The sequence below is a fragment of the Schistocerca nitens genome, chromosome 1 (assembly GCF_023898315.1).
Source record: "Schistocerca nitens isolate TAMUIC-IGC-003100 chromosome 1, iqSchNite1.1, whole genome shotgun sequence".
Lineage (NCBI taxonomy): Eukaryota > Metazoa > Arthropoda > Insecta > Orthoptera > Acrididae > Schistocerca > Schistocerca nitens.
The window spans coordinates 1,105,721,119-1,106,009,476 of record NC_064614.1 but is presented as its reverse complement, the minus strand read 5'-3'; the positions used below and the strand labels follow the sequence as shown (position 1 = coordinate 1,106,009,476).

Here is a 288,358-nt window from a genome sequence, read left to right as displayed (position 1 = left end):
TCAATGCAATACAGCTACATCCAAACACATATATACAACTACAGAAATGCGTAATTATTGATACATGTTCAATTACCCGAAAGTTCCTAAATGCAATATAACACATACCGTACAGTTAATAGGAAGTGACGCTTGATCAAGGTCCGCGTCATATTCCATCCTCAACCAGACTTAACGTCTGAGAAAGTAAAGAAGTAATAATAATAAAATATAGACAAAGACTAACAAAAATACTGAAAACAGAATTGACAGCAAGAAACAAGACAAAAGCTATAAATACTTATGCTATACCAATATTGACCTACTCATTTGGAGTAGTGAAATGGAGTAACACAGACCTAGACGCACTCAATACACTTACACGATCACAATTCCACAAATATAGAATACATCACATACATTCAGCAACAGAAAGATTCACATTAAGCAGAAAGGAAGGAGGAAGGGGATTTATCGACATAAAAAACCTACATTATGGACAGGTAGACAATTTAAGAAAATTCTTTATAGAACGAGCAGAAACTAGCAAAATACACAAAGCAATCACCATATAAATACATCTGCTACACCACTGCAATTTCATAACCAGTTCTACAACCCTTTAGATCACATAACATCAACAGATACGAAGAAAGTAAATTGGAAGAATAAAACACTACATGGCAAGCACCCGTATCATCTAACACAGCCACACATCGATCAAGACGCATCCAACACATGGCTAAGAAAAGGAAATATATACAGTGAGACGAAAGGACTCATGATTGCAATACAGGATCAAACAATAAAGATCAGATATTACAGGAAGCATATTATTAAAGATCCCAATACCACAACAGATAAATGCAGACTTTGCAAACAACAAATAGAAACAGTAGATCACATCACAAGCGGATGTACAATACTAGCAAATACAGAATACCCCAGAAGACACGACAATGTAACAAAAATAATACATCAACAACTTGCCATACAACATAAAAAATAAAACAACACGTTCCCACATACAAGTATGCACCACAAAATGTACTGGAGAATGATGAATACAAATTATACTGGAACTGAACCATTATAACAGATAAAACAACACCACATAACAAACCTGACATCATACTCACCAATAAAAAAGAATAAATTAACACAACTAATGAAACATCCATACCCAATACAACAAATACACAGAAGAAAACAGGCGAAAAAAATTGAAAAATACATCCAACTGGCTGAGGAAGTCAAGGAGATGCGGCATCAGGATAAAGTTGACATTATACCAATTGTACTATCAACTAGAGGAGTCATACCACACAATATCCACCAGTATATCAACGCAATACAGCTACATCCAAACGTATATATACAACTACAGAAATCTTTAATTATTGATACATGTTCAATTACCCGAAAGTTCCTAAATGCAATATATACTGTACAGTTAAAAGGAAGTCACGCTTGATCAAGGTCCGCGTCACTTTCCATTTGTAACCAGACATAACGTCTGAGGAAGGAAAGAAGTAATAATAATAATGTTTATTATTATTATTATTTGTGGCTAAATTTACTGGTGGAAGTCTTTCCTTGCACGCCACTTCGGCGACTTGAGTGTCTCTAACCTACCCCACTTATCTAAACAGGTAAAGGTGAGCTACTTAGTTTTGGCGACTCCGTTTTGTTCTATATTGTTCGTTGAATTTGTTCGGGATGGACGTCCGATGACACCCATTTAGGTTCTCCGTTGATCTGTTCTCTCAGTTTTTTGTTAGAGAGGGTAACTAACCCTCTGACCGAACACGCTGAGCTACCGTGCCGGCATATTGACCACCAGGCCTGGCACATATACGAACACTTCATCTATAAGTTTTTATAATTGAATTTGTGAGTACCAAAATACGTTACATGGCCGTATCTTGTGATTGCATTGAGTTGCAAGCGTTAATTATTTATGCGGCCAAGGAACCGTATTTGACATAAATTTCAACTTGATATCTTTACATGTTCCCGAGAAAAAGGGGTCTCAACAGACAGGTAGACAGAAACACACACGGACAACAAATGGCAAACAAATATTTTTATTAAAATAATTGAAAAGCCACGATCGCTTCAATATCGTTTACTAGATGACCGCTTTCAGCACTCTGAAGGTTCCATCATCGGACCTGTGAAAGTATAACATAACAGGTTTGAGGGAGGGCTTACATGAGTTAACTATATAAATTACAATTATTACAGAACCACATAATGTATATAGTTAACTCATGTAAGCCCTCCCTCAAACCTGTTATGTTATACCTTCACAGGTCCGATGATGGCACCTTCAGAGTGCTGAAACCGGTCATCTAGTAAACGATATTGAAGCGATCGTCGCTTTTCAATTATTTTAAAAGCAGAGTGATCGCCCCACGAGACATCATGTGTTCACTGCAAAATATTTTTATGTGATATAATTACAAATTAATAACTTTTGGGACTTTTTTTCCTTTTCCTCTGCTGTGAAACCTTAATTCTTGTCAAATTTTTAGTTCAGCTGGAAGTACCACGTAGGTTTTGATGAGTGAATTTGCGAGTATCGAAACATCGGCCTATGACATAAATGGTTGTAGCTGTTGATTGCATTGACTTAAAAGCTTACACTCTTTACGCAGCCCAGGACACGTAGACCTTGGTATGTGGCGTTAATTTCAACTTGATACCTACACCCGTACGTGAAGGAGACTTAACAGTAGAACAGATAGACAGACAATAAAGTGATCCTACAATGGTTCCGTTTTTACCGATGGAAAGTAAGGAAACCTAAAAAAGAATCTGTTACAATCTGAGAGAACCAGAAAGTATTAGGCGGTGAAAACCTTAACCGAACGCTGCCAAGCCAACAATCCATTATTCTCATCTCTGCAGGATATCTCGATTACAATTTATATAAATGATCTAGTAGAAATCGTCGGATGCCTTTTGAGAATGTTCGCAGATGATGCGGTTGTCTATAGCAAAGTAGCAACGCCAGAAGAGAGTATAGATTTGCAGAATGACCTGCAGAGGATTGGCGAATGGTGCAGGCTCTGGCAGTTGATCCTGAGTGTAAATAAATGTAACATACTGCGCACACATGGGAAAGGAAATCCGTAATTGTACAAGTACACTATTGCTGGAAAATTGCTAGAAACAGTACCTATCATAAAATATCCAGGAGCAACTATCCAGAATGACCACAAAAAACAAATAAGAGGAAAGGCAGATGCCGGACAGATTCGTAGGAAATGGAACTCACCCACGAAGGAAGCGGCTTACAATGTGCTTGGTCGACCGGTTCTTGAGTATTGTTCGACAGTGTGGGATTTTCACCAGGTAGGACTAATAGAAGAGACTGAGAAGATCCACTGAAGAACGGCACGTTGCGTCACGTTAGCGCTTAGTCGGCATGAGAGCGTTGCAGAGATTCTCAATAAATTCCATTGTCACTCGTTACAAGAGAGGCGTTGTGCATCATTGAGAAGTTTACTAATGAAACTTCGAAAGAGCACATTCCAGGAAGAGCCGGACAACATGGTACTTCCTCCCGCACACATCTTGCGCAAAGAAACGACGACAGAATTCTAGGAACTACAGCCAATACAGAGGCTTACCGACAGTCGTTCTTTTCACGTGACATTCACGAATGGAACAAGGTAAGGAGCATCAGTTAATGGTACCAGAAGTACCCTCCGCAGCGCACCATTAGGTGGCTTGCGGAGTATTAGATGTGGTGTTGTTGTGGTCTTCAGTCCGAAGATTGGTTCAACATTCTTCTGTAGCACCACATTTCAAAAGCTTCTATTCTCTTCTTTTCTAAACTGCTTATCGTCCATTTTTCGCTTCCATACATGGCTACATTCCATACAAATAATTTCAGAAAAGGCTTCCTGACACTTAAATCTATACCCGAAGTTAACAAATTTCTGTTTTTCAGAAACACTTTTCCTGACACTTCCAGTCTTTCTACTTCGACCATCATCAGTTATTTTGCTGCCCGAATAGAAACACCCATCTACTTCTTTAAGTGTCTTATTTCCTAATCTAATTCCCTTAAGATCACATGGTTTAATTCAACTACAGTCCATTATCCTTGTTTTGCTTTTGTTGATATTCATCTTCTATCCTCCTTTCAAGACACTGCCCATTCCGTCCTCTGCTGTCTCTGACAGAATTACAATGTCATCGGCAAATCGCCAAGTTTTTATTTCCTCTCCCTAGATATTGTTTCTTACTCCAATTTTTTTCTTTTGCTTCCTTTACTGTTAGTTCGATATACAGATTGAATAACATCGGGGATTGGCTTCAACGCTGTCTCACTCCCTTCTCAACCACTGCTTCCCTTTCATGTGCCCCTCTACTCTTATAACTGCCATCTGGTTTCTGTACAAATTGTAAATAGCCTTTCGCTCCCCGTATTTTATCTCTGCCATCTTTAGGATTTGAAAGAGGATATTCCAGCCAACATTGTCGAAAGCTTTCTCTAAGTCTACAAACGCTATAAATGTGGTTTGCCTTTCCTTAACGTATCTTCTATGAGAAGTCGTAGTGTCAGTATTGTGAGTTTTTACGTTTCTCTGGGACCCAAACTGACGCCAGCTTCTACCAATTCTTCCATTCTTCTGTACAGAATTTGTGTTAGTGTTTTGCAACTGTGACTTATTAAGCTGGCCGTTCGATAATATTCATATCTCTCAGCACTTGCTTTCTTTGGAACTGGAATTATTATATTGTTAGATGTAGATCTGTAAATATCACAGCCATGCGATAAAGAATGGTGTGAGTATATGATTGCTATCGGGTGCCTCTGACGTTATTGCCAGTCTTCTGGTGGAGATCTCAACACAGCATGTCCAGATGTGGTGCACGTGCAATTTATTTCCATCTTTCGGACTTCGATAAAGGTAAACAAGTGGTATTAGGGACTTTGAAGCATTATACCAACATATCGCCCAAGCAGTTGGCTTTAGTGCACGGGCTGCAGAACGAGTGGAGACGAGGTGGACTAAGCACAACAGTGGATCGTTCCAGAATGACTACCCACCGTGTGGGAGGCAGGCAGGCACTGACGGACCGAGCAGATATCTTCCGACACATTATTTTTCTGTGCTCTTGAAGAGACTGGAAGGGTCGTAAACATCTTTTAAAACTGGAAATAAGACTTTTGCAGTGTGCCAGACGAGGGACTATTGAATTCATCTGCAAAACGTGGCACAGTAATGTGAAACTATGACGATATGCACTTTGCTAAGGGAAAGAATGCTTACTGCAAATGCCTTTTAGTGTCTGCGTGTACTCTGTTGCCCAGTGGAATGCAGGGAAAACGCAGTGAATTGGAAGGGGATTTAATATATGGTCATCAACAACATTGTAAGGAAAGTTCGACGAGGGTCAACAGCAGATGATATGGAAATCATAGTATTTGCAGATGACGTGATGATTTGGGAAGAAAATGAGCAGGAACTGGAAGAACAGCTACACACCTGGCACAGAGTAATCGAAGAAGGACTTATGGACACAAGATTAACAAAAAACGATGTAATGAAATTAGCAGAAAAAAACAAAAAATGAAGACTGTAACTTGCATTGGAAAAATTACGAAAGAAGTTGATGTTTTCAAGTACCTAGGAAGTAAATTAACCAAGAATGGAAACATCAAGGATGGAATTTCGGAGAGAATAGATAATTGTAGGAAATTTTATTATTGTGTGTCGGATATAATTAGAAATTTGAATATACCTGCAAGAGCAAATGTCGTGATGTACAAGATGCCATTTTGGTCCTCTTGATCAGAGATAGATCCGAGCAGAATACAAGCAATAGAGATGCACGTCCTATGAGGGGTGCTCGGTAAGAGGAGAAGGGATAGGATAAGGAATGGAATAATATGAAACACCCTGCAGATCAAGCCCGTAAAAGACACTATGGGGAGTAATGGGCTTAAAAGTTTCAGCCACATTAAAAGAATGGGACTGGAGAGACCTCCAGAAGAGACCTAGAATGGACAGAATCTGGACGTCGATCAATTGGAGGACCACGAACAAAATGGAGAGACCACGTGAAGAATGGGTCGAACAGGTCTGCAATGGGGGATGTTAAATGATAGACTGTGGGACAAAGAGAAGCTTGGAAGGGGCTTTGTGAACGACCTACTTAATCAGGAACGTTTCAGCAAGAAGAAGAAATATGAGGAAGAGGAGGTGGAGAACAAATGAATGGATACAAAATACCTATTCTTAACGGGCGACGTGGGGCTTACCCACTCAAGGAACTCTAGCCACTATAAAGTCTGTGTGTGGTCCTCCTTTCCTACCGTGAGAATATAGAAATTGTGGGCAGTACTAAAATGTTTAACAATGATAGTGAACGATAATGTGCTTGGGTAGAAGAAGAATATGAGCTAGCCAATCGAATGTGTGGTTCCTGTCAGGGACATAAAGTAGCTCTGTAGCACACAAAGAGATCGCCTTGGAGAAACATTGGTAATCGAGCCGGGAGAAAATACATTTGTCGTATCACTGGAGACCTCTTGGCGATATGCGAGCGATGACTCTTGGATGCTGAGGGCCGCCCGCCGAGACGCCAATGCGGGACACCCAGCTTCGGCCGCCGCCTACGTACCGCTACTGATAGGCGCCAGCCGTCGACGCGCCCTCCTCCGCGCCGACAGTCAATAAAAAGCACTACAGCTCTCATCTGCATCCACCCGCCAGTTCTGTTTGTCTCATACCAACCACGACTTAAAGTGCCTGGAAATGACCCTGAGAATTTTGTAGTTGCTAATGGGTAAATTGAAAGAATTAATTTACGCATTAGCAACTACAGAATTCAAATTCTGAAGGTTGTTGTTGTTGTGGTCTTCAGTCCTGAGACTGGTTTGATGCAGCTCTCCATGCTACCCTATCCTGTGCAAGTTTATCCATCTCCCAGTACCTACTGCAACCTACATCCTTCTGAATCTGCTTAGTGTATTCATCTCTTGGTCTCCCTCTACGATTTTTACCCTCCACACTGCCCTCCAACGCTAAATTTGTGATTCCTTGATGCCTCAGAACATGTCCTACCAACCGGTCCCTGCTTCTCGTCAAGTTGTGCCACAAACTCCTCTTCTCCCCAATCCTATTCAATACGTCCTCATTACTTATGTGATCTACCCATCTACGCTTCAGCATTCTTCTGTAGCACCACATTTCGAAAGCTTCTATTCTCTTCTTGTCCAAACTATTTATCATCCATGTTTCACTTCCATACAAGGCTACACTCCATACAAATACTTTCAGAAACGACTTCCTGACACTTATATCTATACTCGATGTTAACAAATTTCTCTTCTTCAGAAACGCTTTCCTTTCCATTGCCAGTCTACATTTTATATCCTCCCTACTTCGACCATCATCAGTTATTTTGCTCCCCAAATAGCAAAACTCCTTTACTACTTTAAGTGTCCCATTTCCTAATCTAATTCTCGCAGCATCACCCGACTTAATTCGACTACATTCCATTATCCTCGTTTTGCTTTTGTTGGTGTTCATCTTATATCCTCCTTTCAAGACAGTGTCCATTCCGTTCAACTGCTCTTCCAAGTCCTTTGCTGTCTCTGACAGAATTACAATGTCATCGGCGAACCTCAAAGTTTTTATTTCTTCTCCATGGATTTTAATACCTACTCCGAAGTTTTGTTTCCTTTACTGCTTGCTCAATATACAGATTGAATAGCGTCGGGGAGAGGCTACAACCCTGTCTCACTCCCTTCCCAACCACAGCTTCCCTTTCATGTCCCTAGACTCTTATAACTGCCATCTGGTTTCTGTACAAATTGTAAATAGCCTTTCGCTCCCTGTATTTTACCCCTGCCACCTTTAGAATTTGAAAGAGAGTATTCCAGTCAACATTGTCAAAAGCTTTCTCTTACTAGTTAAAACTAGTTTATACTGATCCACTTCGTCAAAACACGTTTTGCCTTATTAAAACTTCACTACTGGCCATTAAAAAATTGTTCAAATGGCTCTGAGCACTAAGAGACTCAACATCTGAGGTCATCAGTCCCCAAGAACTTAGAACTACTTAAACCTAACTAACCTAAGGACATCACACACAACCATTTCCGAGGCAGGATTCGAACCTGCGACCGTAGCAGTCGCGCGGTTCGGTTCCATACTGAAGCGCCTAGAACCGCTCGGCCACCGCGGCCCGCTGGCCATTAAAACTGCTACAACAAGAAGAAAAGCAGATGATATACGGGTATTCATTGGACGATTATGTTATACTAGAACTGACATTTTCACGCAATTTGGCTGCATAGATCCTGAGAAATCAGCTCCCAGAACAACCACCTCTGGCCGTAATAACGGCCTTGATACACCTAGGCATAGAGTCAAACAGAGCTTGGATGGCGTGTACAGGTACAGCTGCCCATGCAGCTTCAACACGATACCACAGTTCATCAAGAGTAGTGACTAGCGTATTGTGACGAGCCAGTTGCTCGGCCACCTTTGACCAGACGTTTTCAGTTGGTGAGAGATGTGGAGAATGTGCTGGCCAGGGCAGCAGTCGAACATTTTCTGTATCCAGAAAGGCCCGTACAGGACCTGCACAATGCGGTCGTGCATTATCCTGCTGAAATGTAGGGATTCGCAGGGATCGAATGAAGGGTAGAACCACGGGTCGTAATACATCTGAAATGTAACGTCTACTGTTCAAAGTGCCGTCAGTGCGAACAAGAGGTGACCGAGACCTGTAACCAATGGCACCTCATACCATCACGCCGGGTGATACGCCAGTATGGCGATGACGAATACACGCTTCCATTGTGCGTTCACCGCGATGTCGCCAAACACGGATGCGACCATCATGATGCTGTAAACAGAACCTGAATTCATCCGAAAAAATGACATTTTGCCATTCGTGCACCCAGGTTCGTCATTGAGTACACCATCGCAGGCTCTCCTGTCTGTGATGCAGCGTCAAGGGTAACCGCAGCCATGGTCTCCGAGCTGATAGTCCATGCTGCTGCAAACGTCGTCGAACTGTTCGTGCAGATGGTTGTTGTCTTGCAAACGTCCCCATCTGTTGACTCAGGGATCGAGACGTGTCTGCACGATCCGTCACAGCCATGCGGATAAGATGCATGTCATCTCGACTGCTAGTGATACGAGGCCGTTGGGATCGAGCACGGCGTTCCGTATTACCCTCCTGAACCTACCGATTCCATATTCTGCTTACAGTCATTGGATCTCAACCAACGCGAGCACCAATGTCGCGATACGATAAACCGCAATCGCGATGGGCTACAATCCGACCTTTATCAAAGTCGGAAACGTGATTGTACGCATTTCTCCTTCTTACACGAGGCATCATAACAACGTTGAACCAGGCAACGCCGGTCAACTGCAGTTTGTGTATGAGAAATTGGTTGGAAACTTCCTCATGTCAGTACGTTGTAGTTGTCGCCACAGGCGCCAACCTTGCGTGAATGCTCTGAAAAGCTAATCATTTGCATATCACAGCATCTTCTACCTGTCGGTTACATTTCGCGTCTGTAGCACGTCATCTTCGTGCTGTAGCAATTTTAATGGCCAGTAGTGTAGTTTTAACTGACTTTCGCTTTTGACCAGCAGTAAATTCTAGTTGTAACTAAGGCTATCAGTATCAACTAGTTTCAATTAGTTAGAACGCGTTCTAACTAAACTAGACAGATATAGTTTCCACTACATTTATTTAGGGGCAAATATTAAAATTAAGAGCAACTACGTGTTGATTGAAATAAAAAACAGCATTTTTGTATTGTCCAATGGAATATTTATTGATCGTACGTCTAAGTCATTAATATTAACTACAGCAATACATAAATAACCATACAGTGAAGAAACATTTAAGGAACATTACAGAGCCATATTAACAGTATTAGTTACGAAAGTGGAAACAAAATAATCATGCAGTAGAAGTATATTAATTACTCATACATTTGACAAAAGTCGCTACAGTCCTAATAAAACAGAAATTTACAAAAAATTTAACAATTAAATTTTGATTATTTGTTATTGTAAGGCAAACTGTCGTGACATTTTGAGTTACAAATGTTTCCTTTTTTCCTAGAAAAGCGCCTTTTCGAAATACACGCCTCCTTACACACACAGCGAACAAATCCTTGTCCTTATCCCAAGGCTGCCATCTTGGCAGCAGTTCTTAATGATACCTTTGTCTGTGGCACGTCTTCCAGCAGCAAGAATTTCTCTTTGAACACGTCGAATTCGGATCTGGAAGAGAACTTTTAATTAGCTTGTTTGAAAGGCGATTAGGTACTTAATACATATTATAAAATATATTACAATGTAGGTATTAAAACTTAAAATATTAATTAATTACTTGAATAGTTAGCAACATTTCCAAAGCATTAAATCAATGAAGTAATGAATATGTCTGACATTTGAAACTTCCTGACATTTGTCCTTAATTATTGAAATCAATTCAGAAATACATACCTGCAATACAATTTGTCGAGTATCCCATACTTCGTTCCAGTCTTGTGTAAGCCCTGTTCATCTTTCTGAAGAACAACTCCAATAATATTGGGGAGATCTGCTTTTGCTCTGTCGATGTTCAATCGACAGCATAAGTCTGTAGTGCCACCTCCCTTCTTTTCTTATCTCCATGGTCTATAGTGCCATATTCTTTTGCTTTTTACGTCCACGTTTTCACCCCCGTGAAAGAAGTGCACAGTCATAATTTTTTTTACTTGTTTACCAGAGGACGCCAGCAATAAAAATATCACTGGAGTAAAATAATGCAGATGACACCTTCAATGAAGTTAACTCTGACGATAATTATTTAAATACAATTGAAATAATAATTAATAAATTAATAAAATAATAACCAATCGATTACTGGCTTTGAGGGGGGAAATGTATGAGATGTTACAGGACCCCGACAGTGGCAGCAATATATCAGTAAGACACTCATATCATTGCTGGCGCTGTCTTATGTTTTACTCCTCTCTTCCACCACTTTATATTTTACTTTTCCATGACCAATGAACCAGTTCTTTTCTGAATAAATTTAAAAACAAGATTAAATAATATAGTTTCATCATTTTTTCTGAGTCTGTCTTACTTTTCTAGCTTTTTTTGAGTATATATACTCATATAGTTTTGTCACAGTTCATACATAGAGCACACACTCCAGATACCATACAGTGAAATTACATACATTTAAATAAGTTATTCTGACAAATAAAAACAGGATAAGGCTGTTTTAGCAGCTAACATTTTGTTCTCTTTCCATTAAATTTTTTTCCATTAATTTCTTTTCTGGTTTTTTTTTTTTTTTTTTTTTTTTTTTTTTTTTTTTTTTTTACTTCGATGGTGTTGTTCACCCTCCATTCGGTAGGCAGTAGCTGGGAAATGTGGTCAGAAAAATAATTGCGGGGCAGCAAATGTTTTGACAGAGATGATTTAGGATCTTGATTTCCTGGCCCACGGTTTTCCGACACGGAGTCCTCCGCGAACGTGATATTACCGTACCGCATAAATCAATTACGTGCTCCGACAGGAAGAAATACGCCAGTAACGTCACTTCCATACATTTAAGAAAAATAAAAAAACTGCAGATAGGTCTCAGAAGGAAAGAGGTACACAAAAAATAACAATTTAAACTATACCTAACTCATCCTTACGCTTAATCGGTAATGTAATGCACTGCGCAGAGCGTCCACAAGGACACTTACCAGAACCCTCACGTCCTCATCCAGATTACACATGTTTCGCGTATAGTGGATCGCTTCTCTTAGCACGTATTCAACATCGGTAAGATTTATTGTCTTCAAAAATGTTAAATAGTTCATTAATTCACGTTGTAAACAGTTTGACGTCAAAATTCCCCAAGCTGCTGCAGCGCCGCCGCCGACATTGTTGACGCTGCGCGCCGCTATTACGTCACGACTCCCAAGCCATGTTGCGTTAGGTCGTTACTATTTGACGTCACTACCGCTGGTCGTTATTTGCGGTCATCGCAAATATATAGTTTCCGCTTTCCTGTAATTAGATCTAAGTCTTCTGTCCTTCGTCACTCGATTATATCCACAGAACATGCACAATCGCTCTATCATCCTAATGGAAATACCTGTCTGTCTCTTTTGCACTAGTTAAGTTAGTTGAAAGCCGTTCCTGCTTTTCCTTAAAGTGTCATCTGTTTATGCCTAACAGAAGTGTATTCCTCTCGGTATTATTAGCCTATTTACATGTTTTTGTGACCTATCGTCACTGCCGTAGCAGATCTTTCGCCGCACCCAAGTATAGGGCGCGTAAAATGCCGTGGACGCTAGATGCACAGTCGGCTGCGGAAGCGTGGGCTGGGTGGCATTGGTGTGGGGGTCGCTCAGAACACTGTAGGGGAAAATGACTCTCTGGAGGGGAAGTGCCTTTCTAAACTGAAGCCTACTCTCACATTTTTTGGAAATATTAACCGAAGCCCCTCCATCATCCACGCTTGCGTGGTGACGATTCAAAAAGATCTGTCGCATCTTCTTCGGTTAGCATCTAGAAAGAATTCCGTCATTTATGCTGCCATTTATTTTCGGCTGGTTCGTTAACCAATTCTGACTTTCAGAAAAGAGACACGAGTGGGTTGGTTCAAATGGCTCTGAGCACTATGGGACTTAACTTCTGAGGTCATCAGTCCCCCAGAACTTAGAACTACTTAAACCTAACTAACCTAAGGACATTACACACATCCATGCCCGAGGCAGGATTCGAACCTGCGACGGTAGCGGTCGCGCGGTTCCAGACTGTAGCGCCTAGACCCGCTCGGCCACTCAGGCCGGCGACACAAGTGGGAAATTTTGAGTAAAACCTACACTTTTCTCTTGCTTCCATGTTGAAATTTGCTTCTTTTGCCAAAACTCGGCGGAGTTTACACAGTCTCACCTCAGTAACATATTGTGCAGACGCAATTGCGGGAGAATTCTGAAACATCGGTTTATTAAGTTTATCAAGTGAGGAGCTGAGGAAAAGTAAGGTCAGCCTGAAAAAGTACATACTCGGTACAAAATAAAAATGTGTTGGCTTCACTTATGTTGTTCCAAAACCTATAGCATTTCTTGTTCCAGCAGCTGTTGATGGCCATTAAAATTACATTCTTTCATTGGAAAAGTCTGTAGTTAGTCGAATAACACGATAGATAATGAAGTTTTGCATAATAACGATATGGCAAAATACTCTCCTATTTGTGTGCTACAAAATCTGATTTTAATATTTCAAACCGTTTATGAAATATGAGGAATGTTACGGACATTTCACTCTGGCTTTATCGCTGCCGCGGTGTGATCACAAATGAGTGCACTGTGTCAGATCAATTTTCTCAAGATTGGTGACGGATATAGATCTCCAAGAAGTCTAAAGAAAAATTCAGTTGTTGTTGTTGTGGTCTTCAGTCCTGAGACTGGTTTGATGTAGCTCTCCATGCTGCTCTATCCTGTGCAAGCCTCTTCATCTCCCAGTACCTACTGCAACCTACGTCCCTCTGAATCTGCTTAGTGTATTCATCTCTAGGTCTCCCTCTACGATTTTTTCCCGCCACGCTGCCCTCCAATACTAAATTGGTGATCCCTTGGTGCCTCAGAACATGTCCTATCAACCGATCCCGAAAAATTCAGTATGTTAGCTAAATTTCATACGCAGCAACATATTATGTAATATGCACTAGATGTAAAATCATAGCGACCTCTATTTTTGAATTTCGCATGGTCTGTTACACTCACATAAATATGACAATAACTATGATGTTTAACGAAATGATGGGCACATCGTAATGAACCCTATATACACGTAAACCAAGAACTATTTTTTCTTACCGAATAGTTTCTGTAACATCGTTAGAGAAAGATTGGAGGGCGTGCTTATCGATTGTGTCATGACCGACCGGTTGAAAGGAGGCAAATGCTCTTCGGCCTACCCTTCTGAACAGAGGAATGAACTCGCCCAGTTCTTTGGACGAAAACTGGTCACTGCACATCTGCCACCGTATCCTGCTTTCCCCCAAACATAAGGCGTGCGTCAGATTAGCACTTCTTTGCATTGTGCCGGAGATATGCGCGTCTTTTTGTGTTCATCTTTTAAACATAGTGAGTATTTAGAGTGACAGTTGCGCTTTCCTTCAATTTATCTGTAATATCACGCCATATACCATTGTATTACTGTAATTTTCCCATATTGTGAGCAAAGTACATACTTATGGTACACACCGTGTTTTTATGCTAGTATTCATAAAAGACTAATGTCAAACATGCTACCAACCTCCTCTAAGCTTTCTGGCAACCTCAAAAGCGCGACCACTCCAATACTTTGAGTATCCATTATTTATATGACTACAAAGCTATAATCCTGTAAGGGGAGGGAGCACCTGGTTGATTGGAAATGAGCGCTTGGCGTCAATGGTCGGGAGGCCGCTTGCAGGGCAGGTCCGGCCGCCTTGCTGCAGGTCTTGTTACATTCGACACCACATTGGGCAACCTGCGCGCCGGATGGGGATGAAATTATGATGGAGACAGCACAACACCCTGTCCCTGAGCGGAGAAAATCCCCGTCCCAACCGAGAATCGAACCCGGGCCCGTAGGACGGCAATCCGTCACGCTGACCATTCAGCTATCGGGGCGGACACCTGGTCAATTGAGCATGCGATAATCTTACAACTGAGCGAAAGCTTAGTGCTTGGTGGACTAAGTAGACCTTGGTGTGATGCTGTGGCAAATAGTGGTTATTCCCGGCGGGGTCAGGGATTTTCTCTGCCTCGTGATGGCTGGGTGTTGTGTGCTGTCCTTAGGTTAGTTAGGTTTAAGTAGTTCTAAGTTCTAGGGGACTTATGACCACAGCAGTTGAGTCCCATAGTGCTCAGAGCCATTTGAACCATTTGAATAGTGGTTAAGTTTTTTAAACGCCCACACTATTGCTAACGACACAAGCTGACTGGTCGAATAAGGCTTGTGAAACGGTTTTAACTGCCCGTTCCCCATTGCAGCCAGCTAACTGCAAGAGACATTCTCCCATGCCAATATTTGAGGCATCTGTAGTTAAACAAATATCTGACAAGTCAGGATTGTGAACCATCTTCCTTTTACCTGACTTCTGCTTGATGGCACTGAAATGCTCGCTGATGCTCGCTGCTCTGCTGCCAATGAGTGTGTTTCTTTAGCAGCAGATTCAACGAAGTACCATTTAAAAACTGATTAGGAATTAAATGCCTATAAAAACTGCATAAATCTAGGAACGATTTTAACTGCTTCTCATTCCTGGGTCCAGGGAAGTATGCCACTGCACTAATCTTACTTTTGGTCAAACAGGATACCATTTGGCGTAATAATGTTACTAAAAAACATGGGCTCATTTCATACAAATTTTGGTTTCTTTGTAATGCCCATAACCACTACTTTTCTAAAGACTTGCAATACCTTCTCTATCAGTCCAAAATGTTCCTCCTAAGTGTCTGGTGTAATTAACAGACTTACCCTTGTCAGCAAATCAGATCGTAACACTCTGTCAAGGACAGTGGTAAAAATTCCTGTACTCAAATTTCACCTGAGTAGTAAAAATTTCAGCTGGTAACTGCACCCCTAGTTAATAAATGCTGTATATAGGCAGAAAATCAGATCAAAGGGAATTTGCTATTAGAATAAGGCTATGCTCGAAGGTTACCGTGCACCACAGAACGTCTGCAGTTGTTCTTCAGTTTTCCCTAGATAAGTTCTCATCAAAATTATTATTGTATTTATTGCATGAACATTAAACCCTATGCCATCCCCAGGTTTGCTGCCTAAAAATGTAGGGCTGATATATAGACTCTCAGACAGCTTGATGATGCCCTAGTCAAACATTTAATTTCTTTATTGACAGCTGATCGTTTAACCAGTGGTATGGGGTAGGGGCATAAACAAAACAGCTCATGAGGATGTACTTACAAATTGTAAACAATATTTTTGATGATTCCAGGGTTTTCTTTGAACACATCGGTATACTGCAGCAACGAGGATATTAATTCTGAACAGTTCTGGGGGTTTAAGCTACTACACTGAAGAGCCAAAGAAACTGGTACACCTGTCTAATATCGTGTAGGGCCCCCGTGAGCAGGCAGAAGTGCCGCAAAATGACGTAGCATGGACTCTACCCTTGTCTGAAGTAATGCTGGAGGGAACTGACACCATGAATCCTGCGGGGCTGTTCATAAATCCGCAAGAGTACGCGGGGTGGAGATCTAAGGCATCTTAGATATGCGCAATAACGTTCATGTGTGGGGAGTTTGGTGGCTAGCAGAAGTGTTTAAACTCGGAAGACTGTGTCTGGATCCACTCTGTAGCAATTCCGGACGTGTGGGGTGTCGCATTGTCCGGTTGAAATTTCCCACGTCCGTCGGAATGCACAATGGACATGAAGGAGGCAGGTGATTAGACAGGATGCTTACGTAGGTGTAACCTGTCAGAGTCGTATCTAGACGTATCAGGGGTCCAATATCACTCCTACTGCACACACCCCACACCATTACAGAGCCTCCCAGCTTTAATAGTCCCTTGCTGTCAAGCAGAGTCCATGGATTCATAAGGTTGTCTCCATACCCGTACACCTCCATCTGCTCGATACAAATTGAAACGAGAGCCATCCGACGAGGCGACATGTTTCCAATCATCAACAGTCCACTGTGTTGACGGTCCCAGGCGAGGCGTGAGGCTTTGTGTCTTGCAGTCTTCAAGAGTACACGAGAGGGTCTTCGGCTCCGAAACCCCATATCGATGATGTTTCGTTGAATTGTTCGCATGCTGATACATGTTGATGGCCCTGCACTGAAATCTGCAGCAATTTGCGGACGGCTTGCACTTCTGTCACGTTGAACGATTCTCTTCAGTCGTCGTTGGTCCTTTCTTGTAGGATCTTTTTCCGGCAGCAGCGATGTCGGAGATTTGATGTTTTAGCGAATTCCTGACATTCAGGGTACACTCGTGAAATAATCGTACGGAAAAATCCCCACCTCATCGCTACCTCGGAGATGCTGTATCCCATCGCTTGTGCACCGACTATAACACCACGTTCAAACTCACTTAAACCTTGATAATTTGCCATTGTAGCAGCAGTAACCGATCTAACAACTGCGCCAGATACTTGTCTTATGTAGGCGCTGCCGACCGCAGCGCCGTATTCTGCCTGTTTACACATTTCTGTATTTGAATACGCATGCCTATACCAGTTTCTTTGCCGCTTCAGTGTATTTTCCTCTGCCTTGTTGCTTGTGTTAAATTCATGGAACTTTTGTTGCCTAGCATAAGTTACGTATACATCATGCCAGAGACAAATGGCTTTATCTCTGGCATGATGTACACGTAACTTTGCAAATATGTAGTCCTGTGATTCCTGTTACCCTTTTATGTTGACAAGACCCTCTACCTGTGGACATTTACTAGTGATCGTTCATTCTGAAGCACGCTAAATATAACATGTGTCCTGTCTAAAGCCATGGCTGTGATATTTACCGTTTTGTCAATTTTATATATGACAAGAGCCGCTCGGCTGCAGCTAATCTAATGTACCATCATGTGATGTAACAAGGCCCACTCCTTCTGGAGAAGGTATTTTTAAAAATATCGAAACCTGTGTGAAGGGCTAATAAACCTGTGTTTGGCAACTGGTTGGCTGATTTTTTCAACCTCTTCAGATTTATACAGTTTCTGCTTCGCAGCCGTGTTTAAGATTTTGTCATTAAGATATGACATTACTGATTTTTCATCTAGTTTACTGAACGTATATATACTGTTTTTTATAGTTGTCCTTTGTAATTTGGTAATCATTGTGTGCCATAGCCGCGTCATGTTCACTGATACCTGTTTCGATGTTTCGCCATTAGATACAATATATTCCCATCATGAGTAAGGTTCGTAACTATGTCTTCTAGGTAGTTTTCAGAGAAGGCATTTAGTAAAGTTTCGCAGGATGTCTTATCACGCCCATCACTAACAAAACTGTAATTTTCCCAATTAATGGTTTGCATGAGTAAAGTCTCCACCGATGATTACAATTTGAACTTAAGTACAAATGAACTGCGGTTTTCTCTGAAGGTTTCAGTTACATCAAGTGATGAGTCTGGTGGGCGCTAGTAGGATCCAATTATCATTTTATGCCCATCCCTGATACTGAGTCTTGCCCAAACAATCTCACATACAGCATCAACTAGAACTCCGATTTTGTTAACCTTCGTTAGCTACAGGTATCCTGACTTGGCAATTAGTCTTTCGTCAACAAAAGTTTCAATTTCCTCGTTTTGTTCGAAATATGCCTCACCGAGGCTCTTTTTAGATCTTCCTGTTGACTCATGTACCATTCATCAAGCCTATGGTTTTACTGTTTGCCTGAGATATCGAACTTTTTCTCCAAAATTTCCGTCATTTTTTTGTCTTGCAGACCTGTCCATTCTAGCGTTAAAAGGTTTTTGCTTTTTTCATTTAACCAAATATAACATTGATGATGATAATTCATGGCAATGTTTGCCGACAAGATAAAGAATGCAACCTTTTAACACTAGATTGCGTACTCACGGCAGTTCTCCTTGGCCGTTTTTTGGTATGACTTGGAAAGAGAGAAAAATTAATGAATGATCGACGATGCGTCGGTTCTCGGTTGTGTTCAGGAGACGTACAGATTGATTACGTGAAAATAGTTTCTCAAATGACCTCTTAACCCGAATTGCTTTCACGCAATCAGACTCTTCAATGAAATTACCTAAGGGACCTATTTGAATAATAAAAAAAATTGGAAATGAATGCAAAACAGTGAAATTTTGTAAAAATAAAAAGTTGTCAGGTCGGAAATTGAACACTTTAATGGTCTCCCAAATACAATCGACACACCGCAATAAAGAGCGAACCTGTAACAAAGTTCATTTAAACAAAAACATTATTTGTGGTTAATTTAAAGAAAAGAATAAGCATAGATTTTCTGTACAGTGAAGCATCAATATATTCTCAAAGAACAAAGGCGTTAAACTATAAACATTAACAAATTTACAATGAATACAAAACTTACATTTTTATGTTTTTCTCATACATGGAACAGTCCAACAATCGCTGCTTTTTTATGTGTGACATTTTGTAAAAATTAAATGTCCTGGCGTGCGCATAAGTATTTTTTATCGTCACAAGGTTTACAAAAGCGTTTTTTTTTGGTGATAACGTGGTTTTTCGCACTAAATGAAATATAACTTGTGGCGGTGCTACACAACACGTCTTAACAAGTCGGCGACTAAACATCAAAGGTAATGAAGTACATGTTAACATATCGGCGACCAGAAGTACAACTAACATAAAGACCCTAGAATTTTCCTAACAAATGATAAATTGTTCTTTCTTCTGTTTCGCAGCTTCTTGCTATCAAGCGCTGCGGCAATGATTTTAAATATCTTGCGCCCAGCGTGTCATAGTGTTTAAAAGTACCTTTTAAACGTTGGCCGCGCATCTTGGTATAGGCGCACGTTATAAACAGATTTCGTTTCTTTACTCTCGCGTTGTCATGGTTAGTAACCTTACAATCTACAGCTCGATGGCTGTCCTATTCTCATATGCAAAATGTCTGAAACCCAATAATATCACACAATTTCACCAACTACATGCTGAGATTATGTCCTTGCTCTTTAAATTTCTGATTTAATGTTTCGATTTAGTTGACGGCAGGACGTCTACCATTTGTTTAATATAGCAATTTTCTTCACTATTGCTTTTCGCGAAGCGCTAAGCTTCTTTAACTTCTCAGCAAGGGTTTGTAATTGCGCCATCAGCGCAGAAAACTGTTCCACCGAGGCCATTATTGTAACAACGATTTGGGCAGTCCTTACACACAAACACAGCAAAAAAATTACGTCATAAAAAACTATACTAACTTAACAATCTAAGTATTTGCCCTTGAATAACAAATCGTGGGCGTAGAATCTGTGGTACACAAATATGCGTTGGCCATACTAGCTGCAATATGATGCTATCCTATATCAAACAAACTAGCAGCGCTCAGCCATATGGAAGTGCAAGATCAACCATTACACATTCACAAAAACTACAAGAAATGTAAACTGCACTCTTCAGATACTATCCTATTCCAAACATAAATAAAAAAACTAAACTAGTAATAAACTACTACATAACTACTACCTGGTTAAGGCCTATACTACAAAGCTTAAGTATGGTCACTTGGATGCTGTGTGAAGTACATTTGGTTTTGTCTTCTTAATTCCTTCCGGTTACCTTTCAGCCTTTTACCGCGCTTTCAGTACTTGTCAGGTTACGTGCATTTGTGATTGTTAAACGTGAAACAGAAATTACATTCCACGCATTAGTACATACCGTTGCAAATATTTTATTTTGGTACAAATAAATCATACAAAGCTACATATTTGAACGTCACTTTTTCGTCCCTCTGTGGTTGCCAACTAAATCATATTTTTAGTATAGGAGCACAACTTACTCCTAAAATTACGTTATATCGCTGATATTAGGCGGGTAGAGCCTTAAACATTAGTCATGAATAATTTAGATGGGGTGATGTTTTTGAACTCGCCCTTTTCTATTATTATTATTTTCCTTTTATAAACATTGCTTCATTATTATTGCTGCCAAATACTCTTTTCGTAATTGCATAACATATGAACAAATAAAGAAGTGCTCAATTACATATTTTTTTCATTTGTTTGAACACGGGAAGCCAGTAACAACAACTTCTGAAATAAAATTATGCGTGTGATATAACTAAGGAACCTAACACTCACTATGATTAAATAAATTCAGCTGAAACGAAAATAAAAATCCGCTGAGGATAGAGGTGTATGAAAGACAAGGTAGTTGCTAACATTTAGGGAAAGTAAACCAGGGTAAGATGTAAGTTTACATCATGAGACTTGAGGACTGAAAACTCCTTTAATGCAGTCATGGATGTCCTCAGAAATTAACCCAAGAGGGGGAACGATTCTGAAGTTGCCGTTTTTGGAATTAATGATTCCGTGAGATTGAAGGTGGTTCACGCTGCAATAATAAAGTTTGACAGGAGGTACAGAAAATTTGTTGTATCTCAAAAGACAGTGATCCACCGAGCGTGACCCTGAGTGCAGATTACTTTGATGCTGATGTTGCAAGCATAGTTCATCAACATGTGCGTAAGACATACCTTTTATATTATCAGTATTATTATGTAAGTCATTTTTTGTTAATTATTTTACATTATACCCTCATAATATTAAATCCAGTGTATCGATCAAACTAGAAAAGAAACAAGAAAATATTTTCAAAGATATTTCTATTCACATACCACTAACATTTAAAATCTGAAATAGGAAAAAGAGATTGAATGGTTGAGAAAGTCTTGTTACATATCAACAAAAAACCCACAAAACTGTCATTTGTTTTCAACTATTGGAAGACAGTGGAAGAGGATACAGATTTTTTTAATCAACGCTTATTTATTTTTGGTATATGTAATAGTTTCTTTGGTTGCAGAGCTTCATATCTCATCATGTTACTGAATGTATCTCCTTATTTTTATGTCTTCCATTTTTGACATTGACGGCACAAATTTTTAGTTGAACTATTGTGTTTTTAAAGCTACATGTTTTGGGTTGTTTATATATAATGTAACCAGGCTTAGCATTCGACTGGATACGTGTGGAAAACACAATATTTCACTCACATTGTCCTGTAAGCTGACTCTTGAGAGGATAGGACTGAACAAAACCTCTCCAGTTTGACACTTTGTTGTACAGTCATGCCAACTGATTTGCTGAATTTGTTAGCTGGATGACTGCCTGTTGCCAATAATATTGACAGTGTAATGTATGACAGTTCAGTCTACTGCGACTGGTTCAAATGATATTTCTCTTACCAGTAAATTTAACAATGGGATAAGAACAACAAAAAACCTAAGTACAAGAAAGCTTTTAAATACAGTTAGATAGAAATTGATACTTTACTTCTACAAACTGCTATCATGTCACCAGATATTCCGTCATGGAGTCAATACACAAAAAGTGAAAGAAATCAGATTCGTTCATATCTCTGACAAGGAAATTCCGTGAACTGACTCTGCACTGACGACCCCGTTAACAGCAGCGAAGCGTCAGTATTGAGAGAGCTAAAGTTGCGAAGATCTTGTGGTAAGTTTTAGCTACACGCTGGACAAAGTCTGTGGTGTCTAGTAACTGATATAACCAGTGCGTTTTGAATGTATATTTTCTTAAAATGATTGAGAAAAAGTACTGCTGACAATTTTTGAATGCATAATTGGAATACGGTTTAGCCCTTCACCAACAAGTGGACAACTACGATTGTGCCTCGTTTGTAGAAAGAAATTTTCAACAAAGCGAATAAGTTAATTTCATATTTCCAAGATTTGTAATCGTAGTGTGAGAAACGCGACAATGTATAAAAGATATCTGGAAAAACCTACTCTCAGCGCAGACAAAGGCCTTCCTAGACAAAACTTGTAATATTTGCAATTAAAGAAATTGGCGAAAGTGCCATGGTGAAATCAATCAAATTGTCAACTTTTGAATTCTTCTGGGCTTCTGGGCCTGCAGTGTTATAGATGTCTTGTACGGGCTTATATGCACTGAAGCGCCAAAGAAACTGGTATAAGCCTGCGTATTCAATTACAGGGATATGTAAACAGACAGAATACGGCGCTGCGGTCGGCTTCGCCTATATAATACAACAAGTGTCTGGTGCAGTTGTTAGATCTGCTACTACGATGGTAGGTTATTAAGATTTAAGTGAGTTTGAACTTGGTGTTATAGTCGGCACACGAACGATGGGACATTGCATCTCCGAGGTAGCAATCAAGTGGGGATTTTCGCGTACGACCATTTCAGGAGTGTACCGTGAATATCAGGAATCCGGAAACCATCAGATCTCGACGTATCTGCTGCCGGAAAAAGATCCTGCAAAAACGGAACCAACGACGACTGAAGAGAATCGTTCAGCGTGACAAAAGTGCAACCCTTCCGCAATTTGCTGCAGATTTCAGTGCTGGGGCATCAACAAGTGTCACCGTCCGAACCATTCAACGGAACATCATCGATATGGGCTTTCGAAGCCAAAGGTCCACTCGTGTACCCTTGATGACTGCACGACACAAATATTTACGCCTTGCCTGGACCCGTCAACGCCGACGTTGGACTGCTGATGACTGGAAACATGTTGCCTGGACGGACGTCTCTCGTTTCAAATTGTATCGAGCGGATGGACGTGTACGGGTATGGAGATAAACTCATGAGTGCATGGGCCCTGGATGTCAGCAAGGGCCTGTTCAAGCTGGTGGAGGCTCTGTAATGGTGTGGGCCGTGTGCAGCTGGAGTGATTTGCGACACCTGATACGTCCAGATATGACTCTGACAGGTGACACGTATGCGCGCATCCTGTTTGATGATCACCTGCGTCCATCCATGTCCATTCCGACAGACTTGGGCAATTCCAGCAGGACAATGCGACACCCCACACGTCCAAAATTGCTACAGAGTGGCTCCAAGAACACTCTTCTGAGTTTAAACACTTCCGCTGATCAGCTAACTCCCCAGACACGATCATTATTGAGCACATCTGGGATGCCTTGCAACGTGCTGTTCAGAAGAGATCTCAGCCTCATCGTATTTATGGACACTGCTGCGGGATTCATGGTGTCAGTTCCCTCTAGCAGACATTCTATTGTATTGTATTGTATGGAACTGGGGACCTAGAAACGACGGAGAGGCTTCGTCCCTGTTGTAGCCCTCAGTGGTTTACAACTCCACAACAGGCTGCAGCAACCAATTCACCCCACTGCCGCCCCACACCGAACCCATATTTATTGTGCGGTTCGGCCCCCAGTGGACCCCCCACCCTCCCCCCTCCCCCGGGAACGTCTCACACAAGACGAGTGTAACCCCAATGTTTGCGTGGTAGAGTAATTATGGTGTAAGCGCACGTGGAGACAGCGTTTGCACAGCAGTCGCCGACATAGTGTAACTGAGACGGAATAAGGGGAACCAGTCGGCATTCGCTGAGGCAGATGGAAAACCACCTTAAAAACCATCCACAGACTGGCCGGCACACCGGACCTCGACACTAATCCGCCGGCCGCTGTGGCCGAGCGGTTCTGGGCGCTTCAATCCGGAACCGTGCTGCTGCTACGGTCGCAGGCTCGAATCCTGCCTCGGGCATGGATGTGTGTGATGTCCTTAGGTTTAGTTAGTTTTAAGTAGTTCTGAGTCTAGGGGACTGATGACCTCAGACGTTAAGTCCCATAGTGCTTAGAACCATTTGAACCATTTGACACTAATCCGCCGGGCGGATTCATACCGTTTGGCAGCCACAGGACACGCACAGTGTAAAATAAAAGGTAAAGAGCATACGTAATTGAAATAACAATAACCTACATAAACATAATCTGCATGTATGCATGCAGGAAAATAAAAGAAAGAACCTAAAAAAATGGTTCAAATGGCTCTGAGCACTATGGGACTCAACATCTTAGGTCATAAGTCCCCTAGAACTTAGAACTACTTAAACCTAACTAATCTAAGGACATCACACACACCTATGCCCGAGGCAGGATTCGAACCTGCGACCGTAGCAGTCCCGCGGTTCTGGACTGCAGCGCCAGAACCGCACGGCCACCGCGGCCGGCAAAGAACCTAACTGAGGACGCCACAAATGTAGTGAAACATGTTTGAGTGCTAAAATAATTTTTTGAACTCGCAAAAAGGCGGACCCACCCTTAATTCGTTAGAAAAATTGTATTAAAATTTCATTAAAACTATGGAATATTATAACGGATAACGGCTGAAACAAATTTAAGACAAAGACAATACCATTGAACATTAGCAAAGAATTTACTACTACCATAAACAACGACATAGACTAACAAGCAAAGTATGTAACCATATAAAATCGTTGTCTTAGCTGTCAACTGATGTTGTCAAACTTACGAAAAGTATTAAATATGTTGCACAGCAAAAAATGGCTCTGAGCACTATGCGACTTAACTTCTGAGGTCATCAGTCGCCTAGAACTTAGATCTAATTAAACCTAACTAACCTAAGGACATCACACACATCCATGCCCGAGGCAGGATTCGAACCTGCGACCGTAGCGGTCACGCGGTTCCAGACGGAAGCACCTTTAACCGCACGGCCACACCGGCCGGATGTGTTGCACAGCAACAAATTCCACTGCTGAGACATTACATGTTTACAATTTCGTCTGCGCTACATGTAAGATACGCAGTAATACAAGGTATTCGTCAGCGACTAAGTTAAAAAAAGTTTTATTGAAGTAAGCACTACAACAGATATATACAAAATTGTTATTAGTTACAGACACAGATATATGCAGTTAACAACTCCATATATTTACAGATAGCTTGATAATGGCCGTCAACCCGAAATAAGCATATAACACCAGAAAGTAAAACCAGAATAAAAAGTCTTTGAATATAGTAGCATTTTGGCGTACATTTCACTTGAGCAATGAAGCAATTTTGAGAAGAATTGACAAAAGAATTTTGGTGGGAATTTCTTTGTCCCACGGCTGTGCTGACGTCTCACGCACCCCCCACCCGGGAATTGACGGGAAATTAGAAAAGGCGGTGCCATTTCCGGGACTCGAACCCTGGTCCTCCTAGACAGAAAGCCCAAGTGCATCCCCCCCTAACACAATTATACCACCAGAGGCTCTTGGAATTGACGGGAAATTAAAAATGGCGGTGCCGTTTCCAGGATTCGAACCATGATTCTACTGGATGGGAAGCCCAAGTCGTCTTCCCCCCCCCCCCCCTCCATAACACAATTATACCACCAGAGACGCTTGAAATTGGTAGTATCCAATAGGAACGTAGCATCCGATCACAACGGGGATATAAGGCGGGCCAAGCACCTCTGCAGCCTCAGTTGCAGTCACCCAGAATGAAGCGCCAGTCGAGATCGTCCAGCGCCGTCCAGCCACAGCAGTAGCAGAATACGAAGAAGCCGAGGAAGAGTAAGTACCCCCTGCTTAATGTGTGTGTTTACTGCCGTGTGAGGGTCTTTATGCTTCTATCATTGCTTGTAACGGTTAGCAGGACACTCGGCTGTTATTGTATCGGTTGAAGGCTCCCAGCCGGCCCTTGACTCGCTGAAGTGCACCGGGGGTCCTAATCAGCATGACGCAGGTCGGTACTGGCCTCCATCATACGCGCCGTCGCAGAATATTCCAGTGATACTGCATGGACAGAGTGAGGGTGTGCTGGCCGTCCTCCGGACATTTACTGTGCTGCTCTAACTCTATTCATTACAACAGTGTACAGTGGCTCTGCACTCCGTGTGAAATCAGGTAACACATCCATTTATCTACAGCACTCCACCGTTCAAAACGTTTTCGGTCTACGGATGGTACTCTCCAATGCGTTGGAAAAACTGAACAGATGGCTGCCTTGTGTTAAGTCTGTGTATAGAGACATTGCAGAGTACCTACGTATGAACAGTATGCATGTAGACGACTTCGAACAGTGAGTCAATATGGTGCTGGCTAAAAATGGCTCTGAGCACTATGGGACTCAACTGCTGTGGTCATAAGTCCCCTAGAACTTAGAACTACTTAAACCTAACTAACCTAAGGACAGCACACAACACCCAGCCATCACGAGGCAGAGAAAATCCCTGACCCCGCCGGGAATCGAACCCGGGAGCCCGGGCGTGGGAAGCGAGAACGCTACCGCACGACCACGAGATGCGGGCTATGGTGCTGGCGAAAAGTAATGTACTGCCAATAAGTTTGAGAGAAATACATGCTGAATTCTGTGCTTACAAGAAGGCTTTATTTTCTATATTCTGTACTGGCTTTAACATAAAGAAAGAACCAATTGATGTAGTGTATCCTCTGTATGATTACTGAATAAAAAAAGTGTATAACCATGTATGTGTTTCTTATTTCTTACCTTTTATTATATTGCAAGTACTAAAGCTATTGCCCCAATATTTTCACTGGAAACATGCAGCAGCAGAAAATTATTTCATTCAACTAAATTCTCTGTAAAAGCCCATTGCACGCCAGTACCTGAAATGGTCGGTATTATGGAAAGGGCATAGTGTTCATTATTTTCTATAAAAACCCATTGCACGCCAGTACCTGACGTAGTAGGTTTCATGGCAGGCTGCGTGAAACATCAAGACTTTGTTGTAACCGACCTGAGTTGTGACGGTGCGCAAGAAGGCAGGAAGAAGAAGAATGGCGTACTCCTTCCCGACAACATACGTACAGTACTGTGTGTGTGTGTGTGTGTGTGTGTGTGTGTGTGTGTGAGTGAGTGTATGTGCGTGTGCGTGTGCGTGTGTGTGTGTGTGTGTGTGTGTGTGTGTGTGTGTGTGTGAAATCTTATGGGACTTAACTGCTAAGGTCATTAGTCCCTAAGCTTACACACTACTTAACCTAAATTAGCCTAAGGACAAACACACCCACCCACGCCCAAGGGAGGACTCGAACCTCCGCCGGGACCAGCCGCACAGTCTATGACTCAGCGCCCTAGACCGCTCGGCTAATCCTGCGCGGCGTGCAATAATTGTACGTCCATCCAACTGCGGCAAGACAAGTGTTCTCATGTCACTGATAACACATACGGATGGAGTCCGCTTTGAGCATGTATGTGTATTTTCAAAAACACTGTTTCAGCCCAAATACCAACTATTACAGGAGATTCTGCAGGGTGTAGATGGTAGATGGTGTGACATTCAGTGAGAACAGTGATATCCCTCGACCGGAAAAAGTAAAGCCAAAGACAGTGCTCATATTTGACGATATTGCTGTGGAAAACCAAGATCAAATTAGGTGATAATTCTGTTTCGGTCGCCATATGTCTGTTGATGTATTTTATCTGAGTCAGACATATTCCAGAATCCCAAAACAGCTGGTGACGGATAATGCAAGCCAAATTGTAGCATTCAAACAGGACAACCTGCATTTAAAACACGTTTACCAGGCTCATGTAGGAACCGACATGTCGTTCAATGATTTGGTAAAGATATGTGTAGGTTGCTGGAATCAGTCACAGTATGGGTTGTTGATAAAACAAGAAAACTGAATGATGGCAAGTACAGACGGAATTTCCGTGAGTTCCTGTACATACAACCATTCAAAGAGGTGAGTACATTAGTATACTCATCACCATGGATCAATTCGCACGCATGCAGGGAGCTCAGTTTGATAGGATGGGTGTACATTGACAAAACATTCGCTTGTACATGAACGCGAAAATTCAAACTCTCGAACATTAAGTTGGAGGCGTACACAAGGAACTAGAGACGTCAAACCCTTCTGAGACTGAATGAGCGGGTTAATGCAATCGAGAAGAAAGCAAACGGCTCAACTGAAGGGGGAATAGCTGTCGTTGAGAACGGGACATTGTACGAACGGGTTAACGCAATTGAAAAGAAAATAGGCAACATAACTGAAGGGAAACTAGCTGTTACCGAGAAGGGGGAACAGCATAAGAAGAAGAATAGTGAATATATAAAACCTCACGCTGCACAGAAGTCCGATTAGTATACACCGAGATGTCGACTAAGCATAAAGTCATCGAGGCACGGAAGGCTGTTCGCTAGAAGTTACGGTTGTTGAGGTTACGGCATTTGAAGCGGGAGCAGACTCTGCGAGAAACCTTTAAACCAATTACTGAATCTCTCGATGAACTCTCAACGAAATTCCGCAACGACGATGACGCCATTGTCGATTTCATTAACCGTCACAGCGACGCTAGGATAAACAGAACATTCGGTGTTAGTGGTGAGAAACCATAAATGTTGGGCACACAGCCTATAACTTTAAATGAAAAAAACAATACGGATCGGCGATAAACAATTTCAAAGAGCACCCGCTCTACTGAATCTTATTTTCCTAAGACCCACAAAACCTGTAAATTATTCGCCAAAAGATCTGGAAGTGTATCGTGAAATATTGCTTTTAACTGATCTGCATAAGAATGCGAAAAGTCGAAGCAATGTGAAATACAAATCCATTATAAAACCTATTTTGCATGGTGAAAAAAATAGCAGTGGTGATGGTACTGACATTCAGCATGAAAGTGTGAGCAATTGACTCCCGCAGTATATACACTCCTGGAAATGGAAAAAAGAACACATTGACACCGGTGTGTCAGACCCACCATACTTGCTCCGGACACTGCGAGAGGGCTGTACAAGCAATGATCACACGCACGGCACAGCGGACACACCAGGAACCGCGGTGTTGGCCGTCGAATGGCGCTAGCTGCGCAGCATTTGTGCACCGCCGCCGTCAGTGTCAGCCAGTTTGCCGTGGCATACGGAGCTCCATCGCAGTCTTTAACACTGGTAGCATGCCGCGACAGCGTGGACGTGAACCGTATGTGCAGTTGACGGACTTTGAGCGAGGGCGTATAGTGGGCATGCGGGAGGCCGGGTGGACGTACCGCCGAATTGCTCAACACGTGGGGCGTGAGGTCTCCACAGCACATCGATGTTGTCGCCAGTGGTCGGCGGAAGGTGCACGTGCCCGTCGACCTGGGACCGGACCGCAGCGACGCACGGATGCACGCCAAGACCGTAGGATCCTACGCAGTGCCGTAGGGGATCGCACCGCCACTTCCCAGCAAATTAGGGACACTGTTGCTCCTGGGGTATCGGCGAGGACCATTCGCAACCGTCTCCATGAAGCTGGGCTACGGTCCCGCACACCGTTAGGCCGTCTTCCGCTCACGCCCCAACATCGTGCAGCCCGCCTCCAGTGGTGTCGCGACAGGCGTGAATGGAGGGACGAATGGAGACGTGTCGTCTTCAGCGATGAGAGTCGCTTCTGCCTTGGTGCCAATGATGGTCGTATGCGTGTTTGGCGCCGTGCAGGTGAGCGCCACAATCAGGACTGCATACGACCGAGGCACACAGGGCCAACACCCGCCATCATGGTGTGGGGAGCGATCTCCTACACTGGCCGTACACCACTGGTGATCGTCGAGGCGACACTGAATAGTGCACGGTACATCCAAACCGTCATCGAACCCATCGTTCTACCATTCCTAGACCGGCAAGGGAACTTGCTGTTCCAACAGGACAATGCACGTCCGCATGTATCCCGTGCCACCCAACGTGCTCTAGAAGGTGTAAGTCAACTACCCTGGCCAGCAAGATCTCCGGATCTGTCCCCCATTGAGCATGTTTGGGACTGGATGAAGCGTCGTCTCACGCGGTCTGCACGTCCAGCACGAACGCTGGTCCAACTGAGGCGCCAGGTGGAAATGGCATGGCAAGCCGTTCCACAGGACTACATCCAGCATCTCTACGATCGTCTCCATGGGAGAATAGCAGCCTGCATTGCTGCGAAAGGTGGATATACACTGTACTAGTGCCGGCATTGTGCATGCTCTGTTGCCTGTGTCTATGTGCCTGTGGTTCTGTCAGTGTGATCATGTGATGTATCTGACCCCAGGAATGTGTCAATAAAGTTTCCCCTTCCTGGGACAATGAATTCACGGTGTTCTTATTTCAATTTCCAGGAGTGTATATTACGACGACCCCGTTGAGCTAATAGACCGGCTACGACTGCTCATGGCATCAGCCGCCGCAGGTAATACAGCTGATTTGAATGAAGTTGTTTCAATAATTTCTGAACCTATCATCGAATAAGTATGGAGACAGTAGTTGGAGAACTGCACAAACCAGCACGCAAAAAAATACCCTCGAAGACATGTTATGATTAAAGGTTTGGGCGACCTGTGGCAAGTGGATCTTGTCAACATGAGGGAATATTCACCTGTAACGGTTTCAAATATATTTTAATTGTCATTGATACTTATTCTAAATATGCCTGGGCATTACCCGTGAAAGCAAAAACACGGAAGGAAGTCGCGTGTGTGTTTGATGGACTGCTGCAGACGGGGACGAATCGAACCCCAGAAAACCTTCAAACTGATCACGGCGGTGAGTTTTACAGTTCATATTTCAGGCTGTGATGGAGCGGTATGGAATACATCTCTACTCGACGTTCACCCACATGAAGGCGAGTATCGTGAAACGTCGGAACAGAACCCAAATGTGGATGCAATTCAATCTTCGTGGCTCACGCAGATGGATCGATATCTTCCCGCAAATAATAGCACAGTATAATCGAACCAAACATCGCACAGTAAAAATGAGACCAATCGATATTCATGATAATAGATTTCTAGATACAGTATACAATCGTATTAAAATGTTAGATTCGAGCAAACAGCGATTTAATGTAGGTGACTTAGTACGTACTTCAAAACACAAGACATCATTGAGAAGTCATACATGCGAAACTGGTCAAGCGAGATATTCACAGTTTACAGAGCGCAGAGAACGAATTCTAGAACATACCTCTTAAAGGACAGCAGTCATACTGAAATTGCAGGATGCTTTTACACACAAGAGTTGCAGAAGAGCTCGGAACCAGATGTGTTTGTCGTAGAGGGGGTCATACGGCGTCGTGGGAATAGAGCGTTTGTTAAATGGCTTGGTTTTTCCGCATCACAAAACCGCTGGATCGACGCTGACGATTTTCTATATAACAGGGAGCGCAGACCACAAGCCCATCAGTAGCATAACATGCGTGATAGGAGACGCATTAGAGGTGAAGGCGGTTTTCTCGACAAACTACCAGTCTATTTACACAATCCGGGATATGACTGCTGTGGACCTGGAACAAAACTTCTACGAGGTGCATTCAAGTTCTAAGGCCTCCGATTTTTTTTTCTCCGGACTGGAAAGAGATAGAAACATGCGCATTGTTTTAAAATGAGGCCGCGTTCATTGTCAATACGTCCCAGAGATGGCAGCACCGTACGGCAGATGGAATTTTACCGCCAGCGGCGAGAATGAGAACTATTTTAAATACTTAAAATGGCGACGTTTTCCTTACTTGAACAGCGTGCAATCTTTCGTTTTCTGAATTTGCGTAGTGTGAAACCAATTGAAATTCATCGACAGTTAAAGGAGACATGTGGTGATGGAGTTATGGATGTGTCGAAAGTGCGTTCGTGGGTGCGACAGTTTAATGAAGGCAGAACATCGTGTGACAACAAACCGAAACAACCTCGGGTTCGCACAAGCTGGTCTGACGACATGATCGAGATAGTGGAGAGAATTGTTTTGGGGGATCGCCGAATGACTGTTGAACAGATCGCCTCCAGAGTTGGCATTTCTGTGGGTTCTGTGCACACAATCCTGCATGACGATCTGAAAATGCGAAAGTGCCATCCAGGTGGGTGCCACAAATGCTGACGGACGACCACACGGCTGCCCGTGTGGCATGTTGCCAAGCAATGTTGACGTGCAACGACAGCACGAATGGGACTTTCTTTTCGTCGGTTGTGACAATGGATGAGACGTGGATGCCATTTTTCAATCCAGAAACAAATCGCCAGTCAGCTCAATGGAAGCACACAGATTTACCGCCACCAAAAAAATTTCGGGTAACTGCCAGTGCTGAAAAAATGATGGTGTCCATGTTCTGGGACAGCGAGGGCGTAATCCTTACCCATTGCGTTCCAAAGGGCACTACGGTAACAGGTGCATCCTACGAAAATGTTTTGAAGAACAAATTCCTTCCTGCACTGCAACAAAAACGTCCGGGAAGGGCTGCGCGTGTGCTGTTTCACCAAGACAACGCACCCGCACATCGAGCTAACGTTACGCAACAGTTTCTTCGTGATAACAACTTTGAAGTGATTCCTCATGCTCCCTACTCACCTGACCTGGCTGTTGCCAACAATGAAAGACACTCTCCGTGGCCGCACATTCACCAGCCGTGCTGCTATTGCCTCAGCGATTTTCCAGTGGTCAAAACAGACTCCTAAAGAAGCCTTCGCCGCTGCCATGGAATCATGGCGTCAGCGTTGTGAAAAATGTGTACGTCTGCAGGGCGATTACGTCGAGAAGTAACGCCAGTTTCATCGATTTCGGGTGAGTAGTTAATTAGAAAAAAACCGGAGGCCTTAGAACTTGAATGCACCTCGTAAATCGATTGTCACGTGGTGATATGGGGATAAATCTACTCGACGATGCGTGTATGGAACACGACGTCGCTTTCGCAGCAAATAAAGATCGTCAAACCGCCGATCGAATTTTAGCTGATAAAGCTGAGGCAATGCGAGCGGGAAAGGATATTGGTATAGGTCAACGCATTGCAGCATTTCCAGTTGAAAAAACAATGCGTGTTAAAGCTAAGTTGGGATTGGGTGTGAAGAAGTTCAGCCAAGTTATAAGCGCTGGATGTAGGGCGCTAAGGGAGAAGATGGAAACCAAAGGGCGAATGAAAAACTGCATCCTGCAGCTAAAAGCGCCCTGAAGCAGAAAGGAGAGAAAAAAACATCGATTAAACCGCCCAGGGTTCTACCAATACCCAAGACGGGTGGAATTATTCCCTTCCTCATTTCTGCCTTAGCCGGTCTCTCAGCGGAGGGTTCGCTGGCTGGGGATACTGCGGCTATTGCTAGGACGGTCAAGAATCCACAAAGCTCTCAGGAGCAACTGCGGGAGGCACGAAGACATAACCTCATGATGGAGGCAGCAGCCATCGGAAAAGGGGTATAGTTGAAACCATACAAGAAATGACTAGGTCGATTCATAAACAAAAAAGCCCCCTAGCAGTCCCACCAGACAGGGCGCTTACAAATACAGATCTGCTTAAGTTTGTTACGAAGAAATTCAACATTCCGAGGTGTGTTTATACGGAATACATTACTGAATACCATGTGCAAATCAGGAGAATGCGGAATTGTGAATTTGGATGAAGCAGGAGGACCTGGAACTCACTGGGAAGCATATGTTAAAAAAAGAAATGCAAGTAACTGCTACTATTTCGACTCATTCGATGACGTGCAACCCCCAGAAGTATTACAACGATACTTCACCGGTAGAAGAGATGTATGTGTTCTACAATTTTCGACGCTACCAAGACTTTAATACATTTCTGAGTGCTCATCTATGCATCATGTTCCTCCTGACTTTTACAAATGGTATGTAAGGCCGAGTACGAGGGGCGTTTGAAAAGTCCGTGCAAAATCCGAGAGATGGCACCACCGGCGCGTATCGAGGACATGTTTAGTTAGTAGCATTTTTGGAAAGAACGCACACCAAGTTTCAGCCATATTGGTCTATTTCTTTGTGTCTGGCATTCGTGTGAATGAAAGAAGTCGAGTGATTGTCAAAAAATAGACGAAAAAGAATTTCGTGTGGTGATTAAACGTTACTTTATGAAAGGCAAAACGCCTCAGGAGACTAAAGAGAAGCTTGATAAACGTAACTGTGACTCTACGCGTTAGAGTAGAACAATTTATAAGTGGTTTCAAAATTTTCGGAGTGGCCATATGGACACAAGTGATGCTGAACGTTCTGGACGCCCTGTGGAGGTTACGACTCCAGAAATCATTGATAAAATCCATGATATGGTGATGGACGACAGAAGAGTTAAGGTGCGTGAGATTGCTAGTGCTGTGGGCATCTCGAATGAACGGGTACATAATATTGTGCCTAAAAATTTGGACATGAGAAAGCTATCCGCAAGATGGGTTTCGCGATTGCTCACGCTTGACAAAAAACGGAATCGTGTGAAATGTTGCAAGGATGATTTGCGGCTGTTGAGGACTTTAATCGTCGTTTCGTCACTGTGGATGAAACATGGATACATTACTATACTCCTACCAAACAACAATCTAAACAATGGGTTACCAGGGGAGAGTCTGCACCAAAAAAGGCGAAGACCATTCCTTCGGCCGAAAAGGGTAAAACCACTACAGGTGCATATTATTCATCGTTATTGGACAGTTTTAAAACCGAGTTGCAAGAAAAACGCCGGCGATTGGACCGCAAATGTCCTTTTCCATCACAACAATGCACCAGCACACACCTCAGCAGTTGTGGTCGCAAAATTATTGGAAATAGGGTTCACTCGTTTCACATTCCCCTTGGCTCCCTCAGACTACTATTTGTTCCCCAATTTGGAGAAATGGCTGACGGGACAAAGATTTTATTCAAACGAGGAGGTGATTGCAGCAACTAATAGCTATTTTGCAGACCTGAACAATTCCTATTATTCTGAAGGGATCAACAAATTAGACCAGCGTTGGACGAAGTGTATAAGTCTAAAAGGAGACTATGTCGAAAAGTAAAAAATGTTTACCCCAAACACGTAAGTAGTTTTTATTTTTGCACGAACTTTTCAAACGCCCCTTGTATTAAGGACCCATTCACCAGTCGATGTTTGGATGCAATGTCATACACTCTGACATTAAAAGAACGATCGTCTGTACTACATGCGAATTACTTCCCACCAATTACGCTATTGACGATTTAAACGAAGTTTTAAAACAATCTGGAAAACGGATTGAGCTCCGTGCAAACATCAGCACACTTAAATCTGAAATAAGGACGGTGAATGCTTCGATTGTCTTTAAGAAGAAAGATTCAATAGGCCCGCTACTGGGTTTCACAAACGGTTAGGTTTTGAAGACGGATTCGATTAAATTTCACAAATCTGATAAGGCAGTGGATATTCTTCCTGTCAGCACCATCCGTGTCAAGTGGAACATTGCAACCAAGTCCTATCTCAACGATAGTCTGATTCACACTATTTGCGGATTCTTCCCCTCAGTTGCAACGGGGTATAAGATTGTTGAGGCCCCTGCCAATGCAATATACCTTCCAGTGCCAGCTCAGACATTAGACTATTTGGAGCTGCGTATTGTGGACCCGAATAATCAACTTGTTGACTTTCGTGGTGAGGAAATCATTGTACGACTACATTTACGATAAGATGGGCGTACAGTATAAAACCAGTGCACACAGCATATCACTTCGCAGAGAACCGCAAGGTGACAACACGTGTGAACTACGAGTTTCTTAAATCAGTAGGCATGAAACCTCTCAATGACGTCTTCACTCAATATATCTCACCCAGTGGAATATGATGAGCGATTCATACGCCAGGAATACTTCTCGATAAAACTTCTGCTTCAACGACATTTAATAAGAACGATGAAATGAAGATTGTCATCCAGCACCAAGACGCTTTAACTCCTCCATGCAAGAGTTTCATAGGATGGATCCTTTAAGAAAAAGGTTGGTAGTCATACAGTGGGATCAAAGCTTACACGTAATACTTTGGCATTCCTGCTCCAGGAAATACGTTATGAACTTAATGGGGTACAGATTGATAGTATACGTAATGTTGGCGTAGCATCAACCCTTAAAACATACGTCTCATCATCACCCGCGGATTTGAATAGCTTAGAAAATGCAGGATGGTTCACAGACGAGCTTGTGGGCGGAACAGCAGAAGAGTACCGCCGATTTATTGTTTGCGTACCTCTAAAAGTGTTTATGGGGTACTTTGAGGACATGCAGCGAATTATTATGAATGCTCAACAGGAGCTTATTCAGGTACGGAGCGCAACGTATAGCAACTCATATCTTCAAGGAGCTCAAGAGGAGAATCAGATATCAATAGAATTATATGGAAAATGCCACATCACTGTTGCAGATGAGGAGCGTTTGGAGCTTTTAAAAGTTAGCCGCTATTAACTTTCCTCTCATGGGAGGTTTTTGAGTGCCTGGTGCTACCAACAGTGAGCAGACAAACATAGGCTATTAAAACCTCAGTGCAGCTGGAAACACCGAGGTTCATCATACTTGCATTCCAGACCAATAGAAGGCGGAATTTGGCAAATGATTTCACCGTATTTGAGAACTGTAATTTAACTAATACCTGAGTCTACTTGAATTCCGAATTCTATTCGTACCACAATTTACTGTGTAAGATGGCAAGAACTATGCCCCTTACATGAAGTCATTAAAGATCACCTAACTCACGTTGAGCGAACAGTAGGGCTGAATAAAAATGACTGACAAGGCACAATGCATCTTGTAGAGGATATAATATGGACGTATTGGAATAATTAATGTTGGGTGATGGTTTTAAAGTAATTCACACGACATGAAAACTTTGTGGAACCGTGTCGATTTACTGGAGGCTAGTTTATCCCAGGGAAGTATACAAAGTTGAGCGTGGCCGGCTGGGGAGCGGCAAAGGGAAGCGACAATAGGCAGCTTAGGGCAGCTCTAGCTCTGAGAAAGCGGTAACGGGGCGTGGCCTCCAGCTGCCTTAAGATGAGTGACAGTGAGTGGGTGGTTGGCCCAATGCTGGTGTACTGGGAAGCAGACGGAGAACTTGTACGCCTGTTGATAAATGTCCGTCATCCCGTTTTCAGTGAAACATGCGAGAAAGCCGCGCAAAGCTATGGTAGAGCGGTCAACAGAGGTCAAAATATGCATGTTTGTGACTATAGCAATTTCACGCTGGATTCACGGTCCACAGAGTCTGAAGTAAGTCAGGTGAAGAGCGACAGAATGAAATACGCCGGCCTCCGATGGGGACGTAGGACCAAGGAATTTGAAGTACTCTCCTTGGAGTCAGAATTCCGGAAAAATTGGTGTTTGTGCAGACAATAACCTTGATGGGTGGCCTGGGAGGAGCTAAATAGCAGAAGTTGAGAGGAAGGGAAATTTTGCGGGGATTTGTTCACTTCCCAGAGCAGGCATTGGTCGGTGCTGGGAAGCGACGCATAATTAACTCGACTTGCGCTGCAATTGGCGTAAGTGATTTTGCTGGAGGGGAAACCGAGGAAGAGCGGACTCGGAGAAGTCCCCGTAGCAGTCTTCCGTTCCCAGCTTGCCTAGAGTGCGGACGTGTCGTTCTTAGCTTGCCTGAGAGAGAGTGAGCATCTCTGCAGTTTAGGACTTAGCAAACGGAACGATTGAACTTGGAGATAGAAAGTTTTCGTTCAGCTGTGTACTGAGCAAGATAGCTAGAAGTGAATAGGCGAGCGCAGCCTTGCAGCACCACGAGGTCGGAACGCCCGCATAACGACGCCGCGCTGCCACGCTGAATTCGGTGATATTGTACCCTCTCCGGCCACTGATTAATTTGTTGGATCATGTCGGCAAAGTTTCCACGAGGGTTCCATGGGCCATGTATTGTAGAATTCTTCACGCACTTCGCATTACGCCTGGGTCAGTCGATAGGAATTACTTTTGATTTATCACGCTGTACTGCATGCAAACGCAATTTATTACCACTGCCTGTTAGGAGAGTCATGTAATGTGATGATTGAAGGTTGTGAGTTAAAATAAATCTGTGCTAATCGGCTGCATCTGTTTTCAATCAAGTAGTTGAAATCCCAAGACACTTTCTTAATTAATTTTATGTTCAACATTTGCATCTGGTGTTCAATAGCTGAATATAACATCAATGTGCACACCTTTTTAATTAAAATGGATCAATTCTGAATCAATTAATGTCAACACTCCCACCACAGTTCAATCAGGAGGCACAGGGCCTTATTACTTTCTTTGTGTTATCCGACATCGCGGCAGTTTTGCACTCTCTGTTGATCTGTTAGTCAATTACCTGGGGTGAACACACACCAAAACCAGATAAGTGACGGGTGGGGTGCTACAACTGCTACAGTGGGATCGGAATGTAAACAGTCTAGCAATTGACGTGTATGCAACGTTCTGTGCTTCTTACTCTGAAGGTGTTGAAGGGGAAGGATGCCTACTCAGCCCATGGAAATTCAAGGAGCTGGCACCAATCATCGTGATAGACTGTTCTAAGCAGAATGAGATAATTAAATCAGAACCAGTAGATGTAAGAATCGAATTTGAATCTTCATCGAATTTCCCGGAACACACTGCATCATATGCTCTAGTTTGACATGGCCGTGTGATTAACTATTGCCCACTTACTGGTGATGTTCAGTGTGCTGTATAAATGAACAAGTGCTACGCCATGTCCAGAGCATTTCACAATGACAACTTGCAGTGTGAACGTCGTTGCCGACATTCAAGGTTTCTATGATGATGAGTGTAGACAATTCGTATTTAAAGATGTTGCACTAATAACATACACAGAAAATGCTGGTATAATAGAGACATTCTTGGCAAGAATTACATCACCGAGGCCTTTCAAGGATGTGAACTGTGCTAAAGCACAGAGGAGTGCAAAGTGACTAACACGTTTCTTTCATGGAATTCACTGGGATGATCCTGGTATACCTTATAAAGAAATGATGACGTCACTTCGAACATGCAATCATTCTGAGACCATCATCTACGTCAAAGACTAGGAGGAGCTCACATGGATGCAGCGAATCTTCAAGTTTGCATTTATCCAAGACATGGAATTCTACTTGTGTCCTGCTATCCATAAGCTCAAGAGGAAGAAGAGGTGTGAAAATAGTGTTGTATCTGGTTATCGAAATGTAAAATTACAAGGTGGATTAATGAAAATAAATAAATTTTTTACCTCACATTCTGTGTTTTTCTTTCGTTCTACCTAGCCACTACTTAGATCCTATGTATGTGGCTTTGTTCAAGCAGAGGAGATATAATTTGCTACATGTCTTTGGAAGCGAACACGACAACGCGCCGCCTGTTCCCAAAAACCTATACGTGCAGCACGATAGGCGAAATCCAATGCAATCGTTACATATATTTTGTTTTCCTCCATCTTAAACGTCACCTCCCTTATGCTTTAAACTAATATCTTGTGCATCTTGCTCAGCCTTTATATACATTTGTAAGGGTAGGGATTTGTGCAACAATAACAAAGACGTATGGTAACGAATAAAATTTTTTTGTTCAGACACAAATACTCAAAGCAGTAATCCACAAATCTTGTTGTTTTTTCAATACACGAAGTAATACTGCTTTTAAATTCACAGTTCTTGTTACTGCTTGAATTTTTTTTTAATTTATAATTCTTGGTTTCTAAAAATAATAGTACAGATTGAAAAAAAGATTTTTTTTTATTGCTTTACGTTGCAGTACTGTTTACAGCTATTGCAAAGGTATAGTTCCTATTACACTAATACTATTACTAGTGAAATTCCACGCAAACAAAAGACTTAATTTGTACTTTTAACTAGATGGCTCTAAACATTTTCCACCCCAAGCAGCTGAAATAATTTAATAATGCAATGAAGCGGATGGCTCAACCCAAATAGCTGCACTAATATGAACTGGTTGGAACTCACACTTAAAACTAGTATGACTTGGATAGCTAGCCGTAGGTGAAACTTAAAAAGTAATCTGTTTACACATTCACTCATACAATGACACATGCACATGAAGTGCAAAAGCGAGAAATACGGTACACTATTTTTTCCTTCATTTACAATGTTTTAACCTTTTTTGATGATTTTGGTTCAATTTTTAAAATCTTTTTCATAAATACATTGCACATTATTAATTTTTTTAATAATATTTTATAGTGTTTTCCCAGCTTAATTTTTATGGTACTTACATAGAAAAAAAGCAGAATATATTTACATACAGGCATACATATTTACACTGACAGTCACACTCAAACGCACACATAAGCATACACACGGACACACATAAGCAATCACACATGCAGGCACGCCATACATCACACATACAATATTTAAACTGTGATAAAACAGCGTACTACTAGGTACAAGCTCTCACTCAGCCAGTCACTCACTCACTCTCTCTCATTCACACCATCGGAGTCCCCCACCACCTCTCACACTTCAGGTAAATAGTGTGAGTACGCGAGGGTTTCCATCCCATCACCACAAATGGCTCTTTTATCATCATGAGGTAACAATCCAACTTTAGATTGCAGCACAGTGTACACCTCATGACCTCGCGGTCGAATACTAGTTCGCTGTACCAAATGCAGAGGCTGTGGCGGAGCACCGCGAACTCCACCATACAGGCACTGAAAGTAGTCGTCAACCGTGAGGACACATGATGCCACATGTCGCACACCCTCAGCCCTCCTCTGGTTGGCTCCATCTATTGTATGATATGCATACATTTTGGATCTTAGACCCACAAACTTCACAATCGGCCAGCCATCCGCCTCATCTTTCATTAGGCCGATAACCTTCTTGATCTGAGAAAATACCGTAAGGATTATCGGCTGCATATCCCAATGTGTCGAATTCATTATCGTGACACCTAATTACTTCGTATTGCTCGCGGTTCTTCACCAAGCAGATGAAGCTATCTGTATCGATATAAAGTAACTTTGGTTCCACGAAATGAGTTTTACCAAACTCATAGTACATGTGGAGTTTGGAGATGTCTAGTATACACATACCCAAATAGACTGGTTTTGGAGACTATACTGAAGCCTTCGACATCTCCACAAAGTTCTCATTGAAAATAGAGACCCGCTTAAAATTTGGTCTGGTGATGCAGTTTCTCACGCCTCCAATGCCTGTCCCATTTGGTTCTAATCAAAATATCGCGTTCATTTCTTACATTCTTTTACCGAAAATGGAATTATTCATTAATTTGTAAAAGTCTTTTTCGAAATCACTAGTCATGACCGCCCTCTTTTCCGTATTTATTTCAATATACTCCTTCAACTAGGGGGACTGACTGAAGGAAATAGCCTGGGTTATTCCACCTAGCTCCATCCCTAAGCTGAGTCACTGCTGGAGATTACGATAATTAATTACATACCTCTGCTTGTGTCCAACAGAGGTCATCAGTTTAGGAATAGTGATTTTTTGCGGAACTTGTTGCTCTGGACATAACGGCAAGTCGCTTGTCATTTCATGCAAACTAACAGGTTATATGAGGTCTACCTCCACCATACCCTACATCAGAATCAGCCGCCAGACCCAGTATTTTTCTGCCTAATCCCTCAAATTCGTTATCGGGCACCCACTGAAACCCACCAACCGGCAGTGGCTGCGTCATGGCGTGCCCCTATAAGTAATTCACATCGAAATATAGAAAACAACTTGAATTGAGAGATGCATTAAACCCCGCACCCATACGTGAATTATTTGCCTTGGTGTGTCTATGGACACTCTGGCAAAGTCCTCCACGGATCCCATGCTCAAAGGAAAGAAACATATCGGCATCAGTAAAAATTCGATGCTGCGCCTCGTTTTCTTTAGCATTGCGTCCCAGGACAACCCAGGTGCTGTGTAGTATTGCGTATTCACACAAATTTGGGCTGTTGAATTCCCGCCAGACATTCATGGCCTGCTCGCAATCTGCACTAGAATGGCATCGCCTGTGAGAGTGTTGGTAAATGCAGATATCTCGGGTAATCTGGCCTCGTCGAGTTTTGCTTTACTATATTGAAAAGAGAAAACTCCTTTCCTAGTCACAAGCTGAAACTTTTCCTCGTCAGAGTAAGCAGATCGGGTCATATGCATATCCTCCCGAGGTAGAGTTTCAACGAGATTCTAGAGTGGCACCTGCATAAAACGTAGTGTGTTAAGGAAGCGGGGTGTAATTTTTGGCGTCATTCGTTTGGAGAATGAAATATTCTTCTCAATACTCTCAGACAGGACACTGACCTGATTTTTCTCCCAAACAAAATTAACCCATTGCTCAACAAGAAAGTGAGCAACATACCCATTTTCTTCCATAATTTAAGAAAATGGGTATGTGTCGTAGTAAGTGATACTTCAAATTGCATGTTTTGTGAGCTGCATCGCAGAACTTCCCCGTAAGATAATAATAATCTTTCCGGGAGTTTCATCCTTTCTATCTAATGGCAGCCCACAAATATGACAGTTAACTGCATCATTGTATAATTTTTTATCCTTTCATCCTTTCTATCTAATGGCAGCCCACAAATATGACAGTTAACTGCATCATTGTATAATTTTTTATCCTCCTCCGACAGGTTCTGTAAAGCCTATCATCATCCCATGAGAGTTTTTCAAGCTCAGTGGGGAACCAAACCGCAGAATTATGCCCAACACATTATTCATAGTGGTTAAGGCTTGAATCATGTGAACATGCAATTTGGTACGCCACCATGTATGGTACATGTTTTTGCGTGAGGGTGGTATGCATGGCTTAAGGGTTCCCTTCACAGTGGGCGATAGTGGCAAGGAGACATTCAAAGTCTGCATATACATCAAAGAGACATCGTTCTTCAGTTTAATGAACTTGTTTTCTCGTGCAGGCATAACAACACATACTGGTTCCTTGGATTCACAGTACATCATATGTATTTTTAAATACTTTTCTTCTGATAAGTTATTTAGACGCCTGAAGCAAATGTGTTTCTTATCTTTATGTTTCGACAATTGGCTGGAAAGGAGGTGGAACATGTCTTCGATCGTCGCTGAGACGCTGGCATCGGCGTCTGTGGTGGCGTCGCTGTAATTGCCTCGTCCGCCCTAGTCGCCCGTTCGTTTTCTTTGCTGAGTGTCTTTTTAATTAGACTCAATGCTGGTTCCCATGCCTTGCTGTGGTAACAGCCACAATCTCGGTTGATCAGTTCGTCCCTGGTACGAATTTCGATAGCCTCTCTAACGACGCTGGTATGTTGGTTGTCCATTTCATGATTTTCGGACAAAACAGTGCTCTGCGACTACCGACTTGTTGGGGTACCTAAGACGAGTGCGCCTCTGTTGTTCTCGGCAACGATCTTCGATGGTGCGCACTGTGTGTCCAATATAGGTCTTCCCACACTGACACGGAATCTGGTATATGCCGGCCTTCCACAAACCGAGATGTAGGAGGCGGTGCCAGTGACCTCCTGTGGGAGGACCCAGGTTGTGGCGAGGGTACTCCTTGACGCTCCTGCATATTTGAGCCTACATCATCGCCAACCAAGGAGGTGGAGGGGGGGGGGGGAGATCGTTGCTTTGACTGATCGACCCATGGACGCCAGAGGGTATGTGTTGGTTAGGGGGCTGGCACTGCAGCAGCCACAGCCATCTGCCATGTGACAACGAGCAGTGCTTTGCACGCTGCTCGGGTGTGTGTTCGACACCCGCCCCCACAATCACTGCTTTAGGTGCACGTGTCACAGCAAGCTCTTGTCATGGTAGTGTTGGTGTCACCTCTGTAACATACGAATAGTGGGAAAAAATTAAGCACAATGCTCAAGATTTAAAAAAAAAATCTATGCTGTAAACAAACAATGACAATTAAGTGAATCACCATTCCTGATTAATGGCTCTGAGCACTATGGGACTCAACTGCTGAGGTCATTAGTCCCCTAGAACTTAGAACTAGTTAAACCTAACTAACCTAAGGACATCACAAACATCCATGCCCGAGGCAGGATTCGAACCTGCGACCGTAGCGGTCTTGCGGTTCCAGACTGCAGCGCCTTTAACCGCACGGCCACTTCGGCCGGCTCCTGATTAATAATTATATGTTTTAACAATGACAGTCACATTATAATCACGTTTTACATTCTGGGTCCCAGGATTGGGCAGTTCAGTCGGTCTTTCTGGTAGTTCTCCCACCCAGTCAAATATCTCCATCCGCTGCTCCAAAGGGGAGAGGTTGCGATGTCTTTCAGCAGGCGCCATCTCACGCTCCCACTCAAGAATTTCACCCTCGCCAATTTTGTTGTTGTGGAGCCATCAATCCATCTCACAGAAGTCGCCTACAACAAGATATTGATTATTAGAAACAACGACAAAAAATTTGTACTGAATTTGACTACAGTGAGATACTGATTATAACTACGAAAAAATTAAATAAACAAGTAAAAAGTTCATACCAGATGGAAGTGATGACTCCTGGTCATCATTCTCGGTACATACCACTACAAGAATGTCATTTTCCTCTCGAGCAGTAGAAACATCTAATACAATGAACAATATATATCTCACACAACTGTATATGATGAAAAAAAGTCTAATGACGACATATTCCAACTGTACTTACTTTCTTGCTTTATTTCAGACTCCAGCAGCAGCAGCTCAGAGAGATCAAAAGCTTTATAAACACCTTGTTACAATCTGAATACATCAAGAGCTGTTTTCTGAACATGTAAACTACCACACAGAATTTGGAGATGTACTTACATGGTGGTAGCACAAACTCTTCCACTTGATGGGGAATTTCAGCTTCCAGCTGGCATTCTAATTCCATCAACATTTCGGGTATGAATGCTGTTGTAAGATGGCAAGAACCATGCCCCTTACATGAAGTCATTAAAGATCACCGAACTCACGTTGAGCGAACAGTAGGGCTGAACAAAAATCAAAAATGACTGACAAGGCACAATGCATCTTGTAGAGGGTATAGTACGGACGTATTGGAATAATTAATGTTGAGTGATGGTTTTAAAGTAATTTACGTGACGTGAAAACTTTGTGGAAACGCGTCGATTTAGTAGAGGCTAGTTCATCCCAAGGAAGTATTCAGAGCTGACCGCACTGCGCGGCTGGGGAGCAGCAAAGGGAAACGACAATAGGCAGCTTAGGGCGGCTCAAACTCTGAGAAAGCGGTAACGGGGCGCGGCCTCCAGCTGCCTTAAGATGAGTGACAGTGAGGGGGTCGTTGACCCCATGCTGGTGTACCGGTAAGCAGACAGAGAACTTGTACGCCTGTTGATAAATGTCCGTCATCCCGTTTTCAGTTAAACATGCGAGAATGCCATGCAAAGCTACGGTGGAGCGGTCAATAGAGGCCGAAATATGCATGTTCGTGACTATAGCAACGTCACACTGAATTCACGGTCCACAGAGGCCCTAAGTAAATCAGGTGAAGAGCGACAGAATGAAATACACCGGCCTCCGATGGGAACTTAGGACCAAGGAATTTGGAGTACTCTCCTGGGAGTCAGAATTTCGGAAAAATTGGTGTTTTATGCAGATGCTAACCTTGATGGGTGGCCTGGGAGGAGCTAAATAGCAGAAGTTGAAAGGAAGGGAAATGTTGTGGGAATTTGTTCACTTCCCTGAGCAGGCATTGGTCGGTGTTGGGAAGCAACGCATAATCAATGCAACTTGCACTGCAATTGGCGTAAGTGATTTTGCTGGAGGGGAAACCGAGGCGAAGAGTGGACTGGCAGAAGTCTCGGTAGAGGTCTTCCATTCCCAGCTTGCCTAGAGTGCGGATGTGTCGTTCTTTACTCAGCTTGCCTGAGAGAGAGAGAGAGCATCTCTGTAGTTTAGGACTTAGCAAACGGAACGATTGAGCTTGGAGATAGGAAGGTTTCATTCAGCTATGTACTGAGCAAGATAGCTAGGACTGAATAGACGAGTGCAGCCTTCCAGCACCAAGAGGCTGCCCGACGTCCGCACAACGACGCCCCCCTGTCACACTGAATTCGGTGATATTGCGCCCGCTCTGGCTTGAGTTAGGCCACTGATTAATTTGTTGGATTATGGCAAAGTTTCCATGAGGGTTTCATGGGCCATGTGTTGTAGAATTCTTCTCGCACTTCGCATTACGCCTGGGTCAGTCGACAGGAATTAATTTGGATTTATCATGCTTTACCCCACATAAACGTAATTTATTCCCACTGCCTGTTAAGAGAGTCGTGTAATGTGATGATTGAATGTCGTGAGTTAAAATACATTTGTGCTAATCGATTGCATCTGTTCTCAGTCAAGTAGTTGAAATCCCAAGTCACTTTCTTAATTAATTTTAAGTTCAACATTTGCATCTGGTGTTCAATAGCTGAGTATAACATCAATGTGCACCCCTTTTAATTAAAAGGGATCAATTCTGAATCAATTAATGTCAACACTGCCACCACAGTTCAATCAGGAGTCATAGGGCCTTTTTACTTTCTTCGCGTTATCCGATATTGCGTCAGTTTTTGCACTCTCTGTTGATCTGTTAGTCAATTAGCTGGGGTGAACACTCGCCAAAACCAGATAAGTGACAGCTGGGGTGTTACACTGTAACTCTAAGAAAAAAGAATTTTTGTAACCACTTGTTACGAAAATGTATCATGTAACTCTAAGAAAAAAGAATTTTTATAACCACTTGTTACGAAAATGTATCACAATCTCGAAAAATTTGCTACGGAATTTTATAACTGTCGCAATTTGAACTCATAATTTCTTAATAACATTTACATGGCAGGTGACCCAAGTTTGGCCATTTCCCACCACCACTGCTGCTGGCATCATTGCTGGCTTAGCGTTTCATGGTGCAGGAATCACACTGCCACAGCTATGCACTGTCAAAGACTGATGATGATTGTGGTGAGGTTTGGGCTTTATATAGCTTCAGACTACACCCTCTATTTTGTAGAGGACCAATACGACGTCAGAGTGCCATACGAGCAAGTTATAACTTGCCTTCTTTTTTCTTCAAGCAGGCTTGGTGCAGCTGTTTGCGGAAAATATCACATCTGCGGGGGGAGGAATGAAAGATCTGAGACAAACATTCTGCATTTGCTGGCAAGTGAATGGAAAATTGGATGCAGCTGCTAGCTTTAGAAAAACACTCTTTGTTCATTCTGAGTCAGATGGATGGTCTGACACGCTTAATGCCAGCTGCATTTCTGGGCGGGAAGGTGTGCTGGTTCCCGGCACGAATCTGCCCGGCGGATTAGTGTCGAGGTACGGTGTGCCGGCCAGCCTGTGGATGGTTTTCAAGGCGGTTTTCCTTCTGACTCAGCGAATTCGGGCTGATTCCCTCTATCCTACATCAGCTACACTAAGTCGGCGATTGCTGGGCAAAGACTATCTCCATGTACGTGTACACCATAATTACTCTACCACGCCCACATTGGGGTTACACTCGTCTGGTGTGAGACGTTCCCGGGAGGGTTCCCTGGAGGCCGAACTGAACAATAGTCCTGGGTTCGGTGTGGGGCGGCGACGGGGTGAGTGGAGTGCTGTAATCTGTTATGGGATTGTGGACCACAGACGGCTACAGCGGGAACGAAGACACTCCGTCGTTTCTAGGTCCCCAGTTCCATACAATACAATACAATGTCACTAAAGCTGTTAACAAGATAAAAGTGCATTCTTTGACCGAGCATCACTTCCGGAACCCCTATTAATACAATGACGAGAATTCGAGCATCGCCTCCTGCATAGCGAGTTTAAGTGGCTATCAATAGGAAAATGTTTGCGACGTTATTATGGACTATTTGACACAGTGGTCGAGTTACTTTAGTCGGCTGAACAAAGCCTTTGTGATGGAATCCATTTATGATGTCTTGGTATTGCGTGTCTTGCAGTTACATTTCATAAACTGAACTAAGTCAGCACAAAACTAGAAAGACAACAAATGAATTTAATTGAGGCCAACGATATAATGCGTCCATTCGTTACCAAACTGAATCTCCGCACAAAGAGCTCGAGTCAACGCAAACTCGTTCACTTTCCAAATTTTCGAGATACGGACGCAAAAACCGGATCTAAACATTCATTAGATGCTTTTTGCTTACACCTCAAACAAGGCAAAAATACACTCCTGGAAATGGAAAAAAGAACACATTGACACCGGTGTGTCAGACCCACCATACTTGCTCCGGACACTGCGAGAGGTCTGTACAAGCAATGATCACACGCACGGCACAGCGGACACACCAGGAACCGCGGTGTTGGCCGTCGAATGGCGCTAGCTGCGCAGCATTTGTGCACCGCCGCCGTCAGTGTCAGCCAGTTTGCCGTGGCATACGGAGCTCCATCGCAGTCTTTAACACTGGTAGCATGCCGCGACAGCGTGGACGTGAACCGTACGTGCAGTTGACGGACTTTGAGCGAGGGCGTATAGTGGGCATGCGGGAGGCCGGGTGGACGTACCGCCGAATTGCTCAACACGTGGGGCGTGAGGTCTCCACAGTACAACGATGTTGTCGCCAGTGGTCGGCGGAAGGTGCACGTGCCCGTCGACCTGGGACCGGACCGCAGCGACGCACGGATGCACGCCAAGACCGTAGGATCCTACGCAGTGCCGTAGGGGACCGCACCGCCACTTGCCAGCAAATTAGGGACACTGTTGCTTCTGGGGTATCGGCGAGGACCATTCGCAACCGTCTCCATGAAGCTGGGCTACGGTCCCGCACACCGTTAGGCCGTCTTCCGCTCACGCCCCAACATCGTGCAGCCCGCCTCCAGTGGTGTCGCGACAGGCGTGAATGGAGGGACGAATGGAGACGTGTCGTCTTCAGCGATGAGAGTCGCTTCTGCCTTGGTGCCAATGATGGTCGTATGCGTGTTTGGCGCCGTGCAGGTGAGCGCCACAATCAGGACTGCATACGACCGAGGCACACAGGGCCAACACCCGGCATCATGGTGTGGGGAGCGATCTCCTACACTGGCCGTACACCACTGGTGATCGTCGAGGGGACACTGAATAGTGCACGGTACATCCAAACCGTCATCGAACCCATCGTTCTACCATTCCTAGACCGGCAAGGGAACTTGCTGTTCCAACAGGACAATGCACGTCCGCATGTATCCCGTGCCACCCAACGTGCTCTAGAAGGTGTAAGTCAACTACCCTGGCCAGCAAGATCTCCGGATCTGTCCCCCATTGAGCATGTTTGGGACTGGATGAAGCGTCGTCTCACGCGGTCTGCACGTCCAGCACGAACGCTGGTCCAACTGAGGCGCCAGGTGGAAATGGCATGGCAAGCCGTTCCACAGGACTACATCCAGCATCTCTACGATCGTCTCCATGGGAGAATAGCAGCCTGCATTGCTGCGAAAGGTGGATATACACTGTACTAGTGCCGACATTGTGCATGCTCTGTTGCCTGTGTCTATGTGCCTGTGGTTCTGTCAGTGTGATCATGTGATGTATCTGACCCCAGGAATGTGTCAATAAAGTTTCCCCTTCCTGGGACAATGAATTCACGGTGTTCTTATTTCAATTTCCAGGAGTGTATGTGCTAACTAGTATGCGCTACCTTTATAGCCTTGAAGTACCTCAGTCCATTTTCAGTTGACGGAGAAGAATTTCATCAAATGTTGCAAGAATTGTTGATTGACACAGAACACGACAGTGAAGCCCAGTAGCAGAGATCCTGTCCACAATTCCGACGCAGCTGATTTAAAGAAGATGGAGAACTCGGAATTATGCAACACATTCACGGTCCATTCTACCCAAAATAATTTATCGATGTGCTACTTTTGACAACGCGAAACAAAAAGACGTTACATATGGTGTGAAGTATTTATTGGGTGGTGAGTCAAAGTCCATGTTTTATTTATTTGTTTATTGCTTGTTTAGCGTGACCAGATTAGAGCCTAAAGGCCCTCTCTTACATCTGACCAGGAACCACACATACTAAAAAATGTTATGTAACAATCACAATAACAATTTACATTATTAATAAAAATAATATTTGGCAATAATAAATTAATAATAACAGTAACATTAGTAATTATCATAAAATAGTGGAGGAATTAAGAATAATGTTAATTACTTATTACATAAAACTCAATAAGAATAATTTTCAATAATAATAACAATAACAATAGTAATAAAATAATGCAGATATTAAGAATGATGATTAGTTCAACACTTTTGAAGCCTTGTTTACGCTCAGATGAGCATATGTGGACTAGGTGATTAAAAATGAACAATATTACATTGTGACACCAATGAAATTCTGTGGAAATGAAGTTATGATCTGTTGCCGTTATCCCTAATCTGGGCTCAGATTTTCATTTTTGGAGTCCGGTGCTAATGAACAAAGCGCAGACAATGGCGCTGTTTCCACAATGTACCACCAGTTACTAAGTGCGTATTTTCTTTGTTCTTATCGACAAACCAAGGACCATTGCCACAACGTTTTTAGAAAACCGGACGAATTCGCAGGACTGTTCTGATCAATGGGCCAATCAGAATTCCATTACAGCGTTCTTGGAATTCCTAGAGATTCAGTTGCTTCACAGATCAACTCTCTTAGAAAATAGGCTCCTGCTATTCACCGTGATTCAGCAATAAAAGAAAAAATTCCGCCTCCAGTGTACCAGAAATTTGTACTTAACCTCAACGCTGATTAAACGCTGTACCGGTAACAAAAATTTCATACACGCTGTTAGCCACATGAATATTGTCTTTGTAATGGACAACAATGTGTATCCATAGTTTCTGTTAACAAGGATTCAGATTGCGTAAGAGTTTCGGAATATGGCGTTCCATGTTAGACATTCATCAGCTGTTAGTTCAATGGGTCCAAACATGAGCCTGGGGGAAATCAGAAATGAGCCAGTAAATCGAGCTATGTTTAGGACCTAACTAAGCTACAAGGGAGGGGGATATTAGCACATCTAATTTTAAACAGGTGATACATAAAAAAATACTTAAAGCTCAGATATTTTTGGAGATCTTGGATTGTTGTTGTTGTTGTTGTTGTTGTGGTCTTCAGTCCTGAGACTGGTTTGATGCAGTTCTCCATGCTACTCTATCCTGTGCAAGCTTCTTCATCTCCCAGTACCTACTGCAACCTACATCCTTCTGAATCTGCTTAGTGTATTCATCTCTTGCTCTCCCTCTACGGTTTTTACCCTCCACGCTGCCCTCCAATGCTAAATTTGTGATCCCTTGATGCCTCAAAACATGTCCTACCAACCGATCCCTTCTTCTAGTCAAGTTGTGCCACAAACTTCTCTTCTCCCCAATCCTATTCGATACCTCCTCATTAGTTACGTGATCTACCCACCTTATCTTCAGCATTCTTCTGTAGCACCACATTTCGAAAGCTTCTATTCTCTTCTTATCCAAACTAGTTATCGTCCATGTTTCACTTCCATACATGGCTACACTCCATACAAATACTTTCAGAAACGACTTCCTGACACTTAAATCTATACTCGATGTTAACAAATTTCTCTTCTTGAGAAACGCTTTCCTTGCCATTGCCAGTCTACATTTTATATCCTCTCTACTTCGACCATCATCAGTTATTTTACTCCCTAAATAGCAAAACTCCTTTACTACTTTAAGTGTCTCATTTCCTAATCTAATTCCCTCAGCATCATCCGACTTAATTTGACTACATTCCATTATCCTTGTTTTGCTTTTGTTGATGTTCATCTTATATCCTCCTTTTAAGACACTGTCCATTCCGTTCAACTGCTCTTCCAAGTCCTTTGCTGTCTCTGACAGAATTACAATGTCATCGGCGAACCTCAAAGTTTTTACTTCTTCTCCCTGAATTTTAATACCTACTCCGAATTTTTCTTTTGTTTCCTTTACTGCTTGCTCAATATACAGATTAAATAACATCGGGGAGAGGCTACAACCCTGTCTCACTCCCTTCCCAACCACTGCTTCCCTTTCATGCCCCTCGACTCTTATAACTGCCATCTGGTTTCTGTACAAATTGTAAATAGCCTTTCGCTCCCTGTATTTTACCCCTGCCACCTTCAGAATTTGAAAGAGAGTATTCCAGTTAACATTGTCAAAAGCTTTCTCTAAGTCTACAAATGCTAGAAACGTAGGTTTGCCTTTTCTTAATCTTTCTTCTAAGATAAGTCGTAAGGTTAGTATTGCCTCACGTGTTCCAACATTTCTACGGAATCCAAACTGATCTTCCCCGAGGTCCGCTTCTACCAGTTTTTCCATTCGTCTGTAAAGAATTCGCGTTAGTATTTTGCAGCTGTGACTTATTAAACTGATAGCTCGGTAATTTTCACATCTGTCAACACCTGGGATTGGAATTATTATATTCTTCTTGAAGTCTGAGGGTATTTCGCCTGTCTCATACATCTTGCTCACCAGATGGTAGAGTTATGTCATGACTGGCTCTCCGAAGGCCATCAGTAGTTCTAATGGAACGTTGTCTACTCCCGGGGCCTTGTTTTGACTCAGGTCTTTCAGTGCTCTGTCAAACTCTTCACGCAGTATCTTATCTTCCATTTCGTCTACATCTACATCCTCTTCGATTTCCATAATATTGTCCTCATGTACATCGCCTTTGTATAAACCCTCTATATACTCCTTCCACCTTTCTGCCTTCCCTTCTTTGCTTAGAACTGGGTTGCCATCTGAGCTCTTGATATTCATACAAGTGGTTCTCTTCTCTCCAAAGGTCTCTTTAATTTTCCTGTAGGCAGTATCTATCTTACCCCTAGTGAGACAAGCCTCTACATCCTTACATTTGTCCTCTAGCCATCCCTGCTTAGCCATTTTGCACTTCCTGTCGATCTCATTTTTGAGACGTTTGTATTCCTTTTTGCCTGCTTCATTTACTGCATTTTTATATTTTCTCCTTTCATCAATTAAATTCAATATTTCTTCTGTTACCCAAGGGTTTCTACTAGCCCTCGTCTTTTTACCTATTTGGTCCTCTGCTGCCTTCACTACTTCATCCCTCAGAGCTACCCATTCTTCTTCTACTGTATTTCTTTCCCCCATTCCTGTCAATTGTTCCCTTATGCTCTCCCTGAAACTCTCTACAACCTCTGGTTCTTTCAGTTTATCCAGGTCCCACCTCCTTAAATTCCCACCTTTTTGCAGTTTCTTCAGTTTCAATCTGCAGTTCATAACCAATAGATTGTGGTCAGAATCCACATCTGTCCCTGGAAATGTCTTACAATTTAAAACCTGGTTCCTAAATCTCTGTCTTACCATTATATAATCTATCTGATACCTTTTAGTATCTCCAGGATTCTTCCAGGTATACAACCTTCTTTTATGATTCTTGAACCAAGTGTTAGCTATGATTAAGTTATGCTCTGTGCAAAATTCTACAAGGCGGCTTCCTCTTTCATTTCTTCCCCCAATCCATATTCACCTACTATGTTTCCTTCTCTCCCTTTTCCTACTGACGAATTCCAGTCACCCAAGACTATTAAATTTTCGTCTCCCTTCACTACCTGAATAATTTCCTTTATCTCGACATACATTTCATCAATTTCTTCATCTTCTGCATAGCTAGTTGGCATATAAACTTGTACTACTGTAGTAGGCAAGGGCTTTGTGTCTATCTTGGCCACAATAATGCGTTCACTATGCTGTTTGTAGTAGCTAACCCGCACTCCTATTTTTTTATTCATTATTAAACCTACTCCTGCATTACCCCTATTTGATTTTGTATTTGATCTTGGATTAAGCAAGGAATAATGAGTTCATGAGGCAGTTTATGTTGATTGTTTCTCATTGCTTTTTTTTAATTTTCGGTTTCGTGTGCACATTGTAAGTCATCCTCCACGTTTATTCGTTTCATTACTTTTACTTTCATTGCCACTGTAATCTAAAACCTAATTTAACACTTGCGAGCTGAGGCGAATGGAATTGGTAACCTTACGTCTTTTACTGATAACGGTGGATACTAGACACAAGTCATTCCACAGAATATCGCCTGTAGTGTAAGATCTTCACGGGTCCCAAAAAATTTTTTTGGATGAGATTTAAATATGTGAAAATATCCCTTCAATCAGTGGCAATCGTCTTGTCAAGGCTTTTACTTATCGATTTTCAAAACCAGTAAAACGATTACACATAGAATTTATTAATGACGACAGGTGTTCACTACTAAGACTTGCTAAGTAGCAAAAGAAATGAAAGGAAGAGTAAAAGTGAGATGGCGTACTTTTGGTAAACTAAATAGTATTTCCCCAATAAAGTTTCCACTGTGTTTGAAATTAAAAGCTTACAATTAGTGATTACTACCAATTTTCCCTTCTGGAAATGAGAAATGAACTTGATTGGCATGCAGTGAGAGACGGAGAGATGCATAATTGGGAGAACAGAAAAAGTTTCAGGGTTCAGACTAGAGTGGAAGATGTAATTGTGAGTAATTAAAATGAAATTTAGATGGGCAGAACATTAATCACGTGACTGGACGATAGGCGGACCAACACGGTGCTTTTTTGTATTCCAAAAGACGAGCTAAATTAAGACGACAACCTGAAGTGGGTAGCTACCATTAAAAAGTACAGTATGCAGGATACGTATCCCCGAAGACGACAGTGGATGGAAAAGTCTAGAGGAGACGTTTATCATATAAAAATTGTTATTCTTTAGGTGATTAAACGCCGCAAGGAATATTTTTCACGGGGAAATACATGCGAGATCGGGAGTCGAGCTCTGATTGCTGCCCTTCATAATCTGGGCGCTACTGCTTGCGCTGCACGACTACTTCCCATGTCCCGACTCACAACTCGTGAAAAACAGGGGTTCGAGTTTCTATTCGGGATACAATTTTACCTTTTCACAGAATTTCGCAGTGTGTATACTCCGTTAGAAACTAAAAGTGCGTCATCTGAGTAATATTCCCAAGGCCGTGGTTAAGTAGAACTTCCTCTCTGGTGAGTTAGATGCGCAGCAAAATGGGAGCTGATGCGTAACATACAAACAGGAAGAATGCATGATATAAATTTGTGTCTCACGTACGCTTAAGTTGATACCGTAATCTGTAGTTTTATTCGAAAGGATATATCATCATATGCGATTAAGAAACTGGCTAATACGAGGGTGAGTCAAATGAAAACCTTAAATATTTTTTTAAATATTATGGAGAAGTGGTGCAAAGCTGTATTTCTTTTCAACATAATCTCCCCCACGCTCAATGCAAGTCCTCCAGCGCTTATAAAGTGCATAAATTCCTTTAGAAAAAAATTCTTTTGGTAGTCCGCGCAACTACTCATGCACCGTGTGGCGTACCTTTTCATCAGAACGGAACTTCTATCCTCCCATTGCATCTTTGAGTGATCCAAACATACGGAAATCACTTGGGGCAAGGTCTGGTGATGAGGAATGGCGCCATTCCTTGCTCGCTCTCTTCGCTTCCGGTTGGTGGAAGTGAACCCAGGTTTCGTCCCCAGTAACAATGCTTGCAAGGAACCATCACCTTCTCGTTCAAAGCGCCGAACAAGTTCTTCACAAGCATCAACACGTCGTTCTCTCATTTCAGGAGTCAGCTGCTGTGGCACCCATCTTGCAGACACTTTGTGAAACTGGAGCACGTCATGCACAATGTGGTGTGCTGACCCCTGACTAATCTGTAAGCATGCTGCAATGTCACTCGGCAGTTTTCCTTCACTATGGCTTCAACTGCTGCAATGTTCTGAGGAGTCACAACTCGTGACTGACCTGGACGAGGAGCATCTTCCACTGAAGTCACACCATTTGCGAACTTCCTACTCCATTCGTAGACTTGCTGCTGTGACAAACATGCATCACCGTAGTGAAACTTCGTCCGTCGATGAATTTCAATAGGTTTCACACCTTCACTACGCAAAAAGCGAATAACACAACGCTGTTCTTCGCTGGTGCAAGTCGCAAGTGCGACGGCCATGTTTATATTAATACCGAAACGGTATGTGTGCATCTGCACTATGCTGACACCTACAGGCCATTCTGCACGCTGTTTGTAGCACGCTTACCAACTTACAGGATAACGGCGCGAAATTTCGATTTGTTATTACAATGTTAAAAAATATATCTGCTCAACCATTTGTTTATAGAGCAAAACACTAAGATTGACGCGTTTCGGAAGTCAAGCTTCCATCATCAGAATAATAAAAAGGTAAAATAACGAGATCCTGATCTATTCCCAACATGGGGTGTCCCGTTTCCCAAATATGCGTGGCTACAGCTGACTTTTCGAAACTATTAAGCCGGAAAGCATCATTTACATAGACAGGACAAAGACAAAAAGCTGTATCTACTAGAACAGCTGGAAATTACGATACATAGCGTGGATAATCTGAACACACTGAATGAACAGCTAACTGGTGATACAAATAACTTTTTCAAACATTTCGCTGGTTTCTTTTAGTAACTACATTTTTAGCAATTGGCAGGATACCATCATTTCATGAGGTCCTTGGAACATGTATACGTTATCTGTTTGTATAGACATCTCTGTGACTTCCTTGTTCACTTGCGCGTGAGCTCACTCGCGTTTCAGTGTCGTGTTTGGCTACGTGGTGTGTGGTATCAACGAAGACGCACGGGCGGTTTACGACGATAGAGGAGAGAGCCATGTGGTTAGATGTTGAACACCATAGGCGACACCATTTTAGAGTTTTTTATATTTTGACGACTAAGTGGAGATGCACCTTGGAAGACACGGCTGCAACAAGGGAACTAGCCAAGATGTTTTAATTTTATTATCAATTTTATTGTGCCTGGTGCATGTTCCATTTTAGCGAGTTTTAACAGGTTCTTTTACCTTTTTATTATTCTGATGATGGAAGCTTGACTTCCAAAACGCGTCAGTGTTTTACACTATAAACAAGTGGTTGAGCCGATATATTTTTTAACATTGACATTTACAACCACGACCTCTCATCCAGTATGGATAAAATCACTGTTATTACAAATTTAAGGTTTTCATTTGATTCGCCATCGTATTTCACAAGAGAAACGATGGGGATTAATCTCTACGGCGGAACTGCTTACTCTAGATTTAATATAATTTCCAGCGCAAAAGACCGATGCTGTAACACGGCCCAGTCACATAAATGTGACCACTGTCTATATTGGACGCCAACGTGCAGTAACGACTCACATACGGCAGATCGCAGCACCAGCAGTGGAGGGTACATAAAGCGTGTGGTGGGAGGGAAGAGGGGCGGGGGGGGGGGGGGGGAAGGGAGGGACGCGGATAACAGTGCAGTGGCAGTCCTCATGTGGAAACGGAGCGGTTTATCTGACCTGCAAAAGGGCATGATGATTGACTTTCGGGCAAAGGGTGGAAATCTTTCCGAGACGGCTAAGTTTTTAAACTGTTCGCGTTCCCCCCGTGTACCGTCAAATGGGGGTGTTCAAAACAATCGCCGAGGCATCTGTGGCGCTCCATAGGCCACAGGTGATAGAATGATAGCTGCAGAGATGTGTACCTGCGAATAGACATGCAACTGTCGAGCAATTGACCTCCCAGACGAACCAAGAGGCTACCAACAATATCTACTCAACGACGGTTCAGGGAAGGTAGCTGCGTATAGGCCTCCGTGGTACTGTAAAGGTTAAAGAATTAGGGTTTACTGGTGTGACTAACTGATACCAAACTCATGGGCTACTAGTTCTCCGCGTTTTGTGTAGTGCAGAGCTTTATATTTCTCAACATTTTAAGTAAGGTAAGTTCCCAGTCTTTGCGCCACTCTGAAACCTTATCAATATCTTATACATGTGCGACTGACTTTCGGATAGTACTAGAAAAGATGACAACAACCGTTCTGATAATATGTTAAAAACCCTTCTTTTAGCAAGGAAGGAATCGGATTGAAATAATTGAAAAGCCACGATCGCTTCAATCGTTTGTTAGATGACCGGTTTCAGCACGCTGAAGGTGCCATCATCAGATCTGAAACGAGCGATGATGCCGACCGGTGTTAGGCGAGCAGTGGTAGTTTTATCTGGTGATTTCAGTTTTATATTTTATGGAAAGAACGACCATGAGAGCAGTTTTTTATTATTTTTTTTATTGGTTGTGACAATGATTTTATCAGATGGTCTGCCTCATGTGCCATGATGTCCATATGGTTTTATAAATGTTAATCCACGTTTCAGATCTGATGATGGCACCTTCAGAGTGCTGAAACCGGCCATCTAATAAACGATTGAAGCGATCGTGGCTTTTCAATTATTTTTGCCGGCCGCGGTGGCCGAGCGGTTCTAGGCGTTTCAGTCCGGAACCGCGCGACTGCTACGGTCGCGGGTTCGAATCCTGCCTCGGGCATGGATGTGTGTGATGTCCTTAGGTTAGTTAGGTTTAAGTAGTTCTAAGTTCTAGGGGACTGATGACCTGAGATGTTAAGTCCCATAGTGCTCAGAGCCATTGTTTTCAGTTATTTTAAAAACAGAGTGATCGCCCCACGACACACCATGTGTTCACTGCTGATACGGATTGAGCTTGCCTGGAAAATAATTTCTGAATTCTTAAATACGAACGTTGACTTGCAAAATGTATGCTTTTGAGATGTTTATTTGGTGCGGCACATGTCATTTGCGCACGTTTAATTAGCGTGGGCTTTGTGGTTTCTGTTGATTATCTTTTTTCTACTTATCTCTCCGCTGTGTGAGTAAATACTATGAATACATTCTTCCAAAATGTTTCTTGTTTAAATGTAAATATATCTGAGAGAAGATTTTATTCGCAGTTTCTGAACTTTGTTATCTATGCTGTGTCTGAACGTTTTGAAAAAAATAATTGTAATTGCAATAACCCAACGAAAAGTATTTGAAAGTATGCGACACACCACGATTCGGCGAGTGCAGACATATTAAGAAATGAGCGGGGAATGTTCTGAACATTTGTTATCACTTCGTAACTTGAGATCTTCGTTCTTTCATTAATAATTCATAAATTAAGAAATTCAGATCGTATGTTTACACTGATACTTTTTCTTGTTTCGAGTGAGGTATTCGCCCCCAAAGTTTGTAAAATTATTTCCGGTATGCCCTATGTACTGGAAATGATGTCTGATGAGCGCATAGATCTCGAATGTACTCGTATTTATAGCTGCCATGAAAAATACGTGTTAGACATTTAATGCAGTTTAGGCTTTTCAGCTAAAAGAATAAGAAGTGATGCGATACGTCAGCTTAGGAAGCAATCAATGTCTTGTTAGAGTACTGCAATTCGTTGTAACAGGCCGCCAGTTAGGGAATATAGCATCACTAATTGGGAGGGGCAGCGGTGTCAAATTAATGAGCTGGCGTCGGGAATACAACGTAAAACCCGGCGCCGCGGGCAGGGACAAAGCTCCGGAATAGGCGATGAGGCCTGCGATATTCATCGTGAGAAGTGTACATACCTGGCCCGCCGTTGGGTCACCTGCTTGATCGCTTCCATTATTCAGCACCGCGACCGCCGCTTTCTGCAGTATTGATCACTAATATTACGCCCGAATAACTGCGGCCTACGCCATGTGTGGCGAAAACACCCTAATTTTCCTTGCCCTTAATAACGGCCCATGTAGCGTACTTCTCACCGTTACTCTTAATCTTTGACATACTGTCTCTCTCGTGGCATTTTTATTCTTTTATCCACAAACGGGCGAAACTTGACAGAATGATAACATCCCACGATACATACCGCCTTTATCTAACTGGAAGATGACGGCGCAGCTTACTGTATAATTATCCTCTTTTTCTCAATCAGAACTTGATGACACGGATATGCAGATCCTTTTGCGGAAAGTCTAGCAGTAATCTGAAACTGTGTGATGTGGTGGCTAGAAAGAGCTGAACGTTTCACCGGTACACAGATTTGAACACTTGCAAGAGCTGATGCCGTGACGCTTTCTGTTTATGAAAAAAAAAAAAATACATAATTGTCTGGTACTTCCTGTTACTTCTCCTGCACATATTACGTTACTCTAGATTATTACATGCACAATTATACAATGTATATCAGATTTTTAAGCCACCTATTCCTACAATGAATGGCGATATGGGACGTCTGTAGGAACTTATTGATCACTGCTTGCTGACAAGTGCCTTATAACTAACAGTGGAACAGCATTATCCTCTTGATCATACAATGTAAGCTTTCACGGCCGGTATTGTCTTCACTTAAAACTTCCGGGCTGATAGGCCGTGGTCGAAGTATAAAACTGTCTCCTAACGTTTCGTCTCCGACTGCGGGAGACATCTTCGGAGGTAAAGCGGCTTTACCTCCGAAGATGTCTCCCGCAGTCGGAGACGAAACGTTAGGAGACAGTTTTATACTTCGACCACGGCCTATCAGCCCGGAAGTTTTAAGTGAAGAGCATTATCCTCTATTTCTTCCTGTTCTTTTTCCCGTATCTTCACTGGGTCGCCACGTTAATCTGGATTTGACAGTGTCAGGTAGACTGCAGCGCCTCAACTGGACTCGCGAATTCCAGACGACTGGAAAACCGTGGCCCGGTCAGATGAGTCCAGATTTCAGCTGGTGAGAGCTGATGGCAGCTTTCGATTGTGGCGCAGGACCAACGAAGCCATGGACCCAAGGTGTCAACAAGACACTGTGAAAACTGGTGGTTGCTCCACAATAGTTTGGGCTGTGTTTACGTGAAATGGATTCGGCCCTGTGGTCCAACTGAACCCATAATTGACTAGAAATGGTTATGCTCGGCGAGTTGGAGACCATTTGCAGCCATTCTCGGACATCATGTTCCCAAACAGCGATGGGCTTGTATAGATGGCAAAGCGCCATGTCACCGGGCCACAATTTTTCGCGATAAGTTTGAAGAACATTCTGGACAATTCGAGCGAATGATTTGGCCAGCCAGATCGCCCGACATGAACCCTACCGAACATTTATGGGATATAATCGAGTTGTCAGTTCGTGAGCAAAATCTTGCACCGGCAACACTGTCGCAATTATGGACGACTGTAGAGGAAGCATGGCTCAATATTTCTGCACGGGACTTTTAGCGACTAGTTGAGTCCATGCCGCGTCGAGTGGCTGCATAACGCTAGGACATAGGAGGTCCAACACGATGTTAGAAGGAATTCCATGACTTATTTCACCTCCGTGTATAATGAACTCTGTATCACCTTTTACCTTCTTGTTTTTCCTGACCTTACCTCATTTCCACGTGGTCGGCTTGTCAACCTGAATTTGGCAATGACAGTTGTAGAGGATGGCCGAATGCCCTTCTTATAGCCATCCCCCTCCACTCCCAGGAGGCAATTTGCGAAGTTTACCTAACCGCGTCTAATGTTATGCCATGTGAAAGTGTGAGAATATTTTGAAATGTTCCCAGATAGTGTTACTGAGGCGGGACGAGTATGCGAGGCAGTATTCACCTATCCGGATGTGGGAAACCGACTAAACCAAATGCAGTCTGGCCGACACACACGCAGTCCTCGTCAATCCGCCGGGTGAATTGGATCCGGGGCCGGCACCTCCCAGAATCCCGAAAGCGTCGTGTTAACGCACACACCTATCCAAGTGGGTTCCGTACCACGTTTATGAATAATATAAATCTAGAAAAAATTTTAATCTGTGATTGTGATAAACTATTTTATTGACCACCCATTTCCGCAGCTATTTTTACTAGACACAACAACATCTACATATACATGGATACTCTGCAAATCATATTTAAGTACCTGGCAAAGGGTTCATCGAACCACCTTCACAATTCTCTATTGTCAGAAACTCGTATAGCGCGGGGAAAGAATGAACACCTATATCTTTCCTCAAGATCTCAGACTTCCCTTATTTTATCATGGTGGTTGTTTCTCCCTGTGTAGTTCGGTGTCAACAAAATATTTCCTAGAGTGGCCGAGCGGTTCTAGGATCTACAGTCTGGAACCGCGCGACCTCTACGGTCGCAGGTTCGAATCCTGCCTCGGGCATGGGTGTGTTTGATGTCCTTAGGTTAGTTAGGTTTAAGTAGTTCTGTGCTCTAGGGGACTGATGACCTCAGAAGTCAAGTCCCATAGTACTCAGAGCCATTTGAACCAAAATATTTCCGCATTTGGAGAAGAAAGTTGCTGATCGGAGTTTCGTGAGAAGATTCCGCCGCAACGAAAAAACGCCTTTGTTTTAATGGTGTCCACCCCAAATCCTGTATCATTTCAGTGACACTCTCCCCCCCCCCTCCCCCTATTTCGCAATGATACAAAATGTGCTGCCCTTCTTTGAACTTTTACGATGTACTCCGTAAGTCCTAGCTGGTAAGGATCCCACACCGCGCAGAGAGGGCGGACAGGCGTAGTGTAGGCAGTCTCCTTAGTAGGCCTGTTATATTTTCTCAGTGTCCTGCCAATAAAACACAGTCTTTGGTTAGCCTTCCCCACAACATTTTTTTGTATGTTCCTTCCAATTTAACTTGTTTGGAATTGTAATTTATAGGTATTTACGGCCTTTAGATTTGAATGATTTATCGTGTAATCGAAGTTTGATTCCTTTTAGCACTCATGTGGATGACTTCACACTTTTCGTTATTTAGGGTCAATTGCCAATTTTCTCACTATACAGATAGCTTTTCTAAATCGTTTTGCAATTTCTTTTGATCTTCTGATGACTTCATTAGTTGACAAACGACAGTTTCATCTGCAAACAACCTAAGAGGACTGCTCAGAGGGCCTATAACACTACCTCGGGGTGCGCCAGGAAATCCTCTGTTTTACTCGATGACTTTCCGTCTATTACTACGAACTGTGACCTTTCTGACAGGAAATCACAAATTCAGTCACATAACTGAGACGGTACTCCATAAGCATGCAATTTCACTACAAGCCGTTTGTGTGGTACAGTGTCAAAAGCCTTCCGGAAATCCAGAAATACGGAATCGATCTGAAAGCCGTTGTCTATAGCACTCAACACTTCATGCGAATAAAGAGCTAGTTGTGTTTCACAAGGACGATATTTTATAATCCATGTTGACTGTGTGTCAATAGACCGTTTTCTTCGAGGTAATTCATAGTGTTCGAACACAATATACAAAAAACCTGCCGCATATCGATGTTAATGATATGAGGCTGTAATTAAGTGGAATACTCCTATTACCTTTCTTGAATAATGGTGTGACCTGTGCAACTTTCCAGTCTTTGGGTACGGATCTTTCGGCGAGCGAACGTTTGTATATGACTGTTAAGTATGGAGCTAATACATCAGCATATTCGGAAAGGAACCTAATTAGTATACAGTCTGGACCAGAAGACTTGCTTTTATTAAGTGATTTAAGTTGCTTCACTACTCCTAGGATATTTACTTCTACGTTACTCATGTTGGCAGCTGTTCCTGATTCGAATTCTATAATATTTACTTCGTCTTCTTTTGTAAAGGCACTTTGGAAGGCTGTGTTTAGTAACTCTGCTGTGGCAGCACTGTCTTCGATAGTATCTCCATTGCTATCGCGCAGAGAAGGGATTGATTGTTTCTTGCCGCTAACATACTTCACGTACGACCAGAATGTCTTTGGATTTTCTGACAGATTTCGAGACCAAGCTTCGCTGTGGAAACTGTTATAAACATCTCGCATTGAAGTGCGCTCTAAATTTCGAGCTTCTGTAAAAAATCACTAATCTTGGGGATTTTGCGTTTGTTTAAATTAGGCATGTTTGTTTCGTTGTTTCTACAACAGTGTTCTGACCCGTTTTGTGTACCAAGAAGGATACTCTCCGTCGCTTGTTAATTTATATGGTATAAATCTTTCAAATGCTGCCGATACTATTTCTTTGAATTCAAGCCACGCCTGGTGCACAGTTATATTGTTAATTTGCAAGGAGTGGAGATTGTCTCTCAGGAAGGCGTCAAGTGAATTTTTATCTGCTTTTTTAAATAGGTATATTTTTCGTTTAGGTTTGGAGGATTTGGGGGTTACAACATTCAGTCTCGCTACGATAACCCTGTGGTCACTAATCCCTGTATCCGTTTTGATGCTCGTTATTAGCTCAGGATTATTTGTTGCTAAGAGGTCAACAACCGTTTACTATTCGCGGTGGATCATGAACTAACTGCTCGAAATAATTTTCAGAGAATGCGTTTAGCACAATTTCGGGTGATGTTTCATGCATACATATAGAGGGTAAATGAAAGTCACTACCAACTATAGCCGTATAGACTGGTACGTGTTTGAAATCAAACTCAGTTTCTTTGAACCTTTCAGCAATTGTATCATCTGAATTGGGAGGTCGGTAAAAGGATCCAATTATTTATTCCTCTGCCCATATTAACTCACAGGAACTATCTATTTCAATTTTGCGACAAGATAAACTACTTCTAACAGCAACAAACACGCCACCACCAACCGTGTTTAGCCTATCCTTTCGGAACACCGTTAGGTTCTTCACAAAAATTTTGGCTGAGCTCATCTCCGGCTTTAGCAGCTTTCAGTGCCTATAACGATTTGAGCATCAGTGCTTTCTATTAGAGCCAACACAGGTACGACTATTTACAGTTGTTATACCGATGGTTCCTGAATCTACGTTCTTCCTGTGTTCGGTCTGCACCGTTTGTGACTGAAGCCCTTTTTGTGTTTTCCCAAGACCCTCTAACCTAGAAAACCGCCCAGTCCACGCCACACAGCCCCTGCTACCCGTGTAGCCGCCTCCTGGGTGTAATGGTCTCCTGACCTATTCAGCGGAACTACCCATACACAGATTGGTTATAATTAGACTTTCACTACTTGAGCCAATGTAGACGGAAAATTATTTATGGTATGGGAAGCCAATTTTATAGAAATGATGTTCAGATTGTGCGCTGGAGGATTTGCGTTGTTAGCAATGTTAGTGTCATCACTGGCCGTTAGGAGCCGGTACTTGTACGGCGACGAAGTATTGAAATACAAGCAGCAGTGTGCATTACTATCGAAGACAGTCAACGTGGGTCTGGACAAAGTGAGCAGGACTTAGCTCGTAAGACTGTTTTATCAAAACAACAGCAATAATGCTGCCGCTCTTTGCTTGTCTCAACTGATCAAAGGAATACGGAGAAAGTCACTTTCCGCGCGCGAGTTGAAAACATGATTCAGAAGTTCAAATTAACTGGCGATTTGAGAATTGCTCCTGGGAGAGACCGACGGCCAGTTACGCCACAAATTGTTGAAGTTACTGTCGACAAGGGTCAGGCACGGGTCACGAGCACACATTGGAGGTTGAAGATGAGCGTAGCGAGGGACGTAGCCCACATCCCACCTGACACGTTTGGGCAGCAGTACAGCAATCCATAGTGCGGTTCCAGGCCGTCGCATATACAAATAGTCGTCACATTCAGGTACGGTTGTAACCTGGAACGTAAACGTGGTACGCCTCTCCCCGATGTTGTTCAATCTGTATATTGAGCAAGCAGTAAAGGAAACAAAAGAAAAATTTGGAGTAGGTATTAAAATTCATGGAGAAGAAATAAAAACTTTGAGGTTCGCCGATGACATTGTAATTCTGTCAGAGACAGCAAAGGACTTGGAAGAGCAGTTGAACGGAATGGACAGTGTCTTGAAAGGAGGATATAAGATGAGCATCAACAAAAGCAAAACAAGGATAATGGAATGTAGTCTAATGAAGTCGGGTGATGCTGAGGGAATTAGATTAGGGAATGAGACACTTAAAGTAGTAAAGGAGTTTTGCTATTTGGGGAGCAAAATAACTGATGATGGTCGAAGTAGAGAGGATATAAAATGTAGACTGGCAATGGCAAGGAAAGCGTTTCTGAAGAAGAGAAATTTGTTAACATCGAGTATAGATTTAAGTGTCAGGAAGTTATTTCTGAAAGTATTTGTATGGAGTGTAGCCATGTATGGAAGTGAAACATGGACGATAAATAGTATGGACAAGAAGAGAATAGAAGCTTTCGAAATGTGGTGCTACAGAAGAATGCTGAAGATTAGATGGGTAGATCACAAAACTAATGAGGAAGTATTGAATAGGATTGGGGAGAAGAGAAGTTTGTGGCACAACTTGACCAGAAGAAGGGATCGGTTGGTAGGACATGTTCTGAGGCATCAAGGGATCACCAGTTTAGTATTGGAGGGCAGCGTGGAGGGTAAAAATGGTAGAGGGAGACCAAGAGATGAATACACTAAGCAGATTCAGAAGGATGTAGGTTGCAGTAGGTACTGGGAGATGAAAAAGCTTGCACAGGATAGAGTAGCATGGAGAGCTGCATCAAACCAGTCTCAGGACTGAAGACCACAACAACAACAACAACAGTTAACAAATGTTACCCTCTCGAGTGAAAATTAAAATGTGTTTCTTTCAATGGTTTATACCTTCCTCATGTTCTTACAAATCTTTCCTCAAAGTTTCATTGCCCTGTGATCACTCGTTTTTCATGGGGGCCGTCTCAAGCAGCGAAAAAAAATGGCTCTAAGCACCATGGGACTTAACATCTGAGGTCATCAGTCCCCTAGACTGAGAACTAATTAAACCTAACTAACCTAAGGACATCACACACATCCATGCCCGAGGCAGGATTCGAACCTGCGACCGTAGCAGCAGCGCTCCGGACTGAAGTGCCTAGAACCGCTCGGTCACAGCGGCCGGCACGTACCGAAAGTTTAATTGTTACCACCCAGTATAAAAGTGAAGCTATCGAACGTACAAAAGAAAAAAAAATGTGTGAATATCTTTGCTTTCATCGTGGATTCCTCGGATTGCGTGGAGTGATCGTAGTATTTTTCGCGTATCTTCGTTCCTGTACACCTACTGAAATCAGTATATTTGATTATGCATGTCACATGTTTCATTTTTGAGCCTATAGGGGAGGACATATGGCTGCATCATCACATGAACATCGAGATCGTTGAGAGAGAAGCACTAGCTCAGCTGGGCAAGAATTGAGGAGGGGAACGTGAACGAAAAAGGTGAAGAAGACGTTCGTCGAAAATATGGTGCTCAAACCACTGAGAACAAGAATTTTTTTGTCAATTGGTTGGAAGCTTATTTCTAGTACTGTATCACAATCAGAGTTAGAATTATTTAATTTGGAATTTATGACGAGGAATTTCATGCCGGAGTTATAAACAGTTAATTGGTCTTGAATAAAAATTATTTTCGACAGCACACGTCCTCCGTCAGCGCTGAATCTGAGGACTGGTCGCCGCCAAATTGCGGGTCTTCACTGCTTTCCTCTTCATATCTGCATGCGAGTTGTAGCTCGTGTCTTTTATATTTTTTTTCTTTTCTTATTTTACAATCTTAGACGGGAAAAGTAACGATGATAACGTTGAACACGTAATCTCATTCGTGCGAGCGTAGGCAATGTATACAGTGTTGTATGTGGAAGTTTGGGTTGGCCCCAAGAGCGTGCACGAGTAGCCGAAGTGGTTAAGGGAACCGCTCGCCATAAGCAGGAAATCCGGGTTCGGGTCACGGTGCGGCACAGATTTTCATGTATCACTGACAGGTAATACACTACTGGCCATTAAAATTGCTATACCATGAAGATGAATTGCTACACACGCGTAATTTAACCGACGGGAAGAAGATGCTGTGATATGCAAATGATTAGCTTTTCAGAGCATTCACACAAGGTTGGCGCCGGTGGCGACACCAACGTGCTGACATAAAGAAAGATTCCAGCCGATTTCTCATACACAAACAGCAGTTGACCGGCGTTGCCTGGCGAAACGTCGTTGTGATGCCTCGTGTAAGGAGGAGAAATGCGTACCATCACGTATCCGACTTTGATAAAGGTCGGATTGTAGCCTATCGCGATTGCGGTTTATCGTATCACAACATTGCTGCTCGCGTTGGTCGACATCCAGTTACTGTTAGAAGAATACGGAATCGGTGGGTTCAGGAGGGTAATACGGAACGCCGTGCTGAATCCCAACGGCCTCGTTTCACTAGCAGTCGAGATGACAGGCATCTTATCCGCATGGCTGTAACGGATCGTGCAGCCACCTCTCGATCACTGAGTCTACAGATGGGCACGTTTGCAAGACAACAACCATCTGCACGAACAGTTCGACGACGACGTTTGCAGCAGCATGGACTATCAGCTCGGAGATCATAGCTGCCGTTACCCTTGTCGCTGCATCACAGACAGGAGCGCATGCGATGGTGTACTCAACGACGACCTGGGTGCACTAATGGCCAAACGTCATTTTTTCGGATGAATCCAGGTTCTGTTTACAGGATCATGATGATCGCATCCGTGTTTGGCGACATCGCGGTGAACGCACATTGGAAGCGTGTATTCGTCATCGCCATACTGGCGTATCACCCGCGTGATGGTATGGGGTGCCATTGGTTACACGTCTCCGTCACCTCTTGTTCGCATTGACGGCACTTTGAACAGTGGACGTTACATTTCAGATGTGTTACGACCCGTGGCTCTACCCTTCATTCGATTTCTGCGAAACTCTACATTTCAGCAGGATAATGCACGACCGCATGTTGTAGGTCCTGTACGGGACTTTCTGGATACAGAAAATGTTCGACTGCTGCCTTGGGCACCACATTCTCCAGATCTCTCACCAATTGAAAACGTCTGGTGAATGGTGGCCGAGCAAGTGGCTCGTCACAATACGCCAGTCACTCCTCTTGATGAACTGTGGTATCGTGTTGAAGCTGCATAGGCAGCTGTACCTGTACACGCCATCCAAGCTCTGTTTGACTCAATGCTCAGGCGTATCAAGGCCGTTATTACGGCCAGAGGTGGTTGTTCTGTGTACTGATTTCTCAGGATCTATACACCCAAATTGCCTGAAAATGTAATCACATGTCAGTTCTAGTATATTTGTCCAATGAATACCCGTTTATCATCTCCATTTCTTCTTGGTGTAGCAATTTTAATGGCCAGTAGTGTATATCTATGCCGGAAGCAGCTGATGTCAAATAATTCGCAACCAGAGAATAAATTTCGTGGTTTTGTTATCTAAAGAGATTCTGGTAACCTGTAATGTACGCTAGTGGCAAGACACAATCAATGCCTTCTCTGCCCGATAGCAATGAAATACTAGTGCTGCCAAAGTAGAGTTACTAAACACAGCCTTCCGAAATTCCTTCACCAAAGAAGACGAAGTAAATATTTCAGAATTCGAATCAAGAACAGCTGCTTGGAAGTAGATATACTCAGAGTAGTGAAGCAACTTAAATCACTTAATAAAAGCAAGTCTTCTGGTCCAGTTAGGTTCTTTCAGAGCATGCTAATGCAATATACGAGGTATCCACACTGAACAATCATATACAAGCGCTCGCTCGGCGAAAGATCCGTACCCAAAGACTGGAACGCTGCACAGGTCACACCAACATTCAAGAAAGATAGCGGAAGTAATCCACTAAATTACAAGCCCATATCATTAACGTCGATTCGCAACAGGATTTTGGAACATGTATAGCTTTCGAGCTTTATGAATCACCTCGAAGAGAACGGTCTGTTAACACACGGTCAACAAGCATTTAGAAAACATCGTTCTTGTGTAACACAACTAGCTCTTTACTCACACGAAGTGTTGATTGCTTTGACAAGGGATTTCAAGTGATTCCGTATTTATAGATTCCCAGAAGGCTTCTGACACTGTACCACATAAGCGGCTTGTAGTGAAATGGCGTTGTTATGCGACTGATTTCCTGTCAGAGAAGTCACAGCTCGTAGTAATTGACGGAAAGACATCGAATAAAACAGAAATGATTTCTGGCATTCCCCCAGGTAGTGTTATAGGTCTTCTGCTGTTCCTTGTCTGTATAAATGACTTAGGAGACAATCTAAGCAGCCATCTTAGGTTGTTTGCAGATGATGCTGTCGTTTATGGTGTAGTAATGTCATCAAAAAATCGAACAAATTTCAAAACTATTTAGAAAAGATATCTGTATGGTGCGAACTTTGGTAGTTGACCCTAAATAATGAAAAGTGTGAAGTCATCCAAATAAGTGCTGAAAGGAATCAGTTAAATTTCGGTTACACGATAAATCAGTCAAATCTAAAGGCCGTAAATTCTACGAAATGCACTATGTGATCAAAACTATCCGGACACCTGGCTGAAAATGAATTACAATTTCGTGGCGCCCTCCATCGGTAATGCTGGCTCACACTTAGTCTCGATGACAGCTTCCACTCTCGCAGGCATACGTTCAATCAGGTACTGGAAGGTTTCTTCGGAAATGGCAGCTCATTCTTCACGGAGTCTGCACTGAGGAGAGGTATCGTTGTCGGTCGGTGAAGCCTGTCACGAAGACGGCATTCCAAAGCATCCCAAAGGAGCTCTATAGGATTCGGGTCAGCACTCTGCGCAGGGCAGTCCATTACAGGGATGTTGTTGTCGTGTAATCACTCCGCTACAGGCCGTGCATTATGAACAGGTGCTCGATCGTGTTGAAAGATGCAGTCGCCATCCCCGAATTGCTCTTCAAGAGTGGGAAGCGAGAAGGTGCTTAAAACATCAGTGTAGGCCTGTGCAAAACAATAAGGGGTGCAAGTCCCCTCCATGAAAAACACGACCACATCATAACACCATCGCCCCCGAATTTTACTGTCGGCACTACACACGCTCCCAGATGACGTTCACTGGGCATTCGCCATACCCACACGCTGCCATCGGATCGCCACATTGTGTGCCGTGGTTCATCACTCCACGCAACGTTTTTCCACCGTTGAATCGTAAAATGTTTACATTCCTTACACGAAGTGAGGCGTCGTTTGGCATCTACCGGCGTGATGTGTGGCTTATGAGCAGCCGCTTGACCATGAAATCCAAGTTTCCTCCCGTCTAACTGTCATAGTATTTGCAGTGGACGCTGATGCAGTTTGGAATTCCTGTGTGATGGTCTGGATAGATCTCTGCTCGGGCATGGGTGTGTGTGTGTTTGTCCTTAGGATAATTTAGGTTAAGTAGTTCAAATGGTTCAAATGGCTCTGAGCACTATGGGACTCAACTGCTGTGGTCATCAGTCCCCTAGAACTTAGAACTACTTAAACCTAACTAACCTAAGGACATCACACACATCCATGCCCGAGGCAGGATTCGAACCTGCGACCGTAGCAGTCACACGGTTCCGGACTGCGCGCCTAGAACCGCGAGACCACCGCGGCCGGCTGGTTAAGTAGTGTGTAAGCTTAGGGACTGATGACCTTAGCAGTTAAGTCCCATAAGATTTCACACACATTTGAACATTTGAACATAGATGTCTGCCTATTACACATTACGATCCTCTTCAACTGTCGGCGGTCCCTGTCAGTCAACAGACGAGGTCGGCCGGTACGCTTTTGAGCTGTACCTGGCAGTACGTGGCAGCAAAATGCACCTAATATGAGAAACGTATGTTTTCGAGGGTGTCCGGATACCTTTTATCACAAAGTGTACCTAGGAATTACATTTACGAACAACCTGAATTGGAGGAAACACATAGAAAATGTTGTGGCGTAGTGAACCAAAGAATGCGTTTTATTGGCAGAACACTTAGAAGATGCAACAGATCTACTAAAGAGACTACCTACACTACGCTTGTCCGTTCTCTTTTGGAGCGCTGCTGCGGGGTGTAACATCCTTACAAGGTAGGGTTAACGGAGTAGATCGAGAAAGTTCAAGGAAGGAAAGCACGTTTCGTTCAAAATGGTTCAAATGTCTCTGAGCACTATGGGACTTAACATCTGAGGTCATCAGTCCCCTAGAACTTAGAATTACTTAAACCTAACCAGCCTAAGGACATCACACAAAACCATGCCGGAGGCAGGATTCGAACCTGCGACCGTAACGGTCGTACGGTCCCAGGCTGAAGCGCCTAGAACCGCTCGGCCACAACGGCCGGCGCGCACGTTTCGTATACTCGAGAAACGGGGGATAGAGTGTCACGGACATGATACAGGATTGGGGGGGGGGGGGGGGGTGGACGTAATAAAAGAAAGGTGTTTTTCGTTTGCGGCGAAATCTTCTCACGAAATTTCAAACACCATCTCTCTCCTTCGAAGGCGAAAATATTTTGTTGACGCCGACCTATACTGTATAGGGAGAAACGATCATCATATTAAAATAATGGAAATCAGATCTCGCACGGAAAGATATAGGTGTTCATTTTTTCCGCTCGCTATTGGAGATTGGAATAATAATGAATTATTGCGAATGCAATTCAATGAACCCTCTTCCAGGCACTTAAGTGCGATTTGCAGAGTATCCATATAGGTGTAGATGGAGACATTTTGTCCACGTACTTCAAACGTGCTCTTCCTTAAGTTTTCCTTCCATTGACGTGTCAATACTGTCAATGAATGAACAATAGCCCGATCTTTTCCCTACAAAGTAGTGTTCCACAAACTCCTCTTCTTTCCCACTCTTCTAAGGACTTCGTCTTACGTGATCTTATTAGACTACTTGATTTCCAGAATATGCCTGCAACGCCACAGCTCGAAAGAATTCAGTCGTTTCCTTTCCTCACTAAACGGAGTCCAGGTATAACAACGGTACGATGCCACACTTCACACATATCCTTTCAGAAACATGTTAATGATACGTAGGCTGTTACATTTTAAGTTAATATCTTAATTTTAAGGCACTTTTTGCTTTGGAATTATGCTTCTACGTCTGTTACGTACAATTACTATCAGACGCTGTTTTTCTATAAAGTCGTAGAGTACATAATTTTTATCCACTGAAATCCAGACAGTTATTTCTCAACCGCAGCAAGGCACAAATATATACGACGTATATTGATCAAGTTAGTAAGTGATATCTTACAATGACCACGAAAGGTCACTTTGCTACAGTCTGATTTATTTGAAATTGCCTTTCCTCGCGCACAGCAACCTGAAATAATTAAATAGTGTCTTATTAATTTAAAAGCATATACCATGAATGTTTAGGGAGATCCTTTACTTCTGAAAGACTAAAAAAGTGAGCTGCACCACGTCCTGAACATTGAACATTGTTTTTCGCTGGTAACTGTCTTATTAACTTAACTCTCCAGACACGCCAAATGACCAATCTCAAAGCTTCAATTATCCAGTATCCCTTTCGTACTTGCAGACAAGTTTGACTAAAGACAATAAACTTCAAACAAGTCAGGATCCTTCCCAGTTCATACCAGTCAGAATGATGCTGTAGAATAAATTATGAGTCAGCTGGTCATTAGGATAGTTTCCCACGAAAAGCTTCTGGCTTGTTGTTTAAACGGGTACCGTAAATGTCAATTATGCACTGCCATTTTACACGTGCAGCAGAACCGATTGTTCGACACTATAAAATTCATTGCAGAAGTAAGGTTATACTATACAACAGAAATTACCGACACGAAACTGAATCTCTAATTTTTACACACCTGCTAAAAACAAAGGTCCAGTTTCAAGGATCGGTCCGGTTGACAGTCATTTTGATCTCTTGATAAAATTCAACACAGCAATGACAGAAGCTGTAAGTCACTGCCTGCTCCTAATTTCGTTCTCCTAGGAATTTTCGGTTTTCACAGTTGGTGTGGCAGATGTTTAGGTGCGCGCTCGCATTCGAGACCTATTTGCATTGTTTTGTTGAGATTGTCTGTTGTGTGCAGCAGGTTTAGTTACTGTGCACGAGGGAATTAATTTTGCCGGCCGGTGTGGCCGTGCGGTTTTAGGCGCTTCAGTCTGTAACCGCGTGACCGCTACGGTCGCAGGTTCGAATCCTGCCTCGGGCATAGATGTATGTGATGTCCTTCGGTTAGTTAGGTTTAAGTAGTTCTAAGTTCTAGGGGACCGATGACCTCAGATGTTAAGTCCCACAGTGCTCAGAGCCATTTGAACCATTTGAATTAATTTTTTACGCTGAGTTAAGGTAGTGCAGAAGTCAAAATAACAGCTTGCTGTTCCTAGTGTGAGCACTGTGTTCAAATAATGGGCTGTATTTCCGCCATGTGCCATAGTTTCTGACATGTAATCGCTAAAGTCTAATGCTTGAAGTATTTTAACGTTGTGGCCATTATAATAAATATGATGCGGTTCGTAACTGGGTCTCCATTGCAGTTCCTATTTCCGTCCACGACACAAAATTTGGAACTTTTACAAAAATTTCGTTCTCTTTTCTGTACATAAAGATTATTTTACTTTTTCCAGGTGAGATCACGAAAGCAAAGAAAAACTGATTCCTTGCATGAAATGCTTGCTTCGGTATCTACTCAGCCAAATTCGTCTGTGAAGACAGAGAATAACTTGAAAACATTGTTCATTCACGGAGTAGTGAAAGGGTTCAGCAATGTTAAAATGGAAAAATACATTTAAATTAATTACAGTTTCGAGAATTTTTGTGGGGACTGAAATCACGAATTCCTTTTCCGTATTTCTACTTTTGCAGTCTTAATGTTCGTCACATAATGGGTATAATATGTTATAACAGCTTAATTTTAGCTTTCTTACAAGAGCAGCATAAATTCAGGAATATATATACGAGGACTGTTCAAAAAATTCCGGAACTTCGTCGACAAAATTTTTCCCCGCTTATCTTTTGCTTATTGTGCGTGATCTCATTCGAACCTCCACAGTTGATACACCTCTCCCAACGCCGTTTCCACTTCCGGTAACAGTCTTGATAAGCCTCTTGCTGTATTATGCGAAGCGCCGTCTGCGAATTTTCTTTTACCTCGTCTATCGTTGCAAATCTTCGTCCTTTCAACGGCGCTTCCAACTTTGGAAATCAAAAGTTCGCAGGGGTCAGGTCTGGAGAGTACGGGGGACGAGGCAGCACAGTGATTTGGTTTTTTGTGCGATACTCACGCACCAACATGGATGAATGTGCGACTGCATTACCGTCTTGGTCTTGGTCTTGGAGAACCTTTCCGGACCCATCGTGAAAATTGAACCTTGGTCTCAACATAATAAGCGTAGACCCACGCCTCATCTTCAGATATAATTGTGTTGTAACAACTCGTTCTCATTTGTGCGATCCAAAAGCTCTTCACAGATTATGAAGGGTAAGTCTTTCTGGTCTTGACTCGTGGACTATAGAACGAACTTGGAGGCAACACGATGCATTCCAAGATGCTGTCAGGGTTTCATGACATGATCCAACTGAAATGTCACATTCTTCTGCAATCTCTCGGACAGTCACTCTTTGTTGACGTTCCTAACATGAGCGACGAGCGTCGAAGGGCGTCCTACACTAGGGTCATCTTATAACTTCCGTCCGACCATTTTTAAACCGTGTGAACCATTTGTAACACAGAGTACGACTTAAGCACTCATCACCGGAGGCGTCTGCATCATTGGATGTGTCTCTGTAAGGGTTTTCTTGGGTTTCACGCAAAATTTAATGCCAGACGCTTTGCTCTTCTGACTCTACCGTCTCGGAATTCGCAAACTGTGCAACACCTCGTCCTGGTCAGTACAGCACTGAACAATAACTAACAGACATACAACTATGAAACTTCCGGCAGTTACACATTAAACACAGGTGTGTGTAGGGATGCCAGCTGTATTTCGCTCCAACTCGCCATTGGCGGGAATTACGAATGTTCCAGAATTTTTTGAAAAGACCTCGTACACCAATTTTCAACCTTTTCCACAACCTTCCAGTAATTATACAGGCCTTGACCTACTAAGGTGACGAAATTGGGCCCCCTACCTTACACACACACACACACACACACACACACACACACACACACACACGCTCCGTCAAGAGAGACACGTTCTGTTGTTCTTCAGTTTCATCTGTCTTGAAAAACTGTTACTCCAGTGCCTGATTCATTTGAACGACATAAACTGAAAGAGTGCCTTAGTTATTTCGCTGGTAAGTGTGAGACTGCCAAAACGACACGTTCGCGGTTCAGTCAGCGACCGTCATTTAGCTTGGAGTCTCTATCTGGTAACGCTTGACGTTTGTACAAAAAAAAAAAAAAAAAAAAAAAAAAAAAAAATTTACAGAGAGAGAGAGAGAGAGAGAGAGAGAAAAGAAAACTTGCATAAAAAAAATAGAGAGAGAAAAGAAAACTTGCATCGTGGTTCATATTCCACGTTAAGCTGTTTAATAACTGGCTGTGCAAATCGACTCGCAGATTAGAGTAAGGCGAAGGCACACCACAACAATAAGATTGTGACTGTAGAAGCACTTTGCAATTCAGTCCAGTTTTTGTGTTGATGACTATATTTTAACTCTGTGACCTAAGTTGATGAAATTGTACATTGAGATGTTGGAACATCAAAGAAATTTTGTTATCATACACTTTTGTCCTAACACGGAAAATCGTTTTAACACGTAAAGATTGAGCTTCTCGGATGAACAAATATAGCTATTTTCTGTAGTCACGAAGTCACCCAGATTCGCTGGTCTTTTTTTTCGTTAGATCGAACGAAGGATACAGTGGTTGATTAGAGATTGGTCGCAGTCTACATTACCTTCAGTACTTTAACAATATGAAGCGAAAGATGTGTTCATCGTCGACGAATCTAGCTTATTTTACCGCTGCTTAACAAATACAGCAGACAGATTCATAAGAAAATCTCGAGAAGTCCTGGTAATGCGTAAAGTCAGTGAACGGATCCAAACCTTCCATTCAGTCCCTCGTGGACCAGCCTGGTGTGGAAACTGAAGGCAGCAGACAGAAAGCAGAAATTTTAAATTTCTCACTTACGCAAGAGAATGCTATCATCCCCATGTTTGACCTCCGCGTAGACTCACAAATGAGCGTTATCGATATTAGCACTCTCGCAATTAAAAAATAATTAAGACTAGTTAAAGCGGACAAAGCAACAACCTCTGACGGAATTCCAGTTAGATTTTATATTGAACACGCTCCTATCGTAGCTCATAGTTATCTAGCGGCCCTTGCACAGGGAATAGACCAGTATGACTGCAAAGGAGCACAAGTAAATCCTGCCCCCAAGAAGTGTAAAGATCGATGTGCAGAATTACAGACCAACAAGTTGAGTACCCAGCTTTGCCCAGGTATACATTTATTCCAATACCATTAGCCCACCTCCTCTTCCCTCTCTCTCTATCCATCTCCTTCTCTTTCCTTCATCTAACCATCTGCTCCTCCCCACTCTCTTTGTCCATCCGCTGCTCTACCCTCTGTTCATTAGTTTCTTCCCCCTCTGTTCATCTACTCACCATCCTCCATCTCCTCCTGCCTCATCTACCTCTGCTTCACTCCCTTTTTCTCCTCCTCGTCCGTCCTTCTGTCTAACTCCTCCTCTTTCCTCCTCCTCCCTCTCTCTGATCATCTCCACTGTCTCCTCTGTCTATCCATCTCCTCCTCCATCATATCTGTATCCATGTCCTCTTTTCCCCTAGTTGTCTGCCCATCTCTTTATCCCCCATTCTCTGTCTACGTTATCACCCGCTCCACTATAGGAGGTTGCTGGTTCTTAACCTTGCAGTATTTCTTTCCAGATAGTAAATATATGTGTACCAAGTTTGGTTGAAATCGATTCAGGGGTCTAGGAGGAGCGCTGTTGCTTCGACTTTGCCTGCATACGTACATTTCACATATGTTTGACATATTTTAATATATTTCATACGTATTTGTACACATGTTTCATCCATATCTTTAGCGAATTTCACCCTGCAGTTTTGCTTTCACGCCTCTCAATGTTTATGATTTCATATCTCCTGAACTCTCTATCGTACAGTGATATGAACTTGTAGGTACTTTCAGAAGCATGTATGGTTACTGTATATATATGAAATGTGTTGCGAAAAGAGGTAGCAGCAACAATTAAGAAATTTAAACGCGAAAGACGATGCGGCAGTTTTGCACGCACCTCAGTTTTCATGATGTCATACCTCCTGAAGTATGTGTCGTACAATGATACAATTTTTGTAGTACTTCTATTGTTGTATGTCGACACCGTCTGCGAAATTTGACCCGAATACAGTCAGCAGTAAGTAAAAGTTCCATGGCTGATGCGGCTGTTTTACTGCATGAACAAAGAAAATGTAGCAAGCTATAAACTTTTCCCTTTCATCATTTTGTGGGGTTTGTCAGCGAGAAAAAGTTTCTAAAAGTTTGAAATTATGTGCAAAGTTTGCTACAAGGTACTAAATGGTTCAAATGGTTAAAATGACTCTGAGCACTATGGGACTTAACATCTGAGGTCATCAGTCCCCTATAACTTAGAACTACTTAAACCTAACTAACCTAAGGACATCACACACATCCATGCCCCAGGCAGGATTCGAACCTGCGACCGTAGCAGTCGTGCGGTTCGGGACTGAAGCACCTAGAGCCGCTCGGCCACCGCGGCCGGCAGTTACTAGATACTCTTATTCTCAAATACTTGATGAACGAAGTCTGGGCGCATCCCTTTGATAACCAGAGAAATATTACATTAACAGAACCAGATATACTAGCAGAGAATCCTCCACAGAAACGAAAATAACATAAGATGTGCCCCAATGAAGTGTAATAGGAAATCGAATGGTTTAAATGTATATAAATAATTGGTCATATAGGATAAGGAGCACTGTAAGATTGTTCACAGATTATCCACTCTGCAGGAAAGTATCCTCGTTTGACGATCGGAAGTAACTGCAGAAAGACTTGGGCAATATTTTACACTTGGTGTAATGAACATCAGCTCTCCTTAAATATAGATAAATGGAAGTGATCTGTCTGCCAATGGCGGCACCAAAAATATCCAGGTAGAAATGATTGAAGAAGTTTATTTGTCAAATATTAGTAGCAATTCTACTCCGACGTGGATTGAAACAAAACTTAATATGAGACACATATTGAAACAGAACAATAATACTTCGATGGCTGCAGGCCGGTTAGTTTGCCATTAAGTTCATTAAACGCACATTTTATAAAAGTGAAAGGCTCGTGGGGAGCAAAATTGTCTAAGTACGGTGTGTACTCATTTAAAAGTTAAAAAGGAACAAATTTACACGTTAATAAGTGCGCTATGACGACAGAGTTTGCGAGCTAACGTCCCAAAGATGTTCAGGCTCACATGCGGTTCCTCTTCGTCGAAATTTCTTGGCTCAAACTCGTTTAGGAGTTGAACTGCACGTGTCGCATTACACTCCCTAAATTAGACACTTGTGACCCTTTGGTTAAATTGCCTGGCTGATTGCAAGTTTGCGAAATACAATGTTAATATAAAATATAATAACAGTAACAATAATATCGGGAACTAAATTAATGACCCATAAATGATGTAGGCCACACAGTTGCGATTTGGTTAGCATAATTTTTATTCAGAAAGCAAACTAATAGCGAAAGTGGTCGTATTTACAGTTAATGTTACACTCGAGCGCATATCCACTTGGTACAGTTCGATCATTCACCATCTCATCGCGAAACACTAGTCCAATAGTCCGCCTTGTTATCTTTGTGAAAAGTTAGAGTTCACACCAGGCGCGCGGCTGCTCACCGCTCAGAGACTTATGTCCCGCCATACTACACAACGCGAAATTTTCTAAAGCGTTTCACTTCTTAGCTACCTAAAGACCGACCGTCCGCTTTCACGTCTCCGCCAGCACTGTACCCTTTGGTGTCTAGACCAGAATTGAACTGTCCTCTTTCGCGTCTGCACCAGTTCTGTCCCTCTGCCCGTCCCCGGCAGCGTTTCCCGCGCGCCGAATATCCTGGCTGAACTGACTAGCGCAGTTCCCTTTCCTGAAGCCGTCCATCTGATTGGCTACAGCTTATTCTACATTATTTTACATTTTAACATGTTTAAATAATCAAAGATTGACCACTTTCAGTTCTCAATAAAGTAACAATAATATCCATTACATAATAAACGTTAAATTCTTTCACATAAAACCAATACAATTTCCTTCTTAACTTTGATTGTCACGGCCAGCTGCCTTGCACCAGTGTGCTTTCTGATAAATAAATAAAGAAAGAACAAAAGTAATTATTATGCACTAAACTTTACAACAAATATTCTATTACTTAATGATTCAATAAGGTGTCATGCTGTCATAGTTCAATGTGTTTTGTGTGGAGGAAATGATGATCTGATTTTTAACTGAAAATACTGACAATTTAAATTTACGATATCTTTTAAACACATAAAGTTACAGAGTTGATATTTACAACGTTTTTCATTTTAATGATGCGCTCCTATATGAAATGTCGCTCGTTAAGATCGACCAAAGCGTTCAGATTTTAGTATTCAGGTCTTTGTTACAAAACTTGTTCGTTTCACTTTAACAGTAATTCCTAAACTATTACAAGTATGATCAATATTCAAGTTTTATTGGGATCACCATGAAAATTTATGTAGGTTGTTAGGTTAAAATTACTGTGGCTTCATTCCCTGCTTCTACGTAATTAAATAGCTTTCATAAATGTTTCCCTTTATGGGAGATCTTAGATCCGCCATATGTAACACTGCTACGTCTCCTTGGCCACAAACGCCTTCTACTGGGTTTCCCTCTGACGTAGGTTCTCGTCTGTCTCACTCGCACACTACAGCGCTTAGGCCTCAATAGACAATAGACGACTGTGACTTTCCCCATCTCATGGTGAATCTGCGCCTGTTGTGGCACGCGGTCCTAGACGACAGAGTTTGTTTCACAATTCCTGAAGGGCGACTCTTTCGGCCATATATTTCAATGAGGGCTCAATGCTCGTTAACTCACAAGTTCCCGTCTTCTTCGGCGAAGAGGCCAGCTCTAACTCCACTGCTGACAGCTTCCGGACTCGCGAAATGAGACGTGAACGGCAGCCGCATCATGGAGGCAGCTCTTGAATGAAAATCTTGAGTGACTGAATCCTTGCAGAATATTGGCCTGGCCCAGGAAAACTCACACAGAAAGTACTGGTCTTGTGTATTCCATGCACTGTGCAAAATACCAGTAGGCGCCAGGATGCAGCCGCCCCTGTTTTTGATCACCATCACATGTCTTGCGGAAGAGTCTCTTGTGACACTTGGTTAGCCTCCTAGTGGGGGAGCAGAGCATGGCCGTCTGTCTCCCTGAAAATTGTCCCCTGCGCGTTAGGCATCTCCAAAGCATTTATGTGATGTTGGTTGTTCGCATCACAGGCGTTAAACCTGAGTACGGTAGTAGGTTAGTGCTTATAACACAGTGAAAGAATGGTGTAGTGTCTGATTACAAGATTAGTGGTGCACATCTTGAGCACGTCCCATCGTATAAGCGTTTAGGGAAAGTGCTAGGAAACAATATGTAATGGGTCGATCATGTGAAATCAATATCATAGAATGCGAATCGAAGAATTACATTTCTTGGAAGAGTTTTGTGAAAGGGCGGTGCACTTATCTAGCTTTAGATCTTAGGATCAAAGTATTTTAACGAGTTAGGTATATAATTACCCTCATCATTCATATCATAATGATTAGATACAAATAAATCCTCTCAAATAGATCACCCGCTTCTGCTAGGTAACGATACCACTCCTCAGCTTCAGCCTGTAAATTCCTTGCCTTAATCTGGAATAACGCGTTCACAATTTTCTTTTGTGATTTTGAAACTACTTTGCAAGTCTACATCTATGTGATTACTGTGCTACTCACAATAAAGTTGCCTGACAGAGGAGGATTCAATGAAGGACCTTCAAGCTGTCTCTCTGCCATTCCACTCTCGAACGGCGCGCGGGAAAAACGAACATTTAAATTTTTCTGTGCGAGCCCTCATTTCTCATTATCGTAATGATTATTTCCCCCTATGTAGGTGGATGCCAACAGAATGTTTTCCCAATAGGTGGAGAAAACTGGTGATTGAAATTTCATGAGAAGATCCCGTCGCAACGAAAAACATCTTTGTTTCAATCATTGCCACGCCAATTCACGTATCATGTCTCTGGCACTATCTCGCCTATTTCGCGATAATACAAAACGAGCCGCCCATCTTTGTACTTTTTCGATGTCATCTGTCAGTCTCACCTGATGTGGATCCCACACCGCACAGCAATACTCCAGAATAGGGCGGATAAGCGTGGTATAAGCAGCCTCTTTAGTAGACCTATTGCACCTTCTAAAGATTCTGCCAATGAATCGCAGTCTTTGCTTTGCTGTACCCACAACATTATGTATGTGATTGCCCCAGTTTAGGTTCTTTGCAATTGTAATCCCTAAGTATTTAGTTGAATTTACAGTCTTCAGGTTAGTGTGACTTATCGAAACTTAGCGGATTTCGTTTAGTACACATGCGAATAGCTTAAAACTTTTGTTTATTCAGAGTCAACTGCCACTTTTCGTACCATACAGATATCTTACCTTAATCATTTTCCAATTCGTTTTGGTCATCTGATGACTTTACAATACAGTAAATGACAGCATCATCTGCAAATAATCTAAGAGGGCTACTCAGAGTGTCTCTTATGTCGTTAATATAGACCAGGAACAATATAAGGCCTATAAGACTTCCTTGGGGAACGCCGGATATTACTTCTGTTTTGCTCGATGACTTTCAGTCGTGCAACGAAATATTACTTGCTTTCACATACTGTATCTTTTAAAGCAACCAATGCTGCACAAGTTTACGCCACTGTAATGCTCAAATGTGTGTGAATTCCTAAGGGACCAAACTGCTGACGTCATCGGTCCCTAGGCTTTCACACTACTCAAACAAACTTATGCTAAGAACAACACATACACACACACACATGCCCCAGGTTCGAATCCTGCATCGGGCATGGATGTGTGTGAAGTCCTTAGGTTAGTTAGGTTTAAGTAGTTCTAGGGGACTGATGACCTCAGGTGTTAAGTCCCATAGTGCTCAGAGCCATTTGAACCATTTGAACCCGAGGGAGGACTCGAACCACCGGCGACGCTATTGTAATAAAGAACCGTTTACCGCAAATACTACAATGAAGATAAACTGAACAGGATTCCGGAAGTCGCCTGCTAATGGATGTCGCCACTATTCAGTTGATAGAGACGTTATGCACAGTCAATATAAACCATTAAGTCCAACATGAACGGGTCCTACAGTGCGCAATCTGGAACAGCGCCTATAGGAGATGTATCTTTGCAGGGGACGTGGCGTCGCAGGCGTCTTTCCCCGGCGCTCTGCTGCCACCGACCGCCTCCGCCGCCGCCGCAGCCGCTGCCGCCGCCTTCCTGCCGCCCCCGCTGGGGGCGGCCTTCCCTCTGCTGCCCCTCCCGCTGCCCCTGCTGCGCGACCACGCGCCTGCCACAGGTTTGTCCCTACTCACCTGTGTTCACGTTACATTACTTTTACTCAACGTCATTAGTTTTACTTACACTACTGGCCATTAAAATTGCTGCACCAAGAAGAAATGCAGATGATAAACGGGTATTCATTGGACAGATATATTATTCTAGAACTGACATGTATTACATTTTCACACAATTTGCGTGCATAGATCCTGAAAAATCAGTCCCCAGAAAAACCACCTCTGGCCGTAATAACGGCTTTGATACGCCTGGGCATTGAGTCAAACAGAGCTTGGATGGCGTGTACAGGTACAGCTGCCCATGCAGCTTCAACACGATACCACAGTTCATCAAGAGTAGTGACTGGCGTATTGTGATGAGCCACCATTGACCAGACGTTTTCAGTTGGTGAGAGATTTGGAGAATGTGCTGGTCAGGGCAGCAGTCGAACATTTTCTGTATCCAGAAAGGCCCGTACAGGACCTGCAACATGCGGTCGTGCATTATCCTGCTGAAATGTAGGGTTTCGCAGGGATCGAGTGAAGGGTAGAGCCACGGGTCGTAACATATCTGAAATGTAACGTCCACTGTTCAAAGTGCCGTCAATGCGAACAAGAGGTGACCGAGACGTGTAACCAATGGCACCCCGTACCATCACGCCGGGTGATACGCCAGTATGGCGATGACGAATACACGCTTCCAATGTGCGTTCACCGCGATGTCGCCAAACACGGATGCGACCATCATGATGCTGTCAACAGAACCTGGATTCATCCGAAAAAATGACGTTTTGCCATTCGTGCACCCAGGTTCGTCGTTGAGTACACCATCGCAGGCGCTCCTGTCTGTGATGCAGCGTCAAGGTTAACCACAGCCATGGTCTCCGAGCTGATAGTCCATGCTGCTGCAAACGTCGTCGAACTGTTCGTACAGATGGTTGTTGTCGTGCAAACGTCGCCATCTGTTGACTCAGGGATCGAGACGTGGCTGCACGATCCGTTACAGCCATGCGGATAAGATGCCTGTCATCTCGAGTGCTAGTGATACGAGGCCGTTAGGATCCAGTTTCTTTTTTTTTTTTTTTTTGTTATTTTCAAACCCGTACAAACAGGCAGGCTGTCAGCAGCATGTTACGCCGCTCTTCATCCAGAGAATAGAGAAATAAACAACAGATAGAATACACATAAGTTACATAACGGTGGGTAATAAAACAGTAGACACAGAAAGACAAACACGGAGCCGTTCACACTCGACGATAATCCATACTACAAACTGGTGACACGACGCACAAACACTGAAAATGGCGCTGGCAGAGGTGAACGATGGAGTGCGACGGTGAACACTTAACACTAAACACGGCGGCACACACAAGACACTGATGGCGATGATCTCCGGCGCGCGAATGTCCACGTAGCGTGTGCGAGTCCGGGGACCTGCCAAGAGGGGAAGAAGGGAGAGGGGCGGAGAGGGGAGAACAAGGATGCCAATGGCTGAGGAGATGGGGGGAGGAGTAGAGGGACAGGGGAGGGGAAGTACAGGGGAGGAGTGGGGAGAAATGGAGGAGGGAGGGAAGAGGGAGAGAATGGAGGGAGGGTGCCCAAAGGTGCAAACACAGGAAGAGGGAGGGAGGATCAAAGTTGGTAGGAGGGGTAGATGGAGGGGAGGAGGGTATCATCAGGGAGAGGGAGCTGGCGGAAGCCACCTTGGGAGAGGGTAAGGAGGGTGGAGAGATGGAGACCGGGTGGGACGTGGGAATACAGGCGCGGCAGCGGGCGGGGGTGGGAGAGGATGGGGGAGACAAGCGGGTGAGGAGGATAGAGTTTACGGGAGGTGTACACGATCCGATCAGTTCAAGGAAAAGGAGGAGGTGGGGAACGGAATGAGGTCGTACAGGATGTGCGTGGGGGAGGGGAGACAGATGCGATAGGCGAGGCGGAGAGCATGACATTCAAGGATCTGAAGGGATTTGTAAAAGGTAGGGGGGCGGAGATCCAGGCCGGATGGGCGTAACAAAGGATAGGGTGGATGAGAGATTTATAGGTGTGGAGTATGGTGGAGGGGTCCAGATCCCACGTACGGCCAGAAAGGAGCTTGAGGAGACGGAGTCAGGAGCATTCCTTGGCTTGGATCGTCCGGACATGGGGGGACCAGGAGAGGCGACGGTCGAGGGTGACGCCAAGGTACTTAAGGGTGAGGGTGAGGGCGAATTGGACGGCCATAGATGGTGAGATAGAAATCAAGGAGGCGAAAGAAAGTGGTGGTTTTGCCTACAATGATCGCCTGGGTTTTGGAGGGATTGACCTTGAGCAACCACTGGATGCACCAAGCAGTGAACCGGTCAGGATGGGATTGGAGAAGGTGTTGGGAACACTGCATGGTGGGGGCGAGAGCAAGGAAGGCGGTGTCATCGGCAAACTGGAGGTGGACGGGGGGGGGGGGGGGGAGAGGACGGAACCTTGGGGCACACCGGCAGATGGAAAAAAGGTGTAGGAATCCGTGTTTTGGATTGTGACGTAGGAAGGACGGTGGGAGAGAAAGGAGCCGATGAGACGGACGTAGTTAATGGGAAGGGCGAAGGTTTGGAGCTTGAAGAGGAGACCGGAATGCCATATGCGATCATAGGCACGTTCGAGGTCCAGGGAGAGGAAGATTGTGGAGCGACAGGAATTTAGCTGTTCAGAAAAGAGATGCGTGAGGAGGAGGTGAAGGTCATCAGAAGAGCAGGACGGTCGAAAGCCACACTGGGTAACGGGAAGGAGGCGGTGCTGGCGGAGATGCTGGTGGATGTGTTGGGTGAGGATGGATTCCAGGACCTTGCTGAAGACTGAGGTGAGGCTGATGGAATGGTAGGAGGAGGCGGCGGACGGTGGTTTACCGGGTTTAAGGAACATCAGGATACGGGAGGTTTTCCACAGGTCGGGGTAGTAGCTGGTGGACAGGACTACATTCTAGAGCCTGGCCAGGGTGGAGAGGAAAGAGACAGGAGCTTCAAGAAGGTGGCAGTGGGTGACACGATCGTGACCAGGAGCAGTTTTGCGTTTTGTGCGGAGTGTAGCAATGAGATCCCGTTTAGTGATAGGGGCATTGAGTTCCGTGTATGCAATGTTGTCCAAGTACTGGAAACCCGGTGCGAGGGGAGGGACAGAGGTATCAGTTCGATCGCGGACGTCCGGGAAGAGGGAGTAATCGAACTGGGGATCGTCGGGGATGGAGAAGACATCGGAAAGGTAGGAGGCAAAGTGATTGGCCTTACTAAGGGTGTCAGGAAAGGGGTGATCATCATGGAGAAGAGGATAGTAGGGGGAGGGTTTAGTTCCGGTAAGGTGACGGAAGGCAGACCAGTACTTGGACGAGTTTATAGGTAGGGTAGCATTTAAACGGGTGCATGTCTGTCACCAGTCCCGGCGTTTCTTAGCCGTGAGCAAGTTTTGGATGTGTTGCTGGAGTTGCCGGTGGCGTCGTAGTGTGTCCGGGTCACGCGTGTGGAGGAAGGCACCGTATAGACGGCGGGATTCACGGAGGAGGAGGACGGCCTGTGGGGGTAAGGTAGGATGGTGGGGGTGGATGGCGACAGCAGGGACGTGGGCCTCCACGGCCTCAGACAAGGTCTGCTGGAGAAAGGAGGCGGCATGGGTAACATCGTCAGGGTGGTGGTAGGTGAAGGGGTGGCCTTCGACCCGGGTGGAGAGGGTATCCCAGTAGGCATTCCAGTTGGCACAGGAATAGTAATGGACGTACTTCGGGGGAGGATCATTACGGGGGTCGGGGCGGGGGCGACAACTGTCTGAAACGGTGAGGAAGACAGGGAGATGGTCGCTGCCAATGGGGTCCAGGACATCCACCGCTATGCGGCCAAGGAGGTTGAGGGAGGAGAGAATGACATCGGGAGTGGAGTTGGATTTGGGGGGGGGGGGTGCTGGGGAATGGGGACGAGGTCGCCTTGGAGGGTGGAGAGGAACCAATGCCACCGCCATAACTGGGTGGCGGAGCGACTATGGATGTAAAGGTCGGTGGCGATCACGTAGGAGGAGAAGGTGCGATCAATGTGGGAGAGGAAGTCGAAAGGAATAGGGGCGATAGGGCAGACATAGATGGTAAGGCCGGGGAAGAAGAGACTAAGGATCAGGTGTTCGGTGGGGTCGGGAAGGAGAGGTTGGAGCCGAACCGGGATCTGGCGGTGGTGGCCAGTGGCAACTCCGCCACGCGCAATCGGGGGGGGGGGGGGATTATCAGAGCGGTGGAGAACGTAGGGTGAAGTGTGGACAGTGTGGTGGGGTTGGAGGAAGGTTTCATTGAGGAGGAAGGCATCCACGCGGTGGGTGGCAAGGGTGTGCATGAAGAGGTTCTTGCTGGCGGGAAGGGAACGGATGTTGTTCAACAGGATACGGTGCTGCCGCGCCATGACAGGGATTTGGACGAGGGTGTCGAGATGGGAGAAGGTGAAATGGACCTGGTTGAGGGAGTAGGTGGCATACATTTTTAGGTGGAAGATGGAACGGGCGGCGAGGGAGACCTGGTGGAGGATGTGAGGGCGCTGGAAAGGGTGGATGTTTTGCAGGACAATGGTGAGGAACCTGATGATGTCCTCAGCGGTGGGGGGGGGGGGGAAGAAGGGAATTGCCAGGAGGGGTGGAGGCGTCCAGAGGATGGACAGGGACGGTGAGTTCAGTAGTGGTCGGAGGGGGTCAGACTTTACACTTTTGGGAGTAGATGGGATGGGGGAGATTGCAGGTATTACAGGAGGGAGGGGATTGAAGGTTAGGGCACTGCCGGAGGAAGTGTGCTTGCCTACAATGTGGGCAGGTGGGGGCCTCGCGGCACTCGGCTGTTGGGTGCGCGTTATAGCGCAGACACCTCTGGCAGTGCAGGGACTGAGGAGGGGAACGGGAGGGGTCGACCTTATAGTGCTGGTTGAAGAGGAGGGCACCCTCCTTCAGAAGACGGTCAATGGAGGGGGCGTCCTCGGAGAAAACTCGCATAAGGTGGGTGGGGCCGGCCGAGTTAAAAATGCGACTGACCACCCGCATCTCCAGCGAGGGATGTGCCTCGAGTTCTGCCAACACCCCCTCCTCCGTGATTGTCAGACTAAACCGAGTGATCACGTCGGTGAGGGTCGGCGGGCGACGCGGGGGTTGGGGTTGGCGGGTAGGAGATGGAGAAGGAGCAGGGGTGAGGGTGGCGTTGGGGCCAAACTGGGTGATGGGGAGGCGGGAGATGATGTCAGTATGGAGGGCGGGCCTGGGGGAGGAGATGAGAGCTGAATCCCATCTGGGAGTGTGGAGTGAGATGGGGGCACCAGGGAAGTGTTGGCGGAGGAGGAGGGAGAGGTTCCGGGCCTCGAGAAGGGAAGGAGCGGGACGGGAGAGTAGGTATTTGTATAAAGAGGGGGGGGGGAGGAGGATGAGGAGGAGGCGGAGGGTGCAGGGCCAGGTGGGGAGACATCTATGGCATGCTGGGGGGGGGGGGGAAGGAGGATGGGGCTGGGCCTTTTTGGGAGCAGAGGAGGTGGTTGTGCCACTAGGGCGTTTAACGGCGGCAGAAGGGTGTGTGGTGACATGAGGGACGGGAGCTATAGGGAGGTGGCGGGAAGTGGCAGGTCCCGGCGTGGATGCAGTAGTCGACGCCGGAGATGGTGACGGTGAAGGCGACGGCGACGGCGACGGCGACGGCGACGGCGACGGTGGTGGCGGTGATGGCGAAGGCGATGGTGAGAGCTGGGCATGGGCAGTGCCCCGACGGGCCACCTCCCTAGCTGGAGCTGCAGTTACAGGCTGGGGGAGTGGGGGGGGGGGAAGGATCAGAGGGAGAGGAGCGAGAGGAAGAAGCTGGAGAGGGGGCGACAAAGAGCGAGGGCGAAGGAAGAGTGAGGAGGGATGGAAAGAGGTGACTGGGCATACCATGTAATGGTGGTGGTGGAGGCGGAGGGCGAAGTGTACACAATGGCTGTGGTGGTAGCAGTGGCACTGGTGGTGGGGGCTGACATGATGACAGGGATGAACGAAAACAGCACAGGACGAAAAGGAGAGGAAAAAACTGGGGACGGACGAAGACGGACGAAGACCAGAGTCCCACGCTGCTGGCGCTGGCGCTGGTGACTGCTGGCAGGAACGCCGCAGCTGCCGCTGCTGCCGCGGACGAGGCGGGGGCCGCTGCTGCTGCTGCTGCTGCTGCTGCTCGGCTGGACCGCTGCTACTCGTCTGGCTGGCTCGCTGGCACCTGAAACCCTAACGCTTCGATTAGTGCTGGAATGGCACAATCGAAGGGCGGTATCCTTCCGAATTACCGCCGGAGATGTAGGATCCAGCACGGCGTTCCGTATTTCCCTCCTGAACCCACCGATTCCATATTCTGCTAGCAGTCATTCGATCTCGACCAACGCGAGCAGCAATGTCGCGATACGATAAACCGCAATCGCGATAGGCTAAAATCCGATCTTTATCAGAGTCTGAAACGTGATGGTACGCATTTCTCCTGCTTTCACTAGGCATCACAACAACGTTTCACCAGGCGACGCCGGTCAACTGCTGTTTGTGTATGAGAAATCGGTTGGAAACTTTCCTCATGTCAGCAGGATGTAGGTGTCGCCACCGGCGCCAACCTTGTGTGAATGCTCTGAAAAGCTAATCATTCTCATATCACAGCATCTTCTTCCTGTCGGTTAAATTTCGCGTCTGTAGCACGCCATCTTCGTGGTGTAGCAATTTTAATGGCCAGTAGTGTAGTTATTATTTGTTTATTTATTTAAAATGGCAACATAGGGGCCATCATACTCTCTCCTAATCTCACCAGAGCATTCTACATATTTTACATTACATATATAACGACAAGCATGTTGTACTAGATTTAGAAATTAAAAAGCATAATAGTACAAGTTAAAAAAACACACATACACAGTTAATATTCGTTTATAATAAGTACAACAATAAACAGAAATCGTGGGAAAATAGGGTTAATTATTAGCGAAGATCGAAGAAATTGGAGTGACTCACATAGAGACCAAAATAGAGAAGCGTAACAGGGGAGAAGATAGGAGCATTGCTTTTACTATTTGATAAAGGGAAAATTGGCCCTAAACGCTAATTTTTGAGTAAATGTTATGAGGGTGTCCGGAGGAAGTGCTTCAGCTTCACAACAGACAGGACATTTAATTGTGCGCTGATTGCAGGGTGGCTCTTCCAGAGGCGGACACCTGCAACAGCTAAGCAGTTTGCGACTCTTTTTCGTAATATTACAGGGTGGTCATAAAGTGTCGATCCATTTCTGTGATAACGTGAGCCTATTATTTCTTCAGGATAATAAATAAGAATGCTTATGAAATAAGAACACCTTGCTGTTGTTAGTGTGCGACTGCGAGATTTTTCCTATCTGGGCGGTCAACAGGATCTCACCTAGAAATTCAAAAGGCAGCATCTACAAGAGCAAAAATATTGTAAGATAATTACCAATAAGTTCCAAAGAACAGAAAACGCTGCCGATGAATCACGCGCAGGGAGACGTTCTATACCAGAAAGGTCTGTTCAGCGAATCAGAGAAGCAGACGAGAGAACTCTGACTGCATCAAACCGTCATTTATACAACAAGTTAGACGTGCTAAAATAATCGATTAGAAAGTTTAACACTTCGGACTAAAGAAAAAGGTGTACCACAGTCAGGTGGTCCACAAATTACACCTCAAAGATCACGCGACTAGGCAAGCTGCGTGTTACGATTTGTGAGGAGCTGCACACAACGAACACCTTATGCATAACATATTGTTTACTGATGAAACCACATTCCACATCTACGGAAAAGTTAAGAGGCATAACTGCCTCATATGGGGTAATGAGCCAGTTCATGCTACCACTTGTGGCGTGTCGTAGATTATTGTGCTACTTCAGCAAAAGACTACAACAAAACCAGTTACCTATTATTAGTGTAACATGAGGTTTTATTTAATCACTGCTTTTCCCAGCTAATGATCGTTATTTTGTTAAAGAAATCTCCACCTGGGAACGTGTAGCAATGTTGTCTGTCAAACACTGTAAATGGCACTAAGTTCATGCACAAAAGTGATCATATATAACCAGCAAACAAGAGAAATATACGATAAGTAGTCTCATCTATACAAGAGTAATGATTTTTAGCAATTTTCAGTGCTGTTGCATAATAGTCTCATTACTAGCTGCAGATGGTCTATCGAATTTACCGCTACTGTTATTCGAGGTGGCAACACTTTTCTTTAAGCAAAATGAACAGTTTTGTCACACAATACTACACGCACATAACACTAGTGTATTTTTTCCTGTCAAAATATTTCATAAAAGTTCTTATGAAATAACAAGGCTTCATACATCAACTGATAACTTATATCACGTAAGATCCTGTTTGCATTCTTAAAAGTTCACTATATTTAAAGATTATTCAGTCTAACTGGAATTTACGCGTAATACCTCTGAGTGGGTTCTGTGCCACCAATACACAATTATTATTGCAATTATGACCAACAACATTTATGTCTGTTTAAAAACTCAATTTAAAACTGCCGCTGCAATATTCCACTAAGATGGCGGCTAACATAAGACAATCAGTTATCAATTCTCCTATTCTCCTTCAAAATACTTTTTGTACCTTCACTACATGCATTAACATTTGAAAATATTTCTCAATGTTAATCGCTTATTATTCAGCATTTACCAGTAAACCGCGCTGTAGATCAATAGCGTTAATGACAACACTCCTTTGAGCTGATGAGAAAACTTAACATTTATATAGGACGAGAATCATAATAAAATAAAACTCCAAACAAAGAAGATTCATTTTAATGACACATCAACTCTATTTTTCAAATATTAAATTAACAACATAATACAGTTTTTTACAGACCCCTATGTTACGACACGTCAGTCACATCTGATCAGTACAACAGTTCGAACAAGAAGAAGCATTATTCTAGAAGAGCCATAGATAGCAAAAGATTGAGATTTTCACTATCTTTTCCATGGGTATTGTCTGAGATATAATTTCTTACGGAATATTAAATTATGTCATTGACAATAATTACTTATTATTTTATTATCGATTAAGTCCTTTTTATTCATATCAGGAGAATGTTCATTCGCAGTTTCCACACAACGCTGTCGCGAATATGATTCTGAATAAAATATAAGCGTGGAAATTACATTTCCACATCTACGGAAAAGTTAGAGGCATAACTGCCTCATATTGGGTAATGAGCCAGCTTACGATACCACTGAATCTCAAAGACTACTGTGTTCCATCAGAATGTAGGATTCTCTCACTTTGCCCTCACCAACAGGTGCGTGGCAGAGGTTTAGCAAGACAGTGGCCATCATATTCACCTGATCTGACACCATTACATTTTTTTTCTTTTTTTGCTTGGATATACATAAAGTAATGAGCATACAAAACATAGGTAAGGGATTGCCACGACCTAAGTGCTCAATTCCAGGATGCAGTTTGGGCTATTTCACAAGATTTGATTCATAATACATTCAGGTCCGCTCTTGAACGATATGAAATGGTCGGAGCCAATGTTGAAATGCGATGAAATTATACACATACATTACAATAAGCATACATGTGTCTTACATAAATGCATCCATTACTTTTTAGAAATGGGTCGAGAATTTATGACCACCCGGTATTTAGCCACCATCTTTATTTTATTTTTTTTTTTTTTTTTAATTGCGAGATATAGCAAGGTAACATTTAACATCCGTCAGACATACTTTGTAGAGGATACATTCAAAAATGTGTCATCAGATTGTAATCGTTACACGTTTTCAATTGGAGCACCACATACAACTGACAGTAAACGACTTGTTTGTACGAGAACAGGTAATTTACTTCCTTAAGTAAAATCGATGACCATCGTTCCTTTTAGATTTTTATATCTTCTTGAGCTATAAACTTGTCTGTGGCATCACATGTACTTCTGGTTGTATCCACAAGAACTTGGGAAGTCTCGAAAGCTTCTTTAGAAATTTATCTCTGTATTTCTCAAATCTCTTGCACAGAGCTGGAATGTGACTTACATCACCAATTGCGATTTCATGACATTGACAGTAGAGCGTCTCCGATAAGCCGATTCTGTGTAACTGGAAGGGGAAAGATCCATGATTGAGACGAGTTCTCGTAATGGACGATATTATTTTCTTTGAGTATGTGGACTCTAAAACAATGGCTGTCGTGGTATGAATGGCTGTATACCTGCATAGCTTTTACGCGTTGTCTTTTAACTTTTGGTCTAAGAAATATGGAATCATCGACTGCTAGTTGAAACCTCTGTTCTTCAGCGCTTCCTGGATAGAATAAAGCGCATCCCCTACTAGATTTCGTATCCATTTTTAAGCCATCTGTATACATTTGTGTATATCCTGCCCAGTTCTTTGACAGATACGACGTAGGTGAAAACTGCCCATAACCTTTTACGATGCTGGAACTCACGTTACAGAAATAAATTGAGAAGAGCTGTGATAGTAATATAGGAACATTGGAATAACTTAATTTCGTTTAATTTTTGAATACAGGTACTTCCAGTCTCCGTACTGTTCGTAGAGAAGAAACTCTGTTTTCCTCGGACTTGAGAGAGCATTTCAAACTTGATGATCTGTGGATAGGTAACAATTGCCACTCTTTGTAAAAAATACTGAGCGTTGATCGTACCCGAATGAATTACAGACGCATAGTCTATCACAGTGCTGGTCAAACTGAAATACCAAAGGCCTACGCATCTGCCTCGGAGCTAAGCTTTTTTGCCCCACTAACGCCCTTCCCTGGCACCAACAAATTTCTTCTTCTTCTTCTTCTTCTTAGGTGTTCCACCATCAGGCTGGTTAGCAGCAGCTCGTCATGCATTTCTGTCTTCGACCTTCCTCTTGAGAGCGGTTTAGCTTGGGCAGCTGTTATCCACCGTGGTCTGGTTGATACTTCCCAGTTTCGGTCTGCCTCTTGTGTCCTTCCCCTCTACTGTCCCTTCAACGATATTTTTAATGGCGCTATGAAGTCTCAGCAGATGGCCGACCCGTCTCTCCCTTCTATGTTGCTTAAATTTCAAGATGAATAGATATCTTCGTTTGTGGTGTCACCGCTAGACACCACACTTGCTAGGTGGTAACTTAAATCGGCCGCGGTCCTGTAGTACATGTCGGACCCGCGTGTCGCCACTGTGTAATCGCAAACCTAGCGCCACCACATGGCAGGTCACAAGACACGGACTAAACCTCGCCCCAGTTGTACGGACGACATTGCTTGCGACCAGAAGTACGACGCCTTCCTCTCATTTGCCGAGAGACAGATAGAATAGCCTTCAGCTTAGTCCATAGCTACTACCTAGCAAGGCGCCATTTGTATCAGTGCTTATAGCTTACTACTATTCAAGAGATGTATTCCAACAAGAGAATAAAAGTTAAGTAACATCTACGTACTTTTCTTCTTATTCATTAATAAGTCTCATGTTCCAGAACTTCAAGCCCGTCTGCGTTAGTTTAGCGTGCACCTAGCTACCTCATTGTGTCTATGCTGTATGAGCAAGACACAACATCGTTCATCCTGTAGAGCAGCTCCTCGTTAGATACCCCGTCTGCCCAGGAAATTTTTAGTATTCTGCGATAGTACTACATTTCGTAAGCTATTATGTTGTGTTTTTCTGCTTCTTGGAGTGTCCGTGTTTCACTTCCATACAGCAGCGCACTCGAAACTATTGTCTTTTTGAGTTCTTTCCAGAGATGTTTGTCTGTGCAGCTGGAGGTGAAAAGGTTTCTTCTCTTGTTAATATTAACTTTTGCCTGGTAGACCTGGCTTACAGCAGCCTTCTTTCGTCTTCCTTCTGACGTAATTTTATTTCCTAGGTAGGTGAAAGATTCGACTGTCTCCAGATGCTCACTGTCAAGTAAGTATTGAGCAACAGAGTTTTGTGTACTCATCACTATGGCTTTTGCTTTTGTTTTAGCGTTATTAATCTTGATGTTATAGGAAGAGCTGATGGTGGTTTCCATCTAGGCCAGCACCGCTTCTAATTATTGCACATCTTCACTTAACACTGTGGTATCATCTGCAAATCTCGGCATGTCTATTTCCTGTGGCTCTTGTTTTCTCTTTGACTTCATCTATTGCCTTCCGAATATCTCCATAGCCTACTACATAAGTAAGACCTTGCGTCTCTATTATGATGGTACGACAGTAGTTTAATCTCTGATGCCAGGTGCTGGAGTTCTTGCACGCTGAGGAGCTTACGAAACAAACGTATCGTATGGTAGCCCCGTAACTTATCTGGCTACAGCTACTCTCACTGGTCGCATGAATCAGTCAGTGCTTTGCTAGGAACATCTTTGACGGCAACTTTTTTTTCCAGTTCCATATCATGGCTGCCTCACGCTACAAGTAGAAGGTGGATTGACATGCACTAAAAGTAACCCAAATGTGTAATGAACTGAACCTTCGATATTGCCAGTCGACTTTAGCCGATAACATTGTTACAGTGCAACATGAAAAATTATCTCGTATATCACTTCGTAGAAACAGTTCAGTAACTTTCTCCCCTAAATAAGGCTAACGTTATGTTCTGTGTGAAAGCGCGCAGCAGAATAAAGGGAAACGAAGTAGATACATTGGGCAAGTAAGCTGCGTACACTCGTTATGTGAAATAAGATAAAATGCTACCTGACCGTCTCCTGCATACTACACTGAAGAGCCAAAGAAACTTGTATGCCCGCCTAATATCGTGTAGGGCCCCCGTGAGAACGCAGAAGTGCCGCAACACGACGTGGCATGAACTCGACTAAAGTCTGGAGTAGTGCTCGAGGGAACTGACACCATGAATTCTGCAGGACTGTCCATAAACCCGTAAGAGTGCGACTGGGTGGAGATCTGTTCTGAACAGCACGTTGGAAGGCATCACAGATATGTTCAATAATGTTCATGTCTGGGGAGTTAGGGAGCCACCGAAAGTGCTTAAACTCTGGAGCCACTCTGTATCAATTCTGGACGTATGGGGTGTCGCATTGTCCTGTTGGAATTGCCCAAGTCCGTCTGAATGCACAATGGACATGAATGGTGATCAGATAGGATGTTTGCGTGCGTGTAAACTGTCAGAGTCATGTCTAGACGTATCAGGGGTTCAATATCTCTCCAGCTGCACACGGCCCTCACCATTACAGAGCCTCCACCAGCTTGAACAGACCCCTGGTGACATGCAGGGTCCATGGATTCATGAGGTTGTCTCCATACCCGTGCATGTCCATCCTTTCGATACAATTTGAAACGCGACTCGTCCGACCAGGCAACATGTTTCCAGTCATCAACAGTCCAATGTCGGTGCTGATGGGCCCAGCCGAGGCGTAAAGCTTTGTGTTGTGCAGTCATCAAGGATACACGTGCGGGTCTTCGGCTCCGAAAGCCCATATCGATGATGTTTCGTTGAATGGTTCGCATGCTGACACTTACTGATGGCCGAGCACTGAGATCTGCAGCAATTTGTAGAAGGATTGCACTTCTGTCAGGTTAAACGATTCTCTTGAGTCGTCGTTGGTCTCGTTCTTGCAGGATCTTTCTCCGGCAGCAGCTATGTCGGAGATTTGATGTTTTACCGGATTCCTGATATTCACGGTACACTCGTGAAATGGTCGTACGGGAAAATCCCCACTTCATCGCTACCTCGGAGATGCAGTGTCCCATCGCTCGTGAGCCGACTGTAACACCACGTTCAAACTCATTTAAATCTTGATAAGCTGCCATTGTAGCAGCAGTAACCTATCTAAAAAAATGCGCCAGACACGTCTTGTCTTATGTAGACGTTGCTGGCCGCACCGCCGTATTCTGTCTGTTTACGTATTTCTGTATTTGAATAAGCATCCCTATACCAGTTTCTTTGGTGCTTCAGCGTATGAGCACTACAATCAGAGAACGTTAAAACGAAAAGTGCACCGGCCATAGGAAATTAAAGGGAGAGCTATGCTGCAGTTGTGGGTGATCAGCCAACACGTTCTTGGTATCAAAATTGAAAATACCGTAGAAATTATATAATGATAATGGCATGCCTTCGATCTAATCACTGTGGATTACGGCAACATCGTACCGCCTCAACATAATCGTTCTTCTTCATGCGAATGCAGCACTGGGGAAGCTGATTATCACATTTTCTTCAGCTGCAGCAGAAGATATCAAGGAGCCGCGATACTAATGCAGCCTGTAATGCCCTCTGGCAGTGCATTACCAAAGGTCATTCAGACTCTTTTAGCGACAGACGACCTAAAACTGTGTAAACTCCTGTATGTTTTTATAGCAGGTCATATTAGATTTATAGGAAAAGCTACTTCTTTAATTTTTTTTCACTACAGTCTCGTAGATGAGTAATAATACTTTGTGTTATCGGCTCCCCTTTTATATTAATGAATGTGGTTCAATTTCCTTAGGTCATTGACTTAATTTCAAGTTAAATGATGCAACTGATAATGGTTGTTTAATGGCACGTGTACTGCATGTTTCCCTTTAACGATTTCAGCCTGTTAATACACTTAATCTTAGGAAATCATTCTTAGGCTGGCTGTATCGGTAGTGTCAAAATGCATTAATAAATTAAAAAACAAAAGAACGTTATTTCAAAATGGTGGCCAGTGACATCATCCAAGGCGCTTTACATATAATCAGAATATGTAAATTCTCACTAATAAATATTAGAGCTACTGGAACAACCATTCAAAATTAGGGATTTTGTGCTGGGGCAAGCTAAAAATCTAAAATAACAAACAGAAAATCACGAAACAATGTACACATCAACGGTCGGTTTCAAAGACGCAATAAAAAAACACAAAATTTGCGCGGACCAATTACAACTGGAATCTAAAACAGCACTTGACCAATCTACGTCAAATGAAAAGGCCGATGCCAATACAGCTAACCAAAAGGCAATTGAACTACAAAAAGCTATATCAATACAGATAGTCAAAATCGCGGAAATTAACAAAATACTATATCGAAAACGTCACTTGACCTATATAAGTAAACTGAAAAGGCCGGATCCAACACAGAAAGCCGAAAAAAGGCAGCAAGCAGAAACAGCGGTTCGGTGTCGAAAATATTGTTTATTATACCACTTTGAACTGTGTTGACCGCTTCCAACTCAACTAATTCTGGTACATCTCGGTACATCACTTCCCATTATCAGTATTAATTCCGTAGTCGTCGTACTACCAGCTTTTCTTATTTCAGTGATATTGATGTTATTATTTATTGAATCGTTTTAATTTCATTGCATTACAGGTTCGCTCTTACTTGAAAAAAAAAAAAAAAAAAAAAAGTGTCGAGAGGAAGATGTATTCATAATAAAATTCCAAGTTCGCGAAAATTGTAATCACTGTTTATTTCGCTTACTATGACAACCAAAATAATGTTTAAGCTCTGACGTCACTCGCCAAAGCACTACAGTGTCGCGGCTAAAAGCAGACGAGCGGCACGAAAGACTGAAGACGACTCAAACTATGGATGCATTTATGCACTAAAACCAACAAAAATAGGCTATAAAATTCCATAAAATATGCACTACAATGTGGGAGATATGCACAAATGGCGTTTCACGTACGGCACCAGAGCTGTGTTCGGCGTTGAACAGGAAAATCAGTACTATGGACGCAGGTTTTGATCGCGACACACGCTAGGTCGCGTTCTTCGCCCTTTGGCAGGTGGCGTATCGTTTTTAGCCGGATTAGATTAGTTAGGAGTGCCCTGAAAAGAAGAAAGAGGAAATCGTTACGCCGTCTTCGGATTTCAGGCTGGTGTGTGTCAGTAGCATTGCTCATAGCACTGTGCACAAACTCATACTGAAACCTTACAGAGTAGCGGTTGTGCATATACGGAACAATTCAGATATTGTTGCACAACGTCAGTATTGGAGTCTGTGCATCGCAGAGAGGTTTATCCAAAAATTGGATGGTTCCTATCAATAAAAAACCCTCGTAATATCATGACAGACTTATCATCATTATCCTATATGAAATGGACGTACGTATGTTCGTCAGTCCGAAGACTCGTTTGATACAGCTCTGCGTGTTTATCCTGTGCAAGACTCTTCATCTCCGTATAATTACTGCAACGTACATCCTTCTGAACCTGCTTACTGTATTCACCTCTTGGTTTCTCTCTATGATTTTTGCCCCCACACTACCCTCCTACATTACGTTGGTAATCCCTTAACGTCTCAGAATGTGCCTTATCAACTGATCCCTTCTTCTAGTCAAGTTGTGCCACAGATTTCTTTTCTCCCCAGTTCTCTTCAGTACCTCCTCATTAATTACGTGGTCTGCCCGCCTAATCTTCAGCATTCTTCTGTAGCATCACATTTCAAAAGCTTCTGTTCTTTTCTTGTCTAAACTGTTTATCGTCCATGTTTCACTTCCATACATGGCTACGCTCAGTACAAATACTTTCAGGAAAGACTTCCTAACATTTAAACATTTACTCGACACTCACAAATATCTCTTCTTTAGAGTCGCCTCTCTTGCCATTACCAGTCTGCATTTTATATCCTCCCTACTTCGACCATCATCAGTTATTTTGCTTCCCAAATAGCAAAATTCTTGCACTACTTTCAGAGACTCCTTTCCTAACGTAATTCCCTCAGCTTCACCTGATTTAATTCGACTACATTCCATTATCCCTTGTTTTGATTTTCTTCATCTTGTATCAACCTTTCAAGGCACTGTCCATTCCGTTCAACTGTCCTTCCAAGTTCTTTGCTGTCTCTGACAAAATTACAATGTCAGCGGCAAACGTCAAAGTTTATTCCTTCTCCAAATTTTTCTTTGATTTCCCTTACTGCTTGCTCAATGCACGGGTTAAATAACATCGGGGATAGGCTACAACCCTGTCTCACTTCTTTCTCAATCATTGCTTCCTTTTCATGCCCTCGACTGCAATCTGGTAGAAATCAACTTTTCACTCCCCGTATTTTACCCCTGCTACCTTCAGTCTACAAACGCTATAAACGTAGGTTTGCCTTTGCTTAGCCTCTCTTCTATGAGATGTTTGGAAATTATTTCGAGCGGTTAGTTCGTGAGCCCACGCGAATAGTAATTGGTTGTGAAAACACATTTGACCTCTTAGCAACAAATAATCCTGAGCTAATAACGAGCATGAAAACGGATACAGGGATTAGTGAACACAGGGTTGTCGTAGCGAGATTGAATATTGTAACCCCCAAATCCTCCAAAAATAAACGAAAAATATACCTATTCTAAAAAGCAGATGAAAATTCACTTGGCGTTTCCTGAGAGATGATCTCCACTCCTTCCAAATTAATAATGTAAGTGTAGACCAGATGTGGCTCGATTTCAGAGAAATAGTAACGGCAGCAATTAAGAGATTTATACCAAGTAAATTAACAACGGACGGAGCTGATCCTCCTTGGTACACAAAACGGGTCAGAACACTGTTGTAGAAACAACGAAACAAACATGCCAGATTTAAACAGACGCAAAATCCCCAAGATTAGAGATCGTTTACAGAAGCTCGAAATTTAGAGCGGACTTCAACGCGAGATGCTTATAACAGTTTCCACAGCGAAACTTAGTCTCGAAACCTGGCAGAAAATCCAAAGAGATTCTGGTCGTATGTGAAGTATGTTAGCGGAAAGAAACAATCAGTGCCTTCTCTGTGCTATAGCAATGGAGATACTATCTAAGACAGTGCTGCCAAAGCAGAGTTACTAAACACAGCCTTCCGAAATGCCTTCATAAAAGAGGACGAAGTAAATATTCCAGAATTCGAATCAAGAACAGCTGCCAACATGAGTAACGTAGAAGTAAATACCCTCGGAGTAATGAAGCAACTTAAATCACTTAATAAAAGCAAGTCTTCTGGTCCAGACTGTATACTAATTAGGTTCCTTTCAGAGTATGCTGGAAAGTAGCACAGGTCACACCAATATTCAAGAAAGGTAGTAGGAGTATTCCACTTAATTACAGGCCCATATCGTTAGCGTCGATATGTAGCAGGATTTTAGAACATATATTGTGTTCGAACATTATGAACTACCTCGAAGAAAACGGTCTATTGACACACAGTCGACATAGGTCTAGAAAACATCGTTCTTGTGAAACACAACTAGCTCTCTATTCGCATGAAGTTTTGAGTACTATTGACAAGGGATTTCAGATCGATTCCGTGTTCCTGGATTTCCGGAAGGCTTTTGACATTGTACCACACAAGCGGCTTGTATTGAAATTGCGTACTTATGGTATATCGTCTCAGTTATGGGACTGGATTTGTGATTTCCTGTCAGAGACATCACAGTTCGTAGTAATTGATGCAAAGTCGTCGAGTAAAACGGAAGTGATTTCTGGCGTTCCCCAAGGTATTGTCATAAACCCTTTGCTGTTCCTTATCTATATACCTGGGTTATTCGTAAAGTAAGGAACGATCGGTCGCGAAATGGATACCACAGTGAAAATCCGATGCACAGGTGTGCTGGGCAGTCTCTCTAGTATGCCCGTCGATCGCGTTACGTAGGGACATAGGGAGCACATAAACTTATATAGAACAATAATGTCTCGCGCCAGGTACGAGGGCCTGGTGAGAAATTTCGCCTGAAGCTATGCAGCCAACATTACATAACTGCCGTGCGTTTTCTTCTTAAAGATAATTCTCAGCCGCATTCTGCAGGAGCAATGAAGATGCTCCTGCATCCTTTTCAATTGGAAATGTCTGATTACCCACAATACAGCCCGTAATTGTCTTCCTCTGAGTTTCATCTTTGCTCATATGAACCGCTGGCTATGAACACAACATTTTGGCACAGACAACGGCCTGTAGGCCAACTTAGAGAATTGGCCGAAAGCACTGGCGGCTGCCTTCTATAACGAGGGTATTGGAAAGTTGGTACAACGCTACCACAAACGTCTAAGTCGGATCGGCGACTACGGAGATAAGTAGCTGGAAGTCGTAGCTAACTGTTGCAAATAATAAAGCTTCGATTTCCTCTGTGGTTTCCACTTCGCGACCTACCGCTCCTTACTTCCCGAATAGCCTTTGTAAACGATTTGGGAGACAATCTGAGCAGCCCTCTTTTGTTTGCAGGTGACGCTGTCGTTTATCGAGTAATAAAGTCATCAGAAGATCAAACGAAATTGAAAAACGATTTAGAAAAGATATCTGAATGGAGTGAAAATTGGTAGTTGACACTAAATAACGAAAAGTGTGAGGTCATCCACATGAGTGCTTAAAGGGAATTCGTTAACTTCGGTTACACGATAAATCAGTCAAATTCAACTAAATACCTAGGTATTACAGTTACGAACAACTTAAATTGGAAGGAAAACATAGAAAATGTTGTGGGGGAAGGCTAAGCAAATACAGCGTTTTATTGGTAGGACACATAGAAAATGTAACAGATCTACTAAGGAGACTGCCTACACTACGCATGTCCGTCCTCTTTTAGAACACTGCTGCGCGGTGTGGGATTCTTACCAGCTAGGACTGACGGAGCACATCGTAAAAGTTCAAAGAAGGGCAGCACGTTTTGTATCATTAAAATAGGGGAGAGAGAGTCACTGTAATGATACAGGATTTGGGGTGGGCGTCATTTTAAAAAAGGTGTTTTTCGCTGCCACAGAATCTTCTCACGAAATTCCAATCGCCAATCTTCTCCTCCTAATGCGAAAATATTTTGTTGACACCGACCTACATAGGTCTTGAATGGTAGAAAATGGTCTCCAAGTAGTCGAACATGTAGAGGACCCAGTCCTTTCCGTGTGAACACAGTACACACCATTATGGAGCTATCACCAGCTTGTTGACAACTGGGGTCTATGCCTTCGTGGGGTCTGCGCCTCACTCGAATCCTACCGTCAGCTCTTAGCAACTGAAATCGGGACTCATCTGATCAGGCCACGGTTTTCCAGTCGCCTAGCTTCCAACCGATATGGTCACGAGCCCAGGAGAGGCGCTGCAGGCGCTGCCGTGCTGTTAGCAAAGGCACTCGCTTCGGTCGTCTGCTGCTATAGTCCCTTAAAGCCAAATTTTACCGCACTGTCCCAAGGGATACGTTCGTCGTACGTCCCACGTTGATTTATGCGGTTATTTCACGCAATGTTGCTTGTCTGTTAGCACTGACAGTTCGACGCAAACGCCGCTGCTCTCAGTCGTTAAGTGAAGGCCGTCGGCCGCTGAGTTGTCCAAGGGTGAGAGGTAATGCCTGAAATCTGGTATTCTCAGCACCCTCCTGTCACTGTGGATCTCGAAATACTGAATTCTCTAGCTCCAAAATGGAATGTGCCATGCGTCTAGCTCCAACTTCCATTCCGTGTTCAAAGTCTATTAATTCCTGTTTTTCGGCCACCATCACGTCGGAAGCCTTTTCACATGAATCACCTGAGAACAAAGCTCCTCCAATACACTGTCCTTCTATACCTTATATATGCGATACTGCCGTGATCTGCATACGTGCATATCGCTGTCCCATGATTTTTGTCATCTCAACGTACTTTGTATATGTATTTGTTTAGTGATGTGTAATTGCCGTAGGATTGATAACAATAATAATTCCACCTGTCGTTTGACCTGAGAATGTGAACATTCTCAACAGCTACAGTACTGGGCATTAAAATTGATACACCAAGAAGAAATGCGGATGATAAACGGGTATACATTGGACAAATATATTATACTAGAACTGACATGTGATTACATTTTCACGCAATTTGGGTGCATAGATCCTGAGAAATCAGTACCCAGAACAACCACCTCTGGCCGTAATAACGGCCTTGATACGCCTGGGCATTGAGTCAAACAGAGCTTGGGTGGCGTGTACAGGTACAGCTGTCCATGCAGCTTCAACACGATACCACAGTTCATCAAGAGTAGTGACTGGCGTATTGTGACGAGCCACTTGCTCGGCCACCATTCACCAGAGGTTTTCAGGTGGTGAGAGACCTGGAGAATGTGCTGGCCAGGGCAGCAGTCGAACATTTTCTGTCCCCAGAAAGGCCCGTACAGGACCTGCAACAGGCGGTCGTGCATTATCCTGCTGAAATGTAGGCTTTCGAAGGGATCGAATGAAGGGTACAGCCACGGGTCGTAACACATCTGGAATGTAACGTCCACTGTTCAAAGTGCCGTCAATTCGAACAAGAGGTGACCGAGACGTGTAACCAATGGCACCCCATACCGTCACGCCGGGTGATACGCCAGTATGGCGATGACGAATACACGCTTCCAATGTGCGTTCACCGCGATTTCGCCAAACACGGATGCGTCCATCATGATGCTGTAAACAGAACCTGGATTCATCCGAAAAAATGACGTTTTGCCATTCGTGCACCCAGGTTCGTCGTTGAGTACACCATCGCAGGCGCCCCTGTCTGTGATGCGGCGTCAAGGGTAACCGCAGCCATGGTCTCCGAGCTGATACTCCATACTGCTGCAAACGTCGTCGAACTGTTCGTGCAGAAGGTTGTTGTCTTGCAAACGTCCCCGTTGACTCAGGGATCCAGACGTGGCTGCACGATCCGTTACAGCGAAGCGAATAATGCCTGTCATCTCGACTGCTAGTGATACGAGGCCGTTGGGATCCAGCACGGCGTTCTGTATTACCCTCCTGAACCCACCGATTCCATATTCTGCTAACAGTCATTGGATCTCGACCAACGCGAGCAGCAATGTGGTGATACGATAAACCGCAATCGCGATAGGGCACAATCCGACCTTTGTCGAAGTCGGAAACATGATGGTACGCATTTCTCCTCCTTACACGAGGCGTCACAACAACGTTTCACCAGGCAACACCGGCCAACTGCTGTTTGTGTATGAGAAATCGGTTGGAAACTTTCATCATGTGAGCACGTTGTAGGTGTCGCCACCGGGAGCCAATCTTGTGTGAATGCTCTGAAAAGCTAATCATTTGCATATCACAGCATCTTCTTCGGGTCTGTTAAATTTCGCGTCCGTAGCACATCTTCGTGGTGTAGCAATTTTAATGGCCAGTAGTGTATTTCTCCGAATCTCAGCCTCGAAGAGCAGTGGCTGCTGGGACTGTCCAGCTTGCACGTGACGCACGGACTGACGGAGCGTGTCGCTGTGTTGCAGGCGACAAGCCGTGGCCGGCGCTGCTGCCGCGCTCGCTGGGCCCCGCGGTGGGCGGCGTGGGCGTCGGGGTGGCGGTGGGGGTGGGCGGCGCACCCCGCAGGCCCCGCAGCGAGAAGCGGCCCATCCCGGACGACCAGAAGGACGAGAAATACTTCGAGCGCCGCAAGAGGAACAACCAGGCCGCCAAGAAGTCGCGCGACGCCCGCAAGGTCCGCGAGGACCAGGTAGGCCACCGTCTCTCTCTCTCTCTCTCTCTCTCTGTTTCCCTCCCTCTCTCTCTTTCTCTCTTTTCTATCTCCATCTATCTCTCACCTACTTCTGCAAACATAGGTGTCCGGGAAGAGGGACGGTGTGGTGGGGATCACAAAAGATGCACGTTTTATGCGTTACAAAATTCCTATGCATTTCTACCGACGATTTCCTGGGATTCCACAAAACTGCAGACTTAGTCTTGCCTAGCGAGACGGTAAATACAATGGCTTTAGCAACGTCTGTGTAGTTTGGCTTTCAAGATTTCACCACATGGGGTGTTCATTGAAATATCTCGAACAACCTGTCTGTTCTTGAGTAATATTACACTAGAGAATAAAATGTGTAGAAGTTTTATATCTTTTAGTCACATGTGCTCTACAATTATTTTAATAATTAATACATTTCACATTTTCATTTGACTCACCCTTATATACATGGTGTTTCGAAGTCTTTGCATCAAATGTCTCTGGGTGATAGATCATACACGAGGAACAACTTTTGTCAGAGGCAAAATGTTCAGTGACTGTTCTCGGTGGCGATAGGCGATATCTGTTATGCACCTGAGAAGAATCCAACCATCTGCTCCTTGTGAAAGAGGTAGGTTCTGCAAAAATTAAAGTTCCTGACTACGTACTAAAATACATCGTACAAAACAATTAGGGAAACATGTTTACTAACCTGTGGTAAGTCAAATCTGTTTTGAGACAGGCCCTTATTGTATCACTTCGGATCTTCGCTTTCAGTGTAGGCAACGGTTACAATCATTCGCCATTTATTGTGTTATGCATTATCGAGTCAGGTGATCCCTGAGAAGGAAGGCAGTACCGGGGTCCCAGAATTTTTTAGTGACATATACAGATGGCAGCTGTCTTTTGTGGACATTGTATTCAACCAAGCACATGTAATGCGACATCTTAATGCAGTACAATTTGCAAGAGCGGTCTGCTTGATCCAAAAAAGATGGACTTTCGATCGTGGTACTGCAGATGTCAATGTCTCTCCATGTGTGATCCATAGGTTGTGGACACGCTACAGGGTTGGTTGGTTTGGGGAAGTAGACCAGACAGCGTGGTCATCGGTCTCATCGGATTAGGGAAGGATGGGGAAGGAAGTCGGCCGTGCCCTTTCAGAGGAACCATCCCGGCATTTGCCTGGATCGATTTAGGGAAATCACGGAAAACCTAAATCAGGATGGCCGGACGCGGGATTGAACCGTCGCACGCTACAGGGACACAGCTCGGTGCACAAGGCGAGTTGGACAAGGTCGCCGACGCATTGCCATCCCACGGTAAAGGCCGGTGTCTGACCATCTCTGGGTTGCGGCATCGTACTGATACCACCAGAGCACTGCAGAACGATCTAAGAAGGGGCACTGGAGTCGCTGTGTCCTGTGTAATGAACAGGCTACGAGAAAGGACTGTGCGACCCAGATGAGGTGGCGGCAGGAAAGGCATCCGGCGACCCCTTAAAATTAACCGTACCAAACCCGTACTTAACCCTGCTGATCTTGTGCACAATGCGGGATATAAACAGTAGCAAAAGAAGAAAGTAGTGTCATTGGTTGTTGTTGTGGTCTTTAGTCCTGAGACTGGTTTGATGCAGCTCTCCATGCTACTCTATCCTGTGCAAGCTTCTTCATCTCCCAGTACCTACTGCAGCCTACATCCTTCTGAATCTGCTTAGTGTATTCATCTCTTGGTCTCCCTCTACGATTTTTACGCTCCATGCTGCCCTCCAATACTAAATTGGTGATCCCTTGATGCCTCAGAACATGTCCTACCAACCGATCCCTTCTTCTAGTCAAGTTCTGCCACAAACTCCTCCCCAATTCTATTCAAGACCGTCTCATTAGTTATGTGATCTACCCATCTAATCTTCAGCATTCTTATGTAGCACCACATTTCGAAAGCTTCTATTCTCTTCTTGTTAAAACTATTTATCGTCCTCGTTTCACTTCCATACATGGCTACACTCCATACAAATACTTTCAGAAATGAGTTCCTGACACTTAAATCTATACTCGATGTTAACAAATTTCTCTTCTTCAGAAACGCTTCCCTTCAGAATTTGAAAGGGAGTATTCCAGTCAACGTTGTCAAACGCTTTCTCTAAGTCTACAAATGCTAGAAACGTAGGTTTGCCTTTCCTTAATCTAGCTTCTAAGATAAGTCATAGGGTCAGTATTGCCTCACGTGTTCCAATATTTCTACGGAATCCAAACTGATCTTCCCCCATGGTCGGCTTCTATCAGTTTTTCCATTCGTCTGTAAAGAATTCACGTTATTATTTTGCAACTGTGGCTTATTAAACTGATTGTTCGGTAATTTTCACATCTGTCAACACCTTCTTTCTTTGGGATTGGAATTATTATATTCTTCTTGGAGTCTGAGGGTATTTCGCCTGTCTCATACATCTTGCTCACCAGATGGTAGAGTTTTGTCAGGACTGGCTCTCCCAAGGCCGTCAGTAGGTCTAATGGAATGTTGTCTACTTCCGGGGCCTTGTTTCGACTCAGATCTTTCAGTGCTCTGTCAAACTCTTCACGCAGTATCATATCTCCCATTTCATCTTCATCTACATCCTCTTCCATTTCCATAATATTGTCCTCAAGTACATCGCCCTTGTATAGACCCTCTATATATTGGTAAGCGTCGGCAGATGTTTTGACTCTAAGAGAAGTTGTTCCTATGATGTGATCTATCATCGTAGACGTTTGGTGCAAAGAGTTTGAAACACCCTGTATGTGCAGTGTTATAGCTGATTGTAGTGGATATTGTGTTTGGTTGCAGATAGCTCTGAGGGCGGCGATGCTGGAACACGAGAACGCGGTGCTGCGTGCGCAGTTGGTGACCCTGCGGGAAGAGGCGCACAGTTTACGACACCTGTTGCTGCAGCAACGAGCCCTCCCGGAATCCTGAGCCGCTCTCGTCCGTCCCTGCACAAGCGGCAGCCCCTGCACATCGTCACGGCTTTGAAGCCGAGGGAGCATTTGACGGGCAGCGCAGCGAAATCTGCCCCGCGTCTGGCTGATCGTTGCCCTCTACCTGCACTGCAGCGGAAAGCAGTGGATCACTACAGTACCTGCAATCTGTGACCCCGGTGTTGTCCTTGTTCGCCTCGCGGCTGTACATCCTGAAAGTGTCTGGCGTGTAGCGTACGGCGCGCAACTGACAGCCGAACACTGCCAAGAACAGCGTTATTACTGACAGTCCTCATTCCTACGAACAATTTTTGTCGTTGCCTCTCTTTTACCTGTGATTGCGACACACGCATCTAGTCTTTGGACTCTGTAGTAGCATTTTTGACGAGATTACGAGTTGCACTTTGTCAGTTTATTATACGCTCGTGTATACTATAAGCTCTCTTGTTTTGATGTAAAACAGAACTGCTCTTTGGAACAAAGTTCGCTGGCAATTGATAAGAGAAGAGATCTGGTGTTTCATTTACCTTGCCACTCCCACAGTTTGAATGATTTCGTACCCTCTTAGCACAATTTACGATGCATTAGAACTTTACACTCACAAAACGATATTTTACACTGTTAAAGAGTTCAATGTTATGATAACATGATGGTCGATACAGATGTAGATTTTTGGTCTGGTATTCCAGTGTTTGCAGTAACGCGAAATAGTGATTCTATAATGGAATACAGTATGTGTATGCTACAGAAATATGGAAATCATATGGATGTATCTGTTGGCACATGCCATACATTCACCGTTAAACGCCACGAGATATATTTATTATCTATCATCTACTTTGGCAAGATGGCAGTCGAGTGATGAGGGCTAGTTCTGCGCTAGTGAAAAGATTAAGTTTCAAATCGTATTTTATTCGCTATTTTATCTGTTTTACATTTAGGTACATTCTTTATTATACATAATAGTTATCATATTGAATATTTACTTATGCTATTTTTATGAAGTATACGCTTACATCCACTCAAGTAACATCTATGGACATGGTGGTGTATATTTATGGACGTTATAGACTTCCTTCTACATCATAAGTAATAGACGTCTGACGTTCTTAAATATGACTTTTATATAGATGATCCCTAAGACGCCAGTTCTTAACTGTTTCTGCAAGTGTAGGTATACATACAACAGATTAAAGCAACATGTATTATAATTTCCTACACGGACAGTAGCACTTTCTTTTTTGATAATTACTTTCCAGTTCAAGCAAAAAAAAAAAAAATGTAAAAGCACAGCAGATCATACTATTGCATGTTTCACATCTGGTTTCTTGTTAGCTATATTATTGTTGAAGTACTGAATATTTTGTGCTGTGACATGTATATATCGATACTACGTTCTTTCTAAAAATCTTACAATTGTTTTCTACAGTATTATCGCAAAATAAATTACATATGACGAACATATGTTTATTTTCATTTATCTCACGACATGATCCTAATATACAGGATGTAATGGGTATAAATGCAAATATTTTTATATGTGGTACCTTAATATGTGTGCGAAATCTTATGGGACTTAACTGCTAAGGTCATCAGTCCCTAAGCTTACTCACTACTTAGCCTAAATTATCCTACGGACAAACACACACACCCATGCCCGAGGAAGGGGTCAAACCTCCGCCGGGACCAGCCGTACAGTCCATGACTGCAGCGCCTTTGACCGTGCGGCTAATCCCGCGCGGCCCTTAATATGTACACACATCAGTGTATGGTAGTTTTTTTCAGTGTCGAACTATCTTCCCACAAACATGTCATGTAATTTACCACCTGATGTTTTCTGCACGGTCATAACTACACCACTAAGTGGACTACACCCGCTTGTATAGGCTTAGCGTTTTGCGTCCATGCATCTTCGACGCCTGACCAGCTGCCGAGAGGAAAATGAGCATTAACGGCCTGGTCGTGCCACGTGCACTTGGAGGTGCTAATCGACTTAAAAACAAACTACTCCTAATAGCTACAATTATTACTCTTCAAATGAATTACATGCGTTGTTCAGTACACCATCCTCAGTCACCAATAGAAATATCTGCAGTTATACCCCCAGGTGCCCTATATAGGTGCTAGCAATTTTGATAACAGCACATTATCTGTGTCTTGGCTGTGTGCCAACATCTCTTCCTGCTCCGATGCTTCCATAGCTTTCTGTCCCAGTTAATAAACATTTCAGCTTAACCAGTTATGTGTCATAAATGGCACGGTTATCGGAAAATAGGAATTTCTTCAGCAATGGTGAAATTGAAAATACTGCCTGTAGTCATCATCATCGTCGCCATGAAGGAAGGGCAGAGAAATGCCTTGCCGCTATACTGAATGTGCTCTGTGAACTTATCGAAAAGCCAACATTAGATGATGCAGAGTGAAACATATTTTTCATATAGAGTGCTTCTGTTTCTATGATGAATAGAATACTTCGGCTGTCACTTCCTGCTAGGTCAATAAAAACCATTTATATCTACCTGGCTGCTCTCTAATTCATGGGTCTGCAGAGGATCCATAGATCCACTTCCACACTATTTCTGTATCATTCCACTCTAGAATAGCACTAGGGGGAAAACAACATGATCATGTTACCGTGTTTAGATGGGAGTCAACAAAATACAGGATAGTTAAATTGAACTTCCGCTACTTGATTCAGAGTAGACGGAAGACTGCACACATGGAAAAAAAATCGCAGCACCAAAAAATATTTAATGTAGACTAATGAGGTTTCAGGAATACTTTTGTCTAGGTAACACTGCATGGGGGCTTAATTAAAAAGAAAAGACTAATATTAATTAATAAAGGCAATAATTTTACTAGCTGTGTGACCGGTTACGAAGTCTCGTAACCGGTTGGCCCTGACTAGTATTAGCACGCAATCTGATTGCATAAAATAAAAATAAAGAATGGCAAGTAATTTCCATTAACGCAATTGATTAATTAAGTCCCCTGCAACTATAAAAGCTACGAAACAACAAAGCACGAGTGTAACAGTTCTGTGTGTGGTAGTGTGACTCAATGTACATGCATCTGGCTCGGTTCTTTCTCGATATGACAAAATATTTTAAACACCATTTACAATGAACTAGATAGAAAACCAGAAATGCTATAGCTGCACATAGAAACCAGAATTACAAGTCTAATAAATGAACACGAGTCAGATGCCTTGTTGACTGTACCTGTGAGCAAGAGGGATTGTTATTAAAGAAAACTGTAATACCTTTTTACCTCATTATATATTGACGAAAATATTCCATTACACCAGCATCATAAATCAAAAGCCCATATCCTTTCTCAAATATATTCTGACAATTGCGTTTTCTTCCATCTATACATTACACCAACCGAACAGTACAACATTTCAGTCAACACTCAGATCGCCTACTCTTTCGCCCAACAGAACAACGACTGCTCTCGGCATCCTCTGAACTACTACTGCCCAGTGGAGGCGGCGGAATAATAATCTTTGGCGCAATCTCTGGCGCGGTGACACAGTGTAGCCACCTTTCAACATATTTGAGTGATCAACATTCCAAGATCACAGGTTAACAGAAACGTGAGATATGTCATTGCAGATACATGTGCTGGATGCCAGTTTGTGGGGTGGAGTTCTGTGCCTGTTGCACTTGGTCGGTCAACACAGGAATGGTTAATACTGAAATTAAAAATTGTGACTGAGGGCTCATTTGTTTCAATTTCAATTTATAAACGGTCACTGAACCAAGCAGCCATGTTTAAAACTTGATGGTTAATATTGTTTATCGAAACTGAAGTTGTCGTCCGATGATGTCCCATATGTGCTCGATTGGAGACAGATCTGGTGATTGTGCAGGCCAAGGCGACATGTCGACATTCTGTAGAGCATGTTCGTTTACAACAGCGGTACGTGGACGAGCGTTACCTCCGTTGGAAAACATCCACTGAAATGCCGTTCATGAATGGCAGCAGAACGGGTCGAATTACCAGATTGAAGTTCCCACAGTCAGGGAGGGTTGGATAACCACGGTCGTACTCTTGCTGTCATACGAAATCGCACCCTAGACCATGACTGCAGCTTAGGCCTAGTGTGTCTAGCACTTAGACAGCTTGACCGAGCGAGGTGGCGCAGTGGTTAGACACTGGACTCCCATTCGGGAGGACGACGGTTCAATACCGCGTCCGGCCATCCTGATTTAGGTTTTCCGTGATTTCCCTAAATCGCTCCAGGCAAATGCCGGGATGGTTCCTTTCAAAGGGCACGGCCAACTTCCTTCCCCATCCTTCCCTAATCCGATGAGACCGATGACCTCGCCGTCTGGTCTCCTTCCCCAAAACAACCAACTTAGACAGCTTGGTTGCAGGCTTTCAACTGGCCTCCTAACCAACAAACGCTCATCACTGGAACAGAGTCAGAACCAGCTTTCATCAGAAAACACAACAGACCTCCAACCTGCCCTCCAATGAGCTCTCGCTTGTCACCACTGAAGACGTCCGCCCCCGTTAGCTGAGTGGTCAGCGCGGCGGAATGCTACACCAAGGGGCCCGGGTTCGATTCCTGGATGGGGCAGCAGATTTTCTCCGCTCAGGGACCGGGTGTTGTGTTGTCCTCATCAAGATTTCATCCCCATCTCCGACTCGCAAGTCGCCCAATGTGGCGTCGAATGCAATAAGTACTTGCCTTCGGCGGCAGAACTTCCCCGAATGGGGGGACTCCCGGCCGTACGCTCGTTTCATTTACACCACTGAAGACGCAAATGGCGGTCGCTTGGGGTCGACGGAATGCACGCTACAGGGCGTCTGGATCGAAGCGGTCCTTGAAATTACCGATTTTTAAGCGTTCGCTGCGTCACTGTATTGCCAACTGATGTTGCAGATGCAGTATGATGAGCCAGAACCGTACGCGTAACACGGTGGTCTTCCCTCTCGTTAGTGCTACCGTGCGACCGTACATTCCAGTGACTACTGTTGCCAGAGTCATGTACAATGGCTACATTGCTACCAAGTCTTCTTGCAGTATCGCACAAGGAACACCCAGCTCCTCGTAGCCCTATTACACGACGTCGTTCATACTCAGTGAGTTGTTCAAAAATGTCTCTAAGCACTATGGGACTTAACATCTGAGGTCATCAGTCCCCTAGACTTAGAACTACTTAAAACTAACTAACCTGACATCACACACATCCAGCCGGCCGCGGTGGCCGTGCGGTTCTAGCGCTGCAGTCCGGAACCGCGGGGCTGCTACGGTCGCAGGTTCGAATCCTGCCTCGGGCATGGATGTGTGTGATGCCCTTAGGTTAGTTAGGTTTAAGTAGTTCTAAGTTCTAGGGGACTAATGACCACAGCAGATGAGTCCCATAGTGCTCAGAGCCATTTGAACCATTTGAACATACATCCAACCGTAGCAGCAGCGCGGTTCCGGTCTGAAAGTGAGGTGTTGATAATGGCGTCTTTCTCGCTTTAAGGCATCCTTGACGGATATCAACTCACCATGTCCAATCTCAAAGGTAACTAACGCTCACAACCGTAACACTATTTAGTTAAAGCAAACCTGATTTGCATCCTTAAAGTAGCGCTACTAGCGCCACTTTTGTGCGGTTGACTCGAAATTTTAATAAACATCATCTTTCAGATGTAGCAAACGCCTAGCAACTTTCGTTTATGTCGCACAATTCCTTCTACATATCTACGTATATACTCCGCTAGCCACCAAGCGGTGTGTGGCGGAGGGCACTATTCGCGCCAAAGTCAGATTTCCCCACCTCTGTTGCACTCACGGATACCGCGAGGGAAAAACGACTGTCTGAACGCCTCAGTACGAGCCCTAATTTCCCTTATATTTGAGTGGTGATCATTGCGCGATTTGAAAGTTGGTGGTAATAATATATACATCCTCGGCGAAGATTGGATTTTGGCATTTAGTGAGCAGCCCCTTCCGTTTATCGTGTCATCTATCTGCAAGTGTGTCCCACTTCAAACTTTCTATGAGATTTGTTATGCTCTCCCGATGGCTAAATGTACCAGTCACGAAACGTGCCGCTCTTCTTTGGACCTTCTCAAGCTCTTGAATCAGACTCAACTGGTAAGGGTCCCATACAGACGAACAGTAAGACTGGACGAACTAACGTATTGTAAGCAATTTCCTTTGATGAAGGACTGCATCGCTTCAGGATTCTACCAATAAATCACAATCTAGAGTTCGCACCGGCCGGAGAGGCCGAGCGGTTCTAGGCGCTTCAGTTCGGAACCGCGCTGCTGCTACGGTCGCAGGTTCGAATCCTGCCTCGGGCATGGATGTGTGTGGTGTCATTAGGTTCAATTAGTTCTAAGTTCTAAGGGACTGATGACCTCAGATGCTAAGTCCCATAGTGCTCAGAGCCAGTTTTCTAGAGTTCGCCTTACCCGTTACTTGCGTAATCTGATCGTTCCATTTGAGATCATTTCGAATAGTCACACCCAGATACTTGACGGACATTACCGCATCCGAAGACTGGGCATTTATTTTGTACTCGTACATTAATGGAGATTTTCGCTTTGTTATATGCAGTAGGTTAGACTTACTAATATTCAAAGATAACTTCCAGTCATTACACCAAGCATTTATTTTACGCAAATTCTCATTGATTTGTTCACAACTTTCGTGCGGCACTACTTTCCTGTAGTCTAATGCCGCTGTCAATACCGTCAACCAGATAGTTTACGGAACTCGTAAAAAGTAGTGGGACCTATTACGCTGCCCTGGGGCACACCTGATATTACGCTTGTTTCTGTTGAAGTCTCCCTATTCAGGACGACATACTGTTCTCAGTCTGTTAGAAAACTTTCTATCCAACCGCATATGTCATCGGATAGACCGTAAGCGCGCACTTTTTGGAGCAAGCGAGGGGGCGCAACGGAGTCGAACGTCTTTCGGAAGTAGAGGAATATGGCATCAACCTGGGAGCCGGTGTCTAGAGCCTGTTGTATATCATGCATGCATAAAGAGGGCCAGCTGAGTCTCGCATGACAGCTGTTTCCTAAAACCATTCTGGTTTCTGCAGATGAGCTTCTCAGAGTCTAGAAAGATCATTATGTCAGAACACAAAATATGTTCCACTATTCTACAACAAATCGATGTCAGTGAAATTGGCCGGTAATTATGTGCATCCGATTTTCTACCCTTTTCGTAGATTGCTATGACCTGGGCCTTCTTCCAGTCCGCTGCAACTTTCCGTTGTTCCAATGATCTCTGATAGATGATGGATAAGAATGGTGCTACATTTGTAGCACAGTCAACATATAATCTTGCGGGGGTACCGTCTGGGCCAAATGCCTTCCTGGCGTCTCTTGTTTTACAATCCCAGATACACTAAACACTCCTTCTTGATGTTTCGATTTCTTCCGTCAGTGTATTCACCGTATTGGTAACCAACTTTATAGGAATGATGTTCAGACTGTGGGCTGCAGTATTTGTGTTGTTAGTTGTTTTAGTGTCATGACTTGCTATTTGGCCCCAGTACTGTTACGACGACCTAGGGTAAAAACACAGGCATCAATGTGTATTACAGTTGCAGACAATCAACATCGGTCTGGACACGGTGAGCAGGGTTTTACTTGTCACGCTGTTTTGCCAAAACAACAGCAATAGTGCTGGTGCTCTTCGGGATTATCAACGCATTAATCAAATACGGAGAGATCCTCTTTCCGCACTGGCGTTAACGAACTTGATCCAAAAGTTCGAATTAACTGGCGATTTGGGAATTGCTCCTAGGAGAGGCCGGTGGGCAACTGCGCCATAAACTGTTGAAGAAGTTACTGTCGCCATGGCTGAGAATGCTGGACGCAATGTGCAATCTTCAAGCAGCGTACGAGCTGCGTCACAACAGCGAACATCCCACCCTAGATGTTTCGGGCAGCAGTGGAGCAATCTATAGTCGGGTTCCAGGCTGTCGTGGATGCAGGTGGTCGTCATATTGTAATCTGGAATGTAAATATGGTGGACAATTAACAAAAATGGCTCTGAGCACTATGGGACTTAACATCTGAGGTCATGAGTCCCCCAGAACTTAGAACTACTTAAACCTAACTAACCTAATGACGTCACACACATCCATACCCGGGGCAGGTTTCGAACGTGCGACCGTAGCGGTCGCGCGGTTCCAGACTGAAGCGCCTAGAACTGCTCGGTCACTCCGACCGGAAATTAAAAGTGTTTCTTTCATTTATTTATTTGTTACTTCTCTTCCGCATGTCCTTACAAATGTTTTCACAAATTTTCACTGTTCTACGATCACTCGTTCTTCATCAGGGCCCTCTGAAGTAGCGATAGTTTAATTATAACCACCCTGTATTTTGGAATACAGAGGAGGAACCCGGTAATAGAAACTCGTAAAAAGATCTCGCCTCAAAGAAAAACGCCTTTGTTTTAATAAGTATCGCTTCAATTCGCTTATGATAACCGTGACACTCTCTCCCGTATTTCGTGATAATATAAAACGAGTAGGCCTTCTTTGTGCGTTTTCGATGTCCTCTGTCAAATCACATCTGGTAAGGATACCATGCCATCCGGCAGTACTCCACAAACTGTGGTGTAGGTACTCTCTTTAGCACATTTGTTGCATCTTCTAAATGTTCTTCTAAGAAAACTCAGTCTTTGGTACGCCTTTAACACAACGTTTTCTGTGTGATCGTTCCAATTTAAAGTATTCGTAACTGTAATCCTTAGGTATTTAGCTCAATGGACAACCTTCTAATTTGACTGCGTTATTGTGTAACGGAAGTTCAATAGAATTTTTTTTTGTACGTATTTGTTCTCACACTTTTTATTGTTCATGTTCCAGCACAAGATGAGCAAGACTCTCGATATCTCCACGTCTGGTCGACGTTAGATTGTAGGTTCGCGATGGATGAGACAATTTTATTCTATTTGTTTACTGTTGGCTCTGTATATGTCTCCCACCTAGAAACTGAAACATTATCCAATAAAACATTTGCTAATTCTTTTAAAAAATTATCAGTTTTCAGATAATTTATTAGTTACTAACTAAACTTACTGTTTTCTAATTACTAATTAAGATCACATTACTTTATTAATCGTACTCTAGTGCGGGATACACTAATGGAAATGAAGATTGTTACTCGACGAAACGCTAGTACGCTATGTACAACATCCTTTCCAGCGGCTTTTATCCTGAAATGTGGAATAACTCCTGCATCCTGGTGTTCCCTTAACTCAGCAGATCCCCTTCTGGCACCTCCTCCTACCGTCCCATATGCGTCACCTCTCTTATCAGCAAGGTTTTCGAATCGATCCTCCCCTTCTGTATCCATCACCAAACAACGCTGCCTCCTTCGTCTTACTCAGTGCGGCTCGTGGCCCTCCTGATCTGTCAAAGACCAGCTCCTTATCTTCACCACCTCCTCTCCCTCCAACTTAACTCCCGTCACTCCGCCCTTTTTGTTTCCCTAGACCTTCAGAACGCCTATGACCCTGTATGACACGCAAACTTCAGACCTACATCCTTACTATTAACTTCATCCATCTCATCACATCCTTCCTGTCAGACAGCCCTTCCTGTGTCACCATCCATAACGCCAATCCCATACTTTCTATCCCACTGCAGGCGTGCCCCAGGGATCTGCCCTTTCTCCTCTCTTTTATCTCCTGTACATCGCTGATATGCCCAACCCCCCAACCCCCGTCCCCCCATCACAACCATTTCACCACTTGGTGTAATCAGTGGCTCCTTAAGATAAACCCTTCCAAACCCAGGCAATTCTTCCGGCTCCTTGATTTCTACCTTACCAGCTATGAGCAGCTGTATTAGGTTGTTTGCAGATGATGCTGTCGTTTATCGGCTAGTAAAGTCATCAGAAGATCAAAATAAATTGCAAAACGACTTAGAAAAGACGTCTGTATGGTGCAAAAATTGGCAGTTGTCCATAAATAACGAAAATTGGAGGTCATCCACATGGGTGCTAAAAGTAATCCATTAAATTTCGGTTACATGATAAATCAGTCAAATCTAAAGGCCATAAATTCATCTAAATACCTAGGAATTACAATTAAGAACAACTTAAATTGGAAGAAACACAAAGAAAGTGGTGTGGGGAAGGCGAACTAAAGACTGCATTTTATTGGCGGGACACATAGAAAATGTAACAGATCTAATAAAGAGACTGCCTACACTACCCTTATCCATTCTCTTTTAGAATACTTCTGCATGGACCAGATAGGGTTGACGGTGTACATCGAGAAAGTTCAAAGAAGGGCAGCACGTTTTGTATTATCGCGAAATAGGGGAGAGAGGGTCACTGAAATGATACAGGATTTGGGCTGGACATCATTAAAACAAGGGCGTTTTTCGTTGCAGCTGAATCTTCTCATGGAATTTCAATCACCAACTGTGTCTTCCGAAAGCGAAAATATTTTGTTGACGCCGACCTACATAGGGAGAAACGATGACCATAATAAAATAAGAGAAATCAGAGCTCGCACTGGCCGGGGTGGCCAAGCTGTTCTAGGCGCCACCCCAGGCTGTGCCATTGCAGCAACAAATGCGGATGCGGTTTGTGCGTGATGGCGCACCAGCACCATGACTCATGGATTGGTTGGGGTGGTCCTACACCTAGGCCATCTCATTCCTCAGACCTCAATCCCCTAGACTTTTTGGTTGTGGAGACACCTGACGGAACTGGTCTACGCCACGCCAGTCACCTTTGTGTGAGCACTACAGGGTCGCATCTTCAATGCGTGCCAGCAGGTACAACAACAACCGGGTATACTTTAAAGGGTTCATCATTCTTTACGCCAGAGGGCAGAGAGCTGCATTGTTATGAGTGGAATTGTGTTCAATAAACTTTTATTTGTTCCCTATACCTGGGCTGTGTACTGGTACCCGCCAGCTATATGCACATAGTTTCTAATATGGGTGTTAAGATTTATCTTATTTATTCAATGTTGTTGCTATTGGCTTCAGTCCGAAGGCTGGTTTGATGCGGCTTTCCGTAGTACTCTATTTTGTCCAAACCTCTTCATCTTCGAATAACTACAGCAGTCTACATCGTTCTGAACCTGCTTACTATACTCATATCTTGGCCTCCCTTTACGATTCATACCCCCCCCCCCCCCCCCGACTTCCCTTAAATACTAAACTCATAATCCTTGACGTCTCTGAATGTGTCCTATCAACCAATCCCTTCTTTTAGTCAGGCTGTGCCACAAATTTCTTGTCTCGCCAGTTCTATTCAGCACACCTGCTGATTAGTTATGCGATCTGCTCATCTAATCTTCATTCGTCTTCTGCAATACAACGATCCAAAGGTTTCTGTTGGCATCTTTCTAAACTGTTTATCGCCCATATTTTACTTCTATACATGGCTACACTCCAAATACCTTCAGAAAATACTAACACTTACATCTATGCTCGATGCTAATAACTTTATCTTCTTCAGAAACACTTTTCCCTACCATTGCCAGTCTACAGTTTATATTCTCTCTACTTCAGCCATCGTCAGTTATTTTGCTGCCCAAATAGCGAACCTCATCTACTACTTTTAGTGTCCAATTTCCCAACGTAATTCCCTTAGCATGAAGTGATTTTATTTCACTCCATTGCCCTTGTTTCGCTTTTGTTGGTGTTCATCTTATAACTCTTTTTCAAGACGCTGTCCATTCCAATCAACTGTTCTTCTTAGTTCTTTCCTGTCTCTGGCAGAATTAAAATGTGATCTGCAAACCTCAAAGTTTTTATTTCTTCTCCCTGAACTTTAATTCCTACTCCACATTTTTCTTTGGTTTCCTTTACTGCTTGCTCAGTGTACAGACTGAATAATATCGGGGATAGCCTACAGCCCTGTGTCACTCCCTTCTCAATCCCTGCTTCCTTTTGATACTCCTCGACTCTTATAACTACCGTCTGGTTTCTGCACAAGTTGTAAATAGCCTTTCGCTTCCTTTATTTTACTTCTGCTACCTTCAGAATGTTAAAGAGAATATTCCAGTCAACACTGTGTAAACGTACGATTGCCCATCCTTAACACGTCTTCTAAGATAAGTTGTAGGATCAGTATCACTTCGTGGACTCCAACATTTCTCTGGAACATAAACTGATGTTCTCTGATGTTGGCTTTTACCAGTTTTTCCATTATTCTGTAAAGAATTCGTGATAGTATTTTGCAACTATGTTTTATTGAACTGAAAGTTCAGTAATATTCACACCTGTCAGCACCTACTTTCTTTGGGATTCGAATTATTTCATTCTTCTTTAAGCCTGAGGGTATTTCGGCTGTCTAAACATCTTGTACACCAGATGGAGTAATTTTGTCGTGGCTGACTCTCCAGAGTCTATCAGTAGTCCGTCTACTCCAGAGTCCTTGTTTCGACTTCGGTTTTTCAGTGCTCTGTCACATTCCTTTCGCAGTATCGTATCTCCCATCTCATCTTTATCTACGTTCTCTTCCCTTTCTGTAATTTTGTAATAATACCTTCAATTTCATTTCCCTTGTGTTGCCCCTCTACACACTACTTCCACTTTTCCGCTTTCACTTCTTTGCTTAACACTGCTTTTCCATTTGAGATCTAGATATTCATATGTTTTTCCATTTGAGATCTTGATATTCATACAGCTGCTTCTCTTTTCACCAAAAGTCAACGTAATTGTCATATAGGCCGTATTTATCTTTCCTCTAGTTATACACTCCTGGAAATTGAAATAAGAACACCGTGAATTCATTGTCCCAGGAAGGGGAAACTTTATTGACACATTCCTTGGGTCCGATACATCACATGATCACACTGACAGAACCACAGGCACATAGACACAGGCAACAGAGCATGCACAATGTCGGCACTAGTACAGTGTATATCCACCTTTCGCAGCAATGCAGGCTGCTATTCTCCCATGGAGACGATCGTAGAGATGCTGGATGTAGTCCTGTGGAACGGCTTGCCATGCCATTTCCACTTGGCGCCTCAGTTGGACCAGCGTTCGTGCTGGACGTGCAGACCGCGTGAGACGACGCTTCATCCAGTCCCAAACATGCTCAATGGGGGACAGATCCGGAGATCTTGCTGGCCAGGGTAGTTGACTTACACCTTCTAGAGCACGTTGGGTGGCACGGGATACATGCGGACGTGCATTGTCCTGTTGGAACAGCAAGTTCCCTTGCCGGTCTAGGAATGGTAGAACGATGGGTTCGATGACGGTTTGGATGTACCGTGCACTATTCAGTGTCCCCTCGACGATCACCAGTGGTGTACGGCCAGTGTAGGAGATCGCTCCCCACACCATGATGCCGGGTGTTGGCCCTGTGTGCCTCGGTCGTATGCAGTCCTGATTGTGGCGCTCACCTGCACGGCGCCAAACACGCATACGACCATCATTGGCACCAAGGCAGAAGCGACTCTCATCGCTGAAGACGACACGTCTCCATTCGTCCCTCCATTCACGCCTGTCGCGACACCACTGGAGGCGGGCTGCACGATGTTGGGGCGTGAGCGGAAGACGGCTTAACGGTGTGCGGGACCGTAGCCCAGCTTCATGGAGACGGTTGCGAATGGTCCTCGCCGATACCCCAGGAGCAACAGTGTCCCTAATTTGCTGGGAAGTGGCGGTGCGGTCCCCTACGGCACTGCGTAGGATCCTACGGTCTTGGCGTGCATCCGTGCGTCGCTGCGGTCCAGTCCCAGGTCGACGGACACGTGCACCTTCCGCCGACCACTGGCGACAACATCGATGTTACTGTGGAGACCTCACGCCCCATGTGTTGAGCAATTCGGCGGTACGTCCACCCGGCCTCCCGCATGCCCACTATACGCCCTCGCTCAAAGTCCGTCAACTGCATATACGGTTCACGTCCATGCTGTCGCGGCATGCTACCAGTGTTAAAGACTGCGATGGAGCTCCGTATGCCACGGCAAACTGGCTGACTCTGACGGCGGCGGTGCACAAATGCTGCGCAGCTAGCGCCATTCGACGGCCAACACCGCGGTTCCTGGTGTGTCCGCTGTGCCGTGCGTGTGATCATTGCTTGTACAGCCCTCTCGCAGTGTCCGGAGCAAGTATGGTGGGTCTGACACACCGGTGTCAATGTGTTCTTTTTTCCATTTCCAGGAGTGTATATGCTTCTAGATTTCTGCTCTAGCCACTCCTTCTTAGCCAGTTGCAGTTTCCTCTCAGTCTCATTTTTATACGTTTGTATTCCCTTTCACCTGTTTCGTTTGCTGAATTTTTAAACTTTCTCCTTTTATCAATTGAATTCTACATCTACATCTACACGGACACTCTATAAATCATACTTAACTAGCCGGCAGAGCGTTCATCGAACCACCATCACAGTAATTCTCTATTATTCCACTCTCGAAAAGCGCGTGGAAAAAACGAACGCATATATCTTTCCGTGCGAGCTCTGATTTCCCTTGTTTTATTCTGACGATCGTTTCTCTCTATGTAGGTCGGCGTCAAAAAAATATTTTCACTTTCGGAGAAGAAAATTGGTGATCGAAGTCTCGAAGAAGATCCCGCCGCAACGAGAAACCATTTGTTTTAATGCTGTCCACCCCAATCCTGTATCATGTCCGTGACATTCTCTGTCGATGATACAAAACATGCTGCTTTTCTTTGAACTTTTTGGTGTACTCCATTAATCCTATCTGGTATGGATCCCACAACTCGCAGCAGTACGCTGTCCACCCCAATCCTGTATCATGTCCGTGACATTCTCTGTCGATAATACAAAACATGCTGCTTTTCTTTGAACTTTTTGGTGTACTCCACTAATCCTATCTGGTATGGATCCCACACCTCGCAGCAGTACTCCAAAGATGGACGTACAAGCGTAGTGCAACCAGACTCTTTAGTAGTTCTGCTGCATCTTCTAAGTGTTCTGTCAGTAAAACACAGTCTTTCATTTTCCTTTCTCACAAACTTTTATATGCTTTCTTTCCAACTTAAGTTGTTCGTAATTGTAATTCCTGGGTATTTATTTGAATTTACGGCCTTTAGATTTGATTGATTTATCGCGTAACGGAAATTTAACGGATTCTATTTAGCACTCATGTGCATGACCTCGCACTTTTCATTATTTAGGTTCAATTGTCAATTTTCACACCATACAAGTATCTTTTCTAAATATTTTTGGAATTTGTTTTGATCTTCTGATGATTTTATTAGACGATAAACGACGGCATCATCTGCAAACAACCATAGACGACTGCTCAGATTGTCTCCTAAATCGTGTACACAGGTAAGGAACAGCAGAGGCCCTATAAAATTACCTTGAGTTATGCCAGAAATCATTTCTGTTTTACCTGACGACTTTCCATCTATTACTACGAACTGTGACCTCTCTGACAGAAAATCGCGAATCCAACAGACGATTTCAGATCTTGTCTAAACTCCTCAAAACGACAGGAAAACGGCTTGCTTCTTAGTAAATGTTCGTTTTCCATGCAGTAAAACTTCAGCATCAGACATGAGGTTTTAATTTATTATTTCTTTACTAGAAGCACGCATTTTGATTACAAGCCGCTTATGAGGCACGGTGTCAAAAGCCCTCTGGAAATGGAAATGATCGTATGGCACTGATGGACGGGAGGTTCCATTCGGGCGAGTTCGGTCACCGTATTGCAAATCCTTTTTAGTTGTCGCCACTTCGGCGACTTGCGAGTCAATGATGATGAAGGACACACAACACCCAGTCACCTGCCGGGAATCGAACCCGGGCTCCCTGCGTGGTAGGCGGTAATGCTACCGCTACGCTACGGAGGCGGACAGGAAATCTAGATATACGAAATCAGTGTGAAACCCTTTGTCGATAGCGCTTAACACTTCGTGTGAGTATAGAGCTAGTTGTGTTTCACAAAAATGTGTTTTCAAAATCCGTGTTGACTACGTTATCTCTCTGGGAGATATGTGTTAGTCGCCAAGATGAGTATGCTGAGAAATTTATAGACATGAAGAACGGAGACGTAGAGCGATAATAACGTTTATTTTATTTAAAAAGCTTTAAGAGTTTACGCATAAAAAATTTGTAGGCATTAATTTCCATCACGGCCTTGTAATTCTCTGAGTAAGGAGAGAGCGCAGTATTTGCAGGCGTCTGTTAACATCTGCACATCAAAAGCGCGAAGCTGACGTACTAACCACTAAAACTGTCAGCCGGCCACACATTTCCAGTTACAGGTTCCCTATCTAACAGCTCCCAGGGACAAGAAAAATCTTATTTTAAGTATTTCATGTACGCCTAGTTATTGATCGAATTTAAAATTTTTAAATTCTGTTATAATGTACTCTTAAAGAGGTATTATCTTACGTCAAATCTTTAACAGAAGGAGTCAAGTATTTAAGTTAGAAACTGTGTAAATGTCTTGAGGCAGCGTAAGTTACAGCACACAAATTACGAAGACTGTATTCATCCAGGGTTTAAAAGCGACAGTACTTTGTCAGAAGTCACTAACTTGAAACGCCATTTCAAATCTTTTCTAACCATTTTCTTGCTTAATAGCTCCGCAAAACGACAGGAAAACAGTTTGCTTCTTGATATTCGTTTTTCATGCAGTAAAACTTCAGCACTGAACGTGAGGTATTAATTTATTATCTTTTTACTATGAACTCTCTTTGCTACCCATTCTGCAGACAGTATCCACATATACCACTGACTATACCTACAACATTATATCACTGTGCGACACATAGACTAGGAGAAAAACTGGCTTGTTAGCCTATGCGTGAATAATCCGAAAATAATAAAAGCGACATAATTAGGGTTTTGAATCCTCGACCACAAAGATTTCACTTGGTTAGTGTCAAATATTTAATATATTAACTTACCGATTCTCAATCTGGGGTGCGCCCCTCAATGGGGCATTATACACCACTTTGGGGGGGGGGGGGGGGGGAGTAGCGAGTGGGGGCGGGAGCTGGTGGTGCTAGCTATTAAAAAGAAAAAAAATAACTGAGAAACCGATTAATTTCAAACAAATGTTCAAATGTGTGTGAAATCTTATGGGACTTAAATGCTAAGGTCATCAGTGCCTAAGCTTAAACACTACATAACCTGAATTATCCTAAGGACAAACACACACAGCCATGCCCGAGGGAGGACTCGAACCTCCGCCGGGACCAGCAGCACAGTCCATGACTGCAGCGCCTTTGACCGCTCGGCTAATCCCGCGCGGCTCGATTAATTTACTGAAGGCAAAGCAAATCGATATACATTCTGAGTCAATAAAAAAATTAAAATTTTCTTTTACACTGACGTAATGCACCCATAATAGGACTGTATCATTACTGCACAATGTAGTTAATAATTAACTTTCCATACAAAATTAAAAGAAAGATTAGTAATTAATAATGACTCTGTAAGACAGAGCGCAAGAGACGACCATTGGTTCTGGTTTTGTCAATGTAGCGTTCGGTATTACCACATAACAATAAATTTACTTATTCTTGCTGATTTGTAACATTTGTAAGCTTATAGCTTTAGCGTCAAAATACTCTAAATACATTATTATTTTGTTACTGTATGAGTAAAGGGAGAGAGGGGCAGTGACGAAAATTATAATTGAAAAATGGGCTGCGAACACTGCAAGGTTGAGAAATGCTGCGTTAACTCATGTGTAAGGCAGTCACATCTTTTAGGCTGTTTTGAACATGGGAGAGCGATTTTTTGAGAATCGTGGGTGGAATGTTGAAGGGTGGCAAGCCAGTTACGTTTGCTGGCTTATGACCTTTTTCCATGTGGAAATTGAAGGCAGAATGTTCATATAACTTCATGAGTAGCCTGTAAGAACTTGTACCCGAGGGGCCGTTGGGGAGCAAGATGGATTGTGGCCATAAATCTTGTGTCCAGGACCTGGTTGTATGTGTGATTCAGGGAAGCAGAGGTCTGTGAACTGTACTTGCAGTTGCAAAACATTTTATCTGAGTCAGGCGACAGACCATTCAAAAGTCAGCCAGTTGGCGGGGGGTGCATGGAGGACGCCATTCGAGAGAGACTGCTGTAATCTGACGTTTTGTGCAAACGGTGGGACGGTCATAAAACTACAAAAATTCGCATGTTGGAAGCTGAGACGATACGAGCAGAGCGGCTGGTGCACGTGTTTAGTGGAGGCGAAACTTTAACGTCCCTGATACCAGGAAGTCGCCAGTTTCTCGTAGCGAGCGGCAAAAACATATATTTCACAGGCATGGCTGTCTAGGAGCTTAACAGCCTTCTTCCAGAAATTGGAAATGGTCGGCCTGGAAAGATTAGGTCTGTACGTAAATGAGGTAGACGTTTTTTGGCAAAACATGGCCATGCTGACCGTGAAAACGAAGCCTCCATAGTCTAAAATCTTCTTTTTTTTTAGACAAGAGAGATTCTGAGTCTCTGATTGGCTCCTCTCAGGATATGCAAAGCAGACGCTTGCTCCCTGAGCGTGCGAACCCTGGTGCTGTGTCTGGATTGGCTACCAGGTCACCAGAACACTCAAGAGGGGAAACTCACTCAATGAGTGGAGGATAGTGCGGTTGGTTTGTACAACATCGAGGCGGGTTTTTTCTGCTAATTCGACTCCCGTGTAGAGGCTTGGTGGAAAGTGACGTTTTTTTCGTCTTCTGCTCTATCCTGGTGGAGAACTTCAGGTCTTTTCCTAGTAGGTGAGACTTGTGGTGTGTAACTTGTGGTGGACCAAGAGCCAGTGGCAGTTTCCAACTGTACCCACAGGGAAACTGCATATCATCTCCGACATATCATGTATCACGAGGATGAAGTTATTCGTCCTGAGTCGGCTGTCTGATATCTAACAGTTCCGGCATGCGCCGTCGTGCCTGTGAGCCAAATTGGTTTGGCCAGACCAGCGAACGGATGCACCTCACACTGAAATCTGCCGGAATTTCAGGGTTCTAATAGGGACGTTTCTCGCTTTATGATAATCAGAACGCCAGTCTGCGTACTTTGCAAGTTTTCGTGGACGCGTCAGAACACTACAGCTGTCGCAGCGCGCCGCTCCTCGCCCAAAGCGTGCCATTTTCTGCTGCCGCCTGAATGAAGGTGAAAGGGTAAAGTATTACTGCAGTGGCATAGTTCCGTTAAATGATATTCAGAGCTCACTATTCTCCATGAACCATAGTTTGTGGTGCACTTGGTCGTAGTAAATCCCATTTGAATAGAATTGGCCAGAACAGTGGATTCATGTAAGCAAAGTCAGATTGCGCTGTAAGAGGCATTAATACAAGGGAGAATTTATATTGTTTCCACTCCAACAAATGCTCTGCCAGTCAAACACCATCCCTTTTTCTGATTTGTGTTTGTCATTTTTTTAAGATTTATCAACTCATGGTAAGTAAAAAAAAAAAAGTTCAGATGGCTCTAAGCACTACGGAACTTAACATCTGAGGTCATCAGTTCCCTAGACTTCATTAAAATTGCTACACCAAGAAGAAATGCAGATGATAAACGGGTATTCATTGGACAAACATATTATACTAGAACTGACATGTGATTACGTTTTCACGCAATTTGGGTGCATAGATCCTGCTGAGAAATCAGTACCCAGAACAACCACCTCTGGCCGTGATAACGGTCTTGATACGCCTGGGCATTGAGTCAGAGCTTGGATGGCGTGCGCAGACAGGTACAGCTGCCCATGCAGCTTCAACACGACACCACAGTTCATTAAGAGTAGTGACTGGCATATTGTGACGAGCCAGTTGCTCGGCACCATTGACCAGACGTTTTCAATTGGTGAGAGATCTGGAGAATGTGCTGGCCAGGGCAGCAGTCGAACATTTTCTGTATCCAGAAAGGCCCGTACAGGACCTGCAACATGCGGTCGTGAATTATCCTGCTGAAATGTAGCGTTTCGCAGGGATCGAATGAAGGGTACAGCCACGGGTCGTAACTCATATGAAATGTAACGTCCACTGTTCAAAGTGCCGTCAATGCGAACAAGAGGTGACCGAGACGTGTAACCAACGGCACCCCATACCATCACGTCGGGTGATACGCCAGTATGGCGATGACGAATACACGCTTCCAATGTGCGTTCACCGCGATGTCGCCAAACACGGATGTGACCATCGTGATGCTGTAAACAGAACCTGGATTCATCCGAAATGACGTTTTGCCATTCGTGCACCCAGGTTCGTCGTTGAGTACACCATCTCAGGCACTCCAGTCTGTGATGCAGCGTCAAGGGTAACCGCAGACACGGTCTCCGAGCTGATAGTCCATGCTGCTGCAAACGTCGTCGAACTGTTCGTGCAGATGGTTGTTGTCTTGCAAACGTCCCCATCTGTTGACTCAGGGATCGAGAAGTGGCTGCACGATCCGTTACAGCCATGCGGATAAGATACCTGTCATCTCGACTACTAGTGATACGAGGCCGTTGGGATCCAGCAAGGCGTTCCGTATTACCCTCCTGAACCCACCGATTTCATATTCTGCTAACAGTCATTGGATCTCGAGCAACACTAGCAGCAATGTCGCGATACGATAAACCGCAATCGCAATAGTCTACAATCCGATCTTTATCAAAGTCGGTAACGTGATGGACGCATTTCTCCTCCTTACACGAGCCATCACAATAACGTTTCACCAGGCAACGCCGGTCAACTGCTGTTTGTGTATGAGAAATCGGTTAGAAACTTTCCTCATGTCAGCACGTTGTAGGTGTCGCCACCGGCGCCAACCTTGTGTGAATGCTCTGAAAAGCTAATCATTTGCATATCACAGCATCTTCTTCCTGTCGGTTAAATTTCGCGTCTGTAGCACGTCATCTTCGTGATGTAGCAATTTTAATGGCCAGTAGTGTAGAAATTTAGGGTGTAGCTTACGATTTGAAGATTGTTGAGAAGATAATACATTTATTAAGTGAAGATAATATCATTTAGCATCACTTACACATTTATGTATTATAAAGCAATCGACCTTCGGTGTATTACCTGATTTGCCAGCGCAGTGGCAGTCATGTGTACAGGGCTGCAGTCCTGGGTGAAACGAAAATGCGACGGAATTGAACGTAAAACTGGACGATTAAGTCTTTACTTTCTCCAACACAGCTCTTTCCCAATCTGGTGCAGATGTTAAACTCTGCAGCAGGAAAGGAAAGTCTGCATGCAGACACGCACTGCTCTCGTGCGACCTGCGAAGCAATCAAGTCACTGTTGGCGTATCACCAGCGTATGTCTCCGCCACCGACACAAATTCATTTACCCAGTACGAAATAACGTTTCGTTTCGACATAATCTCTCCTGTTTTCTCCCCACACTCCGCCAGAGGTAAACTCTCGAAATTGCCGCAGTTGTTTCCTAACGAGAACGATTGCATGTTCAACGTCCAATTTAGCCAATGCGGGGCACGCACTTGGCGCATTACCATAATTTGTCGGAGGTATAGCGTTCGATATTATGCTGATTTCACGCTCCAGAGTTACTGCGCACAGAATAGCGCAGTTTTGAACGTGGAAAACTCGTTAGCAAACTGAAACACTTTCCGTGAATCGAGCATTTATCATCCGTGAAGAAAATTTGATAACAATTGGAGTGCACACAGATCTTTCTTCGGGGCAGGTATCACACATTGGCAACGGTCGGTGGATGTTTTTATATACCAGAAGCTGCAGTACTTTCGCTGGAGGTGTTCTTAACAGTGTAACTCTCAGTATCAAGATAAAAACGGAATCATCATCCTGCAGAAGCTGTGTCTTTCTTATTCTTTTTGTATTGTCATTTTTTCTGTTGACTGCGGCTGACACATTTCAGTGTAATGTTAAGTAACTTTGACGTCGCAGAAATACATTTGTATGGGACTGTAGGAAACGAGAAGTTCGACTAACTAACAAAGAGTGGGGCAAATAATTGAATAAAAGAGAGATGCATTCCAGCTGGAAATCAAATTACTGCAGTCAGAGACGTCGCCAGAAGCGAATGGAACAAGGAATAGGAGACCAAAGATCCGTTCAGTGGGTCCTGGTACAGACAAATCCACCAACATGTACCAAAAGCACAACGGTAAGCTGAAATGTGGGATATGAAACGCCAATCCACTGCAAAAAGAACAAGGAGGCAGTTCGTAATAACCAATTTCAGACTGAAATTCAACCATGGCTGCTAAAAGCAACACCTATATGTATATGTATTGGCTTCGGTGGTACATATACTAAAATTGGAACGGTACAGAGCAGATTAGCAATGCCATTGCGCAAGGATGACACGCAAAATCGCGAAGCGTTCCACATTTTCCTGACACGTTCCACATCATTATGAAGTGTCTTATTCATGATCTATGGAACAAGTACTAATCTAATCTAATCTAATCTCTCCTCCATAGATTCATGTTACGCCATCACCATACGGTGACTGTGGGGAGATCCCAGACGTCGACAACGTACCTTGGTTGCGCTAGATGCAGAAAGGAATTATACTGGCTACTTAGGGAGCTGGTTAAAATGAAACGAGAACTTCCCTCTAACTTTTTGATACTCACGACGATAATAAAGAGAAAATTTACGAATTGATCGTGGAATTCTTGTTAAAAGTTAGCATTAAAGTGAAGTCGATTAGTTTAGGTTAGATTTTGTGTGTGTGTGTCTGTTGTGTTTATTTAGAAGCTAGCTTTTTAAGCTAAGTAGCAGAGACTACTTGTCACAGCACTTACGTAACTGTTATCGTCAATATCGATTAGTATCTGTTTTAAATTAGTTAACAGTTTGTGGAAAGGCAACGCTATGAGTCTGAAATGGCAAATAAAATAAAATAAAACCCTATAGTGATGTCTTTCTTCATTTTTTGCCCATACGGGTTTTATTCAAAGATATTCTTTACGGAGCCGTTATGCTGAATTAAATATCGAATTAGTTCGATTTATCTCTTCTCTGTCGTGGCAATGAACATCATTTTACTCATCAATTTCGTATAGAATTATTCACCAGTATTTTTTTGTCTATTCAGGAAGTTTTTGGTATTCTTTTCCACATTCATATTTATATTTCTTCTAATTTCCTTTTTCCTGTATCCCAAAAGCATTGGACTGAATCATGTAGTTTAAAAAGTTCCCAGCAAATGTAATAAATTTGTGCTAAGTTCTATGGGACTAAACTGCTAAGGTAATCGGTCCCTAGGCTTACACACTAGTTAATTTAACTTAAACTAACTTACGCTAACGACAGCAGATACACCCATGCCCAAGGGAGGGCTCGAACATCCGACAGGGGAAGCCGCGCGAACCGTGGCAAGGAAGACCGCAGGGCTACCCAGCACGGCCCCAACAAATATCTTAACAAGTTGTTTTCCTGTGTATATATTATTTTGGCTTCTTACCGGAGCACAACTTTATTTCTTAAGGCATTTTGACCAATTGCAGACTTATTTTGCTATTTGTTCTAAACATATGTTATCACTGGTTACTGATCTAACCAAATAACAGAATTTAGTTACATGATTTATGTGAGTGCTCCCTTTTTTATATACGTATTTTTCTTCCATTTATGTTTCATCTACATTTTGCCATGATTTTTGTTTTCTTTGTATGTACGCTGAAGCGCCAAAGAAAATGGTATAGGCGTTCGTGTTCAAATACAGAGATACGTAAACAGGCAGAACATGACGCAGCGGTCGGCAACGCCAATATGAAACAACAAGTTTCTCGAGCAGTTGTTACTGCTTCTACAATGGCAGGTTATCAAGATTTAAGTGAGTTTGAACATGGTGTTATAGTCAGCGCACGACTGATGGGATCTCCGAGATAGCTATGAAGTGGGGATTTTGCCGTACAACCATTTCACGAGTTTAATCCGGTAAAACATCAAATCTCCGACATCGCTGCGGCCGGAAAAAGATCCTGCAAGAACGGGGCCAACGACGACTGAGGAGAGTCGTTCAACGTGACGGAAGTGCAAACCTTCCACAAATTGCTGCAGATTTCAATGCTGGGCCTTCAACAACCGTCAGCGTGCAAACCTTTAAATGAAACATCATCGACAGGGATTTTTGGAGCCAAAGGCCTACTCGATTACCCTTGATGACAGCACGACCTTGCATGTCAGCAGGGGACTGTTTTAGCTGGTGGAGGCTCTGTAATGGTGTGGGGCGTGTGCAGTTGGAGTGATATGGGACCCTTCATTCGTCTAGATACGACTCAGACAGGTGACATGTATGTAAGCATCCTATCTGGTCATTTGCATCCTATCTGGTCATTTGCATCCATGTGTGTCCATTGTGCATTCCGACAGACATAGGCAATTCCAGCAGGACAAGGCGACACCCCACACGTCCAGGATTGCTACAGGGTGGCTGAATTTAAACACTTCTGCTGGTCACCAAACTCCCCAGACATGAACATTGTTGAGCGTATCTGGTGATGCCTTGCAACGTGCTGTTCAGAAGAGATCTCCACCCCCTCGCACTCTTATGGATTTATGAACAGCCCTGCAGGATTCATGATGTCAATTCCCTCCAGCACTATTTCAGACATTAGTCGAGTCCATTGCATGACGTGTTGCAGCACTTTTGCGTGCGCGCTAGGGTCCTACACGATATAAGGCTCGTGTACCAGTTTCTTTGGCCCTTCACTGAGTGTTAATTTTGTTAAGGATATCTATCAAATCATTTTGAAATTGTGATAGCTTAACTTTTTGGCCAGGACATCTGCCAAAGCCCAATGTGACCTTCAGTGTCAAGACTGGTTAAATGCAGGTCACTGCTGTAGTCCGTCCTGTGCATGTCTCTTAACTATTTCATCCTACATCCACATAAATCTGCTTACTCCATCTACAATCTCTCACCCCTTTCCTCTTCTCTCCATTACCAAATTAACTATAATTTGAAGCCACATGATTTATCATGTCAACCTATTCCTTCTGACAGTTAAGTTATACCCTGCAGCTCCTTTACCTCCAGTTTGATGCAGTGCCTCTTCTTTACTTCATTGTTCCATGGGATAAATTCTAGTGTCCGGTTCCACTCGTCGGCTCTGACCAATGACGTCATACCTAAGGCAAAGATGCTGCATAGAAGCAATCTATGAAAGAAATGGATCATACTCGTGATCAAACGAATATAGTATGCGATAAAATTACACTCACACTTAACGCGGTTATTATTTACGCACGAATTACGTGAAAACGAGTTAAAGATAACCGAAATAAATAAGAATAGGAGGATAAAAAATTTGTGTCTAATTAGTCTTATTATCATAATTTGTTCGACTAGAGGGGCACAGAGAACCATTAAAGTGTATTACAGTATAGCGCATGGTGAAATTGTACTATTAATAAAACTACGTTAATTTTAATATTAGTTATACATTAAAACGGGAGAAGCGCAGGGAAAGTTAGGGTTTTGGCGGGGAGAAAATAAATTATAGCAGAACAACGGAAAAATAAAGCGAATGATAACAAACACGAATTACTAACATAAAATAAGGAGAAACGAACACTGTAAATCCTAAACAATGCAGGAACTCAAGTAACGAAAACCCATTAAAATTTAACACATATTGGACTCTATAACTAGAACTGAACTATGAGGTCAATTCTAGTTACCGATTCCAATATTACTAACTTTACTGCAAAAGTTCAGAGAATATTTACGAGTGCAGAAATTATATTTAACACACGAACTGGAAAAGATCTAAAAATGAACTATCGAATAGGTGGAATCGGTAACTAGAATCTACCTATATAGGAGCGGAAAAATCTTATTACATTTGAGACACCAGCTGAAAAAAAACCAGTTAATGAACCCTCCAATACAAAACGCGAACCAATTAATGAATCTTCGAATAGTTGGAACTGGTAACTAGAACTGGCCTCATATATATAGGACGATTATTGATTCCAATATTACTAACTTTTTGGCGTAAGTTCAGAAAGCAATTACGAGTGCAAATATTGTATTATATTTTTCCCACCTAATGCAAAAATGATCTAATTAATGAACCATTCAATACTTGAAATCGGTAACTAGAACTAACCTATATAGGAGGTCACTTCTAGTTATCGATTCCAATATTACTGTTTCCCGGTAGGCCTAGTACAGAGAGCAATTCAAAAAAATGGTTCAAATGGCTCTGAGCACTATGGGACTTAACATCTGAGGTCATCAGTCCCCTAGAGCTTAGAACTACTTAAACCTAACTAACCTTAGGACATCACACACAGCCATGCCCGAGGCAGGATTCGAACCTGCGACCGTAGCAGTCGTGCGGTTCCGGACTGAAGCGCCTAGAACCACTCAGCCACCACGGCTGGCAGAGAGCAATTACAAGTGCAGAATTCTTATAATATTTGACAAACCTGATTAAAAAACGATCTTGTTAGTGAACTATCGAATATGACTAGAATTTCCAAAAATGAAATTCTTCACAAACGTTATTGCACACTCAAAAAAATAAAACCCAAAAATGACAAAACCTTGGAACCGATAACTGTACTACACGAAAGTCACACCAGCTACAGTAGCTCGAAAATAACAATCAGTAGAATTGATACATCAGGAATGAAAGTAAAATAAAGAGAAGTGTAGCAAAAACATCGAAAAGGAAAACATAAAATTGCCCACATAAAAAGAAACTTATCACATATGAATTTCCAAAGGAGTGAAAGATCGAGACTGACAAGAAGAGGCCGGCCACTGTGGCCGAGCGGTTCTAGGCGCTTCAGTCCGGATCCGCGCTACTGCTACGGTCGCGGGTTTGAATCCTGCCTTGGGAATGGATGTGTGTGATTTCCATAGGTTAGTTAGGTTGAAGTAGTTCTAAGTCTAGGGGCTGATGATCTCAGATGTTCAGTCCCATAGTGCTCAGATCCATTTGAACCTTTTTTTTTACAAGAAGAACAAAATAACGACAGAACAAGAAATAATAATGTTAGGACGTCAAACTATAACGAAATAACCAAAAACTAGAATAACTAATCAAAAAATTAATAAGGAACAAAAGCTGCCTGGCACAAATGAGGCAATACCAAAATCAATTCTTCTCTACCATCCGCCCCACACCGGAGGCAAAATTTTAAAATATAAAAAATGATATAACACATCAATCAAATAAACCTGTGGGCACAAGACACAGCAACTAACCACTCGCCCCACCACTGTACTAAAAAAATATTAAAATGACAGATAAATCTTCCCCCAGAGAATCGCAAAAGGTATTCAACCCACAGACCACAGTAACAGAAAAAAAAAACATAAAACAAGAAAAAAATCAGCTCCACCAACACCTAACAAACAAAACGAGGCTTGTACATTTTGCTGACTATTTTCATAAACACTAGAAATTCTCAATAACCTTTAGCAATACTCCTCCTCCAACAGTATTCATCCAAATGGCCTTGCAGCACTGTAATCCTTCTATTTCCCTGCCCGACAACAGATTTTACATCCCCCCAATACCTGTTGATAGTATTGGTACATGCCCTCATCTTTTACTCTTTAAACCGAATATTGTGATTCACAACCAAATGATGATAACTCCTTTCACACAACCTCTTGTAGGAAGCAAACCCATCCAACATGACTATGGAACCTTCTTCCACATTTTCTTCTATTAAAGATGTCAACACTTCCTTCGTACAATTTGGCACGACCCTAAATACAACATTGGCACAATTCCCTCCAGAAACTACTACTTCCAAAACCCAAAGCCCAACCACCTAATTCCCCCTTTCATATTTTCTCTTTCCAAAATGCGACTCGTCTATGTCAACTGTAACCCTTACCCCTCCCCCCTCCCCCTGCCTAATCGAAATATCCATACCCAATACAACAAATATACAGAAGAAAACAGGAGAAAAAATTGTAAAATACATCCAACTGGCTGAGGAAGTCAAGGACATGTGGCATCAGGATAAAGTTGACATTATACCAATTATACTATCAACTCCAGGAGTCATACCACACAATATCCACCAGTACATCAACGCCATACAGCTACATCCAAACATATATATATACAACTACAGAAATCTGTAATTATTGATACGTGTTCAATTACCCGAAAGTTCCTAAATGCAATGTAACATATACCGTACAGTTAAAAGGAAGTCACGCTTGATCAAGGTCCGCGTCACTCTCCATTTTTAACCAGACCTAAGGTCTGAGAAAGGAAAGAAGATAAAAATAATAATAATAATAAATTCACACTAGACACTGATGGAATGGCAGGCAATGTCACTGTCAAATGGTGGTGTGTTCAAATGCTTTGGTCCAAGTCCCAAGGCACAAAGAAAAGGCTGGCATGAGGCGGAGTTATGGTGGGGATGTAGCGGTTTAGAGTCATCCCTGTTTTAACAAATGGAATGATGTGCAAAGAGGTGGCATGGTACTGATGCGTCCCTTTGTCATCCATAACACATCTGTTTGCAGCCAAAAAAGATGCTTCAAAGCAACCTGTGGCAGAGACATCCAAGTGGCACACTACTGTTTTCATTCTTGGACTAAATGTGGTGCTGCATAATTTGTCAGATAATTTATTGAAAACAATTATTGTTATCATTTGAGAGAGCTCAAAGTTTCAGACATAGCTAAAAGCATGAAAGTGTTTTATTTGTTAAAATCAGTTCTTACCAGAAACATTTTACTTCAATGCTTATCATAAGTGAAGCACCTTACAATGTTACATATACTTTGATATCAAGGCGAAGTAACTATTTGTCAACATTTATACAATTTCAAAAGGGCAGGAACATTATATTAGTGCATCAATGTTGAGACTCTTCAATGTTACTTACATTGCTATGGCTACCTCATTGTCTAGGGCATCGTTTCCTGTTATGCTTTCCAGTTAATAGGTCCAAGATTTTTGTTTCAGTAAAAGTTGCTGGAATATTGTTGCTTTTTGACGTCATCAGTACTGCTTCACAAATTCTTGACACTTTCTATGACACCACTTGTTAGTAAATGCAATGTACAACATTTAAACACAACACAAAGAACTTGATAGTTACAATGACCAATCTCAACAACTGAAACAATTATAGTGCATTTGTCACCTAAAATTTCTGTAGTTGTTATGTATACAGTTTCCACATCCTTCTAGAACAAGATGTAGTTCAAAAAATTTTTATTATGACTGTCTTAATTGAAATTACTTTTCAGATATAATTCAGGTAATGTTATCTGGGGAAAAATATTTATATAAAGATTTATGCACCTAACAATAATGAAAGTTGCAAATTTTGACAGTACAAAAAGTATCAGCTACTTGTCTTTGTATAACTGTCAATTGAATTATCAATAATAAAAGTAGAAAAATTGAAAATGAAAACCAGAATTTTGTTTACATGGAAACTAAAGCATAATAAAGTGGTTTTTGACTCATTTAAGATAACAATTGTGATTACTAAAAGCCATGGTTCAAGATCGATGTTAAATGGATCGATATGAGAAATAAAATTATATGTGTAATATACAATTTATGTATGAAAATTAACTTCAGTCAGGCCAAATTGTATACAAAATGAACATTTCAATTGATGTACAAAAGTTCTGAGAAGCTAAAATTCATTGCAACCTGCACCACCATCTGGGAAAATGATGCAAATAAAACTCTATACATATTAGTGTTCAGTGAAGACAGTAACTATTGTGAAGTGAAATGAGGAAGCATTTCAGGAAGTATGTGGAAAGACAGTCTTTAATAAATCTTGGTGATGGTTGTCACAGTTGTAATTATTTGTTTGTTTGATTTCCTATTATGGAATTGCACCATTCAAGTCTTGAGAATGCCCCATCACAAAACAGAATAATGTTGTGTAGCATGAAAATGCTGATAACATCAGCTTTCAAATGTTTGCAACACAATTGTGTTTTAGTAGCTCCTAATCTATTTTATGTTAACATGACAAATGCATATTAGGCTGATTTTCATACCCTTAAAGACCTAGTATTAAATATTCTTGACTCAATTGTAAATAAATCACATGAGAATGATTTCATTACACTTGTGCGAAGGAGGAACACCTCATCTGTCACTGAGCAGAAAGGAACCTTACACGCTACACCTGATAATGGACTTTATTATGGTAAATTAAGGTCTTAATTTTGAAATCTTTTGAAAATTACTGCTATGTAAAATTGTCTATTGATGATGACTCCAGATTCACTTATTTCCACTACTACAAATATGCTGTCTTCATATGTGAATGCTAACTACATATCTCAAATATTTTGCTAAGGCATCCTAAAGATTACTTCTTTTATGTATTCTCTAATTTCCTTTTATTGATACTTCTAATGCCAATAAGGAAATTTGAAACACATTGAATAGGTAAGCATAGAACAAAGAAAAATAGCAGGATTGAACATGAACAGCTTATGTCTTTATTTACATAGATTACATAGAAGCATCAGAAAAGGAAATGAAGACAAGGAACTGTGTAACAAACTGGCAATATCTCTCACAATTATTCATACCAGGAAAGCAATAACAAATGTAGATTTTGGAAGATAAAAGCTAAATCTGAATTGACAGATGTGTTATATGAAGCACATATTTTAATATACAAGTTAACTTGTTGTCTACAATGAAAATTTAGTGGCAAAGTAAATGAACTTTGCCACATGTCTTTTATATATTGTCAGTGAAACAAATGTAGCCATATCCCTGTAATACTACCATTATTAAATCTGAGAAACTTGTAAATATCTACTATGCTTAATAACTCATTTTGTGCATGTAATTAATTTTGTATTAATATAATTAGAAGATGTGACATGACATCTTTCCACATATAACAGCATAAAGACAAAAAACTTATTAGAAAATAATGTATTACATTGTTTTTGTTCGCATCAGAAGTAAAACAGTCTGACATGTGAGATATCTAGTTTTGTGATGGGGATGCAGTTTCCACAACAAACTGTTATCCATGGGATAATTTTACAAATTTTTAAGCTGATATATGTATTTTAGTTGTTCTAACAACTCATTGAAAAGTGTGCCCACGATTCACAAATTCTAGAGAGTGTTTGTAAGTTAACTGTTTGATTCTGTTAATATACAGACGCTGTGAAAGCCAGTGGTTATGGTAGTTCAACTTTTTATCAAAGTTGGTTACGATACCCACAAAATGTTAACAATCTGAAGTATGCATGTCTGCTTGAAAATCTCAAAACTATATATCAAATGAGACTTTCTTTGATGACTGCAAAAGCTTAAAGAAACTGATCAGTTATGTTTAATGTTACACAGAGACTATTCACTAAGTCATAATATTAAAATTTATGAAGGAACAATAATTAAAGTTGTAGTCTTTCAGTACAAAATTACATCTTTGGTATGAACAAACCAACTACCCTGATAAATGATACATGCAACAGTTCTATAACACTCCAGTAATTGCATATGTGTGGCAGTTACTCTTATCACAAAAGCTTCTTGTTGTGCTCAATCCAGAACAGTGACAACACTGTCAATAACACAACAACCCTATGAACAACATACTTACATTACTTTAAATAATCTGTACTAAAAGCAGAAACACCACTTGGGTAAAACAACAATAACAAGGCTCATTGACCAATCAATAATTCTTATTCAATACATAAACTCATGTCCACAATGACAACAAACTCTGTGTATAAAAATACTGGAAATACAGTATGGCACAAGCTTCTGAAATCACAAAAACCTACTCTGTCTATTGGTTCTGTACAAAACAATGGCACTTAAAGATGAACTAGTCTACTTTATGGAAGACAGAGCCAAGCCTTCATAAAATATTAACTTTTCGTATTTTTTGTTTAGCATTCCTGAATTCCATTCAACATACATCAGTTTTTAGTGGAAAGTACAAAAGGGAACAATCCTATATGGAATTGCTTGAAGAACACTTTGAAGGAAACATAAAGTAACATTTAACAACAATAATCACTATGGAATGAAACAATCCCATACAATAAAATATGTTCACAGTAAAAATATACAATGGCACTATTCATGTAACATTTCTCAAAAATTGTACAATGATTAAAAACAATAATGTTGTTGCTGCAGTGATAATTCAAATGTCTTTTACATAGAAAATTTTACAAAAAAGGTCTTGCTTGTAAATTTAATGGAAGTAACCATATGGAATGTGTACAAAATATGGCACCATAATGACCCACATTTACTTCTGTCCTGTGAAAAGATTGTCTTGGGGATCAGATAATTCTGTTTACCAAGAGTAAGAACTTGTTTTAATACATAGATAAATATCCAAAATCTAAGAAATGACAGTTTTACTTGATAGTAATTATTGATCAGCCAGACCCCACTAGCACTGTTGTGGTCATTGAAACATACACAATTCCTATGGTAGTTGGTAGCCTTAAACAACCACTTGCCTTTATGTAGCTGAAGCTATAGCTTCAAAATAGTTTTAAAACGTCATATGTCTATAGAGGTGACAACCTATGAAATTACTTTAAGATATTACTCAACAAAGTTGATTTATATAGTTACCATTCAGAATGTTAAAGCTATCAAAAACTGTGGTTTTCACAATCAAACATTTGGGTCCCCATTGCAGGGTGAATTCAAAAATGGAAGAATTCACTTTCAACCAGTTGCATTACATTTCACAATTTTTAATTTCAATTATTTTGTCTTTTCACACTTTATTTTGGAAGAACACGGATACAAACTTGTAAATAAATGTTCTTGTACTTTCTTTTCTGATCACAAGCTACAACAAAAACTATGAAACATTGTCAGAATTTTTTTTTTGATCATGTAGTAGAAAATAGCTTTGAATATCCCCAGCACTGACATGTCAGGGAATAAAACGTAACTAACATATATATATTTAGACTATGCCAATACTCCTCTCAAATGTCATGTACAGCACTGGAGAATTCCCTTCATAGTATGAGTAAAGGTAACATGTTTGTAAAGGTGCAGTTAGCATTTCTTTTTTGTATAACATATTCTACACGTGTCAGTTCTTTTAAGAAGTGATTGGTACTATCATTCTTCTAAGTAGTACATGCAGTCTTCTGTATCAGTAAGCAGATTTGCTAACAGTGCAGCAACAAGTTATGTGATATATAAGTTACCTTAAATATTGCACTTTCTGATTTAAGGCTTCACAGCTTTGATTTACTATGGTATTCCAGTAGAAATTCTGCTTGACGTTTTCCTGTTTCAAAAGCACCATGTGTAGTAGAGAAGTAACACTCATGGGTTGCTTCTCCGGCAAATAGCAGAGCTGGATGCTAAAAATGGAAATAATAAATTTATTTACATGTGCAAAAACAAATTTCATGAATAATTCATAATTAATTGTCATAACTTATTATTGCTGATATGCTGTTATGGACTTGGCACTTCATCTGTACTTCCACTAAACAGTGGGGAAAACTGGCTTGAGGTCATATGAAAAACTAGTGGGAAAACTTTAGTTTTTCATGATGTTACAAAAGAGTTACTACCACACAAATTTCACACTGCTAATGGGATAAAATAAAAGGACATTTCTTGTCTGGAAACATGTAGACATAATCCAGCTAGACACGCATGCTTGTGAATATTGCAGCACCAAGAGGAGAGCTGTAACTGGATTACTTACATAACATAATTCACACAATTAAACATACAGAGCAACACATGACACCAGACTTCAAGAATTCAGTATGGTGCAAAGCTGTGCAAAGCTACACATACTACAACCAGAGGCTCAACATGCTGTGACAAGGTATCAGTGAGGGCTTCCACGTGTTCCTGAAAAATCTCACTTCATGCAATCAGTATGCAACTTCATGATGCATCAACATCAACAGATGCTGAAGGACTATGGTGAACAAGTTGTTGACCAATGTTACCCCAGACATGTTCAATGGATGACACCTGAGGCATCATGGAGACAAGGGGCTCAATAGTGAGTATTTCCCATTACTTACTGCTGGGCATTGACATACTGAAATATGGAATTTGCAATTGCCTGAAGGAGAGACAGAGCACCAGGCTCCAAAGCCTCTGTTATGAAGTGGTTGCAGTTCTGATCACTCTCACTTTGTAGAAAATGAGATTAAATGTTGTTCTAAGGGGACCAAAACAACCATGCTTGGAGTTTAGTGGTCCATGGCCCTCAACAATGCAAACTATCAGGTTTTACATCTAATACGTCTGCAGCTAAAATAGTAGGATGGACTGAAGTGGGATTTATCCTAACATGGTAAGAGTCTGCTATTATGGCAATTAAATTGCATAAAGGAAACATTGTCTTTCTGTTTGTTTGTTTGTTTGTTGTTGTTGTTGTTTTTTAGGTGTAGGGCTGTTCAACAGTGAGGCTATCATTGTCCTCACAAAAGTTACAAGAAATAAATATGGTTAAAAGGCCTAAAAACATTGGCTCATTCAATCACTCCTACCTCACTCACATTGATCCACACAGTCACTCCATATCACATGCCATAAAGCAAAGGAGAAATAGTGAAAGGTACTACACATGGAAAGAAAACAGAAGGAAAATGACAGAGGAGCTAAAAAAAAAAAGCACAGGGACATGTGACTGGCTGGCCACTTACAAAAAACATGGGTGAGCCAGTTTCCCTGTTAACACATTAAGAACATCACCCTGAAATTTTTGGTAACATGTTGGACAAATCACGAAACCATAAAAGTCTCACCACATTCATTTGAACATTACTTAAAATAGAGGGCAGATCAGCTGGTAAACCTGCCACAGCCCTCTGGTCCAAAAATAAAACATAGTCCAGTAAAATGTGGAGCACAGTGATCTGTACACCATTAGCACAACATGTTGGAGGGTAGTTGCACTGGAGCAAGAGCCATGCATCAGATGACTGTGGCCTATGTGAAGATGAGTAAGGAGGACCTCATCCTGCCTTCGTGGCTGAAAGCAGGTACGTCATGGCCGCATAGTGGGTTCTACTAGACATAGCTCATTATCTGTCAGTTCCATCTCATCTTTTGTTGAAAAATATTTACTAACCTAACATTTAGCTAATTCAGTAATATTGATATAACACATACATGTGTTTCTTCCTGTTGTATTCATGCTGACCAGCAATAGTAATAGGAAATGAACTCACTGACCATTAGACTGCAAGGCAGGCCACGGCATGCCACACTTCATGCGTGCAGGGTGTGCAGGCTATGTGTGGGCCAAGACCCAGCCTATCTCAGCTTTGCTTGGTATTTCTCAGAAGTACCCAGAACCATGCAATATTTCATTGAGTATTGTGATGTTGCATTTTTTGGTTGGCCCAACTATCTTGAGTTCAGCAGAATCACGGTATCAGTGCTGTTTACCCTTTGCTATTTGTTCATGGTATGAAGGACATTCACAGATCCAGTGGCTGTTTGCACAAAAGAACGCAGTCTAGTGATCTATTGAAAAATGCATGGGAATGACAAAGAGAGGGATGAGAGTTCTCAATACATATCATGCACTTGCGTAAGTGTTGGGTGCTGCAAATTTGCTATGAAGTGATGTGCACAAAGAATTTAAAGATTTAGTTGACTGTGAAAGAGCAAAAAATTACAAATATTGCCAAATGAGATTCATTCCTGTGTACATCAAGAAGTCTCTGAGCTAAACTTACATGTATGGAGCATGTGATGAAACTGGTGGTACAGATAGTAAAATTTCTGACTGACAACTCCAGCATCTTGGGCTAGAATGGAGTTGATGGTCATGTGTGTGTGTGTGTGTGTGTGTGTGTGTGTGTGTGTGTGGTGTTCTACCTAGTGTGTGTGAATGGTGTGTGTCTCTCTTTTACTGATGAAGACTATGGCTGAAAGCTTTATGTAAGTATCTTTTAATCATGCCTGTATACAACCTGACATGTCTTCTTTACAGTAAGTAGCGATATGTCTCTTCCTACATTTTCAATATTCCTACCTAGAGTTTCCTATGAAACAGAAAGGTGTAGTGGTTATCCTCCTATATGTAACAATGGAACAAGCCATGTAATTGCATGACCACCAGTAAAAATAATTAAGAAAATATTTAAATGGACTTATGGATATACACTATGGTCTCTGCTATGATATTGGAACTTGCACTTACATTTATTTATTGTGTTTATGTACTTGTTCTCCGTATATCAGTGTGAACTTTACACTATTATTCTGTATTACACTGTCATGTATTTCATGTTGTTTGTGTCCTGTAATGTTTAAATGGTAATGTTCTATTGGTGTTAATAAACTGCTTGCCGTGTGTGACATATTTGGACATTTCTTTTTAAGGCAGGTCTCACTTTAGAAAGATAATTCTGTTCTCTGCGTAGGGCCATGAGATTATCTGAATGAGTTAATGTACATAAAATTATGAAGGTGAGGAATTGTGCAATGAAATAATTCTTGCTCGTTTTCATTGCTGTCTTACCTTCACATATGAATTATGACAGTTTTCTGTAGTAGAATAAACAGGTTCTGACAAAAGAGCAGGCCCAGAAGAGGACTTATCACAGGCACTGGTTGTATTGCTGTATCCACCACAAATATATTTGTTGTTATGCCATCGTGTCCTGCAACGACAAAAAGGCACCATCAACATCAGTTCAACAACAAATTATTTTACCAGTATTGTAAACTAATAGCAACTATCCAAAAGCAATATTTTTTTCAGATAAACAGCTGACAATAACACACTAGATTATTAAGGATGTGAGGTGCAAATTTAAGAAAAAAAATATACATTTATTTTAAGGCAAAACAAATATGAGATAACATAACACGTGTAGGCTGCAACAACAAATGACAACAAACAAGAGTCTTTTTCTCTCTCTGTTGTGTGTGATTGTGTTTGTTTATTCAGCATGTGTGCTCAGTCAAAGTATCAAATTGTGGAAGCTGCATTACAGTTACCAATCCCATATCAAAGTGCCTATCCATTGCTCAGTGTAAATAACTTCCTTCACATCATTATTAATGTTACACATAGAATTTATTTAGTTGTATTATTTATTTATTTTTTGCCCATGGGCTCCAGCTAAAAATCCAACTGAGAGTATTGGGTGTGTCATACAATAGGCTATTAACATCAAACTTGATTTCATTATATATAAATGAAACAAATAATTAAACAAAAATAGTCCATAAGCATACAAAGGTATTATATATATATATATATATATATATATATATATATATATATATATATATATATATATATATATATATTCAAACAAAATACTGAAATGATAATTTTTTAAAGGTACATTTCAGTAACGATATAACATATTTAAACACCATCTTAGTATTCACTCAATCTGTATATAAATTTCTCTGTGAGATATAGTTTCAAATGATTTTTAAAACATTTTAGGTCTGTTTCTTTTTTAATTATTTTGGGGAGTTAATTAAAAAACCTTTTGCATGCTTATTCAGGGGCAGTCATAGACAGTTTTAGATTTCTGTTTATCATGTAGTAATTTTCATTTCCTCTTGTACCGTGTTTGTGTACATCTTTATTTAGGAGGTGTTTATCACTTGACCTTACCACCATTATGTTTTGGTATATGTACAGTGAATATACTGTCATAATATTATAGTGTACAAAAGCTTGCCTACAGGTCTGTCTTGGTGGTATTTTTGCAATGCATCTCACTGCCCTTTTCTGAATTGTGAATACTCTTTTTAAGCAGCCAGCTTGTGCACTTCCCATATATGAACTGAATAAGACAAATGTGGGAAGACAAGTCCATAATACATTGATTTGAGGACTTTACCATCCACAGTCTTAGCTGTTTTATGCATGATGAAGATCTGTTTGTTTATCTTTTTACACAGTGCATCTATGTGCTCCCCCCATGCCAAATGTTTGTCTATTATAGTTCCTAGAAAGTTTGTGCTGGTTATTTCATTAATAGTCTTTCCATTTATATTATAATTTTCACTATGCTTGGTCTGACATACTACATTCATTGTTTTAGACTGATTCATAAACAGGAGTGCTTCCTTCTCAAGCTCCTCCTTTGCGTCAGCTGTGCAAATGATTGTGTCATCAGCATACATTATAAGTTTCTGATTTATATAGCTATGGAAGTCATTTACGTGGAGTATAAATAGTATTGGCCCAAGAACCGACCCTTGCAGCACACTGTGTTTAACTGTTTGCAATTCTGATCTGTAGTTTGTTATATTTCCCCCACTAGTATGTATGATTTCCATGCATTGTTTCCTATTTGTAACGTATGATTTAAGTATGTAATAGCATTTTCCTCTAATTCCATACTGATATAATTTCATCATTAATTTTGAGTGGTTCATACACTCAAATGCCTTAGATAGGTCCTTAAAAATCCCACAAGTCTTTTGTTGCCTCTCAAGTAAATTAAGAATGTACTCAATTATATGTGTTGATGCTGTTTTTGTTGACTCCCCTTCTCTGAAACCATGTTGCGATGAATGCAGTATACTGTACTTTGTTACAAAACTTACAACTCTATTCTTCATTGTCATTTCATAGTTTTAAGCAAATGTTGAGATCAATGATATTGGCCTGTAAGTTCCTAATTCATCCCTGTTCCCTTTCTTAAATATTGGCTTCACTTTACTTACTTTCAGTGAATCTGGAAATATACCTTCTTCTATCGCAGCATTCAGCATGTGTGTCAATGGTTTTAATATACATTCTCTGCATTCCTTTACGAGATGTGATGTGACACCATCCAAGCCAGATGAATGTTTAATTTTAAGTTGTTTTATTAGGTTTTACACTTCTGTATCTGTTGTAGGTATGAAAACCATAGTATGATTTGTACATGGGGGGTGGGGGGTTTAACAATTTACTTACAATTATATGAATAAGACTTAACAATGGGAATTCTAAAAAAAAAAAAAAAAAAAAAAAAAAAAAAAAAAAAAAAAAACACCAATCGTATGAGAACAGACTGTAGAGACCCGCATAGATTACACACCTGAGATCCAGGCATGCTGTTGTAAGGCATGCAACAGAAGTTGGCAGGTGCTAGAAATGTCAGAGGCTGCCACTCATGGATGCATGTGCAGGCTCTCCTCCATGCACACTACCGGCAGGCCAAAAGCTTGTAACCATGGCAAGTGTCTTCTTGTAAAAGTTATTTCTATATGTAATAATGTGTTGCATCCGTCATTGTCTGTACATTCTTGTGATTAGAATACAGGGTGTCCCACTCAAACCTCCCTGATTTCAAAGACCCAGGAAAAAAAAAAAAAATACACAGTAGATACGACAAAGAAAAATGTACCACATTATAGAGCATCTCAAAGGATTTATTTATTCAACATCAATACACCTCTACATGTGAACCACTTGTAGCATGAAGAATATCGAGTATATATTCAATTTCTTGCCAAGTTCTTTGGAATATTTCCTCTGTCACTATTGCAATCGCATTAGTGACACGATGTCACAGTGTAGGAATATCGTCCACTTTGGTCACATACACACGGTCCTTCACGAATCCCTACATGAAGAAATGAAGCAGCGTAATGCTGGGTGAACGTGGTGGCTAGGCAATGGTTCCTCCACATATGATCCAATGATTGGGAAATTTCCTATCCAGGAACTTGTGAACAGCTGTTGACCAATGTGGCGGAGCTCTATCTTGTTGAGAAATGATGTTGGGTTGCAAGTCTTGTATTTGAGGGTACACAAACTCCTCCAACATTAACAGATACACTGACTCATTCACCGTTTGTTCAGCAAAGAAGAATGGTCCAACAATACTGTTGTGCATTAGCCCGCACCAGACTTTTAGTTTAGGGCTATCGTGAACACGTTCAATAACAACGTACGGATTTTGTGAACCCCAAATCCAAACATTATGCCTATTAACCATTCCTGATAGGTGAAAGGTTGCCTCATCTGAGAATAAACATCTTTCCAGGAAGCTGTCATCCGTATGAATATGTTGCAGCATATCTGCAGCAAATTGTTGTCGGCGTAGTTTGTCGTTCAGCGTCAGATGTTGCAGAATTTGCACTTTGTAAGCACACATACAAAGACACTGGTGAATTACATGATGCAGTGTTGCTTGAGGTACATAAAATTGCCTAGATGTTTGATGAATTGACTTATGTGGGCTTCTGAGAAATGTTTGTCTGACGTCCTCCAATGTCTCTTCTGAAACTCCGTAACATGCACTGCCAGAATGTTTCAGAACACTTCCTACTGCCAGAAACTTCCTATACCATTCCTTAATTGTTTTCGCGTCAGGTAAATCACATTCATAAATACGACAATAATTTATTTGCACAGTAATCAGTGATTTTGTTTCTGCAAACCATACTACTGCTTGCACGTGCTGCTGTGTAGTCGCCATTTTCACTTCGTGCGACCATGCTGCACTCTGGTGATGATACTTGGCACTTCTGACTTGGGAATATAAATTCTTTGAGACACTCTACAATGTGATGCATTTTTCATTGTTGTATCTACTGTGGTTTTTCTCTCCTGGGTCCTTGAAATCAGGGAGATTTGAGTGGGACACCCTTTATATTGGCAATGTGTAAGGTCATATCTTTGTGTGTTTTTTGTTGTGCTTTTTGCATCTGGTTGTGACATGGAGTCTCTGCTTCAAACACTGGTGCAGCAGCAGAAGGATCTCATCATGGTCATGCAACAGGCCTTGCCTGCATCGCACTCTAATCCTTCATCTCTGACTTTTTCCTCTTCCATTCCCACAGTTTTATGATGCAGCAGAAGATTGGGAAGCATACAAACACTGCCTACAGCAACATTTCCACACCTTCTGTGCTATGGATGCAGAGGTATGTCGTGCAATGTTTCTGTCATGGATTTCTCCTGTTTCGTATCAGGTGTTGTGGCAGTTGACCCCATTGCAGGAACCTTCCTTGTTGTTGTTTGACAAAGTATGTTCATTGTTGTCTTCCTACTATCACTACCACATGCATTTTAAGGCAGCTAGGGTTGAATCCTATCAATGCAAGAAGCAGCCCCATCAGTCTTATTGTGCCTAGGCTGTGCCCCTCCACGGCCTTAGTCACAAGTGCCATTTTGTCACAGCCATGTCAAAAGAATTGTGTGCAGATGGCAGATTCATGATGTTATCATCTGCTCTGTCCCACATAAGGAAGTCCAGCAATGGGCCCTCAAATTACAAACCCCTCCCTCAAAGTGGTTTTGTCAAGTGCCCATTCATATGAGCTCAGCAGCTGGAAACCTGGTGTGGTGTAGTGGCGATAACAGGGTGGCCCTACTGTATCCACTGCATTCATGAGGGCGACATAGTGGTAGTGCAAGCTGATCAGTCTGGTGCCTTCTGAACAGTGCTTATACAGCATTGTTGCCACCGCTCCCTGTTTCTGTTCTGTGGGTCTTGTTACGCCCAACATGCTGGGGGAGTGTCCCCAGCATTGAGCTGTCTGTCATGAGTGTTGAAAAAACCACTGCATTATGTTGTAGAACAAGAGACCCTCTGCCATGCACCCTATGGTGGCTTGCAAAGTACATATTTAGTTGTAGTTGACGATTAGATGGAAAATTTTGAAAGCTTAAAATTTTTCATTTTTGGCAATGTTCATCTGTACTTTCCTTTTATATTTTTAGTGAATAAAGCGGCAAATTTCTAGTAAATACAGCTATTTCCAGGACTAGAAAATGAAACTTAATTATTTCAAATACCTGTAAACTGCTCGGGGCAATGGAATATCATTCCTTTTGGTGAACTTCTGTAACAGTTGTGTGCAGTGTTCTCCCACCAATTTCTCCGGTAAATCTTCCACAAGTATGGCACCATTACCTCCTACCCATCCAAGTAGAACTGCTCTTTGTGTAAGAACAACATCAAATCCTGTTACATCTCGGGTCCAAGAGAATTCCTAAAAAAATTACAAAAAAATGATTATTGTTATGTTCTGATTCACCAACACTTTATACATGTCTACAGTGTGCTTTAGTTTCATCACACCACTTTACATTTTGACCAGATACAACCATTTTGTCCCTTAGATATTTACACTAAAATAAAGTTACATTTATTGTATTGGTTGTTTCAGAAAGACTATCAGGGTTTGAAAGCTTTGTAGTATTTGTTAACTTTGATTTGCACTGGTAAATGATAGATAATAAAATAAAAAAAACAGTCTGAACTATAAGTGTCTTGTGTCAGCAAAATTTGTCAAGTGACACCATAATTCGTATGTCCGAAGTAAATGAAGCAGCAATTGCTTCTTTAGTATTCAACTACGATTTAGATGCGATGACCAGCCTGAGTACCGATATGGAGGACAAGTTAGAGATACTCAGGCTTCCTGGCCACAACTTGCTTCTGCGAGAGGCACCACCGCATCAGCTGACATATCGCCTGGGCTCATCCACTGATGCAAGTGTGCTGGTAAATACCACGGCCTCAACTCAACAGTCAGTCTCTCACTAGTTCAATAATGCCTCACATACTCGCCACTGATAAGTAGAGTTTTGACCTTGCCTGTATTACATTTCTTGATATGCATTGCTCCCTGAACTATTATATACGCTTCAGATGGCTTTACTACTCTCCAGACTTGTTTCTGGTTAGATGTTCATTTCGTGAACTCCACCATCCTTGACCTCAGGAACAGCTTGTTTGTTTCTATGGACTCTGCATTACCATCAGTGTGAGCGATCATAAACTGTGTTCTACCTACACCAAAGAGAACAGAAAAGTAGAATGATAACTTTCTCACCATGTTGTCATTCTCATGCAGCATGGGTTCTGTGTATCAAAAGTTAGGCTGCAGCAGTTACAGCAACAACAGCAACAGCACAAGAAGCAATAGGGATTCCAGCAGCAAACACTAATGCAACAGCAAGATAAACAGTGTGAATTCCAGCAGAAGCAACAGTAGCAGCAGAAACAGCAGTGGTAATTACAACAGCAACAGCAGAAATTGCAGTTAAAACTGCTGCAAAACCAGTAACATTCAGCAGCTGCTGTTTCCTTGCTTACCCCTCTGCTATAAGCTTACTTTGATGAGGTAAATGAGAGTTGAGAGATCTGTTTTTTCCATTGTTCTTCACTTCAAGGCAAGTCAGATAAATGACACAGAGTGTCAGTGTGTGCTCTTACTGTGTCTAGTTATCATTTGAACGAAGTGGTGTAACAACTACATCTACTCACAGAACCCATTAGTTTGAAATTTTCTGATGTTTGTGGAGTGCTGAGAGACTATTACCATCCACAACCCCACATAGCTGTCCCTAGGCTCAAATTTAACCAATGTGTTGTGCACCATAAGCAAACATACATAGCATGGGCTGCTGACTTGCGAAACTTAGCACGTAAGTGTGATTTCTCCTGTAAACAGTGTGGTGCATTGTATATGGACTCATTACTCCATGACATTATACATCTTTCTTCTGGTAGAGAAGTTATTGTGAAGACTTTAGAACTGTCTGATCCAATCCTGAGCTATGAGCTTAAAATTACTAAAGCTCCCAAATAAACTGCATCTCCACAAACTATGTTCATGATACTTCTGGTGTCAACATTGTTAGTAGTAATAGTAACCACAGTCGTGCTCTATGATTGCAATTTACAAAGTACTATTTCATCTGGTAGTCCAGTAACATGGTATTCAGTAGTTAATGCAGAAATCATTGATCCCCTGCCCTCGCCATTGATCCTTCACCCTCGGTGTTGCAAGCAGAGGCTCATCAACTGCTTCCTCCTTGGCATTTCGAAGGTGGCCCAGATAAGTTAGTGCTGTCAAATCATGTCCAGTTGTTCACCATTGCATCAATGGTGTCACTGCTCTTTCTGTGACATCATCTGTTTTGCCTGCCACAAACCAGGACAGCTGGCAAGTGTCTGCTTCAGCCAACATGTGACAACAACAATGGCCATCAGTTTACTGCACGCTATCTTGCCGGTGCCCTTAGATGGTTAATCAATTTCATAAAAATGTTGTTAAATTAATATAATCAGAGCTGAACCAGAACCCTTCCTTGCAACTTAGAAAGTGCCTTAGGTCGGTCCGTTGTTTTTCAATGTTCCATGCTGGCACACCCCTAACGCTTGCCATTGATGCATCAGACTGTGTCATTGGTGCTGTGGTGTACCACAGATATGTTGATGCCATGGAACAGCCCATTGTATTTGCATCTAAAACATTAAATATGGCACAGTGGAATTGTTCACAAACAGAGAAAGAGGCATTCATTATCATAAAGTGTCAGGAAGTTTTACATATATCTCTGTGATTCTAAGTTCCACTTGATCACTGGCCACCAGCCCCTCCGTTTGCTATTCCATCCCCTTTCTGAACTTCATGATAAAACAATTCATGATAGAAAAATGCAGCAGCTGTAATGGTGGACTTTTTCCTGAGTAATTATACCTACGAGATTGATTACCAGACCACCAAATGGCACTCAAATGCTGATGCACTTCCTTGCTTGCCTTGTGATCCAGATGCAGAATTTAATAGGCATGAGTTTTGTCTTGGACACAAGTCAGTGACACACTCTCAACAAACTCCTGGCTATGGCACATGAAGCAGCAGCAGGAATGGGCCATGATCCAATACTCTGCAGGATGTTATCTGCTGTATGGCAAAGTTGACCAGAGCATCTGCCTAAGGACATCAATCTGGAATGGTGCACCTATTTTTCATTACAGCACAGGCTTAATGTCACTGTGTGTCTTTTTGTTACCTAGGGATGATTCTGAATGCAGGGTGGTAGTTCCTCCCATGCTCTGCATATGCACACTGAAGCTTCTCCACACCGCAGACTGGGGTATGTGCAGAATAAAGGCAATAGCACAGTAGCATGTTTAATGGGCTGGTGTTGACACTGCCATACAACACATCATCCAGAACTGGTAGGCCTGCACCCAGAATCAATCACCTCCAGCATAGCATTTCAGCCTCTGGCCATGCCCTGACCACACCTGGAAAACAGGGCAAGTTGATTTCACAGGAGCTTTCCATGGAGCAATGTGATTGCTGGGTAAAAAGTTCTCAGTAAATTTGCTGTGTCAAATTTGGATAAAATCCTAAGCTTCCGATGACTACCTCCACCATCACCATCATGGGCTTCATCTACCTGCTGGGAAATTGAAGAGGTTCCTCACTTTTAAGCCCATAGGATAGCAACTAACTGGCTGGATTTCATCATGGTGACATCACAGAAATGGTACTGACGTGGTGCCCAGTATGTCCATGCACGCTGGTAGTTCCTCCCATGCATCCGCATACTGAAACTCTTTGCATACTCTATCCAGCACAAACTTCCAGTGCCATCACTTGCATCAGGCGGTAAGCTATGAAAAGTCTTCCATTGTGCTGTTTCTTTATCAACTGCTGGCTTTCATGCATTGCTAAGTACACTACTGGCCATTAAAATTGCTACACCATGAAGATGACATGCTACAGACACGAAATTTAACCGATAGGAAGAAGATGCTGTGATATGCAAATGATTAGCTTTTCAGAGCATTCACACAAGTTTGGCGCCGGTGGCGACACTTACAACGTGCTTACACGAGGAAAGTTTCCAACCGATTTCTCATACACAAACAGCAGTTGACTGGCGTTGCCTGGTGAAATGTTGTTGTGATGCCTCGTGTAAGGAGGAGAAATGCGTACCATCACATTTCCGACTTTGATAAAGGTCAGATTGTAGCCTATTGCGATTGTGGTTTATCGCATCGCGACATTGCTGCTCGCATTGGTCGAGATCCAATGACTGTTAGCAGAATATGGAATCAGTGGGTTCAGGAGGGTAATACAGAACGCCGTGCTGGATCCCAATGGCCTCGTATCATTAGCAGTCGAGATGACAGGCATCTTACCCGCATGGCTGTAAAGGATCGTACAGCCACGTCTCGATTCTTCAGTCAACAGATGGGGACGTTTGCAAGACAACAACCATCTGCACGAACAGTTCGATGACATTTGCAGCAGCATGGAGTATCAGCTTGGAGACCATGGCTGCGGTTACCCTTGATGCTGCATCACAGACAGGAGCGCCCGCGATGATGTACTCAACAATGAACCTGGGTGCACAAATGGCAAAACGTCATTTTTTCAGATGAATCCAGGTTCTGTTTACAGCATCATGATGGTCACATCCGTGTTTGGCAACATTGCGGTGAACGCACATTGGAAGCGTGTATTCGTCATCACATACTAGCGTATCACCCAGCGTGATGGTATGGGGTGCCATTGGTTACACATCTCGGTCACCTCTTTTTCGCATTGACGGTACTTTGAACAGTGGATGTTACATTTCAGATGAGTTTACAACCCGTGGCTCTACCCTTCATACGATCCCTGCGAAACCCTACATTTCAGCAGGATAATGCACAACCGCATGTTGCAGGTCCTGTAGGGTCTTTCTGGATACAGAAAATGTTCAAGTGCTGCCCTGGCCACCACATTCTGCAGATCTCTCACCAATTGAAAACGTCTGGTCAATGGTGGCCGAGCAACTGGCTCGTCACAATACGCCAGTCACTACTCTTGATGAACTGTGGTATCATGTTAAAGCTGCATGGGCAGCTGTACCTGTACATGCCATCCAAGCTCTGTTTGACTCAATGCCCAGGCGTATCAAGGCCGTTATTAAGGCCAGAGGTGGTTTTCTGGGCACTGATTTCTCAGGATCTATGCACCCAAATTGCGAGAAAATGAAATCACATGTCAGTTCTAGTATAATATATTTGTCCAATGAATACCCGTTTATCAACTGCATTTCTTCTTGGTGTAGCAATTTTAATGGCCAGTAGTGTATATAACCACTGTCTATACTGAAGTTTTTATCACAGAGTTTAATTTTGATTGCCTCTCTAGCCACAAAGACCCAATAATTCAAAGTGTGGGGCAGAATTCTCATATGTTCATACATAATTTGTGTGTATTTAACAGGCTAAGCTCAGCCACAACCGATTTTTCAAAATTCCTGTACTTCAGGTGACACTGATGTTCAACATAGCAATAAGCAACAGTCCATATAGACTGATGATGTAACTACAGCCATATTTGCAAGGAATATTATAAATTCTCAGGCTGAGATTATCTTTTACATGTCACAACATTTCCTTAATTTTCCTTGGCATCCAAAACACCAGTTTTATTCCTTACCTGTTTACGATTCTACCTATCTTTCAGTTATTGCACTGCAGACTGGAAGGGTGTTGGTCCTCCTGGCTTTGATAAATGGCACCTCATCTTGGTTTTCTCAACAGCATTGGCTTAATATCATGGACTAAATACCCGAGCCTCCTGAACTGCATCATCAGATGATTCATCTCAGAGCTTCTTGCTCCTTGTACGTGCTCCTTGAGTGAAACAATCCTGGTACTACGAATTAGAATGTTCAGCATAAACTCTCTTCTGAACTGGATGGTGAAAGCTTCACCCCTTGAGATACAGGTCTGTATGCATAGGCTTTTAATTCACAGAGTGACCGAGTCATCCATCTGCTTTTCATTTCAACAACACATCTAAGAAAGGCAACTTTCCATCCATCTCTATTTCTGCCATAAATCTTATGTTTGGATGTATACTGTTCATATGGTCAATGAACTACTGCAGAACCTCACCACCATGCACCCAAATCAAACATATCTGAAGAAGCAGGATGGATGGAGGGAAGCTCATTTTCTGAAACCCACCATGAAAAAATTAGCTATGGCCAGTGACAGTGACAAATCATGGCTGTGTCATCAATCATTCAATAATAAATTCACTGTACAAAAAACACATGGTCATAAGGGTATGTCAGAACAATTTTAAGAGTTCAGGAGATAAATGAGTGGCCAACAGTCTTACTGTTTCTTCTCCTGGTTCTTTCATAAACAGGAAGACTACATCGAGGCTGGCCATGGTATCATTTGAGAATTTTTAATTGCAGTCTGCAGTGGCTGAATATAAGTGCCAATAATTTAGATAAAATAGGTGGTAATTTAAATAAATACTTCGTCACCTTATATGTAACACTCGTGATCGGTCTAAGTGGTATGCATCTTGGTGCATTTCAGGCAGATTATCCACACATCAAAAAAAGATTTGCATCACCCCAGTTCCCAGAACTCCTGAAGATAGACGTTGGCTGTGGATATTATATCACAGACACTGTCCCTTTGATTGTTCAGAGATGTCACTAAACCAGCCCAAAGAAATAAACAACCATGCATGAGCAGCATCTATTAGATGGAGGGGGTCCGACAGCTGATCAGTTCCAGTCATTCCACCAAGAAGGAGGTACACAGCTCATGTTGTCTGTAGTTGAACCATGCTTAGATAGTCAATACCATGGTTCAATTGCATCTGCATTGTTACTTTGTGCCAGGAAGGGCTCTCAACAAGGGGTGTCCAGGCATCTCAGAGTGAACCAAAGCAATGTTGTTTGGACATGGAGGAGATACAGAGAGACAGGAACTGTTGATGACATGACTCGCTCAAGCCGCCCAAGAGTTACTACTGCAGTGGATGACCGCTACCTACGGATTATGGCTTGGAGGAACTCTGACAGGAATGCCACCATGTTGAATAATGCTTTTCGTGCAGCCACATGATGTTGTGTTATGACTCAAATTGTGCACAATAGGGTGCATGATGCGCAACTTCACTCCCATCATCCACAGCCAGGTCCATCTTTGTAACCATGACACCCTGCAGTGCAGTACAGATGGGCCCAACAACATGCTGAATGGACTGCTCAGGAATGGCATCACGTTCTCTTCATTGATGAGTGTCACATATGCCTTCAACCCATCATCGGAGGCATGTTTGGAGGCAACCTGGTCAGGCTGAACGCCTTATCCACACCGTCCAGTGAGTGCAGCAAGGTTGAGGTTCCCTGCTTGTTTGGGGTGGCATTATGTGGGGCCGATGTATGCCACTGGTGGTCATGGAAGGCACCATAACAGCTGTACAATATGTGAATGCCATCCTCTGCCCAATAGTGCAACCATATTGGCAGCATATTGGTGAGGCATTTGTCTTCATGGATGACAATTCGCATCCCCATCATGCGCATCTTGTGAATGACTTTCTTCAGGATAATGACACCACTCAGCTAGAGTGGCCAGCATGTTCTCCAGACATGAACCCTGTTGAGCAAACCTGGGATAGATTGAAAAGGGCTGTTTATGGATGACGTGACACACCAACCAGTTTGAGAGATCTACACCAAATTGCCATGGAGGAGTGGGACAATCTGGACCAACAGTGTGTATAACATGGGTGGCCTAGCTGCTTTTGGCTTCAGATTCTTGAACTTTGAAAAGCCAGAGTTCTTTAATGGCTTCCCTGTCGTCCTGCTCAGAGCCTACCTGAGATCTCATTCAAGAATCCAGGAAATGCAATCCTCCAATAATATACACACTTTGTTATGATAATCTGTTGCACTGAAGTGAAGATAATTATAGGACTCCGTTGTCAGCTGGTAAGACAACTAATTCATCTTTCACCAACAATTTAAGTTCTTATCCCTCCTCACTGCTAATACCAGATTTTGGTGGCTTGGCTGCTGCTAAAATTTGGCTAGTAGAAAGCCTAATCCCATCTGCTGTTTCCTGAGGAAGATGCCGGACTGCTTGCTCCACTCCACTGATAATCTCTGAATCCGTGAAGGTAGAGAAAAATTCAGACTTTTACTCAGCATCAAAGAGGTGACTTGATCAAGTTCCTTGTGGGCAAGTTGATGACAGTGCAGTGAACACTGCTGGACCCAGAGGTTCCTTGTTTATGGTTAATGCTTTATTTGAATTTGATGTAGTGAGTTTACCAAGAACTTTTTATCCAAAGACTTCTTAGTTGTTGATGCCCATTCTAACTTTCCATATGCAGCGTGGATGGCTACGACTACCACAGCAGCTAATATCCATGCCCTGTCCATAGTATATACAATAAAGGAGTACCTCCCACTTCAGTTTCTGACAATGGCTCTCAGTTCATGACATTAGAATTTCAGGATTTTTGTAAGCACAACAGCACTGAGCACCTGACCACTGTCCCTATCAGTCCTATGTCCAGTTCAGAAGCCAAGTGGATGGTCAGGAACTTAAAAATACAGATGCACAAGGTAGTGACATCAACTGACTTTGGGGAAGCACTCACTAGCATCTCTGCAACCTACCAGTCTACAGCTACATGCAGACATAGTCTGGCCAAAATTTGGTACAGACACAGACCCTGTAGCCTCTTCAAACTGCTGTGCTGATTCAGTGGACCTATCACCCATCCCCGCAGCTGTATTACTGTCTGGGCTCTCATGTCTGGGCTTGCACTTTCGTCCAGGACCCTGGTACACCATAGGTGTCATCGTCAGCAGTAGGAGGTGGAAAATGTTTGACATTGTGGGCAGCCAGGAGCATCAAGTCACACATCATAATTAGCTCCAACCCCAATGAGATGTACTACTTCCCCTTTCCTGTAGCCACTGATCCATGCAGTGACACCTGGGACAAGCCTTCCTGCTATTGTTAACAACTTCTGCCCTCTTGTTACATGCCAATGAAGAGTGAAACACATCCAATGCCTAAGCCACAATCAGCTCCCGTTAATATCTGCAATCCGCTCACCACACAATCAACAGAGTGTGAGCATTTTCAGACTGCAGTGTCCACGGAAGCCAAACCATTGTCCCAATCTCCACCACAGCCAGCACCTCTGCTGGCAGGATCAAGCTGGGCTCCAGAACTCATTGATCACCCGGGACCCCCACAGACATGGCTGGCAGTTGACCATGCCAGGGAACTATTGCGTGAGCATTTGACAGATGTTCCGGCACCTCTCTCTTCCCTTCCTTGATGAAATCAGCAGAGACCAGGTTATTTGTGGGCCTACATGCAAATTAAAGGGGGAGCTATTTAGTATCTGACAGTGATTCAGATTCCTCGCCTAGCCTGAGTATCAATATGGAGCACTGGTCAGAGATGCTTGGGCTTCACTCTCTGGCCACAGCTTGCTCCTGCGAGTGGCACTATCACAGTCACAGAAATATCATATGGGCTCATCCACAGGCATGAGTGGGCTGGCAAATACTGCAGCCCTGACTTGGCAGTTGGTCTCTTACTAGTTCATTGAAGCCTTAAGTGCATGCCACAGATCATTCGGGTTTTTACCTCGCTTGTATTATGTTTTTGATTCAGATTACTCCCTAGACTATTGTACATGCTTAAGACAACTTTGCTACACTCTGGACCTGTTTTTGGTTAGCTGTTCACTTGTGAACTTCGTTGTCATCGACTTCAGGAACTGCCTGCTTGTTCCACTGGTCTCTGTGTTACCACACTGCAAGTGATCATAAACTATGTTCTACCTATGTAGAGCAGGATAGAAAATCTTCAGTCTTATTTCTCAATTCAAGTAGGCCAGCTAACTGAGGAGGAAAATAAATACAGATCTTTATAAACCCCAGATAATCAACTGCATAGTGTTTGAGAAGGTAGATATGTAGGCTATGTTTCATTGACTCTAATCCAATAGTTAGATACCATTTCATTTAATTAATACTATACAAAGTTATGCCAGTGAGGTGATGCACTATCTTGTTGCCAAACAAAGTTAACTAGTTTATTTCAGAGTTGAGAATGGATTCATAGTTACAGTATACCAGGGTAAGCCATGCCAGTCATATTTCAGCAAATAAGAATAGCCCGTAATCTCACATGCAGAGTATGATGCAAAAAACATCAATTTTGAAGAATCTTATTCACACTGTAATACCTTGTGGGAACTTCATGTCACTCTGGTTTATACACACGGAGCATTTCCCTTCCATCAACATTAAACATTCATTTAGCACTGAAGATGAACATTACACAGTATGCACAGCTTGGGATTTCCAATTTCTTGCTTTTTCACTGAATATAGAACTTCATTCTGGACAATAGACAAGGATAGAAAATTTGCATGAAAACTATTTTTACTTCTTTATTGTGGTGGTGAATTTCAAAGTTCATCCTGTATTCACTCTTATTATACCATTAATGAAAAAATGTACTGGCACATGAAAGAGAAAATCCCAAGATCCTTAAAGAGCCTTTTGCAAGATGAATTAAATAATCATCTTGTGGTGCAGCTCTTCTTCTTGTTTCCGTGCCTGATAAGAAAATGGGATGAGAAGTTCTGCCTTATGCAAAACACCTTTTTTCTTTTGTTTCACCCATACATGTTTCAGCACTTTTGTGCTATCGTCAGTGGGTTCTATTTTTATTTTTAACTTACATGATGTTATTGTTCACTTGTTTTGGTAGCTGTTCTGCTACGCAATATACAACTTGTCATAGTTTTGAAGTTGTGGTATGTTTTCCTGTGTTGTTGGCGAAGTAAATAGGCTTACTTCTTTGCTGTGTTCGCATGGCAATGCAGTTTTTACGATTACTCAAAACATAGGTGGAGTTTTCGCTGCCATTTACTTCGCCAACAACACAGGAAAATGTACCACAACTTCAAAACTATGACAAGTTGTATATTGTGTAGCAGAACAGCTACCAAAACAAGTGAACAATAACATCATGTAATTTAAAAATAAAAATAGAACCCACTGACGATAGCACAAAAGTGCTGAAACATGTATGGGTGAAACAAAAGAAAAAAGGTGTCTTGCATAAGGCGGAACTTCTCATCCCATGAATTAAATAAACACAACATGTGGCAATAAACCAAAGAGTAATATTGTGCACATTCATAGATTACCACTGTAACCTGTTGTATTTACACCTCAAGCTTCAAGTATTAAAAGCTGGACAACTTTCAATATTTTTCTGTAATTTAACATAAGAGTTTTATTTTGTGACACCTTGTTGTTTACAAGTAAACACTTTGTCTACCTGTTCTTTTGATGGCTTCATTTCATTTGTTTTAGACCAAATCAGCTGGAATCCCCTTGTATCAGCTGACCACCAAGGTTCATCATACATCAGAAAAATTTTGTTAATTGCAGCAAAGCCCATTTCTTCTATGGCCTGTAAGGAAAGTAATTTTTATGCATTATTAAAGTAAGATTTTGAAACTGAAAAAGTGATTTTATTTTTTACACAAATTTGGTATAATTTTTTATTGCCAGGAAAGTAATGCAGGAAATATTCCCCCAGTGCATATAGTAAGAGTAAGCTGAATTCAAACATATTACAGGGAACACTGCCTAAAATGTCAGAACAATTAAATCCTTTTCATCATTCACAGATGTTGGGACATGTAGGGCTTGGATAACTGTACAAGAGGTAGTCATAAAGTTTTAATTATCACCTCAAAAAATAAGATTACATGATTGATTCTGACTTTCCATTACAGAGGGTAGTAACAATGCAGCCATGTGATGATTCATAATTACAAGGATCATTCAATAAAAATTGATTTTTTTTACAGACTATTACAAGAATGGATACAACACATTAATTTTTCAGTATAATCCCCTTAAGTTCTATTCACTTATGCCAGCATTGGACAAGCTTGTCAATTCCAAATGCAGAGAATTCTTGGGGGTGTGATGTAACCAGTTATGCGTGGCTGACTGGACTTCCTCATCATCAGTTAACCTCGATCCACTAAGACCTTCTTTCCAGGAGTTAAAAATGTGATAATGTGAAGGTACCAGATCTGAGGAATATGAGGGATGCAGCAAGAAGATGAATGTCAGGTCTTGATAGTCTCTCATGTGACTCTAGCAGTGTGTGGTCTTGCATTGTCATGCAATAACAGGAGACGACTAGACACAAGTCCACTATGCTTCCTCAAAATTCCTGGTCTTAAATTTTTACACATAAGTTTTACATATGTCACACTGTTCACATTTTGACCTCTTGGCAAGTAATGTTCAAGGCTTGCTCCCTTATGGTCCCAAAACAGAGTCAACATGACCTTACCAGCAATTCTTTCAGTTCACACGTTCTTGAGTTTTGGAGATGAAGAATGTCGTCACTCCTCTGAAGTCCACTTTCATTCAAGTTTGTAAAAATGCACCCCACTTTCATCTCCCATTATAATACAGTGAATAAATGCCTTTTCTATAGACTTGTAGTGTTTCAAAAGCTCCCTGTGCACATCTATATGCCTTTCTTTCATTCCTGATGTCAAATGTTTTGAAACCTGCCTCACACAAACTTTAAAGATAGTCAGTATGACATGAACAATGTGGTGGGCTGACCTAACACTAATGTTCATTGCTGCTGAAATATCATTCACTGTAATACACCTGTTTTCCAATAACTCATCAACTCTTGCTATGTGTTTCTTCATGACTGTACAGACAGATCATCCTAGGCTTGATGAATCTTCAACACACTGTTTGAAATTATCTGCCCACTCATACATTTATGTTCAACTCAGACAACTTTCACCATATTGGAGTGCCATGTGACAGCAAATTTCACTTGATTTCTATCCTTCAGCTAACAGAAATCTAATGACACTCGGCTGCTCCACAATGGTGCAAAATTGCAAGGGTGCTGCCACCTTGTTTCACTGATCCCCAGCATCCCATTCATGAATTCATGAGGTATTCATCCCAACCCCATGTGATGATAGATCTTGCAAACCACCAAAAAATAGCTAAGAAGCACTTTGTTGAAGTTTGGTATTTTTATTCAACTCTTCTGGTTATTTATTGAATGAACCTTCTATAAATAAATTAGTCTCCAGTTGCAAGGATGGTTTCTAATTTCTTTATTCCATAATTGATTTCAGAATTACCAGCCCCATCTTCATTTGCATCTTATAATACACATCTAATCAATATTACCCAATTGCTTTTTGATAACGCAAGTAGCTGTCATCACTGACCAGCAATATGTGCAAGGCCTGCATTTGTAACATCTGCCAACTGCTGAGGTGAAATTTTCTACAAGGCGTTGTGGATGCTGGTCTTGCAAGTATTGTTGATCAGTGATGACAGCCAGCTATGATCCTGAAAAAATAATACCTGACATAAATTATTTGTAAATTACAAGGTGTATCTGAAGATGAGGCTGGTACTCTGAAAACTGATTAAGTGATAAAAAAATTAAAATCCATCCATGCATCCTGAGGCTAACTTATTTATAATTACATTACATAATTAATATTTTATTTCTTTGATGACAGCAGTCATGGTACACACTGAAATCTTCATGCTTCAGTACAGCAGCACAGATGCCAAAACAAAATGATGCGGCTCATCTCCATTTTATCAATAGGTTGCACCATTCTGTTTTGGATTCTCCACCAACATGCTGTGATGCAAGCATTTCTTTGTGTCTCAGAATTGCAGACAAAAAAAAATTAATTACTTTATTTTTTGAGGTGACAACTAAAGCTTTATACTACCCCTCACACATATATTACAGGTCCTTGAACTGAAAACAGCCCCAGTTGCAATGTATTCTTTCACTTAACAACTCGTTCCGCCTTCATGGATCACATCAGATTATCTTAAAATTTTCCTTTTACACCATTTTAAAACCCATAAAGTGTCTCTGTGCTAGACTGAAGGTCTCTGTGGTCTGCAGCTTCATCTGATTCAGTGCATGCTTCATTCTAGCACAGAGCCATTTCATGGTTTTTAAAATGTTGTAAAAAGGTTAGGTCCTTACAGATGTATCTGATTCAATGCATACTTCAGTCTAGCACAGAGTCAATTTATTGTTTTTAAAATGATGTAAAAGGAAAAGTTTAACATAATCTGAAGATACTCCATGAAGAAAAAATGCATTGTTAATAAAAGAACAAATTGCAACCAAGACTGTTTTTAATTCAAATGTTTTACATATGATTGCTTTACCAGATGGCCCAATGGAGCTCTAACTGGAAGCTTAGAGATTGCACTTAACACCCTATTGTTTGTTAATGATTTATTCTTTAACAGAAGCTATTATATCACACAGTTTGGCTCATAATATTTTACTGTTATTTTTGTAACTTGCAGACATACAATAAAGTTGGGCAGCAGTTCCTGTGTTGTCAGCACCTCATCAGAGCACAGCTGTTTGTTCGTAAGTTGTAATGAGCTTCTGATAACAATAAGTGATTTATTTTTTTATTTACTGTGTGCATTTTAATCTGAATTCTTAAATTTCTTCCATATTTTTACATCCAGTAGTCACAGTTCTGCATTTTTATAACTGTGTAGTGTATATTTTGTATGGCAACAGGTGTTTATTATGGTATGAGCAGCCATTTTCAGTTCCAGACCTCGTTCGTTGGGAAATAGCTCCCCTGTCATCAACAGCACATCAGAGCATGGCTTTTTGTTTCTGAGTTGTAATGAGCTTTTAATACCAAGAAGCAACTTATTTTTTATTTACTATGTGCATTTTAGTCTGAATTCTTACATTTCTTGTGTATTTGTATCTAGCAGTCACAGTTCTGTGGTTTTATAAATGTTTAGTGTATACTTCCACTGTCTTTAGTATGGATAGGGAATGTGATTACTGTCATCAGAGGTGAGTGGAATGGAGGACCCTTTGCTCACAGCTTCGAGTAGTGTTAGCTTCAGTCACACAGCTTGACACTGTTGCTAATGGGCATCGATGTTGGGGGGCAGGATTTGGGAATGCAGTGTACATCCAAACCATTCCTCGTACCCCCAATTGGTCCCCTACTGTGACCTGTGACATTGAGGATAAACCCTCACAAGTGGTCGAGTGGGAGGTCGTTTCAAGGTGTGCTCAGGTTTCAGGCATTATCTGCGGCTGACAAAATCCCTAAGGCAGCTGCAATCATTTACCCTGCTCCAGAGGAAGCCTATGAGCCCACAAGATCCAGGCATTCATAGAAAGTGGGATAACTGATAATTGGGAGCTCCACTGTCAGGCATATACGTATTTACTCGAATCTAAGCCGCACTTTTTTTCCGGTTTTTGTAATCCAAAAAACCGCCTGCGGCTTAGAATCGAGTGCAAAGGAAGCGGAAGTTCGGAAAAATGTTGGTAGGTGCCGCCACAACTAACTTCTGCCGTCGAATACATGTAGCGCTGCACAGGCATGCTTTGTAGGCACAAAGATAAATACTGGCGCCAAAACTTCTGCATCAGTAAATAAAAAAAGAAAGGTGGGAGATGAGCTTTTTTTCTCCGCCCCGAGTTTCGACCACTGCATTTGCTGCTATCTCATTTAAATCCTGTCTGCCTAATAAACTACGAAACTAGAGTGAGACAACAGCAAACGCGGAAGAATATACGTATCGTGTCATGTTTATATTCGTATTGTTCTTATGCCTAATAGTGATACAGTCAGAAATGAAGCACGGCAACTGACTAGATTTTTAAATCTAAGATGACTAATTTCTGTGCAGAATTTGATGTACTAAAAAAGCGGCCACAAAGATTTTCAAACGGAGAAAAATTTTCTCCTAACTCTCGTTCAGAACATGTTCTATCATACGCACTCTATTATTTGGTTCTTGTTGATCATTATCAAAGAAAGCAGCAGTGTAAGTAACAACGAATATCAGTCTCTTGCCATTGTTTCGCTAATGAGACGATTCCTCTCTCTTTTTTTTTTTTTTTTTTTTAATTTTAAGTGGCGGTAGCGCGCACAAAAGCAAGCCATGCCGCGAGCGGCAACAGGCCGTAAACACGCACTATCAGAATGCGACAAACAATGCATGACAGTACAGTAATGCATTTTCAGCTTAGAGTGACGTAAACACCCATAACAAAGAAAACGGCACTTATCAGATCAAAGCAAAATAAGTAATCGATTCAAATCAGACGAAGCACGTCAAAAAGGAAAGGTATCCGTATAAATACGTACGGAGCGCCTGACGCATAGCAATGGCTACCTGGTAAAGCTTAACTGCTAAGCTTACGACTCGAACCAAACTACTGTAGCTGTATCGTCATTCATTCGGCCTAAATTGTCTCATATTACAATGTACCAACTTTGTTTCGATTTGGAGGTGCGGCCTAAAACTTTTCTCTCTCCTTGAATTTCGAATCTCAAATTTCAGGTGCGGCTTACATACGAGAATTTTTTTTTCCTTTATTTCGAGTCTCATTTTTCAGGTGCGGCTTAGATTCGAGTGCGGCTTGGATTCGAATAAATACGGTAATGAAGATCCTTAGGGATATGGCTGCTAAGGAGAGGAAGAAATTCAGTGCGCACTCTGTGTGCCTACTGAGAGCAGTCATCCCAGATGTGAAACAAGAATTTCTGTAAGCCATGAAGAGCACGTGGTGCAGCCAACTGCATTTGATGGCATGTGTCAGTACTAACAATGTGTGTCGTGTTGGATGAGAAGAGATTCTCTCTGGTTTCAGGCAGCTACCTGAAGTGGTAGAGACTGCCAGTTTTGCCTGCAAGATGAAGGCAGAGCTCATCATGTATAGCATTGTTGATACAACTGATTGCAGACCTTTGGCACAGAGGTGAGTGGATGGTCTGAACCAGAGGTTTGGATGGTTCTGTGACCACGTAGGTTGCATATTTCTCAACTTATGCCATAGGATGGTTGGGTTTCAGGTTCTGCTTAATAGGTTGGGGTATAATATACACAGGAGACAGCTACATAGCTACATGAATAGTGAGTGTCATTCGGAATGGACTGGACAGTTTTTTTTATGTTAGAGGGTCTTGGGAAAGTACAGAAAGAGCTTCAGTCTCAAAGGGTCTAAAAAAAAAAATACAGGTTCAAGGTAGACATAGCAGCAATGAGTACTGTAGTAGTAAATTGTCACAGCTGTGTTGGGAAAGAACCAGAGCTCCAAATGCTAATAGAAAGCACTGAAGATCAAATTATTATAGGTACCGAAAGCTCGCTAAAGCTGGAGATAAGTTCATCCGAAATTTTTACAAAGGACATAATGATGTACAGAAAGGATGGATTAAATACAGTTGGTGGTGGCATGATAGCTGCTGTTAGATGTAGTTTATCTAGAAGCAAAATTGACGTAGATAGTCCCTGTCAGATAGCATGGTTAGAGGTTATGCTTGACAACTGGAATAAATTGATACTTGGATCATTTTACCAATCACTCAACTCAGATGATTCAGTTGCTGAACAGTTCACAGAAAAATTGAGTATCGTCTCAAAAAGGTGCTCCACTCTTACAATTATAGTTGGGGTGATTTCAATCGACCCTCAATACACTGGGAAAAATACATGTTCAGTGGAGATTGGTACAAAAAATTGTCAGAAAATGTATTAAATGCTCTCTCTAAAAATTATTTTGAGCAATTAATTCAGAAGACCACTCAAAGTGTACATGGTTGTGAAAATATACTAGACCTCTAAGCAACAAATAGTCCTGAGCAAACAGGGAACATCATGATGGATACTAAACAAGCAGATAAAAATTCACCTGTAGCCTTCCTATGAGACAGTCTCCACTTCTTCCCAATTAACTATGTAAGTGTACACCAGAAGTGGCTTAAATTCAAGGAAATAGTAGTTATGACAGTTGAGAGATTTATACTGAATAAATTAATAAAAGATTGTACTGATCCCTCATGGTACACAAAATAGGTCAGAGCGCTGTTGGACAAGCAACAAAATTTAGAAGAACACAAAATCTCCAAGATTAGTGATATTTTACTGAAACTCAAAATTTCATGCCAACTTCAATGTGAAATGCTTTTAATAGCTTCCACAACAGAACTCTGTCTCAAAATCTGACAGTAAATCCAGAGAGATTCTGCTCATATGTAAACTTGTATGTAAGTATGCCACTGGCAAGACACAATCAATCCCTTCGCTGTACAACACCAATGATAATATTACTGATGGCAGTGTCACTAAAGCAGAATTATTAAACTTAGTTTTCAAAAATTATTTCACCAAAGAAGATCACATTAATATCAAAGAATTTAGATCAAGAGCAGCTGCAAAATGAGTATCAAAGCAGCTTAAATCATTTAATAAAGGCAAGGTCCAGATAATATACCAAATTGCCTCCTTCCATAGTATACTGATACAACAGCCCCACACTTAGCAATCATACACAATCACTTGCTCGATGAAATATCTGTACCAAAACACAGGAAAGTTGCACAGATAACGCTGAAACCCAAGAGAGGATGCAAGAGTAATCTGATGAATTACAGACCCATATCACTGACATTGATTTGCAGTAGGATTATGGAATATATACTGTGTTCAGACATGTAATCATAATCATCACAGGTTCAAAAAATATCATTCCTGTAAAACACAACTAGCTTTTTATTCACACAAAGTAATGAATGTCATCAACAGGATATTCCCTGATTCCATATTTCTAGATATCCAGAAGACTTTTCACTCTGTTCCTCACAGGAGACTTCTAATCAAATTGCATAGCTATGGAGTTTCATGTCAGCTGTGTGACTGGATTCATGATTTCCAGTCAGAAAGGTCATAGTACATAGTAACTGAAGGAAAATCATTGAGTAAAACAAAAGTGACATATGGCATTCCCTAAGGAAAAGTGCAAGGTCACTGATATGAGTATGAAAAGAAATCTGTTAAATTTTGATTACATGGTAAATCACACAAATTAAAAGCATGCCAGTTCACCAAAATACCTAGGAATTAAAAGAATTAAAATTATGAACAATATAAACTTCAACATTCACGTAGATAATGTTGTGGGGAAGCCAAACCAAAGACTGTGATTTATTGGCAGAATGCTTAGAAGATGCAGCACATCTACTAAAGTGACAGCCTACATTATGTTTGTCTGTCCTCTGCTAGAGTACTGCTATGCGGTATGGGGTCCTTACCAAGTGTGACTGAAAATGTCCAAATAGTTAATTTTGTCTTATCACAAAATAAGGAAGAAAGTGTTACAAACATGATAAGCAAGTTGGGGTGGTTAAAATAAAGGTGTTTTTCACTGTGGGATGATCTTTACATGAAATTTCAATCACCATCTTTCTCCTCTGAATGTGAACATATTTTATTTTCTCCAACCTTCATAGGAAGAAATGCTCGTCATGATAAAATACAAAAAATCAGAGCTCATAAAAAAAGATTTAAGTGTTTACTTTTACCACGTGCTAATAGAGAGTGGAATGGTAGAGCAATAGTCTGAAGGTGGTTCAAAGAACCCTCTGCCATATACCTATGCATGAATTGCAGAGTAGTCATATAGATGTAGATGCAGATGTAGAAAGTTAGTTAGTTAGCTGCATGTTCCACAGATCATTTGAATGATTCTTTTATCAAAATGATCTGGAATGAGTGAGGTTACAGGGTATGTATATGAGTACATGTTAGTGTTAATATCAATAAACACATTATTTGTCTGTTCTACTCATGGAATTACAATTAAAACTACATTTTTTGATGCAATACAGTATCTGAAGAAAATTACCTGTATTTTTCTTGATGGTAATGATGGCTCAAACAATGTTTTGTAGTTCCTCTTTAAATAACCCAATGAACTAGTAATTATTACATGTTCAGCCCAATAAACACACCCATTTTCACAAGTGATTTTCACATAATCTTTACAATTTTTTGCACCTGTCTCCTCCAATTTATGTGGATTATTTAAATGTCTTTTAATTTCTTCCTTTTTCATTTCATTTGCATCTGGCAATTCTGAGTCATTGTTCACCAGTAATAGTCTCTGGGAGCCTTCACTCCCCATGTTACTGATATGTCCTTTTGAACATATCAGTGAAGTATTTATTGTTTCTCCTTTCCATTTTACTTTTACAACTGGTCTTTTCAACTTCAAGATTCCATCTGGTAGTTTCTGTGTTAAACACTGGATTAATGAGCTATAACCTTGTTTAAAGTTTAAGTAGTCTTCTCCACCGCAGAAGATGAATTTTCCCCAAAATTTTGCTGATAATGTATCCAGTGTCAAGCAACTGTTGTCAATCACCTGAAACCTGTAAATAAAATAGAAGCAAGATACAATTCCAACAGTCTGTTAGGAAGATTGAAGATCAGCAATATTATTAAGCTGTGAATAAATGCAATAACAATTAATATTTTTGTTTGGACGGTCATCTTCTGCAGCAGCTGTTTTATACAATTTTTTTCTAAATGAAAAGAACACGAAGATGGTAAAGGGAATACCATTACAGGAATGGATAGAATCAGGGCTGGGGTTGGGTTGATTTGGCAGTAGAGACCAAACAGCAAGGTCATCAGTCTCATTGGATTAGGGAAGGATGGGGAAGGAAGTCGGCCATTCCCTCTAAAAGGAACCATCCCGGCATTTGCCTGAAGCAATTTAGGGAAATCACAGAAAACCTAAATCAGGATATCTGGACATGGGATTGAACTGTCATTCTCCCCGAATGCGAGTCCAGTGTGCTAACCACTGCACCACCTCGCTCAGTAATCAGAAAGGTTTAAGAGATACAGAGAATGACATTCAATAGAATGCTAAGGAAGATACATAAGAGGTGGTGGGAGGAAATGGAGAAGCTTTGTGCCAATGGCTAGAAAATGTCCCTGATGATATGATGATGACTGAGGATTTGTTTTTTTGTTGTTTTTTCTGTCTTAAGCCTAATGCAGTTTCACAGTGTGTTACAACAGATGTGTTTCACTTTCTTTCACAAAGCATCATCAGTTCTGATTAGTATTTATTTATCTTTTTACAAAGTCTGATACTGCAGCTTTTTCTCTCTTTGTTAGTAGAGGTTATAGTTGATAAAATCTTGATTTCATTATTATTATCAACTCTTTTTAAGATCCTTGCCTTTTCCGTTTAGGTGTTATATAGCTGGCGTACAGCAGATGTCCCAGAGGTTGTCCTCTCATAACTGTTTAATGTCAACTGACATATGAATACACTCTATTGGTGCACAGGACACTTTGTGGTGGGAGTTTCTTTTTCTGAGGTTTGTTTCATCCTAATGATCTGGCAGTTAACCAGAACCCCCATTCAGCAAGACACACAAATGTTGTATCTTAATGCCTAGTGATCAAATGATTAGGGACCTGAAACATTTGCATTTTGCAATAAATGTAAATATAGATGTAACTTCTGCCTCAGAATACAAAAACAAGAAATTATGTAATGAATGCTATTTCATAGCAAACTGTATCCAGCTGAACCTATTTTATCAGAGAAAGATTGAAACAACTATATTTTCTGCATGTAAATATCGAAAATGTAACCAATTTTCAGTTACTGACAATGCACATCATTTAGTGAAGCCAATTTTGGAAAGATAATGTGCATAAAAACATGTTTGCAAAATAAAAAAAGCACAGTAGTCATTACCGAATGCTTTGGTTGTGCATTGCTCATTGCTTTCTATTCTTATTGTGAAATGAATGAAGAAACTAATCCTGGTCAATCACTGAGTTTGATTACAATTTTCACAACAGCAAAAGGCATAAGTAATCCCTATCACCGCAAGCCAGTTCCGCTTTTTCAAAAACACGGAACATGGGTGTACAGTAACTGCTCTGCAAGAGGACGGTGGGGCATGCTTTCCTGCACCAAATCTCTCCCCTCTGGAAGTCCGAATTCCAGTTTGTTTATGCTCACGGCCAACTTCCAGGTCACTGTGTCCATACTCTGCACTACAGTGACCAGGAACAAAGCATGTCAAGGTATTTCAATCATGCCAAAAGGCTTCTTCTAATGTGCAAATAGAGTAATATCTGGTTCTATTTCTACATTAAATACCCTGTCAGTTCTACCTGTAGCACTGTCAAGTATGAGTTGATTGGCTATGAATGTGCAGGAAGGGTCTAAATCAGTATTCTGCAGATTTTTCAATTATCGAATTGGATTCGAAAAGAAAAAAAAAAAAAAAAACATGTTGAGAAACGTCTTAAAACAGAGTGGCACTCTGTTAACAAGCAGTAAAATGTTAATGCTTCTCAACAGAAGCAATCATGTTGATAGCTTAAATAGAGTCAAAAGAAGGAAACTAGCAAAGACAATTTTGGGAAAAAAGCTGTTGAAGTTTTTCAAAAGCAAACATTCCACTTAAAAAGCTTCTTCTATCACTAGTTTTCTCTGACAGTGAAATTGAAAGCACTGCGGCTTTGTCTTCAGTCATGTAGTGTGACAACCTTTTAAATTTGTGCATCTAATCATTTAAAAACAAAATTTAAATCAAAATTAAATACAATTTTTTCCAAATATTGTAGCAAATTTTGCCAAAAATGGATGATACATTTCAGGGCTCGTATTAACGATGGTAGCTGAAATATGCATAGAGTTTACATCTCTAAAGGACTCGTGGTGTTGACCAACTGCCAAGCTTGAGAACCACCATGCATGAAATATACTCATTCGACAAGAGCTCAAAAATGTAAATTATAAGAATGTATATACTAATAGATAGGCTCATCAGAATTAATTAAACAACAAGATCAGTAACTCAGGCAATTGATGTTATACAGTCATAAATTAAAGAAGCAATTATTTACGTGGTTAACTGCAAAAACAGCCAATAGGTGTTACAGGTATGAAGAGAGCAAAAGAAAAGAAAATCTCAAATGGAATAGGGCAGCTATTAGAGAGAACGCAAGTGTTTCAATCTGAAAGTAATAGCAAGTCATTGAAAATTAAAAATTAAAAAAAAAAAAACTCCTTGGAAATATCTTCATGATGATGTGTAAGACACAGTGAATATGATAAAATAAAAAACAAACCTTCGAAGAAGACAAAACAAATACTTTTGTTGTACAGACACTATGTTTAACAGTAAAGGTCTCAGATGACAAAATAAATAACAATAGAGAGATCTAGAATGAAATTTTCACTCTACAGCGGAGTGTGTGCTGATATGAAACTTCCTGGCAGATTAAAACTGTGTGCCGGACCAAGACTCGAACTCGGGACCTTTGCCTTTCGCGGGCAACTACTCTAAAGGCTGAGCTACCCAAGCACAACTCACGCCCCGACCTCACAGCTTTACTTCTGCCAGTACCTCGTCTCCTACCTTTCAAACTTTACAGAAGCTCTCATGTGAACCTTGCAGAACTAGCACTCCTGAAAGAAAGGATATTGTGGAGACATGGCTTAGCCACAGCCTGAGTGATGTTTCTACAATGAAATTTTCTACAGCAGAGTGTGCACTGATATGAAACTTCCTGGCAGATTAAAACTGTGTGCCGGACCAAGACTCAAACTCGGACCTTTGCCTTTCGTGGGTAAGTGCTCTACCAGCTGAGCTACCCAAGCACGACTCACGCCCCATCCTCACAGCTTTATTTCTGCCAGTACTTCGTCTCCTACCTTCCAAACTTTACAGAAGCTCTCCTGCGAACCTTGCATAACAAGCACTTCTGAAAGAAAGGGAGTTTCATATCAGCGCACACTCCGCTGTAGAGCGAAAATTTCATTGTAGAAACATCCCCCAGGCTGTGGCTAAGCCATGTCTCTGCAATATCCTTTCTTTCAGGAGTGCTAGTTCTGCAAGGTTCGCAGGAGAGCTTCTGTAAAGTTTGGAAGGTAGGAGACGAGGTACTGGCAGAAGTAAAGCTGTGAGGACAGGGCGTGAGTCGTGCTTGGGTAACTCAGCTGGTAGAGCACTTGCCCGCGAAAGGCAAAGGTCCCGAGTTCGAGTCTCAGTCCGGCACACAGTTTTAATCCGCCAGGATGTTTCAACAATAGAGAGATATTTGTAAAATTTCCCAAGACTTCTTTAATGTCACTACAATTCAAGAGAGGAATCGTAGATAACAAATCCACTAGAATTCAAGAGATGAATCATATGTAAAACCATTCATGGTACAAAGAAAGAAAAGGTACTTGTATATGATATTGTTTCAATAGAAACGGTTAAATCTGGGGAGACACGTACAACAAAAAGAGCTTGTAAAATTTGTTTACATGGTTTTGTGTTTGCATTTGAGTTGTCATTTTTTCTCTACACAATAATTTGACAACTTTATTAGTTGGCTCTGGCAGGTGCCAGGAGCTGATTTCATGGCTCGCTGTTTGTACTTCAACCAAATTGTAAAGGGCGTAGGTTGTGCCCCATCTTAGCGAAAGTTTTCTGGTTGATTCAGGGGAGGGGACCAAACAGTGAGGTCTTCGGTCCCATCAGATTAGGGAAGGATGGGGAAGAAAGACGGTTGTGCCCTTTCAAAGGAACCATCCCAGCATTTGCCTGAAGCTATTTAGGGAAATTACAGAAAACCTAAATCAGGATGGTTGGACGCAGGTTTGAACCATCATCCTTCTGATTGCAAGTCCAGTGTGCTAACCATTGCACCACCTTGCTCAGTAATAGTTTTCTGTTACCAATTACAAAATTAAAATCAACAGAAATTCAAAACCAACAGAAAGACTATGCCAGATGTAAAAAAGTTACAAGTAAGCAAAATGTCATAAAATAATACCCATCAAGGAGATGGGCTTTAGCCAAACTGAAGTGAGGAACACATGGACATCTTTTGGTAAAGGGTATTGTCTTATTGGAATTTCCAGCCATTCCGTTCACAATTTGTCAGAATACTTGGATTCAGAAATGAAAATTCTACTATCTGGAGAGTTGAAATGGTAAACATTCTAAGTGTGAAATCTGACATTTGTCATGAGAATGAAAAAAACAATTTATCTCTGTGTATACGAAACTGATTTGTATCCAAAAGAATTGAGGAGCTACACTGGTCCCACATAATTATGTTGCTCAGTGCATCATCACAAAAAATAATGAGACAAATTAGAAAATAAATTCTTTACTAAAAATGTTCTAAGCACCATATCAGTAAACTTACTGGTCATAAGTGCCAATAAGAAAGTTTTTATTACTAATTCTTGCAAAGAAGGAAGCAGCAACCACCCACTGTTAATAATGCTATTTAGTTACACACCAGTTTTGAACCCACATGTTCACAATTATATTACATCTGATTTTGTTTACATTAGTTGCTGGCTGTTTTTTTAAACTCTCATGTAAAGAACAGCAAATGTTATATAAATGTGACTGCCATCTGAAGAAGAACTTTCCCGTTTGAAACCGGTAATGGCACTTCTTCTGTAAATATATAGCATTATTAACAGTGGCTGGTTGCTGTTTTCTTCTTTACAAGAGTTAAGTTTTACTTTGCACACAGCCATGGTCTCAAAACTATCAGTTTTCAGCAAGATAGTAGGAAGAAAGATTTTGTTCCAATTGTCATTAATACTGAGGCACTATATTTCATTTGAGGTAATACAAGTACACTACAGCATTAGGTTTTTAACTACTAAAACTGTATTCAACACAAACCACTTCTTACTCCATTTAAATTTTACTAAACTTTTGGATTAAATGAAACCACTCACTGAAAAGCAGGGGTATTTGGCTCTCAATAGGCACACACAAAAGAAAGAGGTTTTGGAATTATCTCTTGATGAGCTAGATTAAAACAACACACACACACACACACACACACACACACACACACACACACACACACACATATACACACATGCATGCCTATGCTCCTACATTTTGCCAGCTGGACTAATAGTGACAATGCTATTTTTTGGCGAGTGGACTGGTTGTGATGGGGGTAGTGTTATGTGGCGCCAATCACAGGTAACCCACTGTCCCTGCACCCTCCAACCAACAGTTTCCCCTTCCCCAGTCCTGTCACCATCTCCCATTTCACATCCCCACGTTGCCTTCAGCATGTGCTGCTTCCCACCAGCTCCTACAATCTTGCCAACCCACATACCAGCCACCCTCCCACCTCCCGCATTCCCAGCTAGCAAACTGGTCACCTCCCTACAAGCCACTAGCCTCCCACCCCCCCAACCCATGTCCAACCTCCCGTCCCACCACAACCAGTCCACCTGCTGAAATATAGCATTGGTACTGTTAGTTCAGCTGGCACAGCATAGGAGTGTAACTGTGTGTGCGTGTGTGTGTGTGTTTGTGTGTGTGTTTCTGTGTTACTTTAGCATGTCTAAGGAAAGCTAGCAAGTTTTCCTGTTTTGCGTGTGCCTAATAAGAACTCAATGCTCTATTTTTCAGTGAGTGGTCTCTAATCCAAAAGTATTTACGTTCTACGAGAGCTTCCCTACAATTTTTAAATTTTATTTCCACATTAGATATATTTTCACTCCACTACAGTTGGCTGAAGAGGGCACACAGATACACTCAAAAGAATACAGTGTTTACACTAGCTTTCGAGATATCACTGTTTCACCAGCAGCCACAGGTGTGGTCATTTGGGTGTCTGTGTGGTTGAATGTGAATGTGTGTACTCCTGCAAGAGAAAACAAAGAGCTTGAAAGCTAGTGGAACTACTGTATCCTGTTGAGTGTTTCTATGTGGCACACATCAGTCAACTAGAAGTGAGTGTTTGTCTTTCCTTTATTTTAAGTATTATTCCTATAGAGAAGACTATTTCATATTCTTGACATCAATTTAGAGGCAGCATGGAAGAATCTTTATATCTAATACTGCAGTTACATACCTCAGTGTTAATTAAACTTTATTTTCACTAGTGTCACAGACTGTTATCAAGTAAAATCTCACAAAATGACAAGGTTCAGAAATACAGCTGAAATAAACAATGTAGACATATCGATATTGGTATTTGATTTTTCTCCCAAAAAAGCCTGGAAAACCTGATGAACGGAATACAAGCAAAAACTGTGAACGAGATAGAATAGATTTAGTCCACGTATTAATATCTAGGCATAAAACTGCATAGTTTTAACATGCCATAAAAGTATGGGCTTTCTTCCTACAAACCCATTACTAAATAAATGAAAACATTACAAGTACCTGATATGCCAGTCAAAAAGTTCCTCTTTCATACGCTGTATTTCTTCTGTGTCTGATGGACATCTCTTCAGGTAGTCAGAGAACTTTTGCTGCAAATAATGTCCAATTGACACTGGTACATTCCCGGATTTGGACACGAAGGTTTCACATTCTTCGAGAATCTCTGATACAACTCGATCAACTTCAAATACCATAGCTGTATCTAGTATAACTCCATCATCCCTTATGTACTGACCTGTATAACACACATTGTTGAGGACTGTAAATAAATATTTCATTCCTGATGGATCCCTGAATTGTCTTGCCTTTGTAATATCTATCTTTGACTCTAACAAACAAATTATAATGTGCATGTTTTTTTATAAGTTAATCCACAATATTTAATGTATAACACACATTACTTACCATTAGCCAGGATACTTAGTCCCTTGCTGCAGTTAGCAAGTTGATGATAAAATGAATAATTTTGATTATGCTTGCACCAAATATGATCACTGCATGGCTTCACCACAAGACGCACGTCATATTTACTCTGCAAGTTTCCACAAAACTATCTCTTTCTTTATTGAGCATTACTCCTATTTTATGCTGACTACATGGAGAAAAATAATATCACACCGGTGGTATTACATACATCTGTAGATCTTGAATTGTATTTTCAATATCAGTGGAGGTGTCAGAGATCTGAGAGGCCAGAACAGCTCTAGAATGAAAATTGTTATAATGGGATCCACATAATCATTGCATGTCAAGCAGGCTACCACAAAAGAATACCCATTGAGATTATGAAGATGACTGAAAGTTTTGCTTATAGTACCCAGTGAGGCAAACACTTACAAGACAGAGGCACTATCTATCATGTCAAAATCTGGTTTGAATTTATTTATTTATTTTTCTTGCACCAATGGTATTCAACTATAAAACATTCTCTTTCAAAATTATGAACTGGAAGTTATCCAAAAAGAGATAATAGAGGATCAAATTCTCCAAACTATTACTGAGCTCAACACTGTCTGGAACACAGCTCTGAATTCTTGCACTGTAGGACACCAAGCTCTTGTCGCAGTTTCCAGTGGTTTACAAGACAAAGCACTGGATCAGCATATGATCAGTGGATAACTCACTTCTCATAGAAAAGTGCAACTTATAGATCAGACATAATATATACATACTAAATATAAAATTTATAAACATCAACATTTATTCCTTGTTGCTATTACGAAAATGAAAAATACTGATATAATATTTCTAACATCATTACATGTTTATGGTTCAATCTCACAATAAATGTAGGTCATTTGCCACTTGCAAGTTAATTCCAGTACCTAAAGATGAGGATATAGTAGATAATTACTCTACGTGTAAAAGAGTGACTTTCAGCCAGTGTTCCATATGGAAGAAAGCTGATGATCTTCAAGTGATGGATTAGACCCACTGATGAGATCTTGTTAAAGAGGTGAAATGTATCTGAGTGTATAAATAAAAATGTTTTATGCTAACTACTTAAGTTGGAGCCACACCAATGAACAGTAAAATATTAGTGTGAAAATGATAACAGTTTTACAACTGGAAATGCTAAAAAATTTACATTTTATGGCTATGATATTTTAAATAACAGCTTCTAAAACATTATTTCAGCTAATTTCAGGAAATCGTGAAGAATTACATGGTCTTTCTAGTGTCAGCAATGAATGTACACTCCTGGAAATTGAAATAAGAACACCGTGAATTCATTGTCCCAGGAAGGGGAAACTTTATTGACACATTCCTGGGGTCAGATACATCACATGATCACACTGACAGAACCACAGGCACATAGACACAGGCAACAGAGCATGCACAATGTCGGCACTAGTACAGTGTATATCCACCTTTCGCAGCAATGCAGGCTGCTATTCTCCCATGGGGACGATCATAGAGATGCTGGATGTAGTCCTGTGGAACGGCTTGCCATGCCATTTCCACCTGGCGCCTCAGTTGGACCAGCGTTCGTGCTGGACGTGCAGACCGCGTGAGACGACGCTTCATCCAGTCCCAAACATGCTCAATGGGGGACAGATCCGGAGATCTTGCTGGCCAGGGTAGTTGACTTACACCTTCTAGAGCACGTTGGGTGGCACGGGATACATGCGGACGTGCATTGTCCTGTTGGAACAGCAAGTTCCCTTGCCGGTCTAGGAATGGTAGAACGATGGGTTCGATGACGGTTTGGATGTACCGTGCACTATTCAGTGTCCCCTCGACGATCACCAGTGGTGTACGGCCAGTGTAGGAGATCGCTCCCCACACCATGATGCCGGGTGTTGGCCCTGTGTGCCTCGGTCGTATGCAGTCCTGATTGTGGCGCTCACCTGCACGGCGCCAAACACGCATACAACCATCATTGGCACCAAGGCAGAAGCGACTCTCATCGCTGAAGACGACACGTCTCCATTCGTCCCTCCATTCACGCCTGTCGCGACACCACTGGAGGTGGGCTGCACGATGTTGGGGCGTGAGCGGAAGACGGCCTAACGGTGTGCGGGACCGTAGCCCAGCTTCATGGAGACGGTTGCGAATGGTCCTCGCCGATACCCCAGGAGCAACAGTGTCCCTAATTTGCTGGGAAGTGGCGGTGTGGTCCCCTACGGCACTGCGTAGGATCCTACGGTCTTGGCGTGCATCTGTGCGTCGCTGCGGTCCGGTCCCAGGTCGACGGGCACGTGCACCTTCCGCCGACCACTGGCGACAACATCGATGTACTGTGGAGACCTCACGCCCCACGTGTTGAGCAATTCGGCGGTACGTCCACCCGGCCTCCCGCATGCCCACTATACGCCCTCGCTCAAAGTCCGTCAACTGCACATACGGTTCACGTCCATGCTGTCGCGGCATGCTACCAGTGTTAAAGACTGCGATGGAGCTCCGTATGCCACGGCAAACTGGCTGACACTGACGGCGGCGGTGCACAAATGCTGCGCAGCTAGCGCCATTCGACGGCCAACACCGCGGTTCCTGGTGTGTCCGCTGTGCCGTGCGTGTGATCATTGCTTGTACAGCCCTCTCGCAGTGTCCGGAGCAAGTATGGTGGGTCTGACACACCGGTGTCAATGTGTTCTTTTTTCCATTTCCAGGAGTGTATGTCAATGATAAAAATGGTACTTATTATAGCACATAACAGCTTTTCCAGGAATCAGGAAATATGCCTTGAGTCACTGACTGATCACACAGATATCTCAAGGAGGTGGGGGCAGGAAAGGATTCCCTGTCTAGTGAGATCAAATTTTAGCAATCTACCTGTACATTTCATTAGCAGAAAACATTATTGCTTTACTGTAATCTAATGGTGTTTACGGCCTTCTGGAACTTCTTTATCAAATCTTGTGTTATCAATAAATAGCTAAACATAGATTTAAAGGCAAGAACTATATTTTGCATCATACCTAAACCTTCTGCAGAAACAACATCAGACAGTAAATTGAAACTTTTAGCAAGCTCATATATTGGATTGTTCTCCCCGTGGATCCATTGTGCTCCAGCTTCTAGGTAACTGTCACCAACTGGCACAGAACAGATTCTGCCACCAGCATACTCTTGTGCTGTAAAGAACAGTTCCCAAACAGAAATGTATAAAACACATTTTACATGTAACAGGAAAATTTAATTTTTTTTTAGTAGAATATACAGTTATGAATGTAAAATCATGTTACCAGCTTGATTTCATACAGAAGCTGAAACTGAAACCTAGTTTTTCCTTTCCATATTCTTTTCTCTGGACTGTATGTTTCTGGTTAATTGTGACTTATGCAGCCAGCTGTTGTAATATCAGTGACCTAAACCAACATTAATTTAGTAGTTATCAATTTAACATTGTATGGAAAGAGCCATGCACCAGGGAAATTGATTCTTGATTCTGAAGTCTATGCATCTATGCTAGGCTCACACATGTTAGTCAACATTCTTTTCCTTGCTGATGATCATGACAAGCATCCTCCAAAATTGAGCTTCAGAGATCTGTTTACCCACTTGGAACAATGACTGTACACTACAATGACGGGGGAAGAAAAAGGATTTGTGTTGTATGGCAAAGATCAGAAACAGTAGAAGAAGGAGCACACTGTATATCCTCAAATGCAAAATGACATATGATTGCAGAAAGGATATCAAGAAGAAACTAACTAACTTTTTGTTGAAAGTAGGCAATAATTAGAAGAACTCTGGATTCACACTCTATGAAAAATAACAAAGTTTACAACATTGTGGCTATTTATATGGTAGCAAAAACTGAATACAAAAAATGAAGACAAATCTCAGAGTCAGGGAACCTGAAATAACATTTTTAAAAGAAGTTAACAGTGCTAAAATTCTACACTGCATGAGAAGCAAGACAATTTGATGAAAACTGAAGATCTTCACCATGAATGATAAAAGAAAACTATAGATAATGATGGTATCAACACACTTTACAAATGGAAGATCATGACTTGCCAAAGTTTGCTCTTGTGTATCAACCAAAGGGAGGAAAACCATGGGGTCTCAAGTACAATGAGAGCTGATGACCACAATGTTGAGTGCCCTAAAGATGCAACAACAACAATCCAGGTACAAAATGAAGCAATGGTCTAGAACAGAGAATAGTGAATAATCTGTAATTGATACAATGATGAATTTAACAGTTCATAATTATATAACTACAGCTATTCTTTTTTTTTTTTTTTTTGTACAAACTAGGAGACTAAAGTTATCAATTAATTTAATGAATCATACTTGGTTAATTGCTGCCATTCACTGTTTACTTATAGGGTTGCAGTATTTCCTACTTTTTTTCTAGTTACTTTTTCCCAACAGTTATTTTCACACATAAATTACCTCTTAGTTACACCTGGAGACATGATTCATTATCTGTAAAATTAAGTTAAGGATGTATGAGTTTGTAAATCTATGAAGGTTAATTTCACTTTGATAACTACAATGGAGTGAATTATCAGCTATTTGTATTTGGTAATGTATTTCTTCAACTGCCTGATATTTATTTTTATTGCTTGTCACAAACAGCATTAAAGAGTATACATACTGACATATCAGCATAAGGACTAGGTTTTGTGAATATTTATACAGGGTGTTACAGAAAGGTACGGCCAAACTTTCAGGAAACATTCCTCACACACAACGAAAGAAAATATGCTATGTTAGAGCTCATTTTATTACTTCTCTTCAAACCACATTAATCATGGAATGGAAACACACAGCAACAGAACATACCAGTGTGACTTCAAACGCTTTGTTACAGGAAATGTTCAAAATGTCCTCCGCTAGCGAGGATACATGCATCCACCCTCCGTCGCATGGAATCCCTGATGCGCTGATGCAGCCCTGGAGAATGGTGTATTGTATCACAGCCGTCCACAATACGAGCACGAAGAGTCTCTACATTTGGTACCGGGGTTGCGTAGACAAGAGCTTTCAAATGCCACCATAAATGAAAGTCAAGAGGGTTGAGATCAGGAGAGCGTGGAGGCCATGGAATTGGTCCGCCTCTACCAATCCATCGGTCACCGAATCTGTTGTTGAGAAGCGTACGAACACTTCGACTGAAATGTGCAGGAGCTCCATCGTGCATGAACCACATGTTGTGTTGTACTTGTAAAGGCACATGTTCTAGCAGCACAGGTAGAGTATCCCGTATGAAATCATGATAACGTGCTCCATTGAGATTAGGTGGAAGAACATGGGGCCCAATCAAGATATCACCAACAATGCCTGCCCAAACGTTCACAGAAAATCTGTGTTGATGACGTGATTGCACAATTGCGTGCGCATTCTCGTCAGCCCACACATGTTGATTGTGAAAATTTTCAATTTGATCACGTTGGAATGAAGCCTCATCCGTAAAGAGAACATTTGCACTGAAATGAGGATTGACACATTGTTGGATGAACCATTCACAGAAGTGTACCCGTGGAGGCCAAGCAGCTGCTGATAGTGCCTGCACATGCTGTACATGGTACGGAAACAACTGGTTCTCCCGTAGCACTCTCCATACAGTGACGTGGTCAATGTTACCTTGTACAGCAGCAAGTTCTCTGACGCTGACATTAGGGTTATCGTCAACTGCACGAAGAATTGCCTCGTCCATTGCAGGTGTCCTCGTTGTTCTAGGTCTTCCCCAGTCGTGAGTCATAGGCTGGAATGTTCCGTGCTCCCTAAGACGCCAATCAATTGCTTCGAACGTCTTCCTGTCGGGACACCTTCGTTCTGGAAATCTGTCTCGATACAAACGTACCGCGCCACGGCTATTGCCCTGTGCTAATCCATACATCAAATGGGCATCTGCCAACCCCGCATTTGTAAACATTGTACTGACTGCAAAACCACGTTCGTGATGAACACTAACGTGTTGATGCTACGTACTGATGTGCTTGATGCTAGTACTGTAGAGCAATGAGTCGCATGTCAACACAAGCACTGAAGTCAGCATTACCTTCCTTCAATTGGGCCAGCTGGCGGTGAACTGAGGAAGTACAGTACATACTGACGAAACTAAAATGAGCTCTAACATGGAAATTAACCGTTTCTGGACACATGTCCACATAACATCTTTTCTTTATTTGTGTGTGAGGAATGTTTCCTGAAAGTTTGGCCGTACCTTTTTGTAACACCCTGTATACATGAAATTTGACCATTACAACTTCTTAACATCATTTCACCTTATTTTTCACTTTTAACTGCATCTTTCAACAGAATTATCCCATCAGAAAGGATGTAAATAAACTGCTCATCCTAACATGCTAAGTCTATTTGATCTGGTGTTACTTTTAGAGTAACCCCTCATTAGTCTTATTTTTCCAGCCCTTTCCTCTCTTTTGTCAGTTAAAGACACCTTTACCTGCAAAAACAAATTTTTCTATTTTTTACTACCTGTGCTTCTATCACTGTGGCTAGATAGGTAGAATATTCTTCTCTGTGTACTTGCCACAATGTCTTATTATTTAACATTCATGGACCTTCATTGGAGAATTAAAATATAGAATATACTGTTCAGATATCATTTTTAGGAGCCAGACTCAGAAAAAACACCCAGTTACTGTATTATAAGAATCACAAATGATATCAAAGATTACTCTTATCCTTTCAATGGTTATGTGAGAGCACTAGTGCAAAGTAACAGCAATGTTTCTGTGGTGTCACCGCCAGACACCACACTTGCTAGGTGGTAGCTTTAAATCGGCCGCGGTCCATTAGTACATGTCGGACCCGCGTGTCGCCACTGTCAGGATCGCAGACCGAGCGCCACCACACGGCAGGTCTAGAGAGACGTACTAGCACTCGCCCCAGTTGTACGGACGACATTGCTAGCGACTACACGTACGAAGCCTTTCTCTCATTTGCCGAGAGACAGTTAGAATAGCCTTCAGCTAAGTCCATGGCTACGACCTAGCAAGGCGCCATTTGTACCATTGCATGTATCTCAAGATAGTCTCACTTGTATCATCAAGAATGCTGTATACCAAAGGACGATATAAAAGTTAAGTCTTCTAGTAGCTACGTTCTTTTCTTTATCACATTCATTACGAATCCTGTTCCAGACTTCGCGCCAGTCGGCGTGTGTGTACGTGTGCCCTTTCGGCTACCCGTCACTGTGGACTGGCTGCCTTGTCGGTCCACTACAGTTTCAAGGCTGAAAATGGTGTTCTCTATTATGTACCATTACCATAAGTAGGGTGATATAAGTTAGCAAATATATCACTCCTTATGACTGATATTTCATGTATTCTGATTATCAATGCTGTGTTTCAATTTTTATGGACAAGGTTTCCACTCTGGACTGAGTGCTGCATGACTGGTGTGCTGTAGGGTGAAAATCATCACATCCGTCTAAACAGCTTCTGCTGGCAATTGTCAAGTTAGCTTCAAAACTCCCCTACAACTGCTATAGGGTAAAAGACACTTTCAAGAATCTGTTTAGAATAACCATGAAAATTTTCTGGAAAATATGTGAAACTCAGTGATGAGTTAGTGCTCATTTCGGTTCATAGATGTATTAACTTGATGATTACATATGTTGTAATTTAGTTTGTGAAGCTGAAGGGAAAACCATAACAATTGTTGAGGTATTTCTTTGTTGTCAACCTACATGTACTAGAGCGTGATAAACTCTGACAACCATGAATGAAAGATAATTTGCTGGAGTTGCATGAATTGTTTGTAAAGGATCTCATAAATTTGTAAAAATTATGCCTTATACTGAACTAGAAAAATAATACAAGCATCTTCAAATCTGACTTCGTTCATTTTGACTCACAGGAAATTAAATATAGAGTTTTCATTAGTAAAAGTTGCACAGATCTTTGCACTAGTATGAAATATTGCTCCTACAGGCATCACTTTAAAAGTTACCTTCTCTCACTACAACTCACCTGTCCACAAAACCATCTTTAAACTCCAAACTGACCAACCTTTGACCCTTGCCCACCTTGTCTTCGACCTATAAGCTGCCTTCACCAACTACCAATTTCAACAGCTGCTGGCTCTATTAAAAATCATCCACCTTTCAGTCCTTTGACCTTCTAGCTCACTTTGTGTAACTCTTCTTGAAGACAGCTGCAAACTGGAACAAAATGCCCCAAACCACCACCGCAAGCTGTCTATGCTGTTAATCAAATATCTCTTAAGTGGTAACATTATGTTCCTCTTTTCCTCTCCTGCATTTATCATCTACTACATCACCCGCAACACCCCTTCCCTTCTCTTTCCTAATCAACAAGCCTAGCCAGGCCTCCAAATTTAACCTCCCAGTCACAAAACATCCCCTACCCTAGCTCGGACATAGCCACAATCAATTCAAATACCTCCTTCCTTTCCTACACCTCTCAACCATTCTTTCCAAAAGCCTAACCTTCACTTCAACACCAAAATTCAATCACACTGTCTCCTTCCAAAGGCCTAACCTTCACTTCAACACCAAAATTCAATCACACTGTCATTGCCAAAGATCTTGCCTCTTTTAGTATCTTTGTCAGTGCCGATACTAAACCTCCTATACCCATGACCTCAAATGAAAGTACCTCTTCACCAACTAATTCCAAACCATGCTAAAAGAGTGAGCATCAAACCCTGCCTAGAGCAGTTACAACCCATATCCCAAAATACAGTAAAGAACTACCGTAGCCACTGTGGGAATGTGACTGGTTACTATCCCTAAATCAAACACTTCCACTTTATATTTTGATACAGATGTATATTTAAGTACAAGCATCTACATGTGTATATACAACAAGTCACATAAACAGACTGAATCTTCTCAAACTTTTTGTCCAAAGAACTCATGAGTGGAGAGAGACTCCTTGTTTGTGGGCTATGTTTATATCAATGCCACAGCACCATATACAGTAGACCAACACTTCCAATGCATCAGGCAGTGGCTTCCCATGCTACATAAAAGACACCAATCACTTACTGGAACAACTCAAATCCATTATCACCCTCATCCCACCTACAACCCTCCTTTTCACTGTTGATGTGACCTCGTTCTACGCCAGCATGCCATATACATATGCCCTCTCAGTCTTAGAACATTACCTCTGCCACCTGAAAGACACCCTAAAACCTCATTTACCTTAGCCAACTTCATCCTTTTTTGTTACTGCTTTACATTTGAAGCCAAGCCACACACAAACCAGGAAGTACATTAAACACTAGGCAAAACAGTATGGCCCCATCCTAAGCCAACCTTTCATGAGCCACATCAAAGAAGCATTCTCAAGACCCATGAGCTGGACCCTCTCGCTTAGCACAAATTTATCAATGGCATTTTTGTGGTATGAACTTACACTTTCTGTAAAAGCTTAATTCCTTCTCCCAACTCAAATTAACCTGCTCCATTTAAAACCCAAAGCCAACTTCCTTGGCATTGATCTTCATCTCAGTACTGCTCACATCCATGCCTCAGTCTGTTAAAAACAAAACCATAAACAACAGTAACTCAATTTTGACAGCTGTCACCCATTCCACATCAAATGCTCCTTATAGCTTAGCCATCTGTGGCAAACTTATCTGTTCCACGAACAAATCCTCTACACCTATACTGACAAGCTCTTCCAGGTTTTCCTATCCTGCAACTACCTCACAGACCTTGTCAAAAAAACTGCCAGGGAGTTTCTCCTTCACCCTCCAACAAATACAGCTCCCACTTCCAAAACACTTATTAGCAACACCCTTGTTGCACAGTGTGATCCTGCCCTCATATGCCTAAGTACATTACTCAGTTAAGGCCATGACTTTCTCGAGTCAAGTCCTGAAATGAGATCAACTCTTTCTGATAACCTTCACACACCATCCATTGTTGGCTTTCATTGTCATCCTAACCTTTGGAACATTTTTGTATAACCGTATTCCGAGACCTTAATCCCTACTTTAAGGTTCTTAGTTCTGCAGTCAATCCTGTTGCAAAACCTGGCCCATGAACCACTCACTACCACTTACTCTAGCCCCATCATTAGCAAATGCCATGACATGAAAGGCAGGGCAACATCTGAAATCACACATTTTGTTTATCAATTGACATGTGGTCACTGCACAGCAGGTTTTTTTAAATTTCTTATAGGGTAGAACCTTCATCAAACAGGCTGAGCACATGAATGGCCACATAATAACTGTCTTGAAGATTTATTTATTGAGAAATTTATTTTACTTTGTTATGTTTTATTTTTTTCCCTTCATGCCCTCTGCTCACTGCTTCCCCACCCTTCCTCCTCCCACCTCTCTCTCTCTCTCTCTCTCTCTCTCTCTCTCTCTCTCTCTCTCACACACACACACACACACAACTTTTGGTTTTCTCCAGTTCCTTTTTTGCTTTCCTTCAGGTTCTTAATTCCATTATACTCCCAAGTTCTGATTTCTCTTCCTCTCACTCTTTTTTACCTCTCACCCTGTCTTTCATCATGTCTGGGATGAGGCTGACATAATGCTTACCATAGCATTATCTTTGAAATTCCACTCTCTCTGACGTCCTCCTTCACTTTCGTCACCCCTTTGTCCTCACAACATATGTGTTTCTCTCAACCTGATGTGTGGGTGATCTGCCCCTCTTTTCAAATCTTCCTCCCTGGGTGAGGGACTATCAGTTGCGAAAGCTGGAATAATTGCTTCTACTTTTATATGTGTCTATTGGCAGCACTAAAAATTTCACTACCTGCTTTATAATCTTCCAAAACTTATCCCTCTTTCCTACCCAAGGAAGGAGCTATCTATTCTGAAAACTGGGATGTTTGTTTCAGGTTTTACATGTGTCCATTGTCAGTACTAAGAATTCCATTTCCTAAAGATAAACACAGGTCAGCCATTCTACCAGCTAGCAGTTTTTTCTTGTATGAAGTGTGCTGACCACATCTATCCTAGATAAGTTAATTGTTCTATTTCTTTCTCATTTCAAACTACGGTATTTGTTTTGACTAAGAGGCTACACGTAGGTACTTACCCTCCAATATCACAATATCTTGAATCCCACCTTCAATCAGACTTTTTGCAGCTGCAAGACCAGAAATTCCTGCACCAACAATAGCTACTTTGTGAAAGTGTGATTCATTTGTAGGAAATTGTGTCAGGTGCTGATTTTCAGTGTCTTCAAATCTGAAAGTTGCAAATATATGCATTTTGAAGAAACAACTCTATTATGTATTTCAGTCATTGCACTTAAATATAATTATGGAACATAAAATATCAGTAAACAGAAATAGGATAACTGAGGAAGATGAAAATTTCTGCTAAATGATGTTATATAATCACTGAAAAGCTCCTACAGATTACAGCTAATACTACAGATTTGCCATTGAAAGATGTCACGCAAGTAAGATGGGAGTTTGCTGAGGAGCATTTAATACAGGCTATGAAGATACAAAACAAGGAGTTGAATTGGATGTTAAACATAAAATGCATAAATTATAGGTGATGTAGAGTTAATTAAACATCAGTCGTTAAAAAGTAAAATATTTTAATCTCTTCTTAGGTGAATTATCTAGAACTGATACAATGTTCAAACGTAGATGAGCACAGGGAATAATGCAAGAATCCCTGACTGGAAAATAATATAACAGGGTATTCCACAAGGCTCTATATTAGGCCTAGTCATATTTCTTTCCCATGAGAATGATTTATCAGTAAATATCAGGTCCCCATCAGCTTTGTTTGAAGATGATATTTCCGGGTTAGTTGAAAATCAGAATGCAGAAAATATTCCTGAGCTGATAATCAATCAGTATTCTCAGTAGCTTAGAAACTCAGCTTATGGGTGGAACGTGAGCATTTCTAAAGCCTACATGATGCAGTTCAGAAACAAAAAATTAAAAATTGTCCACATTAACATGTAGAAGAAACTGACTTAGTCAGATCCTTAGGTTAATTTAGATGAAGATTTGAGCTAGCACAAACACAGTGAGAACATAGAAACCTAATTAACCAGCTTTGCATTTGCAGTGCATGTACTACCAACTGCACCTGACCTGACCATATGGCAAGTAGCCTTATGAAGGTTACTCCAAATCTGCAATCCGATATGGTATTGCTGTCTTGGGAAAGCTCAACTACTACAGTATAGACACTAGCAATTAACTAAGAAATCATTCATAGATTATATTAAAGCTTTTGACAGAGTGGTAAGATATAAAATGTATTACAAAATATAAGGGGCAGTCAAATGAAAACAACACCCACCACAATGAGACCATGGAATGGTTTCACTGGAAACTAATCACCAAACACATTAAGACATTTATCCCAGTGGGAGATGAGATGATCAACTGCTGTTTTGTACAATGCAGTTGGCCACTGACAGATCCACAGCCACATCCACTCTTGCATTTCCTTGTCTGACTGAAACTGACAGGTCACTAAAGACATAAAAATCACATGGTAAAAGATTTGGGTTGTATGGAGAATGTTACAGCATTTCCCAACCAAATCACTTAAGCATAGCCTTTGTACCACTGGTAGTGTGAGGGTGGGTATTGTTGTACAACATTATGACCATCCAACAGCATTCCTGGGTGTTTTGTTTTTATGCTATGTCACAGTTTCTGAAAAAGTGTCTTTATAGCACTGCACAGTGATTGTGGTTCCACACTTGAGAAACTTGACTAGCAGAGGGCCCCTGCAGATGAAGAAGAAGGTCATCGTGACCTACCCGGAACTTGTGTGAATAGCTTTGGATTTGCTTGGCAGGGGACATGTGGGATGTTTTCACTGTTGGCTTTTCCATTTGCTCTCAGGCTGTTGGAATGCTGCCAGACAGAATCAGTCTGGTCGTTGAACAGAATCATCCTGTTGTGTGATAATGCCCTCCCCATTCTGCCAACCAGGCAAAGGCTAAGCTTTAGTGATTTGGTTGAGAAATACTGCAACAGCCTCTGTACAACCTGGATCTGTCACCATGTGATTTTCACATCTTTGCCAACCTGCAGAAAGACATGTCTGGATGACAGTTTTTGTCATATGAAGAAGTGCAAGAGTGGGTGTAGTTGTGGGTCCATCAGCAGCCAACCACATTCTACGAAACAGGAACTTATCATCTCATTTCCCAGTGGAATAAATGTCTTGATGCATGTGGTGATTAGTTTTGAATGGAACCATTCCATGGTCCCATTATTGTGGGTGTTTGGTTTTCATTTGACTACCCCTCGTAACTTACAAGTTTGAGTAGGGGAATAATTGTATGAAAGACAATACAAGGTCTTATATTTGTGAATAAACAAGTGAAACACATGGATTTTGCACTTAGCTGGTTTTATAACACATTCTACACTAGCATGACAAAGACAAACATGGTATTGTCAGTTTACTCCACTAAACCCAATAAAAATCGTTAGCACAAAACCAGTATTTCATTTGAGCAATTACAACTTCTCTGTACAGTTGAAAGTCAGATATTGTTGGTCATGATTACTTACAACATGTCCACTGACTTAGGTAAAATGATGGTTGCTTTTATAACGAGAAAAACCATCATATGACAATAAAATATGTTATCATCAAACAAGGAGTACTGACGATCACAATTTCAACAATATGATGTTTCTCTTGGCTGTCCAAACTATCATGTGATACATAAATGTTGATGATTCAAGTCAACTTATAAAAAACAGCCAATATGACACTTCCATTGTTTTACCAAATATCAAATTACAACTGACACAGCTCTGGACACATTAAGATATTACTACTTCTCATTATATTTCAGTATTACTACCCAAGACCTTTACACAATGTCTGTACTGAACTGAAACATGCAGATATTATTATATATATGTTTATTACATTATTCTCTCAACAGTGTACTTCTATATTTTTTTAATGTAGCAAAAGGATAGTGAAAAGGATAGTTGTTACTCACCATATAGCAGGGATGGTGAGTCACAGATAGGAACAACAAAAAGACTGTCAGAAAGTGAGCTTTCAGCACAACAAGGCTGGCTTCAGCTGCCACAGACTGAGGTCATGTGTGTGTGAGTTGTGTTTGCATGAATGTGTGTGTGTGTGTGTGTGTGTAGGTTGTTGGCTGCAAGCTAACTTCCTGACAATGTTTTTGTTGTGCCTATCTGTGACTCAGCATCTCTGCTATATGGTGAGTGGCAACAATCCTTTTCATAATATTGTCACATTCGATCCTGAATTTTTTAATGTAGCAAAATATTAGTAGTCAACACACTGTTAGAAATAAGCTGCTGGGAAGCCACCATACATCTACAATTCTATGTTATAAGTATATAATATGTTGACTCACACTTGTGACATCACACAAGCTGTGACACAATTAGGTTGGGGCAGCTGTTGTATAAAGCCCAGGCTGCAAATCAACTCGTCTCATGTTGATTCCACACAGGTGCAGGATGACATCACATCATCCTGAATCCAAGTCACACTCTCAGATAAACGGTTAAGTAATACTTATGAGCAAATATCATACAATTATAAGATCATGCACGAATAGCAATGAATAGGGAAGGATGAATGATGACTAATTTCATCATTATTATTAATAGTGCATTCTTTATGCAATGAGACTTTTCTGACACACACATTCCAAAATATTTAAGCACATCATTTCTAGTTAATGTGGAAAAGAAGACATGCACAGGAAGGTAACTGGGGAAACTGGGCATCATTTCTCAAGCTTTTGGTGCTTTTAAGAAAATCAATTTAAGGAATTTCTGTAAGGTAAAGAATGATAAATTAAGGTAACAGAAAATACTAAACTGAGAAATGTAAAAGAAAAGAAAAAGCAAACAAAGAAATACATAAGAAAATGAAAAGGAAACAAATACAATACATACAAAATCATTAAGAAAAGAAAGAGAATAGATTATAAAGATAGAGAAAGAAAGCATGAACCAAAACAAATAGAAATGGTAGGGAAAGGAAAGATGTGAAAGAGAGTGGTTAAGAAGAAAGGGGAAAGAAATTACTATTAAGCGAAACCCAAATGGATGGTAAGAGACAAATACATGTTCCAAAGCCAGTTCCTGTCCCTAGAATATGGGAGTACTAGTGTTAGATGGAGAATGCAGGTTTCTGCTGTCACGTTCCAGAAAATACTCACTGACTGGACATAGGCAGCTTATCTGCAAGTATTACGTTTTACTGATAAATGAGTGGTAGCCAAAAATTTATTCACAGAATTTATAAAGCACTTGAGCCATGACCGTGATTTTAAATCCAAGTTTAAAAACCCAAACGAATGAGAAAAATATATGCATTTTGTGTGTGTGCGTGTGTGTGTGTGGGGGGGGGGGGGGGGGTGGAGGATTTAGGGAGGGTGAGAGTGATTCCCTAGATACACTGGTTAAGGAGCAGTTACCCTTTGGCCACACTGATATATGATAAGTATGTGGAACATAATATTTTGTTATTATTTTATTTTACAATTTGCATTTTAATTTTATATAGGTATATCTGCTGAGTGTGTATTATTTACTCATTCATTCAGCTGAATTGAATTAATTGAGACACAAAGGGATCTCTCCCTGAATTGCAGTGGCTATGGGTTATTGGTGTACAGTTAGGACAGGTACCTGAAATAGTGAAAGCATAATGCAATTACAAGTAGAAACAGTGGTCACTGTTGCGACAGCATACGTACTTTATGGTATGACACCTGTAAAAATTAATACTTAAGGAAAAGTTCTCAATAATGAGAACTGGCAATCATTTAAGTGGATTGTCACAATTTGACACATTTGATGTCAGAACTAAATCGCTGTCTCAGAGACAACCTGTTGTGGAATCACCATCGAATACCAGCAGTACAAATTGAATAGTACTCACATTGTCTTTGAACTGAATGGCAATTCTTGTTTAGTATACTAAAATTTTATGTCTATACCAAACACCTTTCAGCTACAATAAACTGGCAAAGAGACAAAGTATGTTTTCTTCTAATACAAATACCTTGCTCTTGAAAATGCTGTGGTACATAGCAATAGGTACCTGATTTCTCCATTAGTATCATTTGCCTCCCTCATTCCCCATCAATAATTCTAAGTCCTGAAAACAAAGCCAACTTTCTGCTACAAGTAGGAATCTCATATTTCACACAGTCTCTACTTATAGTATTTTCTTCTGTCTTTTTACCATCTAAGATCTCTCCAACAGCTTCCTTCACATGCTGTCTTTCTCTTTTTCTATCTATATGTCACCTCTTCTTAACTTTTTCAAGTTTTCTTAATTTTTCATCTACATTTATTTATTTTCTATTGTTTATCGTTTAGTTTCCCTATTTCCTGATCCTCTCATTCTTCTACTAATTTTCTACCTTTCTCTATCCTTCATTTCTATGTCAACTTCTTTCCCACTTTTTGTTCATTTCTTTGACATACTGATTACTATAATCCACTATTATCAAGTTGTTACAGTAACCCTGTCTATTATTTCCAATTATTATCTGCATTTTTTGTACCTCTTTGAACTGCTTAAGATATGGGGAAGTGCTGAAAAGTAGTTCCTCTGACTTTTTTATGTAAAAACTCTTAAATCTTTTTAAATAAAACAAACATTATTATCATTCTACATCTTTATTCCTCATGTCTAAACAGTTGCAGTCCTTTGTCATTAGACGGTTCTGAATTTTAGCGTGTAACATGGCAGTAACTATGTCAGTGCATGAGAAACAGCATGCTGTAACTGAGTTTCTAATTCACAGAGTTCACCCACACAAGCAGCATTTTCTCCTTCAGCATAACAGTGCCCGACCACACACAAGTGTTGTGACATCTGCAACCATTCAACACCTCGGGTTCACTGTCATCGATCATTCTTCTCACACTCTCAACTAGTCCTCATCCCATTTTCATCTGTTTCCAAAACTTAAAGAAAATCTTTGACAACTTCACTTTGTTAGTGATGAAGTGGTGCAAGCTGAGGTGAGGTTGTGGCTCTGCCAAGAAAGTCAAACATTCTACAGTGATGGTATCAACAAAATGATTTATCGTTGGGAGAAAAGTGTTTGTCACTAGGGTGAGTTCACCCACACATGGAGCATGCTCTCCTTCAGCATGAAAATGCCAGACCACACACAAGTGTCACAACATCTGCAACTGTTCAATACCTCAAGTTCACTGTAATCAATCATTCTCCTCACAGTCTCAACATTCTCCCATTTTCATCTGTTTCCAATAATTAAAGAATACATTTGACAACTTCACATTGATAGTGATGACGTAGTGCAAGCAGAGGTGAGGTTGTGGCTGTCAACAAGGTAAAACAGTCTACAGAAATTGTGTCAACAAACTGGTTTTTCGTTGGGAGAAACATGTGCTTCGCTAGGGTGACTATGCTGGGAAATAAATATGTAGACACGAAGAATAAACTTGTAGAATATGATTAATGTTTGTTCTATCTAAAAAGCTAAGTCTTTTGACATTAAAAATTCAGAAGCATTACTTTTCAGTACACCCTCATGCTGAACTTTTAGCAACAAATAAGGAGAAATAATTTTGTGCATTGCAGTTTAGAAAACATAATCCAGCACTAAATTAATTCTGCCACTGGTTTAGTAAGCAGCTGCCTCATAAAAAGTAAATGTCATAAAAAGTCATAGGTTATTGTTTGCACAATATGACTTTTAGTCATATTAACAGGTAACAAAATATTGAGAGCATATTCAAGATCCATTGACAGAAAACTCTGGGAATTCAAAAGCCAGAGAAAGAACGAACTTCAACTTGCAAACAACATTATGTTAAGTGTGCATACAGTGTCATGCAAACTGCGGTAACTATTGGTATCATGCACCAGAGACCAAAAATGGATGAGGTCTTGTGCTGTGATTTTAATAAGCCCTGAGTGCCTCAACACCAGTGAAGCTTAAGTAAAAGCATGTTACCATACTGGGCAGACTAATGAAAAGAGGAATGTACTATCAATATGAAAGCATTAACATGCAGTCTAATAAGAAAACAGATTGCATGCATTTCAGTTTAATATATACAATTAAATTCTGGAAACAAGGTTTCTCAGGAAATATATGACAGGAACAGCAATAGTATATTCAACACGTCCTAAAAGATAAAATAACCACTTCTGTACTGAAGCAATCCTAAACACCTGCCTGGGTAACTACTGGTTACTCCCGCTTCTCCCCAACCCCCTCATCCTCCCCTCCTCCCAGTGGATTCCATGGAGGAAAAAAAAAATAAGGATGCAATGTAAGCTAGAGTATGCTTTTAATGGAAGCTTTATTTCAACCTTAATTGTACCACTCAGTTGGTTTGAGAATTCTTATGTAATATTTAATACAATAATTCCTCAAGGACTGAATTGAAAATATGAAACATTTAATGAAGCAGGTCTTCTTCATACTTATTCCAAGAGTCTGACGAATAAAAACAGGCAGATTCCCACAGAATATATGCTAATTTCATCAGTAACCACTACAAATATGTAGGACATAACAGTCCAGTTTGGCTACCCTATGAAATGAACATAATATTTGTATTAGCCTTTCTGCATACAAAGACAGTGTTTGATGCAATAAACAAGGAAATGGTGTGGGAAACACCGAAGAAAATTGGAACACAGAATGACAAGTAACCTAGGGTCAAGAATTTGTAAGAAGATAGCCTCAATACAGTTAAAACACCCATAGGAATGACTAAAACCTTTTGCATGAAATATGGATTAAGGCAAGGTGGAGTTCTGTCTCCTCTCCTTTTCATTACTGAAATGAATGAGATCCAGGAAAAAGTACACCAATCAATCAGAGGTGAAAAAGCAAAATCCATGTTTTTTTGCTGATGGCATATGTTTGTGGGGCAATTATAAGGAAGACCTTCAAGATCAAATAAACACCTGGGCAAAAGCTGCTAAAGTATATGGTCTCTTCTCCAGCCAGGAGAAAAGTGATGTGATGGTCATGAAAAGATAAGTGCAACCAATCGGACATGCCAAAATTGAGGGGAAACAGCTACAGATGATCCATCATTGCATATATCTGGGCAATGTTGCCTGTAATACTGGTTCCATAGACAAAGAAATTGCTCACAGAATTCCAGCAGGTAGTAGCTTCTATCAAATAGTTAAATACCTAATACGGAACAAGAAAGTACAAAATTTTACTTATTACATGCCCATTATGAAATATGATTGTGAAATGTAGACCATAAGAAGAATTTAGGCACCTGAGATGGGGTTTGTTTGTATCATGGTCAGATGGACATGAAGAGAGAATCCAAACTGAGGAAATACAAACACAGGCTCAAGTTGTAAGACTAAATAAACTCACCACAGCACAGGCTACCAAGATCATTGTACAATCTGAAACTCAGAGATAAAAGACCAAGAGGAAGAGCAAAACTCAGTAAAAATATATGGAGAAATCTGACATTGAGCAGAAAGGACATGCCTGGCACACTGTTGAAGTGGGAGAGAAATTTAAGGACCATAATTGATCGAGAAGCCTCATTTGCTATCCTGTTGAATAAGATGGAAGGAAAGAAGGAAGGAAGGAAGGAAGATTGGGTTTAATGTCCCATCAACATTGAGGTCATCATAGGTGGAGGATAAGCTCAGGTTGTGTCAAGGGTGGGAAAGTAAATCAGCCGTGACCTTTCAAAGGGACCATCCCAGAGTTTGCCTGGAACAATTTAGGGAAACCATGGGAAACCTAAATCTGGATGGCTGTACGTTGGTTTGAACCATCATCCTCCTGAATGCGAGTCCAGTGTGCTAACCATTGCACCACCTCACTCGGTGAATAAGATGAAACAATGATGGGATGATGATGATGATGATGATGATGACTGGACTACACTCTTTGAAATGTTGAAGGTAGCATGGGTAAAACAGAGGAAGCAAATGATTAATTACAACTTGCACAGAAAACAAACAGCAGTCATAAAGTTGAAGGGCATGAAAGGGAAGCTGCAGCTGAGAACTGAGTGCAGCAAGGTTGTAAGCTATCCCAAATGTTATTCAATCTGTACACTGAGCAAGCTATGAAGGAAACCAATGAGAATTTTAGAAAGGGAATTGAAGTTCTGTGAAAAGAAATAAAAACTTTGAGGTTTGCCAATGACATTGTAATTCTGTCAGAGATGGGAAAGGACTTTGAAGAATGGGCAATACCTTGAAAAGAGATTATAAAATGAACATCAACAAAAGTAAAACAGGGGTAATGGTAGTACAATTAAATTAGGCTACACTGAGAAAATTAGATTTTGGAATAAGGCACTAAAACTAGTAGATGAGTTTTGCTATATGTGGAGCAAAATAACAAATGACAGCTGACTAGAAAGGACATAAAAATCAGTCTGGTAATAGCAAAGAAAAATATTTCTGAAAAAGAGGAATTTCTTAACATCTGATTTAAATTTAAGTATCAGGAAGTCTTTCTTGAAGGTATTTGCCAGGAATTATCCTTCTATGGATGTTAAACATGGACAATATGTAGTTCAGACAAGAACAGAATGTAAGCTTTTAAAATGTGATGCTACAGAAGAATGCTGAGGATTAGATGAGTGATTGAGTAACAAATGAGTACATTCTGAATTGAACTGAGCAGAAATGAAATTTATGGCACAACTTGACTAAAATAAGGGATTGGTTGATAGGACACACACTGGGCATCAGGGAATTGTCAATTTGATAACGGAAGGAAGTGTGGGGTGTAAAAATTGTAGAGGAGACCAGGGCTTTAAGCAGATTCAAATGCATGCAGACTGAGGTAGTTATGAAGAGAAGAAGAGACTTTCACATGGTGCAATGGCGTGGAGAATTGCATCAAGCCAGTCTTAGGACAGAAGACAACAACTTCAACAACAATACGTTTAAAAGGTTATGCTGTACGGTATGTCTTCCCTCTATCACAACATATTTGTTTATAAAATTGTTATTTCTTATTACTAAAGCCAGCAGTTTTTATTGCTCAGCATAATCAGGAACAGATCTTTGCTAACCAACTGCCTGATCAGTTTATTCCTTTTCTTATGGTGGGATAAAATTATATTAAAAAAAAATACTATTATTATCTAATTTTATCTATCCAAGTTTATTCATAAGTTTAGGTTGTTATGGGAAGATGTTACTAAATACTGAGTACCCATACTAAATAATAATTACTTTATCCAGTTTGAAAGCAGTCATAGAAACTGTACTGTAATGTAAAAGAATTTTTGTTTCACACATATGCTGATTTTATGTTATGTTGACCTACATGATTTTATGACAATGTTATACAAAAGCACAAATTCATCATTAATATCTCGTCACCCACTCATTTACAGAATTTCAACAATTGTTTTCTTAAACATGAATTTTGTGTACAGCGGCCAAAAATTAACTTATCAGACATATAGCAGAGATGCTGAGCCGCAATAGGTACAATAAAAAGATTCACAGAATCAGAGCTTTCGGCCATTAAGGCCTTTGTCAGCAGTAGATACACATACACATACGCACACACACACTCACGCAAGCGCAACTTGCACACACATCTGCAGTCTCAGAGAGCTGAAACTACACTGCGAGCAGCAGCACCAGTGCATGATGGGAGTGGCGACTGGGTGGGGATAAGGAGGAGGGTGGGGCGGGGAGGGGGAGGGATAGTAAGGTGTGAGTGGCAGACAGTGAAGTGTTGCAATTTAGATGGAGGGTAGGAGAGAAGGTGGGGAGGGGGTAAGTATCGGAAAGGAGAGAAATAAAAATAAAAGAAATTAAAAGACTGGGTGTGGTGGTGAAATGATGGCTCTGTAGTGCTGGAATGGGAACAGGGAGGGGGCTGGATGGGTGAGGACAGTGACTAACAGAGGTTGAGGACAGGAGGGTTACGGGAACGTAGGATGTATTGCAGGGAAAGTTCCCACCTGCGCAATTCAGAAAAACTGGTGTTGGTGGGAAGGATCCATATGGCAATGGGAAGCAAGCACAATGTTTTGTTCCCAAGAAAGCCCATTCTGAATTAGCCTGCAGTGCAGACAAACCAAACATTGGGCCAGCTACTCCAAGATGCAGAAGACAAGGAGAAAACAATATGAAGCTTCATAGGTTGGCAGTATGAGCCCACTTAGTATGGCAGTGCCATTTGGTCTTGATGCATATATTGATTTGATTGGAAAGGGTGTCTTAAAGCTGTTGTATCCTCTCCCAAGGCAAGTTGACCCACAACTGTCTACTGTTGTACCCAGTCCTTGATATCCTACCGAGCGAGGTGGCGCAGTGGTTAGCGCACTGGACTCGCATTCGGGAGGACGACGGTTCAATCCCGTCTCCAGCCATCCTGATTTAGGTTTTCCGTGATTTCCCTAAATCGTTTCAGGCAAATGCCGGGATGGTTCCTTTGAAAGGGCACGGCCGATTTCCTTCCCAATCCTTTCCTAACCCGAGCTTGCGCTCCGTCTCTAATGACCTCGTTGTCGACGGGACGTTAATCACTAACCACCACCACCACCTTGATATCCTACATTCTGACACTGGGACAGAGTTGATGAACAAGCTCGTCTCACACGTTACATTGTGCACAGATCTGGAGAACTAGCTGGTCACAAGAGTACTTCAATATTACGCAGAAAATTCAAAGAGAGACATGTGCAGTGTGTTGAAAAATGACTCCACAATGGTGTCACATGGGAGGTAACATGTGAGGATGCTAGATTTCCGTAACATACCACTGTGCTTTCAGAATTCCCTCAATCACTACAAGCCATGACCTGAAACCATATCCAATGGCTCCCCTTAAAATGATGCCAGGAGTAACTCTGAGTGTCTGCTGAAACACTGGAAGGAAGGGACCACCCCACAGATCACCACCATATTCTCCGAGGATGGCCATCCAGGTTAGTACAGAACTGTGATTCACTGCTGTACACAATGTGACACCACCATCAGCAGTCCACACTTCCTGATCAATGCACCACTCAAAATGCAGTCATTTGTGTTGTAGTAATAACAGCAGCCTCTTTATGGGACAGTAATTCTCTAGTTTGGCTGCTGCTAGTCTTTGAACAATGGTACAGAATGACACAGGATGAAGCATGGTGTACATTACTTGGTCTCAGATGCAGGCACAAAGGTGGAGGGGTTACAGTCCGCTTAGTACACAATATGGTGATTCTCCTTCATGGTGGTCAAAAGTGGTCAACCTGTATCTTGGCAACAGTATGCCTGCCCTCACACTCCCATGCAGACCAACACTGGACCACTGTCACATCTGCATGCCACACAAATCTGGATACTGCACAATTTGACCAGCCAGCCAAATGGGGACCCACAATGAGGCTGCTTTCAAACAGTCAGGTGCTGATAATACTGTTGCATATTACTATACGGCATCTCTTGTCCTTCACAGTGACCGCTCAAAATCCGACACTGTTGATACCCCTTATATAACCTCCCAGTCCTGGCAACAGCACTAAATATGAAGAAACTGATGCACTTTGTTGGCCCTTCTACCAATCACAAAGAATTGCAACTCTAATCATTTACATACTTGCTGATCATGTGTACATGTATGAAGCTGTGTTTACATCTGATTAGATCTTCTGGTTATTTCAATTTTTTGTCAGGCAGTATACATTACTAGATATTATTGTACTCAGAATGAGATTTTCACTCTGCAGCGGAGTCTGCGCTGATATGAAACTTCCTGGCAGATTAAAACTGTGTGCCGGACCGAGACTCGACCTCAGGACCTTTGCCTTTCGTGGGCAAGTGCTCTAACATCTAAGCTACCCAAGTACGACTCATGCCCTGTCCTCACAGCTTTACTTCTGCCAGTACCTCATCTCCTACCTTCCTAACTTGACAGAAGCTCTCCTGCGAACCTTGCAGAACTAGCACTCCTGGAAGACAGGATAATTCAGAGACATGGCTTTGCCAGAGCCTTGGGGATGTTTCCAGAATGAGATTTTCACTCTGCAGCAGAGTGTGCACTGATATGAAACTTCCTGGCAGATTAAAACTGTGTGTCGGACCAAGACTCGAACTCGGGACCTGTGCCTTTCGCGGGGATCTTTGCAAAAGGCAAAGGTCCCGATTTCAAGTCTCAGTCCGGCACACAGTTTTAATCTGGCAAGAAGTTTCATTATTGTACTGTTTATGGCTACAAATGTATTTAACAACCAATGTCCAGCCTGCCTCTGCAGTATACATTGAATCTGGAACTTTAAATTTCTTTGCTGCTTTTCTGTATTAGAAACCCATATCAAAATGTTTCGAGACATAAATCAAATAGGATGATATATTGCATCACCATTTCCATTTCTGTGGATGAGTTTTGTAATGACACACATTCAGCTATTTAAGCATACACAATATTTTCAAAAATACGTAGCATAGATTCAAAACGCATGCACAAGAATAACAACTCATTCATACACACTTGTTCAAGTACATATGAGGAAAGAAATACACATGCCTCATAACCACAAGCAAAAAATTTAAGAGCTATGTGGAAGAGTTGTTTAGAGAATACTAATAATAATACATAAATGAATAAACAATGTAATGGAGAAATGGAGAAATTGAAAGAAACAATACCTGCGTGATTTAAGGATATAGTCAGCTATTTTCCAACCTGTTTCTATGGCAGTATTTATAATAGAATGATCACATAAATTTGCAACTTGGTGAGATAAAAGTAAGACCTGAAAAGAAAATAAAGCAGCTTGGAGAGAGAAATGTAAAACCTGAGAAGAAAATAACTGCATGCAAAATATAATCATTCAAATTAACTATGAGTGTTACTATATATAACTGAGTGTTAACATACATAATTAAGAGGAAGAAACTGGTACATAAAATGTCTCGTGTGCATTTTTTAATAACACATAATTTGTCATGAGCTCTCTCACACAGGAATGGAGGGAAACATAACAGGGAGAATTCAAAGTAATGAATGATTCCAGAAACTGGATAACTACATCTACATCTACTCTGTAATGATTATCTCATCAAACTTCATACACCAGAAGACATAGTGAAGTGATAGCAGAAGGCAGAAAACACAACTGTAGCTCTAGTTTTTGAACCTCTACCACTGGGGCACCAAACTACAAGTTCTCATAAAAAGACCCACAATTAACTATGGAACGGAAGTGAGTAGTAATGGAATAAGTTAAAGGAAAAACAGAGAGAGAGAATCCTCTGGACTGTCTGTCTGGGGTCAACTCAAAAGAAAATGTGCGGCATTCCTGTTGCTGTGGTTGAAGAACTGGAGCAGCAAATCATATGGTCCTGTCAAGATTTATGAGATAATCCAGGGTTGTTTGAAAGATTTTGTAACTCACTGTATGGATGAGTGAAGTACTGCATCCAAATGTAAGGACAACATATGGAACACCTCCTTTAAGAGGTACAAGTATACAACAAATCGTAACATGGAACACGCTAAAGCAGTATTGTATTTCCCTTTAAAGTAGGCAATGGGTGAAATCTGATGAACCATCTTGGCATTCACCTTAAATGATTGGGGGATCTAAATCTGAATGCCTGAGTGGGGTTTTAATCATTGTTCTCCTGGATATGAGTCAATTGTCTTACCACTGTGCAACTTTATTCAGTACCTACTTTGGTACTCTCACTCATGAAGGGGAAAAAAAGGAGTGAGATCACCTACGAATTCAACGGACATTTATTGGCAATCTGAAAGAAATTAACATCATTTGCAAGAGCTTATTTCAGAAGCAGAAGATATTCCCTTCAACAGCTCATTGGCACATGTATTCAAGCCCAAGGAAATGTAATATCCTTATGACATGGGATCAACAGTAGCCTTGTACAGTCAACTCAATGGTCTATTTGGCATAATTTTGTAACCGTTGTAAAGTATCACATAAGCTCTAAATATCTCACATTTTTTCAAATAAAATAACACTTTTTCAGTTGAGGTAGCTTGGTTTAACTCACCTCCTTTCCCTTTGTGTTTGTCACTGGATGCAGGAAGCTTCTGGTACCAGCCATAGGGAGCTGTTTTGTGGTGTATGGTGACCTAAAAATAACACAAAATGGCTGTTTTACATTGCTATAAAAAAAGCAGTTATATTTATATGCTGTGGTAAATTAAGTCAAAAGAGATATACCCAAATTTTTTACAAAGTGTTCCTAAAGTAAGGAGTACAAAATGCCAATGATTATTTATGTTTGTGTCATAATACAGTGTGTCCTTTGAAGCAAAACATACTACATGTCCAGGTATAAGTACACTCCTGGAAATGGAAAAAAGAACACATTGACACCGGTGTGTCAGACCCACCATACTTGCTCCGGACACTGCGAGAGGGCTGTACAAGCAATGATCACACGCACGGCACAGCGGACACACCAGGAACCGCAGTGTTGGCCGTCGAATGGCGCTAGCTGTGCAGCATTTGTGCACCGCCGCCGTCAGTGTCAGCCAGTTTGCCGTGGCATACGGAGCTCCATCGCAGTCTTTAACACTGGTAGCATGCCGCGACAGCGTGGACGTGAACCGTATGTGCAGTTGACGGACTTTGAGCGAGAGCGTATAGTGGGCATGCGGGAGGCCGGGTGGACGTACCGCCGAATTGCTCAACACGTGGGGCGTGAGGTCTCCACAGTACATTGATGTTGTCGCCAGTGGTCGGCGGAAGGTGCACGTGCCCGTCGACCTGGGACCGGACCGCAGCGACACACGGATGCACGCCAAGACCGTAGGATCCTACGCAGTGCCGTAGGGGACCGCACCGCCACTTCCCAGCAAATTAGGGACACTGTTGCTCCTGGGGTATCAGCGAGGACCATTCGCAACCGTCTCCATGAAGCTGGGCTACGGTCCCGCACACCGTTAGGCCGTCTTCCGCTCACGCCCCAACATCATGCAGCCCGCCTCCAGCGGTGTCGCGACAGGCGTGAATAATGGAGGGACGAATGGAGACGTGTCGTCTTCAGCGATGAGAGTCGCTTCTGCCTTGGTGCCAATGATGGTCGTATGCGTGTTTGGCGCCGTGCAGGTGAGCGCCACAATCAGGACTGCATACAACCGAGGCACACAGGGCCAACACCCGGCATCATGGTGTGGGGAGCGATCTCCTACACTGGCCGTACACCACTGATAATCGTCGAGGGGACACTGAATAGTGCACGGTACATCCAAACCGTCATCGAACCCATCGTTCTACCATTCCTAGACCGGCAAGGGAACTTGCTGTTCCAACAGGACAATGCACGTCCGCATGCATCCCGTGCCACCCAACGTGCTCTAGAAGGTGTCAGTCAACTACCCTGGCCAGCAAGATCTCCGGATCTGTCCCCCATTGAGCATGTTTGGGACTGGATGAAGCGTCGTCTCACGCGGTCTGCACGTCCAGCACGAATGCTGGTCCAACTGAGGCGCCAGGTGGAAATGGCATGGCAAGCCGTTCCACAGGACTACATCCAGCATCTCTACGATCGTCTCCATGGGAGAATAGCAGCCTGCATTGCTGCGAAAGGTGGATATACACTGTACTAGTGCCGACATTGTGCATGCTCTGTTGCCTGTGTCTATGTGCCTGTGGTTCTGTCAGTGTGATCATGTGATGTATCTGACCCCAGGAATGTGTCAATAAAGTTTCCCCTTCCTGGGACAATGAATTCACGGTGTTCTTATATCAATTTCCAGGAGTGTATGTCTTAGTGCTATTCAACAGATTTGGGGAAATACACCTCAGGCATAAGAACAGAATATTCCAGCTATATGCAGGTTGTCCTTTATGAAGTACATATGCATCTGAATAAATACCTTCAAATAGAAATACACACACTCAGAAGGGTCACAGTGTCACTTGTTCTTCCCAAACTGGCTTTTGCTAATCCACATTCAAGAGGCACAGTGAATTTCCTTGAAATAACAACAAAAGTTCAGAAAAAATTGATACCATGTATGCCACATTACACCATTATCTAAACTATATATTAGTAAATGTCTCTTCAATATGTTGTAATATCCTTATCAAAATTTGTAGTGCCAAATAGTACCAATTCTGTTATTGTGACTCTATCTCTCTGCCTCCATAGGTGAGTGATCAGCATGTCTGACTGCAATGCTAAGGAGCTAGGTTCAAGTCATGGTTCTACCGTGGATTGTTCTTTCTTGAGAGAACTGTAATGTGGTATGGTCAGCCTTGTCATTATATTATAACAGCGGAGTTACTTCATGGAAGAGAACTGAGTGAGGTGGTGCAGTGGCTAGCACACTGGACTCTTACTGCTTGCTGTTGTGTTACCTCAATAAGAGATTATTGAGTATAAATATGCAAAATTTGTCGGGAGATTAACTTATTTGTTTTCTAGATTAGCAATTATACAAGGAGCAAAATTAGCTGGATTTAATTGTTTGAGAGGCTTAGTGATATGCTTTTTCCATTTCAATAATAATAAAGGATTTTTGTTTGTTTTATGTTGTGGTTGACTGATCATTAATAAAAAATGTCAGTGATGCAGCCACTCTGCATAACACTAAGGGTTTTCTATATAAACATCACTGATAGGAGGCCAACTTTGATCTTAGTTCAGAAAATTAATCCAGTTCATACATTAAACTTTGATCATATGAATAAGATTCAGCATTAATCTCATTTAGCACAAGACATACTTGGCAAGGCAGCTAAATCAGCTATCAACAAGTATTGCACTTTGACTGCTGATATTAACAGTATACCTTACACAAACATTATTTATTATGTAAGATGGAGGAAAATAAGAGGAACAAACTTCCTACATTTCTTCAAAAAACTAGTTCACAGGCAAAACACATTGAAATAGTTAGGTATCCAAATGGTAAAAAAAAATGAAACAATGTAATTATCTGTGAGTAAGGCTCTTGAATACAGAATGCTGCCCAACACAGTGGCTCACAGCAATAGGAAACAGCAAGTAGGGTATTCACATGGTGTGGCTTCAAAACATAGAGCTGACATAATTTCTTCATAAACAGTATTGTAGACATACAGAATACATTATTTAGCAGCTGATAATTCATAGCCACCTGACATTACTATTTGATGGTGCAAACAATTTGACTGTGAAGACAAACTGTAGATGACTGTGGTGTTGTGTAAGGCTATCAGAAGTTCTCTGAGCATACATATTGTAGACCATTAATCATGAGGTTAGGTAATTTCTCTGTGTATGGAAGTTTCAATACTTAGTAGGTTTGAAAGCCGCTGTTATTCAATGCTAAAGAAAATATTGACAGGGGAATAGCATAGGTATACACTTCCATTGTGTGCTTATGTAGGCATGTAATCAACCTGGAGATAGGTCTGACCATCATAGGACTGACTGGGGAGGTACCTATTACAGGTAGTATACATTCAGCTTCCTCAGATCTTTGAAAAAATTTACCCACCCAGTTGTATAGGGACCTATAATTTAATGTGAACTCAAAAACACTATGCAAGTCAGCATTTTCACATTAAAAAATATTGCCAAAGGTAAAAAAAAGGCTTAGGTCTGACCTACAGTCAAATCCCACAACTCTGACATTATCGTCTAGCATGTTACCACTGAGCTTTAAGGCACATCTTAAATTGGTTATCAGCCAAGAAACCTCACTTTGCTAATTGACTTAAATGTGCTTATTATTTCTGTTTATCAGTGGTTGTGTAGTTGTCATAGTAGTTTAAGTACATGCTTGGTATTGAAAAATTTAAAATGAATTGTGTAGTTACTTCTATTCAAACTTAGAGACAGTTTTGGAAGAGACATTCAGACATTATTGGCTGCTGTCAATCACCCTATACTTGACTATTCACTGCATATAGCACCAATTTCCCTTTCTTACTTTGCTGCTAAGTATCAAGGAAATACCTATAAACTTCTTCACATAATTACAAGTTGTCTTCAATAATTTCTAAGGGAGCAATTATTATCTGTGCTCATTACCTTTCTTGCCAGCATTCTTCTCATTCTAACCTTACAGACCAAAAAACTGTTTTGAGCTTCAGCAGTGTGGGAGTGTTTACAATAACTTCTTTATTATTTAAATATTTTGTATTTGTATTTATGCTAAACAGAATCTGTTCCTTTGTAATGTCACTATATTGTGAAGTGAATTTTTAATTGTGATTTATCTCATAACATACATAAGCTAATCACTTGATTAGAGTACAGGAGACATGTCAAAAGATTGTTTACACAATTTCACTGATATAAAACTATGGATAATAAGATGACTTAAACATTAATGTAATTTTTTGTGAAAAGATACCTTCACATATTTACATAATAAGACAATTGATAAACTACATCCTGCAACAGAATTTCACTTGATTTTTGGAACTTTGCCAGTCAAAGATGATCCTAGTTCATGACAATATAATCTGAGATTAATGTTTATATTTTTGTGGTTGTAGTAACTGAATGCTACTCTTAATTCAGCCCAAACATTCACACAAGCAGAAAAATGTTTCCTTGCTGCAGTTCCTTAATGATGATCATTGCACTCTACAATTATCAAACACTTGTCTGATAGGGTGGCACTATAACAAATATGTGGCAACACAATAAGAAATAAGAGCTAACATTCACTGAGGGTATGTTACAAAATTATACCTAACTTTGATACAATTTGATGCCTGACACTTGATGTCCTAAACTTAACACTATATCGAAGTAATTTTGCCATCTCTTGGCAGTCTATCCAGGATGTCTCAGAAGGAATAATCACCATTCAGGGATATTACAGTAACACTCATCTGAAGCAAAAAACTTCATATAAACACATGCCCTGTAGAACACAGTCAATGTAAATTTGTTTTTGGGCTAGTGGCATGTACATATGTGTTTTACTCACCCAATCTCTTTGACATTTTATTCTAGCCCAACCTACCTCTTGCTTTTAATCTTTTCCTCAGAATGTCTTTCTGCCACAAGAATAGGAGTAGATACAAAATCAAACCCTGTGTGCCTCCCTTTGTGATTCCTCAAATTTAAAGCTTTTCAACATTGTATGAATTCTTCAGCACAAAATTTTCCATTCTGTTTCTACATCTACATATATACTTTGCAAGCCACCATAAAGTGCATGGTGGAGAGTACCATGTACCATTACTAGTCATTTCCTTTTCTGTCCCACTCACAAATAGAGCAAGTGAAAAATAATTGTCTCTATGCCTCTGTAAGAGCCCTAATTTTTCATATTTTATCTTTGTGGTCCTTACGTGCAATGTATGTTGGCAGCAGTAGAATCATTCAGCAATCAGCTTCAAATGCTGGTTCTCTAAATTTTCTCAATAGTGTTTCTCAAAAAGAATGTCACCTTCCCTTCAGGAATTCCCATTTGAGTTCCCAAAGCATGTCCGTAACACTTATCTGTTGTTCTAATCTACTGGTAACAAATATGGCAGCCCGCCTTTGAATTGCTTCGATGTCTTCCACCAATCAGACCTGGTATGGATCCCAAATACTCGAGCAGGTTTCACCAGTGTCCTATATGCAGTCTCCTTTACAGATAAACCACTCTTTCCAAAAATTTTCCCAATAAACCGACATCAATCATTTGCCTTCCCTACCACAGTTCTCAGACACTTGTTACATCTCATATTGCTTTGCAACATTACGCACAGATATTTAAATTACATGACTGTATCAAGCAGGAAAATAGTAATACTGTGTTGATCTTCTTACTCACTCACATTTTTCCACATTCAGGGCTAGCTGCCATTCATCACACCAACTTTCCTGTATCTTCCTACAGTCAGTCAGCTTCAACACCTTATCATTCACCACAGCATCATCAGCAAACAACTGCAGATTGCTGCTCACCCTATCTGCCAAATCATTTTTGTATATAAAGAACAACAGCAGTCCTATCACACTTCCCTGGGGCACTCATGAGAGTTCCCTTGTCTCTGACGAACCCTCACCATCGAGGACAATATACGGGGTTCAATTATTTAAGAGTCTTTGAGCCACAGGTATGATTCAACCCGTTGTGTGTATAGCCAAAAGTTCCAAAAATAACAATGTACATTAAGAGTGTTCTATCTCAGTAAGCATTCAGAATAGGGCATACATGCATCTGAAGTTTTTGCTTCAAATGAGTGTTATTTTCATATCTCTGAATCCTGACCATTCCTCCTGCGACACCCTGTATATTATACGTATCACTAATAGTAATGTTTCTATACATCCTGTTACTGGCCGTAGTTCTCCATGAAACTGTTGCATAAGAAGGGGATCTTCAGAGTACTATCTGAGCTAACTGTAGGCACTGGTGCAGAACTGTCTGAGTGTCCATGTTGCATCATGTTTTTGAGCCTGTCAATGGAAGAATATCCAGGTTCACCCATACAAGATGAAAGCGAAGTAGTCTGTGGTTGACAGTGTTCCCTACTGCCTGTCCTCAGGATCAGTGAATGTACATGATACACTGGAAGAAGTGGCATGGGAGCAGGAAGAGGTCTGTGTTTATGAGTGCCCTCTGGTGGCTGCTGCAGGGAACTGAGAGATGACAGTTGAATGGTTGTGTCTGTGTAGTGGTGGCCTCTCATGGTATTTGTTGTGCACATCTTGTTTGGTATACAACCTATGCATTGCAGCATGATCTGAGATCACTTCTGTGATGAACAGCTTTACATAATTGGCCTTTACAACTGACAGCATATAAGGTCGGTCAGGCTATATATATATATATATATATATATAAAAAGCACTCCATTTTCAGGCCACAAATGACCTACCGGGACCATCCGACCGCTGTGTCATCCTCAGATGAGGATGCGGATAGGAGGGGCATGTGGTCAGCACACCGCTCTCCTGGTCGTTACGATGGTATGCTCGACCGAAGCCGCTACAAATCGGTCGAGTAGCTCCTCAATTGGCATCACAAGGCTGAGTGCACCCCGAAAAATGGCAACAGTGCATGGTGATCTTACGGGAACTGGTGTATCCACTGTGGCAAGGCCGAGTGCAAACTATATACAAAATTAAAAATTGCACAAGAAATGTTCCTCATTACACACTAAAATAGAGAAAGGGTCCCAGTTAAATCTGTTGCTGTGCTTTCCACAAAATATAAAATGCACTCTATTAAAGTGTTTGGTGCAGAAATTTGTCCACACAGGCATCAGAAATCAGTAAAAATCCATAGCTGGAGAAACTGTCTTCTACGGGGATGGATGAATATGACTTCAGCCCATGTTGTGAGCAGAAGGAGAAAGGTGGTCACATAGCTGATTCTCTATTAATTTTCTAAACTATTTCCTCCATTGGTGCATAGTCTTCTGACTCAACACTCACAGAAGAACAGTACATTCTTCACTTTATCATCATCCCTACAGGTCTCTTTTTCTGCTTTATCATTCTGCTCATTTCTCCTCATCCCCATGTGCATCAATACCCTAAAGAATGTAGTCTTCTTCCCCTGATGTTTTAGAAGAATAGGGAGTGTATAATGTTCTGAACCAACTTGTCTGCTGGGTTCATTTGTTGAAGGGCCTGAAGAGTGCTACGAGAATCAGTTGAAAAGCTTCTACCTTGAGCAATAGTTCATCTGCTCCAGTTCGTTTAAGATCACATATAACACAGCACACTGAGAAGCTTCTTGACAGGTGAACCATAAATACACCACCAGGGGAACCCACAGAGCAGTCAAGTGACTTGCTCTATATTGAAGCCATCTATAGGCATGATGTTAAGGTTGTACTACAAATTAAAAACAAACATAAAAAAATCACACATAGAGTGCTTCTGCCTCTAAAATTCATGAAGTGTGAAGAATCCTGGGCCTCTTAAGAAGCAAAGATGTGACATTAATATTCACCATTAATACTATATACAAATGCTTGGGGTGCAATCTATATTTCGCATGGTTGTTGCACTACGATGATTTTTTGCCTGATATAAAGTAATGAGTCCACAGTCTTGGTGCAGACGCTGGGAATGGAGCTGGTCCTAAACATTTCTGTGGCCAGACATTCTCTCATGTAGATTCCAACCAATACTTTCACATTCTCTCATGTAGATTCCAGCCAATGCTTTCACATTCAAGGTGTGGCCACAAAATAATGGGACTGACGCTGTCACACAGTAAGTATGCACGTGCCAAAGATGAATGACCAATAGCTGTGAAGCGTGATACCTTCTCCATTTAATACAGCATCTCTGGTGTCTGTAGACAAATCAGTGTGGCTATGGCCTTTGATTGCGTAAGAGCTGTTACTTTGTTTTGCAGGAAAAATGATAAGTGGAATAACAGAGCAACAAACTGCCATGAAGTTTAACATGAAACTTGGCAGAACTACTACTGAATCCAATCTTCTACTGACAGAAGAGTATGGTGAGGACTCTTACTTATGTACATGAGTTTTCCAGTAGTTCAAGCATTTCAAAAATTGCTCAGAAGATATTGAAGATGACTTATGCCCGAGACATCTTTAAAAAAAAAAAAAAAAAAAAAAACGGATGAAAATATAAAAAAGTAGGTAATTTGATTTGATCTGACCATCAGTTGAGTATTCAATTGATTGCCAAAACTGTAGGAACTGACAAAGAATATGTAATGAAAATTTTACATAACAGTTTAACATGAGAAAAGTGTTTGTGAAACCGGTGCAGAAAATTCTCACAATTGAACAAAAAGGAGCCCATGAAAATTGAATACTACTCTTTGAATACCACTGAAAACTGCCAATTCACACACTGGAAGGGCTTAACTTGACCAAGAGGAAAAAAAAGCTCAAATGAGCAAATCAAGATTCACTGGGTTCCTGATGGTCAGACTGTTACTCAAGCTAAGACTGCTGTTGAGCTTCCCATGTCCTACATGCAATGTACTTTAAAGTACTAACTGTTGTACATGACAGTGATTCAGATTTCTAACCAAGCCACAGTATCGATATGGAATCTGAGGCACTATGATCTGCATGTAGACACAGTTCACATAACCAGAGGATACAAAGGGTGTACCCTCTAATGGAGATCTGCACTTACATATGTACATATGGTCATCTACAGTCACTTGCCTGTAATCTCACATCATGCCATTTCATGCATTGTTTCAATTCTACATTTTATATGGGTTCCCCTCTTTCAAAGGATGGAAAATCCAAAAAGGACTGTAACAATATAATGAAAGGATAGTTGCTACTCACCATATAGTGGAGATGCTAAGTCGCAGAAAGGCTTAACAAAAAAACTGTCAGAAAGCTAGCTTTCAGCCAACAAGGCCTTTGTCAAAAGCAGACAACATACACACATACAAACACACACACTCAATGCAAACACATCTCACACACACATGACCACAGTCTGGAAGGTAGAACCAGATTGAGAGCAGCAGGCCATTAAGGGAGAGGCAGCTGAATGGGGGTAAAGAGAAGGCAGGGTAGGGGAGAGATAGCAGGGTAGGGGTCGGAGACGGTAAAGTATTGCTGGGAGCATGTAGTGATGAGGTGGGGAGCTAGGTGCAGTTGGAAGGTCAGACAGATGGTGGAGGTGAAAGGAAGGGCAGTGGTTGCAGAAAAGAAATAAAAAGGCTTGTTGCATTGGCGGAATACAGGGCTGTGTAGTGTTGGGATCGGAACAGGTACGGGGCTAGATGGGTAAGGATAATGACTAATGAAGATTGAGGCCAGGATGGTTACGAGAACATAAGATATATTGCATGGAGAGTTCCCATTTGTGCAATTCAGAAAAGCTGGAGTTGGTGGGAAGGATTCAAATGACACAGGCTGCTCCCTGAACCAGTGATTGAAATGCAGGATGTTGTGTTGGGCGGCGTGCTCAAAAACAGGGTGAACCAGTTGTTTCTTTGCCACAGTTTGTCTGTGGCCATTCACGCAGACAGACAGCTTGTTGGTTGTCATGCCCACGTAGAATGCAGCATTTTGGTTCCAGCTTACCTTGTAGATCAAATGACTGGTTTCACAGAAAGCTCTGCCTTTGATGGGATAGGTGATGCTTGTGAAAGGAGTGGAGTAGGTGGTGGTGAAAGGATGTATGGAACAGGTCTTGCATCTAGGCCTATTACAGGGTTATGAGCCATGAGGCAAGGGGCTGGGAGCAGGGGTTGTGTAGGGATGATCGAGGATATTGTGCAGGTCCAGTGGGCGGCAGAATATCACTGTTGGGAGGAGTGGGAAGGATAGTGGGTAAGACATTTCTAATGTCAGGGCATGACAAGAGGTAGTTGAAACCCTGGTTACTCCAGTCCTGGGTGGTGATGAGTCATGAGGGGAATTCCCCTCTGTGGCTGGATGGTGGGGCTTTGGGAGGTGACTGGAGAGATAAGGCATGGGAGATCTGTTTTTGTAAAAGGTTGGGACGGTAATCATGTTCTGTAAAGGCCTCAGTGAGACCCTCAGTATGTTTCAAGAGGACCGATTGTCACAACAGATGTCATGGCCATGGGTGGCTAAGCTGAATGGACTTCTTGATATGGAATGGGTGGCAGCTGTCAAAGTGGAGGTATTGCTTATGGTTGGTAGGTTTGATATGGATGGAAGTATTGATATAGCCATTTTTGAGGTGGATGTCAACATAGAGAAAGGTGTCTTGATGGGTTGATTAGGACCAGGTGAAGTGAATGGAAGAGATAGTGTTGAAGTTCTGGAGGAATGTGGATAGGGTGTCCTCACCCTCGATCCAGATTATGAAGATGTCATCAATCAATCTGAACCAGGTGAGGGTTTGGGGTTCTGGGTGTTTAAGAATGATTCCTCTAGATGGCCCATGAATGGGTTGGCATAGAATGGTGCCATGTGGATGTCCATTGCCATACCCTGGATTTGTTCGTAGGTAATGCTTTCAAAGGAGAAGTAACTGTGGGTGACGATATAGTTGTTCATGGTGACTAGGAAGGAGGTGACTGGTTTGGAATCCATAAGGTGTTGGGAAAGGTAATATTTAATAGTGGGCATTAGGAATGTTAGCATAAAGGGAGTTGGCATCAATAGTGACAAGCAAAGCACCATGTGGTAAAGGGCAGGAACTGTCAAGGGTTGGTGGAGAGAATGGTTGGTATCTTTTACGTAGGAGGATAGGTTACGGGTAATGGGCTGATGGTGTTGGTCTACGAGAGGAGAGATTCTCTCAATGGGGGTGCACTAACAGCCACAATGGGACGTCCTGGGTGGTTGGGTTCATGGACTTTAGGAAGCATGGAGAAGGTAAGAGTACAGTAAATGGTAGGGCCGAGGAGAGAGATGGACTCATGGGAGAGATTCTGGGATGGCACTAAAGATCTGAGGAGACACTGATGATCCTGCTGGATTTCTGGAATGGGGTCACTGTGGCAGGGCTTGTAGGTGGATGAATCTGACAACTGGTGGATATCTTCTGCCAGGTAATCCTTGTGGTTCAATCAACAGTGGTGGAGCCTTCGTCAGCAGGTAGGATTGCAAGGTCAGGGTCAGTTTTTAGATGGTGGATTGTGTATCTTTCTGCAAATGTAAGGTTAGTTTCTACGTTGAGTGATTTGGGGAATAATGATGAAGCAAGGTTCGAGGTTAAGAAATTCTGGAAATTTAACAGAGAGTGGGTTGGGGACAGCGAGCATGGATCACGTTTGGATAGAGGAATGAACTGAGACAGGTGAGGTTCAATATTGGTTTTTGGTTGAGCCGATTGGTAGGGTTGGTGGTGAAAACGTGTTGCCAGTGTAGGGAATGGAAGAAGGAAAGAAGGTCTTTAACAAATCTTGCATGATTGAATTTAGGGGTGAGGCAAAAAGAGAGGCCTTTGGAAAGGACTGATACTTCTGCAGAGCTAAGGCTTTTGGAAGAAAGGTACATGACTATGTTTCAGGTCTGTTTAGGTTCTGGATTCTGTGTGGTGGTGGGAGGGAGTTTTGGAGGGTGGGATAAGTGTAGTGGGTCTGAAAGACAGGGTTTGTCAGCTACGAGCAGATGTGGGGGAGGTTTAGAGGTGGGTAGGAAGTGAACAGCTTGGAGAGTTTTTTGAGGTGGTGTGCATGTTGTTCCAGTTCCTGGAGGGCAGGGTGTGTTATGGGATCCAGGAATTTGGGATTGCATAGCAGGAGAATTTTTCAGATGCACAGAAGTTATTGCAAGGTGGTTTTGTAGAACTATGTTGGTGAGGAATAAGGATTGGCTGGAAGGCTGGCAGCCAGAGGTGGGTAATTTGATGGTAACGCCATTTGGGGGGATTCCATGAGGCAAGCAACAATGCAGGAAGAGTATGTGGGACTGGGTTCTGGCTAGGGATGAGGAAACTGTTCTGTATTGACACAGACAGAAGGAGCAAGAATCTATGGTAGTGGAAAAAAACATGTAAAAATATGTAAATAACATAGAATTATGTTCAAAAAAATTTACAAAAATACATTCAAACACATGCAAAAATTTACAAAAAGGAAGAAACAGATGAAATAAGGGGAAACAAGATGAAATATGAGCGAGTGGGCAGATGGTGTGGGGCAAAAACCTGAATCCAACTGAAATTGGTGTGAAGTCACAATGAGATAATATGAAAAAAAAAAAATTACCTGTAAAATGGGTTGCAGGTCTGTGGGAGGATATGTGTCAAGAGGGGGATGTCAGAAGTGACTAGATTAGGAGGAATTAATAAGTGCAAACTGGAATAGAAAGGGGACAGAATGTGGGGTGGGACAGGAAGGCGCGGGAAATAACACGCAAAAGTACACGAGGTTGACACAGGGAGAATGATCAACATGAAGGGATACGATTAATGATATCAGCGGGTATTATGTGAGACATAAGATACTGCACCAACAATCAGTGTCTTATAGCTGTCTATTGTGTGTGGCCAAGACAGTTGATACAACATGGCTCGTAAGTAGAGAATGCCATGCAGTTTGTTAGGCAACAAGAGAATCACGGAAATAAGAGAAAGATGGAAAGACTCTAAGTATAGTAATGTACCAGAAAATAGTAATAAAGGAAAAGAATACTGGGTTAGGATGGAAGAAAAGCCATCAGGCAAAATCAAACATTGGAAAATCTAGGATGTAATGTAAGAATGTTATGAAAAAGATAGTTGCTACTCACCATATAGAGGAGATGCTGAGACTCAGAAAAATACAATAAAGAGACTGTCCAAAAGTTAGCTTTCAGCCAACAAGGCCTTTGTCAAATGTAGACAACATAACAAATGCATACACTCAATGCAAACGCAACTCACACACACATGACCACAGACTCTGGCAGCTAGAGCCAGACTGCGGGCAGCAGAGCATTATGGGAGAGGCAACCTTGTGAGGGTAAGAACGAAGCTGGGGTGGGGAGGAGGTGGGATGGCAGGGATGGGGTCAATGATGGTAATATGCTGTTGGGAGCATGCAAGGATAAGATGGAGAGTGGGGCAACTAGGTGCAGTCAGGAGGTTAGATGGAGGGCAGGGAAGAGGGGTGGGGGTGGGGGGTGCAGAAAAGGATAGATTTAAAAAGAGTGGCTGAATTGGTGGAATAGAGGTTTGTATAGTGCTGTAATGGAAACATGGAAGGGGCTAGATGGGTAAGGACAATGACAAACGAAGTGGAGGCCAGGAGGGTTACGGGAATGTAGGATATATTGCAGGGAGAGTTATCATCTGTGCAATTCAAAAAAGATGGTGTTGGTGGGAAGCATGCAGATGGCACAGGCTGTGAAGCTATCATTGAAATGAAGGATGCCCTTACTCCCAGCCCCTTGCCTCATGGCTCTTATCCCTGTAATAGACCTAGATGCAAGACCTGTCCCATACATCTTCCCACCACCACCTATTCCAGTCCTGTCACAAACATCAGCTATCCCACCAAAGGGAGGGCTGCATGCAGAACCAGTCAAGTGATCTACAAAGTAAGCTGCAACCATTGTGTTGCATTCCACATGGGCATGACAACCAACAAGCTATCTGTCCACATGAATGGCCACAGACAAACTGTGGCCAAGGAACACTGGATCACCCTGTTGCTGAGCAAGCACCTTCTTTTCAATGACTGGTTCACAGCCTGTGCCATCTGGATCCTTCCCACCAACTCTATCGTTTCTGAACTGTGCAGCAGGAAACCATTCACACTGGCACCTTTCCTACACTATTAGAGCATCACTGCAGTGGCTACTCATGCATGTTCAGTCCTTCCCAAGTTTAGAAGAGAAATTAATACAGCTTCCCTCAGTGGACTGGTAAATTGTCCATATTTTATATTATATTAAAATTTTCAAGAAAGATTTTCATTGCATTCTTAGTAATGCATTGCAGCATGCTATAACAAATTTTTGCCATATCATGTACACAGACAATGCCAGATTCAGATCCTGAATGGGGAAAGGGCAGCAGTGAACTTTATTATTGGTGAAACTGAAGTTCCAAAAGACCCTTTTAGCAATCACTAGATATTGGTGGGGAGCCAGGCCCTGTAATGCATTGGTGTTTTGAAGAAAAAGCACTGCCATGTCTAAGGCAATGTGATCAATACATCCAGAAATTTTTTGTCTTTAGTTGCAATTTTTTTATTTTGTCTACAGGTCAGTACTCTCATAGGCCTTCTAACACTGCTCCTCAACTTGGTACCCTCTTTTGGGAACTGCAATTCATGCAATGTGTTATGAATCTCTGTACCTTCTTGTCTGAAGGGTAGAGTTGCAGAGTGTCCCTCGTAATCAGGAGCTATAGGTTTTTTGAAGAACATGGGAAAAGCATGCACTTCATCACTGTTGCCCTCATGATATGCTCTTGACCCTAAGCCACTGCTAAGCAGGAAATGATCTGTAACTTTCCAGTGACCATTTCCTAATCTGAATTTATCTCTCAGATGATAAATCCAGCAGCTGACAAATTGGCATGCCTCGCAGTAGTTTCATCAGTGGTAAAACTAACATCACTATGAAACTGATATTACTGGAATACTGTCAATGAACTTTTTGTCATCATCTATCACTCTTGTCAGTATTAATCACTGATGAAGCCATATTCATTCATAGTAGGATCAAACCCATGTGTAACATACATCAAAGGTCAACGTCAATATCACTTTTCTGTAACTGTAAGTGGGATGCAACCAAAGTCAATTATTTTCTCTGTTACGTATCAAATAATTTGAGAGGAATTATGTCCACAGATTCTTTTGTCTTTGATCAATTAAATAGAATAATTGGTGCATAATTTATAAATGTACAGCTATTGTGAGGGTGTGGTGCATCATGATGGAACACTCTGTCCCTCAGTGAAGTGCTTTTTTTGCCAGAGTTTAAAAAAAGCAAAGTCTGCAAATTAAAAATAAATAAAATAGAAATTGTTCCATTTGCATTATGACTGGAGCTGAATGAGAATTATGGCATATCAGTGGCTGTATTTTTTATGCTAGCATAACATTTTATATTTGAGTTAATCAGCAACATAAATAACATGATCTAAAAACATTTTCTGTAGACGTTGCTCTGAATTATGCTGTTCCTGTATTTGTCACAAATCTTTTCTTCTTACTGAAAATGTAGAACACAGCTTTTAGTAATGACTGTAATAGCACAAGTCATTAATTGCTTTTATAATTTACCTTTTGACACCAACATTGTGTGGTACATCAAAAGTTTTGCCCACAAACAAATTCAGCAAGTTCATAATGTTTCTATGAATTTCATCATCAGACAGTTGTTGTATTTTCTCTGCAAATTTCTCAGATATTAGGCAGCAAAGACAATTGGGATTATCTTGTGCCTCAAAAAAACAGCGTATTTCTTGAAGCCATTCTTCATCCTGAAACAATAAAGTACAGTTCTGTCTTTCAGATCATAATTATTCAGGGCAGTGTCGCATTCATGAAAACATCAGTAGATTTTATTTCCTTTATAGTGCTCCTTTTTGAGAAATTTTGCCATAAATGATAATACATAGTAGGATCATGACACAATAGCAATTAATTCACTTAAAAGCATCAATTCTGCTGCCCAGTACTGTCTGGATTTTTTTTGAAATTGCATTTTCACACCCCACATATGAAATCAGACAATCATGTGATACATATTTTTTCTGTCACAAATTTTAGGTAAATGATTACTTCATTTTATAATCTTTGTCATCATCTTTCATGGTCTTCTCACTAAGCAACACCTTAATGCTTTTTTACCATTCTACATCTACACCTACATCCATACTCCGCATGCCACCTGACGGTGTGTGGCGGAGGGTACCCTGAGTACCTCTATTGATTCTCCCTTCTATTCCAGTCTCGTATTGTTCATGGAAAGAAGGATTGTCTGTATGCTTCTGTGTGGGCTCTAATCTCTCTGATTTTATCCTCATGGTCTCTTCGCAAGATATACGTAGGAGGGAGCAATATACTGCTGGACTCTTCAGTGAAGGTATGTTCTCGAAACTTTAACAAAAGCGCGTACCAAGCTACTGAGCGTCTCTCCTGCAGAGTCTTCCACTGGAGTTTATCTATCATCTCCGTAACGCTTTCGCGATTACTAAATGATCCTGTAACGAAGCGCGCTGCTCTCCGTTGGATCTTCTCTATCTCTTCTATCAACCCTATCTGGTACGGATCCCACACCGCTGAGCAGTATTCAAGCAGTGGGTGAACAAGTGTACTGTAACCTACTTCCTTTGTTTTCGGATTGCATTTCCTTAGGATTCTTCCAATGAATCTCAGTCTGGCATCTGCTTTATCGACGATCAACTTTATATGATCATTCCATTTTAAATCACTCCTAATGCGTACTCCCGGATAATTTATGGAATTAACTGCTTCCAGTTGCTGACCTGCTATTTTGTAGCTAAATGATAAGGGATCTATCTTTCTATGTACTCGCAGCACATTACACTTGTCTACATTGAGATTCAATTGCCATTCCCTGCACCATGCGTCAATTCGCTGCAGATCCTCCTGCATTTCAGTACAATTTTCCATTGTTACAACCTCTCGATACACCACAGCATCATCTGCAAAAAGCCTCAGTGAACTTCCGATGTCATCCACCAGGTCATTTATGTATATTGTGAACAGCAACGGTCCCATGACACTCCCCTGTGGCACACCTGAAATCACTCTTACTTCGGAAGACTTCTCTCCATTGAGAATGACATGCTGCGTTCTGTTATCTAGGAACTCCTCAATCCAATCACACAATTGGTCTGATAGTCCATATGCTCTTACTTTGTTCATTAAACGACTGTGGAGAACTGTATCGAATGCCTTGCGGAAGTCAAGAAACACGGCATCTACCTGTGAATCCATGTCTATGGCCCTCTGAGTCTCGTGGACAAATAGCGTGAGCTGGGCTTCACACGACCGTCTTTTTTGAAACCCATGCTGATTCCTACAGAGTAGATTTCTAGTCTCCAGGAAAGTCATTATACTCAAACATAATACGTGTTCCAAAATTCTACAACTGATTGACGTTAGAGATATAGGTCTATAGTTCTGCACCTCTGTTCGACGTCCCTTCTTGAAAACGGGGATGACCTGTGCCCTTTTCCAATCCTTTGGAACGCTACGCTCTTCTAGAGACCTACGGTACACCGCTGCAAGAAGGGGGGGCAAGTTCCTTCCATTGCATCTCACCTAACTCACTACTTCCACAGTTATCTTTTCCATTAAATTGCATAAATGGGAATGAAAGCTCTTGGGAAATTAAGATCATATGCAAAGAAGGTCACTTATGGTATTCTTTGCAACTATTTTTTTACCACTGCTCAAATGTTTAGATTTATTTGAGACCTTCTCTTTGATGGCAACTTGACAAGTATTCAACATCTATCTATCCATCTGCTATTGATATCAAGGGACTAACAGGAGAAAACTTAAAGGGGAGTGGGGAGGCACTGTAATGGGTGGTAAAATACCAATGGTTACAGGCGTCAGCTCAGCACCTTTTTTTAGAGCAGAAAGGAGAGAATGAAATAAAGTTTTAAGAAAGGTTAGGATTGAAACAAACCTCTAGTTTGAGAAAGAAACCACACAACATAATTCTCGCATACTGCACCAACACAAAGAGCTGCTGGTTAAAAATGCTCAGCAATCAGCAGAAATTTTATTTCCACACAGTTTTATCTCAGTGTCAAATGGCAGCTGTCTTTACTGCATGAAAATATTTGAGGACTAAGAAGTAAAATTAATAAACTACTCATCTGCATTGATGAATTAGAGTCATCAAACCCAGCTGACATAACCTACCTCTTGGAACATCATGTGACCACTGGTATAGATGTGATAATTGTCACAGGATTTTGGTTAGCATCTCACTTTCATACAGCAAAAATAGAGAAAGGAGGAGTTGCCACATTCATCAGGAATTGTCATGGATTTAAGAACAGAGACATTCATAAATTTTGACTGGAGCAGCACATGGAAGCTACATGCGGCAAAAGTAGAATTTCATAATAAATCCTTCATAATAGTACATGTATACTAAGCACTTGCACATAATTTTAATCTGTTCACAAATCACCTTGAAGCTCTATTGGCCTATAACAAAAAAAATAAAAAAAAGAAGAAGAAAAGAAAAGAAAAGAAAAGAAAAGAAAAGAAAAGAAAAGAAAAGAAAAAGAAATTACAGTAGAGTCCCGTTAATCCAAACTAATTGAGACCGGACCTTGTTTGGATTATCGATTTGTTCGGATTAGCCAGAATTATGGTGATGAGTTTCTAGAATGAAGTATACCAAGCAGATAAGTAGGTACACCATGGGAACAAGTATGGGAACAATGGCTCAATCTCACCCTCTGCCCTTGTTGATGTGCATTGTTGAGACCCTTTTTAGTGAAGCGCTTGGTTATGTTAGTTAACGATCGCTGGCACACGTAATAGTTGCACTGTATTCGTTCAGGTGTAGCGGTGTAAATATTTTCGTCATGAGTAAATGGAAACATACAACGTTAACTCTCATAGAAAAACTGAATGCTTCATAGTGGATAAACAATGGTGAGAATGTATCTAAACTGGCAACAGAACTGGGTGTAGTAAAGCAACCATTTGTGATTGGAAGAAGAACTGAGTGAAGCTGGAACAGTACTGTGCAACGTCTTCAGGAAAAACACTTGATATTTGGCAGATGTTGAAACAGTTCCAGTACGATAAAGTCGATGAAGCTCTTTTCCTTTAGTTTATGCAGGGAAGAGAAAGGGGTACTCCTTTGAGTGAAGCAATGGTTCAGGAGAAGTTAATGAATGGAGATGAGTCTTTTAGTGCAAGTACAGGTTGGTTGGACAGATTAAAAAAACATCATGGAAACCATCAGCTAACAAGTACTGGAGAGAAGCTTTCTTCTGACCGTGATGCAGCGAAGGAATACTTGGGTGAGTTTGAAAAAATGATAAAAGAGAGAAAGTATTCTCCCCAATAAATTTATAATGCTGAGAAGACTGGCCTTAATTAAAAAACCTGGCATCAAAAGCAGAAGACCATGCTCCCAGTTTTAAAATGTGCAAAGATCATGTGACTTTATTAGTGTACAGCAACGCTGCTGGTAATCATAAGCTGCCATTAATGCTGATCGGCAAATTTGATAGGTCCAGAGCTTTTAAAAACTGCAACATGAAGTCCCTGCCCGTATATTATCGCAACCAGAAAATAGCATGGATGGATGGTAAACTGTTCAAAGAATGGTTTCACAACCAGTTTATTCCCTTTGTTTGGCGGTTTTCTACGAAAAATCATTTGTCTCCCCATGCAATCCTTTTGATTGATAATGCATCATCAATCAAGATTGCTGTCTGCTGCATTTGTGTTGTGTGTTTATCTTTATCATGACTGTCAAAGTATTTTCACACCAGCCATCAGAGGCATCGTGTTTCAGCACTGACAATTTCAGTTTATTTTTAACTTTAGAGTGTAACCTTCCTCAGTGTCAAGAGAGTACAGTTACAGATTATTCTCCTAAATGGATGGATCTAACTACATGTACACCTTCTCTTAAGCTGCTTTTCCTAACAAGATATTTTCCTTCTGTGTTGTGTTACATAAAATTATATTTTGTGTACCAGCCTGACTGAACGTTACAACACGCAAAATTAACTTGGCTGGATGGCCAATAACTTGCCTTTCCGAAAGCTTGATAATAAATCCAACTGGGAGATGCATACCACAGAACTGCTGAAGTGCCTAAACAAATCTCTATTTGCAATGTGAATGATATCTGGTGTAGATGATAAACAAAGAAAAAAGTTACCACACTTTGCTTTCTTCCATTCCATAATGCCACATGGGATTACTTTTTAGGCTAATTCATCATGCCAAGATAAAGTTTCTCTAAGTCCAAAAAAATGTAATAAGGATTATATGTGATATGGAGTCAAGAACATCCTGCAGAGGCTTGCTTAGTGGGAACTAAGGATACTAACTGCTGTTTCCCAATGTATTTATTCCTAAATGGATTTTCATCATTAAAAATATATATTTTTTCCAAACGAGCCACACAATTCATTAAATCAATACCTGAAATACGGATAACATTCACAATGATTTAAAGTCACTTAGTTTGGTCCAGAAAGTTGTCCACTATCCAAGAACATACATTTTCAATAACTTGCCAGCAGTCACAAAAAGTTTAACTACTAATAAATTTCAATGATTTATTGGTGGTCATCATATGCACCTCATTTTTTTTTTAGTTATTCTACTACCAAGAGAACCACCTAACATGATCTGTGTGGAAGATACAATAGAAGATACAATAGCACATCTGTTTCCCTTTGTAAATATTTATTGTTTATTCTTGTTTTCAGACATGTTCTACACCATGGAGGATCTCCTCACTATGGATCTACTGGAATGAAAAGTACATCTAATCTAATCAAAGCAATAACATAATAAAATTCTGCTTTCTCATAAGCACCCAGCAATATATTGGGTCCTACATGTCATATAGGCTATAAAAAGAAAAGGTCATGTGACTAGGGCCTCCTGTTGGGTAGACCGTTTGCCAAGTGCAAGTCTTTCCATTTGACACCACTTCAATGACTTGCCTGTTGATGGGGATGAAATGATGATGATTAGGACAACACAACACCCAGTCCCTGAGTGGAGAAAATCTCCGACCCAGCTGGGAAGTCATATTGTTGACACATAAATAACACAACCTGTTGACTCACAACATTAATCTACTTATAATGTGTGGATAAAAATCCTACGTTGAGGTTGCTAAAATTCCCTTTTGATTACTAGTTTCAGCTCACTGACAAGCCATCTTCACATCTAAAATACAGACAATTGCACAAAGGAGATGAATAATAGCAAAATACATTTGATATTTAAACTTCCATTCTGTAATACACACCAATAAAAATTACACTTAATTCAGTGTGTATCAGCCACCAGGCATTACACATTATAATAATCTGTTGAGCTGAATTGCTCTTGTATGTACACACTTAACAAATTTCTAGAGTATTTTGAAAGCAAAGACATACAAAAGTACATTTGGATAGTGATGTAAATCTATGATCTTACCTAAAATAGGTCGCCATGGTTACACAATTTACAGTGCAAGTGCGCATACTGTCACACTTCTGTTTAAATGCAATGTATCTAACAGAGGTAACTATCATATAGTCCATCTGTGAATGTAAATATGGCATATTCACAACACTAACAACAGGAACAATAAGTATCTGCATTACAACTGTCAGAGAACTGCCAGAGAGCTACTTCTTTGTTCCTGTAGTTAGTGTTGCAAGTGATATGTCATATTTACACCCACACATGGACTATAAGATAGTTACTTCTGTTAGTCACCTTTATTTTATTCGCTAGAGTGGCAGAGTGAGCAGTGGAGTTATATATGGTTAATATTGTAAATTATGTAACCATGACAACCCACTTTAAGTAAGATTATAGCTTTAAGCCACTCACCAAATGCACTTTTTTTGTCACAATCTATAAACTTTTTCAATGTGTACATGACAACTAGAGCAATTTAGCTCAACAGATTATGATCATGTGTAATGCATTGTGGGTGATATACAGGGTGGTCCATTGATCGTGACCAGGCCAAATATCTCATGAAATAAGAGCCAAACGAAAAAACTACAAAGAACGAAACTTGTCTAGTTTGAAGGGGGAAACCAGATAGTGCTATGGTTGGCTCGCTAGATGGTGCTGCCATAGATCAAACGGATATCAACTGTGGTTTTTTTTAAAAATAGGAACCCCCATTTTTTTATTACATATTCATGTAGTACGTAAATAAATATGAATGTTTTAGCTGGACCACTATTTCCGCTTTGTGATAGATGGCGCTGTAATAGTCACAAACATATGACTCACAATTTTAGATGAACAGTTGGTAACAGGTAGGTTTTTTAAATTAAAATACAGAATGCAGGTATGTTTGAACATTTTATTTCGGTTGTTCCAATGTAATACATGTACCTTTGTGAACTTATCATTTCTGTGAACGCATGCTGTTACAATGTGATTACCTGTAAATAACACATTAATGCTATTAATGCTCAAAATTATGTCCGTCAACCTCAATGCATTTGGCAATACGTGTAACGACATGCCTCTCAACAGCGAGTAGTTCGCCTTCCGTAATGTTCACACATGTTACCACTGTTGGTGAATGATGCTTCGTCACTAAATAGAATGCGTGCAAAAAATCTGTCATTGTCCCATAATTTCTCTTGTGCCCAGTGGCAGAACTGTACACGACGCTCAAAGTCGTCACCATGTAATTCTTGGTGCATAGAAATATGGTACGAGTGCAATCGATGTTGATGTAGCATTCTCAAAACCAATGTTTTTGAGATTCCCGATTCTTGTGCAATTTGTCTGCTACTGATGTGCAGATTAGCTGCAACAGCAGCTAAAACACCTACTTGGGCATCATCATTTGCTGCAGGTCATGGTTGATGTTTCACATGTGGCTGAACACTTGCTGTTTCCTTAAATAACGTAACTATCTGGCGAATGGTCAGGACACTTGGATGATGTCATCTAGGATACCGAGCAGCATACATAGCACACGCCCATTAGGCATTTTGATCACAATAGCCATACATCAACATTATATCAACCTTTTCCGCAATTGGTAAACGGTCCATTTTAACATGGGTAATGTATCACGAAGCAAATACCATCCGCACTGGTGGAATGTTACGTGATACCACCTACTTATACGTTTGTGACTATTTCAGCGCCATCCATCACAAAGCGAAAAACGAAAAAAGTGGTCCAACTAAAACATTCGTATTTCTTTATGTACTACATGAATATGTAATAAAAAATGGGAGTTCCTATTTAAAAAAAAAAAAAAAAACGCAGTTGATATCCATTGTTGACGTTTCACATGTGGCTGAACGCTTCCTGTTTCCTTAAATAATGTAACTATCTGGCAAACGGTCCGGACACTTGGATGATGTCATACAGGATACCGAGCAGCTTGCATAGCACACGCCTGTTGGGCATTTTGATCACAATAGCTGTACATCAACATTATATTGCCCTTTTCTGCAATTTGTAAACGGTCCATTTTAACACAGGTAATGTATCACGAAGCAAATACTGTCCGCACTGGCGGAATGTTACGTGATACCATGTAGTTATACGTTTGTGACTATTACAGCACCATCTATCACAAAGCAAAAAAAGTGGTCCAACTAAAACATTCATATTTCTTTACGTACTACACGAATGTGTAGTAAAAAATGGGGTTTCCTATTTAAAAAAACACAGTTGATATCCGTTTGACCTATGGCAGCGCCATCTAATGGGCCAACCATAGCGCCATCTGGTTTCCCCCTTCAAGCTAGACGAGTTTCGTTTTTTGTAGTTTGTTCGTTTGATTCTTATTTCGTGAGATATTTGCCCAGTCACTGTCAATCGACCACCCTGTATACTGAACTAAGTAATAATAATCTGAAAAGCTGAACGAAAGTGCTGGCAGGTCGATAGACACACAAACAAACAAAAACATACACACGAAATTCAAGCTTTCGCAACAAACTGTTGCCTCATCAGGAAAGAGGGAAGGAGAGGGAAAGACGAAAGGATAAGGGTTTTAAGGGAGAGGGTAAGGGGTCATTCCAATCCCGGGAGCGGAAAGACTTACCTTAGGGGGGAAAAAAGGACAGGTATACACTCGCACACACACACACACACATATCCATCCGCACATACACAGACACAAGCAGACATTTGTAAGGGCAAAGAGTTTGGGCAGAGATGTCAGTCGGGCGGAAGTAAAGAGGCAAAGATGTTGTTGAAAGACAGGTGAGGTATGAGCGGCGGCAAATTGAAATTAGCGGATATTGAGGCCTGGCGGATAACGAGAAGAGAGGATATACTGAAGGGCAAGTTCCCATCTCTGGAGTTCTGACGGGTTGGTGTTAGTGGGAAGTATCCAGATAACCCGGACGGTGTAACACTGTGCCAAGATGTGCTGGCCGTGCACCAAGGCATGTTTAGCCACAGGGTGATCCTCATTACCAACAAACACTGTCTGCCTGTGTCCATTCATGCGAATGGACAGTTTGTTGCTGGTCATTCCCACATAGAAAGCTTCACAGTGTAGGCAGGTCAGTTGGTAAATCACATGGGTGCTCTCACACGTGGCTCTGCCTTTGATCGTGTACACCTTCCAGGTTACAGGACTGGAGTAGGTGGTGGTGGGAGGGTGCATGGGACAGGTTTTACACCAGGGGCGGTTACAAGGGTAGGAGCCAGAGGGTAGGGAAAGTGGTTTGGGGATTTCATAGGGATGAACTAACAGGTTACGAAGGTTAGGTGGACGGCGGAAAGACACTCTTGGTGGAGTGGGGAGGATTTCATGAAGAATGGATCTCATTTCAGGGCAGGATTTGAGGAAGTCGTATCCCTGCTGGAGAGCCACAGATATATTTTTCCCACGCGGAATGTTTCCCTCTATTATATTCAATCATGAACTAAGTAATAATTTTTATTGGTGTGTATCTTAGAAGAAAGTTTAAATATCAAATGTATTTTGCTATTGTTCACCTCTTTCATGCAATTTCCTATATTTTAGATATAAAGTTGGCTCTCAATGAGTTGGAACTAGTAATCAATAAAGGAATTATTGCGATCTTGACATGGGATTTTTATGCACACATTTTAACATAACACATCACCTGTCTCCTGATTTGACAATGTCAAATAACAATGTAATCTACTTACAACTTTGTTGGGCAAAATGGAAAATCTATAGGAGCATGAGTAAAAGAGAATCCCTGAAAGCTGGCGGCATTGTTGCCAGCTTTCATCTGCGAAGTGCAAATCGCTGTAGCGAAAACAACATTCAACTACAGATCTACAATAACACTCACTTGTTGTCATAGAGACACACACAAAATTGTGTTATGTGACTGATTGGTGGAGACATACACAGAAGCCATGCCAAGTCCACTGCAACTGTCAGGGATCTTTTTTCACCTGTTGTACTATAAGCTTATAAATAAGTGAGGAAGTACAGAGTACACCTATAGCTACATTCAAACTTTGTGAATTCATAAAAAAAAAAGTGCATGGGAGATGGTAATTTTTCTGATACCATCCATTACTAGTGTCCTCCAATTTAATTCATAGACGGAGTACAAGCGTGTATGCTTTTTTTTTTTTGTGCACATTTACTCAAATTTCATGTTCACAATCTATTCATGAACCAATACACAGAGAGTTGGAGAATATCAATAGAGTTTTTTCCTGAGAATCAGTTCATGGTACTGCTGAAGTTTGTTTTTACAATACATTTATATATTTCTTGAAGTGTCCACCAGTGGAGACTTACCATCCTCTTCCTAGCCTTTCACCTTCATTATTTAATTTCTTTTTGTTACTATTTCTTTCCTCCTCTGGTGTTCCCTAATTTTCCCCTTTTATTTGGTACTGTTTTCCTTGTTTCTGAATTGTCAACAGCTCTCTCTGCATCAGCATTATATGGGGTGTTCAAAAAGTCTCTCCGCAGTGCCGTATGATTGTTAGCCGCGTGTGCCATATGATTGTTCGCCTGCCTAGGTTACTTCCCGTCAAGTGGACCCTCCCAACATTCCACTGTTTCGTTTACCTCAGCTTGTGTTAAGTGAAACAATGAACGGTTATTTTCAACAACATGATGCAACCGCGCATATAGCTCATGTTTCAATGTCACTGCTTGCTGATGTTTTTGGTGATCGCATAATTTCACAGAGACTTTGGCCTCCATGATCGCCTGACCTAACACCAACTGACTTTTTCTTCTCTTTTGGGATGCAGTGAAAGCAACTGTCTATAAAAACTGTCCATCAATGAATTGAAAACTGCAATATCCACTTTCACTGCTTCTGTTACAGAAGAAATGTTACAGCTTGTGTTTGGAAAAATGATTAGACGAATTGAATTGTGTATTCAACAACAGGGGGGACACTTTCAACATTTAATCTGAAAATTTGTAAGTGAAACTGAATATTCAATAAATTAATAACTTGTATTTCACTGAGTTTCATTTCGGTATATTCACAGCGGCATACAGCACTGCGGAGAGACTTTTTGAACACCGTGTATTAGATTCTTAGCAATTCAGCACTCATCTATTACATTCTACAGTTTCATTTTCTCAGAAGTTTTAACTGATGTTTTTATTTGGGTCTGGGATTCCAAGGTATATACTCATCTGTGCATAATCTTTTCTCATCCAAATCACAGATGCATGTGATTATTTTTTCCAAATTTAGAATTATTATTAGCAGAGAGAAACCATGCCTTACCTTATTTTCGTTGACTTTGCTTTCACAATTAGGAAGCCTTTCCCATAAGAGACCGATACCGTGACATTCTTCTGGCCACCATCGCTGATCAAACTTCAGAGAAATTATATCTAAAGGACTGTATATCATTCCCTGTAATATCAAAAGAAAATGTAAATAACAAATGAAATTAATTCTTCAGGTATTCACAAGCTGACATAAAACAAGTCCCCATATACAAAGTTCAAATGAACAAAATTCACAAAAAAACATTTCCTGTCTCACATTTTGTACCATTTAATAACTAGGTACCAAGCAATTATGATAAATTACAATATTTTCTTCACTGTACAATTTTCATTGCTAAAGATGTGCACATATCTGCTTTCAAATGAGGGTGCTACATGCTGACCCATTCATGTCAGGCCTTCTGTTGCCATAAAGTGCAAGCAGAACTGTTGCACAAATTACAAGCCATAGCACAAGATAAGCACAGACATTTATCAAAATGTGTACTCACAGAAAGAAACATAACTAATAGATAATGTCCACACTGAATTACTGGGACATGCAAGACACCATTAAACCATCTTCTTGTCACTTTCAGTACGTCAAGAGTTACTGTAAGGAAATCTGTTGGAATGATCTGAATTTTTAGTAATTTCAAGATACAATTAATAGTCAAATCCTCTTATATTTACATCCTATACTTCAAACAGAGGATCTCCTAGTTAAACTTATGCACTTGGAGTGGATTTCAAAAACAGACCTGGCTAATGGAAACACAGAGCCCAGGTCTGGAAGTTAGTGGAGCTTTAGTTTTTAATTCTGTATGTTAATCAGCAGCCTATTGGTAAGTGGACTTTTTTTCTTATTTTTATTTGAATGGAGTTTTATTTTGTGCAGAGTAAATGATAACACAGCAAGTTCTGTATAAATAATAAAGTGACAATTTTGAATATATATACACATTATACATACAAATATGCATAGTTCTATTTTGTATAGTGCAATGATAAGTGCAGGGTGAACATGGAAGTTTGACACAAAATTCTCTAGTAGCACTGAGTGATTTACACATGGGTACCTTGTGTAATAGCAGACTATATTTTACTACAAGGGTATTCTATAACAAAATCACAGGATGTTATGTGCTTCTTTTACTTTCCAGTCATCCATATCTTCTGTTAAATGTCACAAATGCAGAATTCTGCAGCAAATAAACTGCTGTTCAACAGCACCATGATTCCTGCCAGCCAGCCAGACTTTATTCTGTATTTCTCCTTCTTGGTCTTCCCCTCTTTTGCACTCATCATTATACTACTAACAGGATTGTTCTTTCTCACCCTTAACTCTCATTCTCTCTTTATTATCTGCTATTTTTGAGACATGGGTCTTTCATTTAGATCTAGCTATATCACTCATAAATCAGTGTGATCTTCATGAGAGCCTGATGATCTTTTCCTATGATTCTCCTTGTGTTGTTCTCAATTGAAATTTTTCTTGCTTTCTGTTATTATTTATTAAGAAACTCCCATGTAAATCAGTATTCACTTACAAGCTCCAACATTTCTCTGTTAACAATGACTGCTCTCTGACAAAAACACTGCCATTTATTTAAACCATTGGGCATCATAATCATTTATTTATAGGTCATCAGTTTCGAACTGAGTGAATTATATCTATTCTAGTAGTAATTCTTCATTTTTTTTAAAAAAAGAGAAAGACATTTTTTGTTCCGGAAGCTTGAGAGTAAACATTTACTTGTGTATTCCTTCAATTATGATGAATCTTTCCTTACACATGGTATGGCAATTTAAAACACACATTGTTGTTGTTGTGGTCTTCATGCTACTCTATCCTGTGCAAGCTTCTTCATCTCCCAGTACCTACTGCAACCTACATCCTTCTGAATCTGCTTGGTGTATTCATCTCTTGGTCTGCCTCTACGATTTTTACCCTCCACGCTGCCCTCCAATACTAAATTGGTGATCCCTTGATGCCTCAGAACATGTCCTACCAACCGATCCCTTCTTCTAGTCAAGTTGTGCCACAAACTTCTCTTCTCCCCAATCCTACTCAACACCTCATTAGTTATGTGATCTACTCATCTAATCTTCAGCATTCTTCTGTAGCACCACATTTCAAAAGCTTCTATTCTCTTCTTATCTAAACTATTTATCGTCCATGTTTCACTTCCATACATGGCTACACTCCATACAAATATTTTCAGAAACGATTTCCTGACACTTAAATCTATACTCGATGTTAACAAATTTCTCTTCTTCAGAAACGCTTTCCTTCCCATTGCCAGTCTACATTTTATATTGTCTCTACTTCGACCATCATCAGTTATTTTGCTCCCCAAATAGCAAAACTCCTTTACTACTTTAAGTGTCTCATTTCCTAATCTAATACCCTCAACATCACCCGACTTAATTCGACTACATTCCATTATCCTCGTTTTGCTTTTGTTGATTTTCATCTCATATCCTCCCTTCAAGACACTATCCATTCCGTTCAACTGCTCTTCCAAGTCCTTTGCAGTCTCTGACAGAATTACAATGTCATCGGCGAACCTCAAAGTTTTTATTTCTTCTCCATGGATTTTAATACCTACTCCAAATTTTTCTTTTGTTTCCTTCACTGCTTGCTCAATATACAGATTGAATAACATCGGGGAGAGGCTACAACCCTGTCTCACTCCCTTCCCAACCACTGCTTCCCTTTCATGCCCCTCAACTCTTATAACTGCCATTTGGTTTCTATACAAATTGTAAATAGCCTTTCGCTCCCTATATTTTACCCATACCATATTCAAAATTTGAAAGAGAGTATTCCAGTCAACATTGTCAAAACACACATATCACATTTTAAGTAAATGATTTCACATTGCACTGTATGTATGACAAACAGTGACACCAACTATAGGTTACAGTTAACATAAAAAACACAGACTAATTCAATGTACCTGTTAATATCAGGAGATAATGATGATTTGATATTACCTGTAACAATATTAGCACATTAAGATCTGTGTAATACCTTGCATTACATATGGTAAAATAAACAACATAATAATAACAAAAAGAAAATGGGTTAAGATGATCCTGAGTATTCTAACAGTATTCTAAAGTCCTAAAATAGATGGTAGTCATTCATTCTTTTCAATTACTCTTCTTGGGCTGCCCACGAAACCTTAAACAGACATCAAAGCTAAAATGTGAGAACTTATCACTCAGTAACATCAACTTCATAATGAAATCAGTTGATGTTCATTGATGGCTGTCTTATTAAAAAGAAACTTAAAGTGCAATAAAACTGATATCTTAGTGTTGAGAACAGATATTCCCATAGAGACGACATATTAAAAAAGTATTGCACTTCGTTACCATGAAGATACTACTTGTAAGTTCCACTACAATATAATAGCAAAACACACACATTAATTGCAATAATTTCAGCATTTCCTGTTCATATGACTGCAACTTTCTCTTAATACCAGTACACTAGGAATGCAACTAAGCTGTAGGCTGAAATAACCAGTCAATGGTTTGGGGTCCTCGAGGCCAAAGAACCCCTGGCAACCAAATGAAAGAAAAGAGAAAAAAATAAGGAAAAAATAAAATGGAAAGAAAATATGGAAAAATAGAAAATATAACCTGCATTAAGCATTAATATATGCTCATAAATGTCCATAGTGTGTTGGTGGTCAACAACTGTTTTCCACACCTTGTACTTTGAATGAAAGATAAATTACTGACTTGTATTACAGTTCATCATTTTAACTTCAAAAAATTTTAAAATATGAAAAGAGCATACTGAAATGGTGCAAAAATGCAAAGAAATAAAAAGAAAAGTTATTGCTCATTATAAACATGGCCCAGTCAACAAACAGGAAGACTCAAAGATGGACATTATTACATCCACAAGTAAGGATTATTTTTAACATTATCCAACTACACACTATGGATGTTGGTAACATCAAACAGAGAAGATAATAACAATGGCCCACCTTATTTACCAAGGTTTTTATTTTAATGGGTTACACTAATCTGAGATAAAAATGAATGTTGCCTGTGAGTTCCTTTTGGTACTCCTTGTTTGAACTTATAGCTTTACATACCTCGTAATTCATATGATATGCTGATATGCATTTCATAGTGTGTGTGTGTGTGTGTGTGTGTGTGTGTGTTGATGTTGACTCAATTCTCAGACTAGGAGTTCCATTTCAAGTCCCTACAAGGTGTTACAAGTACACCAGAATTGCATAAACAGAGAATCAATTCAGGAATGGAAATGGAAATTAATTCAACAATGAAAAATTTACTATCATAATCTGTTGAAATTGTATTGCAAGTGGAGTTTGTTCATATACTGTTTATTCTAATTGTATTAAAATGTGCCAGCAGTTGGTCCAGTGTGATCTCCAGATAGTCTGACATTTTGTTTATCTTATGCTTTAGACAGATATTTGGATACTTCATTAGTAAATAATCAATTCACAATGCATCTCCTTTCACAAATAACACATTTTTTTCTCAATTCCCTCACCCAGACATGTTTCACCATATCAGTACAAACTGAAATATTTCTAAATATTTGAGAAATGAAAATGAGGATGAAAAACTACATTTAAGCTTTGTTGTTATTTGTACTGTGATATTTTTTACCTTAGTTAGCAGTTTATAAGACCCATGACACATTATTTTGTTTTCATTGGGTAGTAGCTTAGCATTTGCATTTGCAGGTGTGTGCGCGCATGCACACAAATGCGCACAGACCCACATTCTTTTGTGTGTGTGTGTGTGTGTGTGTGTGTTTTCTCTCACCTCTTTCCCCACCCACCTCACTTTCCCTTCCAAGAAGTCAACACCTTCCAGTTGTAGTCCTAAGAGTCCCTGGAGTTTAGTAACTATGTTTGTTACTTAATTGTTGTAAACCATTAAGTGATTAGCATGTTTGAATTGTAAACTGCTGCTTTTAGAGCTCTGAAGCTCAGAATATCTTGTTTTAAAGTTCCTTCAAGTCTGACCTACACAAATCAACAACAATTTCATATATTCTCTCCTTCTATATAAACTGAAGTTGCCTGCTTGCTTCTGTCTGTATATTCAGGCTAATCTCAGGAACTACTGTAAGGATTTTGATCCAGTTTTCAGTAATAGATGGACTGACTCACAAGGAAAATACATGTGTATAATTTATAAATATTTTGTGGAAACTGACTGAACTATGATGAATAAAGCCCACCACCACTGTCAGAACAATGCCATTAACATCTAGTGGTGAATGGCAGAACTTAGAAGCAAGCTCTGCATGGAGTGTTGCAGACAAGGCCAAAGTAAGTGCATGCGAATGCTCCACTTGTTTTGACATAGTGACTGTCACGGAAATAAACTCATGCTTCAGTGTCTTTCTTCATCACACCACTGTAGAAGTGTGCACATAATCAGCTAAGTGACAAATCCATGCAATACAAACGTTTATTTATATGTAAAAGCTGACTTCGGAATTTTCTTTTGTGTGAGATCAAGTGTACAAGAACTGTGTGCTGATTTAAAATTCTAGATTCACTTATTTTACTGATCCTTCATTGACTGAATCAGTACCGATTTGTATTGTGGTATACTGTGAAATTTTGAACGTTCATGAGTGCTGCAAAACTCGTACTGTTATCATCAATTTCACACTTAAACTTCATTGTGCTCGCTTGAAATTTTAGAGAACAGTAGGCCTATCTTCATTCAAAACAACTGTTCTCCAATTTCACTGTACAATTATGTGAGAAATAGGTTATTTTTGACAATTTTCAGACACTTACAAAACTATACTTTCATAACTTACTGGTATGAGTGTTTTGGATATGTCATTTATTTCATAGCAGATCAGTATTCCTGATTCGCAGTTCTGCCAAGGATACATCACTCCTGAATTTCATTGTATATCAATGCACATAAATGTGTGTTTTGAGTATTTTCAGAAGTTACCATTGTACTTTGCATAATCTATGAGCAATCTGTAGTAAATCAGCATTTGTGATTTAGTTACTGTAGCAGACATTCTAACAAAAATATTGTGTTACATCTAGTTTCCCTTAGAGGAGTAGCCATATATATTGTCTGCATCCATCATAAATTACACTGTTTTTTAGTTTGCAAACAACTGCAATTACCCTCAAAATGTTTTATGAAACTAGTAATTTTTACCACAGGTTTTTGTGTTGCCTTCATAGACATCTCATTTTGTGTATTTGCTTCAATTCTTGTGGGGAATTAACAACTATTTAGCTGAACAGATTAAAAGATAATCAGTGGGCTTAACTTAAAGTTATTTTTACACTGCCACTATGCAACTCCATTTTGAATGCTGTTCTCAAACATGGGATGAATCAGTTGATGTTCATAAGCAGTTGGAAATTGCTCTGACTACCATCAAATGATTGGCAGCTGCTGTAAATCAGTGTGTTGAAAGAGCTTACAAGAGTTGTGTAGCTGTCATACTGGTACCAGTATGTCCTGTACAGGGTGGACAGAGACCAGGGAGGATTCAGGGTGTTGTACTGATCCCTTTAACCAACAAGTTTGAGGTGCTCCCTCTCACTGAAACTCAAACAGAGCCAGTGGGATTAAGTTCAACTGTTTTGCGGAATCCTGTTTTGTCCAGAGTCAAGAGGAGACAAACACAAAAGGGTGGAGGTCTATGAATCACTGGCAGTTCAAACGCATTGTGAATGATGGTACCCCTTAGCAAAATGGCAGCAATGGACAGGAAAGGACACCAAGTGCACTCACTGTGTATGCTGGTAGGTCTCAGTCAACATGTTGAAGAGGCTATTCCAGCAGCCATTGAGGCAAATGGGTACAATCAACTGCAGATTGTGGCATACATTGGAACAAATGATGCCTGTCATTTAGACTCCAAGTTCATACTTGGGTCATTCCAGCCACTGGTAGAGAAGGGAGAGAAGACTAGCCTTCAGCATGGAGTTTCAACAAAGCTCATAATTCGCGACATTGTCCCCAGAACTGATCTTGACCCTTTGGTTCTGAGTTGAAGGTTCTGTGACAAGATAGGCTGTGGCTTCCTAGACTTGCGCCATAGCATTGAGAACTGTAGGGTCCCCCTAAGTGAGTCGAGTGTGCACTACACATCAGAGGCTGCTACTCAGGCAGCTGGCTGTGTGTGGGGCACACACTACAGTTTTTTAGATTAAGTGACTCTCCATCCAATCCAGATAACAATGTTTGTAGGAAACCCAACAGTATTAGTGTAACTAACTCCGTCTACAGGCCGCAAGCGACCCATCGGGACCATCCGACCGCCGTATCATCCTCAGGGGAGGATGCGGATAGGAGGGGCATGGGGTCAGCACACCGCTCTCCCGGTCGTTAAGACGGTTTTCTTTGACCGGAGCCGCTACTATTCGGTCGAGTAGCTCCTCAATTGGCATCACGAGGCTGAGTGCACCCCGAAAAATGGCAACAGCACGTGGCGGCGGGATGGTGACCCATCCAAGCGCCGGCCACGCCCGACAGCGCTTAACTTCGGTGATCGCACGGGAACCGGTGTATCCACTGTGGCAAGGCCGTTGCCTAGTATTAGTGTAAGCTCGAAAGAAATGCCCCCACAGATCAGGGTATTAAAATCCAAATGGTAACTACTGAAGCATTCACAACAAAGTGCCAGAGTTTGAAGCATTCATGAAAAGAGTGAAGCTCACACAATGTTAAGTACAGAAAGCTGGTTGAACATGAAATTGAAAGCAGTGAGATTTTTTGGGAATATTTAAGTGTATATTGAGAGGATAGGCTATTGGGAAATGGAGGTGGTGTATATGCCATAGCAGACAAGAAACTCAGATCCATCAAGGCAGAAATTGAAGTTGCATGTGAGATTTCTTTGGGCAAGATTCAGTATCTGGGGTAGGCATAAAATGATAATTGGATCCTTCTATTGCCCACCAGAATGATCCCTTGATGTAACCAAAAACTTTAGAGAAAACCTCAGTTCACTTGTACATAAATTCCTCAGTCATACTGTAATCACTGGTGGAGACTTTAAATCATCCAACAATTAACTGGGAAGATCACAGTTTTGTTAGTGGTGGGCATGATAAGACGTCCTGTGGAACAGTACTAAATGTCTCCCCTGAAAACTACCTAGAACAAATAGTTGGGAATCACACTGATTATGTAAACAAGTTGGATCTAACGACAACAAATACACCTGACCTCTTTGAGGATGGCGTAGGGCTATAGATAGAGAAATTCTGAATGAAATGTGTTTGGCTGTCAAGAGAACAATGTGTAATGCCTTCAATGACTACCATAGCAGAATATTGTCAAATGATCTTTCAAAGAAACCAAAGAAACTCTGATCATATGTAAAGACTGTTATTGGTACTAAAGTTAATGTCCAGACCCTAGTGAATGAGACATGAATGCAAGCTGAAGGTAGCAAAGCAAAACCTGAAATTCTTCTGTTTTCAAATGTTCCTTTACAAAGGAAAACCAAGAAAGATTTCCCCAATTTAATCCACATACCACTGAAAAGATGAATGAAATAAGCTCCAGGGCCCGATGGAATCCCTGTCAGATTCTATACTGAATTTGTGGCTAAGTTAGCCTCTCTTCTAACTATAATCAATCATAGTTCCCTTGAACAAAACGCCGTCCCAGGTTCTTGGAAACAAGCACATGTCACACCCCTCTACAAGAAGGGTAGCAGAAATGATCCACAAAACTACCATCCCATACCCTTGACATTAATTTGTTGTAAAATCTTAGAACTTATTCTGAGCTCAAACATAATGAGGTATCTTGACCAGAATGACCTTCTGAATGCCAACCAGCATGGGTTCTGAAAACATTGATCATGTGAAACCCAACTTGCACTTTTCTCACATGACATACTGAAAACTTTGGATTGAGGCAGTCTGGTAGATGCAGTATTGCTTGGCTTCCAAAAAGCATTTGGCTTGGTACCACATCTATGCTTGTTGTCAGAAGTTTGATCATCTAGAGCACCAAGTGAAATTTGTGACTGGATTGAGGACTTTTTTGGTAGGGAGGATGCAGTGTGCTCTCTTGGATGGAGAATCATCATCAGATGTAGAAGTAACTTTCAGTGTACCCCAGGGAAGTGTGTTGGGACTCTTGCTATTCATGTTGTACATTAATGCCTTGGAGACAATATTAATAGTACCACATGACTTTTTGTAGATGATGCAATTATCTATAATGAAGTACTGTCTGCAAGAACCTGCATAAATATTCAGTCAGATCTTCATAAGATTTCAAAGTGCTGCAAAGATTGGCATCTTACTTTAAATGTTCAGAAATGTAAAATTGTGCACTTCACAAAATGAAAAAAACATAATATCCTATGACATTTATGAGCACATGGAAGTGAGGAGTCTTTTACCAGTCTTAAGTACGATTACAAAGTGTCCAAAGAGTCACTGCCGGAACTGGCCAACTCATACAAATACCGGGGTGTAACACTCTGTAGGGATATGAAATGGAATGATTACATAGGCTCAGTCATTGGTGAAGCAGATAGTAGATTGGTTTATTGGTAGAATACTGGGGAAGTGCAATCAGTCTACAAAGGGGAATGCTTACAAATCACTTGTGTGGTCCATCCTAGAATACTGTTCAAGTTTCTGGAACCCTTACCAAATAGCACTAACTGGGGATATTGAATGTATACAGAGAAGGGCAGCACAAATTGTCAAGGTTTTTTTAATCCATATGGGAGTGTCACAGAGATACAGAAGAAACTGAGCTGGAGTCTTGAAGACAGACATAAACTATACTGAGAAATTCTATTAACAAAGTTCCAAGAACCTGCTTTAAATGGTGACTCTAGGAATCTACTACACTCCCCTACATATCACTCACATAGGGATCATGAGAATAACATTACAATAATTAGTGTGCACACAGAGGCATTCAAACAATCATTCTTCTCAGGCTCTATATGTGACTGGAACAAGAAGAATCCCTAATAACTGGTACTATGGGACGTACCCTCTGCCCTGCGCCTCACAGTGGTTTGCAGAGTATAGATGTAGTTGTAGGTGTAGATACACTGACAACATGCAGCACTTGTTCAGATTACCATGGTCAGTGTGGAAACAACTTAACATATTCACATATTAATTCTTTGGACATTTTGAAATCTTATATAAGAGTGGTAAAAGAATCTTGACTTTCATGTGCTCATAAATGTTGGTGGATTTGTGAGCTTCTTGATATGGGCACTATCTTCTTGACATCTTAACTGTACAGGATGGAATGAGATTCAGAAATTCCTTGAGGATGACTACAGAAGATTTTCAAAGATTTCTACAAATGGTTGGGGGCTGTATTTCAAAAACGGATGTCTATTTCAGAATTTCAATTCCTGCTTCACTCAGATTATCAATCACAATTTGCACTCATAATCCACTGTATATTCCTCGAACAATAGGCAGTAACTTACTTAAAATTGATATATTCTAAGCAATTCTTTGAGTACAACTGCATTGTGAAAAAACATTCAGAGTCAAAATCTGTGGTTTTTGATTGTTTACACACAGACTAAAATGTTTTCTAAAAAACCTATTTCAGCGTGGGGTGCAATTTCATTCAATTATATACAGTTTTCCTTTCTCAGCAGCACTGCAGACAACTCAGTCTCCAGTCTGCTGCTTTCCTTCGTTCAAACCAACATGTGGGAACAACTCTTTGTATCTAGGACAAAAATGTCTACCACTAAGAACTAATTGCAGCAATGAGTCTCAACAATAAATCACTATATACTAAAGTTTACAAGAGGAATGCTGTCATGGGCTATACATCTAGATCAGGCATGTCTGTTTCTTTTTCATTTTTGCTTTGTGTTCTTCAGACATGATCACTCGGGCAGCCTCCGATACATGATATGCTACAAATAAAAAGACATATATAATTACACAAACACACACATACACTCTTGATTCACACAGAATATTTACATTGGTTGTAAACACATTAATTGCATTGTATTAAGTGTAGACTGGCTCAACTATGCTGAATTAAAGTTTCCTATCACATTTTTCTGTCTTTATGTGAAATCTAATTCTAAGAACTAATGTAGGGATTTTGATACAGTTTTCACTAATACATACCTATTTCATGGTCTATGTTTCCATATATATTTTATGACTGCTGCACTAAGACACGTCATTTGACTGTAGATACTTAGTGTGACAAAGCTGGACAAGTTGCTAGTTAGCTAATAAAGTTGTCTTTGGCTGCTATGCATGCATTTTAAGTTTTTTCTGTGGCATCATGTTGTCTGCATAATATCCTACCTGAAGTCCTTTTTTTCCTATTTCTTGATTCTTTTGTAAAGAATTTTGTTGTTGGAAGTGAATACGAATATGTCCTTTTTTTTTGGGGGGGGGGGGGGGGAGGATTTGGGATTGGACACCTGTTTTCTGTTTTGCGAGCACTGCTCCTGTTGGTGGTTCCTCCTGTGTGATGTGTTGTTTCTTTACCCATTTCACAAACAGTATGACTGAATTTTTCTACCTTAGGTATGTTACTTACATTCCCTAACACTGCAACAGTTCGCATTTTACATACGCCGATCATGTAGTGGCAACCACTATTACCCAATAAACATAGACGTAGACTTAATAATACTTAAATGCCAGATAATGACATACAAGAAAGTATCAAGAAATTAGCAAGTTCTTCCTACTTTGTCCTTTGTGCAGGTCACAATTTCAATTTAGTTCTTAAATATGGTGTAAAGACTAACTGAGAGAAAGCTCTTCTTTCCAAAACATCTACAAACTTTTTTGCCACTATGGTAGGATTTAAAAACTTGCACAATGGGCACTTTCAAGGTAAGGCTAAAGCCACTGAATACAATGCATTGCAATAAAGAAACAATCATTGACATTCTCAAGGCTCTGCCAAACATAGTTATCAAGAGTAAGAAATGAAAGAATGAAGTCCAGCAATAGGTGTTAATAAGAAAATTGAATCCTAGACATCTGTTATCCTTTTAGTAATTCAATATAAAGGCCTAGACAGAAAACAAGCACCTATGGCCTTGTAATCTCAGAATATGGATGTTGCAGCTTCATGCAACCTATTAGGAACAGTGCTGTCAGACAAAGCACCATAGGATAGTTCAAGCAAACTGCTTGATGAAGCTTTCTGCAACTGTTAATCATGGGGCATCAAGCAACAATTCCATAAAACCAAGTAAAACAGCACTTTGACAAGCTTTGGGTTGAGAGGCTGAGAGAACCAGTCACAATTTTTTACGAACAGATTGCCACTATCACAACTAAATATGTGGTTTCAAGGAATTGAAGAAGCTACACCCACTTATGGACCAATACAATTTCTATTCATATCTACTGTCTTTGACAAAGATGTTAAAAATGAAGTGCTTAAGTTACAGATAAATTTTTCTAATGAGAACTCTCCTCTGTTCCCAGCATAGTTCATGCAGTAAGAATTTGTTTTAAAGTACAAATCTCAATACTACTGCTGTACAAGAAGTGATGTTACCAGTCAAAGATATTTCAGTGGTAGTCAATTACCATGGAGTAAGCACAGCTTTACTGATGTTCCTAACAGTACTTGTGATTGCTCCAAAAGCTGTCTGGTTCTTTTTCTAAGCTATAAAATAATAAAACAAAATTACTTATGTCCTGCAAGTCAGAAATGGTCATCTTGTTTAGTAAAACTATCAACAGAAAATGTATATCTTCCATATTATATTTTCATTTCTGTCTTGTCTTGCCAAACTGTGTAAGATATTATTTCAACTTTGTGATTTTATTCTATATCAGAAGTAATTAATTTTTTCAACAAAGGGGTGAATTGCTATTTCAACTATTGATATATAAGCGAAAATATTGCTAAGACTATATTTCACTTGACTAAAGCATTAAAGATTAAATGCACCACTATCTTTTTATATTCCATTCACAATAATGACAGGAGCAATCTCCTTCCAATGCAGCAGCTGTCTTTAATGCAGTTGGTCATGAGTGTATATAGGTCAGGCCTGGTGGTCTAGTGGTAAAGTGCTTACCTGAAAACAAAGGTTCTGGGATCAAATCCCAGCCAAACCAAGGAAATTTTGCCTTTAACCTGGCCTTCACTTCTCAATGATGTGAAGATCTACCAGGAACCACTCGTGATTCGGATTCCATGTAAAACTGTAGGTCCCTCTTACCCAGCAGGATTACTGGAGTAAGGTAGGGAGATGCAAGTCAGAGAATGGTGTCTACTTGAAAGATATGGACCATATCTTTGAGCCGCAAGAAATTATTATGGGTGTATATAGGCTGCTTCATTACAAGTGCCATCACTCCCAAAGTATATGATTATGAGATACAAATAACTCCAGAACGAATTTTTCACTCTGCAGCGGAGTGTGTGCTGATATGAAACTTGTCTTGTTACAAATAACTGTTTCACTGCATCTTACTGTGATAACTGATGATGGAACAGAAAGGAAAGGTGAAAGAAAAGCCTGCTGCAGGTCTGTAGCATATCTTTTATTTAAAAGCCAAAAAGCCACGACAATACTTCTGATATTGATATTACCATCAATAGATGAATTTCAAGCAATAGTTTATCATGTCATTACACCATGAGAAGCAGTAAAATTAAAAACTGCAGGCTATTATTTATTTTCATATTACATTGACCTCAAAATCACATTCCATCGGGCTGAGGGCAGTTAAGTTTAGTGTCAGTTTGTGAAGCATGTTTATGTTGCTCAATAGATAATAATGTTATCTGCTAAAGGCCAAGATCCAAGTCTGATTCCTGGTCTGTCATGCTGTTTCATTCTGTATTGAAGTTACATTAAAAGTATTCACGTTACTGCAAACTCAAAAACTAATTCTGTAAAAAATCTATAGATTATGTCAAAGCTATTCTCTAACCTATCTGTTTTTGCAGAAGTGTAAGTCAGATAGATAAGCCAGGGAAACATCTGTGAAATTTAAGGAATTGGAAAGCACTGGTGGAAGCTCGATATTCTGAGTTAGGTTGTAAGGGGTAGCTGAATTACCCAGTAGGTAAAATTGCCTATGAACGACAGAAGTCGATATTCTAGCTATAGTCTGGTAAATGGTTGTAAACAGTCAGAAGGTTTCAGGTTTTCAAGTGTTTACCTTTAAGACAACTAATGATTTGAAGTTGGTTGACTGGATATGAACATGGATCACTTTTTTATTATTAAAGCACATATAAATTTATTTAAGCAAACAAAAACATCATTTTCCCTGCATTACTGAAAAAAATGAGCAGTGTATCACACTTAAACTCTGACCCACAAATGAAACATTTCTATTTATAATTACTGCCATAAAACAACTAATTGAAAAGCTAGTTATAACAGGTGGACTTACATTAATAGTATCAGGTGTATGGCATGGCAGTGCAGGAACAAAAGTGGAATCTCCTTGGGAGTTCATCATGGCTAATGGGACTGTAATTATAAGTAAATCAGCAATGTACACTGAACCATCAGCACACACTACTTCTACTTTTCCATCTCCATGTTCTATTTGAGATTCCCAATTAATTTTCATCACTCTGTTATGCAAGTGAAGCTTCCCAGTCCACAGAAAGGTTTGAGTCTCATTAAAAGTGTTGTCCTAGGAATATAAAAAAAGCCATTACTCTTGATTGTGTTGACAATGTGCCTGATATAAACACTGGTAAAGGCAAGAAAAATCAGAATCAAACCACAGTAAATGTAATCTAACCACAAAAATACAACAATGGTCTGAACAATGTGAAATATTTGTGATGTAACATCACCTTCACAAAATCCTAAAAAATAAAAATTAACAATAAGCAAGACACTTTTATGTAAATATTTAAAAAAATCACTTGCCAATATCACAATAAAGCTGCTGTGCTTAGGACAGCAGTAATTTTCAAATACAAAAATTGTTCCCCACAAACTGAACTCAGACTTACAATGTTGCAGACTTGTTGCAGAAGTGCTCTTGAGCAATACCAACAGTCTCACAGATTAATTATTCAGCAGCCCATACTGCTAAAATATATGCAATATTTGTATTTTTTTAACCTCAGATACAAAACAAGTGTTCAATCAGCAGAATAGCTTAAGAGGACAGGATTTTCTAGAGGAAAGCATCAAAAAGATACAAGCAATATACATAGTGCATCATGGAATAAAGAGAATGACTACCTTTATAGTTGAGGCATTGCGTGGTCAACAGGCATATAAACAAGACTGAAAATGTTGCTGAGTTTTTGAAAGATGTCCTCCTGCAGAGCCAACTCACACAGATGTAAACAGTTACACTGTCTCAGCCAGAACAATGTAGCTTTGTGTGTATATGTTCATTGTAACATGTTAACAAATTCATTTGCAGATGGAGCATCACATGAACGATTATATGCATGTGTTTGGGTTGTTATTAGACTATTTTTCATTTTGATGGTATTTGGGCAGTGATACAAGGGCAACTGAACAATATGTACAGATTTTGCATTGGAAACTGGTCCTTGTTTTGAATTAAATATTATGGGGGTCAGTCATAAAGTTTTAATTATCACTTTAAAAAAAAGGAAGTTATATGATTAATATTTTGCTTGTCTGCAGACACATGCCTGCAATCCTGGTTGACAGTGAAATCCCCTTTCCACAATACCACAGCATTCCTCTACAATAAAAAAATAACAACAACAGTGCAATCCAGTGATAAAGTATTGTGCAGTAACTTGTTTTTGCATTTGAAAGGGAATAATATTGCAACAGTCCATGTGGAGATAGTGTAACAATGCATCATCATTAAACACAGTGACCAGGTGACACAGACACTTCCAGTTTGGTCAAAGAAGTCTGAATAACAAAGGACAAAGTGGCATACCATCTCTTTGTGAAGAAGTAGGAAACACAAGCATTGTGCAGGTGCTGGGGCTCAAAGACTAGCAAATCAAAGTGATAGTGGAAAAAAGAGAAAATCAATCATAGATAACTTTTTCAATGTCTTTTGTGACATTCAGAATATGGCCAAATACCCTTTTGTCAGAGAACTGTATCTGCTGGCACTGTAAAACATTTCTACTCTGAATCTGAGATAGTCTCACCCTGATGGATGCCTCAGCATTTGTCATCAATACAGCATGTGTATTTTTTTGGAAAGTGATTTTCTGCACATGCTAAAAATAAGCATCATGATTGGGAAGCAGACTGTGACATCAGAGATGTTAGTAACTTTTGGCAGCAAGTCATTCTATTAAGGAGTGACTTTTGTCCATCTCCTGGACAGACACTATGCACCAATTTTTGATTATGGGGTTGGCATGGGGTATTTCATCATGTGAAATTTGTAGGTGCTCCATGTGGAGTGTTTTTTTTTTGGGGGGGAGGGGGGGAAGAAAGGGCCTGGAAGAATATTTGAAGTTTTGTTGGGGACAGTGTGGTGTATGCATCATAGAGCTAAGCTGGGGCAAAGAACTTCATTCAGGAAGCTTAGCAGGAGAGTTTGCCCATGGGCGGCAAGCGAGGTGAAGTCCGATGTTCAAGCATAAGCGCGGGCACCCTGGTTGAGATTGTGCAGATTTTTGGCAGCGCCAAGCATAGTGTTCACCCAAGATGGGCAGCTGTCTATAGTGAGTGTATTTGCAGCTCCAGCATGTATAGAATTTTCCACATTGCTAGACACCCTCAGTGGCATGTCCTTTCGACTTGCAGAAGCAGCTGTTCAATTAATGCATGTTGCACAACCCTTCAGTTTAGTAGTTTACATTCACTGTCAGATAAGATAGAGTCAGTCAGATAGTGTTACTGTTGATACACAAACAGGAAGCTGTTACACAGAGAATTCTATACCTTCATGCAACTTTGCTGACCGACCATTACTATTGACATAATTGTGCTTAGTGTTTTGTTGGATCTGTTTTCCTATATTATTTACATTGCACATCATATTCCATGCAGGCTTCTATTGCAATAAATCAACAGTGTCAATGAATAGCCTTTCTTATTTCAGTAGACCTTGTTTATTTAGCTATTTTCTTTTTCCTTTTTTTGGGGGGGGGGGGCGGGGGTGAGGGAGGGAGGGGGTGATATTTCATGTGAATCATTCTTTTATTTTAAGTTGCATAATTCGTATTCACTTATAGGGCAAGACAACATTAATAAGTGTTCAGAGTTCACAGCGTACAGATTTCAGTAGTGTATATGGTTGGATCTGTGTCAGGGATCACTCCAATGCAGAAATTAATCATAAGTAATTCCCACATTACCAAGCCACTGTCATTTTGTGTAGCTGCAAAAGACTTCCACCATCAACTAGTTTCAGGGTCATAGCTTGACTTTTTCTCATTATAATGAAAAATTTATGACTACTCCTCATATATTCATTCTTTCACTGCCAAGTAGGTGTTATTTTTAAGAATTTCTGTCACTTCCCCCCTCCCTCTCTCTCTGCTGTCAGCTGAAGCAAAGAATCCAGTGACCAACTGTACAGGGTAACTGACTTTCTTTATATTGGTGAGTGTCTCCTGTTTGTCCAGTTCAATATGGATCCAAAAATTTAAATACTGGTATTCCAGTATAAGACGTCCAAGTGTTTTGAGAACAACACTTTCCATAAACAAACTACAGTTTTCCATCATCCCACAAATACACTGAAACCTCTCATTTGTTTCAGCTACTACTGAGTTTATAGTTGAACCACTTAATGATTCCAGAGAGTGTTTCTCCTAGGTATTTGCTTACACGACTGACTCCAGTTGTGATTCATTAATCATTAACCAAAAGATACCACACTTTTAAGTTTCATGGGCAGCACAGCCTTGTATTTATCTCTGTTAAAAATTAGATGCAATCTGTACATCAACTTGATTTTTGTCAAGATACGACTGGATATTAACCACATTTTCTTCTTCTTATGTGGTATTCCCTCATAGATAATGTATCTCATTTCAGCAATAATGAGACACTGCTGCACAAATTACAATAGATGCATTCAGGAAAAGAACAATACTTTTTTTTCATGGGGCAACAAAGAGTTCTGGCAAAAACTGGTTTGCAGCAACATATCCTTCACCTTGTTTCACATCATTCATATTCTCTTCAGTTTCTAAAGCTATTGTCATTTGACTGAAATGTTTTTGATGTATGTTTTGTAGTGTCTGTTTTGTGCTAGGAACAATGCAAAGTGAAATTTTGCTTGAAATTAGGAAATAAATGTAACAATATTAGGTGAAAGACTAAATTGCTACTCACTGTAAAGATGACCCATTAAATTGCAGACAGGCACACCAAAAAGACTGTTTTGTATCATAGATTTTGGACAAAGCCTTCTTCATTGAAGAAAACACACACACACACACACACACACACACACACACACACACACATATATATATATATATATATATATATATATATATATATATATATATATATATATATATATATATATATATAAAAAGAAAGATGATGAGACTTACCAAACAAAAGCGCTGGCAGGTCGATAGACACACAAACAAACACAAATATACACACAAAATTCAAGCTTTCGCAACAAACTGTTGCCTCATCAGGAAAGAGGGGAAGGAGAGGGAAAGACGAAAGGATGTGGGTTTTAAGGGAGAGGATAAGGAGTCATTCCAATCCCGGGAGCAGAAAGACTTACCTTAGGGGGAAAAAAGGACAGGTATACACTCGCACACACACCCATATCCATCCACACATACAGACACAAGCAGACATATTTAAAGACAAAGAGTTTGGGCAGAGATGTCAGTCGAGGTGGAAGAGTAGAGGCAAAGAAGTTGTTGAAAGACAGGTGAGGTATGAGTGGCGGCAACTTGAAATTAGCGGAGATTGAGGCCTGGCGGATAACGAGAAGAGAGGATATACTGAAGGGCAAGTTCCCATCTCCGGAGTTCGGATAGGTTGGTGTTGGTGGGAAGTATCCAGATAACCCGGACGGTGTAACACTGTGCCAAGATGTGCTGGCTGTGCACCAAGGCATGTTTAGCCACAGGGTGATCCTCATTACCAACAAACACTGTCTGCCTGTGTCCATTCATGCGAATGGACAGTTTGTTGCTGGTCATTCCCACATAGAATGCATCACAGTGTAGGCAGGTCAGTTGGTAAATCACATGGGTGCTTTCACACGTGGCTCTGCCTTTGATCGTGTACACCTTCCGGGTTACAGGACTGGAGTAGGTGGTGGTGGGAGGGTGCATGGGACAGGTTTTGCACCGGGGGCGGTTACAAGGATAGGAGCCAGAGGGTAGGGAAGGTAAATCCCCAAACCACCTTCCCTACCCTCTGGCTCCTATCCTTGTAACCGCCCCCGGTGCAAAACCCGTCCCATGCACCCTCCCACCACCACCTACTCCAGTCCTGTAACCCGGAAGGTGTACACGATCAAAGGCAGAGCCACGTGTGAAAGCACCCATGTGATTTACCAACTGACCTGCCTACACTGTGATGCATTCTATGTGGGAATGACCAGCAACAAACTGTCCATTCGCATGAATGGACACAGGCAGACAGTGTTTGTTGGTAATGAGGATCACCCTGTGGCTAAACATGCCTTGGTGCACAGCCAGCACATCTTGGCACAGTGTTACACCGTCCGGGTTATCTGGATACTTCCCACCAACACCAACCTATCCGAACTCCGGAGATGGGAACTTGCCCTTCAGTATATCCTCTCTTCTCGTTATCCGCCAGGCCTCAATCTCCGCTAATTTCAAGTTGCCGCCACTCATACCTCACCTGTCTTTCAACAACTTCTTTGCCTCTACTCTTCCACCTCGACTGACATCTCTGCCCAAACTCTTTGTCTTTAAATATGTCTGCTTGTGTCTGTATGTGTGGATGGATATGGGTGTGTGTGCGAGTGTATACCTGTCCTTTTTTCCCCCTAAGGTAAGTCTTTCCGCTCCCGGGATTGGAATGACTCCTTATCCTCTCCCTTAAAACCCACATCCTTTCGTCTTTCCCTCTCCTTCCCCTCTTTCCTGATGAGGCAACAGTTTGTTGCGAAAGCTTGAATTTTGTGTGTATATTTGTGTTTGTTTGTGTGTCTATCGACCTGCCAGCGCTTTTGTTTGGTAAGTCTCATCATCTTTCTTTTTAGATATATTTTTCCACGTGGAATGTTTCCCTCTGTTATATATATATATATATATATATATATATATATATATATATATATATATATATATATATATAAGCGCTGGCAGGTCGATAGACACACAAACAAACACAAATATACACACAAAATTCAAGCTTTCGCAACAAACTGTTGCCTCATCAGGAAAGAGGGAAGGAGAGGGAAAGACGAAAGGATGTGGGTTTTAAGGGAGAGGGTAAGGAGTCATTCCAATCCCAGGAGCGGAAAGACTTACCTTAGGGGGAAAAAAGGAGGAAAAAAGGACAGGTATACACTGGCACACACACACATATCCCCCTAAGGTAAGTCTTTCCGCTCCTGGGATTGGAATGACTCCTTACCCTCTCCCTTAAAACCCACATCCTTTCGTCTTTCCCTCTCCTTCCCTCTTTCCTGATGAGGCAACAGTTTGTTGCGAAAGCTTGAATTTTGTGTGTATATTTGTGTTTGTTTGTGTGTCTATCGACCTGCCAGCGCTTTTGTTTGGTAAGTCTCAGCATCTTTCTTTTTAGATATATTTTTTCCACGTGGAATGTTTCCCTCTGTTATATATATATATATATATATATATATATATATATATATATATATATATATATATATATATATATGATCGCTACCACAAGCAGCTCCAACTCTTTGTTGAAGAAGGCTTTGGCCAAAAGCTATAATGTATAACAGTCTTTTCATTTAACTGGTGGTGCTCAAATTCAAAATAAAATCATGAATTTCTTGCCTCAAGAACAAACAGTCAGTTATGACTTTGGTACAAGCACTTTGAAATAGTTACATGAGAATTTTCTGCAAAAGATGTTGCAAAACATTTTCATTTAAAAAATTAAAATTAGTTCTAAAGGGCAGTGTTTCAATACCATTAATGACATACAAAGAAATCATCAAGGGCACTATAAGAGAATCCAAAAGAAAATACCAAGGCATTCATGGCTAAGTGAAAGCGTTTCTGACATAAGTGTAGAGGAATGAGTTGAAGGGAATACTTTGAACAAGTGAAAGACTAAACAACTGTAAGTGTGGTTCTTTTCTTTTTTATGCCTTGAAGGCAATGGCCAAACTAAAAAATGCCTGAATTGGGGAAAAGGAAAGATATTTCCCCTAAAAGATCTTAATAACTTTGTGGAAGGATTTGTACTTCACTTAAGGTGCTACAGAGCACTACATGAGAAGCTTAAAAACACAGACATAACAATTCAAAAGAAGAAATTAGCCTATGGGGACACACAAAGATATTGGAGCAGAACAGATTGGCACACAATCCCCTCAGACATCACTAGAAATGAAAAATTTAAGCCCATATTCTGAAAGGTGTCCATTAAGATCTTAAATGCATTTGCTACAAGATCTGACCAGCATAGCATTCATAAAACTGAATTACTTCTTTTCCTTGCAAACATATTTTTCTGTAAACATTTAAATACATACTTCAGTGACCCCATTTGTACATACTTTCCAAAATATTTCAAAAATGCAGAAAGATTACACAAGTACTCACTGATAAAACATTCAGTACTGTTTGATAACTTTCTTGTTTGTGCTTTAAGTAGATGGACTCATCATCACTGCAATAACATTTACGTGTATTGGAAGAAGAACCATACAATAAATCTTCCATTTTCTGTTTCCATTCTAACAGTAATTCGACAGTGTCAGGATCTCTCCCCAGGAATGTATCTTCATTCACTCCTCTCTGTAATCTGTAATGGACAGAGTAAATTAATTCAACAGAAAACAGAACAGAACATAAACATCTCATACAATTTATGAGAAAAAATTAAAGTACAGAAAGGTAGGAAAGTCATGGTTAAATGAAACTGGTTGCATTTTATGGTTTTAAATGCTATACTCATAAGCTTTATCACTCAAAACTTTTGAATCTCTATAAGAAGCTTTTCAAAGCACATATCTTCATTGAAACAAATATGAAGACATTTTTCGTAGCAAAGTATTAACAAACGTGTAACCCTATGCCTCAATCCGAAAGTTATGTCAAAGTTATTGAACTGTTTTATTCTATTCCTGATCTGGATGCAATTCTGGTACTCCACGTGTCAAACCATTGATACTTCATTTTATGGACAGCAAGACGTGGTAGCTTCAGTAATGTTTCCTGTTCACTGCTAGGCACTGAATTGTAAGAGAAAAGTAAAAATTAGCTGTGAGAAAATAATGTGCGACTCAGTGATTATAATAATACTGAATATCACTAATACAGCAAAGTCATAACCATATTTAATTTTATGTGCCAGGCCAACTGTATCAATGACATGTATTACTTAATAAAATTATAATTGTATTATAAAATAAAATTTTCACTCTTCATGCTAAAGTGTATCAAAATGAAAGGGTGTTGACCCACAAGCCACAGTCAGATTTTGGTCTTTCATGAGCAATCATCTGCAATTCCGACTTGTGCCTCACTTCCTAATTAAAAGCCACAAATTATCAGTAACTCAACCTAGTTCTCTAAACACTACAGAAGCTGCTCCATACCCAGATTGGGTAAAGTTATTGGGGAAAAGGACAAGATTATGATGGCTTAGTCACAGCTCTTGTGCGCGTTTTGGAATGGTACTTCCAGTCTTTGAAGAAGTGCATACTCAAATGAGCACACCAGATATGTTAAAGCTTTGCATCAGACAAGTACTCATAACCCTCATTTTCTAATTTTATATGCTAACATCCCAGTCGCATAAGCACACATCACAGACTGTCTCAGGGAACAGAATGAGATTTTCACTCTGCAGCGGAGTGTGCGCTGATATGAAACTTCCTGGCAGATTAAAACTGTGTGCCCGACTGAGACTCGAACTCGGGACCTTTGCCTTTCGTGGGCAAGTGCTCCACCAACTGAGCTACCGAAGCACGACTCACGCCTGGAACTCACAGCTTTACTTCTGCCAGTACCTCGTCTCCTACCTTCCAAACATACTGACTAATGTTATTAGTCATTCCTTGAGGCATGGTCTCGTGGCTCGATTGTCCAGTTTTGCCCACAAAAAGCATGTCATGGTCCAATTGTTTTAAGGGTTTTAATCTGCTTACAATCATATGTTAATTACATTGCCAACTGTATGCCAGTGTAGTTTTGGCAAAAGTTTTCATAACTCTGTGTTAAATACAAATAATTCATGCAATCATCTTATACTCCTAGCTGAAAATGGTTCAGTTTTCGGTCAAAAAATGGTTCGCTATTGTGAATTATTACACAAATATGGTTTTATAAATAAAAATCACAACACTGTGGATGTTCTACACTATTAATTTATTTAATTAAGTAGTTTTTGCCCTACAAGACAATCATAAAGTTATGAATGAATAATCTCATCAAAAAGAGGGGGTGTTGAGTTGCAGACAGGTGCAAAGAAAATTAATGTTGAAATATTTAGTCTTTTTGACACAGACTTTTTCAGAGGTATATATACACATTCACACAAGAGCAACACTAACAAACACATGATCACTGTCCCCAGGTGCAAATTCCCAACTGTGGCAGTGTCCAACACAAGCAACAATACATGTAGCTCGGATGGGAAGTGAGGGGTAAGGAAGAGGCCTGGGGTAGGGAGGGGGAGAGACAGCAGGACAGAGGTGGAGGAAGATGCTGGTGCTATCTATGGAAGCATGTTGCAACATGGTGGGGACAGGATATGGCTGCTAGGTGCAGCACACCAGTGAGGGGGCAGTGGGGTAGGTGGGGGCATGGTGGGGGAGGGGGGGGGGAGGGGGAAGACAAGAGAAGTGGACAGAGAAAAGGAAAGGACTGTATAGGTGCAATGGTGGGCTAGAAGCTGTGTGCAGTACCAGAATGGGAGCAGAGAAGGGGATAAGCAGGGACTAGTGAAGGTTGGAGCCAGAGGGGGTTGTGGGAATGAAGGATGTGTTGTAGGGAGAAACCTCAACTGTGTGTTTCGGAAAATCTGGTGTTGGTGGGAAGAATCTAATAGCACAGGCTGTGAAGCGGTCATTAATGTGAAGCACATTGTGACGGGTGGCATATTCAGCATCTGGGTGGTCCAAATGTCTCTTGGTCACAGTTGGACAGTGGTCATTCATACAAACAGCTTGTTAATTGTCACACACACATAGAATGTGGCACAGTGGCTGCAGCTAAGTTGGTAGGTCACATGGCTACTTCTACAGGTATCCCTGCATTTGATCGGGTAAGAGATGCCAGTGACAGATCTGGAGTAGATGGAAATAGGAGTTGTTATTCCACCCTGGGCTCTTCACTGTTTAACATCGTTATTTATCCTGCACTAGTAGACAACTTTGAAAATATATTACACATGGAGAGTGACATGCAAAAGCAGAGTGAATCTCATCTTTGACAGTGTGACTGTAACATCATTGAAAATATTTAAATTGAACTGTAAATTAATGTGAAGTGAACATACCAGAAAACATTAAATCTGAATATTCGTAAAACAGTGTGTGTCTGCATGGAAGAGGCAGAGGATAATATGAGCAAAATTAAATTGTAGTACACTTCAATCTAAATTTGTAAACAGTATAAGTTCTATATAAATGTCAGGTTTATATTTGTAAGTATAAAGAATTACACTCAATAGAAGGAGAGATATGCATGTGGTAAAACAACAGAATAGCTCATATAACAATATAAATAAATTGACAATCACAACAAAATAAAACAAATACTAGACAAGAGTATTGGAGAATAACTTGAAAAGATATTACGCATGAAAGGTGGCACAGAGAGAGCAAAAACGGTATCACTGACTGTTGTAGCAGAGTTGGAAATCCATAAACTAAACTGTAAATCAGTTAAGTATGGTGAATTTACTTTACTGCAGGGAAGAGATATGTGTATGACAAAACAACAGAATACATATCAGTGTTAGGAGCATGCAGATAGTCATTATAAAACAAATAAATACAAGGCAATATTAATACCTGGAAATGAACAGACAGTGAGTGAAGAATTGAAAAATTGTTATACATTCTAGTTTTATCCAGAAATCCCACATTTGTAGACGGATTCCTTATTTTATAACACTGTGGTTGTATCTTGTCTCTGAAAGTGAAGTCTGACCAGATTATGACTTGAAGAAGGTATGCATTATAGACAAGGAGTATTAGGTATCAGAAGCCATATGGAAACGTCAGAAAGTCCTGGTAGAGTGTAAATGCAAAAAAAAAGCAGAGGCTTTGAATCACTGTGAGGCACATACAAATGAACTCTGCTAGCTTTTGGAAAAAATTCTTTGATGAGCTAGAGTGAACAGACGAGTGTGCACACCCACACACACACACACACACACACACACACACACACACACACACAGAGAGAGAGAGAGAGAGAGAGAGAGAGAGAGAGAGAGAGATAACATTGTGCCAGTGCCAACACAATGCACAGAGGTGTGTGTAGTAGTGAGTGGTCTCCTTTACTCATATATATTTATGGGTAGCAAAGGCAGTGGCACATACCTTATAAGAAACAATGGAAGCACTCCAGTGAATTTAGCACAATAATTTCTCACTCAGTAACCAAATGCAACTGAGCATTGTAAACTAAATGCCTCGAGTGTTATGATGTGGCATCCCTACGAGCTCCCAGCTCTGTTCTAACTACAACATCTAATTATGTTCAGTTTAATATGCAACATCACCAACCAGCCATGTAATCTACATCAGTGCACAATGACTACATGGAAATTATTTTTACTTCTCACACTATGGTTGTGAATTGCACAGTACATTCTAAATTCACTCTAGTTTTCAACCACAAGCACCTTTAGGAAGTAGACATGTTTGTAAGGAACTGTAAGAACCCCTATGTCTTTGAAGAGACTTCTGCTAGATGTCAGTTCTCATCTTTACACAATACTCTTCAGCAGAATAAATATTTATTTGCCGTTACCTGCATTACCAAAGAAGATTATGCCACATGACTGTGAAGTGGAAGTATGCAAAGTATGCTAGCAATCCTGTTTGCAGATCAAGACAATGAGGGAGACTTCTAAGTGTGAAGTAGGCAGGACTGGATGAGCCTGAGCTAGAACCAAATTTGAATATGTGTTATGTGTGTAATAAAATACACTCCTGGAAATTGAAATAAGAACACCGTGAATTCATTGTCCCAGGAAGGGGAAACTTTATTGACACATTCCTGGGGTCAGATACATCACATGATCACACTGACAGAACCACAGGCACATAGACACAGGCAACAGAGCATGCACAATGTCGGCACTAGTACAGTGTATATCCACCTTTCGCAGCAATGCAGGCTGCTATTCTCCCATGGAGACGATCGTAGAGATGCTGGATGTAGTCCTGTGGAACGGCTTGCCATGCCATTTCCACCTGGCGCCTCAGTTGGACCAGCGTTCGTGCTGGACGTGCAGACCGCGTGAGACGACGCTTCATCCAGTCCCAAACATGCTCAATGGGGGACAGATCCGGAGATCTTGCTGGCCAGGGTAGTTGACTTACACCTTGTAGAGCACGTTGGGTGGCACGGGATACATGCGGACGTGCATTGTCCTGTTGGAACAGCAAGTTCCCTTGCCGGTCTAGGAATGGTAGAACGATGGGTTCGATGACGGTTTGGATGTACCGTGCACTATTCAGTGTCCCCTCGACGATCACCAGTGGTGTACGGCCAGTGTAGGAGATCGCTCCCCACACCATGATGCCGGGTGTTGGCCCTGTGTGCCTCGGTCGTATGCAGTCCTGATTGTGGCGCTCACCTGCACGGCGCCAAACATGCATACGACCATCATTGGCACCAAGGCAGAAGCGACTCTCATCGCTGAAGACGACACGTCTCCATTCGTCCCTCCATTCACGCCTGTCGCGACACCACTGGAGGCGGGCTGCACGATGTTGGGGCGTGAGCGGAAGACGGCCTAACGGTGTGCGGGACCGTAGCCCAGCTTCATGGAGACGGTTGCGAACGGTCCTCGCCGATACCCCAGGAGCAACAGTGTCCCTAATTTGCTGGGAAGTGGCGGTGCGGTCCCCTACGGCACTGCGTACGATCCTACGGTCTTGGCGTGCATCCGTGCGTCGCTGCGGTCCGGTCCCAGGTCGACGGGCATGTGCACCTTCCGCCGACCACTGGTGACAACATCGATGTACTGTGGAGACCTCACGCCCCACGTGTTGAGCAATTCGGCGGTACGTCCACCCGGCCTCCCGCATGCCCACTATACGCCCTCGCTCAAAGTCCGTCAACTGCACATACGGTTCACGTCCACGCTGTCGCGGCATGCTACCAGTGTTAAAGACTGCGATGGAGCTCCATATGCCACGGCAAACTGGCTGACACTGACGGCGGCGGTGCACAAATGCTGCGCAGCTAGCGCCATTCGACGGCCAACACCGCGGTTCCTGGTGTGTCCGCTGTGCCGTGCGTGTGATCATTGCTTGTACAGCCCTCTCGCAGTGTCCGGAGCAAGTATGGTGGGTCTGACACACCAGTGTCAATGTGTTCTTTTTTCCATTTCCAGGAGTGTAGTTCAATCAAGACAATCACCTTTTGTCTCTCCATGACCCACTCCACAATTTGCACATTCTGAGTTCCAGAGCAAATCCTTTAAAAAATATCTTGCAACATTCTATCCTGTTGTTGATGTGGTCTTCAGTCCTGAGACTGGTTTGATGCACCTCTCCATGCTACTCTATCCTGTGGAAGCTTCTTCATCTCTCAGTACTTACTGCAACCTACATCCTTCTGAATCTGCTTGGTGTATTCAACTCTTGGTCTCCCTCTACAATTTTTACCCTCCACGCTACCCTCCAATGCTAAATTTGTGATCCCTTGATGCCTCAGAACATGTCCTACTAACCGGTCCCTTCTTCTTGTCAAGTTGTGCCACAAACTCCTCTTCTCCCCAATTCTATTTAATACCTCCTCACTAGTTATGTGATCTACCCATCTAATATTCATCAATCTTCTGTAGCACCACATTTTGAAAGCTTCTCTTCTCTTCTTGTCCAAACCATTTATCGTCCACGTTTCACTTCCATATATAGCTACACTCCATACAAATACTTTCAGAAATGACTTCCTCACACTTAATGCTATACTCGACGTTAACAAATTTCTGTTCTTCAGAAACGCTTTCCCTGCCATTGCCAGTCTACATTTTATATCTTCTCTACTTCAACCATCATCAGTTATTTTGCTCCCCAAATAGCAAAACTCCTTTACTACTTTAAGTGTCTCATTTCCTAATCTAATTCCCTCAGCACTGCCCGACTTAATTCAACTACATTCCATTATCCTCGTTTTGCTTTTGTTGATGTTCATCTTATATCCTCCTTTCAAGACACTGTCCATTCCAAAAAATCCTACAGGAGCTTCTTGAAGTAAAACAATTATAGCATCCTCATCATATGAGGATAATGGCTATTCACAAAACTGCTCAAGAATACATAAACCAAAAACTTCTGGATAAACAAGAGGATTACCTCATGACAGCTGAGAGATGCCAAATGGTATGAAATATATGAAGAATACCTGCAGGTGCCCCCCATGAACCATGGACCTTGCCGTTGGTGGGGAGGCTTGCGTGCCTCAGCGATACATATGGCCGTACCGTAGGTGCAACCACAACGGAGGGGTATCTGTTGAGAGGCCAGACAAACACGTGGTTCCTGAAGAGGGGCAGCAGCCTTTTCAGTAGTTGCAGGGGCAACAATCTGGATGATTGACTGATCTGGCCTTGTAACATTAACCAAAATGGCCTTGCTGTGTTGGTGCTGCGAACGGCTGAAAGCAAGGGGGAACTACAGCCGTAATTTTTCCTGAGGACATGCAGCTTTACTGTATGATTAAATGACAATGGCGTCCTCTTGGGTAAAATATTCCAGAGGTAAAATAGTCCCCCATTCGGATCTCCGGGCGGGGACTACTCAGGAGGACGTCGTTATCAGGAGAAAGAAAACTGGTGTTCTACGGATCGGAGCGTGGAATGTCAGATCCCTTAATCGGGCAGGTAGGTCAGAAAATTTAAAAAGGGAAATGGATAGGTTAAAGTTAGATATAGTTGGAATTAGTGAAGTTCGGTGGCAGGAGGAACAAGACTTTTGGTCAGGTGATTACAGGGTTATAAATTCAAAATCAAATAGGGGTAATGCAGGAGTAGGTTTAATAATGAATAAAGAAATAGGAGTGCGGGTTAGCTACTACAAACAGCATAGTGAACGCATTATTGTGGCCAAGATAGACACAAAACCCATGCCTACTACAGTAGTACAAGTTTATATGCCAACTAGCTCTGCAGATGATGAAGAAATAGATGAAATGTATGACGAGATAAAAGAAATTATTCAGGTAGTGAAGGGAGACGAAAATTTAATAGTCATGGGTGACTGGAATTCGTCAGTAGGAAAAGGGAGCGAAGGAAACATAGTAGGTGAATATGGATTGGGGGGAAGGAATGAAAGAGGAAGCTGTCTGGTAGAATTTTGCACAGAGCATAACTTAATCATAGCTAACACTTGGTTCAAGAATCATAAAAGAAGGTTGTATACCTGGAAGAATCCTGGAGATACTAAAAGGTATCAGATATATTATATAATGGTAAGACAGAGATTTAGGAACCATGTTTTAAATTGTAAGACATTTCCAGGGGCAGATGTGGATTCTGACCACAATCTATTGGTTATGAACTGCAGATTGAAACTGAAGAAACTGCAAAAAGGTGGGAATTTAAGGAGATGGGACCTGGATAAACTGACTAAACCAGAGGTTGTACAGAGTTTCAGGGAGAGCATAAAGGAACAATTGACAGGAATGGGGGAAAGAAATACAGTAGAAGAAGAATGTGTAGCTCTGAGGGATGAAGTAGTGAAGGCAGCAGACGATCAAGTAGGTAAAAAGACGAGGGCTAATAGAAATCCTTGGGTAACAGAAGAAATATTGAATTTAATTGATGAAAGGAGAAAATATAAAAATGCAGTAAATGATGTAGGCAAAAAGGAATACAAACGTCTCAAAAATGATATCGACAGGAAGTGCAAAATGGCTAAGCAGTGATGGCTAGAGGACAAATGTAAGGATGTAGAGGCTTCTCTCACTAGGGGTAAGATAGATACTGCCTACAGGAAAATTAAAGAGACCTTTGGAGAGAAGAGAACCACTTTTATGAATATCAAGAGCTCAGATGGCAACCCAGTTCTAAGCAAAGAAGGGAAGGCAGAAAGGTGGAAGGAGTATATAGAGGGTTTATACAAGGGCGATGTACTTGAGGACAATATTATGAAAATGGAAGAGGATGTAGATGAAGACGAAATGGGAGATAAGATACTGCGTGAAGAGTTTGACAGAGCACTGAAAGACCTGTGTCGAAACAAGGCCCCGGGAGTAGACAACATTCCATTAGAACTACTGATGGCCTCGGGAGAGCCAGTCATGACAAAACTCTAACATCTGGTGAGCACGATGTATGAGACAGGCGAAATACCCTCAGAATTCTAGAAGAATATAATAATTCCAATCCCAAAGAAAGCAGGTGTTGACAGATGTCAAAATTACCGAACTATCAGTTTAATAAGTCACAGCTGCAAAATACTAACGCGAATTCTTTACAGACGAATGGAAAAACTGGTAGAAGCGGACCTCGGGGAAGATCAGTTTGGACTCCGTAGAAATGTTGGAACACGTGAGGCAATACTAACCTTACAACTTATCTTCGAAGAAAGATTAAGAAAAGGCAAACCTACGTTTCTAGCATTTGTGGACTTAGAGAAAGCTTTTGACAATGTTGACTGGAATACTCTCTTTCAAATTCTAAAGGTGGCAGGGGTAAAATACAGGGAGCGAAAGGCTATTTACAATTTGTACAGAAACCAGATGGCAGTTATAAGAGTTGAGGGACATGAAAGTGAAGCAGTGGTTGGGAAGGGAGTAAGAGAGGGTTGTAGCCTCTCCCCGATGTTATTCAATCTGTATATTGAGCAAGCAGTAAAGGAAACAAAAGAAAAATTTGGAGTAGGTATTAAAATCCATGGAGAAGAAATAAAAACTTTGAGGTTCGCCGATGGCATTGTAATTCTGTCAGAGCAAAGGACTTGGAAGAGCAGTTGAACAGAATGGACAGTGTCTTGAAAGGAGGATATAACATGAACATCAACAAAAGCAAAACGAGGATAATGGAATGTAGTCAAATTAAGTCGGGTGATGCTGAGGGAATTAGATTAGGAAATGAGACACTTAAAGTAGTAAAGGAGTTTTGCTATTTAGGGAGTAAAATAACTGATGATGGTCGAAGTAGAGAGGATATAAAATGTAGACTGGCAATGGCAAGGAAAGCGTTTCTGAAGAAGAGAAATTTGTTAACATCGAGTATAGATTTAAGTGTCAGAAAGTCGTTTCTGAAAGTATTTGTATGGAGTGTAGCCATATATGGAAGTGAAACATGGACAATAACTAGTTTGGACAAGAAGAGAATAGAAGCTTTTGAAATGTGGTGCTACAGAAGAATGCTGAAGATAAGGTGGGTAGATCACGTAACTAATGAGGAGCTATTGAATAGGATTGGGGAGAAGAGAAGTTTGTGGCACAACTTGACTAGAAGAAGGGATCGGTTGGTAGGACATGTTTTGAGGCATCAAGGGATCACAAATTTAGCATTGGAGGGCACCGTGGAGGGTAAAAATCGTAGAGGGAGACCAAGAGATGAATACACTAAGCAGATTCAGAAGGATGTAGGTTGCAGTAGGTACTGGGAGATGAAGAAGCTTGCACAGGATAGAGTAGCATGGCGAGCTGCATCAAACCAGTCACAGGACTGAGGACCACAACAACAACAACAACCTGCAGGTGGACAAAACCTTATGGAGGAGGGTCATACAAAATCGCGAGCACAGAATTGATGACACAGAAGATGTTTATATTCAGTGCATTAGTACAGCTGATTACATTACCACACAATGCTTTTATAATTACGCTGACAATATGAATTACGATATTGCTCAAAGTTTTTATTAGTCTTAGAACACACACACACAAGTCATTCATACATGCAAAATTCATACACACATGGCTGCTATTGTCTCTGGGAACTGACGACGCTTGACTGTAGTGATTAGCGATATTGGCTAGGGTGGGTAGCAGGGTATAGAACAGGCATGTGGTGGGGGTGGGGAGGGTTAGTAAGGTTAGGTTGGAAGAAGATGATGTAGTGCTGTCTGTGTGGATGTGTAGTAGGGAGGGGAGGGGTGGGGTGTGGAGGGGCCGGGGGGAGGAGAGAATACAATCAGAGAAGAGAAAAGGACAATGTAGGTGTGCTGTGGAGGGAGGGGTGCAGGGTAAGAAGGTATGTGTGGAGATGGAATGGGAGCACAGAAAGAGACAGAGGCAGGTGCAGGACATGGACTACAAAAGATTGAGGTCAGGGGTTTATGGGAGAGAAGGGTATGTTGCAGGGAGAGTTCCCAGATGCACAGATCAGAAAATGTGTTGTTGGTGGGAAGATTCCAGAAGGCATGGGCTGTGAAGCAGTTGTTGAAGTCAAGCACAATATACTGCACAGTATTCTTGGCAAATGATTGGTCCAGCTGTCTATTGGCTATAGTTTGACAGTGACCATTCATGAAGAAATAACAGTTTAGTGCCTCTTCACACAGCCTATCCATCCATTCTTGTCAGTCTCATTTCCAGTGATGAGCAGTCCCTCTCCAAATATGCTGATGGTTTTGCTGAGGCCTTCGCAGATCAAAATAATCTTCCACACATTGTCTAGTAACAGATCTCCCATGCCTTGTCTCCACAGTCACCCACCATCCCTCGCATACCCAATGAGTGGCCACAATGGACCGTCGTCTTCCCGACTCAGTATCACCTAGGACTGGAGCAACTGAATCATATTTTCCACAATGGTTTTGACTACCTCTCATTGTGCCTTGAAATGAGAAAAATCCTGACCACCACTCCCGTAGTGGTATTCTGTCACCCAGCCAACCTGTGCAATATGCTCTGTTCTTTCTTATCCCATCATTTCTACCAGCCTGTTGCCCAATTGCTCATATACCTTTAAAATATATAGATGTAGGACCTGTCCTGCATGTCCTGCCAGCATTACCAACTCCAGTCCTGTCACAGGTATCTCCTACCTGTCAAAGTCAGGGCCATCTGTAAAAACAATCATGTGGTCTACTAACTCAGCTGCAACCTCTGTGTGGCATTTTACATGGGCATGACCACTAACAAGCTGTCTGTCTGCATTAACAGCAACTGACAAGCTGTGGCTAAGAGACAGCTGGACCACTCAGTTGCCCAGCATGCTATGCAACACAGTGTGCTTGACTTCAAAAACTGTTTCATTGCCCATGACATCTGGTTTCTTCAAACTAACACTTTTGTTTCTAAACTGCGCAGGTGGCAACTCTCCTTGTAGAATAACCGTAGCTTGTGTAACTCCCCGAACTGCAAACTTTGTTCGTCTCTGTCTTCCACGCCCTGTCCTCTATGCCCTCCCATGCTCCAGCTCCACCCTTATAAATGCCCCCCCCCCCCCCCCAATCACTCTGTGCATCTGCATAGTCCTTTCTCTATCTCTGTTTCTTTCCTCGCCAATCCCCATCCCACTCCCCACCCCAACACAGCCTTCCAATGCTACACCTAGCAGCCCATCACCTGTCCCAGTCAAGTTCCTGCACACTCCTGCAGACAGCATTACAGCATCTTGCCCACCCGTAACCTACCACCCTTCCCCTCTCTCACCCATGCCTCTTCTGTAGTACAACTACCCACCCCAGCCAAGACCGATGGTCACAGAAATCAAGACTCACAGGCACAACGACCATGTGGGTGAAAGTTGTGCTTGTATGAATACATGTGTTTTTCTAAATCTGATGTAGGACTTCGTCCGACAACTTAATCTACTGTTAAATGTGTCTGTTTGCCATGCAATGCCTCAACTATGCGGTGAGTTGTAATCAATACTGATTCATATTGTTAATCCATCCTGAATTTTCTGTCATTTAATTTACATACTGATGGTGACAGATGATGCACAGGAAAATCAGGCACAGTGAAGTAAACAGTAAAACAAAATAAACAAGACAATTAAGTTCATTTACTTACATTTTAAAAATTGTGTCAGGAATGGAGATACAATTACGAAAATACACACACTACGGGAAGAACAGCTAAAGAAGAACAATAATAACCACATCAAGAACAACAATAAAATGAAGAGTATTCAAACTATTATAAAAGGATCATTCAAAGTGAATTACTTACTGTTCCAAACGTAATTCTGCCAACAGCGATGACAAATTCCCTTTATCATACATAACATTCTCCTTCATTTGTGCTGCTAAGTTAGCTGCTTCTGCCACATCTTCTTGAGCAATTATGTGACCAGAAGAATTAAAGAATATTAATCCTAGATCCTTCACAATAGCATTTCTGTTTAATGTGCTTGTTCTATTCTTATCTGGGTTGAAACTTTCATCCCCATTCTGAAAGCATTTGTTGTCTCCATCAGGTCTGCATACATCTGGAACAAAAAGGAACATAGCAACCTGAATGTCAAATAATGGTGTAGTAAAAAATATGTTCTTAATTAACTGATTGATGTTTCATAGATCATATCTCTGTAAGCACTCATTACTAGGCACACACTTTCCTTGCTCAAGTTATATGGTACAATAATGCATTAATAACAAAGTTACATTCAAGGATAAATGTTTTCATGAGTTAAGGTAAAAAATGAAATGGAAAACCATTTATTTAGTCCAGAACATTGTGTTGATTATTCTGATAAACTAGATTTAATTTTATTTAGGCAAAAAATATATTTCTAAACTCACTTGAACTTGAATCACAGGAGGATGCAAGAGTTTGGCCTCCTAACTTAATTACAATGAAGTCCTCCATGTTGTGTTCCAAAAAGTGAGATGCTACTGCAATTCCTTGTGTTTGTGCACCTAATATAAGTATTTTTGTGTGAAACATTTCTGGGCTGCAAGAACAAAACGAAGAACAGGTAAGTTACATAAAAAACCTAAATGCAATACATTTCATTTTGAAAATAATAATTCTTTCGGTAGGAGAAGGCAGTAACCATATGTGAAACAATCACAAAACAGATATACCGGTACTCCTAGTAAATTATGTAGATTATATGATGTAGCTCCAGCTGCTTTTATAGCCACTGAGTGCTTTTCATGGGGTAAGCGAATGGATAGTGCATTACGTTATTATCTGTGATTTGGAGAAAAGCCTCAACGTTTGTGCTGTCATCTTTTGTATATTTAACTCATTCTAAAAAACCCTTTGGTACTCAAAGTCACAAACAGACTGTTTTAGGCACTCCTATACAGTATTAATTTAAAAAGTCTATCTGTTATGTGCTTGTGGCTTGTCTTGGCTTCATGTGTTGCCTATTCATTTTTTAGTTTCTGAGTAAGGGAGTATTACCATTTGTTCATAAATAATGCAGTTGGGAAGATGGAATAACCTACACTACGCTATCCTTTCTTCCAAGCATAGGTTCCATAATATGCATCCTAGTGAAGTGATTTTGTTGTGATGAGTAAAAAATGAATAGAAGTTGAAAGAAAAGTGAAACCTAAGTCAATGATAATGTTGAACAGATTGATTAAGGTACAGGGCGCTGTCTCAAACCCCAATGGCCAAATGCTAACGATTTAAATGTCTTAGTAAACATTACAATTACAATTCCCATTGTAATAAATTGTCGACTTCCAATTTATATTCAGCTCAGTTCCACTATACATTGAGCTCCATCAGGGGACGATCATGCAGAAAAGCATTATAAACAAACATTACGTTCTTTGCTTCTTTCCGAAATGTTTATCAATTAAACGTCCCAGTATCTTGTAATGAGTGTTTGTGGCAAACAAAATAGTGATCCTATAATGCTAACAATACAATAGCAGTTAATAGCAAAAACGATACCCTCTACAATAGTTCATGCTAATTTCCGGGAGGATTTATCGTATTTAAAGCATAACTGTAGTTGAGTGACTGAACAAAATGGATATTAGCACTCTATTAATGCAAGATTGTAGCCGTCCTGGTGTGCAATAATCTGACAAAGCGTAGCACTAGCGAATTATCCTTACTAACTGTAGTAAAGTTCAACTGCTACATTTAAAATAATGAAATACCAAGCTATACACTGTTATTCATCAAAAATGTTTATTTGCCATACCGTACTGGCATCATACATAATGAAGTAAATGTTACCTGCTACTCTTGTGAGTTATCATGCCAGTAATTCTGTACTTTCATTGTAGCTATATTTTAATGCTGACTGTTTTCATTGTGGTCGTATGCACATTACAGCTGGCAGGATTCCTTGCTATGCTTCACCAGTTTAGAAACATAACATTTTAAGTAATACTATGTAAATAACAATGCACCAAATTGTATTTGCTCAACATATTCCTTTGCACCAACAAACCTATTCAGTTTATTTCTTCACCAAGTTTCGCTGCGCGGTGAATTCGAGGTTATAATAAGAGTCTGGAATTGTTATTGTACTGCTGCAAGCGGAGAAAAAACAGGAAATATAAAAATTAATACCTAACAAGTTCATAGGTACTCTACCATGTGCAGTTTATGTTTCATTAACTTTCCATTGCTTTGAAGAAGAAAAACGGATTTTGCTGCCGGCTATCGTGCACACGTAGACAAACATCTGTTTCTTCAAGTGGTAGAAAGTAAGTTTGGTAGAGCATCCACCTTCACGTACGCTCATTTGCTTATTTTGTCGAAAATGGGATGGAGAAAAATTTATTTATTCAGTAATTTTGTTGCCAAATAGAACGTTGTGAACGTCGTCTGCTTGTCGGCGAAGATTTAATTATGCGGCTAGCCTGTAATTTTATACGCTTTGGTTTCTCCAAAGCATTTCATTTATTTGCGGATCAACTATGCTCGCATAGATTCACAACTATCCGTGGTTAGCTGATTTTCTTGAAATAATTATCAACATACTTGTTTCTGACATTTCAGCATCTATTCTTTGTTCAAACAAATACGTGAGGAAGCCTTTCCTTCTTTGCCTGCTATGGGACTCTCAGCCTGTGAAAGAAATATATTGACGAAAATTTATACCTATCAGTTTTAAAAGCGGTGCCAGTTCTTAAAAAAAAATACCCAGATGAGACGTTTTACTTCTTCGCATTTAATACAATGCGGGAAATCATCACACAAAAGTCGGTACATATCTGTCACTTCTAGGTTCTAAGTATATATCGATTATTATGATGATAACAGCTGAAGGCAGAAGTTTAAAGCGGGTCATTTTAAGTGAAGCGTTTTCTTGGGATTTTGTTGTTTAGGTTTCTTCCAATGAAACCAGTAACTTTTGGAATACCTACAGTTTACGGAAAATAGCATTGATTGTTTCTTTGAAAAACACTAGATTTAAGCCAAGTGCAATATTATCTTATACATTGTATTACATTGATCGAAGGGATAAATAAACACATAAAATTTTTTCCGCACTGTATTAAGTCGCGTTTACATTGAGTTTGAAACATCTTCTCCAACAATGTTTGCGGCTACTAGTGCTTGCAAAATGTTGCAAACACAGAAACTGTGTTCAGTAGCTGTTTGGGAATAGATCAAAAGAAACATTGTTTCTGGTCTGCTACTGTTAAATGCCTCTATACAGTACCAGTGTTTGTTTATGCTCTGCCCTGCCTGTATAATACTGCCTTGTTGCGTGTTGTGTTGCGTTTCTCTAGAATGGAATGAACGAGAAACTGGATATTCGAACTTGTCACACGCTATGAGGCAGAGGAGTGCTGTTGGAACGTACGCACCACCAATTACAAACAACAGTAAAATAAAGTAGGATGCTACAGAAAATTGCAGCTCTGCTTGGTACCAGCAGCAATGACGTGTTTCAAAAACTTAGGTCTCTCGTAGCTCAATTTACACGCGAGGAAAGAAAAAATCAAGAGAGCAAGAAACATGGTAGTGCTTTTGAATTTTTGTACAGTGCCCGGCAGAATGGTTAGTAGGATTTGATTCACGTAGCACGCCGTCACTGTTGCGCCTGCGCGAAGTATGCGCACTCTGGATTGAAGAAAGACGACCTATAATTATGGCGTATTGGAGTTCTGAGCATCGAGCATTCGCCGTTGAGGGGTATTTAAAAAACAACCAGTGTCTCAGCACAATTCAGCGACACGATATAATCTGGAATCATCGGGCGATTGGACGGTCGATGCAGGATTACTGCATCTTGTCCAAAGAAGAGAAGTGCACCGCGACGAAGGACACAGCGAACTGCGGAGCGAATGGAGGGGGCGCGCCAAGAATTCATCCGAAGTGCTCACCGTTTTGCTGCCACATATGCCTTGGTACTGACAACGTCAGATGATTCCCTGCGACGAATTATCCGTGATGCACTTTCCCCCCAACAAACTTGCAAATGCTACAGAAACTAAACGAACAACATAAAGTTTCCCGCCTAACCTTCGCCTTGCGCTTACTGAAACATTTAGCAGCTCACCCGCAGATACTAAACAACATACTGTACGTGTTGGTAGGGGTAGGTGGTAAGTTCCTAGGGGACCAAACTGCTAGGGTCATCAATCCTTGGACTTGTACACTACTTAATCTAACTCGAACTAACTTACGTTAAGTACAACACTCACACCCATGCCCGAGGGAGGACTCGAACCTCCGATCAAGGAGGGGAAAGCCGCGCGAATCGTGGCAAGGCGCCTTAGAACGCGCGGCTACCCCGCGCGGCTGTATGGTGTTGTATTAAAAACCAAGTAAATGGCATATATGACATGTAACAGCAAATATTTTCTATGTTTTCAATGTGTCTTTCAATAAATTTGCCAATATGTTTCGAAGTCCTGTCCTCTTCATAACCTGCTATTCATTTTACAGGACCCCGCATATGCCAGTGATTCGGTTTCAATAATTTACGGTTCTTGGGTGATATTCAAGACCCAAACGATACAAGAGAGACAATCGAAAAAGACGTACCCTAAACTAGGTTATGCTTGCATATGTTTATTTCTGTTCCGTACTGTACAACAATATTCAGCAATATTTGTCATAGTGCAACTACAACTGGGTGCACAAAGTAACTTGTATGTTCTCACGAATTATTTTGTGTTAAAGTTCTCCGTGACAGGTAAATTTGGGAATCTAATGATAAATGATGCAGCAGCAACTCGTCCTCATCCCACTGGGATCACTTCACATGTCTGTAGTCACTAGGAATCGAAGCTTCCTTGTGAACAGTAATAGGCCCTTGACTCGGAAATTCTCCTCAAGACACCAGAGGGCACATTGCTGTCATAGTGATAGTTCATACCTTCTCAGACTGCAACAACATTGGTTTTCGGGAAACATGAAAGACTGAGACCATAACACTGAGTGTATTTTCTACAACCATACTTGCCCTAGACAACCAGTAGCTGAAAATTCTGTCTTTTGAGTCTTGGTTGTGGCTTCCTGTATATAGCTTCATGATGTTTTCCTGCAATGGAAAAGCATCATCTGGCGAAATTAGTATCCTCCGCCACACACCGTTAGGTGGCTTTCGGAATGTGGTGTAGATGTAGATGAATATATATGGTAGTACTTATGTCCTTCCAGGTAAACATTCATGAGGTAGCACGTTCGGTTTTTTTATTTTTATTTTTATTATTTCACTTACAGAAGCATTCTGCTCACTTATAGAGGCAACCAACGTCAGCTTACAAGTAGTTGTAATTGACGGTAACAACAGCAAACAGCGTAGTGCTAAATGCCCCTTTGTAATGGTAAATTCACTCCTACTAGCAAAATGGCACTGTATGAGAATAAGCTACCCATAAATTGCTCCACGCAGTGGGGGACATGGAGTAGGGCTACCTGACTGAACACAATTTCTTTCTCACTCCACTTATCTTCAATCGCCAACATTTGAAACAAACAGATCTGGCTTCAGGTTCCATAATAGAGATACCAGCAGAGGATACGAATGATGTTGCGGATCCCGATGAGTCATCGAGAACGCCTCCTCCAAAATAATTGGCGAAGAGTGGGTGCGAAAGAAGAAAACCTATTAAACGACGGAATAGTAATGTGGCAGAATTTCCTGCAGCAGCAATAAAAACAACGAGAACACAATTCAATCGGTGCCTACGGGATGTTACAACAAAAACGGATATGCCATTTTCTTTGAGGCAGGGAAGTTACAACAAAAACGGATATGTCATTTTCTTTGAGGCAGAGATCAATATGTGTAGAAGAGAAGTGTCAACAGTGAAGGCGGATGTGGCAGGGGGATCTTCAACTGCGAATTCCCCTGTCGCATTCGTTGGAAATGCCAGTGTCCCTGAAGTGTAAGAAGTTCTATTTATTGAAAACTTTGAAAATGCGTGGCAAGCTTCTATGGGACTAAACTGCTGAGGCCATCGGTCCTAGACTTACACACTACTTAATCTAACTTAAGCTAAGGACAACACATACTCCCATGCCCGAGGGATAACTCGAACCTCCTCCGGGGAGTCACGCGAATCGTGACAAGACGCCCTAGTCAGCGCGGATACCGCGCGCGGCTCTTTTTAGTTGAAAATGATTATGGATTGATGTAATTTTAATCTACATACAAATCTATGAGCAATAAAATATATGTTTCAGTGTTATTGACAGTAAATAAATTACAGTTTTTGTGGAATATTCCGTCGGCTCTTGGCGGAACATAGACATATTAAAAACTTGAATACAAATAGTTCAAATGGCTCTAAGCACTATGGGACTTAACATCTGAGGTCATCAGTCCCCTAGACTTAGAACTACTTAAACCTAACTAACCTAAGGACATCACACAAATGGTTCAAATGGCTCTGAGCACTATGCGACTTAACTTCTGAGGTCATTAGTCGCCTAGAACTTAGAACTAATTAAACCTAACTAGCCTAAGGACATCACACACATCCATGCCCGAGGCAGGATTCGAACCTGCGACCGTAGCGGTCACGCGGTTCCAGACTGAAGCGCCTTTAACCGCACGGCCACACCGGCCGGCGACATCACACACATCCGTGCCCGAGGCAGGATTCGAACCTGCGACCGTAGCAGCAGTGTGGTTCCGGACTGAAGCGCCCAGAACCGCTCGGTCACAGAGTACGGCAACTTGAATACACAGTACTAATTTCCCGCAACTATATTTATTTAGTAATTCGTTATGAACGGGCTTTCTGTATCTTAGCCCATCGTCAGATAACTTAATAGTAAACAGATAAAGAATAAAACTTCAGCAAGAGTTCATAGCTGTTTAAAGTTTGTTGTACAAAGATAGGTAATGTTCTGTAAATGCTGCCTATGGAATACCTCAGACCAGACATTTCAAGTAACTTCCATTTGACCCCCACTACCCCAGCAGAAGTAATGTCCATCATAAAATCTTTAAAATCAAAAACCTCTAGTGGGTATGATGAAATATCAACGAAGTTAATTAAAGAATGTGATTCTGAGTTAAGTAACATATTAAGCTATCTGTGTAACCAGTCGTCTATCAGTGGAATATTTCCTGAATGGCTGCAATACGCTGAAGTTAAGCCACTGTTTAAGAAGGGAGATAGAGAAATTTCTGTCCAGTTTCACTTTTACCAGCATTCTCAAAAATTTTAGGAAAAAGGTAATGTACAATCGGCTTTATAACCATCTTATCACAAATAACATACTGTCAAAGTCGCAGTTCGGATTTCTAAAGGGTTCTGATATTGAGAAGGCAATCTACAATTACAGTGAAAACGTACTTAATTCATTAGACAAAAAATTGCAGGTAATTGGTATATTTTATGGTCTGTCAAAGGCATTTGACTGTGTAAATCACAATATCCTTTTAAGTAAATTAGAATGGTATGGTGTAACAGGAAATTCTGCAAAATGGTTCAAATCTTATATCTCTGGCAGGAAACAAAGGGTGCTATTAGGAAAGAGACATGTATTAAGCTATCAGGCATCATCCAACTGGGAACTAATTATATGTGGGGTCCAAGGTTCCATCTTAGAGCCCTTACTTTTTCTTGTGTATATCAATGACCTTTCATCAGAAACATTACCAGATGCCAAGTTTGTTTTGTTTGCCGATGATACAAACATTGCAATAAATAGCAAATCAAGTGTAGTCTTAGAAAGATCGGCTAATAAAGTATTTGTGGACATTAATCAATGGTTCCTAGGCAATTCCTTGTCACTAAACTTTGAAAAAACACAATACATGCAGTTCAGAACTTGTAAGAGGTGTCCCACGAGTATATGCCAAGGACAAGCAGATAGAAGAAGTAGGCAGTGTTAAATTCTTTGGATTACAGCTTAATAATAAATTTAGCTGGGAGGAGCACACCACAGAACTGCTGAAGCGTCTTAACAAATCTCTATTTGCAATGCGAATTGTGTCAGACATAGGGGATATAAAAATGAATGAGCTGGCATACTATGCTTACTTTCATTCCATAATGTTTATGGGATTATTTTTTGGGGTAATTCATCAAGCCAAGCTAAAGTTTTCCGGGCACAAAAAGGTGCAATAAGAGTTATATGTGGTCTGAACACAAGAACATTCTGCAGAAGCCTGTTTAGGGAACTAGGGATACTAACTACTGCTTCCCAATATATTTATTCCTTAATGAAATTTGTCAATAAAATATATCACTTATTCAAACCAACCGCTCTATTCATGGAATCAATACGAGAAATAAGAATCTTCACAAGGATTTAAACTCACTTACTCTTGTACAAAAACGTGTGCATTTTTTCAGGAACACACATTTTCAATATCATGCCAGCAGCCATAATAAGCGTAACAATCAATGAAATTCAGTTTAAGAGAAGCCTAAAGCATTTATTGGTGACCAACTCCTTCTACTCCATTGGATGAATTTCTCAGTAGAACCAACTGATTTGTGTGTGGAATATATATATCTAACTTCTGCACCACCGGCATTGTGACCGAGCGGTTCTAGGCGCTTCAGCCGGAACTGCGCTGCTGCTACGGTCGCAGGTTCGAATCCTGCCTCGGGCATGGATGTATGTTATGTCCTTAGATTAGTTAGGTTTAAGTAGTTCTAAGTCTAGGGGACTGATGACCTCAGATATTAAGTACCATAGTGCCTAGAGCCATTTGAACCATTTTTTAACTTCTGCACCATTTCAGTGCAGTAATGTGTTCATTGTAAATAAGTGTGTGTGTGTGTGTGTGTGTGTGTGTGTACGTACAATCTAACTACTGCACCATTTCAGTGCAGTAAGGTGTTCATTGTAAATAAGTATTGTAGTGGTTCTATTATATGTTTATATCCTTATAAATAAAAAAAATTAATTTTAAATTCAGTGCATTAATCCGATCTTAGTAAATGAGTGTTTGTAAAATGATTCTTTCATATAGTGTTCATTAAAAAAATGACGATCATTACACTTGGGACATGTGGAAGTACATTAACTTATTTGTTTCAGTTGTAAATATTTGTCATGTATTATTGTTTTTCTGACATGTTCTACATCCTGGAGGACCTCCTCAATACGGATCAGTTGGAATGAAAGTAAATCTAATCTAATCTAATCTATGACTATATCGATACAAAACGCAAGCAAAATGTAATACCCAAAGATGCTTTGAACAAATAAATCTTATATTACGGTATATTCAAATACTAAAACGATATGAATGTATAAGCCAAATATGTTGTACAGGTGAGTAATGGCACATGCTACTATATCATCTGGACAAACTGGTGAATGTGATGAACACTACGGAAAAATGTGTGTTGGGGTGGGGCGAGGACAAAGAAGTCTATGGAATGTGAGTGTGAAACAGCTTATTATTTACTGGCTGCTGCTACTTTAGTGAGGTTGAGTAATGGAACTGTTTGGTCATTTAGAACCAGGTCAGGATTCTTTGACTGGTGTTTACTAAAGGTCAGAATTTCGAGTAACGTTAGTTTTCTGCCTTTCATTCCTTTATGGAGAATATAAAATTTCACATCATATGAATGACATTTCTTCAGAGCATGTTCAGCAAAGCTGGAATCTTTTCAGTCCGACGCCTTTCGTGCTCAGTCAGTCTAGTTTTACATAATCTTTAAACCCTTTAACCAAAGCTTCACAATATTTGAGATACGACTGGTTTTGAAATGTGGAATAAGTATGCAAGGTTTTGATGTAAATCTCTGCTGCTGAGGTCCCATACTCCGAGGAGCGTGGGGGACGATGCGGGAGACCCTGTTGCCAAAAACCTAAAAAAGAATAATAGCAAGTCTTTGCTTCGCAGGAAACGCATTTCCGGTATTTGTTCCTTTATTTAAAATAATTGGCCCTATCATATCCATTAGAATTTTAGAGTCGGACACCGACATCCTAGTACAGTTACGAAAACCAGAACCGAGTTCCAAATTCAGCTCGCACATCATGTCATTTCCACAACATGGTCTAAGGTATGTCTTTGTGCATCAGAGACGGCTAAGTCTTTTCCTTCGTCTACTTACCTCATCGAGTGTTACTAATGCAGCAACCCGTCATTAATTCAACTTCTTCACTTGACTTAGTCTAGCTGTCGCTGTGATTACAGAATGTGAAATATTTGCTGCCAGTTTAGCATAACATATGATGCGAATACGTATGTTGAAATGTTTGTGCCGGCCGCGGTGGTCTCGCGGTTCTAGGCGCTCAGTCCGGAACTGCGCGACTGCTACGGTTGCAGGTTCGAATCCTGCCTCGGGCATGGATGTGTGTGATGTCCTTAGGTTAGTTAGGTTTAAGTAGTTCTAAGTTCTAGGGGACTGATGACCATAGATGTTAAGTCCCATAGTGCTCAGAGCCATTTGAACCATTTTTGAAATGTTTGTCGCTAGCGTATACGAGATCAAGAACAACGAACATAGTTGCACCATATTGCAGTCTTGTGGCCAAACAATATTGCAGACAGAAACAGGTTTCTTAACTAAGTGTAAACGCTACCTTGTTGTTGTTGTTGTGGTCTTCAGTCCTGAGACTGGTTTGATGCAGCTCTCCATGCTACTCTATCCTGTGCAAGCTTCTTCATCTCCCTGTACCTACTGCAACCTACATCCTTCTGAATCTGCTTAGTGTATTCATCTCTTGGTCTCCCTCTACGATTTTTACCCTCCACGCTGCCCTCCAATGCTAAATTTGTGATCCCTTGATGCCTCAAAACATGTCCTACCAACCGATCCCTTCTTCTAGTCAAGTTGTGCCACAAACTTCTCTTCTCCTCAATCCTATTCAATACCTCCTCATTAGTTACGTGATCTACCCACCTTATCTTCAGCATTCTTCTGTAGCACCACATTTCGAAAGCTTCTATTCTCTTCTTGTCCAAACTGGTTATCGTCCATGTTTCACTTCCATACATGGCTACACTCCATACAAATACTTTCAGAAACGACTTCCTGACACTTAAATCTATACTCGATGTTAACAAATTTCTCTTCTTCAGAAACGATTTCCTTGCCATTGCCAGTCTACATTTTATATCCTCTCTACTTCGACCATCATCAGTTATTTTACTCCCTAAATAGTAAAACTCCTTTACTACTTTAAGTGTCTCATTTCCTAATCTAATCCCCTCAGCATCACCCGATTTAATTTGACTACATTCCATTATCCTCGTTTTGCTTTTGTTGATGTTCATCTTATATCCTCCTTTCAAGACACTGTCCATTCCGTTCAACTGCTCTTCCAAGTCCTTTGCTGTCTCTGACAGAATTACAATGTCATCGGCGAACCTCAAAGTTTTTACTTCTTCTCTATGAATTTTAATACCTACTCCGAATTTTTCTTTTGTTTCCTTTACTGCTTGCTCAATATACAGATTGAATAACATCGGGGAGAGGCTACAGCCCTGTCTCACTCCTTTCCCAACCACTGCTTCCCTTTCATGCCCCTCGACTCTTATAACTGCCATCTGGTTTCTGTACAAATTGTAAATAGCCTTTCGCTCCCTGTATTTTACCCCTGCCACCTTCAGAATTTGAAAGAGAGTATTCCAGTTAACGTTGTCAAAAGCTTTCTCTAAGTCTACAAATGCTAGAAACGTAGGTTTGCCTTAGGGACAGCAATATCACAGGGCTCTTCATGTGTAAGCCAAAAAAATTAATTTTTTCTATTGACATTAACATTCTAATCAAGGGCATAATGTTAAATCTTTCATTTACAACGAGGAGAGTAATGAAAATACATACAAATAATAGTCTATAGCAAAGATTGGATCTCTGAAAAAGCCAAGTTATATTGTTCTAAGCGATGGCTATAGCTTACAGTTTCCAGAAACCGTTAGTATTAATTACCTGACAGCTATCACTTTTGTGAAACCACGTCAGTTTACCTACTAACTACAGTCTCTTCACGACTCCCTGGCCAAATTTTCAGGTGATATTAGGAATGGAGGAAGCAAACTACACCTACTGAAGTCCAACACATTGATAGCCATAGGGAAACCGGAGATGTGGGAGGAACAAACTGTGCTTTCCTCATGCAGTTCTAGAACTGCGCGTGTGCTTACTAGTTTGACACGACAGTCACTTCGTAAGCATTACGGTATACACAAGTACTTATTGTTAGATCGCCAATGTTGGCTGCGGCCAGATGCAAAACACTCTTGAACCGAAGTCGACAGAACATTAGTTCAGAATGTTGCGAAAAATCTATAATAAAAAAAAATATGCACGATAAATCGTTCAAGGAGTCCACTTCGACTTGCTTGGCATTTCAAGTTGTCATTTCGGTCTTTTTTTATCTCTTGGGATCCTTGATCCACCTACTAGTGCCAATCATTCGCTTGGATACATGTCCCGTCAACCTCCTTTTCAAGTTCATGTTTAATGAGTCGTCGACGTAGACATCATCAGAGATGAAGTACTTGCTCAGATGGAGAAACATGAAGAAAGTAAAAAGCAGCTGGGAATACATCTACAGTGGTTTAGGTAAGTTACTGGAAACCTATGTCAAGATAAGTAGCAGGGAATTTGCATCACAGTCCTACTGGGACAGCCTGTGAAATGCAAAATTTATTAAAACAAACATAATCACATAAAGAATCTGTCACTGTTACTGGAGCAAGATTGTGTCTGAATAGTTCATCTTCGCCGTTATGAAATTTTGATGAAGAAATAACGAGCTGACAAGGAAAATTAGAGGTAATGCTACGAACATAAAGCAGTCAAGAAACTGCAGCAAGTCATCGATAAATGTTAACTTCGATTGTCCATAAATTTCATTGTCTTGAGGAGATGTTTGTTATTTGATTCACAGATGGGGGCACTGGTACACTAAAATGACGAAGAGATGTACATTCCGTAAAATAATTATGAAAAATCCGCCTCGATTGCACAAACTACCTGGTGTTTACCCAGGTTTCAGCGTGGGTAACCACGCCTTCTTCAGAACTAAATATAAAACAGTTGAGTTCGGTGGAGAGCCTGTGACCATCGTACGGTGGCTGGGGCGAGGCAGCACACACAGTGAGATAAGTAATATTATTGGCTTGGTACATATGTACCGTGTATTTGTAATATATATATATATATATATATATATATATATATATATATATATATATATATATATGGGGTCTTGCCGCTGTAGGTGTTGATTTTAGCCTTTGACTAAGCCTATTTAGGCAAGGTGTTTTATATTTTGTTCTGAAGAAGGCGTGGTTACCCACGCTGAAACCTAGGTAACACCAGGTAGTTTGTGCAATCGAGGCGGATTTTTCATAATTATTTCGATACTTGCGATTGCTGACGCGCTGCAATGCTGAAAGTTCTTACATTTCGTGAACTTCTTTGTACCGCTTTTGGGATGGGACAGCCAACGCCATATACGAGGAGGACGCAATTTCTTCTCAGAACAGGACTGCTGTTTAGCGATGAGTGGGAAAAGAGGAAGAAAGCCGTAACCACGCGCACTGCTGCCATTATATTTACTCTTTGTGTTTTGCATCTTCAGTCTGCACTCACCAGGGACAATAATCTTTGTTATACGAGGTGGACTCCGGGATAGCTGTCGTGATGAACTGCTTCATCACTGTAACAGTTTCATCACTTATTGTAGGATTAACAACACGAACACACTACCAAAAAATGAATCAGTGGTTATGCAATGTTATTGCTCACATTACTTTTGATCGCCGAGGTTGGCAGAGAGCAGGCATGTGATGTACACTCCCAGTGGGGAGGGCACGGGTAAAGAAAAGTGTGTTATGATTAAACACTGTTTCATGGCAACGGCGCACTGAACATTTTTCACAAACACGACGTTCTTGGCACGCTTTGTTATAAAAATATCATGTAATTACAAACCGACGGTAAAAGCCTTCAGGAGAGCCTAAAATGAAATACACTGTTGTTGAAAGTTGTATGTGTTCACTGTAGTTTAGTGGTTAGAAACGTGGAGTTACGGACCTGAAAGAAGAAGGCTCGGACCCTGCCTTGTTCAATACTGTTCTATACATCTTCGCGTTTGTAAAAGATTCTGCGACTTTCTTGTTAATGTAATAGATGTGTGTTCTGCAATATTCGATATTATTTGCACATAGGAGCACTCTCTCTCAAGAGTGAATTTGTTCGCTTTTGGGACTTCACTCTGAATAAAAAACGAAAGGTTAAATTGCTGCGCCGGCCGCGGTGGCCGAGCGGTTCTAGGCGCTACAGTATGGAACCGCGCGACCGCTACCGTCGCAGGTTCGAATCCTGCCTCGGGCATAGATGTGTGTGATGTCCTTAAGTTTGTTACGTTTAAGTAGTTCTGAGTTCTAGGGGACTGATGACCTCAGAAGTTAAGTCCCATAGTGCTCAGAGCCATTTGAACCATTTTTTAAATTGCTGCGAGTGAAACGAGTAGCAGTTACATTTATATTCATGCCTGTTACAAATATTTGGCTCTTTATTTCCGAATACGTCGCGATTTTCAAGCGTGGGGGTAGGCAGAATCCTAACACTAGAGCTGAAATTGCTGGGAGTGAAACTAGAGCTTGACATTAGTGGACAAGTATGCCACGTCATGTTGACCGTAACTTACCGGTAAGAACGGGGTGAAAGTGGCCTCTCCCCAGGAGCTGCGGCGCTCGCTCTGTACTAAAAACACGCGCATGCGGCCACAGATACACGAATCCCAGAGACGTTGTTCGACGGCCAAAAACCATGCATAAATTGAAACTTTGGCTTCGCGGCCGATTTATGTTGGGACATCAAAAATGGCTCTGAGCACAGTGGGACTTAAGATCTGAGGTCATCAGTCCCCTAGAACTTAGAACTAGTTAAACCTAACTAACCTAAGGACATCACACACATCCATGCCCGAGGTAGAATTCGAAGCTGCGACCGTAGCGGTCGCGCAGTGCCAGACTTTAGCACCTAGAACCGCTTGGCCAATTCGGCCGGCGTTGGGACATCAATGTGTCATTAGGAGCTGCACGGTATGTCGGTGCAAAGTTTATTAAGGGGATACGGAATCACCTATCCCCGCAATCTTAATATATGCCTACTATAGGGAACATTTTCTCACAAACTACTGGAGACAGAGAGGTAAAAATTTTACTGTATGTGCATTCATATGTTACAACAATACTGAAACAACAGTTTATTGTCAAAGTATTTTCTTACAGAGATATTGTACATTTATTTTTAAGTAAATTTTTTCCATCGCTTTTTACTAGACTATCACCCCTAAGTCTTTTGTAAATCAAGTAATTAAAAAATCGTTGTTTCAGTATGTAATAGGGACCTATGTCACTACGTCATAAAAATTTCAGACTTCTAGGTTGACCAGTACCTGAGATAATGTTCCTAGATGAAGTAAAAAGTAAACTTACGGGAAACGGAGAAAGAAGATTAAAACATTCCTGATCCGTAGCTAATGCCCCCTTCACAGTCTTCATAATCATCTTCAAGTCTTCTTTTGGCACCCCTCTGCACCTGTCTTGCTTTTTTCACTAATGTCTTGATTATATTATCAGCATGCCTTAGTCTGTGCTGATCTAAAAAGAACATAGCACGTACCGTACGGGAACCAACACACATACCCAACTTTTGAAGGACCTGGCATTTAGTTATATTTCCAAGATTGAAGGTTGCCACAGCATCATACACACCAAAATGTAGTGTATTAATTCCGACAAACACTGTTTTTGGGAGACGATGCCATATCACACTATTCAAGCACTCGTTGGGGTTCTGCGTTTTTCCGTGAAGACATTTCATCAGAAGACTTCTGTCAGCCAGATCTCTGAAAATGGGCTTTATTTCTGCCATGATGGCTGATGGTAGACTGTGGTGGTGAATGTATTTCTCTCCTGTTGTTAGTCCCCTATTGTATTTACACCAGCTGTTTTCACCTTTGGGGCACAAACCATGTTGTGGATGCTCATCCGTGGATGCGGTGTGGAAATATAAAGCCCATATAGCTCTCCTCATTTCTTCAAGATTGCCTGTATTTTGCCTGATTGCAAGGCCATAGCAGTTCTGAATGTGGTCTATTATGGAATCAGTCAATCTTCCTCTGCCATCCAAGGTTTTCCCATCATCTAGTTTTTTCCCTTTCATAACTGATTTTAACCTTCTCAGCCTGGCACCCATTCTCTTCTGCACATGTCCTATACATTCAAGTTTGCTTATATTTACACTGTTCCCATATGGTTTGCTTTCCAAAACTTCTTTGAATGCTTTAGAGTCACCATCTCCCAGATATTTGACATAGCGAACATTATACCACTGTGAAGAGCGATGAAAAATTTTCTTCACCCCAGCAACCTCCATGCCACCACTACTACCATAATAATTAGCAATACAGTCATCACTGTGTTCATTTTTCAGCCTGCCTGTGCACCTACAGTATTTAGACATTATTGCAACATCAATAACCTTGCCAGTATCAACACTAGTTGCTGTTACAACACCATTGTTGGAGGTGTGGCCCCTTTTCTGCCACGTGCCATCAAACGCCACTGTGAGGTCACGACTGCCGTCATTTTCTTCCACTGCTTCTTCCACAGCAACCTGCATTGACTTCTGTGCTACATCTTCAACTGCAGATCCTAGTACATAATTGTAAGCTTCAAACTTTGAAGGTGCACTTGGAAGATTTAGAACACCACATAGCATATCACCAGCTGCTTTGCCCTTACCAATTGCTCGCAATCCATAAACTAACCTAATATTTACACTATAAAGTTCAGTTTTCTTGTATCCATTATTTACAGTTACTGAAACCGAACTTGGAAACTTACAGCTGTATTTACAAACACTGCATATTAAATTAAACTGGGCAGCCAGGCCAACATGGGATTCTACTTTCAGAGAAACGTTTCCATGACATTTTTTGCAGCACAAACTGTTTTCAAGAGCTTCACACAATATATTCGTATCAATGAGTTCAAAAACTTCATTCCCTCTATCAAGTAAATTATATTTCTCTTCCAAATCTCTTAGTTTTTTATGAGAAGCACTGTTTTCATTTGGTGTAAGTTCGTTCGGCAAATCAGTAATAAGTGGATTCACATTTTCCAACAGTGATGATGATGAACTGCTTTGCTTTGCTAATGAATCATTATTTCTTTTCTTTTGCCAGTTCACACGCTTTTTAAATACTTTTGCTTTAGCTCTAGGCATTTTCACTGCGAAAAATGAAGCACTAAATACGAAATAACTCAACAACAACTACTCTCTTATATCACACTGTTTACAAAACAGTCCCGCCACAAAGTCAAAGAGTAACTTGAGGAAACCACAGAGAAACATTTTCGGGCAACTAGTGTATAAATAGTCGCTGGAAACCGGGATATTTGAATTCATGTCACTTTAAAGGTACTGCCAAAAAGTTCATGGTCAGCCACGAGAGACGTGTATAACTAAAGCGCAATACCCGTTCTCACAAATATATAAAAATAAAATAGTTATAATTGTAGTAGAGCTATGTATGATACGTCATTTTAAAGAGGAAACATGGCAGAATATAATACGCCAATAAAAAAAAATTCGATTTTTTAACCCAAAATCCGATTCCGTATCCCCTTAAAGCAAGCGCCGGATTCCATGGCACGTCCAGGCTGGAACCACTGTCTCTGTTAAGTAAATTCTTCGCCAAACGAACTTTTGAATAGCTGACATTCGTTTGGCCTCGTGCGCAGTTTCGGACCGGAAATCGACATGACGTGATCATACTCACCCGGCTTCAGAGAACACCTGGCTAAAGCGTGCTGCGCTTGACTACTCCCACGTCGCTTGCTTATTCTCATTTCGCTTGCTTTCTTTTCCATTTTTTGGTTGTTGTTTTATACTTACTGATGGAATTTACTTATTTTTTGTACAGTTTATGCCATTAAAGAGATGAATAAAACGAGGTTCAAAATGATTGTAGGTTACAGTCGTTATTCGTAGATGAGGCTTGCACAGAAATGTGTAACGTGGAGAGCTGCAGCAAACCAGTCTTCCGACTCAAGACAACGACAACAACACTGTTATGGCGATGATTGTTACTCTTTACATAGTCTGCTAATCAATGCCCATTTCCTTAGTTTTAGAACACGTTGTGTCTCCGCAATGTAAATATACAAAGAAATGAAGACCTCTAGCTGCATGCAGGCGTTGACAGTTGAAAATGTGTGCCCCGACCGGGACTCGAGCCCGGGATCTCCTGCTTAAAAGGCAGACGCTCTATCCATTTTTTTTAAAATCTCATTTTGTTCGTTATAGTTCGTTTCAATTGTTCGTGGCGGACGTCCCCTGACGGCCGTTGAAGTTCATTAATGATCCAGTCACTCAGTTTTTTTATTACAGAGGGCAGCTAACCCTCTGGCCGAACACGCTGAGCTACCGTGCCGGCTGTCCATCTGGGCCACCGAGGTCACAGAGAACAGTGCGACTGCAAGGACTTATCTCTGGCACGCCTCCCGTGAGACCCACATTCTCAACTTATTGTCTCGCACTATATTCATAGTGCCCCTGCCCATTATACTCATTACTCGTGGCTTATTGCCGATCCCCGTAAGAGTTCGGGCACTGTTTGTGCATCCGCAGAGAAGAAGATGGTCAAATGACCGGTGAGCCTTAACTACATATGTATATGAAAATGGTATCTGTTTTTCGGACATGTCCGAAAGAACAGACACCATCTTCATATACATGAAAATATACGGTAAGGTGGCATATCTAAACTTTTAGACAGGGATTTGCAGGAGTTCCAAGGTTTCATATCCTTTATGAGTTTAACGACATATTTTTGCAATCTGAAAACTCGCTTAGCTACTGTCAAATTACCCCAGAATATGACCCCGTATTTAAGGTGAGGCAGAAAGTAGGCGTAATAGGTACTCTTAATTGTTTTTTCAGATGACATATATATTCTAAATAACATTGAAGCTGATGCTATTTAAATTTTCCATCACAAGCGCAGTGACGGAGTTAATAGGTATGCACAGTTAGACGGTTAGCCGTAAACCGAGATCTCAAACTGACATTGTGGGCACAGACTCAGCAGGTACATATCAGCCTATTAAAAGTGGTTCCACACTTCACAAATTAGGATCAACTGTTATTGAAAAACAGTCGCTTAGGTAATACCCTTCCTTCTTTGTATTAGTATCCATGGAATTTGTACTGTACACTAACAGTATTTCTGCGGCAAAAGAAAACAACCAGAGATATCAAAGGGACATTGAAAAGTTGACTGGATCATATAGGCCACCGTTCTTAGTGATTCACAACATTAATTACATTACCACTGTACGCTAAAAAAATGCCTTATTCCAAAAGCAAACTAAAGTTAGATGAATCATTATCACAAAGACAAGATGTACACAGACATGACCTCGCATATGGTAATAATCTAGATTTAGCTTTTAGACTTAATAAATCTTAATAATTTTAACTTCACTGAGACGAAGATGCCAATGAACTACTTTTACCAGTGATACAGATGCCTAGAAAAATATGAGAGTTGCAGCAGTTGCTTGGTAGAATGCTGCCGACACTCACACCCGACGGCTGCAACGAATTCAAACAGGACTCTGTGGCTAGCTTTACATCTGCCTCGGGACTACTGGCTGATGTACCGCAATTGAAAGAACGGTATCGGGAAACTGCAAGGAAGTTCTATCAACAGACTGCTAGCTCTGCAAATGTACATTTCAGAAACCTTGACAACAAAGGTGTGTACCGTCTCACTCTACGATCGCAACACCATCTTCGAAAGTAATGCGGTGCGACGATAATAAATAAATGAAATATAAAATACTGTTACTTAGATAGCAACAGTAGGTTCCATCAAGTCTGTTTCAAGCAGTGACAGCTATACGTAAGGAATGGACGAAAACCATGCAAGAAGAATGAAGGTAAAACACAAAGGGCTAAAACTTCATCTTCAAGTGGAAGTTAAAAGTTGCCGGTACTGAAGCTCGTGTCCTCGTAGTTTCAGTTTGTCCTCTCACTCAACAGATGCACAAAAAGTGTAACTTACTGCGGAAATATCATGACAAGAAATAAGGTTTATGCGACTGCACGCCCGAAATTTAATACATCAGTGAATACGCCGCGAAAATATGAGGAATGGTTAGTGTTTTGAAAATAGGCTGCAAGATGAGCATCATAGAAAGCAAACAGAGAGCTATGGTATGTAGTTGAATCAGACCTAGTGACACTGAGTAACTAGATTAGGGAATAAGACACTGAAAGTAAGAGATCAGTTTTGCTGTTTGGGCAACCAAATAACAGACCATGGTTTAAGTAGAAATGATATAAAATGCAGACTGACGAAGACAAGACAAAAATTCTGAAAATGGGAAATATATTAACACCTAATATAAATTTAAGTGCTGAGGAGTATTTTGTGAAAGAATTTATCTGTAGTGTAGCCTGGTATGGTAGAGAAACGTGAATGACATACAATACAGACAGGACGAGAATATAAGCTTTTCAAATGTGGTGTTACAAAAGAATGCTGGTGATTAAACGGGTAGATTAGACAACTAGTCAAAAGGTGCTGAATCGAACTAGGAAGAAAAGAGCTTAGGGCCACTATTTTACTAAAATATGGGTTCGATTGATGGGACAAATTCAGAGTCATCAAGCGACGGCCATAATCGAGGAACGTATTTGGGACGAGGGAGTAAAAATTGTAAAGAATAACAAAGGCTTGTGTACAGTAGGCAGATTCAGATGGATGTGCGTTGCAGCAGTTAGGAAAATATGAACAGGCTTGCACAGATTAGTCTGCGTTGGCGACCTGCAGCATATCAGCTTCCAGACAGAAGACAACGATAACAAAAAGAGGAATAGGTTCATAAATAGTTATAAAACTGTTTGAATGCATACATGTTGTGTTGCGTGGTCATTTCCGCCATGCTGGCGTGGTGTGGGCCAACAGCGTACTTCCGATTAGGTGGTGTGTTTGCTCTCTCGAAAAGCAGTCGCGCCCGAGACACTTGCTAGTATTGCCATATCCAGCTGAACTGGCGTTCAGGTGCCAGGGAGCTTCTATATATGCATTTGCAGTCTGTGCGTGGAGTTGAGCTTATTCCTGGAAGCTACTATGTAGCTCTTACAGCAAGCTTTCCTCGTTCCAGATAAAAAAAAAAAAAGGTCGCCTCTTTGTGGTGGTGGTTACGAAACCGGCTCTGAAAGGATAGATGTAACAACGACCACAAAGTGAAACCTCCCTAGAACCATGCCGACTTCATTATTTATGTTAAGTGGCGCAGCGGCTCAAACAACATTTGAAGTGAAAATTATCAATTAGACTGAATTACGTGGAAGATGACAGTTTTCTTTAAACACATTAGGTTCAGAAGACTTTAAGAGAACGTCTTTCAGTCAATTACGAAAATATCTGTACAGACTGACATTACGCAAGGAAAACTTTTTTTTTAAATTCTTGTGCTGCTGGTATGTGTGACAGAAAAACCAAGGTGAAAGCTAGGAAGAAGTGTGAAGATTGCTTACATGCAGTTCGTATCTCGTTGTGGCCTTCGTTCCCACGATTGGTTTACTGCAGCTCCACGTTTTGTACACTACTGGCCATTAAAATTGCTACACCAAGAAGAAATGCAGATGATAAACGGGTATTCATTGGACAAATATATTATACTAGAACTGACATGTGATTACATTTTCACGCAATTTGGGTGCATAGATCCTATGAAATCAGTTCCCACCTCTGGACGTAATAGTGGCCTTGATATGCCTGGGCATTGAGTCAAACAGAGCTTGGATGGCGTGCGTGTACAGATACAGCTGCCCATGCAGCTTCAACACGATACCACAGTTCATCAAGAGTAGTGACTGGCGTATTGTGACGAGCCAGTTGCTCGGCCACCGTTGACCAGAGGTTTTCAATTGGTGAGATCTGGAGAATGTGCTGGCCAGGGCAGCAGTCGACATTTTCTGTATACAGAAAGGTCCGTACAGGACGTGCAGCATGCGGTCGGGCATTATTCTGCTGAAATGTCGGGTTTCGGAGGGATCGAATGAAGGGTAGAGCCACGGGTCGTAACACATCTGAAATGGAACGTCCACTGTTCAAAGTGCTGTCAATGCGAACAAGAGGTGACTGAGACCTGCAACCAATGGTGCCCCATACCATCAGGCCGGGTGATACGCCAGTATGGCGATGACGAATACACGCTTCCAATGTGCGTTCACCGCGATGTCGCCAAACACGGATGCGACCATCATGTAAACAGAACCTGGTTTCATCCGAAAAAATGACGTTTTGCCATTCGTGCACCCAGGTTCGTCGTTGAGTACACCATCGCAGGCGCTCCTGTTTGTGATGCAGCGTCAAGGGTAACCGCAGCCATGGTCTCCGAGCTGATGGGCCATGCTGCTGCAAACGTCGTCGAACTGTTCGTGCAGATGGTTGTCGTCTTGCAAACGTCCCCATCTGTTGACTCAGGGATCGAGACGTGGCTACACGATCCGTTACAGCCACACGGATAAGATGCCTGCCGTCTTGACTGCTAGTGATACGAGGTCGTTGGGATCCAGCACGGCGTTCCATATTACCCTCTTGAACCCACCGATTCCATATTCTGCTAATAGTAATCGGATCTCGACCAACGCGAGCAGTTGTGTCGCGATACGATAAACCGCAACTAGAAGCTAAACATGTACTGTTGTGGAATTCCTCCTAGTGCATCAGCTCGACGTGGCATGGACTCAAGTCGTTGGAGGTCCGCTGCCGAAATATTGAGCCATATTGCTTGCCTCTACAGCCGACCATAACTGCGAAAGTGTTGCCGGCGCAGGACTTTGTGCACGAACTGACCTCTCGATTATGTCCCATAAATGTTCGATGGGATTCATGTCGGACGATCTGGTTCAAATGGTTCAAATGGCTCTGAGCACTATGGGACTTAACATCTGTGGTCATCAGTCCCCTAGAACGTAGAACTACTTAAACCTAACTAACCTAAGGACATCACACACATCCATGCCCGAGGCAAGTTTCGAACTTGCGACCGTAGCGGTCACGCGGTTCCAGACTGAAGCGCCTAGAACCGCACGGCCACACCGGCCGGCCGGACGATCTGGGTAGCCAAATCATTCGCTCAGACTGTCCAGAATGTTCTTGAAATCAATCGCGAAGAACTGTGACCCGGTGACGTGGCACATTGTCATCCACGTTTGAGAACACGAAATACATGAATAGCCATTTCCAGTCAAGGATCGGTAAACTGGACCAGATGACCCAGTCCATTCCACGTAAACACAGACCATACCATCACGAAGCCTCCGCCAGCTTGCACAGAGCATTGCTGACTACTTCAGACCAGGCCAAGATTTTCCAGTCGATTCGAGTCCAACGGAAATTGTCACTAGCACAGGAGAGGAGCTGCCAGCGACGTCGTGCTGTTAGCAAAAGCACTTGTGTCGTCTGCTGCCATCGCCCGTTATCGCCTAATGGATACGTTCGTCGTACGTCCCACATTGACTTCTGCGGTTATTTAACGCAGTGTTGCTTGTCTGTCAGCACTGACAGCTCTACGCAATCGCCACTGCTCTCGGTCGTTAAGTGAAGGCTGTCGGCCACTGTGTTGTGCGTGGTGAGAGGTAATGCCTGAAATCTGGTATTCTCGGCACTCTCTTGACTCTGTGGATCACGGAATATTGAATTCCCAAACAGTTTACGAAATGGAAAGTCCTTTGCGCCTAGCTCCCACCACCGCTGCGCGTTCAGAGTCCGTTAATTCCCGTCGTGCGGCCATAATCACGTCGGAAACATTTTCATGTAAATCACCCGATGCTACGGTCGCAGGTTCGAATCCTGCCTCGGGCATGGATGTGTGT

The 288,358-nt window shown here is 41.4% G+C and overlaps 2 protein-coding genes and 2 non-coding genes across 6 annotated transcripts; 3 read left to right on the top strand and 1 right to left on the bottom strand.

Annotated features, from left to right (window-relative positions):
* Positions 1-104,742: 104,742 nt before the first annotated feature.
* LOC126238442 (transcription factor ces-2) lies at positions 104,743-108,633 on the top strand (the record flags this gene model as incomplete). The annotated part of the gene is made up of 3 exons (XM_049947790.1): positions 104,743-104,768; positions 105,283-105,415; positions 108,233-108,633. Coding segments are annotated over 3 exons (288 nt in total), but the record flags the coding sequence as incomplete, so codon positions are not given.
* Positions 108,634-130,479: 21,846 nt separating this feature from the next.
* LOC126205301 (U6 spliceosomal RNA) lies at positions 130,480-130,586 on the top strand. Its single transcript, XR_007540560.1, has one exon. It is a non-coding gene; the product is annotated as a U6 spliceosomal RNA (small nuclear RNA).
* Positions 130,587-138,718: 8,132 nt separating this feature from the next.
* Positions 138,719-285,509, bottom strand: LOC126198805 (uncharacterized). Of its 3 annotated transcripts, none has more exons than XM_049935378.1 (17): positions 285,386-285,509; positions 264,881-265,032; positions 264,309-264,567; positions 251,586-251,787; positions 244,301-244,549; positions 229,906-230,037; positions 218,762-218,961; positions 203,212-203,293; positions 201,844-201,950; positions 188,303-188,454; positions 180,270-180,425; positions 176,848-177,082; positions 169,509-170,034; positions 161,070-161,204; positions 149,927-150,123; positions 144,683-144,824; positions 138,719-141,542 (listed from the first exon to the last, which is right to left on the bottom strand). In XM_049935378.1, exons 1-17 carry the CDS (start codon positions 285,412-285,414, stop codon positions 141,414-141,416), a joined length of 3,084 nt encoding a protein of 1,027 aa, XP_049791335.1. In that variant the 5' UTR covers positions 285,415-285,509; the 3' UTR covers positions 138,719-141,413. The 3 variants fall into 3 exon arrangements, with proteins under 3 accessions (XP_049791335.1, XP_049791349.1, XP_049791342.1); XM_049935392.1 differs by lacking the exon at positions 285,386-285,509 and adding an exon at positions 266,646-266,770; XM_049935385.1 differs by lacking the exon at positions 285,386-285,509 and adding an exon at positions 266,622-266,738.
* On the top strand, positions 199,511-199,583 carry Trnaa-cgc (transfer RNA alanine (anticodon CGC)). The gene has a single exon. It is a non-coding gene; the product is annotated as a tRNA-Ala (tRNA).
* Positions 285,510-288,358: the final 2,849 nt, after the last annotated feature.

What these genes read in the sequence shown, in the direction of transcription:
- LOC126198805 (XM_049935378.1), bottom strand. Translation starts at nt 285,414, where the DNA reads ATGGCGGAAATGACCACGCAACACAACAT. An exon ending in CAAACACAAAGGGAAAGGAG is followed by an intron (nt 201,951 to 203,211) that starts GTGAGTTAAACC and finishes TTTTCTTTTCAG; the next exon opens with GTCTTACTTTTATCTCACCA. An exon ending in TATATCCTTAAATCACGCAG is followed by an intron (nt 188,455 to 201,843) that starts GTATTGTTTCTT and finishes TGCAACTTTCAG; the next exon opens with ATTTGAAGACACTGAAAATC.